Consider the following 203,323-nt stretch of genomic DNA (forward strand, 5'->3'; position numbering starts at 1 on the left):
ATACAAGTATTTGTATGAATATATCTATTTCACGGGATGTTACAAATGTGTCCAGAGGGAGTTGTGTTTGCTGTAATTCTATATTTATTCGATATGCATTGATTTGAATCTGTTTTTATGACCAATAATTACAATTAATTATTGTTAAATTGTTTATTATTGGATTTTAGGATGTAGAACAAATGCAGTGATATTGTCTTTATAAAGTGTCGCTAATGATGAATTGAATTATATAAGTGCAGCTTTTCTAGGGAGGGATTCTTATAAACATTATTTCCTTAAAAGCTACTCGTGAACGGATCTGAACACATTTGAGCCTTCTCCCTCCCCGTAGTTAACCCGGAAGTGGTCTTGTCGGTAGCAGCTGCTTGACACATTTCCCACAGTTCGTGTCTTTTAAACTGATCCGAATCTTGTTGCTTCTTCCTCCTGTCGCGTGAAGCGGATCCTCATCTGTCGCAGGAAGACGAGGAGGTGAGGAAACGACACGTGGCCTCGTTGTATCTGAACGTGAAGCAAAGTGAAATGTCCTCTCGAGCTGCCCTTGGTCTGCAACGTTAGGCTAAAGCTAAGCTAGCGTTAGCACACGTTTTATATCAATGTCATTTTAAATGTGGGTCATATTTATACTTTGGGAGCAACTTTACCTCAAGTAAACAAATACAAGCTGTGGGTTACCTTGTATTGATAAAGATGTAATGTTTACTCGAACTGTGTCATTCACATTATGGGCATTTTATAGGCTTGTATCTTGTTGAATTTACATGTTCCTCTATTTTGTTGCTATAATTATTGTTATTATTGTGACAGAGGCCTAGTCCAATTGTCTGGGTCCCACAGTTCAACTAAAGGCTGTACTGCCTCTCTAAAATATAAAGAGCAAATCATGAAATTAATAAAGATGTTTTCTGGAGAAAATTTGGAAAATGCAACGTTCAGATCAACACATGCCTGGTTTGTTGTGTTTATGGGCTCTGACCTGTGCACATCCACACAAACATGCTGAGGTAATCACTGCTAAATGGTTATACACAGTCCCCAGTAGATGACATCACCAGGTGACGACATTAGAGTTTGTATTTTGTCAGAATAAAAGTCCAAGATCCAGGAATATTAAAGTTACGGCGATTAAGATCAGGAAAAACAAAGTTATCACATTATTGAAGGTGGATCCAGAAAATGTTAGTTGTCTTGAAAAATGAAAAGTAAATGTGACACACTTTTATTTGACTCATCTCCCCATTGTCTGCAAGACTATGAGCACCCCAGAGGCAAATAACATATTTTATATACACATATATATAACTTAATTAAATAGTTGATGGATCAATTGAAACTTCAATCAAACTACAATGGACTCTGTCTGAATCGTCAATCAACTCACTGATAATCTAAAAAGTCTGTCAGTTGTTGCCTTCAAAGCAGAAGCTGTGAAAAGGGCCTGAAAAACACATGGAAGCAGCTCCAGCTTGAAATGTCCACAGTCTGAAATCAATATGTAATCCAGTTTCCGGTTGATCCATCACAACAAGCAGTTTTCTTTCATTCATGCAGTATTGATTATAGCTGCTATAAACAGTTTCTCCTGTGATACAATTGACTTTGAATACAGTGACCCACTAAACCATGAAAGGATGAGATGGTTGATGTGATGTCATGGTCATGCATGGCTGTAAAGTTTTAACATCCTGTGACTCAACACTGTTCCAAAGGTAAACAATTAGTAACTTAATCGACCTCGGACATAAAGTTCAGTCCAGTTTATTAGTCAGATGATGTATAACTCATGGTCAAGCCCGGTGCAGTGGAATGTGTTGGATGAGAACGGGGATCATAAGGTAAATCACACGTATTTGGTTATATTTTACCTCAGAGTCGTAAAATCTTTGTCATTCTCTGCCCATTAAGAAGAGTTCAAATACACAATCCTATTCCAATCCTTCTTTAAACTTAAAATGAATATTAATGTGACATTTATTGTGATCATTATTGATATTGACTGACTTTCAGCAATCACTTATCTAGTTCCCTCCGGTTTACCTTTTCAGAAATAGCCAGCCACCATGTTCCTCACCCTGGCCCTGCTGCGGAAAGGTATCTCCGGAAAGCAGTGGATTGGAAAGTACCGGCGGCCACGGCAGATCACGTGGCAGATGAAACGCAACACACTGAAGCGGCTGGATATCGAGGCTGAGAACGAGTACTGGATCAGCCGGCCGTACATGAGTCCACAGGAGGAGTACGGCCACGCCGCCGAGCGCAGAGCCCAGAACTGGCTCAAGATCAAGGACGCCAAATTCGCCAAATTCCCAGAACACAAGCGCATAACGGATCACCTGAGTCATCTCAACATCACCAAGACGTGGTCGAGTTAATGCAAAACGATGAAACTACACACAAAGACTGTCCTTATGTGACAATACAACCTGTTAATGTGTGAGGGGGAGCTCTGCTTTGTTTTCAACGTGAAGGGGACTCAGGATGTCGGCTGATCGGCTGCCGTGAAAAAGTGTCAAGACTTCGATGACCTGTTTTAACTCCATAAAACAAATCTGCAAACAGATAGGGGTTTTCTGATGGAGAAGGCTTCTCAAGCTTTTTTCAGGAATGATTGGATCTGGACATTTTACATAGTTTGTCTGTCGCAGCAGGAAATTGTTCCGTTCAGACCCGTTCACATCAACGGGAAAATATCCTGAACATTCAGGTGAGGTTGTGCCCTCATCAAGTTTCCTTATCCTCACCTCAGTTCACTTGGATCTTTTTGTGGACATTTCACGAGCTGGAAGGAGAAAAAACCTTGAAAATGTCTGCAGCAACTGACTTAGACAAAGTATTAGGCAAAATGATTTACACAGGTTTAATCTTACATTCTGCTGTATTTCACTTAATTGTGTGTATTTAAAAGGTTCAGACTGTTGGTAATACAAATAAGAAATAAATCTGAGACTTAAGAGTGTAATCCTTTTCTTCAGCCTTTGAAGTGAGAATGAATACATTTATTAGAGGTTCATGTAAATGTCCCTGTTCCATTTATGGATTCACGTGGACCTGTGATAAAGTGATGCTTTACTATCTGGACAAACAAGCAGCTAACCGGTGACTCATGATGGACATTGTGCAGGAGTTTGACCGCCCATGGAACCTTAAGAGTGGTGACATTCGAGCTACTGTGTTTATGGCTTCACTCAAAGCTGCAGACACTGTATTATTACAACACTAACACAGATCTAAAGTAAGAACCAGGGAGATCATTATGGCCTCATGCTTTTTAGAACCTTTCCAGGATCAATCAGTGAAGTTATTTAAAAGCTTTGTGTTTGAAATATGAAAGCAGGACCTGATACAAAGATCAGACTTTAAACACTTTTGGCTAATCTATCATGCAGAGGCTATAAAGTCTAGAGACATTTATATATAGCACAGGATGACATTAAAACAATAGATAAACAAAAGAGCCTCCACCTACATGTGTCCACAGGAAGAGTATTAACTGTTGACTATTAACATTTTTAAACACATCTGCTCAGAACTACATGAAAGTTTATAATGTTTTAAACCTTTCATCAATGATTAACTTGGGGTTGAATTAAAGTGTCACGAAACTGAAGCACTTCTCAAAACTTGAAATTCAACACAACGGTTCAGCTTGGTCCAAACCTGGTTTAACATAAAGGTGATACTCAGTCCAGCACCCAGAGGCCTGCTGGTTTCCAAAGTAGCCAACAAGAAGTCTGAATTCGACCTGTGACAGTAACCACAGGTATTCTTTAAACCAACTACTTATGTAATGTTAGTTTGATTTCGATGAGTTTTGTCACTAGGTCCAGGGTCCAGAAATAATTAAACAGGATTAATGAGCTGGTGGAGGAAAAGCTGTCTGTGGAAGGGTAAGAACTTTACTGCAGGAATCAAAGGGCAAAATCCACCTGGAGAAGTGTCACTGCTCCTCTGGGAAACAAGAGCCCGACTGTAAGTGATTAATCCTCCAGAAACCAGAAAGCTCCCGGGTCGAGTGAAGGGAGATTCTCTGGCAACACAAGTCATCACAATACACTGTTTTAATCTGCTACACACAAGTCTGAGGCACTAAAGTTAAATATATTTACAGAATTAATCGTATTCAATTAAACTCATTAACATCTCAGGAGGCTAAAACGTATGCCTGGTGTAGTTTTTCAGTTGCTCTAGATCATGTGACACAATAAATCACGTGGATAGAATAGTTATTAAAAAAGGGTTTCGTCAATAAATAAATTGTGGCATTAAATTTATAAAACCAAAGAGGAAAATGTTTACCTTTAAGTTTTAGTGGCGGAAGTAGTACTTACATTGTTTACTAAAGTAAAAGCTACCTTCCTTCCTTCCTAAACTACCTTCCTACCTTCCTTAGCTACCTTCCTACACTACCTTCCTACCTTCCTTCCTTCCTAAACTACCTTCCTACCTTCCTAAGCTACCTTCCTACCTTAACTACTTTCCTACACTAACTTCCTACCTTCCTTCCTACCTAAACTACTTTCCTACACTAACTTCCTACCTTCCTTCCTTCCTAAACTACCTTCCTACCTTCCTAAGCTACCTTCCTACACTACCTTCCTACCTTCCTTCCTACCTAAACTACCCTCCTTCCTTCCTAAACTACCTTCCTACCTTCCTAAGCTACCTTCCTACCTTAACTACTTTCCTACACCAACTTCCTACCTTCCTTCCTACCTAAACTACTTTCCTACACTAACTTCCTACCTTCCTTCCTACCTAAACTACCTTCCTACCTTCCTAAGCTACCTTCCTACCTAAACTACCTACCTAAACTACCTTCCTTCCTACCTAAACTACCTTCTTACCTACCTAAGCTACATTCCTACCTACGTAAACTACCTTCCTACCTTCCTAAACTACCTTCCTACCTACCCTCCTAGATACCTCACTACCTTTATTTGTGCAGCTCCTTTCGTACAGTTTAATTAAAGATGCTTCACAATTGACTGATTAGACAAGAACAATACAACAAAGCTGTAGTAACAACAACAAAAATGAAGTACACTATAATAAATAAGAAATACAAGTCTATAAAAACACGTTCTAATAAACTATTAACACGAGATAAACGAATAGATAGATGTAATCTTGAGCGTAAAGGTGATTGAGTCCAGCAGGTGGCGCTGCTGCTCCAGGTGAGGCTGCTGGTGGCGCACCGGACCAACCCCCCCCCGCGCCCCGGCGTTGTTTTCCTCTCCTGGATGATGAGGTGCGTAAAGAGGCGCCAACAGCAGCGTGCCGGGCTGAGGAGGCTGAGGAGGCCGAGCAGGAGGCGTCATCCGAGGAGGAGAGAGGAGCGACGAGCCGCCGCGGTCCCGCACATCCAGCGAGATGCCATGAAGCCGAGCGGCCGCAGCAGAGAGCCACCTGCCGCCTGAGCCCGGAGGAAGGATGGCGGGGGGCCGCAGAGGACTTGTGGCCCCTCAGAATACTTTTTTGGAAAACATCGTGAGACGGTCGAACGGTAAGAAGGAGGATTGATCCACTGACTTCAGATTCAAACATTCACACAGCAGCCCTGAGGCACAGGAGCCGGACAATCAGACCAGTCAACCAATTAAGGGTAATTTAATAAAATGACGGAGGATAATTAGTAACAGAAAGTTAATTAAATCTTCTACATTGAACTACGGTAGTAAACAAAACTGCTGCATGTTGGTTTTACAATCGTATCATTCACGGTAATCTTATTAATGCAATTAGTTGAGGTTATTCGTTTCTCAGATCGTGACAAAGCTCCTGGTTCTAATTGGGATCATTAAGTGATTAAATGTACAATTAGGGACCAGTGGAAGTCTAAATTGAAAAATGACGCACAGCAGAAACGTCTAGTCTGGACACTGACGTATTCACGTCTTCATATAAAGGTGCAGATTGTGTTAGAAGAAAAAACAAACTGTCATATCCGTCAGAGCACGATCTCCAGTGTGAGAGCACTCAGCTACAAACACATTGAAATTCAACTGTTAGACTTTTCCCTTATGCATTTTTATGTCAAACATCTGGATAAGTGGTAGTTGTAGTTTTCTATTCAAACATCCAGCTGTGCTCAGTTGCTGCCATTCATTTATTATTCTGCATTTTTAATAGTGTGGCTGATAAAAAACCCTGAAAGGACATTGCACCCTTTTAAAAACAACCTGCACCACGAGGCCTCGCCGGTGAAACCACCAACCTCGAGGATTTTGATGAGCAATGGTGAAACAAATTAAATCATTTTCAGTCAGTTAAAAAAGTTTTTCCTCTCAGCACACAGACGTCTCCGCTTTAAACTGGAAATGAAAAAGCTATTAAAAGACCATAAGTAACAGTGAGTATTTAAACAGTCACACCACTAGGACAAATGTCATTTTGGCCAATTAGTGCTCAGTGTGGCGTCCAGATGTGGAGACAATTAACCAGATCAGAGGGCTGAACACTGATGGGGGGGCCCATAGTGTGTTGGGGACATGTCAGTAACCATGTGACCTCTCTGCAGTGTTAGACCCCGATAGGAGGTGACAGGACAGACTGGAGGGTTAGGACACCAGACAGGATGGTGTTTGTTTCCTGTCACCGGCCTGGATGTGCACCAGTTCAAATGCTCCAGCGCTAATGTCTTCTCTTTTCAATGGGGGTTTGGTTTTATTTTCATTTTTTGGCCCATCCGCCAGAACGTGACAAACCAACACGTGTCTTTTTGTGTTCTCTGTTTATTTGTGCCTCTGCTGCACATGTTGAAATCCGTCGTGACAGAAGGGAAACAACTTATTTAGAAAGGACTGAAGCTTCTCCTCTAGGTAAATGTGTGATATCTAAATCCCTACAGTGCATAACATCCTGTTAGAAAAAACAAATCCGGCCTTTTAAGACAAAAGCAAAAGGATATGTGTTTCTCACGACCTTGGGCGGTCTATGGATTAGTGAGCAGTAAATCCATCTGAAGCTAGAAACAAGTCTGGATTATCACTTCAGGATGCCACCAGGAAACAATGGAGCGACTTGTGAGAGACACAATGGTGGTGTGTGTGTGGGGGGGGGGGGGGGGGTAGTTCACAAACAATCACACGTTCCTTTGGATGTAACTTCCAATCGTTCATTGTCAAATAATCGCCTCCGAGCTCCAGTCGTCAGGGTTCATGTCTGGGACGCTCACCAGGAATAACAAAGTAAGCTAACATGCAAAATATGGGGTTTGCTAGAAAACCACGAAAACCTCAAAGTACATTTTTCCTGGGTCCCGAAATTAAACTAGGTTTATCCTGTTTAGTTCTGGAAAATCTTGAAAATTGGACCTGTAATTAACTAGATGGATCGAGACAAGACTCTTTGCTAAGTTTCTGGAGGCCTGCTGGATGTGCTTATGATTTGAATGTACTTATACTTTACTCGAGTATATGTATTTTCTGTTTATACAGTAGCTTGACTCCTCTAGGTTTAAGAGGGACATGTTTTACGTTTTCATGTCAAACGTTTATGACTGTTATAAATCACACTAATATTTCACCCAAAAGGAAAATATGAAACGCTTGTTTGGACCCAAATCCCCTGGATCATGAATCTCCTGAACCATGGAGACGTTTCCATTCGAAACTTTAAATAAGTAGTTGTCTAAGACACAGAGACTTTGAAGTATCCAATATATCACAGTTAACAACAAAAATCACAGAAGATAGAAAAATGCGCCTTTAAAACCAGGACCAGCTTCAGCCTGTTGTGTTGATCAGACAACAGATTGTCTCACTGTCGTGTTCTGAGCCTGAAGGAAACATTCAGGTTTTACTGATTTGCTCTACCTGTCTCTCTCTCTCTCTCTCTCTCTCTCTCTCTCTCTCTCTCTCTCAATCTCTCTCTCTCTCTCTCTCGGTTGACACGTTCCCATCTTTTTTTCGTTGTTTAACATCCAGCAGATGTTTCTCACTGTGTATATTCTCTTAACCTCCTTTTTCTTTTCAAACATTTCAGTTTGGACACTGTCACATAAGCAGACAGGTACTTTGAAGTTTAGTTTGACGTGCTGCTCGTGTACAGTCTACTTCTCATTTGTAATGTTCTATACCAAATGCTGTTAATTTACAAAGCACTGGACTGAGGCAATGTGTTTTTTTGTCCAAATTTTGTTGCATCACCAGAAGTAAACGAACAAATCCGGTTCTGATAAGAGCTTTTGACTTTACGCTTCTCTGATCACAAGAGTAACATCCATCTGATCATTGTAAAATAACACGTTGGCATGGAACGTCTTATGCTTTATATTCTGTCAGTGTTCTCATGCTTCTAACTGTAACTTTTATTTAGTGTGTGTGTGTGTGTGTGTGTGTTTACATGTGGTATACAATCTCTGTGTGTGTTTTGTATCCGGTTTTTCGTCGTCCCCTTGTTGTAATGTGTGTGCATAGCAGGGTGGTTTGCCTTGAGATTCCGAAATATTAAAAACCGTTATATCTGCTCGTTCATATCTTTTACCAAAGTTCAGTCGATTTTTTTAAATTTATCGAAAATAAGTATTCCAAAAAAAACATAAATGTCACATATGCACAATTATATCTTCCCGGCTAAGGAACTAAACTTTACATTTATTGTGATTCCTGCTGCCAACAGTCAAACAAACCAAATCCATGCACCTCGTTATTATATATGATTTTTGAGTAATCAAATCTAATTTGATCAAAGAGGTATTTGCCTAATTAGCATGAAATAATTGTGGTATTTTCCGATATGACCCTTTTGGAGCCTCATAGACTCATAGGCTCATTTTGAAGGTTCAAATATGACATTAGTCAACTAGAACCAACCACACGTTCAAATGTTAGACTGACTTTATGTTACTTATTTAGCACAAAGTATTTTGTGTTTTGAATAATTTCATTCCCGTCGTATTCAAGAACTCCATTCTGAGGAAACTAAAAGAAAGAAACTTTCAGTAAGTGAACAATGAACAAAGTTTGACTGCCTTTTAGAAAACATTTAACTCACTAGGTCTCTCAAAGGCTTTGAGCTGGAACGTTTTCTTGTGTGTTTCTCATTGCATGAGTTGATGTAGTTGATCAATCAATACACACGTTAAGTGTCAATGTTACAACTTGGTTCCTATTGGCTCTTGAATCACAGGCTGAATGAAGGGAAGTTTTGTGTTTGGTTTTTAAATGGTCCAATTTGCAGAGAGTGGATATTAAGAGGAAGTATTCTTTACAGTACATTCAAAAATATGAATACCTGCTGTCTTAAAAGTTTTAAATATCATTGAAATAAATATGTCATTAATTCTCCTTATGTGTCAGGATTTAGTATTAAGCTATAAGAAATATATATGTAAATGTGGAGGTATTTTAACAGTTAATTATGCGAACAGTGAATATTCAATTTGTTACATGTACTTCACCTGTGCATGTTTTACTCATAATGGTTACATCATAAAACCATCTGTTAAAATGTAAGAAGCGTTATCCATTAATTGGAGACTTGTCAGTGCCAGTATGTGAATGTTAATTACAAAACTGCTGCCGTCAACAAAATAGGATGGAAGCAACATGGGCAATTAAAATGTACATGCAACTCATTGATTATTAATTCACACTATAGCCATGAATAAGTTTAGCTCGAAGCCAAACCCGAAAGCCGGCTGACATTTGAATAAGCAAAATGCACAGTATGACAATGAATCTACTCCGTTAACCATGACATTTAAAAAACTGATGACAGCAGGTATTAATATTTGTACACAGTATTAGCCAGGAAGGAGTACTTTATCATAATAAATCTGCAAATTGGACCAAATAACAAACACGAGAGAAACAGCTAACGAGGCCTTTTACACACTCAACACAAGCAGACGACAACACGAGCTGCTAATGAGCATCTCCTAATAAGAAAGTCAAGCAAGCAGATATTTAGATTTGTGTGTGTGGAGTGTGTAATGGGCCGTAGACCCTCACGGACACTGATGAAAATCTTAGTAAAGTGTGTGTTGGCTCTTTAACGGCCGGGTCCCTGAATCTTTTTAGAGATGAGGGACAACATAACGAGCTAAATGCACATTTTCAAAACAAGACGTTTCTAAATAAACACACACAGGATGAAGGATAATCAAATCAGATATGAGGTTCTGTAGCTGTGGAGTGAGGACAACTTCCATCGTATTGCTACTGAATATTTAAATGGTGCAATTGGGTCCCAGTATAATCGCTGAATCACTCTAATGCTACAGTCAATGTCTTCTCTCTTCCCTGTAAATTATTTCAAATGCCAGTATGTGCACTTTTCTTCTCCGCAAAGTTATTGAAGGTGACATTTTTCTCTTTAAACTCAAGGTTATATACTTTACTTTTTTATTTGCTATACTTATACTAACATTTGCTTCTGTGGCCTGTCAGTGTTTGAATAACTTTGGCCTCTTTTCCCTTCTCAAACTCTGATTAAAGTGTTTGTATCATGTCTTCTGTCTTAATGTCTGAAGTTATCTGCCCTTTCACTCTCCACCAGATACCAACTTTGTGCTGGGAAACGCTCAGATCGTGGACTGGCCCATCGTCTACAGCAATGATGGTTTCTGCAAGCTGTCTGGGTACCACAGGGCAGAGGTGATGCAGAAAAGCAGCACCTGCAGGTAGGGGATCCGTGTTTCTTAGTATAGAACCTTACTGTACACAAACTAAAATATAATCACATATAAAAGTTATACACTGTCTCCCATGCCCCTGAAAACAAGGACAATGGACAGTGTGAAGAAAAGGGACATTTTCATGATGGCACTAGGTAAAATGCTAAGGGATCACCAAACTTATTACATTACATCCTGAGGGAGTTATAAGTGTTGCGTGTGATATCCTGTAACAGTCTGATAGTTGATGACAGATTTCACTCGATAACACAAAATGTCAGCCTCATTGTGGAACCAGAGGAACCGTCAGGCGTCGGCAGGATTCATGCTCTGTGCAACATTTCCCGGCGGTCCATAGATGGATGTTTCAAACTGGACCTAAGTGGTGCACGAGGAACCACCGAGCACTTGATTTACAGCTCTATCGTTTCCAACGTGAATTACGATTATTAGCTGTGTTTGTTGCGCTCTGCAGGGTGGCTGAACTCGTGGTGAGCAGCTCAGCTTTCTGGCTCTCAGGAGACCTTATTTATACCAGACGTAACTGAGAGGGAGACTCTGGTTGGACCCCGTCCCCCACTGTCCCTCGGCGGGGGAAGTTAAAACCATACGCTTGGTTATTTTGACAGAAATGAGGAGAACACTCCTCATTGGATCTAATGATATTCCCGTCGTTAAAGAGAATCCAGTGGATTTGTTTTCTCCTGCGACACCAGGAGCCCGATAACGAAGACGCAGATCTGTGATGTAACCAGCCGGTACAAACTGAAACTGCCTCCACCTCACTGACTGGAACAGGGAATAAAGAGAAATTCTTTCAAATGAGTCGTCCTCATATCGGAGCGAACGCCTTCAGCACTTGTGTTTTTATTGTACCTGTAATAAACATGTCAGTAAAACGCTTCTTTAACGGGATCACTCTGAAGCAGTCGGTGCTGCCAGATTTGAAAACCGTGGGAGACGGTGTGTGTCACAGCCGGCGCTGCGCCTCTCACAGATTCAGACCCTCGGCTCCCTGAGCATAAGCTTCAGTTCATGTGCCAATACAAACATTTAACAGTGTGAGACAATTTAAGGCTTATATTGGATTGCTCCATCGAGGGGAGTCTGGTGTTTATAAGAGGAAGGAAAACTCCTAAAATCTTCCATTGTATCTTTGGTAGGTATTTAAATGTGTGTATAACCTGAATATATATGTATAGTATATATTCTAAACCAGCCTGTTTGCTTGGCCTGTGGCTACTGTCACTTCTTTATTGTTTGTGTGCTGTTATTAGAAAACTCTGTGTCCATTCTACCTGGTTTATCTGCAGTGGACATTCTACAGTATACAACCTTCTTCATAAAATTAAACCTAATTTGCTCAGAGGTCTGTTTAGCAATCGACACAGTCTGCAGACCCAAGTTCAACCTTTTTCAAAATAAAAGCTCCGTTAATCAGCTCAATCTAAAGCATTGCAGCAAAAAAACAAACACCGTGCCTTTATTTTGCAGACAAATGGCTCAAGGCGACCCAGTCACTGTTGTTTATCCAAGGATGTAGAAGAAGACACGTCCCACCCTGTCCATGATGGGTTAGGATGAACGGTTTGTGAGATATGTGTTTCAGAAACCAACAGAAGGTTGTGGAATTAGTAGATTAATACATTTCAGGCAGTGGCTCCCCGTTATCTACAAGTTTAGCAGCAGTAATTAATCAGCAGGAGACTTTGTGTTTTTGTCGGGTCACATTAGGCCAGTTTGCTGCTTCAGAATTCAGATGTTAAGATAATTGAAACCTAAGAAATCATTAACATTTTGCACAACTGTTCTTGTCATTAGCCTCATATCACTAGTGTATACAGTTGTAGTAATAATTTTAAAATATCTTATTGTTAGCTGCTGGGTTGCATGACAGTGGATAAACTGAGAAAGCAAACCCTCCTGTCCTTTTCATACCTTGAGTCATATCAACTGTATTTGAACTGCGTTGTACAGGAGCAGCAATCTACAGATTCATCTTCCTTCTCGAGCCTCGATGATTATGAAGCATTAAACATTCAGACTGTGGCTGTTTTGATGTCGAGTGTGACTCAAACATTAAAATGTGAACTCACTCCTCTTTTAGGTTCTAATAGCTCAACCTCTTTCACTGTAGATGCGCGCGGGTCAAAGATGTTTATTTCCATTTCAACCGCTCTTATTTTGATGCACGTCTGTTCAATTATGCATAACTCCTTCTCCGCGTCGGATCCCGTGAACATACAGTGACAGACCTGTGGGAATTTTCTCATGCATGACAAGAAAGCTATTGAGGTTTTTTTGTTTTTTTTCAGGCGTTTCTTTTATTTCCTCCTTTGAAGTTAAATCCCTCTCAGCTGCCGGAGAAGAAGAGAGAGGACATTCGTCAGTGATGTTCCATCGAGCGCTGGTCTGAAGAGTCTCTGCAGTGTCAGAACGCAGTCTCATTAAATTTAGCCTTCCTCTTGTATTTCACAACAAACTCCGTTATATTTAGCTCACGCTGGAACACGCTGCTACCGGGGGTGGCAGACACGAGCAGAGTGAGATGAATGTCTCCGGTTAAATGTGCTCACGGTTGCTTGACCCATCTCCGGGTTTAATTGGTTTTTGTGCGGTACTTTGCATTTGGCCAATTAGAGACCAGATTGCATTTATCTTTTTTATGCTTTCAGGATACATTTCAATGAGCATTAATCTGCTCCGGCTCCATGTTTAATGGAGCCTATTCCTGCAGCGTAAACCTCTCTGAAGATCTCCGGAGCAATCAGCCCATCTGCACAAATTAGCTGACTCTTTAGCTCATGATCTTTTAGAAAATATACATTTATATTTAAGTGGACATCAAAGGTTGAAGTTTGAAGGCTTAATGCTCGTTGTAAACTTGTTGTTTGGTTTCTTTGGTCTGTGCCGACGCTTGGTTGCAGCTTTCTACCTGAAACCCTAAAAGTGACCCATACGGTGATGGAGCTGCACGGCTGCTCCATAGAACCCTGAAGCTGCCCCCCCCCCCCCCCCCCGCTGCTGCACAAAGAGCTGTTACGCCTGCCTTGCTCAAACTGAAGAGTCAGTTGATTTTGCCGATATCGATCACAGCGGCATCACCTTGCTTTGTTTATTCAAGGTTCATTCATATTGAAAGTATCGTGTCTTCAACTTGCACCGAACTGATCACTGCACTTCCTTGAGCCATAATCAATACACCTACCCAGTGTGAAGCTGATAAGATGAAAGATTCTTGAGACATAATAACCCCAGACAGACAGACAGACAGAGAGACAGACAGAGAGACAGACAGACAGAGAGACAGACAGAGAGACAGACAGACAGACAGACAGACAGACAGACAGACAGACAGACAGACAGACAGAGAGACAGACAGAGAGACAGACAGACAGAGAGACAGACAGAGAGACAGACAGAGAGACAGACAGACAGACAGACAGACAGACAGACAGAGAGACAGACAGACAGACAGACAGACAGACAGACAGACAGACAGACAGACAGACAGACAGAGAGACAGACAGACAGAGATTTCTGGAATTTGCCGGCAGTGTAAGTTAAAAGTTAGATTTGTATCCGTATCATGCTCGTTACGCATCACAGGAAGTATCAAGTGTTCAAATCACACCACCAATAACAATAGACATACCCAGTGTGAAGCCAATGAAATGAATGGTTCCCGAGATTTCTGGAATTTGCAGTTCGATTGCTTATCTTTTTGTGGTCTCTAGTTTTATTGTTTTTTAGAAAATTTTGATTTATATTAAAGGAGAGGTTTAAGTATAGGATGATGATATAAATGCCACAGTTTCAGGATCCATCTATTAAATATTTAAATTGTCACTTCCCTCTGTGTTTTCCCAGCTTCATGTTCGGAGAGCTCACAGACAAGGACACGACGGAGAAAGTGCGACTGACGTTCGAGAATTATGAGATGAACTCGTTTGAAATACTGATGTACAAGAAGAACAGTGAGTATCGAGTGAGCCGCGTGTGTAAGAGAAGGAGAGAAATACGCTGTTCCACTCTCTTGTCATGCAAATGTATTCACAGCCCGTGTGAGATGTTGAGCCGAGTTCAAAGACAGCCCAGGACATTTCTACCTCTGTAGAAATGTGCTAATTGGTCCAGAGCCAGACCAGAGGAAACATTCCCCCACAAAAAAGGTGACGCTGTGTGGTTGTTTCCTCTCGCAGGTGGAACCTTCCTCTGCTTGCAGGTGGTGCAGGGAACTGGAAACTCTCCACAACTTTTCTCTTTTTACTTGACACTGTGCAATCAGGATTCTCTGCTACATGCACATGCAGGTAAACACGTGTGTTGTTCTTGTGTCTGTTACTTCCAGGGACGCCGGTGTGGTTCTTTGTGAAGATCGCGCCCATTCGAAACGAGCAGGAGAAGGTGGTCCTGTTCCTGTGCACGTTCAGCGATATAACGGCCTTCAAGCAGCCCATCGACGACGACTCCTCCAAAGGTTAGAGTCGAGACCTTTCCTTTGTTCAGCCTCACGCCCTCTGTCAGACTTTCTGAGGCAGCGGAAGTTATTTCTACGTCCCGCAGATTAAAATAAGGGCATCGAATGATCTCAAACTTTTCATACAGAGATCATCAAATGAGAGCGGTGGAGGAAATCACCACTCGACCTTGTGCGCTGTGCATCTGCTCCGACAAGTACCCAGTCTATCAAACACGCCCCCCCCACACACACACACACATCACGGAGGTTATCAGCTCACACACACAAAGAAACGATTCATGTTTCCACTGAATAACTGCAGGAACTGTTGAAGACGGCTGGAATAGAGCATGACTGAGTGCAGAAGAGCAACTAGGAACACACAGTGGAGAGTCATCGTAGCATCAACAGGTAGCATCACAGCTACTGACTCTCTCACAGGCGACATGGCCTGCGGGCGACCCCAACCAGCAAGGGTCTGTGCTGCCGGAAAAGAAAGTGGCTGCAGTTATTCCTTATTCCTATGAAGACAAGAATAAATCCATGTGGCTAGAATAAAAGGACCTGGTATTGACAAAGCAGAACTCCACCACAGGAGCTGCTGATCAGCAAATGTTCACATGAGGTCGTTTTGAAATAGTTTGGCTTTAACTTTGAGGAGAACTTCACAGATTCTACGCTCTGAAAATCTGTTATTAGATCTTTCATATATGAGAGGAAATTGAATAAAAGCTTTTTTTTTGGGCTCCAGTTTGCACAAAGTCTGATAAATGGTTTAAAATCACTCACTTATCAGTTGGGTGTGAAGAATTGAAGCTTGAAAATGAAATAGTTGGATCTCATCTCTACCTGGGGCTACTCGAGTTGCATTGTGGGTAATGAGAGCAGCAGATTTCCACGAGAAGCAGAATGCGTGGAATAAGAATTCCGATTTATTTTTATTTTTTATTTTAATCATCCATCTTGAGTCTGACTATGCCACAGGGGTGCAACGCTAAATCTGTGAGCTTGCATAAGGTAATTATTTATGGATCAGTATCATTAAAGTTATTTATTTAAAATTCAGCAGGGTTATGAATTTAACAAGTAATGGCACAGGATATAAACTGGAATATAAACCATCACAACCTAGAAACCAGAACCTGCTACTTATTGCAGCTTAAGAGAAACATATTTAAACATTAAAAGGCCACTGCAGTTGTTATAAATCCACAGTAGAAATGTGCAGCGTCCCAGTAGAAGCCCAGTTCTCCTGTTAAAGGATGTTTTGACCTTTCAGTTGGTTCTTCAGTCGGTTTCACGCTGTCGACATGAAGCCACTGGACCCCAAAACATTAAATGAGAAATCTTTCGAGTCAGACATCGTCAACTTGTCCGAACACACACCTGAGGCCTTTTCTTAAAGCTGGTGATGCAGTGCACACACTCAAGGTTTGAGAACTCCTGTTGCCAAACAGTTTGTTTTAAAAAAGAAAACAACACTTCAGATTGTGAGCCTTATGAAGAATCCCCACGTGTTTAGAAAAATCTGCTGCCGCCCTGAATACATCTCTAAATTTAAACCTAAAGCTTGAGCATATACTGTTTGTGTTTGTGATCCTCAGGCTGGGGGAAGTTCGCCCGACTGACTCGAGCTCTAACGAGCAGCAGAGGAGTCTTACAGCAGCTGCAGCCCACGGTCCACCAGGGAGAGAACGTCCACAAGCACTCACGCTTAGCTGAGGTACAGACCAGTCACCGACTCTTCTCCACTGATAGAATCTAAACACATACTCCTCTGAGCCGCTAAACTTTCCCCGTGACATTTCTCCACAGGTTCTGCAGCTCGGCTCAGATCTCCTCCCTCAGTACAAGCAGGAGACGCCCAAAACCCCCCCTCACATCATCCTGCACTACTGCCTCTTCAAGACCACGTGGGACTGGGTCATCCTCATCCTCACCTTCTACACGGCCATCATGGTGCCCTACAACGTCTCCTTCAAGACCAAGCAGAACAACGTGACGTGGCTGGTGGTGGACAGCATCGTGGACGTCATCTTCCTGGTGGACATCGTTCTGAACTTCCACACCACGTTCGTGGGGCCCGCCGGCGAGGTCATCTCCGACCCCAAGCTGATTCGGATGAACTACCTGAAGACGTGGTTCGTCATCGACCTGCTGTCCTGTCTGCCCTACGACGTCATCAACGCCTTCGAGAACGTGGACGAGGTGAGTGACCCTGGCGTCACAGGAACCATTCAATCAAACCATCACTTCCATGTCAGATCTTCACGCCGATCATCTGCATGTTCCACCGTGACCATTTTCTGTTTTTCTTTGTCTCATGTGATCATAAATCTAATATTTATGGGGGGGGGGGGGGGGGTGTTAGACTGCTGGTCAGATTAAATAAGTCTGTGAAATTGTGACGGCAATTTATCTGACAATTTATAGACGAAATCAAAACTAATCAGCGGATGAATCGATGATTGACGGAGCTAATGGGACATTTAATCAGCCGTTAGTTCATGTGTTGATTTATAGGTCAGTGGGTCTTGCTGTGTGGAGTCAGGTTCTGCTCGGGCTTCCTCCCACAGTCCAAGGACATGCCCACTGGACACCGGTTGACTGGAGACTATATATTGAGCTGTAAACATGAGTGTGAATGGTTGTTTGTCCCTGTGGGTCGGCCCGGTGATAGGCTGGCCACCTGTCCAGGCTTTACCCCGCCTCTCGCCCAGGGTTGGCTGGGATTGGCCCAGGCTGCTTTCAGGGTCCCTCCCCTCTGACCCTCACAGGACAAGTGATGTAGATAATGGAGGGATAGATTTTGAATTAGTGATACATAATTGTTGTGCGCTAATGAGAGCCCAAGCAATATGGATTTTTGTGGGTTGATGCTGATACCAATATTAGGGCGGAAAGAAAAAAAACAATATATCAGCAAATATATTGATATTTTACAGTTTAACTAAAAATAACAACACAACAAAACACCAACAAATATATAGAACTGATAGAATCAGAACCTGTATATCATTCAGGCTTCTGTGCTTATGTACAAAATCTTCCTAATGAAAGTAACATTACGGAATATTATCTGATTTACTCAACTCTCAAATATCAATGTTGATATTCAAAGGTCCAGTACTGGTGTGTTGTTGTTGTTGTTTTTTTAAATTGTAGTTAAAAGATGCAGTAGTTTTGTGTAACTTCTAAAAAATGCAGACTTGTTCTTTGCCTGCTCAGGTTCTTAACTGTGTTAAGATTGAAGAGCTGATCCTTTTGACTGGAGCCGGCAGGTTATTAGGTTTCCATGCAGGCACTCGACCACATTTAATAACCACTGTAGCCCGACATCAGATCCGGCTGCACTGGTTGTTGTTTTGTATGGTGACAGTGAAAAAGTGAGTTTGAGTGAGCAGCATAATAAAACGTGTGCGTGCTGATCTCAGGAAGGACGCGGGGTGTTGGGTGGAGTGACTGCGGCCGGATCTTGAGATAATTGGCCCATTTTAATTGGGACTGGAGCGTTTACATTATTAAACTGAGGCTCTCTCCTCAGAGCTCAGCCGTGGCACTAATGCACCGAATCCACTGACACCTCCCTGCAGCTGACACAAGGATTAAATCGTGGGAGAACATGTGATTGTCACTTTATCATTAAGTGGGATTATGCTTACATGAACCTCGAGCTGCTGTCGGACGTGCACTGAGCTTCAGGTATTGTACAGAGGAGATGCCAGATGACATGAAGAAGATGCCAATGAAGACCTGGAGAGACCATGAGATTCAAAGGCTTTTGGTGATAAGGACCGATAAACAAAAACATGTGGCCTCCGTGAACGACCTCAGGAACCTTTCTTCATGATGTGAAAGAATGTTTATCAACTTTTTTGTTAGATTTTAAGGGACTTCTAATCTGAAGAAAATCAGGCATATTTAATGGATTGATATTTATGATTTGGACTATGTTAGATGCATTTAAACCATTTAGCTTATCGGACCGCTCCCTTTTTTCTTTTACATTTAGGTATTTAGACACTCATGTGTAGGATTGTTTTCGGCCCCAATGGAGGTTTGTGCTCGACTATGTAATACTCCAGTTTTATTTATGGGAACAAATGGCCTCTCAGATTGTAATCATGTTAAAATATTCTATATCTGCTGATGAAATCCAATCAGAAAACATCCAGCTGACGCTCACTTTATAGCTTTATAGCTTTACAGTGCAACTACAGCTTCTGAATCTGATCCAAATGCTCCTTTAAATCACTGATTTCCTTTCTCCGCCAACACACACGCACAGACACACACACACACAAACACACACATTGATTAAATGGATCCTTGGGTTCCTGCACTTGCTGGTTTTCATTATATCAATGCATCACCGTGTGCGGACGCCTCCGTGTGCTTGAATGTGTCTCATGATGTGTGTGTGTGTTGTTGCAATGACGTGGCCGTGCACAGTGCTGCGGTGGCATTAGAGCACGCACACAGCGAGCGGCTCGGTGGACGTTGGCTCTCGGGGGCCGTCGGGCAGCACGTCCCCGTGTGAGGGGACACGACGCTCTGTGGTGAGACTCGTATCTGCAGCTCCAGCGTTTTTGTGCTTTCTAGTCTTTCAACACTTCAGCATCTGAATCGCTGACACGCGTCCGAGCAGAAGAAGAAGTCAGGGGTCAGCAGGGCCAGAAAAACAAGGCAGAAGAAGAGAAACAACAACGACTTCAAAAGGACCAGCCTGGTGTTATTTGATCTTTTTAGTGCTGTTAAGAAGAAAACAAGCCTAAACTGCATTTATTTTAATATCAAATATTGTTTTTTTTACAGCTGAGGTACAAAAACTACTGAAAACACAAGAAGTGAGTGAGTTTTCACCTCTTTATGGGATACGAATGAAAAACACATTCAAATCAGAGGTCGGACATTCAAACCAATACACTAACTCCTGCTCATCCTCGGACAAGGCACACACAGTAAACTACTGTAATGTATATTGGACTTGCCAATGATGGACATATCACTGCAACCTATGATAAGCTTTGGGACACATTGTCTCTAAACCCACATCAGAACCTTCAGGATCATCTTCCGCTGCCACGACTCAGCGATTCCAATTTGCTCCAAACTGCTTTGAGGCGAATCCGTGGCCACGAGCAGACGAGGGGTCGGTAAACAGTCGGCCAACGTTAAAGCAGCACGAGAACATATTGCCGCTGCTACAGATCTTAACGACTGACATGAATAACTTTGATGGCTGCCCCCCCCCCCCCCCCCCCCAACAGGTTTTACAAACTGGGAAGTGGAAGATCGTTAGCGAGGAGCGGCTGTCAAAGTTATTCTCGGCAAAATCTTAAAATCATCACCTTGAGACTGAATCTCCGAGTTATCGTCTCATTTCAGTTTCTAACGACCCGACCAGCAGAGAAGGATCCGCTCCACGCTGTCGTCTGATTGGCTGAGCAAACAGCTGATTGTCTGCATGCTCCGGTCACTGCACACGTTTACAAGCACAGAGAATGTTTATTTTCTATTTTTTTATCTTTTCATTTTAAAGCCTGATTATTGATTTTTTTTTCTCATGTGTTTAATCCATCGCTTACCACTGATCAAGTGTCTTCTCTCTTACTTGTGCTTTTTTTCGTATTTGTTTTTCTTCTTTTTCATCCCTCTGTTCTGTTTGCATGCCCCCCCCCCTCCCCCCTCCCTACCTCTTCCGCCTTTGTTCATGCATGGGACGCGATGGGAAGAATTGGAACCACCGAGCTGTCACTCAAGTAGGCTTCAGTTTGATCAGAATATGATGATGATGATGATGATGATGATGATGATGATGATGATGATGATGATGATGAACAGTTTTGTGTTTTTCCATTTTTCACATGCACCACTGACACACACACACGTCTCCCTCCCATCAACGACCTCATCTCCTCACACACTTACCACGGTTATCCTCGCGCCGCCATTTAAGCTGCCCCCCCCCGCCCCCCCGGTACCCAATGTGAACGATGGCCGACGCATCGATGCACGAAATAAATGTCACAAATGTCACCGCCAAAGCTTTTCACTGCCAGGAGACGACATCGATCAGATTGTGTTCCGCAGTTTGAGAATGAACAACAGCGTCATTAAAGTTGCATGAGGGCTGATGGCCAAAAAGAGACTCACACCTTCAGGCCCATTTAGCTCAGCTCAGACTTCTGTTGTGGGTTTCTGTGTTTACTGATGAAACCAGTAAGATGCACATTGTGTTAGTTAAGGAGGTTTTTGTAACAATTTAGAAACTTTTCAAAAAACGTATTCCCTCTTTTTCTGGTCTTCATGCCGAGCTGAGTCTCATCTCCCTCCCGACGCCAAAACGTTGAACTATTCCTTTAATGACGTGTTGTTTATTTTTCCATTCCTATTCAGCGTCGCACCTTTTTCTCTCCACTCGTGCGTCGTGAGTCGAGCTGCAGCAGCAGAGCTCCACAGCACCACACTGCAGTGCTAATTGAATTGTGTTGTTGGAGCTCAGGTCGGTAAAGTGATTTTAGTGAAGCCGAGGTGTCCGGCAGCTTGATCGGATCGAGTGACAGCGAGCGCTGCAGTTGTAGGTCTGCTCGCACTGCAGACTACAGCACATTAGCAAAATCAATACCCCTCCTACCACCACACACACACACACAACCACACACACAGACACACACGCTCACACACAATAGCAGCAGAGAGCAGAGCAGACTGATGGGATTGCAGTTGTCTGTTTGAATCACTGAGTGGGTGCTTCACTGCACAGTTAAGCTGAGCAGACATTTAGCTGCTGGTTGTGTAACGTATACTGTATAGATATGTGTGTTGTGGAATTGCATCACATTGCAGGGGAAGTTTGTTTTTAAATCATCTCGGCGCATGTTAACATTGTTGTGTTGCTCTTGTGGTCGTATCACATCACATAAAACTGGTTCATTTAAACTGCTTCCTGTCATCACACCCACCGGAGGAAGTCCCTTTATGTTCACAGCTGGTTTCATGTTGACGAAGAACATTATTCAGACTGAGGCAGATTCTTGTGAATCATGTAGTTTAATTGTAAATAACAAAATAATACAACTATAATTCTTGCACCTATTTCTCTGCATGAAGAGCCATCCAAGTTAATTTTATCCAGCAAGAGCTTAATTAATCCCAGTAGGAAGCTGCAGCCTTACAGCAACCAGTCACTCATGGATAATGAAACACAAACAGCATAAGGACCCAGAGAGAGAGGAAGATGGAAAAATGAAATAAGAGAAAAACATTAGTGAAACGTTCTATAATTAGAACTAAACGAGTGATACTGTGCTGCAAATATATACTGGAGGGTGTAATTGATAACACTCTCCATGTGGCATTAATATGCAATACATGAACACACAATTATGTAGTTGTAAACAAATAACTCCTATAACTGCTGTGGGCACCTTTAAGTTAATAAATCATAATACAGTACAAACCATCTGTAATAATATGCAATATTTCTAGATATGATAATTTATAATTGCTGTAATAAACACTTATAAAGTCCTCCCAGCTGTATAAAGTTTGTTTGATGCTGTGTATTAACATAGTATAAAGTGTAATGGGCCTTAGAGTGGTTCTCTTTGTATAATTAATATACTTGTATTTAAACTTTGTTCCTTTCTGTCGTTTCTCGATGTTGTTTTAAAGTCTGTCTCTTTCTCCTCTTTGGTTTTTCCGTCGCAGGGCATCAGCAGTTTGTTCAGCTCGCTGAAGGTGGTCCGGCTCCTCCGTCTGGGTCGGGTCGCCCGCAAACTGGATCACTACATCGAGTACGGGGCGGCCGTGCTGGTCCTGCTGGTGTGTGTCTTCGGACTGGCTGCCCATTGGCTCGCCTGCATCTGGTACGTTTATACATCACTAATTCATAGTTTCATTTGACTCTATATCTTTGATGAAACTTGCTCTTGGGCCAGAATTTTCTGTCCTTACAAACCCAGTACGCATCCTGGTTTTGTTTCTGAACCCCGACACCAAGCTGATGGTTTTCCCAAATGTAAGAAATCAAGTTTATAGACGAGCCAACGTGACCAAACTCGACCTGAACCTCAAATATCATTTCTAAATGTGTGTCCACACCTAAATTCCCACCATTAGCATCTAGAATGTGTCTCAGTCTAACACCTGTTAAAGAGTAAAACAGACTCACATGAAATCAACACCTTGTGCTTGACTGTGGGTTTAATGAATCACAGAGCCAGGTAATGTAATGAGGTCGTTGATTAGCCTAATTAATGGATTAAATAGCTGTCGGTGTTTTTGTCAACACACACTTGTGCTCACGTGTTAAACCTGTGTGTGTTTTTTTCTACTATAAAAACCTGCACGACAGAGTTACAGTGCTTTCAAGAGAATTCGTTTTTTTCCTTCATTAATATGTAAATGTATGAAGTCTAATCAGATCAGCTCCCCTGCAGGGGGCAAGTGTGGTGGAGGTATGAAGTTCCATCATGTTTGTTATGTTTATGGAAACACACACACACACACACACACACACATCACGACAATACAATAACCTGCATACAAAAATATGTCTGATAGTTGATGATTAGCATGAGTTCTTCCTTCGCAGACGCCCTCTCATGTTTATATATGATTTACAAAATAACGTTTTATTAGCACTTTCATTTACACACATGAAGACAAACACACATTTCAAATATTGTATGTTAATAAGAGACCAACCGGGCTGCTATACATTATTTAAGCCTCCTGTGGGGGTCTCTCTCACCCAGTCAGTATAATCAGTTAATTAAATAAGGCTGCTGTTGCTTCAAAATCCACACGACAGTAAAAACCAGTCCCACTCCCCCCAGTGTGGTGTCTGTGGTTGCCATGGTCTCACTGGGAGTCGTGGTGTGTCCCGTTGAGAAAAGTTGAGCCACCGTCCACTCGTGTCACGGCAGCAAATAGCCAGGCCCCCCCCCCCCCCCCCCAGCAGCAGCAGCAGCCTCCCTCTCCCCTCGCCACGGACTGACGGAAGTGGTTGTTGGTATTTGATAATCACCAGTGTATTGATTAGAAAATCTAAATCCCATCACACAGAATTCTGTTTAGTTTGTGGGTTTTCTCTTCTCTTGGGTCGAGTTTTACCTCCGGGCGTCTGGAAAAGATAAAAACGAATCCTTTCCTCTTCTGTGTTCACAACTTCAACTTCAACCGAAGCAAAATCAGAAGTTTTTGCTGCATCATGGCATTCACCAAATTTATATTCAGAAAGATTTGTATTCGTCTCCGAGGTTTCCCCCCCCCCAGGAAGCTTACCCAGAGGTTTCATAAATAACCAACTCAACAGGGCGTTGAACAAATTGGCTGCAGACTCCAAGTCAAAGTTAAAGTTAGGGGAACAACTTCAGATATAGATTCCTCTCTCCTCCAGAATGTGGTTCTTGTGGTGAAGCTGTGTGAGCTGCAGCCTCCTCATGATGCTTCTCCGTGCTCCAGGTACAGCATCGGCGACTACGAGATCATCGATGAGGAGACCAACATCGTGCGGGAGGACAGCTGGCTCTACATCCTGGCCGAGTCGGCGGGCTCGCCGTACCGCTACAACGCCAGCGGCTCGGGGAAGTGGGAGGGCGGGCCCAACAAGGACTCGGTCTACATCACCTCCCTGTACTTCACCATGACCAGTCTGACCAGCATCGGCTTCGGGAACATCGCCCCCACGACGGACGGGGAGAAGATCTTCGCCGTGGCCATGATGATGATCGGATGTGAGTGAAGGCGTCTCTCCTGCAGCAGATACATGATACATGAGGAGTTTAACTTTGCTCTTTAAAACCACACTGCACCGAAGGAGGTGAATAAATGAATCATGGAGCCGCCGACCTCCAGAAAGAAAAGCAAATCTTGATAATTAGTTGAGCAATATTTCAAACTCTCTAACTCACCTGGGATAATCTGCTCGGGTTGAACATAGTTCGATGTCAGAGCTTCTCACTGAAGGTTTTATTTCAGTTACACCATCATGGGCCTGAGTTCGGAACAGTTCTCAGACTGAAAGCACGTTGTACTCATGCAACAATAAACACAGCCAAAATGTCCACTTTCAGAGACTGGACATTTAGTGTGTTTACTCACTAAAGTGCACGGATTGGGATGTAAAGTGTGTTAAAAACAACACAACAACAAAAAACATTATTTTCTGTCTTTCACAAAGCTCACATCAGGTGGACAGGGAGATCTGCTCCCACCAATAAATCTTTATTAATAAAACTTTTTACCTGCCAGGAGGATGATTAATCTCTGTAAGCTTTATTTTCTACTCCATTATAATTACATGTAGCCCCTTCTTTATATTCATGTGACAGGAGCAACTTAGTTAGAAATTGGAGCATCAGAATAGAAATCTCAGCAAAACTTTTTTAATTAGCTTCAGGTAAACGTCAGCTGGGACCTGAGTCTTAAAGTTTAGTTTTTACATGATAAAGCAGAAGTCATCAGGAGCCTACATGTGTATATTCAGTTTTTTCCAGGGCAACAAAGTCCTTAGAACTGAGGCAGTGACATTAAGACATGTCTGTTCACCGTCTCATCGGCACCATCGTCTTCTCTTATGTATCGACGCAGTAGAAGCTGTTACTCTCGCCAGCATCAGACTCATTCCCTCAGTCTGTTGTGTGATACTCTGCTGAATTATTAAGATGCGACTCAAACTAGTTTTTTGTTTCTTTCTGAAACAACTCTGAAGAAGCATCTGAACGAGCGCCTGTGGCCCATCGGCGAGTCGTGAAACTAAAAAGTCACATAATGATGCATAATGTCTCTTAACTTTTGTGGTTCACCAACATGCAGAATAAGACACTTTTACATTAAACATGAATAACAGTGACTGAGATAGAGGTGGGTTTTCCCAGCGTGCCCGTCTTTCCACTTCTCTGTATTAAACATTAACCAGGTGTCTTGTGTGTGTGTGTGGGTGTCTCGTGACGCAGTGTGCGGTGCGGCTCCATCGTGTGTGACTGCACGCAGGCGGCGGCGCCTCGGAGCAAGAACTGACGCCGCCAGATCCATTTAGCTCAGTGCTCCCTCTGCAATCACTCCTCAGCTCCCTGCTACTTTCTGTATTCAGCCACAATCTCAACCCTGAGACGAGAGGATGCTTGCCCCCCCCCCCCCCCCCCCGCCCCCTGCTCCACCCCCACTCTTACCTTTTGGCTGTTCAGGTTTATGAATATATTCTCGGGGGGGTGGGGTGGGGGGGGGGAACTGGTTAAAAGTGATCCGCAGGCTTGGATCTGTTTTACATTTTGTTATTGTGGGATACAAATCAACCCGAAGCGTAAATATCCAGAAAGCAGACGGCCTCGGGAGGATGGAGTTGTAGATGAGATCCACTGTCGTCCACCACGGCTCTTCTCTATGAAATATGGATGCCCTGATACTGTTCTATTTTTACCATCGGCAGTGGATCGGTGCTGGCAGTAGAAGATCACAGTGTGACGAGGGATTGAGGGGGGGGGGGGGCTGGCACAGGGAAGCGTGGGAGGGAGGTATATATACAGTAGGTCCTGTTTCTATAGCAACTGATGGCCTGGGGAGGGGGGGGGGAGGGGGGGGGGCTGAGTTTCTGACAACTGTGTGAAACGGGGCCGGCTGCTGGATGCCGAGCGAAGTCAGCGAGTGGAGGAGGAACGTTGGGGACGAGCTGGAGCTCCTCAGGGACCGATTGAGTTTCCTCTGTGACAGCGTTTTTCTGCTCAATCAGACAAGTTAGCGTTTTTTTTTTTTTTTGCAGTCGAGCTTGGAAGTCGTGGTCGTCCAGAAAAACTTTGGTGACTTAAAAAAAACCGCATCGGTTGTCAGAGCGTCTCTCTTCATCTGTCGACTTGCAGAGTCGGACGTCTGCGATTTGTGCAGCGAGGAGACGATGCAACAAAACAAGAACACATCCCTTCCTTTGTGTTTCAGGGGGAGGAAGACAAATCTCACTGCAGCTCTTGACACCATCGTAGCAGGAGTGAGCGATGGGGATGAAACAGGATGAAAGTTGTGGTTCTCCTCGCCCTTGGGGAGATTTGAGCGCTTTTTAATTAGTATTATTCCCAGTGCTGTTTTTCAACACTTTGAATGTGCGCCGTGAAATAAACAAACACACACACACACAATCGCACACGCATAGGTTACTGTCATCATCTGAGGATAATTGAAATGTGTGGCTGGCATGTTTCCTCTCCATCGCTCCTAGCAGGGCTAATTAGGGCTCCAGTGCCAAGAGAACACTGCTCCACACAGAGCAGACATCTGATGGCTTTGATCCGCGCTCACACGCCAGCTGTTGCACCAGTTCAACTTCCCGTGCACCTCGCAGATGCACCGCTGTATTCTGTCTTTCATTCTTCTGTCACGATAACAAATATCACGAGAATGGAGGCTTGCACGCAATAAGAAACTGTAATCATAGTTTTTTCCCCCCTTTGGCACGAGATGTGTTGATTTGTGTTTTTCTGGAAACGATATGAAAGTTTATTTCCCACGTGATCGAGCACGTTGAGTCTTACTTTGTCCGTCCTTGTGAACCAGGTTTTTATGTCCTTGAAAGAACCTGATTTCCGTGTTAAGACTGTTTAATTTAGAATCTGCAGAGTGACCCTGGACTGTCAGGTGTTTAATGAATCTTTCAAAACCCACTGGATCATCTGAGAAAGAGATTTTTAAATCCTAGAGCAAATTCGGATTTTCCTCACAAGGTCCATATAAGTGTCTGAAAACTAGGTTGATATCGATGCTCCCTTGAAGCGTCAGTGTTTTAAATGAGCCGTGTCTCTTCTTTTCTCCAGCCCTGCTTTACGCCACCATCTTTGGTAACGTGACCACGATCTTCCAGCAGATGTACGCCAACACGAACCGATACCACGAGATGATCAACAGCGTCCGGGACTTCCTGAAGCTCTACCAGGTTCCCAAAGGCCTGAGCGAGAGGGTCATGGACTACATCGCCTCCACCTGGTCCATGTCCCGGGGCATCGACACCGAAAAGGTGCGTCACACATCTTCTACTTGTTTTCTGTTGTTTCCAGTTGGGCTGAAATATCTGTGTCAACTCTCAAGGATTTTATTATAATAATTTTTTTATATGAGCAGGTTATGAGTGCCCTAATGAAAAAGTAGCCTCCTTAGCCTTTGATTTTCTAAAAAATTCCCCCATGAAGAAGACTGAGGTGAAATATCTGTGTCACCTCTCAAGGATTTTCTTTTATTGATGTCACTTTTTGGCATTTGAATAAAACTAATTTTTCTGGGGGGATAAAGCGATTCAGTGAAAACATGAAACAGGCTATTATCCAAAGCAGTCAGTGGTTTGGCAATTTTTGGCAATTACCGGTCACCAGGAGGCGTCCGGCTGAACCCAGATGATGTTGAAAGGATGTGAACGTGTGAACAAATTCAAACATTTAAAGCTGGAAGCGGTTAGATTGAACTGATCTCCCTCTGGTTGATGTCAATCCAGAAAGCTTTTATTATCCCTGCGTTCCAATTTCAATCCACCTTTCCAAACAATACAAATCATGTAAATAGAATAATGTCTCGCTTAAAAATAGAAATTTAGCTTTGAATGAAAACCAGGTTTGTGTCCGTGTATCGAACACGTGGCGTCAGACGTCACTAAAGGCTCTAAAAATGGCCCCTAATCCCTCCCTGCTTGACATTCGTCCTCAAAGAGACTCGCTCTAAAGGCCGAGCCGAGCACCAGGCCGACATCCTGGTGATTAGCCGCACTCAGACAGGATGCTGCCACTCAGTGACACTCAGCCGCCGGACTCTGACCTGCTCACAGCTTCCATGTGACCTTCACAGTAAAACAGCGTTCACAGACATATCTGGACACTTTCAGCTGTTCACTGACACCGCCCCCCCCCCCCCCCCATCTCCAGATCTGCTGTTTCTAATATAAGAACATGTTTCTCGTGACAGTTCATTTATGCTTCGAGAACAATAACAGGAAGGTACTTTAGAATTTAATTGGAGGATGATTGGATTTGATTTGAAAGCTTATTAAATGAAATAAAACGAGTACACACTTAGTGATTGGGCCGGATTTCACCGAGAAACATCCACTGATGATACAATATTAAAACTAAGAGAAAAGTACAAACTGTTCCCAAACGTTTCAACACTATTCAGCTGTGTGATTGTTTGTTTCACTTCTCTGAACTTCTCTCTCTATGAGGAAACAGGAATCTTAAAATGATGCATATACTCTGAGGCAGGCACTATATGAGTCTCAGCACTGAACAGCAGACATGGACGTTAGCAAGGAGCTGGGGAGTGTAGACGAGTATTTAGCAGCTTAAGCTCCACATATTTCCCTGAGGAGCTGGAAGAAACCAAAACACAGAGCTACAAGACAGAGCTTCTGAATTCAAGTCCAATGTTCTCTGAGTCCCAGTGAATCAAATCGTTTCTGCATAACGGCTTCCCAGTGCACGGCTGTTAACAAGGCCGAGCGAGAGAGGAATGAGCTCATAGCTTCCCACAGAGTTGGATTTTAAACTGGGGCAGCTGAGGGTTTGGTTATCGAGACTTTCCCATTGAAAAACACACGCAGTACATTCTCATGCATGTTGGAGTTCAGCTCAGGCCACAATGTTCTGTCTCACCCTCACCAGGCCTGAGAGAGAATCAGCTGAGCCCGAGTCCTGGATGCTCAGCTCTTCTCTCTGCTCTTGGATTCTTTTCCAGGTGTTGCAGATTTGCCCGAAGGACATGAGAGCCGATATTTGTGTTCATCTCAACCGGAAGGTTTTCAAAGAGCACCCGGCGTTCCGGCTGGCCAGTGACGGCTGCCTCAGAGCTCTGGCCATGGAGTTTCAAACCATCCACTGCGCTCCCGGCGACCTCATCTACCACGGTGGAGAGAGCGTGGACAGCCTCTGCTTCGTGGTGTCCGGGTCTCTGGAGGTCATCCAGGATGATGAGGTGGTGGCCATCTTAGGTGAGTAGATCCTGGTGGTTTAAAAGTGCATCTATGAGAGTACAGCATGTGCTTTAATGAGAATCAATCTAATCCCCTCTTTGACTCATAGGATTTAATACATACTCTTGTGTGCTGAAGCAATTTCAAGAAACCAGGACTCCTGGCGGTCTGGTGATTTCTCAATACCTCTACCAGCAATTAATCCTTTAAAATGAACAAGAAACAGATGAAATAGGACTTCGAAATTGAAAGAAGACAATCGAACTGTAGCAGGAGAGAAGTTCAGCTGCTGTCGGACACACGATTCAATTTTTTTTCCATATATTTCGTTTTTGTACTGCAAAATAAGTGATATTTGAGACCCTCTGAAGAAATTCACCACTTCTGGTTATGTTATGATGAGTCAGGTCGTTAAAGGATCTGCTCCAGTTTCACAGAATATAAAGTTTGATTTAATGTGACAGAGAATCAACTGTTGAAGATGCAGAGGTGCTACTGTCTGAATTTATGATCTCATTGTCCAACTGGCCTCCTGCACTGGTCAAACAAGAAGGTTTCGCCTCACAACGTTTTAGTGTGAGGAGACTTTTCTGTGTGGCAGCACTTCAAACTCTGACTGCAGAGAAGGCTGAGCTGCTTGGGGATCGTTTTCTGCTGAGTCATTAACTGAGGATATGTACCAGAGTTTACCACAGATACTGAATCCTCTGTGAAACACATGGAAAACAGTCGGCTCTTTTAAACTCGATCTAGTAAACACATTTCATATTCTGATTGTTAACATAAGGCATAAGGAATCGTCTCTGATGGACCTTGTGTCCGATTTGACCAATGTCCAGCTTCATTCTGTGTATTCTTTATTTTCCTTTGTAAAGCACATCTCTCATCTTTAAAAGTATTATATCAATAAAGCTGTTAAGTTCATCACCTTTACAAAAACCTAAATCTATTCATGTTTTGATTACTTCTTTCGAAAAAGCTTAATTTTTAACTTCAAAGTGATGTGTTCAGATTATCTGCAGTTCGAGATGTTTCATTACAATTTCAATGAAAGCAGCATATTGTCAGCTTTTGTTTTAAAAATGTGTAAAAGGACTCATTCAATATTATAAATTTATGATACATTTTCTCAAGGTCAACTAATTAATCCACCAATCATCCCAATCCTGAGTATAATCCTCATATAATATTAAAGACAAATAACAGGACAAAGAGAAACCAATGAGGATTAGTGCAGTTTTAAATATATTAGAAAATAGAAAGTTAAATAAAAGCTTTACAAAACACAAACTATGATATAATATTATAGCCATATTGTATTATGAAACTTAATGATTCAGCCTTTACAGCTGTGATCCACCTGAACGGCAGCTGATGTTGATGACCTGCAGGTGTAAGACGTAGACATTCAGTTATGACCCAAATCACCCAGCAGGTAATTAGATGGGATCCAGAGTGTGGTCCATCTGTCTCTAATGAAGGAAACCAACAGCAGCAGCAGCTCGATGCTCCATCAACGTGTCAGAAACCAACAAGATGATATTAGATTTCGGGAAAAAATCCTACGGTCATCGCCCGGCTCGTAATGAATGATCCGGCTGTTGAGGTTGTGTAACGAGCAGATCTTTGAGCTTCAGGTGGAAGCAGAACAGAGCTTTCCCTCTTTATACCTTCTTGAAACTGTCCTATTCTTGCTTTATTGAATCCATCCTCACATTCATCTTCATCAAAAATCAATTCAGACTGCAGGTTATTGTCAACGTGTGCAGGGAAATAATCCCACACACGAATGATTTAGCACATCAGGTCAAGCTCAGACCGTCCAGGCTCATTCTAACCAGCCGAGGCTCAATGCTCAGGGAGTCGCTGCCGATGTGCAGGACTAACGAGCTGCTCCCAGGAACCCACTGAACCCTGAGCATCCTCCAGACACTCAGGGGTGAGCGCAGATGTCGGAGTGAGAACCTCCAGAGTCAGTGCACTCGCGACCAATCAGCAGAAAGTCCCAAGGCAAAACCAAAAGCTCTTCCCAGCTCCTAGAGCCGACCTTGTTTATCGATACTTGATAAGAATAAATCTCTCTCCTCTTCTTGGCCTGACCGGTTGAGTCCCAGGAGCCTTTTCTTTTTAAAAAACCCTTCTTTTAATTTTCCAAATAATTGATTTAGTGAATAATTGATGGTGTCCTCGAGCAGAACCAGTGACACCATCTTGGCTCTTTTTTCGTCGATACTGGTTCCTCTTGGCAACAATTACCAGTCTGTCAGTTGGAAAGCATTGACCTGGACGGAGCCCGTAATGGAGCCTGAAGCCATTTAGGAGTTATCACTATGAGTCAAATCATCAATAGCTGAAAGGCACAGTGGAGCAGAAACAACGTGTAAAGTACAACTACAAACAAGTTATCACGTACAATACAGGAGTTAATTAGACAAATACTACTACTGCCTCAGTACAAATATACTGTAGAGGAGTTCTAAATGTGATTGATTTCTGTCACTTGTGTCCAAATCAATGATAATTTGATTATTAGCTGCGATATCTTTAAAGTAACTGCTTCCTGTTCAGGTCGTCATCCAGTAAAACAAGTCATCAGATGTTTTTAGTACTAATTACTGATGATATCATACTTGAGCTTTAGTTATTTATTCTTTTATTTATTTAATTTATATTGACATTTTAATTATGACAATTAAAAGAGTTTATTCAGGATCTGTCGAGACATTTTCTGAAGAAAAAAGAGAAGCAGAGTCCAGGAGTAAAATTTTTAAATATCAAGTTCCTGTTCCAAACACAAATGATGTTCAGATGATCAGCATCAAAGTTATATTATCATATTGAGCTGTGGAGGAAGGAGCCGGCTCCACATCTTATCAAAGAGATCCTCTCTCCCAGTCGCACTTTAGATAATCTGCTCATAACCTGTGATTTCACTTGATGCCTCTATCTATTCCTTAAAAGTGGCAGATCCCAGTGGCTCAGAGTTAATAAACATCCTGATAATATAATAAAAAGCAGCAAATAGCCCCTGATGTATCCGATCAGCTTCATTGATCCTTTATCTTTCCTGTGTTTTAACCAGATGCTTTTGGAACTCTCCCCTGGTCTGAATCCTTGTTCTGTCTCCGCAGGTAAAGGTGACGTCTTCGGGGACGTGTTCTGGAAGGAGGTGACCCTGGCCCAGGCCTGCGCCAACGTGCGAGCGCTGACCTACTGCGACCTCCACGTCATCAAGCGCGACGCCCTGCAGAAGGTGCTGGAGTTCTACACGGCCTTCTCCAACCACTTCTCCAGAAATCTGCTGCTCACTTATAACCTGCGAAAAAGGGTGAGTGGCTCTTCAATTAGCCTCAGGACAAAAGAGCTTGAACCTTCAGTGGACGTCCTGCATCCTGTTTTCATGTCGGTGCTGAGTCCCAGTTGCTGTGCTGGTTTTGAACTGTGCTTCCTACAGATCATGTGGTAAAGTGGGAGGACGTGTTCAGTGAACACTTTTCCTTCTTCTCTTTCTCCCGAGAAACTTATTTCTGTCCGTTTGTTTCTGGTCCCGTTACAGAGACGGCCTTTTTCAAAATAAACTTTGCTTTCTTGCTCAGAGTAAGAAGAGAAGATTGAAAACCAGTCTGTTGCCTGCTGGGTAAATATGAAGCTACAGCCGGGAAGCTGTTAGCTTAGCTTAGCACAAAGACTGAAGCAGAGGGAATCAGCTATAGCCTGAGGATTAGAGTTTATTTGTAAAGGGAAACGGTTCCAAAGCTTATGAGCAGCAACAGTAAACACATGATCCCTGTTAGCCTGTAGCCTTGAGCAGGGGAAGGAATGAGAACATACAACATTTCACATATAACAGCAAAGATTGGAGAATGGTTTAATATCGATTATGTGTATCGGAAATATTTAGTTCTTCTTCCCTGCACCATTAATCCTCCCAAGACTTACATTGTGACCCTGAGGTCAGGCCCCTCCAAAGGAACTAATGGATTCACCTGCATAAATCAATCAATATCAATATGTCACAAAGTAATGTACTTTATAATAATGTATAGTTCCCAGGGGACATTTCCTTCTTGAACAAGTCCTCTAGCTTTAGCTTCTCCCTGATGTGTTCACTTTCATCTGAGTCGGGTTTGAAGGCAGAACTTTCACAAGGAGTTGAGTATCTTTAGGTTTTAGTCTCAGGACTTCTCCTTAATTAAAGCATCTTGGTATTTCTTCCTCCTGTGATCTTCATCTCATGGACAAAAAAGGGAATAAAGTTTATTTCCCAAGTGAAATGAACTTCTGTCTTTTCTTCATTCTTAATTTAATGTTGATGATTAAACAATTTCTTTTATTCGTACGTAAGTTGTGAGGATTTTTTAAACACAAACCTGTTGCCAGAGCTCATACATGTTACACAACACGCACCACACTGCATACGACAGTTCCATTAAACCGTCTCCCTATGTGAAAGCCACTGTCACGTCCATCATTGGGAAACGAACAGTTGTGATGTAGCTACCAATCATTAGCTCATTCATGGAGGTGAGTCCCCCCCCCGGAGAGCAGCGGTGAGATTGAATTGCCTTCGTATGAAGATCAGATCTCATCTGCTGCTTCCAGCTCTGGAGTCACCGGGGCCTCGTCCTGTCTGGATGTTGTACCGCAGGGAAATTCAGGGATGGGTCTAAATGCTGCCTTCAGGAACCGAGCTGGTGAATCTGTGTTTCCATCTCGAGAAGGAAAGGAGGCAGCACACGTACAATATGTCCAAGTGGTTTGAGTCGAGAGAAGAGGGGAGCTGTGGGATGTGTTACCTTTTTATGATGAACAACTTTATGTGTATTGCTTTTCAGAGTCATACTCGGGAACAAGAAAAGAGCAGACGACAAAAAGGGGTCATAAAATAAACAATACAAGTTTACACTCAGATACTAGATACTTCATTTTTTAAAGCTGTTCTCCTTTTTCCAGACAATGTCATTTTTTAATAAATAGACAAATACTTTGAATCGGGTTTCCCTGAAAACCTGAAACATAAAACCTTCAGTCAAAGAAATAGTTTGACATTTCGGGGAAATACGTTTAATTGCCTCCTTTCCAAGAAGTAGACCATAAAACCTGACAAGCTGAAATATAGTAGCTTGTTATAGACGCTGTATATATCTATATTGGAAAGTAACAACAAATGACATCATGACTAGGTTTCAGCCCGTTTAGAAGCAGAGACAAAACCCATTTTCATCTGATTTTGCATTAGAAGAGATGCATAAACACAGATGTGATCCATATTTTACTCTCCAGATTACAACTGATAACACTGTCTCAAAGTGATAGAACTATCGCACATCATGCATTATTGATCATACATCGTACAGAGAGCAGAATTATCGTAATTGTCGTACATCTGGCGTCGCTGCTGCTCCCGAGCTCAGTTGTCCATCAGCAGCTGTGCGGTGATGGAGCGAACAGTGTGTCTTCACCCTCTGAAGCCACGGGCAGGATGTGAACTTTCCCTCAGTGTTCAGGGAATAAGCTCATTAAAGTGACATTTACAAACCACACACATTCTGAGGCATTGTCGCTGCACAGTGAGACAGACACACACCAGTGTCTTCATGACTCCAGTCAAACCTGACGTTGAAATGTGTTTCGTGTCCAAATTTTACCGAAATAAGATTTTAATCTCATTACAAACAAACTACAGAAAAGATGATTTGCTGCGACGCTGGTTTTGATTTTACCTCTAACATTTGAATTGTCTTGTAGATCGTCTTCCGAAAGATCAGTGATGTGAAGCGTGAGGAGGAGGAGCGGCAGAGGCGTAAAAATGAAGCCCCTCTGAACCTGCCGCCCGACCACCCGGTACGAAAACTCTTCCAGCGCTTCCGGCAACAGAAGGAGGCTCGTTCCACGCCGGACAAACCGCAGCCGGAGGATCACGACATCGAGAAGGGCCCCTTGTACGTGGACGTCCCGCTGGCAAAGACAGCCCTTCCCACCAGCAGCATCGTCACTGTAACAGAGAGCCCGGCAACGCCCTCATCTTCATCGCCTTCATCTTCAACACCCTCCAAATGTCCTCTGTCGGACAAGGTGAAGCTACAGGTTCCGCCTCCCGTCTCTCTGATCGGAGGCCGGCTTGCCGAACCAGTTAAAGCCAAAGGGTGGGGTCGTTTCAAAGAGTCCATGGCCAAACCCGACAACTGGAGCAAAGTGTCTAAAGCCGAATCCATGGAGGTTCTGCCCGAACGGACAAAAGTGCACGAATCACAGACGTCTCTGAAGAAGACGGACTCCTGTGACAGCGGTATCACCAAAAGTGATCTGCGGCTGGACAATGTGGGCGAGTTCCGCCTGACGCCGCAGGACCGCAGCCCCGTCCAGCCTCCGGAGACCCGGCACGCCTTCTATCCCATCCAGGAGCAAACGCTCCAGGCCTCGCTCCAGGAGCTCAAGCTGGAGCTGAAGGAGGACCTCTCGAGCCTGAACGTTCGAATGTCCGGCCTGGAGCTGCAGCTGTCAGAAGCACTTCAGCTGCTCAAAGCCAGGCCATCGAGTGTCGGCTCCCCGCAACATCTCTTTGACATCTCCAGACCTGGTTCACCGGAACTGGGCAAAGAGGATATCTTCTCCTGAAAGGACGTGCTGAGTCATCCGGCATCAGTTTCCTGTAAACTCAGCTAGAATCCAGTGACTTGGATTGCTGAGGCTGCACTGGGTGCACCCGTTTAGATTAGGCCTGAGCGTGGTCTCTGAGATCCACCGGCCTGTGTTGTAGGGGTCATGCCTGTTGGCTACTGAGGACCATCCCGTTGAGGTCAAGGCCCAGATTTGGGCGTGGTCACACTAAGCACTGGGGGGTTCAAAACTGAAAATGCTTGTATATAAGTTTGATTTATTTTCCATTGCACTCTAATGGTCAAATAGCTTGAATGGTATGAATTTAGCTTGAGTCCAAAAACCTGGTTGAGGTTTTGAGTCTCTACAGAAGTCATGTCCCTGTCGGAAGGCTCTAGTGGAAACAGCATGACCCACTGGTTTATTATGGTACGAGATTCCTTGCATGTCACATAAAGTCGACGCGTGCCTCCAAATGCAGACGGAGCGTATTTTATTAATCGAGGCCGAGCGTCAGGTCATTTGCATCATTTCACAGCGACAGGGGAGAGGGGACGCTTTCTTCTGCAGATGTCGAAACAGTCTCCGAGTCATTTCCTCCAGCCATTGACGAATTATCTTATTATATCATCTGCCAGGATCATAATGAATTATACAACAGATAACTCCGGCCAGGCAATCAGATTTTTCAAAGACGTCTCTCAGCAGAACTTATCATTTCCATAAACCAGCGGATAAAACTGCTCCTTGAGAAAAGGGAATGCAATTTGAGCTTGTGTGGCAGCCGTCAGTTATCTCCTCTGCAATCTTGTCATTCTCTTATATAAACACTACAGCGGGTGATATATATCTTTCTCTATATATATGAATATATGTATTGTATGGCAGCCATGCATTTTAGCTTTGGTGATGCACAGTTAGGTGATGCAGCTGCTGCTGCTGCTGCTGCTGCTGCCCCGTATTTAACAAACTGACATGAACTTAGTAAGGAATGCATTTTCTGCATCATGTTTCTGAAAAATAATTTATTTATGTATACAAAATAAAACGAGCTGTCAACGAGTCATCAGAGGTTTGGTCTTGGAAGCAAACCGGGATATGTGGACTGGTGAGTTTTGCCTTCCGATGGCCACTGAGGTTCATGTTTACACCCGTTAGCATGCACAAGTTAATATGTTAGAAAATCATCCCGTCACAATATGAGAGTCAAACTGAGAGTCAACGATCAAAAGTGTGAAAGTGTTTTGGAAGCAGTCACTGATTTCTTTGTTGTTTATTTTGAGGAACCTCCCTCTGATCCACTGGTCTCTCACATGCTCCCTCAATGTGTCTTCAAACTGGGGGAAAACCACATGATCACAACTTCTAACACAGTGTATGACTTTAAAAGAATATGACTGCAGAAATTTTTGTAGTTATTATCTTTTCATTTACTGATTATTTCTCGATTTATCAATCACAATCACTTGACTGAGCCTCAGGGAACGTCCTCAAATTGCTTTACTTGTCTGATCATCAGTTGAAAGTTATTTAATTTTCTTTACATATGGGCAACTACCCAGAAGTTTGGTGAAGAATTATTGAATTAAAATGTAGTTGTTGGTTAATTTTGTTTTTATTGATCCTGATAAATACATTTATAGAAAGAAATGCAAACTAACATGTAACTGAGGTCAATTAATTACTGAAGTTAATGTTTAGGAACCACCAAAGTTATTATTTTACAAATTTCACCACTTTCTATTTAATTTAACATTATTTTACTAATTTAATTTGTCTTACCACAATTTTCAAAAACTCTCAAATCTCCGATGACATGATTCACCTCATAAATATACAATTATATCTGTATCATCAGTTGTTTAAAACAATCAACAAAAGCCTAATAAGACAATAAAAATGTGCTTTCAAACTTTAATTAAAGTCACAGGTTCTAGTATTTAGCAATAATTAATAGTGTTATAACATTAAATATTTATAATTTCTGAACAGATCAAATGACCTACTACAGTTTCATAGATTGATGGTTTATGTAGATTGCCAATAATAAATATCAGAATAAATTAATTGCAGTCATTCATATACTGTATTATTTTGTTACACTGATTTAAACTGCAGTTATTTATTATATTTTATTTCCTAAACCAACATAAAGCTATGCAGATAACAAAGGCTCCTCTGGAAGAAGCTTTGCTGCTCCCTGCTCGACTCTATCTTTAGTTTACAGTAGAAATACTCTTTTAACAGGCAAGCACCAATAACCACTATTCTATAATATTTATTATTCATATGGATAATTTATGTTCCCTACATTCCATCTTTCTCAACGAGACAAGAGACAAGCTGAGAGGAAAAGAGGTTTTTATCCTCCGACACATCCTGTCTCCTTCGTTTCCATCAAAAATTCATCTCACTAAAAATAAATGGGCCTGTCATCGCAAAAGTGAGGATTGGTTTGGGTTAGAGGGAGATTTCACATTATTATTACATGATCACTTCACTGTTCCACTTGTGACTGAGACTGACGGAGCACTGAGTTCAGTGCACTTGAAACTGATAAGAGAATGTGTTTGATATCTCACAACAGCACTGAATCAATCAGTTTGTGGGTTTGCACTGTAGCTTGATATATTTATATGGACGATATGTTTCCATTCCCTCCCCCCCCTCTGAAGTTTGGAGTAATTTTGGGGTCGGAGTCTGTGCAGGTGTGATCATTGAGCTGCGGTATGGACATCCAACCAATCATGAGCTGTCAATCATGAGTCAGCCGCAGCTGTCAATCAGGACGTTTGACCTGGTTTCATAGCAGCAAATTAATTAAAACCAAATTTACCAGACAGATGAAAACTTGAACAAACACCAGTGTGACAAGAATTATCTAAAATCACAGAAACCGTCTGTGTGAAAAATGTATTTGACTTTATAATGTGGTGCACGTCCCATCTGCTAACGAGGAGGAGGCAGGGTCTATGACCTGCACTGAACCCAGCCACCAGGGGGCGATCCAGACTATTTGGCTTCACTTTTGGGAGCTGACATGATGGTAACATTTGTAAATCTCTGAATTCACCAAATTACAAACGTAGGAACAACATTTAACTTTTAATGAAACAATGCAAACTGAATATCAATATTTATTTGATTCAAATGAATTTCACACGATTGTTACATGAAGTTAAGATGGAATAATTTAATTTGATCCTCAACAAAATGCTGTTTCACTTCACCGATGACACAGATGAATGACAGAGTTGATATTTGTAATTATATTTTGCAACTTATTTAATTCTGTGATTGGTTCTATTTATATGTAAACATGTAATTTTCTTCTACTTCTTATTCTTTACACAATTTTTATTATCCAACAGGAACTAAACCAGATCAAATTATTTTCATAATGAAAGTCTATAAAAAGATCAAATCAGTTAAAGGGAACTTAACTTAATTTAACCAATTTACTAATAAAATGGGATGGAGGTTGACTCTAAGAAACAGAAACAAAATCATTGAAGGCAATATGTTGAACTGTGATGAAATATCTAGAGAAGTGAAAAGGCCTTTTACCTTACTGCACCAACACGTCATTGATAATATTAAAATACCTTTTTATTATAGAAGCATGCAACACTGTGCCTTCATTATATCGCCACCCCCATCCCTACGGAAAAAGCAGTGTGACATATCTAAACCTCTTCTATGGAATGATTTGAAAACAGAAATATTTTTGTGGTCAGCTCTTCATAGCTGCCTGGTTATTAAACGATATAATATGTATTAGCACAGTATAAACTACAGCAACGGGATGTAGGTGCAATCTAACATTCAGAAATATGGGACTTGAGAGCAATAAGAGAGAGAGAGAGAGAGAGAGAGAGAGAGAGAGAGAGAGAGAGAGAGAGAGAGAGAGAGAGATCACTATAATCAGATGATCATTATAACCATTTTTTCTCTATTTCTCATGCAGACAAAAAAACTGGATGATTATAAAGTAAAGAAACAAACATTTATTACGGATTCAAAGATAAAGTAACAGAAACTGTGCCGTGGTCTTATTTGTTGAGATGAAAGCATTATTCTCTGAGCACACACACAGACACACACACACACACAGACACACACACACAGACAGGTCCAGCCATTACACACTGTGGCAGTTTACAAACCTTGTACAAGTAACACACTTATGTTGGAATGATTCTGTCCAGAGGCTTTTCTGATCCATATTATATACATATGTATTGTGAACGGGGGGGAACGGGGGAAAGTGGTCTATATGCACAGATCACCTTGCAATGATTGTTGAAGCAGTTTCGGGCTCTGATGTGTGTTCTCTGTCATATGCACATGCCTCCACACTCACATGTCACGGGATGAGAAATGTACAAGCACAACGGGAACTCTTTGTAATGAACTGTGACAAACTGTGCTCTTCATAATAAACATTTTGTATGTTGATGCTTGGTCTGTTGGGAGCCCGGTGAGGATCCTCGGTTTCGGTGTGAGTTTCAGCTCAGTCAGCGATCACAGCTCGTCTCCCAGAGAAAGGGTTTGTCAGCAGGTGTTGTTTTCTCCTGCTGAGCGTCTCACGTCGGATAAACCCCGGGTTCTGTTCTCATTTAAGAGGATTCCTCGCTGACCCCAGCTCACAGTGATCCTCCTTAGTGTCAGCGGTGTGATAATCCCGAGCACAGGAATCAGCTAATGGAAGCTCAACAACAGGCTCCTCATTATACTCTTATTCTTTATTGACAAACAGGCTGTTTACCCACCTCTGCTCCTGCAGGTGAGATGGATCTGAACTGATGGAGAAACTTGAGAAACCTTGGGAACAATCAATCGCTACAGCAGAACAAAAAAACAAACAGAGAACCAGAGGCAACACAAGTTTTTTAAAGTCAATGAGGAATTTCCCCGATGGAACCTCTGACTTAAAACTCAGCCTGAAGCTTGTTGTGCACCTTGAATAGTAAAAGGATCAAATGATTTCTGCAACTTAACTTTCTAACCTCGAGACAAACTGGACTATTAAGCTCTTTAAAACAGCTTCCTAATAAATTCCAAAAACTGCTGTTAAACTATTTAAAGCTGACAAACTACTCAGTCTCTTACAGGGATAGATTATGTCTTGTATCTAAAGGTCAGATGATAATGCTTAGAAAGATTTCTCTCCCATCAGAATATAAACTGATCCTCATATCTATAAAGTCTTAACCAGATTATTGTTATCAGGCAATCAGCTGGTTATTATCTAATAGAATACATTTCTTATCATCCAATCGTGTTTTGTCAGTTCACATAAAGTAGAGAAACTTGAAATTGAAATTTGCCTGGAAAGGATTCTGCACATTTTGCATTAAAATAACTTATTGATTATTCAAACACTTCCAAGGCTAACGTCCTATCTCATGAAAAGTGATACTGAGAAAGTTTGTTGATGGAGCCGAGAAGCTAAGAACTCACACTATCCACTTGGACAGTTTGATACTTTTAACACAAGTCAACATTTGAAGGAGCAAATAGATTTATAACACATCAGCAGAAACAAAGTACAGCTTGTAATATTTAAAAAAAAATCCTTGCTCCAAACTGTGCTTTCCTGTGAAACTGCGATAATTCAACTCTCTGAAGCTTCTGAGCAACAAATCTTCTAAAACTAGCGTAGACAGAGAAACAGTGACACTGATCAGCTGCTCTGCTCCGCCTCCTCTGCCTCTGGATACACACGTCATGTGGCGAACTACAGGACGACAGTAAACATGAATTTATCCACCTCACCGCACCACTGAGCAATATCCTATCAGAGTCACAGAACCAGGACTGAGTCCAGGTCCATATTCTCCTGTTTCTCAGAATAACAGTGGATCAGTGCAGCTCATTCGGTGGAAAACGCGCCTCAACGCAGCCAAGATGTGACTTATCTGAACGACTGCTCGGGAGTTTACAGCATCACCATCGTTCTCTCACAGTTAATTATCACGTTTCAGGAAACCCTCCACACTGATCCTTTGAGTCCCAGCAGACCGGTTCTCTCTTGGTCCTGCAAGTTGAGGGAAACAGCTGCTCCGCTGCACCTCAGCCAGGTCGGGGGGGGGGGGGGGGGGGGGGGGGGGGGGGGTTCCGTGGCCACGAGCCAGAGACCTGGGGGGGGCTTTGTCCGGTCGCTCAGACGCTCCCGCTGCCATTCAAAGTCAAGGAGACTCATGGCGGCTGAGAAGTCCACTCCAGTCCAATGTGAGCGAAGCAGTAGAGGAAGGCGAGCATCGGGGGGGCCACGGTCGACCAGCCTGGGATCAGAAGAGAAGGGATTCACACGTCGGTTAACAGGGAATATTTAGATTTACACAAAATATCAAAATTTATGATAATTCTCTCTAATTCTCTCTTATAAGTTTTCTTTATAAACACTAAATCTAAATGGTGGCTGCCATGGACAGAGCCCTGCGTTCTTCCACAGGAGCTACAGATGCTATTTATAGCTGCTCCTTAAAGGGCCGAGCAGGCAGGTAAGAACAGCTGTCTGCACCCCCCCCCCCCCCCAACTGGCTCACCTCCAGATTATGTCCGTAGCCTGCACCTGCACCCACAATGCTGTTGAATGGTCTATTCTTTTCTATTCATGTCAAAATGTAATTCACAGACACACACACAGACACACACACAGACACCCACAGGCTGCTTCATGCTCGGCTGTGCTGTCAGTTTTCCGAGTGCAGAAGAGGAAGGTTTCCCGAGCTCTGGTTTCCAAAGACATATTTTAATGGTTCATATTTTTTGCCCGCAAGCTAAAGTCCATTATTCTTCATTTGCATTTGTCTTACAAAAGAAGCCTTAATGATGTTTCCAGTCGATTTAAGTGAATTATAAATGCTACTTCAATCACATGAGACATTATTTGAAACAATTCCAAGCACACGTATGAAATATTCAGCATTTCCTGACGGGTGAATTCATCACTCAAGGCAAACGGCGGCGTCGAGCCAAGGCGTCCCAGCGCTTTGTCTTTGCAGGTATGTGCATCTCATTAACACCCTCAGTGTGAAGTAGATCCTCTCTCAGCAAAAGTCGTCCAACTTCTGCTGTCAGCACCAACAGGGTGGAGATGAGAACCCCAGCAGGTCCTCAGCTGCACTTTCTAAGTTCGTATAGAAGTGAAAGTATCGATTGATCACAAATAGAATCGAGACAACGCAAGTTTTAAATTAATTTATGAGACACAAATTAGATAAGAGGGTCATTAAGAAAAGAAAAGAGGGTCGTAACTCCTCTCGGTTTCCTTTTCCCTCAACTTTAAACTGTTTTTTTTCTGATAAATAATAATTGTTGTTTAAGAGGTGAGACTGTAACAACATGATGAGGCTCAGGTTTGGAAAATCGGGAGCTGCAGATTTTAAGATGTGGAGACACCAGCTTTTTTTTAATGAAGAAGCTTTTTAGTCACTTTAGAAACTCATTTTTCTACATTAGCCACATAGACAAAACAAGATTCTGCCACAGGTTCAGACAGCTTTTTAAACCTTTACACTTTTTTGAGTTTTGAAAAGTCCAACTGTCTCTGAACACACAGGTGAGCTGACCTCACTTCTCTGGACTTGAGAACCAGATCCAGGTTCGTCTTGTTCCTCCCTCGTTCGTCTCTTCCTCTCACCCCAGGACGTCCCGAGTTCATAACACTCAACCTGTTCTCACTGCAGCCATTATACTTTAATGTGATGATAAGTTATTCCATTAATACTGAGACAACTCAGCACTGTGACTGGAAGCTGGTCTTACATTAGAACTATCAGGCTGCATGGGAGAGACTTTATAAATCCTCAATAAACACAAGTGTAGACACAGGCAGTGATTAGGTATTTCTTCTTATACATTTCACCGGAGGTCAGGTTGCAATTACTCTGCTGCCTGCACTAACCCCCCCCCCAGACAGGCTGATTTAAAGGCATTGATTTCATGTTAATGAAGTGAACCGCGACTTCCCCCCCCGGTGCTTCACTGCACAGACACCAGGAGCGGCTCCGGGCTTTTCTGGAGGATCCATTATATCTTAATTTAAAAGTGCAAAAAAAGGTAAGAAGTCACTAAAAGTGGGAAATTTACGAAAGTGGTTTGTCCAATGGTCAATTTGAATCTCGCCCTGCCACGTCCAGGCACTATTTTTAGTGCGTTAATGGCCCGAGCGAATCACCATAGAAGCAAACTGAGATTCTCTGTTTGGTTTGAGCTTCTCGCTCTGAATAATTCACAGCGGAGATGGTCTTTTCAAACACCCTGCTTTTCTTTTTAGGTCTCTCTTAAGTTATTTAAGCAGAGTCGACAGTATTCCGTGTGTGAAAGGGGTCAGGAGCGCTGGAGGAGGATGTGAACGCACCGCTTGCTGCGAGCCTGCCAGGCTTCCAACAAATGATTACTGTCACTGTACGACTGGAGAATGGTTTTTGTCAGGCAGCTCCGGCTCAGATTTGTCACATAAAGAGATGCAAAGAGAAAATACTCATCTGAAGATAGAACCCAGCGAAGGTTTGAAGACAGATTGTCGAGAACAGAAAGAGGGAGATGAGCAACAAGTTAAAATATTGAAGCAGTTTCAAGACGTGAACTCTGGAGAATTGGGTCTCGACAATTTCCATTATTACATTATATGTAAAATGAAGCAGGAAGAGATCTGGGTCAGATGTTTTTCACAACAACAGGTAAATCCCCAGAGCGTTCAGACGAGGAGCGGCGCATGGATAGAGCAGCTGGACAGCAGGTCCACATCCCACTGTGGAAATCAGGTGTTTTTGTTTTCAGCAGCTTCACCGGCACCGAACCATGTCATCCTGAGATCAGATTCTTTTGGACTTTTCCAGTCTCACGTGCCTCATGTGTGATAAACATCATCTACACTCTGTGTTCTCTCATGGGCTCACTCGTTAACAGGCGGCTGGCAGATAAAGTTACGAAAAAAAATGTCCTGCGGAGCTGAATCGCAGCCTTATTTTGAAGGGGATTGAACACAGAATTTTCTTATTAGGAAATAATACGAGTTTTTGTTTTTTACATTGACTCCACAACATCGTCAAAAAGCCCAATTTAGACGTTTCACAACAGATCATTAGGAGGAAAATTACAAGAGTCAAACGAGAGAGAAGCTGGAGGCTGTTTACGGGATCAGCTGCAGAATCACTCTTCAGCTGCTTGAACTCCTAATGGAGCCAACTTTGGTTTTGCAGTGTTCAGATTTTATAGATAACACTATTTCTCTTTTTCTCAGGGGTCACAGCAGAACCAGTCCTCAAGGAAACCACAAGGAGAGAGATATGATATTAGTCTAATTCACAGCAGCACAAATATACAACATTAGCAATGAAAAACCAGGACCAGGCTGACAGCATCATCTTTATGGATGTTTTAATGGTCATCGGTGTGAGTAGGATTTCTCCCTGTGCTGATGCAGCTATTTTCAACAAACAATAGAATTGATGAACCCCCTGCACTCCACCTGCCAATCACCAGACAGCAGATGGATTAGGTTAGAGACTAGCTGGTCGACCACAGTGGAGCATTTAGCAGCTCAAGAGCCAGAAAGGTCCCGCAGGAATCGGTGAAAGCAAAGACACAGCAACAGGGATATTATATAGAATATATAATAAATGATATAAATGATGAAATGATCAACACTGATCTGAGTGCAGCTCAGGCGACTCATCATCTGCCGTCTTACTCTGGCAAACCAGATGTCTCGGTATTAGGGAGAGTTTCCCTGTGCAGATGCATGAAGATGCATTTTTAATCAGGGTAATATATTTTATTAATGATATTTTATTTATGATTTTATTTACAGCCTCTCTGTTGCTTTGGACCAACTATCTTTAGCTGCCGGAGGAGAAATCTATGATGCCCCACAATTCAGCTAAATGACTGATGATCCACACTGGTAACTCATTTACAGAGAGCCAGTTGATACAATCCCACAAAATGAAGGCGCACACAAATCCCATTGAGTGAGTGCCTCGGAGGGCAACTTACCTTGTATGACGACACGCTTCCAGAAGATTCTGCCAACGTGTCCCCCCCCGAGGAACACCAGATTAGAGAGGATGAGCATCGCAGTGGAGAAGGCAGAGAGGAGAGCGACCGAGCGCCTTCTCATCGCTGCAGAGAAATACTGCTCCTGGGAAATCAGTGGATAAACAGGTAGATTGAAGGAGAATTCAATCCTGTGTCTGAGAAACAACAAAACATCAAAGTAGAATAATCCCGTGTGACCATAAACTAGGATGATTACACAGTCATCATCGTTTATCATGAGATTTCAAGAAGTTAAAGACAACATTATATTGTGATGCAGTTTCTGTCTGTTTCTACACTGTGTTCAGACTCCAATAATGAGATCGCTGTGTTAATGCTGAGAACTCACAGCTTTGCTTCCCAGAGAATTGATCAGGAGCAATTAACATAATCAATAATGTCATTAGTGTCAATACCATCTTTTAATTTCCAATCCCAAATTAAATGTGACAGAACACAGCTCTGGGCAACATCCCTCATTTAATCAAATGACCAGACCCATTTATTTCCACACGAAACTGAATCAATAGAGTGATCAGGGAATTCAACAAGCAACTTGAATCTCTTTCAGCTCGTTGTACCGTTCTGATGTAAACACTTTGGGTTTCAAACTTACAACAACGGAGTGAATAGAGGACGAAGCAAAGAGCGACTTGACTCCGTTCTCCACCAGAACTCCGGCCCAGTTCATCAGGGCCCAGTACTGCAGGTAGTCCCGGCCCCCGTGCCAGACGCAGACGAATCCGAACGCAAGACCAGTGGATAGGATCTGAGACAGAGGGCCGTGTCGTGCACCTCCCAGCGGCACATAGATGTATCTGAAACATCAGCATATCACATGACACACATAAGTACATAGGCTATCAGAATAAAATCAAATCAATGTTATTTTTGTTTTAAAGCAGTCAAAGAAGACAGGAAAATACCGCAGCTGCAAATGTTAAATTACATATGATTGGAAATGACACTGCTATGCACCAATGGGTTTAAAGAACTCCCGTCATATAAAGGGTCATGTTCATTGATTTTTAATGAATCTGACGTTCAAAGGCAAAAATAAAGGCACTCCTGGGAAAACGGATTCTGCCAAATTGGCTTTAATAATCCTTCAAGTGGGTTAATGATTCCAAAAAGGTTCCTGGGAGTAGAACCGAACCCTTCACACACGTTTTACCAGCTTTTGCTTTGTCAGGATTTGTCGGTGGACAGATGTTTGTTGGTTGCTGATGTCAGCGTTTTTGGCTCATTAGCTGAACATTGACAGCTGTGTGAAATTCCAATATTTTCTCCAATATCTAACACATAACACATGCACGCTGTCTTGCTGCTGAACAATAAGGTTACACTGTGTTATATATCAGAGAATTGCAGCTGTACACTCGCTCCCTTGATGTGAATAATGTCCCTCAGTGATCAGTAAAGAATGTGGCTCCTGTCATGAAGACAAATAGTCTTGGATATTGTGAGACGCTCGGCCGCCCCCGAGGAACCGGGCGTCTCAACATGCTACATGAGTCCGACACACTTAGCAACAAACATATCACAATCCATCTCATGTTGCTGAGCTGGGACCTAATTATCTCAGCCACCCTGTGGCTAATCAATGTTCCTGAAAGATGAGCCAGCATTTTCAGAGCTTTAAATAGAGTGGCCAGCAGCCGGGCCATGTGAGAGGATGAAAGTGCTGTAGGTGCAGAGACAGATGGAGAGGTACCAGCGTTAGAGCAGAATATCTAAACATACTGAGCATCTCTCCATGTGTGTGTGAATCATTTAGATGCAGATATATTTCAAACAGATGTAAATCAGAATATACATTAAAACCTGAATAATCAACACCTGAGTACAGCGAGCGGGGGGGGGGGGGGGGGGGGGGGGCAGCCGTACAGGAGAATTATGAACTGTGTGATTCTCAGTTTTGTAAGATACAATCCAAGATTGTTTATTTGGATTGATGAACAATGTGAAACAATTTATTATTTTATGGATGTTTGTCCTTGTTTTTCCACATTATATACATGTCATACAGAGAGAACAATGCGTTGGCATTAAACAGAATTTGAAATAGGTGCATGTTTGTATGCATGAGGCTTTAGACGGCGAGCATCTATTATTACTGGATCCAGAGCTTTTACAGAGACACAGTTCACCTGATCTCTGAGTTTTCTTGCTTTAAGGCCAAACTGAAACAAAACTAAAAGCTGACCTCGCTCCACTCGACCTCATCCCTGCCCCCACTTATTTATGAACATCTAACGTTTCACAGGATTCGGGATCAAACGCTCCTCCTCATATGCAGCATATGTTAGTGAAGCAGAGCACCTGAGAGCCACAGTGGTGGTGGACTGGCAGTAAAAGCGTAATCGAATGGTGAAGAATGAGCCACTTATCTGCCCAGAGAGACGGGGTGTCAGTGAGTCATGCGGAGCACATCATTTAACACCTACACACTCATCTAGGCCTCTTCAGACCATTTCTACAGATTTTCAGAACTGCATTAAAAGCTCTTTAAAAGCTCTTTCCTGAGGAGGAGCGGCGGGGCATTGTGTCACGGGTGTCATGACTCAAATTGTGCATCTGCAGAACGATAATTGCGAGTGATACCATTAAGCGGGAGAAAACAGTTTCCAACGGGCCACAGATTAAAATAGAAACTTGCATTTGCAATTTAAATTCTGGGATCTTAGGCAAATTCCGTGCAGCCACTTGGACGCCATGTTTCCTTCTAAACCCGTCTTCAGGTTTTGAAAGGCAGCTACACACGCACACCGTCATGCCTGCCAAATAACACAACACACGCACACAAACTCATTAATTAGCAAATAATAACCAAGACGAGGGAACATTTCCTCAGAATATCACACTCTTCTCTGACAACCGTGCAGCTGCAGCGTTGCCTCAACAAAGCAACTGACGTCTCGCAAGTGGACCATAAACTCTCGATGGGCTGCATTCAGCCGAGTGTGCATCATTAAAAGCACACAAACTAATAACGTGCGTTGTCCAAACTACGAGTGAGCGGGACACATAATGCTCCCATTACACATGCACATATTAAACAAGGAGGCATTTCTCCAGGGTGCAGGAGCAGCAGCACAACAGAAGAACTGTTCACCAACAACATGCGACCTCATAATCATGAGAAAGCCTCCATGCAAATGTGGCGTCCTTTGTCCATTATGAGGACACATGCGGGCGGGCAGCTGCAGAATGGCACCTTTTTTAATAAAAAGAATATTCAACAAATTTAATGCCCAACGGGAAATGAGCTGATTACAACAAGTGTGCAGTAAATAACAGACAGAATTTGATTAGATGTGTTATTCCAGATACTTTAATCTACATCGATCTCTAGATCTATAGATAGAAATACAACTATAGAAAGGAATAGATATTTAGATATTTCCCTCAACAGAAATTCTCCAGGCAGCTAAAAATGGCAACTTTTATTTAAAATAAAGAATTTCAATGTCCCACAGAAAAGGGGGGCTATAAATATGAAACAAATGGAAATAGAACTGTGTTTGTATAGTACTACTTATACAAGTCACATTCACACCCACACACACATTCATACACACACACATTCATTCCGCCTTTTTCTCCATCACACATTGTTCACACATTGTCTGAGCAGCTGTCAGGGGTTCAGTGTCTTGATCAAACCACCACCCCTCTAGTGAGTGGCAGCCACGTCTACCTTATCAGCCACAGTGGCCACTATTATAGATATAAAACTATATAAATAAATACATATGGAGTTATATGTATATATCCAGACAGACACTTTTGTATATAAGAGGAGGTATTATTTGATTTAGATAACATTTCCATTTTTTGGTCACATTAACATTTGAATTAGACTGTCCACTGCTCGTGAAGTGGCTCTTACCTGATGAGCCATCGGTACAGCCCCTCGTCGAAGTGCCTGGGAATAGAAAGAAAAGGGTCATTTACATAATACAGCACACCTGAGCTCCGGGCCTGAGTGTGTAGGAAGCGTGTGTGTTTGTGTGATTGCTCTTTGTCATTTAGAAGATTAGAAAACCCAGCTTTTTTGTCCCCCCCCTCAGGCTGTAAAACTGAACGGATTGGTCGATGATGTCGGTGGACCGCTTTATGCATTCCATCAATGTTGTCAGCATCGGCCAGCTCAGCACACACGGGCTGGATTGGAGTGCATCAGTGTCAGCACGTCGGCCCAGCTCGTCTACAGGAAGCGTGATGTCACTGCCCCACCGAACACACAGCCTGCACCTCGACTTCACAGTGTCCATGAGCCTGTTGGTTCCTTCATGCACTGTTTGTATTCCATCCCATTTAAGTACATTTTCCACTGAAACTTTAACCAATTGATTCGATACAGGTAGTTGAATCTAATCCAGTCTCATACAACCGTCCGGCTATAAATCCTTCCTTCATAAAAGGTTATAATGATCGATCTTTGTTAAACTGCTTTGAGCTGTGGATATTCAAATTCATTCACATTCACTTTAATTGGTTTATTGGCTTATGCCTTTCCTTTGTTAAGCATTTTGTACCCACTGATGAATTTTCAATTATTAAATGATCAATTCTGAAGGCGGCAGCTTGTGGTGCTGTTTTTCTGTTTTGCATTATACACACGGAGGTTTCTGTTACTAGGCCCCCCCCTCATGGATAGAAGTAGGTGGACAGAATAATAGAAACACCTGCGCCACAAACTACCGCCCGCAAAATTATCATACAGCTGAAAGACAAACAGAATATAATCATCTGCATGAATGCAGGGTTTACTGTAGGACTTCACTAGCTTTCACTAGGTGTACCTAATAAATTAGAAGCTGAGAGCAGTATGGGAGTATTATTCATTGTCCAGAAGTGATGTGCATCCTGGAGGAACACAAAACTAACTTGTTTTATATTTGAGGTGTTGCTGATTAAGGTTCTTTATCCTTGTGTTACCAACACTGCACTGTACGTGTTCACTCACTTGAGCAATCGTGACCCCTTCAGTGTAAACCAAGCATCGTCTTTTACTGTGTTTTTTTTGTGCAAAGACAACAAACCCAAAATAAACCAACAGTAAAGAAATGTTACTGTTTTCTGTTATGATGTTGGACTATGTGCTATACTCATTTACAAATTGTGAGATCTTTTTTAAACCTCAGACACAGTTGTTGTGGTGGACATTTTGCATTAAGTAGTTTAACATGTTTTCATTTGATTCCTGATCCGATTCGTTGTCGAAAAGCTGCAACAAACCTCTTAAAAAGTGAAAAGGCTTCAGAATCAGTCCCAACAAACAAACCATTTCCTCTTTGAGTCTGAAAGAAAGATTTAATGTTCCTGGTGCGGAGGTGACCTAGTGGACTGATTGCCAGTAATAACAGAAGATGAGACAATTCACTGTGCCCAACATCTGATTGCCAAAGCACTTCACTTAAAGCACTTCACAATAAATGCACCTTTTCCCCTCAAGGATTCCAGGTTTTCTGGCTTTTCAACTGAGGTGTTAAGGAATTCTGTCTGCGAGGTCGGTGTAAGACTTAACGTCTGGGATGGGTTCCAGTGTTTGATCTTACCTCCACATCCCCGTGAAACTGTGCATGATGCTGACACAAGATGGAAGCTTTGGGGGAACCAGTTTATCCAAAGTAGCGAGCATGGATGGAAGGCCGAAGAGCACCAGATACTTCACATAGAAGAACTGGACAAGGGCCAAAGCCAGACCGCCTGTGAAGCCAAGGAAGAAGAGCTTTACACAAGTATCAGACTATTCATAGACCACAGCAGCGATTTGAATAAATTACATAAATCTCCCAAAACTCTCAAAGACATAAAGGTGCTTTAAAAGCAGATTAATTAATAAATAACTACAAATAAAATATATCCACACATAAAAAAACTGAATCGTGAATCACAGGCATTGAGTAAATCTGTTTTCAGCACATCTGAAACCAAATCCTGTGGGGTAGACATGTTTTTAAAGTCTGCATCGTGTGAACATGTTGAGTGTGTGTGTGTGTGTGTGTGTGTGTGTGTGTGTGTGTGTGAGTCTGAAGTGATAGGGAAACATTAAAGCTGGAGCTCAATGTTGTGTTGCGCATGAGAGCTAAAAATACCCACAGTCTAAATACCTACCCAAGGCCCAAGGAGGAATCATTTCTAAGTAGGTCTCGTTAGACTGGATGGAGTGCATGTACATAACGTGGATCATGTATTCTGCGACGCACCACCACAGTACGATCCGTCCCGATCGGAGCACCAAGTATCTCAGAGCAGATCCGTCCCTGTCGCTCTGCTCGGCCGGTCTCTGCATCTGCAGGAGGAGAAAGTGAACATGTTATTAAGGCTGCCGGCGGAATCTTCATCTACAGGACAGCAACACAATAATCAACACTTGATACTTCATACATTACAGGGAGGATATGTAACCACTCTTCATTTGAATGTCTAAAAAAAACCTTCCCCTATGTTACCCACATTCCGTTTCCAACAATGCTCAAACCCACGTTTCATTTTATCGCCTTTTAATTGCATCATATCCACTTTACCCGAGGCTTTGCGCGTCACTGCCGGAGCAAACAGATTATGACGAAGGAAAAACACTCTGCTGGCCAGTCGGGGGTTCTTACCTTCCATTGTTTGTATCGTTCCCTCGTAGTGGATCACAATTATTCATCACCCTTTGCTGTGTAACATATTCTACGTTTACCTCTAGAAGAGGGATGTGAAAACAAGCCTTGAACAAGTTCTTAAAAAAGAAGCCACAAACCAAATAATCTGTTTCTCTTTAAATGTGAAAAATTCAAGTATCTGTCCTTTTGAAAACAGAACTACCAGTCGTGTGTCGTCTGTATGAAAAACATGACCTGAGATCAGCCCCACTTAGAGGCAGCAATCAGCTTCTCCAGACGAAAAAACCAAAGAGGCACTTTATGTGTCACTCTCACCTGCTCGGTGTAGTCTTTGTACGTGACGATGGGTCCATTGTAGAAAAAGGGATGATAGAAGGTGTATGAGAACAGCCAGCAGAGCTGCACCACTCCCCCGCGGCCTGCGGGGCACCAGCAGTGCTCCAGGCTGAAGCTGATGAAGCGCAGACCACAGACAGCAACGCTGAAGAGCAGCAGATAGTACTCCTCCTCAGTCTCGTACCAGCCTCTCTGAGAAACACAGTGGGGAGGCCAATTATTTTTACCAAATCTCTGGGGAATCCTTCTATAAATAGTGGCACTCTGGCACTAAATTTAGATTCACTTCCTCCAAATACTCAAGAACATATCCTCCATACAACTTTTAATGAGCTCAGCTCGGCAGTGTTGGGAATATATCGATGATTTCGAAGTGGTGCTTGAACTCAGGTAGTCGGTTGTGTGCTGCTGCTGCTGCATGTGTGTGGGTGGTGACAGCACAGGAGGGGAGGAGGTCGTTTTTGTAAACCATGCACTGGTCTGTCAGGTCTGTTTCACATTCTGAAATCTACTCTAACAACTGGAGCTGGGTTACCTTGCTGCCACTACACTTGAAATGTCCACACTGCAGTTAAAATATGTTTTTAGAGGAGGATACATCTCGCAGCATCCTTTAAGTGGTGAAATGCGATGAGCCAGTTTCAATAACGAGCAACCAGTGTAGATATGAATGGAAGCAAGTCACTAAATCAGATTAAATATTCTTTGGGCTGTAATTCATTGTCTTGTGTCTGGTAAAATGCATTTGCGGTTCCTCTCTGTCATGTGGCTGCAGCAAATGCTTGATTTTAGGAATATGGTCATCTCCAAATTCGTACAGGAAGGTAATGAGCTTTTTCCCATCACCTCATCATCAGGGAACACTAGAAATGATAGGCTTGATTGTATCATCTACAAAAAAAAATCCACTCAAATTCTCCAGCCAGAGAATAATAGACCTGCACGTCCCTTTAGTATCTTGCGCCCTCTTGTGTTCACTGCAAATAGGACACCTGTCAAATGAAGCAAACTGTTTGACAGACCTTGTTATTGTGTATATTGTGTGTGCAACTGCGGTTGAATCTAAATTTACATAACAATTTAAATGTGGAAACAAATAATAATGGTGGCTGTAAATGTATTGTGTTTGCAAGGTTTAATAACTGTGCAGCCCATGTGACCGATTCAACTTCAAAGAGCATTAACTTTACTTTGAAAAGCTCTTTTACTAAATCGGTTTCATCCTTTGACTGCAGCCCACCTGGATCTCTTGAAGTGGCTGGATGTGAAGGGTGGAGAGCAGCAGCAGGTTACATCCCCACGACAGAGCGGGCTTTCGCAGCAGGGCCACGGAGAAGGTCAGACCCAGATGCACCAGCAGCACACTCACACCTTTAACCCCCAACACGCCGCTGGCTGCTATGAGGCCGTATATTGTTAACGCTGGAACCCTAAGCTGTTAGAATAACAGAAATAATGTGTTGGATTGAAATATCTCACACATAAAAACAACAACAACAACAACAACAACAACAACAACAACAGTATATTCCACCGCTGCTTCCTACCTTTGGGTAAAAGCTGCTGGTGAATCTGGATAAGATGCCATGACCAGTCAGAGTCCACAGTAAGGACTTCTTGGCCCATTGAGTCCAGAAGCTCCACTCAAAGTCTGATGGGTCCTGAACCAAAACAACTAGTTTTAAAAACACACACCTGAAGCCTGTTGAGTTAAAGCCACATTTAAAAGCACATGAATAAAGACAATGAAGCGTTTTAGTTTCTCTGACACAAACAGTTTAAATGAACACTTGTTGAGATGCAACATCAGGAGACTTACCCTTTTAAAACCTTTAAGTAGGCCTTTTTCCAGCTGGAATTCTCTTGCCAGCCCTGCTTCATGCTCTGCGATACAAAAACAGGAATTCACTTTATAATTTGATTTCATTCTACTAAACAGACAGACTGGTATCTGGCCATGCACCTTACCTTTGGAGAACCTGTGCAGTTGGTAGAAGGAGTAGATGTGTGAGCCAATGGAAAGAACCCAGTACACAAGGATCTCTGTCTGTGGCAGCGGGGACCACTGGGCCTTTGACTTAGACGTCATCCGGTAAAATCACTGTGCTATAGTGCACCTATAAGACAGAATGATTGAGACACAAATGAAGCCAGAGCCTGTGCCAGAGTAGTGATCATCATGTGGAACAGCGGTAAATAGAAGGTGCCGCCATAACATGCACTCGATCAATCGCTTCAGTCTCATCTGTAAATCAAGATGTTCCACCCCTGTTTATATTTAATCAAATAACTAAATAAGACCAAACGCGTCAGAAAAACTAATTTGAAAACTCAGCTCTTTGCGAGAAATACTGTAGCATATACTCTTTAAACTGCAATCTAGTGTTAAAGGTCTTTAAAGTTAGTCCCTGGAATAGCGACAAAATGTCATAGTTTATCCTAATTGTACAGAAAAGTTTCCCAAGCCAGTCATATCAATGAGAACCCGATAAATCTAAAGCCCAATGTGTAGGATTCTGTGTATTTCTCTGCATAAATTGGATATAGAATATGTTTTCATTAGTTTCTAATAATGAAACTAAGTATTTTGTACCATTAACATAGTTTAGACCGGCAAAATATCTTCTAATTATTCAAGGGACTAACTTTAAAAACGTTTAACGCTCTCTAGCAGTCTACAGGGTTTATGACTTGCACTGAAGCCAGCCACCAGGGGGCGCTCGAGATGTTTTGGCTTCACTGTGAGATAAGTCTTCAGTGAAACATGGCTGACTGAAAAGAAGAGGACCTGCTATCATCAGGACCATTAAAGAGCTCATTTTAAGGTAACGAAAACCGAACAATTATTAACTAATGAAAAACATAATATTAAATACTATATTAATTTCTGCAGATAAATACACATGTACCCTACACGTTGGACCTAATATGATCGGTTCTCATTGATTTGACCGGTTAGGGAAACTTTCTTTTATACCGTTATCATCGTTCACGTCTACGAACCACAGACTTTAACTTTAAAACCCTTTAATGCTGGATCCTAGTCTGTAGTCTACAGCTGCCTCTGAGCTCACAGACACTATACAGACACTGTTATATTCACAGTCACCGACACTTTCTTACATTAGTTCATCTCTGAAGTCCGTCGTTAAATAAACTGGCTTGGAAAAAGGTCGCTCCGCTTGTAGCTCCAGAACTCGCCTGAGAATCATCGGGATTTAAAGTTTGCTTCAGTATTAAAGTAAATCGGTGACACCTAACGAGTCGTTCAATGTTGCACATCGAATATAAACTGTTGATGGGGAATTCGGCTAAGTTAGTTTTGTAAAAGTAAGTTAACAAATCCACGTTAGATGACGGTTTTATGACGCAAATCTGGCAACACCGGCGCGTTGAGAGTTAGCTAGCATTAGCCACTTAAGCTAACCGATGGAATACGGTGTAGAGGTACCTGCTCCTGTCGGACTGTTGTTCATGTCACTGTCAGTGGGAGTGTTGTCTGTCTGACTGTGTTTGGATCACAGCAACACGGTGGTTTCCATGGGACTCAGTCCTTCTTCACTGGCTTCATTCTGCTCTACCGCCCCCAGCAGGGCCGGAGTGGCCACACAGCCTCTGTCAGGGAAATATGGACCTAGACTGTATATGAATATAATATAGTATAATATAATTAGTCACAGTCGGAAACTGATTCAATTTTACCAATGTTAAGTAAAAATGTATTACTTATTATTATAGTATTCTGCTTTCAAACTATAATTACTTTGAGGATCAACTAGAAGTGTCCTGGAACCATCATTTATCGGTATCCAAATTTTTGTTTGGAAAAGAATCATATAAGTTCACTGAACATGTTTTTCATCATGGAAGATAATTAAAAAAACTGCAATGGTAAAGAAAGTGAAGTGGAGTTCCTGGATCCAGTCCTGATATGAATCCTCATTAGAGTTTAACACATCCCTCCACCAGATGTTGTGGTAATCTGTTTAGTAGTTTTGTTGTAATCCTGCTGGCAATCACGCAAACAGTCTAACCTCCTTGGAAGAGATGCCAAAACATCTATCAACTTCTAATATATGAAGCATTTATCGACCGAGCAACTTCTTTTGTTCTTATTTTTATTATTTTTGTAACCACTATTGAGTCATGAAATCAGTTTGTTTCATTTCATGCAAAGTATGTAAAATTTTGCACACAAATCGTGAAAACAAGGGCTGGAGGTTGTACAGGCATTTATTTAAATAAGAATTTTCACACACAAACAATGATTTCTCCTGACACTGCACCCCTCTGCAAGAGGATTGATACATGGTTTATTTTCAAAGTGTTACATGATTTATTTTAAATGGTTTATTGTGGAGAAAGTGTTGATTGGTGAATGAGCAACTGACTATGCATGCATCCTGAATTCCACAGGTTTGTAGCGTTTTCATAGCCCAACAAAAGATAAGAGAATCTTAACGACAAAAAGAGGCACTGGTTAAAAACAAATACAGACGGCTTGCCCAACAGTAATATAGCATAAATCTATCCTTCTCACATGATTCATTCTTTCCTCATCGACACAATCTGCAACTTCTCACCGCGAACAAAAACTTTTCCGACAAATTAAAGGAGTTATTAGACTCCACTAGTCAATTTAATAAATAGACGTGTGATGTTTCATCTCCTTGTAAGATCTAAACTTGTTTCTTTGCCCTACAACCAAATACATCTTGTACGCTTTCAGAGATCCACATTGAGAGATTCAAATTCATCAGTATAACAGTGAACTGTAAGCTCATCTATCATGTGTGTGCATGCTAACATGTGTGCATGCATTCATGCCTGCGTGTGTGCACAGTGCGTGTTATCACAGCATGAATATCTTTTCACAGCTCGTCGGTCTCTCCATCGAAGTGCTCCACATCATTCTCCATGTGAATGCCGCTGGGCTCGCTGCTGCCCATCCAGCCAATAGGAGTGCGGTTGAAGGAAGGCCGGCATCCGATTTCCTGTTGGTACACCACTGGGGCCTCAGGCTCGGTCGCCTCGGCTTCTGGCATCTGGAATTTCATAAACTGGCTGGCCTTATCGAAGCCGCCGAAGGGCATGGCAAACCTGGCAAAGAGAGGAGAGAGTAATATTAAAGCTCCTCTTCGTCACAAAAGCATCTACGAGGTCCGGTTGGAGTGAAAGTACCTGTTGAAGCTTTTGTACTTGGGCAGATCCTTTCGGTCGGTGGGGCCGGGCATTCCTGCCTTGAGAGTAGCTATCAGATTCTCATCTCCCTTCATGGCCTTCTCCCATGGAGACATGTAGCCCTTCAGAGTAATTTTGGTTGCATCATCACATCCACCTCCTGTGGAGGAGACATCAAGGCTAGAGGATCATTTATGAAAGTAAGTCAAGGGTCATTGTTAAGGGTCAGAAACGAGGATCAGTATGACTCATGTCTGTTCAATAAACCTGAAGTTACAGCCAGCAGACAGTTAGCGTAGCTTAGCATAAAGACTGGAAACAAGGGAAACAATTAGCTCGGTTGTGTCTAAAAGTGAAAAAATAATCCGCAGACAAGCAACTTTTCTTGTTCACAAAATAATAGTTTACATTTTTAACACACTGTCGTCTTGACTCACGGCTAGAACGTAAATAAGTGATTTTAAATAATATGAATGTCAGATTATTCCTTTAAGTTCCTTCAATGTTTGATAAAGTTAAATCTTTGTTGTTTTAATCAGTCAAACGAGTCAAATCATCACAGAGCATATGTTGTTAACCAACCTTTTAATGGAGACCACCCAACAGAACCTTCTTTTCCGTCTTTCCCTTGGTCGCCAACTCCTGCTCCGCCTGCTCCTCCGGGACCTCCGGCACCTCCTGCACCTCCAGCTCCTCCAGCTCCTGCATGTTTTCTTCCAGGCTTTGGAGGAGGCACGGGGGGTCCTCCTCCAGTCTGCATCGCTCCATAGTGCACATGTCCGGTCTGCTTGCTCACAAAATGCCCACCGACGGTGATCATGTCACTTCCAATCTGACCCCCCGTAGAGGGAACAAACTTCTGGAGGTTGTCCTGAAAGAAATGTGATCCAAATAAACCTCCATATTCTATTCTATCATATTTATATTCAGTTGCCTGTGCTCATGAGCCTTGTTTCAGCCTGTTGACATTATACCTGACAAGTATATTTCTCCATGAACACACCACTACAGATCTGTCTCATTATGGCATGGATTCCACACATCAGGATGTGTCCTAGGTTATCAGACAATTAGCCTCAGATCCTTTATGTACAATAAGCTGCGAGGTTGAGCCTTTATGGATCGACTAGTTCCCCCCCCCTCTCAGATGCTCAATCGCATCGAGACCTGAGGAATTCGGAGGCCAAGAACAGACAAGACCTGTCATGTTGGATGTGCTCATCAACCTTAGTTCAGCCAATGTCGTCCACATGCTCACATTGACAATTTTTCCTTCCAACATAAATAAGTGTTGACTTGCTGCCTGATACCCCCAGCCCCCTCCCCCCATGACGGGTTGTAACGAGATAATCAATGTTTCCTTCACTTCGGTGGTTTTAACGTTGTAGCTGATGTCTCTGTGGAAGTTCTGTGTGTATTATTCACGTTTAAGAAGAAATGATCCTTGAGTTTACTGAGTAATTTGTATTTTTCTTCCTCCTTGAACTACAGGCTCTCACCATCGACTCACTGCAGAAGACGTCGGGGTTGTTCTCGTGGATGAACTTCTCCATCCTCTTCTGCCTCATCCTGAACATCTTGGAGCCTTGGTTCTTCAACAGGGAGAGCTCCTCCAGCATGATGTCTTTGGGACTCCTGATCTTGTTCCCCAGGTCGAACTCAGAGGCCTCCGGCTCCGAGTCATACTCTAGGTGAGGGGCATCCAGACACATGGATTCAACATTTGAAAACGAGAAAACAAATCGATATCCAGAAGACTACACAGTAAAATATCATGTTTAACTAATTGTTTTAGCATGTCTACAATATTCTTCATGAGTTTCCTCTGCAATAACAATGTGACTTAATTTTAGTACAGAGAATAAAATCCGAAGAACTAAAACATTTAAAAATAAGGTACCACAACCACATGAAACATGTTATTTCATTTTTACATCAGCTCCTGTCAGACTTACCATCCTGAGTGATGTGTGAGAGGTCGGTGATGATCTTTGAGAGCTTTTTCCGCTTGAACAGTGGGGCAGGTGTTCCCAGAGGCATGACTGGAAGGCAAAGGGGAAAAAATTTGGTGTTAGAACAAACATAAAGAGCAAAAACTACTTTGAAACATTTGGCCGTGTACTTTTTGAACATATATTCAACAGGGATGGAGGTGATGTGAGAGAACTGAAAGACATTGAAAGCAAACAAGTGAAAGTATAAGTAAATTATGTTTTAAATGCAACATCTTGAACTATGATGCTACCTTTATTTGCCTTTTCAAAGGAATGGAAACCTCATCTTCACTAAGGATCAAGTGACATGAGTGTTTTCGTTTAAGCTTTCAACCGACTTCTCTGTATTGCTCTTCAGCGTCAACACTGACGCTCATCAGCAGCCTGTGAAAGTGAATCCACGGAATCTGAATGCGACGGCACGGGGCTCTGCTCATTTTTCAGGTTCATATGTCGGGCCCTCGTATTACCCACATTGCCCTGTGAAACAGATGTCTGCCCCAAAGGAAACGTATAGCTGCATGACGCATGTTTCTGTTTGGTTTGGTGTCTGAGTCAACATCAACAGAGGCGCTCTGTGGTGATCAATGCATCTGCTGCAGTAAAAGTGAAGGGCTCAACCATCTGAAGTCGCATTATTCATATCATCTGATCCTATTCCCCAATCTGAAGCCTTCATAAGAACAAGCTGGTGACAGAGAATGGGAGCAAGACTTTCCCTCTGTGGAGAACTGAGTCACTGTTGGACAACATTTTTTACAACCTCCCTGGTGTTAAGATATGATTCTTCTTCTTACCTTACCTCATGTGTTAATGTGATTTTAATCTCTCTGAAAGCACTTAAACCCCTTAGCATCTTTAATTCACAGTCAAGCGACAAAACATCACATCGCATCCCCTGGCTGAAACTCAATCCCCCCCGCAGCTATTTTTAAAAGCCGTTTCCAGCCAAGACATTTTAGCGACGTGTGATGGCGTCATTCGACTATCAAATGGACTTGAACACAACCCTTAAGGACACAATGAGCAGCTCAAGAAAAACAAAGACGAGGTCGCGTCAGAAGCTCTTTCGAAACCCGAGCAAGATCTGGAGCAGCTGCGGAGACAGTTTTTCTTTAATTCCCTAAATAATTACAAGCTCAGGGACCCATTGCGATCAGGTTTGCCGGCCCCCTCCCACCCCCATCATGGTTTGGAGACACCATATAAAATCTCTGCAACGCCCACACAGAGGGATGGTCAGCACATTCACCCATTCCTTTGGTCACTTTAAGACCTAAGAAAGTCTAAAAGCAGCAAAGTGACTCACTGAGCCATTTATTGGTGGACTCAGAAGCATTTGAATCAAAAGCAAAGTAATAATCTGCTCTGATTAGATGGTTTAGTCTTCAGTCATTTCTTTCAGGCTACAACCCACACATTTAGGACTGCATGGAGAATATGTTGCATGTCTTTATTGCCTCTTCCCGTTCTTGTAGTAGCCAGTCGTTAAATTTAAACAAGCTGTTGGTTGGTTAGCCGAACAAAGCACATCGATGGGATGCAGATCCACTCACCGGTATTTCGTTGTAATCCCCGGAGGAGAGGCCGGCTTATAAATATCAAACAGACGAGAGGAGACCCCGAGGGCTAATTCTTATCACAAGTTTACAAATCCCGCAGCGCCTCTGACCCTGTGGCTGGACCCAAGTCCTGAGAAGTGCAAAACCCAACCTGCACTCAGATGGCAGATCGTCCAGAGGCTCGGGGCTGAGGGTGGCAGCAGAGTTGGTGTCAAGACGGGAGGAGGAGGAGGAGGCGGCGGGTGAGGTTTGGGGGTATGAATAGGGATCTGAGTTGGAGGAGTGTGGGGGGGGGGAGAAGTCTCTGTTGGCCAGCTTAAAGTGCTGATGGGGATATTAAGGGAACAAAATCATTCTCACAGATGGCTCTGAAGCCTATATTTAGTTGCAATGAACCAGAGGGAACAGAACTCTGCTATAAGATAGCCTCAAAGAACTTGGGTGTTTTGGGGGGACACACACCAACACACACACACACACACACAAATACACAGACTGATATACGTGTACAGAGTGCATGTGTAGGGTTAAGGGATGTGTATGTGTGTGTGTGTGTATTGGGGCCTTGCCAGTTTGTGTTTCAGGCTGAGAGCTGGCTCCTCTCCTCCCTGCGTTGCTCTAATCTGACACAACATTGTCACATTTTCAGTTTCTCTCAGGCGTCATGTGAGTGGACGTTGATGGACATGTGAAGACAGAGCCGTCTCACAGCTGTCTCACAGTACTGGAGAGCATCCAAAGGTCACTGCCAATGACAGACAATACATGTTTATACAGTATACTCCCTCGAGCTTCAGTCCTTTGAGAGCATGGAAACATTTTAAAGTTAGTTTGAAGTATTGTTAATACTTAGAAATCATTAGTTCAAGACATTTCACTCAAAGCATTCAGAGAATCACCCGAGTCTCAGATTCATATCGTCTGAATAATAATATTTCATGACAAACCATCACATAGTTGAGATAGTTCAGTCTCAAAGTGTTGGATTAAAAACAGTCAAAATAGGTAAATAGTGTTTAATTATAGAAATGAACTTCTCCACCTGAGTCTTGGACACTATGTAGAGGACATGTCCGGATTGTCCTCAGTTTGTTCCCTGACATAAACCTTTTGCATGTATCTGCATGTTTTTATTTAAAAGAGAAATATGATCATAAATCCTACATATTCTGTGTTTCAGTCGTGCTTATCAGTGTTAGCATCTCATATCCAACCGTATCAATGTCATGTCTGTGGAGCATTTGAGCAAGTGCTTTCCAACAAGATGGAATCTGGGCAGGTATTGATCCGTCAATAATCTAAGGAGCATTTTCTAGTTAGTGAATGACTCTCACTTTTACATCCGACCTCACTGGCTTTTACACAAAGAAACAAAAAAGGCAATCCATTCTTTGTTGTGTGAGTCCCTGTCGACTGTGAGGGACACAACAATTTTGAGCAGTTAAATAAAGAACAAATTCTCAATTACAGTGGCAACTTGTCAACATGTCAATGTCACTATAAATATTCTTCTGTTTGGATATTAGCAGCCCTATATATAGACACCCTGAGAATGTGGAGGCTGGAAATAAAATGCCCTCTGACTGCAGCAGTCCAGTGGAGACTGACTAGTCTAATGCAGAATGTTGTTTCGCATGAAGTATTTCTAAGACTGAGTCCAGGACATCAGGACATCTCAAAGAGATTTGATCTGCCACCTAAAGAAATTCAGCTAGATAATAATTCATAATTTACCTTCAGTAACAAGGGTTTGAAGATACAAGTGAAGGATGTGCTGTTTCACACATTAAATAATGTTTAAGGCAAAGTTACTCTGATAACCGTCAACGTGCCTCTAGTGGCAAGGCCTTGAATTGCTTGTCGGCAAAGTTTCCCCTGATGCGTCTGTTGCTCCTTTAACCCCTGAAATTAAGTTCTGCTAGTTTTTTTGCACTTCTTCTAATCACATCCTAAAAATTACATCAGCTGAAGTGAACATATTTGGATTTTTTCTGCATCTTAACTGATGTAAGAAATGATACTGACTCAATGAGGCTAATTGGGCTAATTGATCAAAACAAGCCTGAAACCCTAAAAACTAACCTCACCAAGGAAGCCTAGAAAGATAAGATACCTGGATGAATCAACCAGTTTATGAATCTGGAAAAGAATAAATTGGCCTTATTAACTATTGTGAAAAAAACAAAACTGCTCAGAATTGATAAATTCAAGACCTTTGATTAAACATGAGGTCTTACATAAAAACTTAGTAATGTGTGTGTGCGTGTTTAATTAAAACCAGTATACGGAGTCATTATTGCACTGCTCATTTATTCATATTACAATTTGATACATGCATGGACTGTACAGATAAAGAAAAGTGCAGGATCACACAATCAACAGCAGGAGGCAGTGTAAAGTCAGACAACTTGAGAGACTTCACATCTAATTTTATTCTTCTAAAAATGTTTATTCTCCTATTCAGTATAAACGTCTGGTCTGCATTAATAAACAAACAATTTCACACGTGTTATTTAATCCAGCTACATTCAGAAATATGTATTTATCATATCATGTACACATCAACATGATTTTATCTACAAACTACGTTTTTCATAGCAATAATATGAAAACAAGAAAAAAAAGCTGTAAGACCAGATATGTTTTAAAAATTGTAAAAATTAAAAAAGCATCTCCCCAAGAATTCCACAACTGAAAACAACATATTCTTTTCTTTCTTGTTTCCTTGAAACATACCGAGTGTCTCAGGATATTCAACCATTAAATACATTTATCCTTTTTTCCATTATTAATGGAAAAGCTCCAGATAAACTTATAATTTCTTTCTATCAGCTTCTTCAGCTTTTCCATTAAACTTCAGGTGCCAAACTCTTTTGGCCATCATCCTTTTTGATTAGTTTTTTCCTGGCTGTGGGAAATCACAACTCTGTACAATCCATCATGAGTCTCAGTTTTACTACATCTGACCTTGACCATTTCCAGGCTGTGATCTAAAATGCTCCAACTGAGATCCCATCCCTTATCAGGCTTACCTACATCCACCTCCACAGCCTCTCTCTCATCCCATGAACCCTTTCACCGGTGCCACTCAGTTCTTCAACTTCACCCCTGCACCCCATCACAATAAAACAAAGCAAAAATACACATTCCTTCATCTGTGTGATTTGTTTAATAAAAGTTAAAGGATTTACATATATATGCAAAGATCAGACTGGTATTAAAGAGGCTCTGGTGTTCCTATGAGTGGCGTTTGGAAGCTTTGGTATCGAGTGACCGCCTTGTGTCACTCGATACCAAAGCTACTTAATGAATGTGACCCAAGTTACCACAGCAAGTTGAGGCATTTAAATACATTATGCATAATTTTACCCCCTTGAGACTCTTTTTGATAATGTTACAGACAGTGGTTAAAAAAACATCCTGTGCATATCATGAATTACTGGATAACACAACACATGTTCAAAGAAAAGGGTTTATAGCCACAACCTGTCAACATACTTTAACATACATCTTCAGTGATTTCATTCCTATTGTTAGAACCTTTTAATTTTTCCTCATCGCTCAGACCCTTCAAGTTTCAAAGAATAATTCAGTTCAGGCTCTGTTCAGATGGTGCTTCTGCTACAATAGTGGAAAGAGATTTCGAGTAACCTTACACAAACCTCTCCCAGGACAGGCATACGGTGGACTATACATTATTGTTATTATTATTATTATTATTATTATTATTATTATTATTATTATTATAGTTGTTGCAATCATCATCACTCGGATAAATGTGTGCGTAAATATGTTGGTAGCCAAATAAATGTGAAGAGCAGCATTTTGAACAGCATGTAGGTATTGATGATATTTATAAGCTATTACCATTATTCATGTTCTAACACAGGTTACTGTATTTTAATGTTGTACTGAATAACACCATTGACTTTCAAAGCTGAATTTAGAACTAACGAGTCCAAAGATATATTATTTATAATGATCTAAGAGAGAAGCAGAAAATGTCTATTGTTTATTGCTGTTTTACAATGAACAAATTACCAAAATTGTTAAGTTTTTGACAATTCCTGACTGCTAACGTAAGCACAAAACTAATAATTCATGAAGACGTCCGAGGGGGTGGTAGTGACTGTTTAAGTGCTCCTCACATTGCCCCGGGCCTCCAGACGTGGGGGTGTACGCCCCCCTTGGTGGCAACAAAACGTGGTTTGGGCGCCTGCACTGAGTTTGACTTGAGTGGGGGCAAAGAGGCCAGGATGCTGAGCTCAGGGGCACTCTGGAACTGCTTGGCTGCCTGGAGCCCAGTGCTGTAGGCTACTGGAGTGTAAGGTGTAGGGACTGCACAGGGCACATGGTTTGCAACAGGGGCGGCTGAGAATCTTGGGAGATTGGGAAGTCCAACTGGTTGCGAGTAAGGTGGAATTGGAGCCGGGGCAGCGCCTGGTGCTCGTGTAAAGAGAGGAGCAGGAGGTGGGGAGGTCATGCCGGAGTAAACCAATCGTTCACCAAGGGTAGTGGAGGAGCGGGGTGCAATGACTTTGGGTGCCAGGGAGGGAGCTGACATGGGTGTGGGTGTGGAGAATCGCTTGATCTCATAGACACGCGCAGTTTTGAGGGGGACCTGCTTAGGCGAGGTCAATGAGCTGCCAACCATTGTTGTTGAGTAATCACCCTGCTGTTGCCTCTGGGCCTGGTAAGAAGGCATGGCTGATAGATTTGCAACACTGCCCCCATAGTTAAACATGCCAGAGTTGAGCTGATACGGCTGCCTTCTCATGAAATCCAGGGCTTGGATGCCGTCTTTTTGGGAGCCACCTCTACCCCGGCTGTCTGGCTTGCTTTCATCCCTCTGGGGCCCTGTGGGTATGGTGGGGCCAAGGAGTGGGTTGTACCCAATGGGAGGTGGGGCACGGACATTCGGGGTATATTTCCACTGAGACGGAATGGAACAATTGAGGGAAGGGTCCATGGATCGGGATGCATTGTGGAAGCTCACTTCCTGCTGGTAAGGGGTCTCTAGTGGGGTGTCAACCACATACATACCCATGCGGCTCTGCCTGCGGGCAAATAGCTCTGCCCCCTTACCCCCTGCTTTAAGAATCTGTGGGACTTCTTGGAGGACCCGAGGCTTGGGTGCCACTGGAGGAGGTAGCCTGCCCGAGCCAGCCTCAGCACTCGTGTCTTCTTCTTCAGCATCATAGATATCTTCAGTTGGTTGTTGGCCATATTTGTGTCGGGTGAACCTGTCATCCAGGTTCTGCACCATGGACAATAGCTCAGGATTTGGGGAGTTCTTTTTGACTTCTGGCACATTGAACATAGGTTTGTTGTTGCTACTACGACGCCGAGACTCGAGTAAGATTCCTGTGCGACCTGTTGCACCAGGAACAGGGGTAGGAGCTATTGCTTCTGGCTGGTTGAGCACTGCTACTTGAGCTACAGGGGGCATTGAGAATAGGGGTGGAGTGGACTTAGCAACTGGTACTTGATGTGGGGGCACTTGGGTAAATGGAACAGCTGGACCAAGATTTTGGTGTACTGGAGGAACAGGGGCTGAAACTATCAACGCTTGGGGAGCTGGTGGGATGGAAGGCATCGACAGATGTGGCATAGTTGCAAATGAAGCCTGATGAAATGTAGGGACTGATGCAGACTGCATTGTCTCTACGGAGGAAGAGAAGGCTGAGGGATGAGAAGTAACTTGACCCTCTGGCTTTGGACCAAAGTGCCCGTGATGTACAGAGGATGGTGGGGACATCATTGATGGAGGACCAGGAGAGAATGGTTGTGATGATACCGATGGGACATTAAAGGCTCGTTCAGAGGCTGTGGAGAATGGCAGTGGCACAACAGCTGCTGAGGCGGGACGTTGATATGTCTTTGTGATTGGTGGTCGGAACGTCACAGGGGCAGTCGCAGCTCGGATGCTGATGAAGCCAGGAGTGAAAGGACGGGCCGTTCTGTTGAGAACATTACTAGCAGGTAAATCTGGTAATGGTGTTTCAGCTGGTGGTGCAGGACTGGTCAGAATAGTTACCGAGGCAGTGGCAGGTTTGTGTGCCAAAGGTGGAGGGGACATCACCATGCTAGCTGCACTAACTGCGGAGAAGGATAGGTCCCCGTTGGCCACCCCATGGACACCAACAGCAGCTTGCCCTGAAGCCTCAAACAGTTCTTGTTGTGTGGTTGCAGGTCCTGGTGGTATGATCTGCTGAGGCTGAAGAATTGATTGCGTCTGCGCCTGCACCTCTTGATGCATCTGGTACATCTGAGCCTGGTCTTGGACTTGAAACTGTGGAGGAGCATTAGGCTGTACTGCCTCCAGCTTCTTTGCATGCTCAGCCGCTCTCTTTCTCTGTTGCTCAAACAATTGAGCACCCTTGCCTGCAGTATCATTCAACCCTGGACTCGGAGCATCCTCTGCCCCATCCCCACGACCTTCAGTGCCTGCAGTTGCCCTCTTCTCCAGCATATCCAAGTAGTCACTATCCCAAGTTGTGTCAGGAACTGCTGAGAAGCCATCTTCGTCAATCTCTGATTCACTCCCTGGGAAGGCCCCATCCTCTTCTTGGGAGTCCAGGAACCTGTCCTCATCCACACTGCCAAAGCTGGTGAGAGTATACTTCTTAGAGCGTTGTCGTCTCTTCTTGAACATCAGCACGCCCTTGGAGTGAGGGTTGGGAGCATCAGTCAGCAGGGATGCAATTGTTCGACACTTGGTTTTGGCTTCTTTAACATGTTTGTCTTGCCCAGTGTCTCCTCGGTTCAGTTCTGCAGGGTTAGAAAACAACAGATATTAGGTTTACTTGCATATTTTATTACATAACGTCAGCACTACCGCAAGGACAGAGAAGTCTGAATTTACAGCTTTAACCTTTAAACCAAGAACTGTCTCAAGCATGAGCATGTAAATCTGTCCTGACCCCCATGCCTTCCACAGGTATTCAACTGATATCTTGCTGCAGGAGCACTTGCAGTAAAATTCCAAACAAGCTTTCAGCTTCTCACATTATCTAGGTTGTGGGTTAAATTTGCACAGGCTTACGTACTCTGACATCTAGCTTAACTGAAAATATTTGCAGGGGTAGTGGAAAGTTGCATGGTGTAGGTGACTGGAAGGAGAACTTCAAAGAGCAGCCACAACTTATCCTTGACTTGTTGTGGTATTAAGGAGATTATCATAGGCACCCTAATTCTGTTACACAAATATGGACTGCCACTTGAAGAGAGTTCTTAATTTGGTTCCTAAGTAGGACATTAAAATACTCAAACTGCCCTCAGTGATGGCAAGGGGGATTTACAAGAGTCAATTTACGAGAGCCGGTTGACTTTGTGGGCCTATCATCAATGATGGACAAGATCACAAAAGAATACTTGGTCAGTGCCAGCATTTGTTGCTGCATCACAATATTATTAACCTTTCTGACCTCTCTTCAAACAGTAAGACATGACTTTCCAGGCTTATAAAGTATCATATCTTATCATATTTTAGCTCTTTCATAAATATTTTATAAAATAGCATGACAAAAAACCAACACGAGAAACAATTGGGGGAGTTGGGAAATGAGAAAGTTTCTGCTTTGCCACTTGATACCTAAAAGCACCTGTGGATGTTTTCCAGTGCTGCTAGTTTGATCACTGGGGGTTTTAACCCACATAGCCTGAGATAAATATACTAAACCATACCAGGTCCTCAGCTTTACTTACTGGCTTGTTTTGCCTTTTCCACGTAGGTTGTTGTGAGCTCCTCGTCAAGGGGTTTACTCAGAGGACCCACCATAGGCACTAGTTGGCTGCGGGAGCTCAGCATCATAGCCTCCTTTGCCCTCTCAGGGGACACCAGTGGCACATTGGACGGCTCTAGGAAGCCACTGTCCTCCTCTTGCCCTCCGTCCCGTGGCCCCTGGTCATCTGCTGAGGAGATGATGGAGGAGGTCTCAGTGGATGTCTGGGACGACCACAATCCAGGAACAGGAGGCTGGTAAATCACCTCCCTCCTCGCCACCCCCGGTAGCCCACCTCCTCCATTACCGTCCAACAAAGGGGGGTAAATGTGTGCATCTGGAGCGCTGTCGTAGCCGCTCATCTCTGATGTCTCCCCGCCCTCAGCAGAGGTTCGTCCTGTGGGCTTGCCGGGATTGGAGTTGCTTGGGCTGCGGCGTTTCTGCCGGCGCTGCCTCTCATAGCCCGCCACATCTGCATCACTGTCAGTCTCACCATAGTAGGCCTCACTACCAGGCGGAGATGTCAAGCCACTGGTGAGGGAGGAGCGGCTGCGGTGGATCTCACGGACAGATGACTGGTGGAGGTGGGAGGGTGACATAGCGCGCAGAGCAGCACGGTACTCTTTGTCTATTCGGGGAGATGGGGCACGGGTCACAAGCACCACAGACTGAAAACCAGCTGGCGCCCTGCAAACAGATAGAGGCTTTACATTATAGTTGGGACCAAATGGCCCTTAATAGTTCTCAAATGTTATGATTTATTTTTTGAATATTATAGTATCAAACATATGTATATAGTAAAATACTGCATGTATGGAGTCAGACTTGTGGCTGAGATTAATTAATTGTGGATTTTTCTTCCTGACCTTTTGACCCGGATGTGTAATATCCCAGTGGAGCTGTCGATGAGGTTCATGGCCTGGGCGTGAGACAGTGATCCACATGGCTCCTCATTGATGGACACCAGCTCGTCACCCTCCCGTAGCCCCGCCCTGCACGCCTTACTGCGCTTACGCACCTGTACAAGCACGGGAAAGCAAAGTTTCAAATGTTTCATAGGCAGAAAGTTACACAAATGGTGTCAAAGACAACTCTCAAGTTCTTCAAGAGACTTTTAAGTCTCTAATGTCTCAAGGACACATTTCAAGTCATGTTTCCAGGCCTTGAATACAAGCCCAGGCCCAATGGGTTGTGTGTCCTTCACAGCTGAATGCAGATCAAGGTGTTTTACATACTACCAATACCAAAACCCTTCAATACACTGGGATGAATAAAGTATGTTTCTATTGAGGCTTGATGCTGCAGGATTTATATACATTTTTTATCACGTTTCTACTTGCAAGTTTCAAATCAGATCAAAAAAAGGATTCAGGGCTCGATATTGTCAAGTTTCAGAGCCACAATAAGTCTGACATTGATTGCTCTGATATGAAGAGTTAGAGACAGATCATGCAAACATCAACACTTCATCTCCCAACAGTTTTATTTTATCATTTCCCTTAGCATTGTCTTTTGTAACTGCTGGACTAGAAGATCAAAAGCCGATCGAGTTGTGCTTTGAGATAGTGATTGACAGGGAGCAGATTTTCTCCTGACAGCTTGATCTTGCTGTGGACACACGCCACATATTGCAGCTCAAGTAGGGCACTCATGCACTAAACAGGGAAATGCCAGCCAGCGGCCATCTTCATTTGGTGCTCTGCTTTTTGTGCCAGAGGTCTGTCAGGAGCACGGTGTCTGTGTTAGCCACGTCAACAAGTCCTCTAAAAAACATTGAAAGCAGATGTTGTGTTGATTCCACTCTGTGACGGGATTTTCATTGTATATGATGTTTCTGGAGATAAGGAAGTGTTTTGGCTTTGTTTATGCCGAATAACTTCTATTTCCAGCTATTCTGGTTTCCCTGTAATGAAATCCCCACTTCCCCATTTAGCTAATCCTTTCAAAGTGGCCTGTGCCTGCCGGTGGTCCAGGATGTCAGCTATTTATTCAGTCAATCACCTTGTGGTTACAAGTCATAACAGTAATAATACCCTTACATGCTTGCATACACACACATACACACACTAATGGCATGGGCCGACGCAAAAAGACACAAACTCGTATAAATAAACACACACGCACTGACACAGTGGCTCTGTCAGTGGAGCCCTGAACTGCTCCACCTGTTAGGGACGGTATATAGTTTAAGACCTGACAAGATCACGCCTTCCTGCTCGCAGAGGTGAAGGAGCACGTTCTTCTGAATGGTCAGACAGAAACAGCTGTCCACCGCGGTGAAGGTGATTTGTGTCCTGTGGCTTGCTTGTGTGTGTGCCATCGCGTTCTCCAGAAGTCAACTACATGTAGGATTAGCATTTTATAGAGGGAACTTTCTGTTGATGAGGAGCTGGCTACTGTTTTCCTGGTGGCAGTCTTAAATGTAAAATTGACGCAATCTATGGACATTTCATTGTTTGATTAATAAATGAAAATTAGCCTCTTAGCCAGTTAAGATTCTCCCTTGTCCAGTAAATGGGAGACTAAGCAGAAACCTTTTACTTTACTGAAAATGAATTAGTATATAGATAAGTTTTTATTCTTGACAATCTTCAACAATACAAAACTTGTCAGGCTGAATCTGTTAAATACAAAAACAGGCCTGAAAATACCATATATATTATAACACTCTTCAACAATATACAATATTGCTGTGAGGGGGGGGGGGGCAAAACATTTAAAGGCCAAACACTCAAACCTCAGGGTCATTTGTTTATGATTACTCAACTACTAAACAATATCAAGCACAACTGAGGTTTACAAATCAGGATTTACTCGCCGTATGAATCTACATTTTATGGACTGAGACGTCCATGTACAGAAATAGTGTATGAAGTCGATTTTTGAGCGCTGGGCTGAAACACACACCCCGCTGCTTCTCAACCAAATATAGCTACCTGGAAATGTAGTTCTGCGCAGTCGACAATTACTAAAAAGTGTGTGTGTGTGTGTGTGTGTGTATGTGAATGCATTCACGTGTGAATAATGTGTGGGTGCACCTGAACTAGTATATTAAGAAATAAGATCTCTCTGTGAAAAAGTTTGATGAGCATTGTGAACATAATTAAATTAAATCTTTAAGTACAAATGAAAGTGGTCTGTAACGCTCACAAAGCCGGAGCCTATGATTTGAGTTTAGCCGGAAACAAGAGGTTTTCATGACATGTCTTGCTCACCTGCTTGTTTCTACTGTGGTAATAATGAATCTCAGGGAACCTGTAGCTTAAACATGACACCTGCAGTGACATGCAAAAGTTCAGTGGCATAAATCAGGTCACGGTCATGGTTGATAGGTGTAAAGTAACCATAAGCCCCTCATGATATGGACAGTAGCACACACAGCGTGCACATTCAACCACTTAAAGCACTTCTCATAAATCTTGGGCTTTATCCAGTTAAATAGGTTAAGCATAAATAATTTGCAGATATGGCAAAAGCGTCGTCCTACATTCCCAACTGAAGTTTAAAGTTCGTGAAGTTCTCAAACCAGATCATGACTCATATTCAGGCTGCAGACCAACCGGTGTAGTTGCCAATATTCCATTTCAACATTGTTCACAGCTCCTTAAATCTCCCACCTTAATATATCTCCGCTGATGTATCACTTCTCCTGAACCAGACTGAATCTAAAGCAGCATTTGACTTTCTGCTTCCAGCTCAGCAAACCTTGAACGGTCTGTATTGGTGCAACCTGCTGCGTCTTACCTTCGCCACCTGAAGTGGTTTCTGATGCTCCGCGCCTCCCTGCAGACGAAACCCCCATGGCGCTCCCCCGGCTAGGGAAATTATCACTTCCTCTGCAACCATTGTTCTCCTCTGTCTTTTTTCTAAAAGCGTTTCTTCTTAATCTTGCTTATTGTCCGTTCCTCTTTGGTTTTTGTGTATTTTCGTCTGGGGGCCCTTCAGTGCTTTGGCCCCATGGTCACCGATCAGGGCCCCCTCTGATTGTCCTGCTCTGTGCCTGCCACGCTGTCCGGCTACAGACTTCTCTTTCTGAGTGCAGCTCCGAGGCCGACTCTCACACCTGAACACACCCACACTCACACCCTCACACACACACACACACATACACACACACTTCTGTGCACCCACCCATTCCCGCAGTGGGGCCAACGATCACAGCCAAGGGGAGTGGAGGGGGGGTAGAAGGAGTGAGAAATATGATGGCACTGAAGGGGGGGGGGGGGTCTGTGTCTGCTTACACTGAGGAATGTCTGCTCCAAAAGAGCGAGGGGAGGGTCCAGCAGAACACTTGTCCTGTCACTCAGACCTGTGCCACCGGGTTGCTGATAGCTCCTCCAAAAATAGGATCCGAGCGGCACCTCTGCTGCTGTGCTGCTCCTCTTCGGATCGAGGGGGAGGTTCACATCCAGAACATCCAACTCACACTGTTTCATCTGTCTGAGGTCAATACTAACCTTACGTCGGGTCACAACCAGGCACGCAGGCAGGGCTGGGACTTTACCTCGTTGGCATAGTTCAATTACCTTCAGAAATCATTTGAGCCACTCCATGTGGACAATGCCCTTTGTTCGGGTTTCTCTCTAATGGCTGAGGCTGTGTCGTGCCAGCTCCTCGGGGTCCGGAGACATTCTAGCCTGTCATCGTAGAGACCTCCGGGTAAATACTTACTCAAGCTCTGGATGAACAGTGTGTATCTATTCGAAATATGTCCCACGTCAGAATTTCACGGCGTTGATTGAATAAAGAATTCCTTGAAACGGTGCTCGAGGGTTTAATCATGACACATTACAATACCAGCAAAACTAAAATGGCCCTTAGTTAGAGTGCAAACCTCCACTAATGACCAGCCCCTGAAGTTTGCCTGGGAAACTGGTGAGGCTATCAAATGTCTTGCAACGTAAAAAAGAAAGTGTGGATTTGTACTCCATTGTAATGGCTTCTTTCTTTGTCCATGTTTCACTCTTCCACCAAGTTTCAGGGAAATCTGTTCACTAGTTTTTGCATAATCCTGTTAAAACCTGATAAGATATTTTCTTCGTAGGCGGATTCATTCCAGCAAACATTTATATTTATGCCCTGACATCTGCCACAGTCGGGCTGAATATCAGTAGTCATTGGTTTTGGATACTTAACCTGGGATCTCTCATAAATAAGATCTATTCCCTGTTGAGAAATTAATTTCTACTGCCAACCCTAGAACCATGCTGCCAGACAAATCAGATTTCATGAGTATTTTTGAATCCAATATGTAGATACGGTAAAAAAAACTGAAAAAAAGTCCAAAAACAATTTGCATGTGGTAGATAAAGGCAAAATCAAAGGCATTTCAGAAATGACCATAATTCAGGACCCCAGGGGGTTAATACCATTAGTAGTTTGTTTCACACGCTGTAGAGATGACATAATGTCCCAGAATGAAACGTCTCAATACTGGAGTGTAGGAGTTAGTTGCCACGAGTGTAACACACATGGGTCGGATTTATCCAAAGTCATAGTTGCTTTGTTGAAACTAAGTTAAATGAGGTCCGTGCTCATGAAAGAGTTTGATCACAGTCAGTTGTGTTGTTGTTGTTGTCCCTGGCTCTTATCCTTCATGTTTTTTGTGCAGATCAAGTTAAAATGAATCTGATCTGGATCTAATGGCAGCACCAGAAATAGACTGACAAATAAAACTTTAATTTCTCTAAGTCTCGGTGCAACATGAACTCCCGTTGCTGTGTTATCCTCTGGACCTTTAAGCCTGTTGATGGAGGCTGCATGATTCCCTCGCTAAAAGGCAACGCTGCTATTATCAATGCTGCGGGGACGTTACCAATGATAGCTGCTGCTCACTTTGGCAGCGTCGGCCTGCAGCTGTCTCCAGACCTCAGGACAGAAACTAAGACCAGTCCGGGGTCAGGCGCTGGGAGACAAACAAACAGCACTCTGTCTTCCTGCAGACTGCATGAGATCTAATGGTATATTGCAGTTAAAGCAGGGACTACAGACACAACTGATCCAGTTTGTATCAGATCTGCATTTACACAGAGAAAGTGAAATATTAGACACATCATGAAACCTGGAGTTGGAGATCAGTTGTGCCAACCGCTCCTCCTAGTGGTTGAAAAGTGTAATGATTGTGGAGAAGTTTCTTTTCTAATTAATCCTCTGTCTTTTATGTGGTTAAAATGTTTTATTAGCTTTGACAGATTTGTTGAATGTTTCACTCCGAAGATTCATGATACATTTCAAACATTACAATGACTACCCTAGTCTCTTACTGAAACATTTATATAATATCAAACCATATGTAACATACTCGTAAAGTACACAATACATATATCATCTATTGTTAGTAAGTGTTTACAGAGAGCTGCAGCAGGTAGGAGTCAGGACGAGGTCTGCTCCGTCACTCTGCCCGGGACAGGAGCTGGCTGTCGCTCAAGAAAAGCAAGATGGTCAAAATCCATATGCAGCAGCCCTGATGGAACACCTGGTGTTTTACTTCATATATGCTTTGTATTGTTCTGTGCAGCTTGTTGCTTTAACCGAGGAAATAGAGGAAGCTGGGTATTTTTTACTGTAGACATGGAAGAACTGATAAGTGAGGCTCTGTCCCAGTCCGTCCCTCTCATGTTCCCCCTCGTAGGTCATTTGTATTTTCTCCTCCACTCTCTCATCGTGTGTCTAATTTTCTCCTCCTTTTAAGATATGAAGCACCATCTCCCTCTCTCTCTTTCTCAAATTTTTCAGTTTAATGGCGTCTCTGATGGCCAGAGCACCTTCCCATGAAGACTTTGACAGACAGGTTAGTTGAGGAGCAGCAGGGCACAGATCCAGTGCCAGCATGGCTGACGCTGCCAGACAACTAGCCGCTGCCAGCCCTGGTCACATGAGGTGAAGATGACGGTGAGATATGAAGAAACATGATGTAAACTGAGCCTTTAGTTCAACACTGCACTGAGTGAACTGTGCATGTGTTTAATAAAAGTAGACAAAGAACATTTGTGTCATTTATGTGGGTTTTGAGCAAGAATATTTTGATCCTATGCAAAGAGGCAGCCATCAGTAAATCCAATTTAAATTCAAACCCATACGATTATTTCTAAATGCATTATAACCTGTGCGGGTTAGAAAAATTGTAATTTTCCACTGAGAGAACATTTCTTACTCCACATCAGACGGTTCCCCTTTGGGAAAAATATTTAATTTGACCCCTGAGAGTCTCACATTTAAAAAATGTCAAGTTAAAAAGGAGGAACAATCCTGACATTTGGCGAGATACAAATTTAAAGTCCAGGTTTTTCTCTCTCTAAGGTCCTTAATTTGCAGGATTATAGAATTACAGACATATTTAAAGCAAACCTCATGGGTTTTAACTGTTTTAAAACCCATGACCCTGTGGTCTTACTTTTATGGTTAAAGTTGTCAATATCACATTTTTATATGATTGCTTAAATTATATATATCAAGGAAATAAAATAAATCGTAAATACAAAAAGCAATCACATGTTAAACTTGATATAATGTGAAAATTAGAATAATTATTTGAACTGCATGTGTAATTGATGTTTTCGGATGTGTCTACATATTTATTAAGATTCCTGGTCACTGTTTAAAGTGTGTTTGTAATTCTACTTGGCTTTAAGTTGATCTAGATCTGATCAATCCTCCTTCAGTGTTGAATCTAAAAGCTCCTAATGTTCCTTCATGCTGACAGACTCTTGTTCCATGCCACCGGTTTGATGCCCGCTTGTACGATGGACTCCTGACCCCAGTTGGTGACAGACGGTGCTGCAGATCTCTCAGGGAGACGAGTCCTGTGTCATCTTCCTCGTGACGTCGTGCCAGGTGACCCCTCACAACCCTCCGTGTGCTGTCACCGGTGAGTCAGACACACACACACACACACACACTGACACACACCAGCAAACTCACACCAAACTCGTCTATAATGTCTGGCTGAAAATATGACACACAACAGGCAACTAATGAAGCTGTGATTGGTAGTTCCCTTCACTGAGCTGCTTTTTCTTCTGTGTGTTTTTAAAAGTCAAAGCCCGATCCTCCCTCATCCAATCGATACCATCCAACTAAATATGTTTGAATGTATTAATCCTGGTTCACACATAATTCTCTGATGAATGATTGAACATTTTGAGAAACTTGCAGTTTTTGCATAATCCTCCTTGTTATTAGGCTTTTGCTCCCATGATATAAACAGTTAACAGGGTGTGTAGCCTGCTCTTTTTCACACTGCTGTTTGTGACCTTCATGGTTGTACTGGTTTGTCATTAATATTCCGGGGGAAGATTTTCCTTCCCTTTTGTTGGATGTCCACTCTGTGCACCGTTTTGTTAATTCCTCTGAGGAAATTTTACTTTTTTGTTCTCTAAAACAATAGAAGGCTTCTACTTTTGACAGGTTTCCCGTCTTTTAAGTTGATTTTAAAGGAAAATGCATTTGAAAGATCCCGAAAACTTTACCAACATCCTTTTGACGCCCACTGCACCCCTCGTTCTCTTCTTTCTGGATTTACTGCCCATGTCTTCCTCTCTGTTACTCATCTGAACCAGTAACCGTTGTACTTGTGGGCCTCCAGGGCAACACTGAGTTTATTCCCTATTTATATCATCCCTGCTATCGATCTGCCTGCATAACTCCGTTAATCCTCACGGTGGCACTCTTCACTGACCGATCCAACACACAGACACAGATTGAGTTTGTGTAATCCCTTTCATTTCTCATGAAGCCAGCACTCACCTTCCCCAGGGGCGTGTCTGATAGGACAGAGCGTGGCCATGGAGGCACGGTGCAGTGGAGGAGGATGACGAAGAGGGAAAGTTTATCGGAAAGTTTGTGAATTTGACATGAAGCCACCAGCATCCTCAGCGTGGGTTGTTTGGTGTGATGAGACCCCCCCCCCCCAGCCTCGTCCTCGTCCTCGTCCGGTCAATCCACCGGTGAGTGAGGTGAGGAGAAAAGGAAAGGGGATTGAGTTCCTGCCGACTGGAAGATGATCCATCAAGTATTTGAGGAGCAGCAGAGGCAGGATCTCTGTCAGTGGCTCTCCAAGTGTGTGTGTGTGTGTGTGTGTGTGTGTGTCTGTGCAGAACGTTGTCTCAGATTATCATAACTAATTGAAATCGTCGAGTCAAATTAATTTAGAATTAACAAGAATAAATATTTATGAAGCTGGATTAGAATGGGGACTTGAATGAGTGCCCTTGTCTTCTGTTTGGTGACACACACACACACACTATGTACTGGGCCATGAATACGTCTGTGCATATGTTGCACTGTTTCTAATACAAAAGAAATCTCACGTGTGGAGGTATAGTATAAAAATAGAGACATTAATGTTAATGTTGAAGGATTAGCTTGAAAGTGAAAGTCATTTTCAGACACAGTTTTTGTCTCTCACTCTCTGTCACACACACACACACACACAGCCACACACACAGACACACACACAGACACACAAATGCACACGTACACTTGCACATTTCAACTCTAGCCCAACAGACTGGCTCCAGATCGAGTGAGTCACTTATTCGTTGTCATGAATAAATCACACAGACTGCTACTCTCTTCTACTCTGCAGCATTTCCTTTTCACACCCGCAAGTACAAACACGCACACACGCGCACACACACACACACACACACACACACATCATTGTACAAATACACACAAGGCTGTAAAGTTGCATTCTTTGCCCGACACAGACCGGTTTCACTTGTGTTGCACTTCCTGGGTTTAGCATTTGTTGGTCACAGAGTTTACAACATGTAACAAAGCAGAGCCCTTTTGAAATCAAACTCTTACCTTTTCTTTTTTTTAAAGCTTTAATAAGTTTGGGCCTTTAACGTGCACCTCTGCAGACAACAGAGGGTTTCAGTCCTCCCAGACCTAAGTCCCTGGAGACCTGCTTCACTTCCTGCAGTCTCACCTGAACCACAGGGGACACAGCTGTTGTCCCCAACTGTTCAAATCATCCCCAATTAACTCATCTTCAGTCAGGAATTTGTCCCCAAAGGTAAACTAGACAGAGAGTGAAGTTATTACACGCACACACACACACTCACAGGCATTCATACTCCACTAACACAACCTCAGTCCTTCAGCACTGGCTCGATGTGAATGCAGCAGCCTCTGTCACGGTAATTAGTTTCCCCGGTTGTCAACAGTCATTATCTGCTCTGGAGGAATTAATGGTGAGAAAGGAATTTCACCCAGAACACCAGGGAATCACCTTGCATGGGCGTTAGAAGCAAGTTTGACCAAGATACAGTCAGAGATGACAACCTGTTGCCTGTGATTGGCCAAGTTGTGTGTCACCTCAGCTGCTGTCAGACACACACTGAAGTCCAGAGATTATCCAGAGGATCGAGGTGCATTAGTGAACACAATTGTGTGAGTGAGAGCCTCCAGATTATCAGCCTGGCTCCTATAGCGTAAAGTCTGCATTAAATCCATATAATCCAGTGTGAGAACACAGCGGGGGGCAGATTCGATTTTGGTGGTCAAAGGTCAAAGTTCAAAGGTCATGGCTACAATCTTGGTTGTCGAACAAAACATGTTGTTGGTCTCTCGTATGTGACATCTCAGGTCTGACCTTAGAGAATCTCATCTTTTTAATTCTTGGGATTCTGATATCTTAGTTGAATTGTAATACAAGAACTGATTATTTGTGACCCATCTAAAATCTTCAGCCAGTTAAGAAAAGACCACAATCCCTTACCCTCTCTCTCTCTCTCTCTCTCTCTCTCTCTCTCTCTATCATCCCCAAGAAGACATTTGTCACTTTCCATTTTTTAAAGCCTCCCCCCTCTCCCTCCCCCTCCTCTCAGCAGTAAAACGGAGTTCATGTCTCTCTGCGTCTCCCTGAGTCAAACTGATGGCTACACCCAGAGACCCAGACGCACACACAAGACAAAGTGACTGCTCCTTTTATGCCACTTTGTTTATGTTCTACTTCCTCATCTCAGACAGGGAGGCTCTCGCTTTCTCGTCTGCACTTTATTCCGTCTCACTCTCTTTTTCCTCCGTCTTTCTGCTCCATCTCTTTTTCTCACATATCCCCATTTCACGTGTCGCCCCCTCCCCCCCCCCACACACACACACACACTTTGTTACCCTCATTCCTGCCTCCTCTTGGTCGTTCCCACCTCGCAGATCCCAGTCCCTCCAGCAGGTGCTTCTCTCTTACTGTGGCCAAAAAGCAGGAGAATTTCCCACAGGGCGAGGCAACATGAGTTTCCTTCTACAGTGTTGGAAATGGACTTGTATCTGAGCCATTGATTTTCCCTCAGCATTATGGGAAGAAGGAGATGGCTCTGAGGTGGAGGCTAAGAGCCGCGCGGTCGATACACATTCTCATCACGACACCGGATGTTGCTCCGATGTCGGATTGGTTTTTCGGGCAGTAATTGTCAATCGGGTGGCTCTATTAACTGAGCTGCATCCAGCAACGAGGGAGGGACGACAGGGATTATTTGATTTGCATTCAGGATTTACTGTATGTTTTGAATCAGGCAGTTTTACGGGACATCTCGGCAGGATATCACCTTTAGTGGTCAGAACAGTGCGAGTGGCAGTCAGAAAGAAAATCCAGTAATGTGATTGTATTTATACAAATTGCTTCATTATAAACAGACTATTCATGGCTTCTTCTTGCATATCAGAAAAAAATATTTCTGCACCGTTTAATACAGCATTTGCATACACAGCCATGCAACAGGAGATGCAGTTAATGATTCTTGTATTTGATATCTATTTGCTGTTTGTGTTCAAACAAATATGTTAATTTATAAACCTCAAATGTTTTTTTTTTAAATCTTGTAATATTTCAGCCAAGTTATCTGTTTGCTATTTTCCAGTCTTCTAGTTTCATATATAACATTTAGACTTCAAATTTCACAAGAGTTAGACAACATTTAAGTGTGTGTGTGTGTGTGTGTGTGTGTGTGTGTGTGTGTGTGTGTGTGTATGTGTGTGTGTGTGTATTCACTGTATTTACAGTAACCCTAGATCTTGCCAACTATCGTACAAGGCGCCAGGAAGTATGTAGCAAGGAACTGCAAAGAGGGGAGTCTCACACACACATACACAAACACACTCACTCTCTCTCCACACACACACACACACACACACACACACACACACACACAAACACACACACACACACACTCTCCCCCCCCCACACACACACACCTCTGTACCAAGTTCATTTCCATCTCAGACAGAGCAGGTTTTTCTCCACCTATCACAGCAGCTACCATCGGCTCATCTCACAAAACCAATAATAAGCCCCAGAAAAAGAAGGCATTTCAAACTGAATGGACAGATAAGACTTTTGGACGTGCTCCTCGGACACTGAGCTCGGCCCATTTGTCTGCCGGGGTTGATCCGGCTCGAGATTTATCGACCGCAGACTAAGCTGAACAGAAAAATACAGGCAAAATCAGATTAAAGTGGATATTTGCTCCAGAGCGATGCCAGAAATGAGAAGAGGGATGTTCTCGGTGCTTCTCCTGGTTGTTGGTTTGACCTCACGCTGTGGTCTTGTCTGCCGGGGTGAAGCGTTGCCTCCGAATGAAGGAGTCGGCTCGGAACAGGTGGAAGCGTCCAGGCCTCCTCACCTTATCTTCATCATGGTGGACGACCAGGGTTACGCAGACATCGGCTACCACGGATCAGACATTCACACGCCTGTGCTGGACCAGCTGGCTGCAGACGGGGTCAAACTGGAAAATTATTACGTCCAGCCGATCTGCTCGCCCTCTCGCAGTCAACTAATGACGGGACGGTGAGTTATCACATCTCTGCTTTGACTCATTCAGTTTCTTATCAGTTAGGATTTTTTTCTTTAGGCTGGAATACGTACAAGGCCAGAAAATGAATAAATAATTTTGTTATCAAGATCAGTAACCAGATTATTTGTTTTATTGAATTGCTGGAATTTCTCAGAGAATGATAAACGGATCTTGATTTAGAAAATCACCCATTTTCAGGGGTCTTTGTCCAATTTGCTGCAGATCCAGATAACAATTGTAGATCTAGTGAATTTAAATGTGGTTTCCGAAGGGGACAGGGCCTTGGTGAAGGATTTACTGAACAACATATACATTTTACTCAGTGCAGATTAAAGAGTTTTCTGGTGTATACTGCAAAAAGTAAATTTAGTTCACAGATGTTTTAGCTTTATGATGAATAAAAGTGTGCGATTGTGTCCAATATTTCCTAAACCCTCTGTGAAATCTCTCATTGCTGTGTCATCGTATAGATCTTATCGAGCTTCTTTCACATCTCAGACTCTCCCTCTCTCTCTCGCCCCCCCCCCCCCCAGCTACCAGATTCACACCGGACTCCAGCATTCAATCATCCGCCCACGTCAGCCCCTCTGCCTGCCCCCGGACACTCCCACCCTCCCGGAGCGTCTGGTCGAGGCCGGGTACTCCACGCACATGGTGGGTAAATGGCACCTGGGCTTCTGCAGGTCAGGCTGCCTGCCCACGGGACGCGGGTTCCAGAGCTTCCTGGGCACGCTGACCGGCAGCGGAGACCACTTCTCTTATCGGAGCTGTGATGGGGCGGAGGCTTGTGGGTTTGACCTCCACGACGGAGAGCGGCCCGCCTGGGAGATGACGGGCAACTACTCCACTCTGCTTTACACAGAGAGGTGAGGCACAACCCCTTTAAATGTAACTAGATTCATATGTAAGACACACTTGCGACACTTTTAAAATCTTTCCAACGTTCCCTCCGTCCAACCAGAGTGAAGCAGATACTGAGGAGCCACGACCCGCATAAACCCCTCTTCCTCTATCTGTCCCTCCAGGCCGCCCACACACCCTTACAGGCACCAGATCAGTTTCTGCATCAGTATGATTCCCAGAGCAATCGGCTCCGGCGACACTACGCAGCCATGCTGAGCTGTCTGGATGACGGGGTAGGACAAGTGGTTCAGCAACTGAAGACCAGTGGCTTCTATGAAAACTCAGTACTTATCTATTCCTCTGATAATGGAGGGCAACCGCTCTCTGGAGCGAGCAACTGGCCGCTGAGAGGAGGCAAAGGGACTTACTGGGAAGGCGGCATCAGGGCCGTGGGCTTCGTCCATAGTCCCCTCCTGAAGAGGAAGGGTGTGGTGAGCGGAGCGCTGATGCACGTCTCTGACTGGTATCCCACATTACTGGGGCTGGCAGGGGCCCAGCACTCCCACCTTGACCTCGACGGTCACGACGTGTGGGGCAGTATCAGCGAGGGCCTTCCCTCTCCTCGCACTGAAATTCTCTTCAACATTGACCCGGTCTCCAGGAAGCCCGGAGAGCCATATGACAAGGCACTGGTACTCAACGGGTTTGGTATCTGGGACACGGCCGTGAGGGCTGCGATAAGGGCTGGGGACTGGAAGCTATTGACAGGAAATGTGGGTGACGGGGACTGGATACCACCACAGGCCCTCCCCGTCGGTCCAGAGCGGTGGCAGAGGCTGGAGAAGCGGCGTAACAAGCTGGGGAAGTCAGTGTGGCTGTTCAACGTCTCCTCTGACCCCTACGAGAGGACGGACCTGGCAGAGGCTCGTCCAGAGGTGGTTAGACATCTGATGACCAGGTTGGCCGAGTACAACCAGACAGCTGTGACGGCCATGAATCCACCGGACGATCCTATGGCGGACCCTGAGCTCCATGGAGGGGTATGGGGCCCCTGGCTGGGCCTGGAGGGAGAGCGAGGGGACAGCGAGGAGGAGGACGGCAGGAAAGAAAAGATGATGAAGATCAAACACTGCAAGTTATGCAAGTTAAAAGCCCTCTTCAAAAAGGTGGGATCACGTCTACACAGGAACACCCTGTTCTAAATGTGTCATTAACCGGACTGAGAGGTGGTGACGAGGCTGTATCAAGTGTTAAGACCTGTTATGAACGACTGTACTCACAGAGGTGGAGGGGTGAGATGCAATGTATCATTTCAAATTGCTTTGCATATTAAAAGTGACAGCAGTAGTTTGGAAAATACCGTCCTACCTCCTGAATATAAACTCACCTCTGGACTCAAAGCCGCGAATGAAGTTCTTGTCGTATTTTGATATTTGTGGGTCGGGGGTTTCAGACACGAGAGTGAAAGTAAAAAAACGAGATGGAGTCAAGCTCAAATACCGAGGAGCAGACGACTAGGCAGGTCAGACAGACATGAGCGACTCGTGATCAGAAGCTGAAGGTCGGCAGATAACCAGGCGAGCTGATAGGCAGAGCATTCAGAGGAGAGCGGCTGGCTGAGCAAGCTGACTCACTCACTGTCCTGCGGCCAAACAGCAGCAGGGTGACTTTGGGCTGTCACTGGCCTGCATAGGGTGCTGTGTGTGTGTGTGTGTGTCTGTTTGTGTGTGTGTGTCATTGTCCATGTATGTCTGCGTTCATGAATAGTTTGATTAATACAAATACAGATAGAATCCGTGCGAGTGGAGATGAGGCCCGGAGAGATGGTGAGGGGGAGTTGAAGGAAGGAGGACGACCTCGCTGTCTCTCCTGTCGCGATCAGCCAGGAGGACCCTGATGACACAGAGACACCCAGGGCGGTTGTTTTTGTCTAATGTCACCTTGTACTTCTGTTCTCAGGGGTTACACACATTCACTCCTCTGCCCACGACACACGATGTCCAGTCCCTGCAGCAAACGCTCTGCAGCTGACACCATCACTCTTCTATGGCCTTTTTAAAACGATATTTAACTCATATTCTGTTTTTTAAATCATGAAAATAATCTTAACAAAATAAGAAATCTAAAAAAAAAATGTTTTACAGTTCCACCATTTTCTATTTATCATTTTCAAGATGAATCCCAGATATATCTACTTAATTTGTTAGTTTTATGTGATTAATTCAGATGAATTATTGGTGTAATACTTATTTCAGGTCGTCTGAACTTGCAAAAATGGGGAATTTGCAACTGGCAATTTATTAATATGGACAAAATGTTTCTTTTCCCTAGAGGGAACTTCTGAGGAAATGATTCAGAGATGACTGACCTTTAACATACACTATTCTATCGATATAAAGAATGTAAGATACAAAAAGATGTCCTGGATGTGGTAACTGCCATCTTGTGCTTTTAATGGAATTAGGAGCCAGAGTATGACCTACATTAAAGCCTGCATCCATCGTGATATACAGTCTGTGATCTGCAAGCATTATGTAGATGTGCAAAAAAGCCCAAACATGTTTTGAGACAAGATTGGATTGGTTGACAGGATGCACTCCTCCACCCTCCACCCTCCACCTCCTTCAGACACACTGCATCCTGAACAATGAACACAAGGCAAGGAACCTAAACCCCGAGATGCACTAGTGCAGCAGTGAGGATGTGTTTTTCGGGATAGATCCCCGGGACGCCAGAGTTTAGGCTCATTCCGTCTGATTGGTTGTGATGGATCTGCTGGTGAAGCTGCTGTTGTGCTGCTGACGTAGCTTTGACAGAAGGGAATCGGTGGGGGGGGGGATGCTCGGTCTCGTTCAGCATGTTCAGGACGCTGCTGCAGCACAGTTAGGTGAGGAGGTCCTCCTGGATGTGGGCATCAGCAGTACGCATACGCACACGCACACGCACACGCACACACACGCACGCACACGCACACGCACACGCACACGCACACACATGCACGCACACACACTGTGAACTGTAGATTTCTCCCCAGTGGCCTGATAATGAATATTCAACTGTATCTCTTCCTCCGTTTCATACCCCTCTGGTCAACTCTCACATTTGCCTCCTCCTCCTCCTCCTCCTCCTCTTCCTCTTCCTCCCTCCCTGCCGTCCTCCCTCCATTTGTCCCTCAGCTCTTTGCTCACTCCCTCTGCAAACCACCCCCTCTCTCTCCCTCCCTCGTCTCTCTCTCGTCTCTCTCTCTCTCTCTCTCTCTCCCTCCCTCGTCTCTCTCTCTCTCTCTCTCTCTCTCTTTTGTTTTTGTTTCTTCTCTTGTTCTTCATCCTACTCACTTGTTTTGGCTCATTTGAACACAGAGTTAGGAGTGTTAGCTGTGAAGCGTGGAGGAGGGAGGACAGAGTTCCCCGGGGGTCTGCGTGCATGGGACATGTCTGAGGCGTCTTTGCCTCAGTGCAGCTACATAACACATGTCGAATAATTAACTTAAGGATATAATGAAAGTTTAAAAGATAAGGCTGTAGATTTGCGTCATTATTTTGTTAACAAATCCCATTTAAATAATATTACATATAATTCATAGGGTCCTACATCCCTGTTCAGCTCAAACAATGAAACGTTTACATGGAGCTAAGATGTGCAAATACGGTGGCAATTCAAAGGATACGCAAAACAGCAGATGAAAGGACGGCTGACTGACACGATTATGAGGCTTCAACAATCCAAATGAGTTTGAGGCATGAATATTCATCAAAGTAAAGACCTTAAAAAAGGTCCTTTGTTTGTTGTTGTTTGTCGGCTGCAGCTCGGTGAGGAAACACAAAAGCCATTTTCATAAACACTCGAGCAATTTCTGTGACCTCGGTCTTTATGGGAAATACTAGAAATCAAACCACTGGAGGGTTTCTACTCTCCATGAATATCCATCTGCGCTGAGTCCACGGCTGCTATGTGGCATCACTCCAAGGAGCAATGAAGCTGGATGAACGCACTGGTGTGTGTGTGTGTGTGTCTGTGTGCGTGTGCGTGTGCGTGTGTGTGTGTGTGTGTGTGTGTGTGTGTGTGTGCAGACTCCATGATGAGATGTGATGAGACTGCTTCTGGGTCACAGTAGCGATGCTGCTCAGAGACCCTCACAGTCCCGTACATGTGAGAAACTGTTGAAGACAATGGTTTGATGCCCACACATCTGATTCCCAGTACACTGTCATGGCCTGCAGAAAGAAGGCACCGTCAGCTTACATAAATCACGGAGGAGGTGTCACACAAACACACACACACAGGAACACACAGTGGTATCCAGTGTGTGGGTGAGCTGTCATATCCACTGTTGGATAATCACTTGAAGGTGAGGCTAACTTCAGATCTTCACATTCCTTGGTGAAGCTGGGACGTTGAATGGAGATGCAGTTTTAAATATAACTTTATTTTCTTATCCCGCACATAAGGCTGTAGCTGTTCCACACTGACAGTACAGACGCAGCCGCTTCTCGAGGCTCAGGGAGACCGAGCGGGATCAATGACCCGACTGGGACACATTCACTTAAGGCTCCTGTATCGTAAATCGCAGCCCATTAAGTATTGAAGCAGCCCTGATGTGCTGTTAAATGCTTACGTGGGGAAATGTGATGATTTAATAATTGACAATGAAAGAGAATAGACCCGCTCTGATGTTCAGTAGTGTAATAACAGACGGTTCCAAGGGAAACTGTTAAGGTTAAAACAGGAAAAAGGATAGACTGACAATCAATGGGCTGCAGATAGGAAGGTTTGACCCCTGGGTGTCACTAGGGAAAGACTGGACACACACACACATACACACAGACACACACACGTCAGAATACATGAAAAGTCTTGTGACGCAGCCATGAACCAATTTTAAATTAATAAAATTGCAATGATTCATAGGACGTCGTTATAAAACCGTCATGACGAGGAAATGTAATTTAGATTTGATTATTGTACCATTTTACCAAAGACTATTATTAATAAATATTAAAAAATGAAAATACAACCAAATATATAGAATTTGAATTCAGAAAATGTAACTTAACATAAAATACACAGAAATAAATGTTTTCATTTCTGTAAACGTAGACACTGATATGTCCTTGATTGGCTCATGAAGGTTCGGCTGTTCTTTCAAAAATAAAGCTGCTTTTAGTCATGAGGTATTTAAGTCTGGATATCTTCCTGAACTTTTCAAGAGGAGCTGTATTTGAGAATACAATATCTGATTGGATTACTATGGAGATTTTCTACAACATTTTCTCTTTTGTATATGTATGTGTATATATATATAAAAATGATCTAACTAATCAAATCTAATCTGAACCCTTACCCAACTATTAAGCAAGGAGCACATACTCAAAGTGAAACTGAAAAGAAGTTGACCTCAAGAACAGAAACACAAGCTTTTGTGAGACTTGCTGAGTTTTCGAGACGGACAAAAAAAAACTCAACTCGATCTTAGGGAAGCGTGGGTGAAGATAAGGGAATAGAAAGTTGGCTACTTAGCTGGCTACAGAAAGTGAGAGGAGAGCAACAAGCCACTTAAGATCTTTTCTAAATGTGATAATGTATACCAACTTAAGCTTATAGTAACTAAAGTAAAAGGAAGTACTTGCTATTATACATACTTAAAGTATTAAAAGTAAGTGTCTATGTGTGACAGGGGCGTTATGGACATTTCAGTTTTTCCTTTACCTTAGTGATTTGCTCTCAGAAGTCAGCGTCAAACATCATTTGATCAATTAGCCTCCCATTATTGATTGTTTTTAAGAATATAAGAAATTATGTTGTGCAAAAAAACAGTGACAGGTAAATGGACCACCAGTCACCTGACAATGAGCCGCCTTCCTCTACAGCTGTTCTCAGTTCAGTTAGTAGAGCCATACTATAAATAGAAAGCCGCTCACCCTCCTTCATTTCACTACGCAGCTATTCTCTTCCTGCCAATTGTCTGTTCAAGTTTGTAACCCTGCCGCCATTCTCAATAAACTGCCCTGAAAACATTCCCTTTCTTTCTGGTTCTTCTTCCTGAAAGATGACGGAAAGCTCAATTCACAATTTTCCTTGGAAAGAAATACGAAATTGAATCCCAGAATGAATGTTCCTCTCTGTGTTTGTTAAATCATACGGTGTGTTTGTGCAGCTTGGTAGGTTCAGCATGTGTAAACGCAGCCATGTGCATCGCCTCTCTCCTCCCGTCCTCCTCCGCCTCGCCTCTGAACTGTGAGTGAATATCTGGAGCAGTGTTTAGAGGGCCTTGCTGGCGATTAATGAGTGTTTGCGATGAGCACAGGCGCAGCGCAACCAGTTTCTGCCTTAATTACAGGGAGCCGCGCTGATATGAAAGCCTAATTAGCGAGGGTGCAGAGGTACCGTCCTATTAATTGCTGAATTGCTGTGTTTTTCCTCCGCGACGAGCCTGTCAGATGAGTCCTGGGCTGAGTGCACGGCGGCAGGTTTGACGGGGGGGTGGTAACAGTGGAGCACAGAGCTGCAGATTCCAGCCTCTCGGGCCTGTGACCCTGAAGCAGCAGCTTCTTGTAAACCTTTGACACAACTTGCAGATGCACTAGAGTTCTCAGGAATGTCACCAGAGAGAGGATTTACTCTTTAATTTGTCATTAAAGATGGGTTTATTCTATCTGATAGATATGTATAATTTTTTGCATCAATTTCTTTTGGAAGCCTGTATACCTTTATCCTAAGATTTATCATACCAACCATTCAGAGAGAAGTTATAGATATGTGAAAAACAGTGAGGTGTATAAAAACATTAGCTAGATGATGATTATGATTGTAGTATTCATGAAGAAGCTCTGCTAGTATCAATGTATACATGAATAGCAAATAAATAAATAAATTCAAAATAAACATTACATTTTTAAATATATATAACAAATACACAGAATAGTTTTTGCTATAGCAGGATTCATTATGGAAGTTATTCATATCAGTGGGGTTCTGTTTAATAAGAACATTTTGATATGATTATTGTTGCCAGATCTTTTATATTTTAATTTATATCTAAATAGTGAATCTTGTTTTTCACGATGTTACATTTTGAGGATGTCTCCTGTTTGGGAGGCTCAGTGTATAATGGCGTTTTCAAAGATTGTGTCCATGCAGCTCAGCGCTTTGTGCCAATATTGAAATATTGCGGCATCTCAGCCTCACTCCATGAGATGGGCCATCGAGGATGCTGCTCCTGTCAGCTGATCGGGAGTCAGCCTCGTGCTTTCACAGATAAACTGAAGAGATGGTGAGACTGAACCTGGATCTGCAGCTCAACGCCACAGATCTCGCGTGGTTTTCTTCCCTCCTCTACCTCCACCGGCACAGAGGAGGAGGAAGAAGGAGGTCTCACTCTGTCGTTTATTCTGGCTCGACAACACATCGTAACAAAACGTGGCTGCAGAACAATTTACTGCCTGATTTATGAATCTGTGAAGTTCAGCGTGACAAATCGCATTTACCAAACAGGAAGTGTTTCAGAATGTAGTGTAAACATTGGATTTTAAATTGCATGATGGGAATTGTAGGATCCAGTTAAAATGGCTGATGTGAAAATGGCTCTAGTTATATGGAGTCAACTGGTTATTTAACTGGCGTTTAACTGGTTATGCTAACAATGGCTTGCTAGCTAATGTAAACATTGTTCCTGCACAATTGGAACGCTAACCAACTCGGGTTATTCGGGTACGACGTCATTCCAAGGGCCGAGCTCTGAGGTGTAATGGAACACGGTGTCAAATCCTTCCATGATTGTTCGCAGGAGACGCACGAATTATGACCAGTATCGTAACCAACCACCAGGTAGCGATCAAGACACTTTAGCTACATGTCACGTCGTCCATCTTCGTATTGCCCTCCATTCAGAAATCCAACCACACTTTACTATGTACATTTTTACAATTGTACTTAACTTCTGCTTAAGTATAAATTGCAACGTGGGACTTTAAATTGTAAGAATTTTCTAAACACTGTCAGTTTAAACCAACAATCTTTTTTTTTTTACGCATGGTGATACATCATCTCAATAGACGATCTTTGTTACTACAGCTCCCCCTCTCTCTCCTCCCACTCGCTGCTCCTCTCTCTATCTCTCTCTCTCTCTTCACGAGCACTCCTCCCTTCCACACACGGTGAAAAAAGGAAAAACCCTTCGCGAGGCGGCCACGGGAGCGCGAGGTGTATTCGTCTCCAGTCAACATGGCCACAGTTGTAACCTGCACCCGGTTCACTGACGAATATCAGCTGTTCGAGGAACTCGGAAAGTAAGCGAACCACAGACACACACAGACACACACATGCACGCACGCTGCTTGGGTTCTTGTTGCATTCACTGTGTATGTATATATGTGTGTGGGTGTGTGTGTGTGTGTGGGTGTGTGTGCACGCTTTTCCTCCTCTGCCGCTGCCATTGTGCGGGTTTCACTCCAGCACTGTCAGGGCAGCGGTGGGTCCCCCCCGCCCCCCCGGGAAACTGCTCTGCAGGCGGGTCCGTGGCCGCAGTAGCTCCGCTCCTGGACACATTGCGTCCACCAGGTGGGAAACGGCCGCTTCGCGTGGAGCAGCGTGTTACCTGCAGGCGTCGAGAGGTTCCCTGCTACTGGTGGGGGTGGTTGCATCTCCGAGCTCCACCATGCAGCTCGGCCGTGCACGTGTGTGCGTGCACACTGCAGGGCTGCTGTATATGTCAAGCCAATTAGAAAGAGAGAGACGAAGACAGGGCTGCTGCTGCAAACACCGCTGTGGTTGCCCCCTTATATTATTTATTTATTTATTTGTTCCTGCCTACGCGCACTGAATTGATGAAAGGAGCCATTCCAGTTGAGATCCTCTCTTTAACACCTAATCTCTGCCAGAGCCGCTCAAGCACCATCCGTGCAGAGGCGCTCAGAGGAGGCGTCTGCACATCAGAGGCGAGGGCCAGGCTGAGCAGACCCGGCTAAATGTCAGTTCTTCTTCTTCACACCTTCATTCCTCTGCAGCCTCGCTCATCCCCCCCCCCCAACTGTGAGCTAATGACAGGCTCCCTCTTCACAGTGAAGCCCTCTCCCCTCTCCCCTGACACGCACTAGTAGCCACGACCCCATCTCACATCTCCCACACAGTATATCAGATGGTTTGCATTATGCATGTGTCTTCCTCTGCCCCCTCTCTTTAGGTGTATGTGTGTGTGATTCGTGGCCTGAGCGTGTGACCGGTGCAGCCGTGTGCACTCTGTGTGATGTGCACAAAATGATGCGATGCCGACTTTTTTCCCTGTGTCTGAAGTGGTCTCACGGATGTTGTGTTGTTTGTCTCGTTGCTTTCTTTCCGCTCCAGGGGCGCCTTCTCCATCGTGCGTCGGTGCATCAAGAAGTCCACCGGCCAGGAGTATGCTGCGAAGATTATTAACACAAAAAAGCTCTCAGCCCGAGGTAAGTGCAGCAGGATGTCCCGATGTGCCGCTCGGCCTTTAGAGGGCGAGGAGTCACTGAGAAGCTGAAAGGTGACGTTAGAGCAGGCCGCTGTCCACACTGCTCAGTGGAGGCCGACCATTTCCTTAAGAGCAGCGAGGCTCTGTCCTGTCAGGGGAGATTCCTGAAAAGCTAGAGGGCCGAGGTTCAAAGTCGCACAGTGAGGTTCTGTGGAGAGCTCCATCAGAACCATCTTTTTGTTTGTTGTTGTTCATGTTGGTCTCTTGCAAAGGATGGTATGTGCAAGTGTTCCAGCAGTTTGCAGGACGACATATTTCAGGTTGATGACGTTTCTTTTTTTATAGTATGGGTTATGATAACAAAAACACAAAGTTTATTACTGACACGAAGCAGCACAGTTTAACCCCCATGGTGTTTCAGAGTTTTACTTAAAGAAAATAATACAAGTATTCATCATTTCAACCCGAAATTCTTAGGACATATAAATGAATATATGCTCAAGTGGCCCGACACATGTATCTCCTTCATTAGATGTTCAGTTCAGTTTTGTTTGTGTAGCACCAAATCACAACATGAATTATCTCAAGGTACCTTTAATATATAATATCATAGAACCTCAGCAATACCCACTAGGAGCAAAAACATTTAACTTTAACGAGGAGAAACCTGTATATGCAGGTTAATTTGACCTGAGTATGTAATGGTCCATTCCTCGTGTCTCATCCTGTCTTGGTGCGTGTTTGTGCGTGTGTGTGTCTGTGTGTGTGAGTTGCAGATTGTGTGTGTGCTGCATGTTTGTCCATGTCCGTGTCAGACAAGGCCACAGAAGGTTGAGCGATGCAGGGAGCTGCAGATCAGGGCCAGTTCTGGACTGATGGCGCTGCTCTTTTCCCAGGGGAGGCAGCCCCCCCCCCCCCCCCCCCCCCGCCTTCCTGTCTCTCTCTAACACACCCACCCCTCCTTATCATTCTCATTCCTTTTGATGCTGTTTGTTCCCGTCTCTCTTCCTCTCCCTCACATCTTTTTAGACAAAAGATTGATTTAAGGAAAGGGCTTTAAGACCCTTTTCTCACCAGGCGATTTGATCTTGTGTGTGTTTGTGTGTGTTGTGTTTTGTTGTGTTGGAGGACTGTGTTGGCAGTGGTCGGGAGCCAGTAACCCGGCAACAGCAGGGGTGAAACACTTCATCCCAGAGACTGTCTGGCAGCGAGACCGCTTTCTGTATATGTGTGTCTCACACAAACACACAAACACATATGCGACTGCTCTTTTCTTACTTATAGCACAAACACGGTTGCACACATTTCTTTCTCACCTATTTCACGGTTCTCACGCTTCACAATATGGGAACAAGGCTTTACTTTATACTTTTACACACACACACACACACAGAAACACACACGCACACACACACACACACACACACACACCAGGGTGACAACTAAATAAAAGGGAGGGAGACCAATGTGTGTATGCATCTCTTTGTTACAGAATAATTTGGCCATTGTTTTTTTAAGGTCATGTAAAGTCAATTAACTCGTGAATTTAGTTGTTTACATCTGGGAGAAACTCAGTCGGGTCAAGATGGACAAACTATTCGATTTGGAGAAGTAAACAATGGGGAGCATTCATCACTGTTCGGCTCAGCTTGTACCAAACTGAGTTTCTGTCATTGTGCAAATGTTTTCTTACCTCACTGAGTTAATGTCTTTACTGCATTTGAGTCACATAGTGTCAAATCCAATCATTAAGCTGCCCATCAACAGTCTGCTCAGCTCTGATTCAGCCCAGTATCTGACCAGCAGGGCAGCAGGGACTGGTTAATGTGGATCGTTACACCTTTTTAATCATTTGGGGGCATTTTAAGATGATGTGATGGAGACAGAGAGTCACAGGAAGGGCAGGGGGCATTATTACAGCTGGAGGAGCAGTATCTTGTTATTAAGAACTCTAAGTTATGTGTGTGTGTGTGTGTGTGTGTGTGCGCAGGGAACAGGGGATTAAGCTGTGTTTTCTGTGGCTCGGGGGAGGGCACATTGGCTCGTGGTGAGGTCAGCGATTATGACTGGGGCGCATGGTATCTCATACATACGCACAGTTGCTCAGACAGATACACACACCCACCCACACACACGCCCACACACACCCATGTGGTCTGTCACTTCGACTTACGTTTGAACTGACACATGCAAACAGACAATAGTAAACAGGCAGGGACAATGAAGAGAGAATGAAAAGTGTAATTGCAGGAGTATTGTGTTGCACATGTGTTAAATTACAGATTGCAACAAAGGTTCAGCTCCACAGTTCAGCCTCACTGCTGAGGACTTTCAAGGGGCTGCCACACATACCAACATGAAGGAGTAAAATATTTCTATTTCCTGATAACGATACTTGAGCCGACACAAAATATGTAATTCAGGCTTGATATTTTATATCACAATGACTATAAATGAGAAGAAAACACTCACACAATCCAATGTATGCAACTAGAATACAAATAAAATAGACTCTGAATATCCAGCGTCTGAGGCTGTGTAAGTTTTCCTTCATTCCAAAAAAAACGACACTGAGCTGCAAACACTGTATTTCAGACGATAAGCGCTGGCGAGTGCAGCATCAGTTTACAGAAGTAGATAAAGATAATTATTGTAGCCTGAGGCGTCAGCAGCTACCTGATAAAGAAAATCGTGGGAAGCAGAAGTTCAGAGGGGAAGTGTGCCCATGAGCTGATGTTGCTTTCACTTGAGTGTAGAAGGGCTACCACAAGCCTCTGTGTGATGTTCAGGGGAGATGGGGCCGTCTGCTCTCTGTGGCTTTTTGTTTCGTAAGCTGTGACCTCTGTGCATCTCCGGCTGACGCTCGAATCAATCATCCGTGTTAAGCACCAGAAGTCGGGGGTAAGATATTTTACAAAAGGTACAATAAAGAATAAAGCTAAGATTAGAAGATATTTCCATATCTCTTTTCTGACAGAGGGTTCAGTGCTGTTGCTCGTCAGTAACCAAACCAAACCGCACAAGTGCTTCTGTATGAGGAAGTCAGCGTTGGCTGTTTTGTTTTTACTTTTGCCTCCTGCTTTCCATTTCTGGAGTTCGCCACCATCGAAAATCTTCTTCTTTTACTGCGTCCACTGATGATGCAGCAGTATATTTATAAAAACACTTTCAGACCTGGAGCTTTTCCTTTGAAGAGACATGTGATGCTTTTCTTGTTCTTCTTTTCTTAAGTGTTTTTTTTTGTGGTCAAATTTGAAAAGCTGCTCCTCTCCACAATATCCATCACTGTTCCTGAGGCTCCTCGTCAGTCGTCCGGCTGATACTTCCAGGGAATCGTGATGTCATGTGACATCACTATGGCTGATATTTGCATAATGCACACCCAGCGAGCGTGAGAGCGGAGGCCGACAATTCCAACATGCATCCAAAACGGTTGACCAATCACAACACAGTGGGCCAGCTGGCCAATCAGAGCAGACTGGCCTTTATGGGTAGGGCGGGCCTTAAAGAGACAATAGCTAAAACCAGGTGTTTCTTTTAGAGGCTGAAAAGAGGAGCTGCAGCAATGAACAATATGAGGATAGTGATCACTTTTGTGAAGAGTAGAGTATAAAACCTTAATACTAGTTAATATCATGAATCTGAGTATGAGCAGAATATGTTTCCCTCTTAATTTGATCCCTTTTCAACGTTCTTAACAGAATAACATGAGGCTGAAACTCCCAAGAAAACCGGTGACTGCCAAACAGGTCAATCAGCTTCGACATGTAATGGAAACATCTGCTGTGATGTCACTGCTGCATGCTCAAGGGTTTAATCAAGAGCATCCCTGCAGCACTTTGGGTTATTAGTGTTATTAAGACATGGATGTACAGACATTTTGTCCTCAGTCAAACTTAATGAAACTCTGTGAGACTGAATCATTAGTCAAGGGCGGATTGCAGGACGTGACCAACACACAGTCATGAGAGTTACTGTTGTGTCTCGTATGTTCACTCACAGAAGTTGAGAAAGTATATCTGTGAAGAAAAGAATTATACTTGCGTAATGCACCAGGGAGGAAGCCCCTTGATTGGATCAGGAGGCGGATCCAGGAACTTTCTTAACATTGTGAGTTAAGGTGTTTTGGAACCTTTTCACTGATTCATGGATCTCGATGAAAAGCTTGATAGAATGTATGAGAAGTGTTGGGCCTTGGTGGAAGTGTTCACTTTACTGAGTCCTATCCTGGGTTTGTAATGGTGTGGTGTGGTTTCACTCACTTTTCAAGCAAACATGGCAAAAAGACTACTTGTTGGAGATCCACAGATTTGCGGCTTTTCCCGGCAGTTAATTGAATCTCAACTTTTAATCAACATCACAGAGGATTTTTCTAAATCGAAGGCAGATTTAAGTCACCAGCTTTTTAGCTTTGAGCAAAGCTGTCATTGAATATTTAGAAAATTGTCTTTCAGATTTCAGCTTGGGTGCCCCCCCCCTCCCTGCATCCAGCCCTGCTACATCAGATATATTATGGATGATCATATGTTTTCATGTTCTAAATAATTGCTCTAAGGATAAACATATGGACAATAATAAACCTAGGTTTTTATGAGTAATATTGTGAGTTATGTGTCATCTAGGATATATTTGAATGTTGGTTATCTATTTTGTGATTGGTTCTGCTGTATTGCTCTGACCTAATTATATTTATTTATTGTCTTTGTTGTTATCTGGGTCCATCATCAGTAGCCTGTTCTATGTGAGGGCCAAAGCATCAGGGTCAGGATGTGTTCAGGTACTTTATTCAGTGTAGGTCACCTGCCCTGTTTATCTGATTGATTGAAACAGGAGTGTGTCTTCACCATCAGACGCATGAGAGACAGATGACTGAGAAACTCCACTAGGAAAACTTTAAAGATCCACCCTGATGCCGTATCATGTTATTTTTAGCCACAATTATGTGTTGCGTATTGTGTCAAGCAATAAAGCAAGTGTATTTTTACACTGTTATTAGCTGAGGCCTTGTGATGTCAGAGACAGAGAGGGGGGGGGGGGGGGGGGAGAGGAGGAGGAGGAGGAGGCTGGTGGCACTTGTCCCTCTGTTGAATTATTGAGGTGTGAGGCTGCTCTGCTCTCACTGAACACGGACAGGAGCTGAAGACAGGACCCTCATGCTCCTTCACTCAGCTTCCTGTCTTCATCTGCTTTTCTCTCATGCGTCTCATTTTCTCCTCCGCCACCTTTTCCCTTCGTCTCTTCTGCCGTTTCTTCCTCCTCCTCCTCTTCCTCCTCCTCTCCGCAAGGCTGCCGCATCACAGGCCATGCGGGCAGACGACGTGTGTGTGCGTGTGTGTGAAAGTGTTCTCGAGCTGTGTGGTGGGTTTCTAGTGCACTCGCTGGAGGCTGATTGGCGAAGGGCAGATAAACGTAGCAGCACTGCGCGGTGAATGTTTAATGGGCCCCGGCTGTGAATATTTAATGAGCGGGAGAGAGTGAGAGTCGTAAATGGAAAGAGAAAGATGTAGATATGGAAAGTGAGAGTGAGACGGTCAGGGATATATGCTGAGGAGAGAAATAGTGCATCCGAACACGTGCACGGTGTCGATCCTCCCACAGCATCTATGCTTATCAAGGCTTTTATATTGAGTGTGTGTCTGTGTGTGAGACTCTCTTTCCAAGACTCTCTTCCTGTCATATCCATCTTGCCCTCCTTTTCTCTCTCATCTATCCATCATCGTTACCCCCTCCTGTGTCTGAAGCATATGGTGTCATCTGGGAGCCAACTTGAATACATTTTTTATTTGCCATATAGCGCCGGACAAGAACAGGAGATGCCGGTTGAATCTTTTACTTTCCAGGGGATTCAGATTTATTTCTCACGCAAAGCTGAATTTCCAAGCTTCAGAAGACGGATACAATATGAAATGATACCTTAAATAGTGTTAGCTGCATCTAGAGTTGTCATTATTTATCATTGCCTTGGCCTAGAAGCTTAAAAGACTGGATCTGGTGAATTGAAATGTGGTTTCATAAGAGGACTGTGGGGCCTTGCTGGAGGTATGTGCTCTACTGAGTAGCTGGTTGGTTACAGGATTCTGGCTCTGCCACACAAAGCTCCCTGTCAACAGGTCTGACGTAATGCGTCACTCCTTCAACTGAGACAATTAGTTGAGTAATTGATTGAAGTCACACCCGTTCTGACAACCAGTTATACACACAGTGAAGACTTTTTCTAGTATAGAATAAACTACTCTCTACTTTCTGTGAGGACTTCATTCAAAATGTTTTCTCCGAATTCATGTGTGTGTGGGACTGTAGATAAGAGATAATTACGTGTCTGAATGAACCGGTTATTTTGGTTTACAACACACACACACACACACACACACACACACACACACACACACACACACATTAGTGCAATAATTACACTTAACAGGTAAATAAGTTACCAGCAGTGTAGCAGAGTATTTATTACAACAGTTCGACGACCGAGGCAATAAAGCCGGGTATACACAGGGGAGAGGCCTCCAGTAATAATGTGCGTGTGACTGTTTTGTGTGTGTGTGTGTGTGTTTGTATGTGTGACAATTAGATCAGATCATGCTGGCAGAGCTCACACCGACACGTCTCTCTTTTCTTTTGTCTCTGTGTTCGATCCTGAACGTTTTACCTTCCATGTCTCACCTGTATTCACAGCACATAATGTGACCACGTGTGAAGGTGATTTTCTGTTGTTGTTGTTGTTGTTGTTGTTTTGAGCAGTAAATTGATTAAGGTCGTTTTGTTTGGCTGATGTGAACAAAACAACCAGACTGACACTTCCTGAAACGGAGGAATCGTTGTTTGTTTTTTCTCAATCAATTGGTGAATTGTTTTGTCAATAAAATGACAGATCATTTGAAAAAAATTATATAATGATGTTAATTATTAAACCAAATATTCACATATGCCTTCGTATCCTTACAGTTTATGTAAATGTTTTTTTTATTTATTTAATATATTGATATTTATTTTAAACACTGATAAATTGCTGTAAATGCCAGGCCTGGCTGTCTGAGCCTGTCAGACGTGCCCGGGGAGAATCTATTCTCGATCACGCACTCACCGCCGAGCTGTCAATCAAGCAGCTAGTCCCCATGGTAACACCCACCTCACATGCATCCTATCCTTCACACCTGACAGACACAATTACATAAAACGTGGTCACCATTATCACCCGGTGTGTGATGAATAGTAACACAGTGCAGTCAGATTCCCCGTTTGAATCTCAAGTCCTCCGCTCCAGAGGAAACGCATTCAGAGTGGCCGACTGTCAATCACACACATTTATGTTTTATAGAAAATGTCCCTGAAAAGTTGATTTTATTTACTGCGGCTTTGAGGGCTTTAATATCACAGCACCATTTCAAGTTGATGCTTTTATTCGTTCATATCAAGGATTTAATTCACACAGTATTTTCCAGAGTAAGGTCTTTGCGACGTGTGAGATGATGGATTGAGAAAGTGCTGGGCAGAGGGAGAAGTGAAAAGCACCTCTCTGGCCTCCACTAGTCTGAAGAGAGCACTCCACAGACTAAACGCTGCTCTCACACAACACTGTGGGAGCAGAGATATCATCTTTTTTATTCCGTGCGGTCTTACTCGTTAAAAACTGACCGTAGTGGCACCGGTTCAGGAAACACTCCTCTGGGTCAAATCGGAGGTGAAAGAGACAAACAACCTAGTGTATGTGGTTGTTTAAAGGGTTGTTTGTCTACAGTCAGTAACACCACACCTCCAGAGTTCTTTCACTCTCCCACTTATAGTCTGTCAGACATTACAACAGTTCTTTACTTGTCAAATTAACATAGCTTCCCAAGTGTTTCCCAATATTTACCTAGCCTTTGGCGGCCTGTCTTCATCTAACTTTCTTACTTACTATATCACTATGTAGAGCAGTGTTGCTTTATTGTAGAGCTCCGTGCAGCGATCTTTTTCTCACTGTTTCTCTCTCTATGTCACACCATCAGCAGCACTAGGAAAAATATGAATGGTTTGGTGGACCGTAAAAACGTCCATAAAGATTTAAGTACATTTTGTTATTGGCCTTTTTGTTTTATGTGGACAGAGAGAGGGAGAGAGAGAGTCTCGAGAGGCAGGATGAGAAAATAAGGGAATGAAGTGCAGTTAATTCTCGGAGGCAATACATCCTAACTATTTGGCCTTCAGGTCGTCCCCGAAACATCCATAAAGTTTTTACTGTCCTTTGCAGGGAGGTGAAATCTGTGTAGATACTGTTTTAGCTGTTTGCATTTCCACAACAGGCATACAGGATTCAGTAGGCAGACCTGAGTATAACATCTGCCCTATTGTGTGCACTTGTCACCTGGGTGCACATGAGAGAATGCTTTGTTCATGTTCCCTGGAATACCACAATAATGAACCCGTATCTGCCTTTGTTTCTTCTCTGGAAAGCTACCGCCATTGATTGAATCAGATTCTATGGAAAGCACTGTCAATTTTACAGTCAGTCCAACACACAGCCAGTCTGGGCCTGTGTTAGTTAGTCATAATGGTGAACTACAGCATGTTGCAAGACTTCCTGAAAACCTCTCAGCTGCAGATCCTGAAGCTGGAAGACAGCAGATCTCATGGAACTAACAGGGCTTTAAGTTCAATTTATACTTTCTGTCTGTGCTCGTCCACAAGGGTCTGCAGGACATGCATCTCAGTACATTGGACTTCATGTGCACATTCACACTCGTCTACAGAGAGCTGTGTGCTGTCTGCCCCGCTGTTCACACCCATGTCTGTTTTGCAGTATCCAGTGTAATTGCTTTCAGCCTGACTCTCACCACTCTGTCAGCGGCCAACCAGAAGCACTTAGTTCCTAATGAACACTCAAATCTTCAAACGTTAAGAGATGTATATTGTAATGGTTATAAATGACGTAACAGAAATTGTGCATTAGTTGTGGCTCAGTTTTCTGAGACTGATTTATATACATTTTGTTCTCTATAGAGAATAAACTACACTGCTGCTGTAATGATGGAATATGTCATTTTGTGTAAAAGTGTCGTTAACTGATGCATGTTGTGTTTTTGTTAGATTTTGTTCAACAGTGGAGCTCTATGACAGAGAGGAATAACACAAATTAAGCTTTGGACACAAATTAAACACCTTACTCTTGTCACAGGATTTGTTAATAATAACAAAAGTGAAGATTGACATTTTCGGCCCTGAATACTTTTAGCCTGTTATGGTTGCCTTAATGTTAAATTTGTTTAGATACAGCCCAAGCATGCCTCATTGTTTAAGGTTTCATATTTCTAAACACGACTGTTACTGCCTTATTTAATATCTTTCACCTCTGTTCTCATTCCCCTCAGTAATCTCCTTTTCAAACTTGGTTGTTATTCCAACAAGCCACAGACGGTTCTGTCCACAACCTGTCACTTTACATATCTGATAATTTTGTTGGTCTATGCAGACGCAACACAACCAAAACCTGGGAACAAACACACACATCTGCAGCCACTTGCGCACACACACACACACACACACAACACAGAGATCTATGTCAATAATTGCTCTCCTTTTGTTATCATTTATCTCCATTTACATTACGGCTTCTTTGCACAAGGCTGGTTGTTTCCCAGGAGTAGGATGTAGGACCAACCGCACACAAACACACGCCCATGGTCAATCACACACTCACTTTATTGTTCTCTCCTGTCTTTGATGCCTTGTCAGCTATGACTGTTTAGTCTTACTTTCACCTCAACAATGGACACCTGCCTGCAGGCGCTTGGCTTTGTTAAAATCGTTTGCTAATCCACCGCTGAAAGCTGCTCCACTGCTACACTCCAACAACAGCTTGTAGTGTCTGAACAAAGTCACTGGAAACGAGTGTGCGGCCTGGTTGAGAGTGTGTGCTCCTGTTGACTGGCCCTTCACCAGCGCAGTTGGTGCGTTTGTGTCTGCTTCCAAGGTAACAATCAAAACAGCCTTTCATAATATAAGTCAGCTCACAGTAATAGTCGGGGCCTGCAGCCTCGACACAGCTCGCTGCAAATGGTGGTTTGTTCACTGGTGGATCATCATTTCAAAAGAGAGCTGCCACAATATCAGGAGGGTTGTTCTCAGTGTTTGTTCCAGTGATCGAGAACTAGGATCGTGAAGATAGTACTTTGCAGTTTTTTTTTTGAAGTTGGTATTTATTTAAGCCAGTACTTATTAATACAATTTATTCACAACTCATTTTACTACTCCAGTCTTTGCATACACAACATGCAGGACTGGTTCCACAAGTCCACTGGTTTGTTATTCACCTGGTCTGTGTGACATGGGACATGTCATGGAGAGGAGACAGATTGACGAATCGTTATGTCCAGTACAACTGTCCAACTAGTGTTCAAAATCCCCTTTCAAGCCAAAGTTGGACACAAGTCAACCTCAAATGTCTGAAATACTTCAAATACTTTAAAAACAGTGTTTGGCAGCGAGTGGCGATGGCAGCTGAGGACAGGGTCACTGTTCCTTGCCCCAGAGCACAAGCTGCTCCTCTGCTGTTGTAGCAGCACGCCTCAACAAGCAGAGGAGGACGGGCTCTGACCCATGTTCGCTGTCAGAGCGGCAAACCTCCTCTTGGCTCTACGAGACTGATATGTGTTATTAGTTATCACAAAATGAGGATCGAGACTCGTCTCTGACACATCAAGGCTGGAGACTGTTTTCTATGTGCTGGAATCAAGGTGCCGGTATTTGCCTGTAGACGCTCTCAGCACTGATTTGGGTGTGTCGACTCGTCGCACATATTTTTTAACATTCTACTCGTCAATATTTAGATTGAGAAAACAAATCACTAGATGTGAGCTTTCCCCCGATAGGAACATTTTTTATAATGCAGATAGTGTGTGCATTTATGTGTACATTTAACATTGAAATATTGTATTTATTTATTTCCTATATTATGTGTATTTCATTGATTTTTTTTATTTTTAATTTATTTATTGTTATTGATAATAAAGTTAATGGTAAAATATCAAGCTTCCATCCCATTTGTTTTTCATCAGGGTTTGATAGGGACATCATAAGGATTGATTTATCATTTATCAGGTGCACAAATATTTTTCTTTCACTGAATATTTCAAATTGCCTTTATACGAGCACTATTTAGTTAAAATATACTCAAATTTAGTATTATTACTGATTTGAAAGAGCAACAGGTTCATGCTCCCGTCTCTGATGCTGATAAGATTTCAAAAGTACTTAACGACGTGGTGCGGTGACCTGGCCGAGTACTGATGAATCTAATTTACTTTTAATCTGGTTTTGTATTTGCGTGCCCACAGCGCTGTTATAGTTGAGATAACAGGAGGAATAAACTCGTCTTGCATGATTGTTAGAAACCAAAGGTGGCTGCTGTTTATATTTCAACACACGGGACCAGCTCTCTGCTCAGATCCGTTATTTGAAAAGTACAATAAAACTAAGACCATCAGTTTGGGGTCAGTAAACAAAAAGGATGAGATGATGATGCAACACCAATATTCAGGATTTTATCTTTGATGAAAGATGAAAGGAGGAAAAAAAGGATATTTTCCATAAAATACCTTTTTTATGGAGGATATTTTCCCTCCTCTGACAGTAGTCAGATGGAAATTTCCTCTATTGTCCTAGTTCTGTTCTGAGAGTAATCTCCATTTTTTCCAACAACCCAACATGCTAGACTTCAGTATATTAGCACATCTGCAGTTCCAATGACAGCAATGTTAGTTGGTTACAAAACCATGGATGTATTTTTCATTTTCACTAATGGGTAATAACTTTCAAGAGTGGGAATACTTGAAGAGTTACCTGACCAACATTTGAAGAACAAACTCCTTCCAGCTCTGTCCTGTTTACTCCAGCACATCTCTTGATTATCCCATAACAACACTGGCATAACCCATGTTGTAGGGCCCGTGGGTCAGCGGTAAATCTGCTCTGTGTATGTGCATGTGTAGAAAAGTCATATATTCTCCAAGTGAACTTATTTTTTACAACTTTTATTAAGAGATCAGTTTAATATACAAACATGTTGGGTTTATTATAACAGAGAACCAGGAAACTAGCAATTGATACCTTTTTAAGCATTTATGCCTAAAAATGATAAATCAATGAACTTCCACTGCATCATCAGAGTAGGATGATCTTGTAATTATTGTGTCATGTGAACACATTCATCACTTTTTATTACATCATGTCTTATCTGAGGAACTATAACTTAATTGACAGAGACCGGTTATCTGTCAATCTTCTATATTACTCTTGGCATGTGCTGTTCTGTACACGCCCTGATGTTTGCAACAAGGTCACTGAGACAAGTGTGTTTTTAAAGAAGTGCAGCTTGTGTTTAAAGGAGGAGAAAACAACACATTTCACAGACTATATGGGAAACTAAATAGGAAATATTTAGTATTTTAATTGATACGTTTATTATTTGTCATATGTATTTGACTCTTTAGTGACCTGAACTGTCTTTTTGCAGGTTAATCATTGTTCTACTGTTATACCTGTTGACTAAATCATTAAAATACACTGATATTTAATATTTTTGCTTCCACAGTTAAATGACCTCAGTTTTTGAGATCATAAAGAAGACCCCCCCCCCCTCTTCCCCCTGTTGTTCAGAGTGACTAAGGTCTGTTTAAGCTGCATTTAAAGACTCAACACACCCAGGGCACAACACACACACACACACACTGACTTCAAACTGTGCTTTAAACACGCAGAATGCACAGCAGAACAGAGAACGTTACGAAACGAGCGGAAGGAAAGATCCACAGTGTGACGCCACAGTTTGGTTGAGCCACTCTGACACGCACACCGTACACACACACACACACTGCAGAGCTGCTGTCTTTCATCCCCAGTTTGAAATCCGAAAAGCATGCAAGAGCCCTGACTCAGCAAATCCTGTTGTCATAATCATCAGTTTAACTTGAGCCGCGGTGAATTTCACAATGTAAATACACGACTTGTGTTCGGATCAAATGCTGAGACGAGCCGATCGGTCACAGCAGATGAATACTGTACCACAGGATTTTGAAGATGAGGCGCGCTCGAGAGAGACGGAAATAAAAGGAGCCATTTTCTACACTTGGGGGAAAAAGCTGCACACTCAGGAAGGTCAGCTGCAAAGGTTGACACAGCCGCACTACAAGTGATGGAAGCTGTCTGATTTATACTGTGAATCATGGTTGTCTGATCTGAAATCATCAGGAAGAGCAGGTTCATCTAAAGGTTTTTTTTTCAAAACATGTAAAATGATGCTTTAGGAACATTGAAAAGTACACCTTGTGTCCACTAGAGACCTTCTAATAGCATTTGGAGCTTTCGAAAGATGATTCCAAAAGCTGGACTCTGCTTATCACAACAGCTATGGAGTTTATCATTGCTATCATCGTTGAATGGCCTGTAGCTAGTGTTATAATTAGCAATCCCAGTCCGGCCCTAGAAAACTGAAGTCTTGCGTACGTTAGCCCACATGTCACCATTTGTTTTTTACTGGTGGGACTGTCCAGCGTCATTACTATCACTTTGACATTGGTGATCACTGACCTTTCCCGTAACTCCGCCATGATGTTGATAGATTCTACTTATTAGTTTAGTTTAATTGACATGTCTTAAAAAATGGGATAAATTGATGAAATTGGACACAGTGGTTTTCCCATCAGGATGAATTGTAGTCTCTGTGGTGATCTCACAGCCACAGCCCACGAGCCTCGTCTGCAGCTTCTTGTCTTGCTCCTTTCTTTGCTTCTGATCTTTTCTCCGTCATGGCTGAGTTGTGGCCGTGCACACGGTCGTCTCTGGGCTCCGTTAAACGACCCAGCCGGTGTCTGTCTCCCTGTCACTGCAGAGGATCAATGACTGGAGTCGCTGGTGTACAGGGGGAGGAGGTTTGAGGATTTCAGTGCTGGGTGATTCCTTTTAAATCAATGGAGACATCAATTACTCGGCCGCAAATTGGATGTATTCTATTTCTTATTTACTGCTGTTACTCAGCTGTCACTGCCTTTAATGCTATGACTCTAGATTCTAGACATTAACAACTCGCGTCTTTTGAAGTAGAACTCGTTGAAAAGGAAAACAAGACATATGCAGTTTAACTGAAGTTAGGTGACCATCAACCGACATCATGGGATTAATAACTGGAACAGAATTGGCCGCACTGTGATGCCGTGGTTCACTCTGTCACCTCACAGCTCGAAGGTTATTAGTTCGAACCTACCGAACTACCGGGCTCACTCTTTGTTTTCCAGGTTTCCCCCAGGCTCCCGGGTTCCTCCCTGTCCAAAGTCATGCTACTTAGATCCATAGAGACCCTTAATTGGCCGTAGGTGTGAGTGTGAGCAGGGGTGGTTATGTTGTCCCTATATGTCATCACTGTGATGGACCGGCCACCTCTTACCCACTGTCAGCTGGGAATATCTTCCTTCTCTGCTGCGTCTGACAGTCTTGTTCTCATTATAATCTCCTGTCGTGTCTGTCCATGATAAATAGCTGTGACTAAAAGAACTCCCAGGTGTTAACATACTGCCTCAAGCATCATATATGCAGGTTCTGTGCCCATCAGTGGTTTTATAACCGCAGTCGTCAGTGTGACACTGTCCTCCTCCTCCATCGCTCCTCATCACGTTCACCTCATTATGCTGTTGGCTCCGAGTCGGCCCACATGAGCCTCAGCTCCGACCCACTGACCCCGGCCCGACCTCTGAGTCACTTGTTGATGGAGGCAGCCGAGACGGGGACAGGACAGAACAAGAGATCACATCAAATCAGTGTCAGGAACTCACCTCCTACTTTCTTCTTATTATTTTTTGGGACGCCTCCATCTGTCCGTGTGTCTCTGTGTCCTCATCTCTCACTTACTGTCTCATTGTGTCTCTGTGCTCGGCGATGCAGGTCAGGTCAGTGTGATTCAGGGCTGTAAGCCGGAGGAGGATTGGATCTATTTTTAGGCGTCTGCTCGTGGGCCACACTGACCAGAAGTCTCGCTCTGTTTTTTTCTTTCTGTCTGCTCGTCGGTTTCTGTCGCTCTGTCTCTCTTTTATCTCGTATCAGCTGCTCTTCCTTTCGTCCCGTCTAACCCTCAGATAGAGACACATTGCCTCCCGGCTCCCAGTGTTTAACAAGCTCTCTCACACGTTGCAGTAAACTCCTCGAGAGCCAGACACTCACACACTCATGTCTTGTTTCTTTCAGATCTGTTTCTTTCTTTCTAAGGTTGAAGGCAAAAACTAAATTGGTCCTTGTCCCTGTTGTTGCAAACAGATGTTAAGAATTTGCAGAAACACGATATCTCAAGAACGCTGTGAGGGAATTTCTTCAAAAATCAGTAGAAGTGTTCAGTTGGACGCATGGATTTTGGAGGTCAAAGTTCACAATGACCTCACAAACCCATTTTGTTTGCCCTGTCAATGTGGTGTTTTATCACACTTCAAGAAAATCCATATTAGAATTGGTTTGTCAAAGGTCAAAGTCACAATGTCCTCTTCTACACGAAGAGGCCAAATTTTGACCTCAAAGATCAATTTATTAGATATCAAAGGTCACAGAGACCACATTTTACTTCAAATGCAATATGTCAGGGACACTCGGGAATAAAACGCTAGGGCGGTAATTATAAATGATAATCGTGCTGATCTCAGGATACTTCAATTTAGCCAATTCAGGGTTTGTTTTGATGTTAAACCTAGAAAACGTTATATGATGATGCATCATATATATAATGTGTTGATGCGAGTCACCTGGGTGGTATCATGGAGAAGCTGCTCATTGTGTCTACTCAGCGACTTGTCTCTGCTGAGGCTGCAGGTTGCCAGGTTTGTTCCAATCAGATGAAGAAGAGAACATGGCAACCGTGATCTCTGTTGACTCAGGCTGCTCTGACGGCCCCTGAGGAGAAGAGACACTTTGACTCCTGTGTTAAGAGACCGATAAAATTCACGATCATCTGCAAGTCGTGAAATGTTTTCTTCTCCCGAGAGTGAGTCGCCATGTTTGCTAGCAACTACACACACTCAGTTTATCCATCGTCAGTTTGTCTTGTGTTGTCTAATTGTTTCCCTGTAGGCAGAAGGTAATTTATATACATGGGGGAGGGGGTGTGGATTGTTTCCCAAACAGTGGATGTGGGCTGTAAGAAGCCTTCCATCCCTCCGTCAGTCCATCCCTCCATCCCTCTGTCAGTCCTTCCACCCGCTGCCCCAGTCTGCTCAGAGTCGGCTGTCGGCCATCATTCAGTCCAATTGGGCTAAGTGCTGTGTTGAGGTGTTGATTCAAATTCATAGAGATTCTGTAATGCGTAGTTTGTGGGATGTCAAACTTTATCGCCTTTTATATAGAGAGCCTGCCTTCATTGATACAAATGATACATGTCCTAAATTAATCCCTGGCTGCAGAACTAGTTATTAGTTTGGTTTAAAGCTGTCCTGAGTGACCTGCATCATTTATGGTTTGATATCAACTCTTGCACAAGTGACCTATCGCCCAACGAACATGTTGCATGCTGAGGATGCAGTTTGTGAAGTTCCATTATAGTTTTCTTTTGGTTTTGTTGAGTTATGTTTGTTTAATCCCTGTTTGTAAGTTATATGTTTTAATGACCTTTTAATTGTGTATACATTCTGAGCTCCTAAAATATGATTTGAGGAATCATGCCACTATATTTATCTGATATCTGAAATGTTCAGGCTTCATGCTTTGACCTTTCTGCTGGTTTTACTGGAGGCTACTCGACTGCAGGCCCACATTGTTGCACGGGATTAAATATCCGTAACCACAACAGTGAGACTCCCAACGTTTGTCCAGTTTGAAAACAGTTGCACACTTCCACTGAAGAGCCTCTTGTTTCCATGAAGAGCCGGCAGTTACCTCCTGTGTTTGACACTGATCAGCTTCTGTCGAGCTGCGGTCATTCTCCTGTGTCTCTATTCCTTTTTCAATACAATTAGTCCTTTTGAATCCTGCACTTATTCTCTCATCTTTCTATTGAAACTCCTCAGTCAGCTTCTAGTGTTTTTAAAAGCAGCCTGCTGCCAGAACTGTCTGCAATCCCAAGCATAATAAAGCCGGCGTCCCAGGCCAGCTTTGAAAAAAAAAAGAAATAGTCCTATTTTTGCTGGCAGATCCAAATTCTAAGAATATAAGCAGCCAGAATAGTCCATGTTTGGCTCTGAGAAGAAGGTTTAGGAATGTCTCGCTGCTTTGATTCCTCATCCTCTGAACACACTGGTCAGATTAAAGCTTGGGTTTCATCTGTGAGGTCTGAACAAAAGCTCGGATATTGAACCGAGCAGCAGCGGCCTGCATGAACACGTTAGTGTCACTGACACATGCAGGATAAAGGCTGCAGCTGATTGGCTTAGCACCGCGGGTCAGAGGTTTAAGGTCAAAGTCGGGATCATGTTTCTTCCCTTCGTGTGTTTTCCTGCAGGAGCTTGTTGGTGTCGAAGAACACAGAAGATTCAAAGGAACTTTACAGATTTGTGATGTTTCAGTGATTTGTGAGGGGTTTTCTCAGCATCTAGAAAAACACAAATGACTCTAAGCTGACCACCTTGTCCTTGAGACGTTGGGTTCACGTTCATTTAACTGTCAAACCTTTTAAATGCATTGTATGCACACAACACCGCAAATGACATAATTACATTGTAGTCATGGCATGGATTTTCCATTGCCCTTTAAAGGCCCCTCAGTGTTTGCTGCAGAGGAAGGAAGTATTTCCTATCCACTTTTCCTGCCCGTGTTTTTCCAGTTGAGCCTTCTCTATCCTCAGGGCTCCTCCATCCTCTTATGTGGCTTCAGTTATTGCACACAAGTCGATTTGTTTACTTTTCAGTGGCGTCAAACTCTGAGATTTCTGGTTTTGTACTTACTGTACAACCCCTGAAGCTGAGGATACGATGTGTTGACTGACATTTGCTCTAAAGTTCGTGTTGATGTTTTGTGAAGCCAGCTCTCGTTGATGCCGCTGACTCATGGGGGTTAAACCTGGTCACCAAACATACTTTCTGTTGACAGGTTTAAACACGACTCCTTTCTTCTCTTCTCATCTCTGATTTCTCCGTGCAGCCCCATCTCTCACTTCCAAAGAGTAACTCAAGTAGAATGTCAATCAGTGTTTGTTTCTCTCGTCTGCTGCTGTGAGAACAGATCCCAGGACACAATCCATGTCGATATCAATTTTATTTATATAGCACATTTAAAACAACTTGGTTGACCAAAGTGCTTTACAGGATGAGTGGCACAGCCAAAGGACAGTTAAAACGTAATGCATTATAATTCAAGTAATACATTAAACATACATTAAAAACAATAGGATTAGATCAATACTCCTGCACAGATATTCTGGCTTTTCTTTGCTCCCTTCCATCTCTGATAACATTTGTGCTGTTTTGAAAAAACGTATGTGTCACCTGTGAGTCACTCATATCTTCTGTTTTGAATCAGACGGGGGGGGGGGGGGGGAATGCAAAAGGATCGCTGTTGACTTTGCAAGACACGTACCTTTTATTTTTCACATTTTGAGCTTTGAAGTTGTCGTCCTTTATATCGTTTGCCTATTTGCACTGTACAGTTGAAAAAACACTGCAGGTAATAAAACATTTAAACAAAGTAATATCCATTAATCTGTCCAACACTTTACATACTGAGGAAAACTCTCTGAGATTACTATGCCGACAATATAAGGCAGGAATTGTTAACAGTTAACAAAACAATGAATAAATGAAAATGATCAAATACTCACATTTAAGAAGCTGAAACCTGCAAATCTTTTGATTTTTTTTTTTTTAATTTTTTTTGAATGAATAATCATCAATGATTTTCTTTGAATCCACTAATGGATTGATCCGTTCAACAGTGCCTCTCTAACGGGCGTTTCCCACACTTCATTTCCATTTTCTGACATTTTCTGGACAAATAGAAATGATTGCAGTTGCAGCACTAAGGTTCTTGATCATCTAGACACCTTGACACTGACCGAAGCCGATTTCCAGTGTCTCTGCCTCTCTCACACACACACACACACACACACACACACACACACACACACACACACACACACACACACACACACACACACACACACACACACACACACACACACACACACACATTCTTCCGTCGCCATTACAATCATTAACTGGATACTGATTATATTAAGGCCGGACCCACAAGACTAATTTCACTAAGTGCAAAAAAGCTTGTACTTGTAGTTGAGTGTGTTTATGTGTGTTTGTGTGTTTGTGTGTGTATGTGTACACAGTGTAAAGCTGTTTGTCTATTTGTTCAAGCTCATCCCAGTCAACAGCCTCTGGCCCCGTAGCTTGTCTGGTTAGCTGAGTTTTACCTTTTCCACATTCCCTCGGCTGCTGAGACTCTTCGGCCCGTTCCCCTCCGGTTGCTAACGCTGTGATGTCGGTTGTAAAATGGCAGATTTAGATGAAAACCTTTTGTTCTGAGCGGAGTAGGAGGAGCAGGGGAGACGGGAGAGACGGGGAATAAAGTGTGTTTGTGTGTTTTAGCCGCGCAGTTAAAATATTATTTGTAATCAGTCACAGGGCGCTTTTGAAATCCTCCCAAACAAGATATCAAACTGTAATAGCTGCAAAACATCTTTACTTTGGAAAATCTAAACAAACGATTAATAATTTATGGGCACTTAAAAAATTAACATGTGTTTAAAGGTTATGTAGGAAAATCTGTTTTCAAAATGCCATGTTGAAAAAACTGATATTGAACAACATGAGATTAAAGTCAGATTCAGTGAGTGTTTCACTGCCCTTATTGTTGTGTACTTTTGTGTGTTGCCTGTTTCTGCTCCTCTCCCTGGTGTGGATGTGTCGTCACTGATTCACCGCTCGGCTCTTCTCTCTCCCCAGATCACCAGAAGTTGGACCGAGAGGCGAGAATCTGCCGTCTGCTGAAGCATCCAAATATAGGTGAGTCTCGTTGGAGAGTCCACAGGCTGAAGGATCAGAGCAGCAGCTGGGGACAGATGTTTGGAACTGTGTCTTCCACAGTTCAGGTTTCGGTCGGACATGAGGACTCGGTCACAGATGTGTCAAACTTTGTGTTTTGTTGGAGCTGGTTTTACTTCCCCAGTGTTTGTTGTCCAACAAACGTCACTGCTGCATGTGTGAAAAATACTAATAATTGCATCTAGAATGACAGGAACCTCGTATATGTCCACCGAGACCCAACAGTCCCTTCATTAAACAACATTTACATCCAATAGATCCTGAAAAAAGTCCCTGGATTTGCCTCTTTGTCCGTATCGGCCTCAAAATGTCATGTTCCTCACCTGCTCCTTTTTCTAAGATCTTGACTCAAGAAACTCCAAAACATGAAACCTAGTAGGAGGATAGAGCTGCATTAAATTACAATACACATGAAAAATGTCATTAATATGTGTGGCGAAGCCCCCATGACCTTTTATCCATGTGTGTGTGGAATGATTTTTTAATATTTATTATCTTTCATTGTACTGAATCTTATCCACACAGACACGACGCACATATTTTTAGATCCAGGGTGAATTTGAAAGGATTTTAATTATTCACTATTTTCCATTGTGGCTAAAAAGAAGCTGCTTTATCGAGACATTTCTTTCTTTGGAAAAAGAAATCGTCTTTGTGTTGAATTCATGACATGTAATTAGTTTTGATTATACCGGATTCTTCTTGTTGCTGCTGATTTGCCGAATTCTTCTATTATTATTGTCATGTATTATGATTGTTGTTATTAATGTCTCTTCAGAATAGTTTTTAGATTTGTGTTTTTATTTCTTTCATCTGGTTTCATGTTGATGTGGAAGTTTTCAAATAAAGCAAAACTATAAGCGAATGCATTAAAGCTCAAAGTGGTGATAAAGCACAAGCAATGATCACCACTGCTGCCCTCCACACACTCGTATATAGTTATTATCCTTTTACTATCTGAATCTTTATTATAGTTATTTATTATAAATATACAAAGATGTCTCCATTTAGACTTTCATTAACATGATAACATTTGTATTAACCCAAAAAACTCTGTCCCTGTTTGTTTCTCCGTCTGTAGTACGACTCCATGAAAGCATCTCAGAGGAAGGCTTCCATTACCTTGTCTTTGACCTGTGAGTTAATCACATTAACACAGCTGCATACACACTTGCACACACTCCCCCATAGTCACACACACGCTAACACACACACACACATACGCCACACATACGCCACACACACGGGTCATTCCAGGATGAATTGCTTCACCTAAGCAACAAGTAAATCTAAATAGTTTTTTCCGTTTTTATATTTTCCATGATGGTCTCTGTCTGCAGCAGCACAGAATACCCACTTTCCCTCTGAGCTGAAGGAAAGGAGTCGTTTTTCACACGTGTGGCGTGAAGGTCACTTCGCTGTCGTCGTGTTTAACCCACAGATAAAATGAACTGTCGGGAGGAGCAAGTTTACTTTTTCATACGATTGATGGCTTTAGGAAACTAGACAGTGGCTCAGTAGAGAACCCACCTCCACCAACAGTCCACTTACAATCCACATAAAGATTCACTAGATTCATTTAAATTCACATGTCTGATTTGTTTCATAATGATCCGGCTCTTTCTTCCTCGTGACTGTGTGCAGGGTCACCGGAGGAGAGCTGTTTGAGGACATCGTTGCGAGGGAGTATTACAGCGAGGCCGATGCCAGGTACACTGTCTCCTCTCACTCACATGTTTATTGTGTATTTTCCATGTTTTATCATATTTGCTGTCCACCAGAATTATAAAGGTCCGGCTGTCAGAGCAGAACTGAAAGCACAAAATGTACTTTGTGCCTCAGCAGCAGAAGAAATGCTTGCTCAGTCCTCTGAGCTTGTTACGCAGTCAACACTTTCTCTTTGACCACGTGGCTCCGGTTTTTAAATTTAATTTCATTAATAAATAATGACCAAGCTGTCCTCAGTCTGGAAACCTTATTTTGAGTGTGTTGTTGGAAGATGCAGTTCGTTTTTTCAGAACTGCAGCACATTACCTGACTGCAGGTTAAAACATAAAGTAACAAACTTTACTCTTAAACAATCAGAATAAAATAATAAAGTATAATATAGATGTGTTTTAAGAAGTGAGATGATGAATGTATAGAAAGTAACGTGATATCACAATCATGAGGAAGTATTGGCTGGACTGACAAAGTTTAACAAGAGCTTCAGGTCCAGTGCTTTCCTGTTGAACTGGACTATAGGCTTTTCAACTTTATAGAACTTTTACACAAACAAAAATACTATTTAACACAATGCAGGAAAGAAAACCTGAAAGATGATGAGTTGTCTTCTTTAGAGCCGGTACTGAAACGAGACAGGTCCGGTTGATGTGGAGACATTTAACTTAACAAAAAGACCTTAAACCAAACCTGACGTGCTCACAAACCAAAACCGAAGATTGAAACCATTGGATTATGATGATGCTAGAGAGAGTTAACACAGGAGCCTGCTTTTTGATGAGCACTATCAGTAGCTGCAGAAACGGGAGAGGGGGATAAAATGGGCTTAGTAGTGAAATGCTGGAATGACTGGGTAGAGGAGAATAAAGTGTGGAGTCCAGGTTTATTCCTAATTTGGACACAACGCCAGCGGCTTCTTCTGTCGAGTCTGTCTGACAGCGAGAGGACAGCACTCTCCTATTAAAACAAAAAAAAAGAGAGAAAGAGAAATCCTCCTGCTGCCGACCCCGACTTCACCTTTTGGTATGTCAAGCTCAATTTAATTTAAATGAAATAATAGTTATTTTAACTGTGCATGAGACCAGTTAAATTGCTGATGTGCAAGCTTAGGACAAGCTTACGTAAGCAACACACACACACACACACACCCCCTGCCCACTCCACTTCCTTCCACACATTCAGTCACATAAAAAATTCAGCAGATTTAACTCCCATGTGGATCTTGCGAAAGTTGCCAAAATGTTTTATTTCTGCTCCCTCAATTCGGGGATGTTGTTTTTCTCTGTTTTCTATCGATGCAAACTGAACACGTTTGATTTTTCATTACAAACTACGAAAACAAAAATCTGCAGATTAAATTAGAAACTGAAATGATTGTTAGGAAATGACAGTAAGTTGCAGCCCGACAATTAATCACACTGACGCACAACTGAGAGATTTGAGTTTAGAGTTTTCACTTATATGTTTATAAATCATATTCAATGTCATCAATGCACGATGTTGTCATGTTGTCTGTTTGTCATATCGGGGTGGACAAGTTATCTTAAGAACGCTTTGAGGGAATTTCTAAGTTCAAGATGAACTGATGAGATTTTTGGTTGTCAACGGTCGTGGTTTGTGTTAAGCAAAAACAATCACTTGGACTCAAAGATTAGAATGTGGAGGTCAAAGGTCATGGCGGCCTCATGAACTCGTCATCCTCACGACGCCTCCAGAGAATCCTTTGGCACAAATGTTCATTCAGACTCGAGGATTAACTGATTTCACTGGTCAAAGGTCAAATTACTTCATGTGGGTCTGGAAAAAAAAAACCAAGTCGACTGAAAGGGCCAGTGTCTGGTTGTAGTTCTGTCTTTCCTTCAGTCTGAGGTCGTGCAGATGTTGTGGACTGACAGATGTGTCTCTCCTCTCTTCCTCTCTTCCTCATCCCTCTGTCTCCTGCAGCCACTGCATCAATCAGATCCTGGAGAGCGTCAGTCACATCCACCAGCATGACATCGTGCACAGGGACCTCAAGGTGAGTTCAACGGGACAAACTCACCCAGGATCTTAAACAATGGTTAGATGTGTGTGTGTGTGTGTGTGTGTGTTGAAAGAGGATAAAATGCGTCAGTGGGGATACACAACAGGTCTAAACACACACAAACACACACAAACACTCGCACAGACGTCATGCCATGACGTTAAGAGCAACTTAGGGGATGAGCGTCATCCCTCTCATCATCACCTGCCTGCTCTCCTCCTTATCTCTCCATTCCCATATTCCCCTAAATCTATACCCCCCCCCCCCTTTTTCATCTGTTCCCCTCCTCTTTCTTCTCTCCTCTCCCCCCTTCATTGCTGAGGAGTGACGAAAGCAGACCAGCTGCTATTAATAGCCGGTCTGTGGATGAGATGACGGCCGGTGACGATTTCCCTCGCAGAGAGCGAGAGCCCCCCCGACCTCCTCAGCTGTGGTTTTTCATTTTAATAAATACCATGTGTGAGATTCAAACCCCCGAATAATAACTACACCTTCGTTCTTTTTATTTTATTGCCAACACTCGGTTCAGAGTCCTAAACTTTAATATTTTATGCAATAATCGTTTATGTGATGGAGCAAAATGAGGAAGGAGACGTAAGTGGAAAATAAACTGAGACACGGATAATAAAATCAGTTTGTGTGTGAGGTGTGAATGATCTTCTGTTGCTGTTCATTGATTTTTACGCTGCATATGGATCTTTGTCTTCTGCTGTCTGTGCATCATTACTGCAGTTTGTTCTTTAATGGTATATACGGCTTCTCCTCTGAGGGTCACCAATCCCAGCTGATATTAGATGTGGGGAGACCAGGTGAACTCCACACAGACAGGCCCAGTCCGAACTGGGAGTCGATCCTAATTAAATCAAACTGCTCATTTCTTTCATTTTAGTATTGATGCAAAATGCATAAATATGTCAGGGTTCATTTTGTTGAAATTTGTGAACATCTTGGATTTGAATGCTTCACACAACTCATTCCATTATGTGTGTTTGACAGATGCTTCTCCCCAAAGTGCGTTATCCCTGTGAAGACCATTTAGATGTTTAGGACTTTATTTGAAACATGGGGAGAGAGAGCAAAGAAGACGTGCAGCAGAGAGCTGGGTGGGAGTCGAACCTGCGGCCGCTGCAGGACCTTAAGTCGTGCCTCTGTAAATGGGATGCCAGATATTGAACATATATCAAACCTGAGCTAATAAGATTGTTTTTCCATTTGAAACCTGCTGCAAACAAACTTTATTTACTTTCCAGCAATAAAGCTTCAATATACAGTGAACCAGCTGCTGAGCATCAGACAGACTAAGTTAGTTATGATGAACCTAAAGTCGTCAGGTTCGCTCAAACACAACTCCACACTAAAGGCCACGTTGCTCTGTATCTACTGGATGTGTAATCAGCAGCTATTAGCTCATCTCAACTTTGTCAACAATCCTATTTCAAAGTTGTGTTTACATCCCTCAAATCATCCAAAAAAAACAACAGTTCCAAAGCTTTAGTTTGTGTCAGTAGAACAAACGAAAAGACAGAAATATTATTTTTATTCAAAGAACCTCCTTCCATAAATAGGGTTAGTGTTACTAATGACGCCAAGAAAAGTACGGAGCGCTGTGACCTCACACTCGCACGCATCACATGTCTGCCTCGCCGTCATCTCGGGGGGGCACTCGCTGACGGGGAAAAGAAGAATTAGAGAGAGAGAGAAAGAGAGAGAGAGAGAGTTTAGTGCTCTTGGCTGGTGGCAGGCTGGGTTGCCATGGTAACTGTAGGGTGAGGTCACCCGGCAGCAGCAGCACCAGCGGAGGGACTCATTATGCCACCTCCCATCTATCTCTCTCTCTCTCTCTCTCTCTCTCTCTCTCTCTCTCTCTCTCTCTCTCTCTCTCTCTCTCTCTCTCTCTCTCTCTCTCTCTCTCTCTCTCTCTCTCTCTCTCTCTCTCTCTCTCTCTCTCTCTCTCTCTCTCTCTCTCTCTCTCTCTCTCTCTCTCTCTCTCTCTCTCTGTTCTCGAGTTGCTTCTTCTCCTTCTATCTGTCCCCGTACGTTCTATTGTTCTATCCATTGTCTCTGCTCTGACCTATAGAGGGGGACAATGATGGGAGGATGGAGGGACTGGTAGATGATGGAGTACTAGATGGAGAGAGAGAGAGTGATGGATGAGAAGAAACAGGCGAAGCACAAAGACAGTACGAGTGTCATACATCTGTCTGCATTGGAGGTGATGAGGACGGATATCCCTGCAAAGACTTTTGACCTTAAGAGAGAGACACACACACACACACACACACACACACACACACACACACTTGTCCCTAACACTTTCTCTAACTCTACTTCTAATAGTATAACCTTAAAACATGTCGTCAGTTTCAAATCTATTGACAATCCACTGAACTTGAACATGAACACACAAACACACGGGGGCCCCACACTGTGTCGTGCTGTTTAAGCCGCACATTCACACGTGGTATTAACCTGCTGTTATCTGGATACATTATTCCAACTTTCACATTTACACATTCACAAAGGTTCCTGTTATCTCTGTTCTCCTCTGGATGTGATCAGATCTCAATGTGCAGGTGTGTGAGTGGCTCCGAGGTGAGGAGTCAGGGTCATGTGACAGATTAGGAAACACAAAGACTATTTTTTTCAGCTGCACGAGCTCGTCCACAATCCTACGCACTTCACAGGATCCTGAAGTAAAGCTGCTGTGTGAGAGCTTTTCTCTGGATTCTCCTCAGCTGAGGAAGAGCTCGTCTGAGTCGTGTGACCTTTGTGCTGGTTGAGCACATTTCATCTCTTTAACATAAGTGGACACATGGTGCATTTCCACTTGGCTGAGATCAGTTGTGTTGCTCATGTATTTACAGCAGCAGTATTCACAACCCTTTATTATGAAGGAAACCTTTAGGAAGTGAATTCTGAAACAGCTGTTCAGTTTTACTCAGTACGTGACCTCTCGACAGATTTCACTTGACCTCACATGTTTCCTCTGTCTCTTCTCCTTGAGTGAGAGGAACTATGAAGCACGGAGATCAAAATGAGGAACGTGAGGACACACTTTCACACAAAGTAAATCACAGCTCAAGTCCGGACTTCTCACTCAGTCGGACGAGTGTGGAAATGTTAAATCCTGTCGGAGCTGAGTGAAGAGATTCTTCCTTTGTCGCCTGCTCGTCCAGTTCATGGCTCATTACCTCTGGAGAGTCGTTTTCTGAGGGAGGGGACGTGCTTCTCTGTTTCCTCCTTTAATGAAGTGAATTTTGTCCTCTTATATTTATATCGTATTATTTCCTCCTCATATATCATCTATATTTTATTTCATGCAAAAACTTAGGAGTTTGTCCAAAGATGAATGTGACAACCGTATCTCAGTTAACGCCTGATTGAGTGTTGACCCTCAAGTTTTTCATTTTCCAGCTGTGGATGGACATCTTGTGTATTTTTAACCTTTAACCTTAAATACCAGTTGACAAAGGAATGTGGAAAACCGTCCTCAGTTGCCGACCTGAGTGAAAACGTTTCATCCTGAAGATCTGTGTGTGTGTGTGTCTGTGTTGCAGCCGGAGAACCTGCTGCTGGCCAGTAAGATGAAGGGAGCCGCGGTGAAGCTTGCAGACTTCGGTCTTGCCATCGAGGTGCAGGGGGAGCAGCAGGCCTGGTTTGGTAAGAAATCACATTCTGCTCATCACAAATAGAATGTGTCGCCTCATTCTACCAGTTTTCACTTTGTGCAGCTTCGTCAAAGACTCACACTTGTTGCCTGAGGACATGAAGTATTAAAGTAGCAAGGAGCTTGTTGGCTCAGACCATGAAAAACAATATGCTGAGTTTTGTAACTATTAGAGAAAAGAGAAGATTATGATGATGATGATGATGATGAAGAGGGTAAATAGAAGGTTGACTCACTGACAATGTAAATGTTTGTTTGTGCAGGTTTTGCAGGAACTCCAGGATACCTGTCTCCAGAGGTGCTGAGGAAGGACCCGTACGGCAAACCAGTCGACATATGGGCATGTGGTCAGTCAACCAGAATCAATGCATGTATGCTGCCACAACTATCCTTCACACGTACATTTGTTTATAGAGAATGTGTGTGTGTTTGTGTGTTTGTGTGCGTCAGGTGTGATCCTGTACATCCTGCTGGTGGGCTACCCCCCCTTCTGGGACGAGGACCAACACAAACTGTACCAGCAGATCAAGGCTGGTGCTTACGACGTGAGTTCACGCTCTTCTCCATCTGTTTATCCAAACATCAGGTAAACACAGGGCGAGTTTAGAGTTCACTTCAACTGGGTGAGAAGAGGAAAAGGCCACCGGAGAATTCACTGTCAGTTATTTGATCTATTATTAATGATCTATTAATGTAAAACTATTGATCAGGGGAAGCTCCTACCGCAAGTTCCTTGGAATCTTGAGTCCTGCAACACACACTCTTTGTTTCCTGTTTGCGACACAATGGACGTGAATGTCAACTCTCGCCACGAGCCCTGCAGGACACCTTCATCTCTGGTCTCATCCGATAACACATTCTGTCGCACACACTCATTTAAATATTACATTTCAAGTTTTAATTGCTTGCCTCTTGTCATTGGATCATTTTTTAATCTTCAGCGATTTACTATGGAGAGAGGGAGCAATAGGCTTATTTATCAGATCTTGTCAAAGTCCTCTGGGAGATAGAAACTTAATACCCGTATTAATTTCCGTAATTGGAAGCAACCACATCTAATGAATGTGCATAATAAGAACACTGATATGAAGCGACTGCGACAAGCACTAATAACAATGTGCACTTCTCCAACATCCTCATTGTCGTGTAGATACCTTCCATCATTTATGACTCTAATTAACTGATACTTAAATGTTTAGAGTTGATGTCTCTTGACAACTTGCTTAGAATTTAAGTATTGAACATGTTTTTTTTTGGGGGGGGGGGATCTGACTTTGAAGACTCCACCTGGTTGTCTCACGTTTTTAAAAATTAATAAATTAATAATCCTGAGAAATCAACAGAAACAAACACGATACAGTGACAAGAAAGTAACAGGAAAGTATAAAGTTACAATAAATCAACCTACATAGTAAATTACATGGGACTGATTAGTGCTGTGGTTTTCATTGAGTTTCCGTCCTAATCTGAACACCTCCGGTTCACGAAATATGATACAATCATCTTTATCATGATTATCATTCCATTAGGAAGCATCGAATGTGTTTAATAGAAGCCAACGTGCGATGAAGTGATTTCTGGAGAAAAATGAAAGGTGCTAAAGAAAAAAGGGGCGATGAGGAGGAAGAGCTGTTCCACTAAGGGGAGCTGATGTGATTATGATCGTCCACTGCACTCGTAAAAATCTCAAAGATAATTTTACAGCTCAATAATTTCCAGGTTTATTGCGCACGCACCATAACTCCTCTTCTGCTGCTTGTTTGCTTTACACTCAACAGAGGTTGTGTGTTCATAAACAAAAAGGCACATTGAGTTATTGACAAGTTGGTAATTGATGCACATTTATTTTACCACAACCCGGCGTTCGGCTCAGATGAAAAAGTTCAGTGTAGAACTCACCTGTCAACACTGTTAATATTTGCGATGTCCTCCATTATATGCAATAAGGAGAGAGATACACCTTGAAAGCAGCCACACATTCTGCTCACTCTTCTTTGTTTAATAAAAACTCTTCAGTTGGTCGTCATGATCTTTTTGATTTGTCTATATATTATCATATAAAGGAGAATTAGTTGTTCTGCGGGTCCAGAATCCTGTGATTCATGCTTCCCTGTCTATTTTGTTTTGCAGAGCTCTTCAAAAGTTCTTAAATAATGAATAATATGAAGATGTTTCAAATTTCAGATCAGAAGTTGTATCTTCACATGTTTTCATAATGATATATTAATGCATGTTAACAATAGAACACATTCTTGACAACTCTTATTTCTGCTTTTGTCAGTTTCCTTCTCCCGAGTGGGACACCGTGACCCCCGAGGCCAAGAATCTGATCAATCAGATGCTGACGATCAACCCGGCCAAGCGGATCACTGCCGACCAGGCCATCAAGCATCCCTGGGTCTGCGTAAGTCACACACGTCACCTCCACACGTCACGCGTGGGAAAGTCATCGCTTTCTTTTTGTTGAATATGTTAAGTTGTTTATTTTCGGCACACAGCTGTTTAAACCAAGACCAGGAGTTGGTCCAAAGGCCTAGTTTTCAATTCACGTCGAACCAAACAGATGCTAAGTTATCTATGTTGTTTACTAGAAGAGGATTTGTAACTTTGGGTTGAAAGAAACAATCATTTCGATTGCACTCAAAGCAAATCTGAGTTAATTAAAACCGTTGATTGTCGACAGCACAGTTGTCAAACACATCTGACATTGATGTTTCTTCCCAAAATGCTCATTGCGACCTTCAGGTAACTTTTAATCAAAGAACCAGATCAGTGGAGGTGTCAGAATTCACAGAATTTGCCAAACATGTGGTATTTCTTGGTTTTCTCTGTAAATGATTAAATCCAGTTTCACTGCTCGTTTGCACTTCACAGCAACAGAGAAGAAAATGCTTCAGTGCTAAGAAGTTTCTTTACCTTTGATGGATTAATTCAATCTGTTTGGATCCTATTGCTGCTTGAATCAATACTCTACCCCAGACTGTGTAGCAGTAGCATCAATGGTCACCCCAAGGACCAGTAACTGAACTGGGCGGTGTCCTAATGCAGGAGTAATGGACTCTTTGCCTCCACACTTTCTGTCCTCCTTGTCGTTCAGTTATAATGGAGTGAGTGCCCCCCCCCCCCCCCCCCCCCCCCGACATGGTGTAACACTCAAGTTGTGTTTATCTGTCTTCACACAGCAACGCTCCACTGTGGCCTCCATGATGCACCGTCAAGAGACTGTGGAATGTCTCCGCAAGTTCAACGCCAGGAGGAAACTTAAAGTGAGCATCAACACACACACACACACACACACACACACACACACACACACACACACACACACACACACGTCCGCACAACACTTAAACACTTTAAACACTTAAACTGTGGATCTTTGTGTGTCTGTAGGGAGCCATCCTCACAACAATGCTGGTGTCCAGGAACTTTTCAGGTGAGCTTCACTGACTCATCACAGTAATAACAACGATACCTACGTGTGAATGAAGACACACAAAGAAGAAACCTGACTTCAAACAATCTGTTATTAAGTCTAATTTAAAATAGATCCCAGTGTGAACTTGTCTTTTCCTGATCCTTCCAATGATGTCCTGCTGCTCTACTTCCTGTTTGCGCCCCCCCCCCCCCCCTCACTGCACATGTTTACTCTTGTCCGAGCTTTGTCTGCAGTCTTCATTTCGCACTCCGGGGGTTTGGCTTTGATTTCCTCCTCGTAAGCGGGTTTGATCTCTGAAACGCTTTTTGATTGAACGCTCTTATTTGTGCTCTGGACCTCGGCCTAGCGAGCTAATGGGTTATGGCTGCTGGCCCCTGTGTGGATATGCTTTCATGTAAGTAAAGCAGCTCCTGTGGATCAGGGCCAACTGCTTCTTACTGGTCAAGATTGATGCCGACTGAGGAGGGCCGACCTCTGAGCTGCTTCACATAGAACTGTAGCTTTACCACAGTGTCCACGGAGATGAGATAGAAGCATGTTGGTACAAAGGTTTCCCATCTGTCCGTCACGGTGGCCGAGACGTCTCACACTAAGTGCATTGACAGAGGAAACAAATGCAAGAGCCACATCGTGAATGCAAATGTTACAACACAACCACAGGAGCGACAACACAAATGAAAAAGTGACGACACAACCACACAAAGCTGCAGCACGAATGCAGAAGTGGATACAGATGCTTTTGTGTTTCTGTCGTGTGGCTCTTGCATTCGGTGTTTCTCCGTTTATGCTTTCGTCTGCAACTGCAAAAGGAGTTTCGGGGAATTTCTCTCTAAAGTTAAAATGTCATGAATGGTGAGCGTCTCATTGGATGACACAGTAAAGCTAAAGGAAGACGACTCCAGTGAGGCTCTTGTCCCGCCTGTGGCACCACATTGAATCCCTCTCTGTCCAATAGTGGGACGACAGCACACCAGCCCTGCCGCCACCACCAGCACGGCCGCAATGGCAACGGAAGGTACGTGTGCCAGCGGGGGGGCGCTGCCAACGTTACACTTGGGTTGTTGGCATGTGTCCTGGGTAGCTCGAACCCCCCCCTTCCCCCTATTGCCTGCTGCCTGCTCACTGATGGTCCACCTGAGAATGGTCGTCATTTCACCGGGGCATCTTACACACACACACACACACACACACACACACACACACACACACACACACACACACACACGCGGCACACACACACCAACATGTAAATGAAAAACTACAGCTGACCTCTCAGTATTGGCTGCGTGTCCTGACGCTCTAATGAACAAAGAGAACCCTCCAGGACGGGATCTTTCGGTTCCTTTGTTGAACTCAGCAGCTGACACCCTGAACGACCCTGTGACCTCCAGCCAACGACCTCTGACCTCCAGCCAACGACCATTTAAACCTTTTATGATACGACAAGTATAAATAGAAACACCAGTATTCAACCGTTTTTAAAGCCGGGCATACACTGTGAGATTTGATTCCAGATTTCCATGCGATTTCTGAATCCTAACGATTTTATCAGCTTTGTCAATGTGTCTTTTTTTGTAGTGTAGTTCACAGCTGTCGGATGGTTGGATGAGTTACTGACATGTCACAGTTTGTGGTCGGCCGCCATTCGGGCTCTGGAACAGAAACGCCCAAACACAATAACAGGAAATGTAGTTTATGGCTGAAAGTACGAAAAGGAAGATAAAGATAAAGAGATTCCTACAGTAAAGAAGTCAGCTTGTATGTAGAGCTCAGTTTACAATGTAGAAGCCTCATATTTAATTACATTTTATTTAACTGCCTGCATGTCGTTTCATCACAGAATCACAAATCTGATCAAAGCAGCTAGTTCCTCCTTATTTCCTTTATTAGCGCACAAATTTCGTATTCTTCTTCGACAAAAACTCCAGTGAGGAGCAAACTCAACACACAGGGTCCTTAGCGTCTCACATGGATTTAGTGGTACAGTCACAACAGTTCTAAAGTGGCACGGTGTCTACCCAGCCCAACACTCACCAGTTCCACCTCCTTTTGAATTGGTTTGTATCTCCAGCACGCGGCCCAGTCGATGCCTGCCTGTGCTCGCTGCATCTCCTCTGCACGGCTCTGGCACTGAAAGCCAGCCAAGCATGTGAATGAGCGTCCAGCACTGTCCAGTATACCAGTCTGCATGGGAAGCTGGAGGACCGAGTGCAGTGTCCTGTGTGATCTCTTCTTGTTCCTCTCTCTCCTGCCTGTTATTATAAATCTTGTGTGAACGGACAAAACCACAAAACGCCTCGCTGCTCAGAATGCTTCAGACAAAAAGTCAGATCGTTAAAATAGACTCAGTTTGTGTGAAGCATCCTGAGCCCTTTGCAGGTGAATGTCGGGACCTGGGTTCTGATCAGGTGGATCCTTTGCTGACGAGTTGTCACTAATGGATTTTCTTGTTTTGCTCGAGCGTGGTCTCGTGCGGCGCTGCAGAGATGACGTCCTGTGTTTTACAGGTTTCTGCTCGGCCACTGTTCAGAGACTGAGCAGGTCTGAGGTGGATGCTGCATGTCGGACGTGTTGATGAACCACTTTGCATGAATCCCAAACAGCCTGACGGGTGTTTTCAGTTCATGTTATTGAGTATGATTATATATTTACAATATATTTACTGTTTTTCTTTGTCTTCTTCATCGCCCTCCTTCCTTCTTTATAATCGGAAGGTAAGGGGCGAATCATCGAGACTCAATGTTTGTTTGTGTTTATTTTGAGTCCACAGTCGTTTCAGAAAGTATTCAGGCTCCGTCACTTTGTAGATTTACTTCTAACGCGAACTGAAAACTGAAATGTCTCATTGATAAACAAGTATTCCGACCCTTCACAGTTCACACTGCATGTCGGGACAAACCTCAAGCCACTGAGGAATTCTCTGTAGACCTGACGCAGCTGGGAAGGATCTGACGGGAAAGATAAACTGTTTCAGGTTCAGGGCGGCGGAGCCTGTAGAGACGTGACCAACAAGAAGCAGAGCTGCCAAAGAACTCAATGTTTTAGTAAATGAGAAAATGTGAAGATGCCTGAAGACTTTCTGAAGCAGCTGTGCATCTCTGTGTGTGGGTTTAACTTCATGCTCCAGAGTTCAGGTGCATGAAAACAGGTTTTTAATTTACACTAACAGACAGTAAGTTAGTGTTTGGTCTTTGAGATATTTCTTATAATATTTTTTATCTTCACAGTTTTGACTCAAAAGATAAAAATGATAACTCAAAAATCTAACCTATGAACTCCTATGCTTTAACTCAATGTGTTATAATTATGACTTTCTCATTTCTCACTTTATATTGAGTGTAAACATTGGAATACAAAATGGATCAACACCTTCAGGGCTTGCACCTGCTCTGAAACGATTTAAATTTTAATAATATGTTTTTTCCGTTCTCCAAGTTTGTTTTTCGTTTCTTCATAAATATCAAATTTCTTTTTAAACATTAAGCAGCGGCTCTTCTCTCAGAGATATGTTATTGTGACGTGAGGTTCACTTCATCACTGGAAGTCATTTATTTGACCATAACCTGAGTTTTTTAGTTCTGCTGAGCGAGCGATCTCAGCCTCTACTCTGGTTGTGTAACACTTTCCTCTCTCTCTTTCTTTCAGCGTGCAAAACTTTACTAAACAAAAAGTCGGACGGTGTGAAGGTAAGTGCTCTGACCCGAGAGGGACTCATCGCCTCTTCCTGTCTTTCTGACTCTTCCTGTGTTCTGCTGTCTCCCTTTCAGTCCGTCCCCCTGAACTGCTCAGTAATAACCTGTGTGTGTTTTGATATGAAAACAGAAGTATGTCCTTTTAAATTACCTCTGTGTTCCAGAGTCTTTCCTCCTCTTTTTAAAATCTGATTTAAATGTTTTTGTGGCTCAGTGGAAAAGATAGACATTAAAATATCAAGTTGTGGGTTGATTGTGTTCATATGAGACAATAAGGGACATGATAAAGAGTCATAGACGTTTAGGATGATGTTTGTTTTTACCACCATTTATTTCTTCTGAGCGATTTGTGCCTCCATCACGTCCTGCTGCTCGGTTTGATCGACAGCCTCAGTGCATGCAGTGAAGCGCCAAGATCAACAGGCGCCCAACACAAAATCCCTCTTACACACAGTAAATCAAACCATAGATAATCCAGCCCTCCAATAAAACACACCGCTCCACCGGTGGTTTCAATATTGTTGCTCCTGTGCAGCTGTTTTTCCTTTTCCCCTCTTTCTGGGATCAATATGGCAGCTTCACTTCTTTTATTACTTTGATTAGTTCCTTGTTTTCTCGATGACCCCTTATTTTGTCCTCCTCTCCATTGCTGTCTGTCAGAAAAGGAAGTCCAGCTCGAGTGTTTGTTTGATGGTGAGATCGGCTCTGTCGTTTTCATCCATTTTTCATTATTCGTGTCTCCTCTTCTTTACGAGTCTACTCCTCCTCCTCCCCCCCCCCCGCCCCCGCGCCTCCGTTTCAGTTGACCCCCCCCCCCATTTACGTAGAAATGCCTGAGGCGCGTCGTCTATGACATTTTCCGTCTTGTCCACTTTTTGTTTGGATTCCCTTACTCCATCCAACATCTCGGCATCGCCCCCTGTTCTGCCATAGGTGTCACCGAAACCATTTCCAAATCCTGAAAAGTGACAAACACACACAGATACACCCCCCCCCCCCCCCCCGACCTATGGATCAAATCAGGCATTTTGACATCAAATTTGTCATCTCTGCCCTCATAGAATTTGTAATCACCGTTAACATCAATATACAATCATTTCCCCATTGTTCAACTATTGTATATTTATTGTATCATCTTTTATTTTTTGGTTTGAGTCTCAGTTGTTTTCTTCCTCTGAATAAAACCGCTGTCTTGGTCACCTGCAGATAAGAGTTCAGGCTTGTTAGAAACTTAACAGTGTAATTTAGTAAATTATGTAATTTTTTTTGGTTCGAATTCTGCATCGTAATCTTTTCATTACTTTAAATATTTTCACGATCAAATCGAACTTGATGCTATTTGTCAGCAGGAGAGAATCTTTATCCTCGTCAGGATCATTTCTGGGTGAAAAGTCAATGTTTGATTCACTTTGAGTCTTTAAATAACAAGTAATACACACTTCCACGCACACGCTCAACAATTAGAGAACAAACTCGAGGCCTCTCACTGCATGCACAGACGCGGACTGGTGACTATATTCAAAAACTTTCATTTCTGGAGCTTGTTTTAGATTTAAATTTGTGATATTAATATTTGAAATGCATGTGCTGACTGATCTGTACTTTTTTTCTTTTCTTTCTGCGGAAGTTGTAGTTGTTGAAAGCAGGTGTAGAAAAAGCAGGCTAGACTCAAAGAGCTTCTCAGTCAATGAATATTCAGGTTTATAATGGAACCAAAATCTACATGTATCAGTTCAACACATAAGGAACTTGTTGAAGACGTTTAATCTGCTCCGGATGATAAAGAGAGGTCATGTTAAAGATCAACAGACCAACAGGAGGATTTAAAAACAACAACAACAACAACAGCTACTGTGAGATGCACCAGGCAGTAAGGTGCAGATGCCTGATACAGATAATCAGATAAATCTGTTTAGCATCGAACGTCCCACTCCTGCATTATGAAGCTTTAAATCTTACCGTCCTACATGATGGGGGACACTGATATTGGCCATTAACCGGCTCTATTTTCTGTGGTTTGTAGGTTTATCCCCAGTGGGAGCAGTGGGAGTCATTCTGTGTTGTGTTTCTTTGCCCCAGTCGCAGGGAGACAGCAGTAAAAACAGTGTAGTCAGCAGCAGCAGCACCAAAGACAGCAGCATGTCATCTTCAGCACCAATGGTACCCCATCTCTATTTGGTTTCTCTCACGTTGCTTTCCCCTGGCACCACGTCACCGTCTCCATCTTTTTGATGTTTTAGTTCTCATCTTCCTGTCACATCCCACGTGGAGTCAAATCTTCTCTGTCCCTCATCCTCTCTGCTTCTGTCCTGAACACAGATGAATGTGATGGATTCGATGACTTTAAGATTAAACGGCTGTGTTGTTGTTTGGTTTCTCGTTAGACCGTCTCCCCTGGCTCGTGTTTTACCCAGACCTCCTGTGGATATAGATTTACACAGGGCACAACATCGACAGGTAGACGAATGACTTTCATTTTGCGGCCCCACAGCAGACGATTCAGTCAAGCCCCGGTGACTCCTTTGTGTGTCACCTGAGCTCCGGCGCCTTGCTTGTGAAGTCAGACAGGGTTATTGCAATTTCTGGGAAAGCAGAGCTCGAAAAAAAACACCAAAAGACGGGTTCGGGTTATTTTTACGAGATTGCTCTTCGATATGTGGCCGATGAGGAGTTCTGGGTTAAACAGGAGCTGGTGTAGACGTGTAATAGAGACATGAGGATGCAGCCCCTGTTATTGTTTATGTTGTGGAATGGAGCCATGTATGAAATATACAATAGAGCTTGAACAAGGCTTTCTCCAAACAAACTTTACTTTTCACCATTAGGTAAATCACTAGAGGATTTTAATTAAGGCTTAAAATACCTAAAACTTGTTTAAATACTTTTTAACTCCCCACAATCCAACATGGTATCAAGGGGGCTGCATGTTCTCAGGTTCCTGGGTGTTGGTGTCGGTGTTGGTCGGGATCAGGAGTGTGACTTAACCCCCGTGACTGTGATGACTCAGATGTTGAATTGCTTATTGTTAAATGTTTGTGTGGAAGAGTCACGACTGAGGATGAGGAGCGGCTTCACAATCACTAATGCAGCAGATACAGATGGTTGATATCAACCAGAAAACGATAAATGACTCAGAAATGTGAAATTGGTTTTTTGATTCGCTCACAGGACCCTCCTCCTCCTCAGCCGTGACCCTTGCAGGTGAATATTTGTGTTCATGGCTGTTTGTGCATTTTGGAGGATTTAAAAAAAGCTCCTGTAGCCAACAGGACGCCGAACGTCATCTGTTCACTCACCAGCAATGATCCTCAGCGTCTGTACTGCAGCTCCTCTCTGCGAGCAAACGTGTCTGTCGTTTGTCCTCAAGGAATACGTTGATATTCCCTGGCATCCTCTCTGGTGAATCCCCGTCCACCCTTTTCCCCTCTTTCATCCATTCCATCCCTGCATGGTAAAGTGTCTCCTACCTCCCCCCAGGAAGCCCAGACCACTGTGGTACACAACCCAGCTGACGGCACCAAGGTAAGCCTCCTCCTGCCACCTCTAGCCACCAGCAGCCGTTACTAACACTCGCAGGTAACGCGTGGAGGATTTTCTCTGAATATGACTTCATACAAAATGACAAATATTCCTGGAATCCTCTGAACTCCAGCTTGTGTTTAGAATTATTGAGCCACAGAAGCCTTACAATCTATATTTGTATTAGATTGCATTACATTGAAAAACACTATTAGCTTCATAACTTGTATATGAATAATCTTGAAGAATAAAAACAATAAGTTTATTTACTTTGCCAATTAATAATTGGACTTCCTTATTCTTACTTTTAAATAATGGTTTAATATTTGAATGCAAGAGTTTTCTGCTACTTTACTACTTAAGTCCATCGGTGAAAAAATTGAAACTCAAACGACCACAATTCTTGTGAGTACATTTTTGATAATAGATAAAAGATAATTAAAATAAGGAAAATAATTTGCAATTATGTTTATTGTATAATTTTAAGGCAAATTGAATCTGTTAAATATATGTTTATACCACATGAACTTTGATTAAAAGATAATCAATTGGTTAAAAGATTATATTTTTTCACCTAATATAGTTAAGTTTAATTATCTATTCAACTCAGCTGACTACAGAATGCTACGGCTCAGTGTGAATGGATTTGAACCAGTCACAGTGTCTCTTCACTGGTTTCCTTCTCACACGGATCTAAGAGAGAAAATCCTGCCCAGCCTCTAACAGCAGCTCTAACACTCACCTCAGGTTTGTTCCTCAACCTGGATCCAGCTCTAACCCCTTTAGTTGCTCTGTGTAGATTCACCGTTACAAACCTTTCTTTTCTCACTAATTCTTAACAACACTGACTTGCTGCAGTTACACACCGACACACCGACACACACCCTTGTGTTAAATTTAGTGACAGCTGCTCAGTTGGCTCACACCCTCTCTGGCGTGCGTGGCTCTCCGTGCTTCCCCTCGCTGCGGTCCCGGCTGGTTTGTGGTCCTGGGAGGGAGTCGTCCACCCGTCCATCTGTCCGTCAGGTTGTCTCTGTGTCCGTGTGGGCAGAGTGTCCAAACCCCCCCCCCCCCCCCGATTCCCGTCTCACTGACGCATTAAAAGAATGATTTGTCTCGCTGTCTCCCCTTGTCCCTCGTCTTTCTCTCTTTCCACCCACTCCTCTGTCCTCCCTCTGTTGTGTGTGGACCTCTCTCTCTCTGACAGGGCTCCACAGAGAGCTGTAATAACGCAGACGAGGAGGACATGAAAGGTAGGAAAGGTACTTGTCCAACTTCCACCTTCTCTGCATGGTTCACTTTACCTCCACAGAACATTATGACAAGCTCCCGGTGTATTTCTTCACTTTATATCAGAGGTAGTGCATGTTTGCTGGGGAGAGGTTTCAGTGGCACGATGTCACAAAGTACTTTTACTCTGTGACTGTACTTAAGTAAATATTTCATATATCTGTACCTTTCTTAAATAGATTCAGTTTCAGGTACTTTTTACTTTAAGTCCACAACATATATCTGCAATTTCTTCTCCTCTACAGTTTTACAAAGCCTTGTGCTACATGTTCACAACATTCTTATTATTTTTTTTAAGTAATCACTAACAGAATTGGTCCAGGATCCAATAAGAGTGAGCAGGTAACATTAGACTCCGCCTCCTGCAGCAGCAGCGTCATCGGTTAGGAAGAAAATGTGTTGAGAAGAGACTCAGCAAGTGATTAATATGACAATAATATTATTCTTGTAGTAACCAAAGTACACAGTACTCACAGTACCAGACTGTTGCAATAGGGAAAAGTACTTTTTACTTTTGATGAGATATACACTCAGTAAAGTTAATAAATACAAAATAAAGGAACTGTTAAAGATAATAAATATGTATAATGTAAACTTAATGTAAACAAACAATGTATATTCTTAATATATTTTAAAGCAAGTCATTTTTACTTTTAGTTGTACTTGGGTAGATCTTGATGTATTTTTACTTTTACGTAAAGGGTTAATAATCCAGTAAAAGCTGTGAGATCCGGCTACACAACTAAAATGCAACCAACACAAAACCCACAGATTTTGAATTTAGTGAAACTTTTCCCGGCTTATAAAAAGTTTAAAGTTTTTCGTCTACCTTTAAGTGAAATGTTTGAGAGCTTCCTCATCACTGCTGTCGCCTGCGTCCAGTGAGTCAATCCGTTCAGATGAGAGATGCCTGTGAGCATCATAGTGAAAGATGAATGAGATGAAAAGCTTGTGTACTTATATATGGAAAAGTACAGAGTAGTCCACTGTAAAAAGTAACATGGTGAAAAGTGTAGAGACAGTTTTTTAACAGATCAAGAGTTTGGTGTGACATCCTCATTAACAACGCTCACTGTGCTCGACCGAGTGTCGGCACCTCTGCCTCTTTTTTGATTGGCTGTGTGAGTGTGAGTGTGTGTGCACGCCTACCGGCATTAATGCCTCTCTCCACCTAAGCCTTTAATTAGCCGTCTTCCGCTCGGAGGATGACGCCTGAATGTTTTCAGGTGGATGAAGTAGGACAGAGCTTCCCGCAGCTTTCCAGAAAAGAGTTAATCTAGCTACTTGAGCAGCTTTCCGTGGGTTTACCGGCTCTCGATCTCAGAGTGACATGCAATCGAGAGGCCGCTCTCTCCTCCGGCTGCCTCTGAGGCTGAATTCATTTAGTTCAAGTTGATTTAGACGGAAAGTTCCATGAATCTGAAGTTTGTCTACTCAGACACTACGAGGATGCAGCAGCTCTGTGAGATGAAGCACCGGGTCGACACGTTGGTAGTTACAGAGGAACGTGAGCAGAAGGACCCTCGGTACCTGCAGCTTTGCAGCCTGTTGTAGCAGCACCAGATATCTGAGTGTTCTCAAATTCCCTTCTGATCAATATTTTAAATGTGGCAACAACGTGATGAAGCAGGCGGCGGAGGAGAATCGTCAGTTCTCCTCTTTGTGGAGCGTTAGACTTCAGCTCATTGTTTAGCTGTCAGCCACAGAACTCACTCTCATGGTGTTGTCTTGGTCACAGCAGGCAAATGGCTGCAACAAAGAAAACCCACTGAACACCACCCACTCAGCACCAAATGGCTGACACTCAAAGTTAGGAACTCACGAGCCAGATTATTTCTTCCAGGAGTTGGTGGAAAACAGAACTTTATGAACTTAACTTATATTTATGATGTGGCCAGAAACATGACTTCAGAAGAACAATGATGTTTCTCTGTAACTTCCAAATGTGGAAACTGGAAGAAATCCTTGTATTTTAAGTTATTAAAATACAATATGACAGTGTTTGGCTCTCAATTATGTCCACTGTCGCCAAGAGTCTAAAAAAACTGTCATTAGAGGTTAAAGTCATATTTAAATTCTGTGCTGTAACCACCTGGTATGATGCAACTTATATGAACATCACTTTTAAACAAAAATTCATTCAAACTTATATAAATCTGAAGCGTGTGATCTCTGTGGTCTTCATGTTTGTGCTGCTCACAGTCTCCACCTCACTGAGCTCTACATCTGTCTCCTTTATTCTGTGTTCTGAGGAAAATGATGAATCGGAGCGTTTGGAGGAATTAGATCGAAGAGGATAGAGAGAGAGAATTCATTCACGATCATTCTAATCACTTGTTTTGGGGGGGCCGTTTACGAAGCAAATATTTCAACTAGTGATGAATCCTGGTTTTCTTTTTATCCACCACCTCGTGCTCTGTGAACTTTGGCATCTAAACAACCCATTCATCGGATATATCATGGATCTGTTGACTAATGAGTTTCTGGACTGATCATCTCACGCTCTCTGTTTGTGTGTTTGTCCTATGACGGGGGGCAGTGGCTGCTGTCTGTCTTTCCACTAGTACAGACAGTGCAGTGTTAAGCCAGTGCAGCACTGTTGAGGAGCAGACCCCGACCCTGTCTCCTCGCTGCCCACCACCCACCTGTAAGTTAGCAGCAGTTTACCCGACTCCACCCTCAGCTCTGACCTTTGTGTCCTGAACTTTTCCCTCTGATACTCAGCATCAGAGCTGCAGCAGCTGTTCTGACCTCCTCCCTTCCATTTCTCCATCACTGCACGAGTTCCCCCCCCTCTCCCCGTCCTCTGCTGCCACCCACTGGCTCCAAGTCCAGACTACCGCTCCTAAATTTCCAATCCAGTTTCTTACAATCGCTACTTCATTATATTTAGTGTCGAGTAGAAATTCGTTCTCAGCTATATGCTAACTGTAATGGTATTTTACTGGGGTGACTGTACCTGCAGCTGGTGCCCTGCAGGAGGCTGGTAGCAGCCCCACAGCCCCAGCAGCTCAGAGCTCCTGTCCTGAACCCAGGTCCAGTCTGTCGCCCCCTGCAGGCAGCAGCGTCAAACTGAGTAAGTGCCGTGCAGGTTGTTTGTACAGTTTGAGGACTTGGGGAGACAAACAAATTAATTGTCAGACACAAACCCTGGTGTGTGTTTGCAGTGTGTGCTTTTCTGGAGTGGCACTTTAATTCTCTTGACCTTTGTGACTAAATTTCGTTAATTTCTGGTGTATCTGAGCAATTAGGGAATTTTGTTTCCTGCATAGTTTGGTGGTATTTTGAAAAAAGAGACATTGACTGGGTTGTGGGTTTTTTGGGGCTGTGACATTTGAACCAGGAACTCAGTGGAGCTCAGTTGAGTTCACATTCTGAGACATTTAGTGATTCACTGGATGTAACGTGGAGGGAACAGCATGGTGTGTTCTGCACAGGCTGACTCCAAATGTCACGGTCCTTGTTGCCGGAGGCGCCGCGCCCATTTGATGAACTGAGGTCAGAGGTTCGCAGCCTCGTCAGGCAGAGACTCAGTGAAACGAGGAGAGATACTTGCATGCTCCCATTTAAAAACCATCTCCGTGTCGTGGTTGTCTCCTGGCCTCCTCCCTCATCCGTCTTTCTGTCTCACTGCTTCCAGCTCGCAAACAGGAGATCATCAAGATGACTGAGCAGCTGATTGAAGCCATCAACAACGGGGATTTTGAGGCTTACACGTAAGTCTGAGAACACCACTCACACAGAAGCCTCTGTGGAGATGTTGGCTTCTTAATGCCTTGTTTCACGATCACTTCTTTTGCAACCTAAAAAAAATTCTTGTAAAAAATAAGCATTACTTCAAAATGTTCAAACCACAGAAGCCTTACGTCTGTTCCTGTTTTCCCGACAGGAGAATCTGTGACCCTGGACTCACCTCCTTCGAGCCGGAAGCTTTGGGAAACCTGGTGGAGGGAATGGACTTCCACAAGTTCTACTTTGATAATCGTACGTTCAGTTTCAGTCTGTTTTGTGGATCTTCATCAGAGGCCTAAGAGATCCAATCAACTCTGGCATTACTACGTCCTGAATGTGTCTCTGTACAGTTTACAGATGTGTCCAATAACAATGGTTGTGTGTGTCATTATAACCAGCTCTTACATTGCACCTTCAGTAGCTCTGGATTGACAGAGGAAGACATTTTGTCAGTGTGAGAAAGAGAGAACGAGAAGTCAGGGACTGATTGAATGAACTTGCTGCTCTGTAAAGAGGAAGATTGAAATTGTGACCACAAACAAATCAACTTATGGGCTCTGAGAATCGTATAAATATACTTGATTCCTTGTGAAGCAGAAGTTAGTCAGAGGACATCAGCTGATTCGGCAGTCCTAAAAGTCTCTGTGGTTCTCAGTTATTCAGTCTGTGAAATGTGCAATGCTCCGTGACGCCAGAAAAACCCAACATCTGAACTCCGTCCCCACAGTTCTGAGTAAAAACAGCAAGCCGGTGCACACCACCATCCTCAACCCCCACGTGCACCTGATCGGAGAGGACGCCGCCTGCATCGCCTACATCCGCCTGACGCAGTACATGGACGCCCAGGGCCGGCCGCGCTCCTGCCAGTCGGAGGAGACGCGCGTGTGGCATCGCCGCGAGGCCAAGTGGCTCAACGTGCACTTCCACTGCTCAGGGGCACCGGCGGCACCGCTGCAGTGAACCGACAACCCAGGCTCAGGTACGGTGATGATACATCACTGTTGTGTCACTGTGACAGTCTGACGGGGGCAGTTATAGTTTAATGTCTCGGGTCACGACAGGCTGTGAAAAAACACCTTGCACAGGTTATTTGGTTTTTATTGTTGAGGATCTTCTCTTAAAAACAATAAGCAGCTTGTTGCCTTAAGACAGAAAAGCTTTATTGTTTTACTCCTGCTTCTCTCTCGCGGGGGGGGGGGGGGGGGGGTTAGTCCCTGCTGCAGGGAGTGTCTGTAATAAAACTGAGACAACACAAAAGTCTCAGAATTCACTGGAGGCTCCGACAGAAAAAGATTATCCTGCTCCTCCCGACTCAGACGCAGGTTCAGTTGAAATGGATCTTGTCATTTCATTTTGAGGAAGAAAGCTTATAATCATATTTTCCAAACTGATGCATTAATACCTGATAGTTATTCACATTAAAGGGTCAGTGCATCCAAATTGCAAGAAACACATGGATTCTGGTGATTAGCCCTGGAATTAGTTTGAGGTTCCTGCCACCAGCTCAATTCAAAGTGAATGACCTTGTATTTAATGGAACAGTTTACAGTAACTATCTTTATCCTTGTCACGGTACCTCAGGGGTATTTCAGGGTCTCCTAGTACGACAAGTAATACTGCAATATAAAGATAAAACTTTAATGTGATTGTGCAATTTGTTCAGATTATTTTGTAATCTATGTTCTTACTCTCTTGGATTTTGATTCGTGCAGTTTACAGAGTTCATTTGCAACCCAAACTTGTAACTCACGTCCTGAGCTGGTGGATGAACTGACCCCTCGGACACTGGTCACGCTCTAATAATCGAATCCTTCATTTTCCCCTCTGCAGCTTTGCCTGAACTCTAAAGCTGTTTGGAGCATTTAAATCCCCGTGGCCGGATCGGCGCCTGGACCCTGGTCGGGAGCGAGGCTGCTTGGAAAGTTGTAAAAAAAAAACAAAAAAAGAACACACAAAAGAGGGGACAAATATATTATCAGACAAATAAACCAAACCAAAAAACATATATATATCAAAAGTTTGACTGAACGACCGGCCAACACCAATCCAGTCCAAATCCTAGTTAGATGAGGCTGGGGCCCGGCTGAGGGGGGGGCCCTCCTTGCAGGTGATGCATGCTTCTAGGGGCGACACAGGGGTGGTGCTGTCCTGGTCCTTTTCTCCCACGGCCTTTACCCCCCCCCCCCCCCATTGGTCTGTCTGCTGTCTGGAAAAGTATTAACATGTTTTAAAAAAAAAAGTTTAAAGTTATTTATACACTTCACATACATAGGACTAGGAGGGGGTCAAGTATAAACCGTGGATCTTTGTGTGTGTGTTGAGGGAGCAGCCGAATGTCGACTTTGATAGAAGTGTGGTTTGTTTTGCAGTTGCGGGGTGGGGGGGGGGGGTGTTTGGTGGGGTTAATGGGAACAAGGGGATATTAAAAGGTGATACCCGTTTCAAGTGTCGGGTTTAGTGATGTTACTGAAGGGACCTTTGTTCTTATTTGGACTTTTTGTATTGTGTCATTAAACTGTTTGATTTTTTTATCGTCTGACTTATGAATTTTAAAAGTATTTTGTGTTGGAGTAAAAAAAAAAAGGGTCATTTTTTAATCAAAAACAGGGACTTTATTTAATAGAGTTGTGTATAAATAGATATTTATATCAGAGAAAGAGGGAGGGGGGGGGGGGACAGCATGAGAGGGATGGATGTGCGTTTAGTTTTTCTGCTTGAGGTCCTGGGGTGTAAATACACACACACACACAAACAGACACACTGTGCTTTCCGGTGGAGCACCATCCAGGCCAGTTCTTCCTGAAGGTGCAGGCTCCCCCGTCCGTCTAGGCCCCCAGTGTTAGGAGTCTACACTTGGTGGCGTCAGATCCTAAAAGCTCCTCCCGGCACAGACACACACATACACACACAGCAACACCACCGTCTTATTTGTACGTGTTTAAATGTGTTGTTTGGTGTGAAGCATGACTCGTCTGGTGTAACGGCCTGAACTGTTCCCACACAGACACGTAGACACTCGATGCTGTTGTGTTAGCTCGTCTGGGGGAGAGAACCTTTCTGGAACTTCAGGTTCCGCTCGCCCGCCCCCCCGTCCACCCGTCTGCTTCCATCATTCCTGCCTCTCGCACTCGGCATGTGTGACCCCTGTGACCTTCACCCTCCGGACGACGTCCCCCTCACTGTCTTTAGTCTCTAGTTTGGATTGTGTTCTTAAAGTGTGTGTGTCGTCCGTCTCGGCTCGCTGTTCTTCTCTGTGAAGTACGATATCAAAACGCATGTTGAGGGCGTAAAGGGGAAAGAGGGCTGCGTCGGCTCGGGGCTCCTGGGACCTTCGCTCGTGGCCAATCAGTGGATTCGGTCCCTTTGGTCAGTTTCCGTTGTAAATGTGGTAGTTGTTAGTGTTTGGTTGTTGATATTTTGATCACTTGTTTTAGCTACAACGATAACAAAATGTGGGGGGTTGAAGCGAAGGGAGGCCAAGATGGAGTTTTACTGTTCCTGTTGATGCTGAAGCCTCAGGGCAGATACACTTATTATCCTATTGAGACACAACATTACAAAAGCACATGAGGGCAGAGATTGTCGCTTTAAGGACACAACATGCGTCCGTGGTTTTCCTTTCCCCGTCCTGCTGTATCTTTCCTCTGAGTGTTGTGACATATCTGACACGCCCTGAAAACTGTGCACCCCCCCACTCACCAACACTTTTTGCACCATGACAACAAATTGTTTTGAAATCTGTACTGAGACGATGTGATGTTTTTTTTTCTATGGCTCTTAGTGGTTCTGTCTGTGCTGTGGGCTCTGGGCCTGTTGTCTGTTGATGCCACCGACATGAGATGCTTTTCTTTTCATTGTGTGTGTGTGTGCGTGTGTGTGTGTTGTCGTGGGAATGTTTAGATTACTGAGTAAGATGCAGTTTAACTTCACCCGTTATTCAAAACTGGCCGAATCACGAGTTTGCCGAAGTATCTGGATGGTTTTATCAAGTTGTTTGAACACTAAGACGTTAAAGCAGAAAGAGAGACACAGATGTTCATGATCATTTATCATTACTAATATTATTAGCTTCATTTTCCCTGAGAAGTCAATTTCCATCTGAAGAATTGGCAGCTGGTCAATAATTAAAATCTTGAAAAATGGTGTCGTAATAATTTTTTTTAAATTAAGATTTAAAAATGACCCATACAGTATGAGTGACCTGCAGGGTTTTTGTATAATATTTAATCTCTAATCGTCCAATTTACAGATCTGGACATTTCATGTGAAATCTGAATTTTTGTACCCTGAAAACAACTTAGGTGGTAATTGTCTCGTAAATTGCCTAAAGTATGACAGAATAAACTCCTTGTTTCAGCTGCTCAGATTTATTGCAATGTCAAAATTCTAATTATTTTCAACTTTATTGTAAATGAGACCAGATTTAAACTTTACACAGACTTCAGGCTAATGGCACAAACAAGAGAGTTTGTTCACAACAGCTAAAGCAGCGTGTCCTCTGTTGTCTTTATTCATATAAACTTAACTTTCAAATATTCAAAAGTTTAAACCAACTGAGTTCAGATACTTTGGCAAATATCGAACAAATGTCAGATTAAAACCTACGTGACTGAAACAAAAAGATTCTTGGAAAAACTCAAATGTCGAAAAAGGGAAAATTGAAACCACTGTCTTCAGCAGTCACACTATATATGCATTTTTACAAATGGAAGAAGTATGCATGTCTACTTTCTGGTCATTTTTTTCACTGTTTACTTGATAGAGAAATGAAAATCTGTGTTACTTGCATCCTCGAGGTTATGAAATGTGTCCGTCTGAGGTTTTGAAATCAAGCCATGTTATCTCACATTAAAAAGCATAAAGATTAGAGAAGCCTTAGCTCGTCAACCCTGATCCTCTGTCAGTTTGTTTATTGCATTGTAACCTGATACTAAAGAGGCTGCATACGTCTATACTCTGAGTTTCAATTGGATGCTGGATTTTTTTGCATGACCAAACAGTTAATAAAAATCATATGTTTAAAACTATCAAGTGTTTTTCTTCTTCATGTTACTGTTATTTATGCATAATGATGTTGTTAGCAGCCCTTTTATATTGTAGTTTACTGAGGTGGAGCTGAGTTAAGTAGATTTTGAACTCTTAAAGTTAAAGTGGGGTACTTAATGTGAAGTAAACTGGAGTAGAAAGTAGCAGAGAATGATGATACTTGAAGTACAAGTACCTCAGAGCTGTACTGAGGTGTGGCACCTGAGTTAATGTACTTTGATTCTTTCCACCACTAAACAATGTTATTCAGCGGCTTCCAGAATGATTAAGTTGTGTTCACAGCTTGAAGAGATCCAACACAAACTGATGAATCCCTGATGAAGGTGGAATTAACCGCAGGCCTGTTTTAACTGGGTGTTCCTAATTAACTGGAAACAGAGTGTGATTCATTGCAAAGATGCAACCCAGTAGGATTTCTTTCAAAGATGTTAAAATGAGCAGAATACTGCACAGATGTTTCATACAAAATGGAAATGTATATTTTGTCAAATGTTTCATAAGGACATTTTTTTTCATGTCTACATAGTTTGCATGTTACTTACTGGCCGTGTTGGAACATTAGGAACAGTGTGGACGACTGAGCATTAAACACACAGCACACATTGGTCTTGATGAGTTTTAATAACATCAAATGGGTTTATGTAAAAGTGGAAAAGGAGAAAAACACTGGGTCTCATCATCTTCATCCATCACGTTCAACATCACAGCAACAGGAATGTGCACATGTTCTGTAAATGCACCGGGTGAGTCACAGGTCACCTACAGTCCAGAGGTCGGGTCCCATTGATGAGCGGTGCTTCACAGAGTCCACACGAGAGACAGTGATGGTGTCTGTGAACTGTCAGTGTGCTTTTACTCTCTTTATTTCTATATTCAGAGCAGGATAGGAAGCGATAGATGAGATGATGCAGTGCGATTAGATCAATGAGCTACTGTATGATATATTTATATATATATATATAATTTAAGCTAAGATGAAAGGTGTTTCTCTGTCGTATAGGTGACCTGGAACAATCCCCCCCAAAAAGTCTCTCAGATCACACAACCGTCATTGGCAGGCAGCACACGCCAATCACACAGCTGCCATGGCTTCCAGTCCTTTTGGCATACTGGCAAGTAGAAATCCCCACTGGACTCAAACCTTTGACCGGACAAAGGAAAGGGGGATGATTGGCTGATTGCTCGATTGATTGCTCCATGCAGATTGTGATTCGTCAGTCGGACGACGGCAGATTGAGTCTGAAATATTTGTGCTGTCAACGGTTTCGTAAGATCCGCGGTAAGTGATGAGTTTTGTGCCCGTTTGAAGAAAAAAAAAGCAATATTCATTTAAAATATCAGAAGAAGGTCCGGCTGTCACAGAAGGTCCAACATGGAGGCATCAGTCTGGTTTTAAAATCGCCCTTTAGGCTGTCGAGTGAACATTGGCACTTGAACCCTTAGTCCACAGAGACTAGTGCACGTCTCAGAGTCCGACACGTGGCAGTGCGATCTGCCACAGCAGACTCAGAAAAAAAAAATCAAAAAAATCGACACCTCGACATTTTCTAGGACTTTTCTGCCGCTTCCTTGATTCAAGGAAGAAAAACAAAACAGAGCAGGAGGTTACGTTTCTCTACTGACGTGTCCTCGATTTAAAAAAAAACAAAAACTGGGATATACAATCTTTTCTCACTGTAGACGGTCTCAGCAGATTAACTCTACTAGGCTTCAGACACACACTTCATCCAAGGCCGCCTCTCTCTCTGAGTCCCAGGCAAGCAAAGAGGAGCGGAAAGAGTCCGAGAAGAAAGAGAAGGGCACAGATTAGAAAAAAGTGAAGAAAGGACAGGTGGAGGAAAATAGAAAGAAGAAGGTTAAAAGTCAGAAATCGGTTTCAGTTAAGATTGTAAGTGACGAACAAGAGGAGACAGCAGCCAGCCTGGGTCAACATGCAGTGGCAAGGGAGGAGGGAGGTCAGCGCTACAACCAAAGCCATGCAGCAAGAGGACGCGGTAAATGGGACTACTGTTCTTAAGCAGAGGGACACATGTAACTTCAGGGAGGACGGGGACGGGGGGGGGTCATGGGACTCCTCTTTCTGGGGGACCTGGGAGCAGCGTGGTAGAAGACGGCCCATATGCCATGCAGACCGGGTCCCGTCAGGCTCGGTGCAGGCGCTTGGCAGCACAGGGACAGTGAGGGGGGGGGGGGGGGGGGGGGCAGCTTAGAGAAGCAGGGGAGCCAATTGCACGGCAGGATGGACGACATCTGTTACACCATGTTTGAGGTTCCCATCGAGACCATGCTGCTACCCCCCCCCACCCCAGCACCACCAACACCACCGCCACAACCCCCTTATCCCTCCCGCACGGGCAGCGCTCACTCACCACGCGCTCACAGCATGTTACCAGACAGACCAGGGTGTGTGGGGGGGGTGGGGGGGGGATGCAGGGTTTAGCAGCTTTGCTCCCCGCTCCTGCTCTTAGACTTTCTGCCCTCCTCATCTGTAGGACAAAGGCAACGTTCATGTTACAGCTGTGGACAGTGAGCAGAACATTTTCATCTTCTTTGCACCGGCCTGAACGTCCGGATCCCAGATAAATACAATCATGCATACTTCAGAACGGACACTGCAAAGTGAAAAACAACAACAACAACAACAACAAAAAAGCTGAAATAAATAAGGATCCAGACTCAGGTGGTTCCGTAAGTGTCAGCACGTTACGCAGTGCTCGTCTTTGATTATAACTTAAAAACAATCTGTACAAGATCTTGTCAATCAAAAAATACATAATCAAATAATATCCATTCTCTAGGTGTGGTGCGTCGGGAAGTTTCCAGATGCCCAAAAGAAATGATGGAGCTTCATTCCCACAACGATGAGGCAAACTATCCTCAACTTGCTCTGGCGCCCCCTTGTGTCTGTAACTCTGTCAAAAAGTGCCTGAAACATAATCATCCCTCTCCTCCTGTTCCTCCACTCGTCCCTGAACTCAATCCTCCGCTGAGAGAATGAAGCTGCATCAGTTTGTCACCAGCCCACAAAGTCAACCAGGTGGAAGCCCATCGTCCAAAAGGTCTCCAGTTAATAAATGCAAAAGAAAATACAACAAAATGTACAAAAAAACCCACAATTCACACTCAAAGGAAACAAAAAGAGGATCATTTTGATCACAGGAATCAAAATGACTGCGACAGAACGAAGACATGCAGGTAAGTGAAACACACACACACAAAACAAAACACTCCCATAAAACATTAGGATTTAAAAAAACACAAGTGAATATATTATTTGTCCCACAATGCAATGCTTTGATTTTTTTTTTTTAAACTGGTTTCCTTTTGGGGCTGAGTCTCCATTCAAGCTCTAAACAGCAAGATGAGCAGATCCCAGTAAAGCAGACGATGGTTGTTAGCCAGTGACACAGATCGGATGAGGACATGAAGGCTGTTGGACGGAGGAACATTCAAAGTCCGGGACAGAAAAAAAAAAAAGGAGGAGGAGGTGACAAAAACAAAAATAAAAATAAAAGCAAAACAAAACCAATCACCAGTCAGCACCATTGAAACCACTCCACCACACAGAGACAGACAGTGCTCTGATAAATACATGCAGAGGAGTTCTTTAACTGGGATCAGCGAGCCGGACCCTCCTCGTCAATCACACACACCCGTACTCGTACCACAGGGACTGGTTGTCCTCTGGGTTCAGGGACTGGTCCGAATTATTCTCCTGACTGGGGTCGACGCCCCCGTTAAAGGCCTCCGGACTGGCCGGGTCGGATCTCATTTGGCCGTTAGATTGGCAGGGAGGGGTCTGGTTTTGGGTGGAGTCGTGGTTTGGGATGGGTGCGGCAGGTGGGGGTTTACTTGCAAGAGGCAGCCCGCTGATGTTGCTGACTAGGGTGGGGTTCAGAGACAGGAAGGGGAGGTTTTTGCCCCCTGACTCGCTAAAAATGGAGTCCATGAACACGGACTCCATGGTGAAGGAAGCGCCGAGGAAGGACTCCAGGGTGGAGAGGTCGGGGTCCTCCAAGCTATGGCAGGGTAAGCTGAGGGACTTGGGCAGGGGGGCGGTGGTGATGAGGGGTGCCTTTAGGTTGGAGCTGATGGGGGGGTACTCACTGGCTGTAGGCTTGGAGCGTACCCCAGCCTTGGTGGAGGCGACGGGAGGAGAGACGTCCACCGACACGGGCGGCCGGTTGTCCTTGGAGAGCAGGTCGTGGATGCTGGTGCGCCGCGTGGAGCCCTCGGCCGTGGAAATGACGCTGCTGGCGCGGGGCAGCGTGGAGGAGGTGGAGTCCAGGCGCTCGGAGACGGACGTGGCTTTGCCCTGCGAGGAGAGGCTGGAGCGCATCGGGACGGAGCCTCGGACGCGGGTGCTCTCCGCCTTCCGCAGGGTGGGGCGCCCCGGCTGTCCCGTGGATCGGGGGGGGCGCTCGGAGCCGACCGGAGCCGCCCTCCCGCTGGCGGAGCGTAAGATGCCGCGGCTCTTTGTGGTAGTGAGTTCCTTCTGCACGTGCTCGGAGGAGGTGGAGAGGCGAGGAGAGTCCACAGTGAGGTTCTCCTGACTGCCAGACTACAGGAGACAGAGGAACAGTACAGCACCATCAGAACATCGTACAGCTCCATCAAGGACAGTTTTTGTTGAATATTTAAGTATATTTTAATTTGAGGTTGAAAATGGAATATCTGCAAACCGGCCTGGTCACAGCTGAGAACATCTCGAGTTCAGTCTACTTTACGAGCAAGTTTTGATGGAACAGAAAGTTTCGAGGCCTCACCTCTGCAGGATCAATGCCCTCGTCCAGGAACTGCTGCAGGGAGAGCACCTCGCTGGCCGGGGATCCCGTCTTCCTGACCTGGGTTTGTCCGGGGCTCCCTGCGGCGCCGGTCGGGTCCAGTGACCTGCGCAGCTGCATGGGGCTCTGGTGGGAGGAGCGCGAGGTGCTGGGCTGCTGGACGGGGCTGCTGCCGCTGCTCGACCACACCTCCTGGTCCAAGCTCAGGCTGAACTCGCCGCTGCTCTCGCTGTGCGGGCGGCTCAGGCTGCCGTTCAACGTGCCTGTGGGAACCGGAGGCCATGATTAGACCATTTAAACCTTTTTTTTACTACGGCATAACATTTGACCCAATATGTAAAGTAATGAATTAGATAACTGAACAGAAATGTATTTTTAAAATGATCAAATAATACTTTTGTGACTTCTTAAACCATGTAGAGATAAATAAAGACCTTTAGGAAAAAGACAAAAGGGAGTGAAAGAGGATGGAAAGAGAGGTTGAGAGATGGAGGAGGGAAGGGGGGGGGGGATTACGGGAAGGAGGTGCGTACCTTTGCCCTCTAGAGGAGAAGTGAGGTGGGAGTTATTGTTACTATTACTACTGGTGGTCCTGTTGCTATGCAGACTGGAAGGTCTGGTGGTGGCTGGGTGAGGGATAAGAGGGAAGACACATGCACAAGCACAAATAGACACACGGTCAGGTTGTATATACACATCCATGTATCGTCTACACAACATGCAGCAACACAAAGAGTAACACGTAGGCACACGGCGACAGTTTGAGGGAGCCGCCTCCTGCTGGGGCGGCAGATGGCAGCTGCCAGGCACAGGGACGAGGAGGGTGGCCGAGTGCCAGGCCGCATCCACGAGGGGTCGGAAACCAAAGCTACTGACGGAGAGGAGCAGGACGCCATAGTCCAGGGGGGAAGGAGAACTGACAGACCTGGGGCTGGACAACAGGCTGAGGGAGATCAGTAGTAAGAACAGAAGAAATGGTAGAAGTAGAAAGTGAGAGGAAGGAAAAAGACTTGTCGAGAGGAAATGACGATTTTAAAATGAGCCTTCACTCCACTGATCGGTATCAAACCCCCGGGGCTCAGTGCTGATTCAGTGCCAAGAAGTTGTCCCTTACTACAGATGCTACAGGGCGCTCTGTACCTAACGCTCCACAGGGGGAGGAGGCAGAGCCAAAGCACTGCTATCCACCGACAGGCCTGATACCATACACACACAGACCCATACATGATCTAGCTTCAGTGTGTCCTTAGATTCAATAGAGCTGCACCACACTTCACAAACAGATACTCTTCTGGTTCAGGAAGCTGGGGATCGTGGGTAATCTCCACTGTTCAGTTGTGCAGTATGAATCACCATGTGTGCCTGCAGGGGGCGCTGTTGCCCAGTTAAAGTTACATAGAGAAGGTTTAAAGACTTTGCCTATAATACCATTTGTAGTTGATGAGGTAATGGCTGATACATTATAAGTAATGTCCGGTGTGTGAGAGTCGAGGGCAGTTTCCTCCAGCCATTACAGAGATGTACCGGAGCGATGCGTCTGGCAGTATTGGATTTTATAAGTGCATTCTGGGAAATCATCAGCTAAGCAGCACCGGGTTCGGCACTAATGCTCCACCGATGGCCTGTGGAACCAGTGTGTCGATCAGATGGGACCATGCAGCTTTAATGGTTTGAGTTGATGGAAACAAAAACCTATTGAAACTAATGAAATAAATAGTTTAAAAGAAAGAGCGGTGATGGGGTCAGGGTGCAGACTCAGTGTCAGTGCTGAGAATGTGTGTCAGTAGTTTTGTGGCAGTTTAACAACTGGGTCACCGACATCAAAGCAGCACAGAACCGATGGATAGTTGCCTGACAACAGATTAACGGCCCTGGATAACGCCCTAAAGCCTGGAATGGAGTCAATCCTCCTTCAATGGAGGCTGATCTCTCCCTCGCTCTTTTGCTCTCCACTAAAAACTCCTTTCCAGCTGTAGATCAGGTTTTAATCGAAGAGCGGGCACGTGGCCCAAAGATTAAACCTACCGGGGACATGACCTGCTTCTTTAGGAGCTTTTCACATGCCTGGTTTTAAAAGGTTTTCTTTTGACAGTTTGATGTCGGGTCTTACCTTGACTCTTTGGGTCGTCGGAGGCAATGTCCTCACAGGAGACGTTATCTGCTGAAACACAGACCAGAGTGATGCTACATCTGCTTTATACGATTTCACCACCATCAGAGGAATTTGAAGACGTCCATTATTATACTATATGTTTCCAGGGGGAAACATTCATCCTAAATATCCCAATCGATCTATTCTTACACCTTATAACAGCAGCATCCTGACCTTTGACCTGCAGCCGCAGCTTGGCCCTGCTGCGTCCCGCGCTGGGCAGGGTGAGGGCCGCACAGTCGATGGCGTTGGTGGAGAAGGCGAGCTCCTTCATGCGCTGCCCTCCTCGCCGGCTGCTCCCCGTCATGCCGCCCTCTCCGGCCTCGGCGCCGTCGAGATTCTCGATACTGCCCGCCCACTGGGCCCCGGGGCCGCCCGCCACCGCCATGGTCTGCAGCAGGTCATTCATGGCTGAAGGGACGAGAGGATCAAAGTTATACATCTTATCGCCACCTTAGTAAAGTCTAAACTTTTGCAGCCAAATGATTTGTAAGAAATCCATTTGACGAATCAGTTAAATAAAACTATTTTCTTAAATGTGCTGTCCGAGTCTTTTGCATCCCGTTTGTGGGACATGGTGACTCGGGGATGCAAAATAGATCAAATGAAATCTACAATTTCCTAGGTCCTGCAGACAGTTGGCTAAGAATCTATTCAGCTGGAGGTCGGGAGGTTTCCAAGCTTCATCTTGTTCTCAGTGCCTTCATGTAGTTTATATGTGGGTTTTATCTTGATATGTCATAATAAATTAATCTTGAAGAATGCAACATTCAACATTTCATAACTCCCGGCACGTGCATGCAGAGAGTATAATCAAATAATAAAATAAAATATGATCTTTAGTGTATAAAGATGGCAGCCACATGGTTTTTCTTTCTTTATTCCTGCAACATCTCAGCCAGATAGTTAATTCTTTATTGAGTTGTTCACATTCAAAGGCCGTTGTCTTTATGCACTTTGTTCACTGAGCTGGATGTGATGGTAGAGAAGCATGAAGGCATGCAGAGCTGCTCCGAGCAGCAGCAGCATGTACATAAAAGATCTGAGTCTCAGAGAGTCCATGTCTGCAGAATAAGATCTGAAATGCAGCAGAGAGCGAGAGAGAGAGAGAGAGAGAGAGATAGAGAGAGAAAGAGAGAAAAAGAGAGGGAGAGAGAAAAAGAGAGAGAGAGAAAGACAGAGAGAGAGAGAGGCTCCATTTCAAGTCCTCCATGCTGAGTGTGAGCGGCGGTGATCAGGCAGTTGGTGGGTTTTCTTTTTAAGAGTCATGCTGTAATCAGAGATGGAGCGAACACAGCACAGGCGCATGAAAGGCAAACCCCCACTCACTTCTCTGAACACACACACACACATAAACACACACACACACACACAGCCTTTCATTCGGTTTACATAAAACAAAAAGAAACCACAAGAGCACGAGACAGAGCTGCCCGATAAGTTGCCCACAATCACCAAACTGAAACATGAGCTTTGGCAGACGAGGCTCAGAACTACGAGAGAGGAAAACACTGACAGACAGAAGTCACTCAGGATGCTGTTTGTTCAGTGAGACTAACCCTCAAGCTGTGTTTTCACACTCAGGAAGTGAAGGTTCTGTAAAGTGACACTGGTGAACGCACATAAAAGAGTAGACACTCTACAGGAGGAGGTGGAGGCGGCAGACGGAGGAGGAGGAGGAGGAGGAGGAGGAGGAGGAGGAGGAGGAGGAGGAGGAGGAGGAGGAGACGGAGGGGTTGAGGTTACCAGGAAAAAGGACGAGTCACTGATGTCACCAAACCCAGTGTGAGGCTACGATGCAACAAAACTTGAATCTGTAATAAAACTTCATCGCTAGGAGACATCGGATGAATGAGTGACTGCAGGAGGTTTGAAATGTGAAACATGCCACACCCCCACACTGCAGACACACAGCGAGATCAGTGACCGTTCCTCTTTGTTTCTCCTAGTGTGACGAGGACAGGGAGAGGAGGAGGCGGGGGGGGTTGGGGGGGGGGGGAGGAGGCTAGCGTGGCGGCTATCGGCGGTCTTACACATGGAGCGCCGGTAGATGGCCTTGGCCTTGTCTTTGTCCTTGGATCTGTTCCTCATGAAAGGCAGCTTTTTTAGAGCTGACAGAGCGCAGCCAGAGACGGACAGACAGAGAGAGGACGGACAGACAGACAGGGTGGAGAGAGAGCGACAGAACATTCCCGGAGGAGGTGGAGGAAAAGAAAAGAAAAAGAAACAAAGAAAAAAAGTAGGGCAGAACAGAGGGATGTGGTTAACGTTTTATAACAGAGAGCGGGGGGGGGGGGGGTGCAGAGAGAGAGCTGAGCTCCTCGACTGGAGAACACACACAAACCTGACACACACTGTCACCTGTCATATTCCATTTCTATACAAATACACTTTAATACAACTTAAATGGAAAAATTATAACAATTCTAGTATAAATGAATGGATCTGAAAAAAAAGCTCAGATAAGCTTGTACTTTTTAAACCCTACTACTTTCAGCACCAGTCATTGATTAAGAATAAATAAAATACAAATTGATTTCAAAAGAAAATAATAATAATGATGTTAATAAATTAAATATTGAAATGACTTCACCTCAGACTTGCATATTACTCATAAGGGCAGACTTTCTTTTTCTTTTCTTTTTTTACAAAACAGATTATGCAAACAAATATAATAACGTAAACACATTATTCAAACACACACACACACTTCCAGTCTATCAGCCACACACAAACACTGTCATGTTAATGTTCATGAGTGTCATACTTCGCATTAACAACCACAACAACAACACGACCACACCTAGATGACACACGGAAGACGGAGAGCATTAAACGGTGCAATCAGGAGAGTGAAGGGGTCAAAGGTCAGGTGAACAGCATCAGGGAGTACAGACGATCCCCAGAAACACAGAGGAAGTGTTTTATTATTGTTATTTATGATGGAGAATTCAGCCAAAGGGGGAAAGATTAAGAAAGTCAGTATTTATGTATTATTTATCCAATATTGCGTTTTTTTTCCCTTTAAATTAGGATTTTATTCCTATGATATTGCAAATTTATTCTCAAAATGTCTGGAATGTTTTAAACTCGTCGTAAATATCTGTGATTCCCCACTGGTGTGAAAAGTAAAACTGGTTTATCCTATGGATTGGCTCCTATAGATATATATTTATATACACAACACTATACAAGTGAATGTGACCAGCCTGGACTTTAACATGGAAGGGAGCTGCATTGCATTGCACCATTTAATCGCCTGCTGCTACGCTAGAGGGCGTTTCTGTCTCATTTACAGGTGAACTGCACAGATCAGCGGGTTGACAGCTTTTCAAAATAAAAGGATTCTTTAGCGGACCCCTTACATAATGTCACAGACACCGAGCGTCCACTTTCTGGACCGGCTCGGTGCTGGAGTCAACCTCGTGCCACTGCACAGCTCAGCCGTAACCTCTAGGACGCTCGAGAGACACAGACGTTGGACTCACGAAAACATGCCCTGAGAGACGTGACATTCGGGTCACAGACCCCGCCCACCCCTCCCATCCGCAGCATACCATTGGTGGAACCCTGCCCTTGGGCATGGGGTTGCTGCCCTCTCCTCCCTTCGCAGAGAGAGAGAGAGAGAGATAAGGAAGCAAAGTGCAGTTAGAGGGAGAGAGACCCACTCAGACTCTCTCTCTCACACACTCACACTCAGACTCTCTCACACACACACGCACACACTCACTCACACAATCAGACTCTCACTCTCTCACCAAGTCGTGTGTTCTCTTGTATGGTCATTATTATGAAACCACATTCAGCATCAAGAGGAACTTCCGAGCAACTTTATCAAAACTTTATTTTGAAGTATTTAATGTTTGTAAAGCAGATTTGTCTCATTTATCTCGATGCTCAGAAAAGTTCCTTCATGTTTGAAACTGAAACGATGCTGATTTTGAATCTTTGGTTGTGCGTCCTGTGTTTGTGTAGATGTGGTTTTCTCTGTACTCACTGCTGCTCCTCTTCTGCGTGAGCGTGTCGTCCAGCGAGTTGGAGCCGGAGCCCATAGACGAGCTGTCCTGGCTGTCGGGGGGGAAGCTCAGGAAGCCGTCGGCGTACTCCGAACGAGACGGCGTCAGCGTGAGCGAGCGCATCCTCTCGCGGCTCTTTGGCTTTATGAGCTTCCTCATCTTCAGAGTGATCCAGTTGCCCCGCCTACGTGGGAGAGACGAGACAGGGAGTGAGACAGGGAGTGAGACAGAGAGTGAGACAGAGAGTGAGACAGAGAGCCAGACAGAGAGTGAGACAGAGAGTGAGACAGGCAGCGAGACAGAGAGCGAGACAGAGAGGGAGACAGAGAGCGAGACAGAGACAGAGAGTGAGACAGAGACAGAGAGCGAGACAGGGAGCGAGACAGAGAGCGAGTCAGAGAGCGAGACAGAGAGCGAGACAGAGACAGAGAGTGAGACAGAGACAGAGAGCGAGACAGAGACAGAGAGCGAGACAGGGAGCAAGACAGAGAGCGAGAAAGAGACAGAGAGCGGGACAGAGACAGAGAGCGGGACAGAGACAGAGAGCGAGACAGAGAGTGAGACAGAGAGTGAGACAGAGAGTGAGACAGAGAGGGAGACAGGGAGCGAGACAGGGAGCGAGACAGGGAGCGAGACAGGGAGCGAGACAGGGAGCGAGACAGGGAGCGAGACAGAGAGCGGGACAGAGACAGAGAGCGAGACAGAGACAGAGAGCGAGACAGGGAGCGAGACAGAGAGCGAGTCAGAGAGCGAGAAAGAGAGCGAGACAGAGAGCGGGACAGAGACAGAGAGCGGGACAGAGACAGAGAGCGAGACAGAGACAGAGAGCGAGACAGGGAGCGAGACAGGGAGCGAGACAGAGACAGAGACAGAGACAGAGACAGAGAGCGAGACAGGGAGCGAGACAGAGAGGGGGAACCACAGCGGCAAAGAGAAGAGGTTAATAAAAAGGAATGAAGATGTTGGAAGCTTTTTAACAGTCTGATCCGTTTCCTGTGTGTTCAGGTTTGATTTTAGCATCTCAAGATAAAAACCCTGCTGTCAACAGATCTGCCGACCATTAATATTTGATGCTTCTCTTTCCTGAAACTGCAGTCAAAGTGTTTTCTACTGTTCCCTCCCCTCGGAGATAAGAGTCAACCAGCAGACATGATGCTTTACATCATCTTATTTTTTTATTGTGTAACCTGATGAAGTTGCTGTTTACCTGCGTGGAGGTGAGGGGTCGTAGAACTTGTACTGGTCCATGATCTTCTCCTCCAGCTTCTCCTTGGCTCTCCTCAGCTCATTTAGCTTGTCTCTGAAACAGAAGAGGTGAGACGAGAGTGAAAATGGATCTATAGGACAAATCTAAAAAAACATAATGGTGGGTAACAAACAGTCAAGGTGCTTTACATGTATTGTCTTTGCTCCACGTAGAACAGGTCTTTGCTCTCCATGGTCTGTTCCAGCAGGGTGCGGTTCTGAAGCATCAGAGTCTGGATCTGATCCAACAGGTGACGATTCTCCTCCTCCAGGTTTCCTTTCAGCTGGCTCAACAGCTAACACACACACACAGACACACACATTAAAGAGATGTTACGATACCTGGCTCAAATACAATAAACCATCCACAACACAGTTGACTTAAGAAGCTGTTTGAAGAATTAAAGAGAGGAGAAGAGAGGAGAGGAGAGGAGAGGAGAGGAGAGGAGAGGAGAGGAGAGGAGAGGAGAGGAGAGGAGAGGAGAGGAGAGGAGAGGAGAGGAGACATTTCTAGATTTGAAGAATAACGGAGATGAACAATGTCACCATAAACTTTTGACTCATCATTGAAATTTGAAGTTATGTATATTTCTGCCACTCTTGTTAAATGTTTTATGAATAATGATAACTTTCTGTCTCTGTGTTGTCTTGTCTACCTGGGTGCACGGGTGGATGGAGGGAAATGGGATATGAATAACTCAGTGTACATGGAAGCTTGTAAGCTGTTTACCTATTGATCGTGGCTATTGTACACGTTTGGAAATCATTGAAATAAAAAGTCTATAAAAAAAGAGGAGAGACACGACGAGACGAGAAGAAGTCTCTCCTCACTTCACACTGGTTGGTGAGCTTGGTGGAGGTGATGTCCAGCTGCTGGTACTGCTCCCTCAGCTTGGAGAACTCGGCCTCCAGCTTGGTCTGGTCCAGCTTGGCGCTGTTCAACTGGGTCTTTGTGTTCTTATGGTCCAGCTGCAGGTTCTCATTGTCCCTCACCAGCTGACGATGGGTGCTGTTAAGTCTGCGGAGAGAGGAGAGGTGCTCTTTATAAAAGAATTTATAATTTTTATACACTTATTTAAAATATTTTACCTGTTGACTGTTCTTAGCTTAACCTCCTATTTGTATTCAATTATATTTTCCTATTATTGTTTTATTTATATTATTAATTGCTGTATAGTAAAGCACTTTGATGCTGAATTGTATAAATAATATTTGTTCTTATTTCTTCTATAGTAATAATATAATTTTAAATATAATTACTATAATTTGGCTTCAATAGTAGTTTATATAGTGCATTTACATTTTAGTGGTCAAGCACTAAACAGTCACTGAGATGCGTTTGTTTTTTTTTCAGTGTAAATGGGGTATAATATTGAGTCATATTGTTATTTTTACACTTTTACGATTCCAATCTAGACGCAGGTTAATCCCACCTGTCGTGTTCCTCCCTGAGGAGTTTGCATTGATCAGCTGTGTCTTTGTGCGTTTGATTCTCCAGCGCCATCTTCTCCTGCTGCTCCTTCAGGTTCTTCTCCAGCTCCTCCAGCTCCCCCTTCCTCTGCAGCAGCTGCTTGTACCTGGGTTCATAAAAACACACAATACAAACTGTTACACAAAGAAATAACACACAGCAGATATACTTTCATTATCATAGGGGTGTACAGCTTCCTCTAGTTCCTCAGCGTGGTGGATTTTAATGATTGTTCAGGGTTTCCCCTCGTAACAAACAGAAGAAGGTCTAAGTGGTGGTGTGGTTTGAGCGTGTGCCCCCCCCCCCCCCCCCCCCCTCACCGGTCCTCCAGGTCCCTGTGCTGCTGCTCCAGGTTCTTGCGGGAGGTCTTCAGGCCCCCGTGCTTCACGATCAGGGCCTCGTACTCCACCGCCTGCCTCTCGTGCAGCGCCGCCAGCTTCTCGTGGTCGCGGAGGAGCAGCTCGTAGGTGGACCTCAGCTCCTCCTTCTCCTTCAGCGCTCCCTCCCGCTCGCCCTCCAAGCTGCTCTGCTGAGACTGCAGCTGGGCGTTCTGGGCCATGAGGGCGCCGCTCTGAGAGTTCAGGGTGGAGCTCTCCACCTGACGGAGACAACAGAGGAGAAGTAGCAAGTGAGAAGGGGGGTTTGGAAGAGGAGGTAGAGAAAGGGATGGATACAGAGGGAAATGGATTAGGAAAACAATCACTGGGCTCCTCAAATCAAACACCAAAGAAAAAGAAGGTATTGTAAGTAGACTTTTTGCTGTTTTGGTCTATAGGGGGCGCTATGACTCTTTTTGGTTTCTTCTCTCTTGTTGTGGTCATGACCGTTGACAGAGAACCAGCAGGAAAACCTTTTCTTTTCATGTTTCCTTTGTGGTCACAGTGATTTCCTCTTCTCAAATCCCTCTTCAGTCATCAGACAGTGTTGAAACTTTGACACACCCACACACACAAACACCTGTCTAACACTTTCCACATCAAGAGACACAGAGCAACCTGCGGAAACAGCTAGAAGCTTCTGATGGGTCAGTGCAAATCCTGTCGCTCATAAGAAGGGTTTGAATCGCTGCCAAGCAGGGAGAACAAGTCTAAATCCACAGCAGGGAGCTGAGCAGCCTGACAACTGTATCAACAGGGAATTACAGAGGGCAGCCTGTGTCGTGTATAACTGTAATTTATATATATATATATATATATATATATACAGTATATTACTGGAATCTATCTTTGATTGTATTAAATTATATCAGTATAGTCATATCTAAATATCATCAAGATTTGGGGCTGTATCCATTATCTCTGTATATTGCACTCTGGAAGCAGCCATTTACTGTGAGGTCACTGGGTGTTATGTAGGATACTGGGATGAGGGATACTGGGACATTACCTGCAGCTTGGCGTTCTGTGTCTGCAGCGAGGTGTTGTTCTCCTGCAGGGAGGCGGTCTGTCTGTGCAGCGCCACTATCTGAGCCTGCAGGTTGGAGCTCTGAGTCTCCAGCTGTTTGAGCTGAGTCCGAAGCGCCGCCTTCTCAGCCTGCAGCGTGGCATTCTGGGAAGAAAAGAAAACACACACACACACGTATAAGATCTCAAACTTGGGAAAAAAGACAAGCTGTGTAAACGCTCCTTTGACATCACGGTCACTTACATTCCTCTCCACCTCGATGAGTCTGTCTTTGACTTTCAGCAGCTCCCTGGTGGTTTCGTGACTCTCCTTCTCCCATTTGCTGAACGGCTGGGGCTCCTCTCCTCCTCTAGGGGGCGAGCTCTGCACCATCCTCTCCTCCTCCTCCCTCTGACGCAGCGCTTCATAGTTTTTCTTCACCTGGAGGGAGACAAACAGGAAATAGCCAAATTTCAATGATGTAAAATAGTAAGAAACATTGTACTTTTGGGAGCTAAATCATGGTAAAATAACAGAAGACAGGATCCTTTACAGTTTACATCCAGAGTTTATTAATACACGCCTTCAATTTAGCTTTTTCTTTTTGTCAACACGTTCAAAACACAAAACATCTCTCAGAGAAAGGCAGACATGCTGCACTCCACTGCTCCCAGTCTCCTGCCATCTCATGAATAGATAAACTGACCGATAGAAGGGGAAGAGTGGGAGAGTAAATAATGCATCGGCCTCGAGTCGCCCTCAGTGTTTTGGCTCTTTCTAGTGCTGTTTGGGGTATTTGGGGGTTTAAGGGATGTGTCGGTATTGCGGCGGTGCTGCTTTTGTGAAAGTGTTTGACTCATATGTGAATGGAGAAGCAACTGACTCTGACATTTGTGTTCCCTCTTGAAAACGTCCGTAGTTCAGTGCATGTCTGAAAGAAGCATATATGTCTTTCTTACCGTCTTGAGCTCCTGGCGAAGTTGCTGGTTGAGGTTGGACGACTCTTGCAGTCTGGCCTCCAGGGCGGCGATCTTCTCCTCTTTGATCTCCAATGATGATTTCAGTGTCGACTCCAGTTTGGTTTCCAGGAGCCTGAACCTGAGAATAAAGGTTCAGGTGGCTTGGTATGTGTGTGTCTGTGTGTGAAAGCGTGATCACACATCTCTACAATACAGGTTGTGTATCACCACACGGCCAACTGAATGCTTGGCTAGGCTTTAGCAGGTGGGGTGATACTGGCTCTGAAATCTCCCTCAGGATGACTCTGCCTTCGACTCTGATCTAAAATAAGCCGCAGACCTGATTTATGCAGCGTCCCACTTGTGCTGATCACTTTGAATGATTCTGAGTCAAAGATAAGTTCCTATTTTGGGCTCCAGGCTGACACAGTTTAAAGAGTAAACAAAGTGGCTCATGTGAGCGTCGGAGAGTCGATACCTGTCGTCGGAGATCTCGTCGTGCAGCAGCCTTTCCTTGTTCAGGCCAATCTTCTCCAGCTCATGGGTCAGTTTCTCCAGGTCATTATTCATCTGCTGAGTCCGCAGCTTCTCACTCACAAGCTCCTAAACACACACACACACATATAAAGTCATTAAATGAATCTGCATTTTGTATAAAAAACTATTCCTTTAAGTTCTTCTCTGTCAGTTAAAGCTCTGCTCACCTCTCTGAGGGCCACAAGCATCCTCTTATCGATGGTGCACTGTTTGACCAGCTCCTTGTTCTCTCGCTCCAGGTCCTTGACCCTCGTGCAGGAATCCCTGAAGAAGATCATCTCCTTGCCCATGGTGCGGTTCTCCTTCTCCAGGCTGGAGATGCGCTGGTTGTCGTCGTCCAGCTTGGAGTCGCGGATCTCCGCCTGCTGCCTCAGCCGCTTGTTCTCCTTCTCCAGCATCTTCTTGTCCTTCTCCAGCTGGGAGCTCTCCTGCTCCAGGGTCTTGTTCTGGGGGAAGAACAGGACATAATGGAGAACAGATGGATAGAACATGATTTGACTGGATTAGGTTTTAATCTAAATGCCTTGTAGATACGTGTTTGGATAAACGTTAACACGGATTAACACAAAGGGCCAAAAATCCATATTGACAAATAATCTGGGATAATCCAGATTTAGGCAATTTTATCAGAATGAACTACAAGAGTGGCTCCAGTGGCATAAAACCAAATTTGATATGCTTTATCAGTAAATCACCCGATACCTTCCCAGTGCGTGTTGAACCCTAACAGCCTTTTTTCTGGTTGCCATCTGTGATTATTGCCTGCTATATACATGCATGTGAAACTTTTGTTTCCATACCTCCTGCTCCAGCTGCTCCAGGCGTTTGCTGGAGATCTTCAGCTCCTCCAGGTTGCGTTGGAGGGTTTGATTCTCGGTCTCCACCTCCTGCAGCTCGACCTCCAGCTGCTGGATCTTCTTGCTGCTGTTCTCCATCGCCTTCTGCAGCCGCTGGTTCTCCGTATCTAGGCCCTGGTAACTCACCTGGGAGAGGCATAGACAGAAATAGGATATTAAAAGCATTCGTGAACTAGTTGTGCCGCTCCCTAATGCCTCTGTACGCTGGACCCTAGTAACTTACCTTCAGGAACATTCTTTGGGTATTAAAAAATTTGTCTAAAATACTTGTTGCATGTCCTGCAGTGCTGAACTCTTACCTCTAGTCTCTCCGTCTTCTTGGACGAGGCTTTGAGCAGTTCCAGGCTGCGCTTCATTTGGCTCCTCTCGCTCTCCAGCTCCCTGTTCTCTGCCTCCAGCTGAGCCGCCTTGGCCCCCGCTGACCGGAGGCTCTCGGCCGAGCGCCGGACTTGCAGGTTCTCCTCCTCCAGTTGGGAGTTATCCTTCTCCAGGACCTCCAGCTGGAAGGCCATGTTCTTCAGAGCGTCCAGCTTCTTCTTCAGACGACGGCCCTCTGCCTCCAGCTCTGAATTCTCCTTCTCCAGAGAGGACACCTATGTACACAACAAGTGATGGTGGTGGTTACGTACTTTATCTCATGCTCCTCTCACAGCTTCAAAACAGTTCTAGATGCTTTAATGTTTTAGTGCAACAGACCTTTTCACAGGTGATCGCGAGACTGGCGAGTTTCTTCTGCAGGATCTCGTTGTCTCGTTGCATCTTCTGCATCTGAATCTCCAGCTCCTCTGCTCTCTCACCTTTCTCCTTCATCACCTCAAGCTCCTTACCTGCGTGAGGAAGGACACACAAACAACCAAAATGTTGATCCCGTGCATTCAAAACGAGCACGAAAGCAAATCCATGTCTACAAAAGAAAGTTTGGAGAAAACCAAACGGTCACTCACGTAGTTGTTTTCTCTCAAACTCCATCTTATTGAGGTTGGCGGTTGTCTCGCAGATGGACTCGTGGAGGATGCGGTTCTCTTTCTCCACATCCTTGACCCGGGCCTCGGCGCCGACCTGGCAGCGCTGACGCAGGGACGACACCGTCTGGCCCAGGTGCTTGTTCTCCTGCTCCAGACCCTTCAGCTGCAGAGCAGAGTTTTAATGACCAGGGTCACATTTATTACAAATGATTAGGACCTATATATAGTTATTACTTGTCTCTTCCTCCACTTTAAAGAAAAATCGTTCCATTAGTGTTATTATTTAAGAGACCACGCTTGATTTAAGGACACTGGTTGTATGAGCCGAGCTTCATATTTTCATTTTACACGTATGTTCTCCATCATAAATCAATCATACATTTCTGGCACAAGTGTCAGGGGCTATTTGGCCCACTTTGGCTTACGGAATGCGGGAGACAGGGATCGAACCACCGACCTGGTTAGTGGACGACCGGTTCGATCTCCTGAGCCACAGCCGCTGCAATGATTACAAGGACGGAACTGCCCTGTGTGATCTGTGAGTGCAGCATGTTGTGATGTCTCTGCCTCTGTGGCTCATCGAGTTTGGATTTAACAATTTAGATGATTAAATGAATCCTCGGTGTCAGATTTGTGTGTTAACAGCTGCAAAGTCCCAGCAGACACACAACGAGTGGCAGAAAAGTAGTCATTAAAAAAAACGTTGTATTCCACTTAAATGTGGATGGAATACAAATTGCTCTCAGGGAACCTCAGCACAGACTGGAGTAAATTACACAGCTCGATCATGTTATTTCCTCTGAGCTTCAGGCAACAGGAATCAATGGTGGTTCTGTTGAGCAAGCGGCCGGGATGACGCACACGCTCAAAGCTCCGTTTGTCTACATCTGACCAAACGCCCGTCCAGCACACAGCTACAGTAAGAGCACATGAACGCGTGATGTAATTATAGTTATTCTCCAAGACGTTGGTCTCTAAACCATGTTAGAGCTAATGAGCTAACTGCCTATGCCATCGCAAAGATAACGGATGGAATCAGTCGGAGCAAAGGAAGAAATACACCTCTATACTTCAAGAGGGAGAATTAAATCCTTGAGTGTGTGTTTGTGTACCTGTCTCTCAGAGTTTTCCCGGAGTGTTTCCAGAGTCTTCTCCAGCAGAGCCTTCTCCTTCATCAGGTCGGTGCTGAGCGACTCGGCGCTGCGGAGAGAGTCTCTGTCTGCGGTCAGCTCCGTCTGCAGCTGCTCCAACTGCACACACACAAAGATGCTTTTCAGGATGCTGCACTGTCTGGATTATGTTAATTGATGGTGCATCAGCAACAACTGATGATTATGTTCTGCCACCTTTAATGCACCATTATAGATTTTTTCCTGCATCACTTATTTTGTTTTGCAATCACTGGGAAGCTGGTGCAATCATTTAACACAGACTTACATTAATTTACTGAAGACTCATCCTCATCATAAACATTACTTGTCAAACATTAACCATTGCCCTAAAAAGCGGCTTTTTCTAAAGCATGTTTACAGCTTCAGTCGCCAAAAAGACACGTCATCCCCAGTGAACTATTGTTGAGTCTGAAACTTGTCCCCAGATTTACCCTGTGACAGAAACGCAAACAACCAGCAGCTGCAGTCACAGTTTAATGTGTTATGACTCTGGACCTCAAGACTGGAGGACACTTCAGATTTTCTCTTTGTGGGACACAGAGAAACACAATTTCATGCTTTTTATTCAGCGGGATCAGGGAGGGGCTTATGGTTCTGAAAATAGCTGAGAGACTCTTCTTAGCGAGGGGCGTTGGAGAGTCACCGACCGGGAGAGAAAAGGAGAAGGGGCTGCATGGATTTACAGCTTGGCATTCATCCTCCTTTCCTCCCTTCTCTATGCACTCTCCTTCTTTTTATTCATCTCTGCCACTGTGTGAAAAGGTCTAAAGCCAAGTGCTGGGGCGATATATCACAGAGGGGTGCTGGGCCAATATGCTAATCCCAGTGGTGACCCCGATAAGAGGCAGAGGAGGAAACTACAAACTGTTTCCAGTTAGAAACGTTTAACTTATCTCGACTTATAATACTTATACATTTCTCATTTTAACTTTAATTCAATTCAAGTTCATAACAATTGTATTATCTTCTTACCCCACTGAGGACAAATAACGTGAATACACAGTTAATCACTTACTTTTTGGTTCAGCTTCTGGTTTTCTTGGCCGACTTGCGCCAGTTTCTTCACGGTGTCCTGACTGGCTGCTCCTCTGAGCTCCTCCACGGTCTTCAGCAGCGCCTGGTTGTCCTTCTCCAGCTTCAGCAGGCGGCTCGAGGTCAACTCGTTCACCTCCTCGCCAAGAGACTTCTGAGGGGCTGAATCAATCACAGCCAGAAAAGGAACGTTAGGGTTTTACATCGCTAGAATCAAGACACTGATATGAATGGGGTTACAGTAATTACATCGAACATTTAATTAATACAAAGCCTGTAAAGCTTTTAAAGCGCCATTCTAACAAACAATACCCCCACACACAAAGTGTTTAACCGGATCCCTGGCTAGTTAAACCTCTTAACAGCTTTTATGATCCAAATGCACAGATTATCCTTCAGGAGCCACTGAATATTAATTACAGGTCTTAACCAAGTGGAAGGAAAACCCAGTGGAGGCTGGCAAATGCACAAGGGTCACAGGGATGATGCCAAGGGCCAAGAGCCAATGACTGTGTGTCTGCCATCTGAGGCTTTTCAACCTGGACCAACTCAGGTGACCAACAACTTCAGGATGTTTCTAACTCAACATGTTCAATACCGTGATAAACTTTTAAACAGTTCCAGCCGTGTGGTACCTTCAGTGAGCTCTGGTGTTTTGGAGAGTTGCTCCAGCTCCCAGCCGAGGTGCAGGGACTCGTCCATGCTCTGCTTCTGGGCCATCTCAAGCACCAGGTTCTCCTCCAGCAGCTCCTCCATACGCTTACGCTCACAGTCCCGGTCCTGGAGATAACAGATGTGTTTATATTCACCCCCCTTTCTCTTTAAACTCCAATCCACATCCAATAGCTGAATCATCTCTGTAGTAATGATCCCATCAAACTACACTGACACTGTAATACTGCTCAATAATAAATCCGTCATCTCACCAAATCCAGGTCGTGGATCTTGGACTTGAGCTGCAGATTCTCTTTCTCCAGGAGGTGCAGCTTGTCAGAGCGCGTCCTGCTGGCAGCCAGCTGCTCCTCCAGCATGCTCTTTGTCTCCAGCAGCACCTGGTTGTCCTCCTTCAGCTCCTGCAGGAAGCAACACACCATTAGCTGACTGCAGCAGCTAGCACAGAAATGTCAGGCAACGTCCTTGTATAGTGGTCAAACCCACACATTCTTAGGTTCAGAGTTTTTTTTTTAAATTATATTTCAGCTCTTACTCTCGCCCTTAGCAATTAATTTTGTAACTTTTTATATCTCGTCTTAAAAGCGAAGGTCCACCCTAAGAAGTCAAACTATTTTGAAAAAAATGTTTTAATGCTTTTAATCTTGCCTTTCTATACAACTTTAAAAAATGTTAACCTTGTGAATGTCAGGTATCATATTTTCAGCTCAGTTGCTTTAATTTCATCTACATGAAGTTTATGTATCCTTCTGCTTGATTTGACACAACGCTGTGTGTGTGTGTGTGTGTGTGTGTGTGTGTGTGTGTGTGTGTGTGTGTGTATGTGTGTGTGTGTGTGTGTAGAGTTGTCTACCTCCACCCTGGCTTTGTAAAACTCGATGTCGTGAAGCCTCTCCTTGTATCGGCCCAGCTCGCTCTCCAGCTTGTCCACGCGGACCGCTTTCTCTCTGAGCGCGTCCAGCTCGTCGCGGTAGGCCCGAGCCGACCGGGCGTCAGACAGCAGCTGGTAGCTCTGCAGGGGGACACGGACAAATATAGAGCATCAATATGAGGACATGTGTATTTCAAAATAGTCACAAAAATGCATTTAATTAATAGGTTTATGTCATTTATTAGATATATATTTAGGAATTTACTACATGCAACTACGTGCATTCACTCCCTCTGTAATCTTGCATGATTTGTAGATACCCATGAACAACACACAGCCTAAGTCTGTTACACAAAGAGAACAAAGCGAATAAACTATCACTAATACACACACTCACAGACAGACACACACACTGTCCTCCCTGCCCTGAACTCATGCACCTTGTTTACACCCGGTTGGCCACACTGTCAGCCGGCCGCCAACTGCGAATCAAAAGCCATGTGAGGCTGCAGCTCGACTAAACATAGCTCTAATAGCCTCTAATGGGCTAAGGCCCCAGCAGGCTGATTAAAGCCTGGCAGCGCTGCAGAAACAAAGCACTGAGAGAGAGGAGACAGCAGCAGGTGTGGGAGACAAGGCTTTATGTGGACGTTTGTCCTCTGTTTGCGTCTCGGCTGCTGTGACCTGTGGCATCACCTCTTGCTGAAGCCTCTTGAACTCCACCTCCGTGTTGTCCAGCTCCTGTCTGGTGTCCAGAAGCTGCTCGCTCTTCTCCTCTCTGAAAGAAGAAGAGAGGGTGAGAGGGTTGGTGGTGAGACGAGATGGAGAGATGTTATCGAGGAATGTAACCTCGATGGAGGGATGACAGAGGGAGCGCCAGGAGGAAGAGAAGGACACAGATTTTTCTGTTCAACGTACACAAACATCACATGTCAAGTTGTTTCTGAGTCTGCGTGTTTGTGCAGGGATCGATTCAGAGGACATTCCTTTAGGGATGTTTCCCTTTCAGGACTTGGAGATAAATCATTTAATGGAGGAAAGTTATTGAACCAGTTGCAGAGAACAGCTCATGGAATAAGTCTGAATACCTTTTAAATTTACTTTCAATAGTTTCAGTGTCTCGTTTCAGTTAGAGGTTATTGATTCTGTAGTGAAGTATTTTTTATCAATTTCAGATGCAATTTTCATACCAGTTGAGTTTTGGAAGAGAAGCTCTTAAATCAGTTTTTAGCGTGGATATCGAACTAGCGTTGGACGATAACTGTCTAGTTATTACAAGTTTAAAAGCCTTTTATTTGCTCCTGAGTGACAGTTGTGGTTTTAAACTATTTTTAATGAGCAGAGAATGACAAATGATTGATTAACAACAGATATATAGTTTTATTTTTCCTTCTAACACTGAAAGCAGGTCACGGACAATCAGCAAATCACATTCATGATTTCTTCAGACATCAGTAAACCCACAAAACCATTTTCTTCAGTTAAAAATAGTCTATTGTTCCTGGTGAGTTAGAGCCGTGATGGTCAGGAGACAATATCTCTCACTGATCAACAACCTCATCACCCGGGGGGGGTCAGTTCAAGACAACAGGACCATGTGACCACTTCAGGCACAAACACATGTAAATCTGGCCCCGTGGCTCCAAACCCCTCGTCCTCCTTCATGCTGGTGAAACGACCACAACAGATAGGATTAGAGAAGGAGAGAAGAAGCTTGTCTTTGTGTGCGAGTGTTACAGAAACCACAGAATCAAACCAGGTTCCACCAGCTCACACTCGTTTAACTGACACAGCGGCTTGACATGTGCCGTCTGTGACCATCTCCACTTTCTGACCACAGAGGGAGAATGTGTCACACCGCTTTCAACCACTGCATTCCTGAGATGCTCAGTGTGTGTGTGTGTGTGTGTGTGTGTAACCGCACCCCTGAGCATCTGATGGCCTATTTGATTACAGCTCATTGCAGTCTCATCTCAATAAGGGAAGAGCAGCCTCCTTGTCTTGTCCCTTGTTTATCTCCTCCTCCCTCCCACAGCTGACGTGAGTCGACTCTATATTCAGGAAGTTCATGTCCCTTCGCCCCTTTCAGATTTTGCCGTTTCATGGTTCCCCCCCCCCGCCCAACCCTCCTACGCCAGCATCCCAAACACCTGTCAAGTCTAGCATGGCAGATTAGCTCAGGGCTCATATTGTGGATGCAGCTGGCTCTGCTGCTTATGTTGATGGTTTAACACTAGTTGTGTCTGCACACGCACAGACACAGACACTTGTATTCACGGCTATGTTTGAAAAGCCAAGTATTAAAGGCGACCATTATTCCCAGACCGGCTGGCCTGTATGTGAGAACGCAAATGCCCGAGTCAGTTGTTCAGGACATTTTCCTGAAGTTTTCCTTCAAGCCGTCTTTGAAAAATGTCCAGAAAATGTCCAAGTGACCCCATTTAGAAGGACAAGGTCTCGAAGCAGGCGAGTGGGGGTGCTGTTGGTGTTTCAAACATGTGACAGATGCATATTACAAATATCTAAGAATTAAAAGGAGGTGCTGAATATAGATAGATCACTTCGACAATGTCATCTTGGAAAGAGACAAGAATCAAGAGATGAGTAATTTAGAGTATGTAATTTACAGGTCATGTCCGGCCTCCTGCCGCTCGACACAGACTCGACCCTCGTCTGGAGTTCACGTGTAGAAATACCTTTGAGGTTAGTTATAATTTGTAGAAGTTAATAATTTACTGTGCTGACATTCAGAATGTACTGACTGGTTGAGTTTGGGGTCAACCAGAAAAGTGATTTACAGCGAATGGGTAGATTCTGTTCCTTACCAATTTACTTATGAAACATGTGTTTGGGGAACTCAGCCCTCAGCTGCATGCCCCCCCCCCCCCCCCCCCCCCCCTTTGGCAGTTTAACTTCTACATATCCAACTGCCTTGGAAAAAAAACAGGTACATTACATCTGTATTAACAGCTAAGCTAATAAAAGGACAATTAGACGCAGATAATTGAAAACAGCACAGACTAAATGTTTGTCCTGGGAATAGGAGGAAGACTCTGAATTGAATAAATGCAGTTTTACTCTAAATGCCTTTTAATGGTCGGAGCTGGAACAGGAAGAAGAAAAGCAGCAGTAGCTTTAACTGGCAGATTAACAAACAGAGCACTGTGGGAACCCCCCACACACCCCCTCGGGCTCTGACCCCATCTCCCTCTCACACACACAAGACCACACACTACACACATCTGTATTTTTATGCAGAGTGTGTGTTTGTTGCATGCACACACAACCAACAAACACACACTCTTCTTCCATGTGACCGGTCTTCATGAGCACGGAGAGACCCCTTTGTCCCTGGTCCGTCCTCCCGTCACATGACAAAAAGGCCACAGCAACAAGTAGAAAACACCAGAGCAACCGACTGTTGTCTGTTGTTCTGCAGTGTGATTTAGGTGCAGTGAAGAAGTCGTCATGATGTGGGTTGAGGGAGACGTCTGCAGTGATGAATGTCGCTGCTTTTCACCACGAGAGCCACAATGAAAGAGAGGATGACCTGCACTCCATTCAGATTTACAACCACTTGTTAAAAGAACATTATTTAAGCTTTCAGTTGACACACACGCACTCACACACAGACACACACAATTTTCTGCATGACAAAGAAAACGGAGCGAAATCTTTTCCAGATTACAGGAACTAAAACTCTTGAATATGACCTGAGGCCTTCTCCAAATCATTCACTGCTGAATTCAGCATTTAGAGGACTCATTTTAATAGTTTTTGACTATTACAAAAGTCTGTTCTTACATTATTTGTCCAGCTAAGTGCACAATGGAAGATCAACTGAAAGTTCTGCTTGAGCAAGGCACACTTCACATTTATTTGCAAACAGTTTTGAATGGTTTTTGGAATCTTATTCGGAGGCTATATATTTGTTTCTATGTCCCCAAGTTGGATTTCTATTCTGGAAATCAGAGTCACTCAAGAGCAAAAATGAGTCCTTCCATGTTGGAAATAGAGGGAACCTGAACCCAACACAGAACTGCAATGAAATCTAATCCAAAAATGTGTTTCACTGGCGACCCAATGTTCTGTACTCGTTCTGGTCACAAGTTCATGCCCACGGTTTCATTCCTACTAAAATGAGGGTCCACATCAGTCTGGCCTTTCTCCTACCGGATCCTATATTTAATTCCAGTAGGTGGGTATATTTTACCTGGAGCCTCCACACATCAGGGATATAAAAAACACAAAAAACACAAAAGGTCTAGAAAACTTGACGACCTTGAATTTAACTTTTGTCCACAACAAGTAGCCGATGACAATCAGAGCTCGAGGTTTAGATCAAACGTGCAGGAAAACTGCAATTAAAAACAAAACTGGAGCTTTAGCAGCATACGAGATTAGCAGTGATAGCCGGTGTCGTATTCCAGCCAATAACGTCTCAGGATGAAGTCTTTAAAGTCATTTAGCTCCCGAGATCAAATCTTGTTTGTTTACATTTCCTGTTTCTGCACCACTTCTGTCCCACTTTGCTCAATTTCAGTAACTAGACGGACTGATAAACACTCACAGTTCCTGTCGGAGGCGTCTGATCTTGGCCTTGGCATCGGCCAGCTCCACGGAGAGATGCTGTCGACTCTCGGTCCTCCTCATGCTGGGGGAGTCGCCGGGGGACTGGGTTGGACAGGGAGCCAGTGGGGACAACTGCACACAGTCTCTCTCCTGGGTCAACTCCACTATGGTCTGGATGGAGGGTGAAAGAAAGAGAGGGACAGGGAAGGATATTTACATCAGGATTTAGAAAACATGCAGTAAAAAGCATTTTAAAATATCAGCTTGAATCCATTGCTGTGTTCTAAGGCAACAGATAAAGGTCAGATATAAAACAATGGGACAAGAATGGACGTCAGATCAAAGCAGGGGAGATAAATGGGTTCAGCCATTGGACACCAACCCAAAATGAGACTGGAGGCGCTCGGGCAAAAACTGCATCCACAGCCCCACACACAGCCTATTCTGTTCCAGTGGCCGTGACAGGAAATGGGATTTTAATTGGGAGCGGCTGGACTACAGAGTGATAATCTGGAGGCCATTAGAACCCCCAACACACACACACAACTGCACACACACACAAAACACACACAACTGCAGTATCAGTCGTGGGTATCTGCACCCTATGGGTTGGAAACTCATTTAGTGACGCATATAGACACACGCACGCACATGCACACTTTCACACACACACAGACACACACCTACCAACCATGAGACAGTTAACAGTTTCAACCCTTCCTTCCTGATGCTGCTCTCTTGTGGTAATGACAAAAGGAGGGGGGGGGGGGGGGGGGGGAGTTTCCACATAACCTAGATGCACAAAATCGTTTTTGTGTGTGTGTACGTGTGTGTGTGTGTGTGTGTGTGTGTGTGTGTTAGTCATTACCTCCAGCTGTGTGTCCCTTTCGTCCACCAGGTGTTTGAGGTGAAAAGCCAGGTTCCTGGACAAACTGTCTAAATCCTCAGGAGGCATCTCCCCACTTTCCAACCACTGCAGGTCCACCACGTTCTCCTGGTTATGAGTCACCTGAAATCCAAAGAATGCTTTTATAAGATTGATAAAAAAAACAAAATTAAAGTGGTAGTGAACCATCAAATTGTTTACAATGGGTCATAAATGTGTTTAACAAATGGAAACACACAGTCCCTGTCTGTAGTTTGCGACAAAATCTAACAGAGTTATTCTCTTCTAAGCTTCTTCAGCTCATCTTAAATCTGGGACAAATGCAAGTAGTTCTGGGACTTTAATATTCCTTCATATCTGTCGTGCTTGACAGAGGTGCTGGATTTCATGCATTGTGGTCTTGGAAGATGTAAACAAGTCTTTGGGTTAACTTGTTGAAACCTGCAGAAACTCTGGATTTGCTAATTCCATTGTAACCACACATCAAGTAATGGAGCCAAAGAAAATAAATCATATTAACACTCTCCAGCTCGTTTATTGTGGGGGGGGAATACCTCTTGGATGTGGGACGCTATGGCAGCTTTGCTGTGAAAGTCCAGGATCTGGATTCGCTCAATGTACTCTTCCTTCTTCTCACACTGGAGAGGGGAGGAAGAGGAGAAGAAGAGGAGAGAAGAGGAGAGGAAGAGGAGAGAAGAGGAGAGGAATATGAGAGAAGATTGTATATAATATGAGATGAAGGGGAGGAGAGGTCATGTTGAGGATGGTAGTTCAACACTGAGATGAAGCAGAAGTTGATCCGATAAATCATTTTCCGGAAAATGAGGAACAGTATCTAGAAAAAAGAAAGTCTACGTGTGGATCAGAGAAAGATCTTTTTATTCTTTTATCGGCAAAAGATAAGATCAAAATCTGAGAACAAATTGGTTCAGTCTTTTTCTCAAATGGCAGCGATCAAAAGAGGAATCTATCCAAATCAGATTCCTGGCTTCAGATTAAATAACTTCAAGATTAAGTAATAAACAAAAATCTATTCCCGGTTTTATGAACTAACTTTGTTGTTGCGTGTGTGGAGTGTGTAAGGAATTAAAGTGAACTGAGCTCTTACCTGAACAGCACAGCCGAGCAGCAGCAGCAACAGCTTCTTCATCTCCTCCAGACCTTGTTCTAAAAACACACACAAAGAAAACTCTCTGTAAACATGTCAGCAGCAGATCATTTGTTATCGCTGTAATTCTGTCATTCACTTCTGAAGGTTGATTGGATGTAATTCAGCTGCCCAATCCGTGTTATCCACAGTGTGTGTGTGTGTGTGTGTGTGTGTGTGGGTGGGGGTGGGGGGGGGGCTCGGGCTCTCTCCTTCTTCTACACGTCAGGACACATTGTCAGAAACTGGTGAAACAGCTGCGATCGAGCTCAACAGGCCTGAGCTCATCTGGGGGATTTGGGACTGAACAGAAGTAAACCAGGTGGTGTTGTGTGTGTGTCTGTGCGTGTGTGTGTGTTCTTAACCGACTTAGTGGGTATAGTTATTACAAGTTGTGTGCATCAATGTGTGTATGTTTGTGTGTGTGATAAGCCAGCTCATCATGAGGTCCAGGGGGCAATGAGTGCTAACGCTGTCCGGCTCTAGTAATAATAATAAATCCAGATTAGTGACGGCATGGTGTGGAGGGTGGTCTGCTGTTAATGGGCCAATCATCACAGCAGGAACGGCTCAACAGCAGGAGGACGTTACAGTGAAGTGCATCACTGGTGCTAAGGTAACACCAGCTATACAACTTCCTGAGTGTGGAAGATTCAATCTGGACGAAGATTCATGAATCAACATATGTAGTATTCTTTCTAACCAAGCAACCAACCATCTGCTGCCTGTTTTAAAAAAGAGCCACCTCAGAGTGAGACTCAAAAATAACCCAGCAGCTCGATGTGCTAAAACAGAATGTGTCCCAGTGTCGGCATCTGTCCATCACTTTTAAAGAATCTCCCCCGACAATCGAATCAGTCTCTTCTTTCTCATTCCTCTTGAATCAATAGAGACACACAAATCATTGTGTTACTGAGCAGCCGAGAGCCTCCCTGTGGGACCCGACGTGGCAGAGAGAGTTAGACCTTCGGAGTTTCACATTGTTCTCATGACAGTAATAGAATGGATCCAAGCTGGGATGAGTAGAGAAACCTGCTGTGTTTCAGGTCATTCTGACGCCCGGCTGTGTTTCTGGTGGAGCAGCAAGTGGAAAACTGGAGCTCTGAAGCTGTAGTTTCCTCTGTGTGTGCATGGACGTATATTTCACAGTTTATTTACTTATAAGGACTGCTTCATATTTGTTTATATCAAACATCAGCCCACAATCCAGAAATTAGCTGTAACTGTAATTCAGGTGTAAGACACTTTGTTTTTCCAGTTCTTTCCAGCTCAAAAGTCAGAAATATCTCCAGTTACCAAAAGTGAATATTTTGGTGTGCTTGGTCAGGCTTATTCAATGCAAGAGGAAGATGCACAACCTCATTCATCATCTTAAACGAAAATATTAAACATATAAAGCAAATATGAGCAATTTCTGAAAGGCTGACAGGCTTAATTCTCACAGCTGCAGGGTTTAGCGGTTCCCTGCCGGAGCCATAGGAACCCATTCTCGTCAGGGAAGGGGATTTAGCTGAGCAAATCTACCGGAGCAATGGAGGAGAGATAAGGGACCTTATAGGATAAATTATTTATAAAGCGAGAGCGGGAGAACAAGAGGAGGGGGAGAGATGAAAGAAGGAGAGAGGGAGACAGAAGAGGGGAAAGCACCATGGAGCATCAGCAACACAAAACACAAGGGGAGAATATAGAAATAGAGAAACGGAGGGAGAGAGAGAGAGAGAGAGAGCGCGAGAGAGAGCGAGAGAGAGGAAGTGAAGGAGGCAAGGTCGGAAGTAGAGAACTCTCCCTCAAGCAGCAGCAGCAGCAGCAGGGAGGCTTCAAGGAGGTTGTTCCCCATCGCTCTGCAGGCCTCGTATTTTCTCTGTCCCTCTCTTCCTTCCCTCTCACCTCCTCCCTTCATTTATTCTCCACAGCACACATCCAACCATCCTTCCTTTCATCCCTCTGCATTGTTACATCTGCACCTCTGCATCCACTCGTCCACGCTTCCTGCTCCACCTCCCTGCTTCCTCCTCGGAGCAGGAAACCAGAGGTCGGCGGGACAGTGACTAAGCCTCCTTCCTGCAGAGTCATTGTTAATCTGTCTGCGAGGATGTGAGTGAATAAGAAAGGAGAATATAAATGTGTGTTTGCATGCATGTGCAGTCCCACTGCTCCAAGCCGTCTCTTCTGCCCCGTCAGAGTCCTCCAGGCCCCGGTGACGCTGCACATCACTGATCAAACCAGAACATGCGATCTGATGCTGCTATGTCAACATGCCAGAGTGTGTTGAGCCATTTCATTGGAGCAGAGGACAGAGACAGCTGAACTTTGTTTTCAGACTGTTTTCTGGGATTCTGGGCTTTTTTTTAGACAAGACACAGCGAACGAGACATGAAGCGCAGACTGCCTGGAGCTGAGGTCAGAGGCGTGAGCAGCGAAGCACAAAACCACACACGGACAACTGAGCGAGCCGGGAATAACCACAAAGACGGAGAAATACAGAATAACAAAGAAGAATTCTCTCCGGTTAAGTCGTGCAAATTTCAGCAGTGACTCTGCACTTACATCCCGTTCATCAGCCGTTTTCAGACATGAACTCTGGGAAATGTCTGCAGCTTTTGGGTCTAGACATTTCCCAGTGTTTGCCTTTCACATATGAAGAACACAGCAGGATAATGTCCTTGTCAGACATGTTCACAACAACAGGAGAACTTCTGGAATATCAAGCGAGGGGTTGTCTGGGCAGCGGGAGGCAGGAGGTAAATATTCAGCTGAGGAAGTCATATGTTTTTGTTACAGCACCTAAATCGTGGCCTTTTCAACGTGACGTCTGTGACAGCTCTTATTATCCTTAGATATTTGTATTCTTCAAGGTTTGCACCAGCACATATTTGAAATATTTGTGACTTCACAGCACATTTTCCTGCTCTATTCTCACAGGAAGATCCAATAAGTCTATAGGAAAATCTACTAAACACCAAACATTCATCTATACACAAAACTTAACCTTTTCTAGAGAAAATAGCATAGCCTGACTTTTTATTGTAGTTTTAGTCCGGTGATCTGTCGTCTGTTCTACGTTTTCCTTTAGTACAGAAGTAAATGATTTATTTCAGTCGCCATATATTCATTGCGGTGTATTTATAAACAGATGCAAACCAGATTCATGCAACAACAACAACAACAACAACAACAACAACAACAACAACATCTGACTGCAAGAATGAAGCAGCTCCAGACACAGAGCACTGACAGTCCCCATGTGGGGCTGATCCCAGGTATAAACAGGGCGTGTGTGTGGCTGTGCACGTGTATACAAGGCAGACCGGGGTAGATCAGAGCCGGGGGGGTGGGGCGCTGGGGGCACGACCACAGTGCATTCCCACTGTTCAGCGTGGAGAAGAGACCCTTCCCCCATCCGCCGACTAAACACACACGTGGATCCACTCACACACAGGGTCCCCCCCCCACCCCTTAATGAGAGCATAATAAAAGCCACATGGCCGAAGACTTTCAGCTGGCTGCCACAGAGCCAGACACCGAAGCCACCGCTGGTCGGACTTAGTGGCCGACTGACTGATTATCGGACAGGCTAGAGGGTAAAGGGCAGAAGGAGCCCAGAGGAATGCAGCCTAAAGCGTCTGCCCTGGTCCACTTGCTCCGGGCTGCCCTCTGCTCTCCGCTGCACGGGCCTTACTCTTGAACTCATATTTAATCCTGTAGATCTGGATGGTGGTGTTCAGCAATGTGGGGGCTGTAAAATTAGCGATGACATATTCAAACAGTAGATGTTTATTTTACGAGGTCTGCTAATGACTGTGAAGCTCTCTCGGCTTCACAGTGATTCGAAATTAATGAGATATAATAATACCCACTAACGTTTGACTTTTGTGTCTAATGGGAATAGAGAAAAATCAATATTCACTCCCGGGTCAAGTGACTCTGCAGTAGATTCAGGTTTTTATCGTCAGTGATGACACTTGGCGGAACGCGCCCATTTCTTCTTTTGGCCGTCTAGACACTGACGCTTCCCCCTTTTCCTGTCTGACGCACAATCAATAGCCATAAACTTTTGTGTTGTCCTTGTCGACGTAGCCTACTCGTAGATGTGTACCCTACACAGAGCCCTACACTGTACCCTGATCTGAACCTCCCCAAAAATGTATTTACATGTCGAGGCAACACAGACCAGAAGAGCTCTGATTGGTCTGCTTGGTAGCTGTGCATTTTCAGCAGACTCACGTGTGTAGCTCCGACGCAGAAGCATGAATTTTGCGCAATGGATTGTTTAGGGATTTATTTTTTTCAATGATGAGAACAGAGGTAGATTTGTTTTTTTATCTCTAAGGTAAATCAACAGCCAAGTTATTCATCCTTGCACGAAAACAGAAACGCAGTCAGACACAATGATGGTGTGCTCAGCGCTGGGTCCTTTTGTTCCATGTTGTTTACTCCTGGTGCCGGCGGGGGCGTATGAAAATGAAACCGGTGACTGTGACAACTGAGAAGTGATGAAACCCCCCAAACAAATCAGCAGAGGCCGGTGGTGACAGTGCGGCAGCTGAGGGAGGAAGACGAGGATTCAGAGGCTGTTTGTTCTGATTGAAAAGCTGCAGTTATCTTTCAACAGGCTCCGGCAGCTGCAACTGGAAACAATTCACTGTGAAGAGCTGATAATTGTGTTTGCAGGGAAGTAGACGAGGGCAATGAACGTTTCTGCGACCCAGTGAGATTGTAGTGGTTTTGTGCCAGTAAATGATCTATGTGGGCTGGGAAGCAACACAACTCTGCATCCAGACAAATATATTATCTTCACAGCTAGTGAGATGCCCATGATCTTGAATTGTTCTTGTCGTCTCTGGCCTGTTACTTGTCGTCTCTGCTCAGAGGCGTCATCATGGTCAGATTAGAGTATTTTGTAAAACAATCATGGCTCAAGGTGCTCTGAGTATCTTTTACGAAATGCTGCTGCTGCTCAGACATATCAAATAACATGGTGCTCAGTTCAGAAGGTCAAAGCTCTGCTGTGAAATGGTTAAAAGTGGATTTCAAGTCCACAGGTTTGGGCTCCAGTGTCCACGTGGGGAGAGTTATGTTACCAATGTCTCTATTGGTGAAGTGAAGAAAGTATGCTTCATGTTCATACGCCTCAACAGGAGGCACGTTGGAAAGAAGGTATGAATGTGTGTTGTATTTTCAGCAGAGTGACTCTTACCAGACAAAGGGTTCCGGCCCAGAACCAGCACGTTCGGTAAAGGCATCATCACCAGCTGCTGGAGAATCTCCTGTAGCACAGAGACGAAAAGAAGGAAAGAGGTCAGGAGGAGATCCAATGGACCATATTTAGTTTTTAAAGAGTTATCGATAAAAATAAATAACAAAATACAGTTTTCATGATGCTAACTAAGCCTAAATATCTCTTTTAGGTATTCAGGGTTGTCAATTGTTGGACTTTGTGAATTTGTGTGAGGGTAAGGATGGGAAGGATGGGAAGGACTTAACTACTCTTGATGTTCTGGCTTATGACAAATTATTCAAAAATTGTGGGCAGTGCAGCAAAATCCACCAGCAACAACAAATGACTTACATTCATATATTCATTACCCGAGCGATGGTGCATTGACTTGAAAAGGTCGAGGAAACCCACTGCGACTGGTAAAATATTCTTAACCTTTAGAGTCGTATAAACCAGTTTCTTCTAGTGGACGTGAAGCTTCGGTCACTTGAATATTTCATATGCACCTGATGGCAGCTTGTCTGAAGCCACGGTTCAACTCCTCTGTGCAGGTTAGTGCTGAAGTCACGGCAAAGAGGTTTATATAAGTAAGTAAGGGGTTTGGGGAAAGCCCCCCCCCCCCCCCCCCTCTAACCATCTGCCCTATACATATTGCATTACCTCATGGTGGAGGTAACCCGGGGCAGGAAATCTGACATCACAGGAAGGTGTTGACTACCGAGGAACATCTGTGCTGCTGTAATGCAATTCCACTTTAATCTAGTTTCATTTGTTTCTGTATTCCTAACACACCGTCTTCATGTTTCTGAGAGAAATAATAAAAACTTGAATTTGTGTAGACTGGGGCCTCTTTTCAGAACTTGGACCAGAATTTCTGACACAGATATATTTAAAAGAAATGTATTTGAGGCTTGATGTCATACAGTTTAACCATAAACTTTATTTTAAAGTAACTATAAATTAAAAGAAATAATCAAATACAAGAATATATATATAGAATTTGAATTGCAGATTCTATTGTCTGAGACTCAGCATCTCTCTTTGAATGAATAAGTCAAACTATGTAAAGATCTGAGATTCTGTTCTTGCACAAACTGTTCAGCCTGTTTCAGATGTTATATTTGGTATTTCCAGGTTCTGTGAACAGTTTATTCCAGAGCAAGTTGATTGATGGTCATAAACTCATAAAGTTAACGTCACATCAATGCAGATGTTGGAAACTGTTTTTATATGTTTCCCGACTCCGAAGCTGCGAGCTCATAAAATGTCGAATTACCATTCCTCTTTCAAGATTTTCATCAGAACCAAAAATCAGTTCCCCTCATTTCACATAGACCTTCCTTTGAGCTCAATGTGCTTGTGTTTGAGGAAACACACACACACACACACACACACACACACACACACACACACACACACACACACACACACACACACACACACACACACACACACACACACACACACACACACACACACACACACACACACACACACACACACACACACACACACACACACACACACACACACACACACACACACACACACACACACACACACACACACACACACACACACACACGCTCGTTGTTTCTCCACGCCGTACAGCTGCAAACACAACTTCTACCTTCCATCTGCCTTATCAGAGCCGGCAGCAGAGGAGACTGACGCCTGCGGTCGTCTGAACCTTTGTCGCCTGTTTGATTTTATGCGGAGAAAAGAGAAACCACCGGTTTATAGAGGGAGACGTGAAGAATCAGGCGACAGATGGTTCAGTAGATCCCTCGCATCTGGTTTCAGGGCGATAGTAGCACAGCCTGCTAGACAAAACATGGAGCTACAGCAACATGTGTAACACTGTAGTGTAAGGATTTGTATTATTTCCTGTGTGTCCAGCTTCAGAGTTTCTATAGACGTATACTCAAGTGACACTGCTCATGTAATCAGGATCGTGAATTATTTTGCTGTGTTAAGCTCTGAAACTGTTATTTAGTGTTAAATTATTGAAGTTGTGTTACTGCCAAGCGATACTTAACCCAACACACAACACACACTGTTAGAAACACAAAGAAGATGAACACTAGAAGAAAAACTCCTCACAAACAGATCTATGCTTTAACCTCCCCACGCACACGCACACGGGGCCTCTATGACCTGTGGTGAAGGTCGAGGTTTGGGCTTCAGGGGTCGTCAGTCGTGGTTAATAGGTTAGGAGCGTGGTTGCCATGGTTTCCTGTCAGTGGTGATAAGAGCACTGACCCCAATTGCCATGTTCATCCATCTCTGTTTACACTGGTGTGTGTGTGTGTGTGTGTGTGTGTGGTGCAGAGACAGAGGTTATGGTTTCTTCTGGTGCCATACGTGAAAATAAGTGTATCTATATCAAATACACAAATGAGATCAGAATTGAACTGGTATAAAAATCATGAATGGAATGATGATGGTGATACACTGTGATCATCATCATCATCATCATCATCATAAGACTGATGACTAATATCAGGCAGTTCCAGTCTAAAATGACCAAACAGCCAGAATCTGTGGAGAAAGAGACCGATTGACTCATCACCAACGTCAGACAGAAGAATCAGATCAGCCACAGAGAGACGACCGATTCACCGCGTGACTGCAACACTGAGCCAAATCTGCCAAAACTAGAAAAGAGCAAAGAAACCAGAACCTGCATCACAAAGAAAACTGCCACGGCAAAAGACACACTGGGTATTCCAGGTTGTCTCTGCTGTTGTCTTTTAATATTTAAAGAAAACATGTCATCTATACAATGCTGCAACTGTGCTTTAAGCTTAATATAAAATAATTAGAAAGGCAGTGAGAGAGCTTGACAGTCCCCTAATAAAAAAATCTGGCTCCACGTCCTAAATTTTGACCAGTACCAAAAATCTATATAGTTTTTTTATTACATCCTTCCACCAATTTTGATTGAAATCCGTCCTGGATTTTTTTTTTATATCTTGCTTATAAACAAGCAAACATACAAACCAACAGAGACACATGAGTGAAACACACGACTATGCACATACATAGACACACACAGACACACACACCACCTGTCCCACAGCTCCCACCTGTCCCCTTCAAAGACACCAAGTGTTTGCTGTGTCAGCGCAGCGTTCAGGCCGTCACACACACTTTTCTTTTCGTGCCACCCAGAGACTTGTGGCTTCACACAGCTGCGATTCAAGAGTTTGACTTTACAGGAAACGATTAGATTCAGTTTATGCATCACTTTTTTGTTTCACACAAACAGATGGTGTCGTTTCTTGTTCTGCCCTGAAAATGAATCATTTCCACATAGCTTTTTTTTACTAGAATCTTTTCAGCATCACTTTTCCTTCCTTTCTAAATCATGAGTCAGGGTTTCTTCCTTTTGTCGGGTGTTGGCTTGGAGCTGTTAGAAATAAAGACTAAATGCTTTAAGCATAAGGTTTAGTTTGTTTATTTGAATGGCAGCATACTTATACAAAATCTAACAGATTTCCATGAAACAAGGTGGAAGAATGGAAAATGAACCAAGAAAGAATTCTTTACAATTTTGGGTTAAAAGATTGGATCCAAGAATCAATATTTTCAACATTGCGTAAGAGTTTCTTTTACATTTCACCAATTTCTTAGGAAATAATTCATGGATTTGTAATTTTAAATGAATCTAAAAGGGACAGTTGGGCCCTGATGGAGCTTTGGGTTCTATTTCAAATTTTTAAATACATTTTTTGCACATGAATTTAAAGTTTAAAGACAGATAAACAGGCACGTCACAGCTTTATCGCCTCAAACTGCCAGCTTAGGCTTTCAGGTATAAAACCACCTTAATTATCATGTTAATAGAACTGGATGATGCATGTGATCCTAATGCAGCGCCTCAAATACATTGCTAGTCAAATGTACGGTACGTCGGAGGCATGTGGGTAATAACCTGCTCTGCAGATTAGCTGCGGCCGACTAACAAAGTTAAACTACATTCGACTAATATTCCTCGTGGATTAACTGGCAAAGGCTTAGCTCTCATACATAAAACATGACGGGCACTGCAGGAGAGAGAGAGAGAGAGAGAGAGACCAGCCACCAGCACGCTGAGCATGTCACAGTGATGTGCTGCACACATACACACACACACATGCACATAGAAAGCCCTCCCTGCTTTGCTGGAGCTGTGACAGCAGAAACGTCCTTGGCTTTTTCACTGTCAGTCTTTAAAGTTCACAATCTAATAATTGCACATGGGGGCCGGTCATTCAGATGTTAACAAAAAAGCCAACATTCACGCAGAGAGGGAGCGAGGCAGGAGGAGGAGGAACTGGTGGGGAGGGACGGAGGAGAAATACTAATGGAGAGAATAATGTGAGAAAGAGAGAGAGACGCAGCTTTGATCCCATCATTTTTCACTCCAGTCACGCATGACCGAGCTGCCTCCTGCTCTCTTCCTCCTCTCCTCAGCGTCTTCCCCTTTTCTCCCCCCCCCCATCCTGACACTACACTGCTGTATTATTGATTCCAGCAGGACTCTCAGCTCCTCACACGCCGGCTCCTCTTCCATCCCACGGAGACGATTTGGACATTGGAGCTGTCGTTTAAAGGGGAGCTTGTCAAACACAATGGAATTTACTCATTCAGCTAAAAGTGGGCAGAAGGGGGAAGTCCTGACTGATGGTATTGTTCTGATGGGGACAGTAGCCTGGTAGACAACACACACACACAAACACACACACACACAATACATGGTAAAGGCCATGCTGAGACAAATTGTGCTAATGCTCTTAAGAGTAGGTAGCCGTGTGTGTGTGTGTGTGTATTAAAGAGGTGTCAGTGGAGACGTTATAAGGCTTCTGTGTTTCTCTCTCACAGGAGCCCTGTCTGTTAAACTAGACCCACCCACACACAGACACACACAGACACACACACACCCACCCAGACCCACACACCTCCAACCAGTCTATCCACCCAAATACAAGTTCCGCTACCACCACAGCTTTAACAAGGGATTAATTGTACTACTGCTGTGTCTCTGTGCGTGTGTCTATGTGTTTGTCAGTGTGTGTGTGTGTGTGTTTTTGTGCAAACGCTGCCTGAACCCTGAGAGCCTTCACACACCCATTGCGCAGAAATGGAGTGTTACCATAGAAACGGGGAGATGGGTTTATTCTCCCAATACCAGTGAGGCTGACACACACATTTTACACTGCATGTTCAGCCCCTCATGTGTGTACACGCACACACACAAACACACACTCTCTCTCTCTCTCTCCTGGCTTGCGGACTGCGGACTTCCCTCCTGCTGAAAAGCTGCAGAGATTATGAACCTGAAAAGGTTATTACCAGCGACAAAGGGAAGAAGTGTGGTTCCTCTTTCTCTCTCTCATCGAACACAAACACACAAACCACTTAACACCTGATCTCACTACATCCCCCCCCGAACACGATCAATGCAAATGAAGCTTTTCCTGCTGTTCAGCGTCGTGGTGAACTCACTCCGTGGCTTATTGGATGGGTCCTTATGATCTGATTTAGTCTTTACTCTTATTCAAACAAAGGAATTGTTTGTTTTTTTAACAGGTAAACAACGATGATCCCAAGAGTGATTCCCTCACTAAAGATATTCATACTTCGAAGAGTAGTGTTTGCGTGATCCTGCTATGAAACACACAAAAGGTAGACGCACACATATGCTCCCTGGCTCAGGTAATAACACAATAAATCACAGCTCACAGAGGAAACAAATGTTTTTCATTCTCATACAAGTTCTCTTTCTCTCTTTTTTATTGAAGTTAATGAAGCTCTGCAGAAGGGCAATGAACAATGGATGAGTCACCGTCCTTATCACAGCATTACTGGTTATGTGCAAATTCGATTAAAGAAAAGTTCATTTAGAAAATAAAGCCAGTGTGGCCGCTAAACAGTTGATTAATTAGATTAGCCCTGATAAAAACAAAAGGGAATAAACCAACAGTTGCTCTGGGCTGAGTCGACTCAGCATGTAAAGAGCAGCGGTGGAGGTCCAGATGGACAGATCATCGATTACATGAGGAGGAGGAGAGAACGAGACCATTAGGACCTGCTTTCTTTTGTCCTGCGCTGTTATCTATCAGCTAGAGTGCTTCTTACAACTGAGCCCTGAAGCTGAACGAGTGGACGGGGTGATCCTGCTGCTCGTGTCACAAAGGTGGAGGCAGGTGGGGCGGGGGGGGGGGGGAGTACAACCCCTCAGCCCCCCCCTAACCCTGCCGCATCCCCTCGGGGCTCCGCTTCAGACAGTTCACCCACGCACAGGTTCGCAAGGACTTTGAATTGACTTCCATCGACTGTAGAGCCGAACCAAAGCCATATCCCTAAGCTCAACCAGGACCAATTCCTGCCTGACCATAACCTCCACCTGACCATAATTCAAATCATATTGCAAAACTTAGCCTGGACCTCAGGGATCATCATCACCATTCAACTGAGGCCGATCGTTCTTTCAACTCTCGTTTTCAATTCAGTTTAGTAGTGAACTCACCAACCTGCTGCGATTATTGTTTCTCCCAGTGTGACGGTTTGGAATAACTGTTAATAACTATCACAACCTCAACGTTATAGTAAAAAGCTGTCATATGAGAAACAGGGCCTCGTGTTTGAGAGTTGTTAATTAAATGTATATATGTATATTTAGGCGATACACGTGTGACCTGTCCAGGCTGTAGCTCGCCTCTTGTTCAATGTCAGCTGGGTTTGGCTCCAGCTGCCTGTGACCCTCGAAGGATCAGTGGCATAAGAAATGAATGGACGTACTATGAAGGTGTGACTGCTGTAAAAACACATGAACACCTTGAAACCAGTTTATAACTTGAATCTTAAAGCTACGTTATATTTTCCTCCCTCTACCATGGACTCATTGCTACTGCAGACTCTCTCCCCCCCGTGCTCTGGTTCAGTGATGGAAAAGAAGAACCCAGCTTCTGGCTTCCCCTTAATACATCGAATCTCCTCGCTGCCTATAAATAGCTCCTCTTTACATATAGAAACCTTCTCTACATCATAACTGCTGCCATTTCCCCTTCTTGTGTCATGTATCTCAGCAGGAACATGCGCAAACATACAAAGTACGTTCTCGCAGACACACACAAACTCTCTTGTTTTGGTGAGACCATGAACAAAATGAGTGGGAATGTGCACGTGTGTGTCTCAGGATCATTTGAAGGCCAACAGCAGGAAATGACACCCGGGTGACATTTAGGAAAAGACGTCCCTTCAAGCTTAGGATCAGAAGACGATTGTGTTCAGGATGAATTGTGTAAATGACCGGAAATCCAGAATCTTGTTTGCAGCTTGTTGGTTTGGCAGAAACAGGATGATTTTTTTAAAGCAGTGCCAAATTATTAATGAGGCCATTTATCTAATTTTCATATTTTCATGATTCTGCATTTCTCTCACCTTACAGCCAGAGTATTTAAAGATTCTCCAAAGCAAACAAACAAATGTTTTTTATACCAGAGCAAAATGGGCTGCCTATGGGGTTAGCTAGTTAGCTAGCTGAGCATCATCAACAGTGCATTCAGGCTAACTAGCATGAGAGTCTGCATAACAACACCGATTAGCCTGCAGCTCTGAACACATGCCCTACTAAACTGATTTGTTCACGACTGACGCTGCAGACAGGGACAGAGAGAGGAAGAGGGGATTTCCAATGAAACACTTTTATATAGAGGATTCATTTGGAAGAAATTTGCAGAAAATGCATTTAACACTTGATAATTCACAGTATTAAATAAGCAGATGAGAAAAAAAACAAGTTTTTCAAAGTCAATAATTTGAGTTTGACAGAAAGTTTTTCATTTTTAGTTCCAAGAGGCATCACACTATTCCCATGCTGCTCTGTGATAACAGTCTACAAATGATAATAGCTTAAAAAGGCCTGATATCATAGCCTACGTGACCCAATCTCAGAGCTTGGCCTACAAAGTCACAGATCTTCGGGGCCAGGCCAGGCCCGGCCCGGCATGAATGGTGGTCTCTGTTGCCCTGAAAACCGTCCAAACAGAGCTCCCAGCCTTCGCGCCACACCCCAAACCCAAGCAGTGGCATGGAGAGGACAGAACCGCTCTTATTCCAAAGACTAACATGGAAAGCCTCCACTGAAAGAAGGCAGCAGGGCAAAATAACTGCACTGTACTTGCACACCAATCAGCCAGCTGACAGTGAAGGAGCTTACAGATTTGTTTAAGAAACGCTCTCACTAAATCAGCCATTTTCTTCTTCCCCTTCTTTCCCATCAGGTTGAAACAGACGTTTTGACATCGACTGGCAACGGATGTTCTCGGAGTCAGATTTTCATAAACCAGGATAAAGGGGATTCACTTAGGAAGCTTTGAGACGAGCCAGTAAGAGCACAAAGAAGTTTACTTCAGCTGGCTGAGGCTTTTTATTACACCCCCCTTAAGAAGGCCAAGCCAATGCCACTAAATGAAAAAGAGGCCCCAGCGTATATTTGGACTGACCACTGGAGAAACTACAACTCCCCCCTTGGACAGAGTTAAAATCTCACTCTGGAGGCAGGACGGTAATAATTACAATATTCAAAATATGGAACCACATTTATCATGTGTGAGAATTTGTAACGGTAAAATGTCACAGTATGTTCAAATGGATTCACGCACACACATTAACAGCTGCTCGGCCTTGATCTGTACACCATATCCAGAAATCAGTCTGTCTAGACATCTACCGACTCCTACGCAATCTACTTCCAACACACACACAGACACACACACAATGAAATTAGAACCATTGTTATAGAATTTCTCGTCTTTTTCACAGCTTCAAAGCAGATCTCCAAACGACGGCCATGTGGAAAATCACACACACACACACACACACACACACACACACTGATAGTATTTCACCTTGTACAGCAGCAAAGGGACAGGGAGGAGGAGGGGGGGGGTGAGTGGAAGAGTATTCACTGTACAGGACGGGGGAGGAGATGGAGTCTGAGGAGAGGTCCTGAAGTGTCGGCCTCGGATGGTTCACAAAGGTTAATGAATTGGTTTTCTCTCGACATCAGAAGATCGTTTGGTGAGTTGACTCCAATTCAATTAGGGTGTGGCCCCCCGCCCGTCCCCCGCCCTCCCACTCCCTATATTCTCCTCCCCAGACAATCTAAATGAAATATGGGGTTTTAACAGACGACTCAATGCTTCTATGGGCAGAGCAGAGATGTTTAAAGAGCACTACTGTAACATACTTAGCTCATGTCGATGCATTGCTATGCTGCTTTCTGAACATTTCTCTCTGTGGACATACAATCGCTGATTTCCAACCCATTCTGATATGAGATCACCAGGATGATTAAATCAAAAAGAGTCTTAACTGAGAGCATGTTATCAAATCACTTGAAGCAACCGACCATGCAAGGCCTCCACTCGCCCGGGCTCCTCTTCCAAAGTGCTGCAGTAAATTGAAAACCTGCTAAATCCATTAGCCTCAGACCTGAACGTCTTCTTCCATGTGGCTGTGGAAACGTAAAACCAGTGAGTGATAGAGCAACGACAGGAGAAAGAGATCACGACAGAAGCGTATAGCAAAGCCATTAGACTGACGGGGGGGGGGGGGGGGGGAACCATATGCATGGTTTTCTCCGTCCCCAGTAGACTGACGATCAAATGATGGATAATCTGACTCTCTCCCAGTAAAACTCGCCTCTGCTCTGGGATTCTGTGTCTTAGCCATCTTCTGAACATTTCTAATCCGAGTCCGAGTCTCCACTCTGATAGATTTAACGATCCAGCCTCCCAAAACTTTAAGTGGTTTTACTACCTCCTCAAAGCAGGTTACGTTTTCGCTCACGTCTGTTGGTTTATTTGTTTGTTTGTCATCAGGATTTCGCAGAAAAACTACTTAACACGTTTCCACGAAACTTGGTTGGAACGATGGAACATAGGCCAGGAAAGAACCAAACTGAGATTTGGACAAAGGGTCAAATCCAGGGGTTTATTTGATCACTTTCTTTGACATTGTGGGAGAGAACCTGGCATCATCAACGGCCATATAACTAAAGTCCAATTTATAATAATTCATTGTGAGGAGGTTTAAAAAGTAGTGGATGCACTTCAAATTGATGAACTGTTTTTAAAAACACCACTCATGACTTCTTGTCATCCAAACCTCAAATTCTCACAAACTGTTAACCCTGTGTAATCAAGAACCACATGACAAGACAGGGTTTTTGTCACACATAATAAAAATGTCCACTTTAAAACAGACTAATCCATCTCACCACCGGCTCACTGACAGACTCAGAGAGGAGCAGCGGCCATAAAAGACCAATCGAGGGGGGGCAGACAAAGCCAAGCAGAGGAACGCAGAGATCCTAACCTGTAGGTGGTCCCTGTGAGGCAGAGCAGACATATGGGCCTGAACAATGGTGGGACCACGAGGTCAACTAGAGCCATGCAGGGACAAACAGGAGTTTAGAGAAAGACTGTCGACGAACAAGAGATTGACTCACAAAGCTTAAGCACCCGGATCATCGAGTAGTGTGGGTTAAATCCTGGAAAAATATATCATGTATTTCTAGGTCTGCATGTAGATCCTCAAAGACAACACCTACAACCTTCAATTATCCTCCTCAAATAACAACACATTTATAAAACTTACAAATGGTTTAAAATGCAGAATCATTTGCAAAGTGCACACACATTCAACAGCAAAAAAAAGCCCATTTCAAGTTCTCTCCATGAAAATTTGGTGAAAAGGTAAAACACAACAGATATACTGGATCCAGGACATACAGGGTCTGTCCCGTGGCTAATAGTGTCACAGCGCAGCCCCCGGTAATGTCCTTAACCCCTCCCGTCATCTCATCATCCACCAACTCTGCTGGTCACGACTTACCCCGAGCCGAGGCACCGACCATCCCGGCGACTCCACAGAGAGATAATGCAGCCGGCTGCTTGCCTCGGCCTAGCGGAGCTTCTGAGGGCTTATAACGTCAAAGTCCACACAATAGGCTGATGGTTTAAATAAGATGACCCGGGACTGATTAACAGGATTTTTAAGGAACAAAAAGGAAAACCAGCTCTCACACGGCAGGGAACATATTTATATAAATAATACTTAAAAAGAAAAACCTCAAGAACCGTCCAGGGTTATTTTAACACTATCAAGTTGAAGAGAATCTGGCTAAAACCTCAAAAGCCGTCTAACAGTTCATTATTATACCAGTTGATATTTCTTCGTGTCAGTGCTATATGATAATTAACAGGCCCTGAGGGTGAAGGTGTCACAGTCCTCAGTCTAAAGTGTGGGAAATCTGCGTCTGTGCCAGTGTGGCTGCTTTGACACGATAACACTCCTGCACCGCCGCAGCAGCGTGCCGGGTCACGCTCCATTCCTCGTAATCAGAGACACGGATGAGAGCCTGTCCCCGCAAACGTACCGAATCATATTCATATTCTCTCTGCGTCGCTGCAATTCGCTGAGCTCACGGTTACACAATGACCGGAACAGCCGCACAACAGAGACAGTTACAGATGCTGATGAAGGACGAGGTCAAAGTGTGGCAGCAAACCACAAGTGTGGCTTTGCATGGGTTTCATCTTTGGTGAACTTTGACCCACGATATTCACTTCACATTCACATTTGTGTGACTGGGCCCTAAATCCTAAATGAGAGCTGTACATTGTTGTGTGGTTCTGCTTTTTCCTTCATGTCAATTGACATTTAGAACCCAGAGGTCTGAAGCTTCCTCCACATCCATCCTCCTTCACATCTCAAATGATGTGATTTGCTTTCTGTGGCTCCCGTCGTCTGTCGAGTAAAACTGAGACAAACCGAATCCACGATGAGGCTGAGACAAAGATCAGGATCCTCATCCAGGAGGGAGACGGAGCACGAGAGTTTTTTTTAAGAGATAAAAGACCGAAAAGTAACTGGAGGGGTTCATCTGCAGAACCACATCAGTGTTTCACATTCCTGGTTCCTCCGTATATTCACTGGTCCGTGTCCAACATCTGGATCAGGGTCATGATACCACAACACACACACATATCTGCAAATACATCTGTTCCTACTGCCAAGTCTTTAAGTGGTACATGCTTGTGGACACATTTCTGAGTGTGTGAGTGAAAGCCGTGAGTTTCTTCACTGTAACACAAGATGTTTGGGTGTAGACCAGCTCGGGTCAGACATCAGTCTAGAGTCTGAATTCAGAGCTTCACAAGTTGTTCGTTGAGATGTGAGACGTGACGTCTTACCTGATAATAGGCTTTGATCTGCCTGATGAGAATGGAGAGGTTCTGGATGCGCAGGGTGGGGTCATTGTTCACTTTCTTGTTGGTCCTCTGCACCGTGGCCTTAGGGTTTCTGTGGACAAACACATGACATATATGGTTTAGTGAAGCTGCTTTCAGACATGCACAGATAGTTTCCTGAAATCTTTCCAGAGGGGTTGCATCTGAGAACCCAAATGTCTGACTCAGTTGCTCTTGACCTTTTCCAGAACTTCCCCTGGCTGCCCCCTGGTAACATGTCAGAGTGGAGCCCATGTGAGAATACAGCAGCAACATGTGCGGAAAATTCAGGTGATGCAAAACTGAACGAAAAAGAATATAAATATCTCTAGAAGACGCCAACAAAGATTTCAACTTGACAAGACAACAGGATTTGAGATCTTTAGACGATTAGGGTTGACACCAGCTTCATGTCGCCTCCTGCATCTTTGACTCAGGCGCCATCTTTCACCTGAATGTTCCAGATGTTTTCAGACCCAGACAATCTCCTGCTGCACCTCCAGAAAATTATTGGACCCACTTTCCAGATATTTTCATTTCGAACCTGAAAGCAGCTCAAGTGTGTTTCCCCGTCTGACGCTGCTTTGCCGTGTGCGATGGGACAGGCGTGTGTTTGACTGAAACCATTAGCAGCCCAGTGACAACGGGCTCTTTGTTTACGTGTCATAAGCGTGTTAAAGACACCACGGACAAATAGAGAAGCTGCTCTTTTCATCTTCTGGCTTGTGTGATCTTCAAATTAAATAACGCTTTAATCCAATTCAAACTTTTTGTGGAGCGTTTTATATATTTGTATTGAACAATTAGATCATACATTTTGGTTTTTGCATGACACCTTCAGCAGACTGTACTTCTACCGAGTGGGGTTTTCAAGATGGAGTTAACATCTAATCTCAGAAATAAGGTCAGCGATTCTCTCATGATCTCCCGTTCTTCTTGTTTGTCTCAATCAAACACAAGAGGCATCGTCTTTGTTCTCGTACAGTACAGATGCTGTGTGTTGATGTGTGTTGATGTGTGTGTTGCCCGAGGGACTTTTAAAAAAAGGAGCATGCATGGCGGCCGATGTTATCACGGGTGTCAACATGTTTTATTGAGCCTCACACATTCCTCACGCTAACACAGGACCACCTCCCCAACCGCTGCCACCTACAACACACCAAATTTGCATATATATTGCAATCCCCGTCAGAATATTAAACCTTATTTCACAAAAAAAAGAAACAGAATTTCCAGAAGGGATAGCTAAACTAGAAGCATCTTTAAAGTGGTAGTCGTTTATATTTAGAAGAGAAAGGTTAAACAGACCAACACCAGACCTGTGGCCTTAATGTGATGTTTACTGATGCCCCAAGGGAAATTCCTCTTTCCAAGACTGCCCACTTTACAGAACAGAGGTGGTTGACTTGGTTTCACCGAGTAGCAGACACTTCACAAACTTATCAAACCAGCGTGTGAGACAGTGGGGTGGGGACTCAGTAAGTCCAAATGTAAGGATGCAAAGAAAGAAGACGGCTCTTACTTCTAACCCAGCTTCAGTGATGAAGTGACCAGGCAACACACCAGTGAGGATGAATCTGCCTCAGCAACGCCAAAAGTAAATCCCATAATAAATGTTTTATCCAAGTATGATCAAAATCATTTCATCATGAATAAGTCAAACTAAGCAGGAGCTGAACATGTATATATAATCCACCCATCCCCCCCCCCCCCCCCCCCCGCCCTTAGAGAGAGAAAGTGCTCTGTGTGCAGGAGGAGAATTTGTGTGAACAGGTGAGTGTAGCTCCTGCTGTTTACTAAATCCTGGGATCAGCAGTTTATTTTGAAAAGGTTAAAGGACTATTCCCCCTCGTAAAAAATCAAACAAATCGCCCACTCGGTGGAAATCCTTCATGTGTCATTATAGAAATGAAGCACTGGGGTGTTACAGAGATGTCACAGCCTACAATTACTTTCTTCCAGACAACAGGGGACAGGCTTGTTTGGTGCAGACCACCACATTGTTATATTTCTTCGATGACAATATAATGCAAAGATGACTATTTCCTCGGAAATCCCCAATCGTAACACAATCTATCGAAATAATTACAATAGGATTTCTGTTGGGAGACATTCAGCTGTAAATTCCATCATGTATTAGAAATTTGTTGACAGCAGACCCGCTGTCACAGCTGAAGAAACACGATGAAGGCCTGGCTCTCTGTGTGGGTTGAGTTAAATGAATTAATAATAACCACTAAGTAATTTATAGAATCCTAGTTACAGGTGACACATTGCGACATCATACCAGCCAAATGCACAAAGCTAAATAAGCAGTAAAATAAAAAGCAGTGCAACATAACTGCTTGATTATCCATTCTAATATTAAGATAAATCTCACAGTTGAATCATAAAAAACAGTCTCTGGATTCAATATAAGAAAATATGTTAATTATGATAATTCATAATATCCTTTGTTTTCTAGCACACAGGAGGCAGCATGTTGTGACGGTGTCATCTTTCATCTACTGTGCACCGAACAGAAGTGGGAAAGGAAACAGTGAAATCCCACCAATGCTCCTTTAAAAAATGACTGTACTGGTAATTTATTCATGAGACATTTGATTTGGGGTTTTCCAGAAAAACAACACTTCTCATGTACAGTTGATGTTGTACAGATCATCTCTGTTTTTCTATCACACACAGTTCAGACTTCACAGCATGTGCATCCCATGACCTATATAGAAGGGTCATGGTGCTGCAAGTAGGGGGGGGGAGAGTCCTGGCTGCTTGTGAATGCATGCATGCATGTGCAGTGTAGCACATGTGTAGTCATGCATGTGTGTGTGCGCATGTCTGCATCTGTGCTCTGGCATCACGGAAAGGCACGACCCAGTCTGCGTCTGTGAACAGCTCAAACCATCCTGATAAACAGCAGAGGCAGTGTATGATCGCGTTTTTTCTTTTAAGCATATTCATCCGTCTGGCTCCGTCTGAGAGAAGAGGTCAAAGGTGAAGGATTCCTCCTTGTTAAAGGACGTTCAGGCCTGGTGGATGCCTGCAGACACAGGGGACTTCTGGTTGAATAGCAGCTTTCTGCTCAATTAACCATGCTGCTGCTGCCCTGTTTCTACTGAGACTGATAAAACGTCCATACATTTCACAGGGAGCGGTGTTGTGAAGGATTCTTCTGGAATATTTCTTCAGTAGCTCACTCCTAAATTTAGCTCAAAGCCAGTAGGTCTCACATAGAATAAAGGAAACTCACAGAATTATTGGTTTCAAATGAAAAAAACTGGTCTCCAGTCAATTGGCTGCAGTGTAGACGTGTTAATTAGGCTTTGCATCATCCTCGGCCTTGACACACACACACACACACTCACTCATACAGCCCCACACACACTCACTCACACAGCCACACACACACTCATGCTAATCAGTGGGACAGAGGGTTCTTTTTAATAGGAGCTTAAATTAGGAGTCATGTGACCTTCCCATCCGCCCCTCCCCTCCACACACTCAGCCCCTTTTGGAGGTCCATTGTAGGGGGTCTATTTAACCCATTAATTAGAAAGCACAGAGGAGGCTGTAATCCTGTCAGGGCGAGGCGGTGAACGATCCGAGTGTGTGCGAGGAAAACGCGGCAGAAAGAGAGAAAAACATTCAGACATTCCATCACAATCGGAGTCAGGCAGCCGACACGACAACAACAACAACAACAACATCGGGGGGGACGCTATAAATTTCACCCGTCGCCTCTTTGGCCCAGACTCTCATTCCACACATACAAGCACGTGCTCATCCGCCCCCCGTGGAGGAGCAGGCAGATTAAAACGCTAACAGGAGTCAAGAATCCCACTTACTCCCTGTTCCTGCTGATAAAGTCGACCTGAGATAGACAAACAGATTAAGGCTAGACAGGCTGGGAGCCGGCTGAACAGCCAGCGAGGCAGACGACTAGTCAGCGAGTCGACCAGACGGCGAGTGAATAAGCCGATGCTGTCGATGGCCACCGCAGCCTTGTGTGGAGCCTCGGGCCTGCAGGCTTTCTCCTCCCATCTCCTGGCCTCCATGGGCTGGGTAGGTTGGGGAGTAGTGCTAACCTATATATGACAGGCTACATTACGGTCAGCATGGGCAGCCAGGCACACACACTCACTCACAAAGCAGGCTAAATGCACACATACAAAGAGAGAATTCATGCTAAATTTGGCCACGTGCTCGGGATAGAGCTTATGAGCTGTTCTGTCCAAACACAGCAGGGGAGTGTGTTTGTTGGTGCCTCCATATGTGAGACACACACACACACACACACACACACACACACACACACACACACACACACACACACACACACACACACACACACACACACACACACACACACACACACACACACACACACACACACACACACACACACACACACACACACACACACACACACACACACACACACACACACACACACACACACACACACACACACACACACACACACACACACACACACCTCAGGAGGATGAGCTCTTATTAGAAGCCGTGCCAGGGTTAACAGTTCGGTTCAGGATAATTCTGTGGGTGGTTCAGTAACATCCACAAATTAGAACACGGCGACACCAACACGAGCAACTCATCCACTCACAACACAACACAACACAACACAACACAACACAACACAACACAACACAACACAACACAAGGGGTATAGATGAACAACTCAAGTTAGTTTAAATGTTGACTGTTGTACTGTATGTACTTTAAACACAAGTGGAAGTTTGTAAATGCAAAACAGGCAACGAATTTACAAACGCCATTAATATCAAACTAGAGAGGGACTAAAATGTACTTCTAACAATATAAATACAAATGTTGCAGAGGAAGAACATCAACTCTCATTTTAAATCCACTGCCTTGCTTTCAATTAAAAATAACTGTTTGGTATTGCAGGTATGTCAATATTTAGTTTTTCCTCATGATGAATACATCCTATCCCCCCCCCCCCCTTTGGGAACTGTAGAATGTAAACAGTGGGAATCTGACCGCTGCTGTGTGGAGCCTCATCATCACCCAGTTTCCGTGTGTCGACTTTTACATGGACTCGTTTCTCTCCAAGTCTTTGTCCTACCGTTTCCTCCGGGCCTCTTCCCATTCCTTTACCTTCCCACTGTCTCTGTAGGGACTTTGTACTGAAAGCACTCAGCGTTATAATGGTCTCATGAGGTCAATATAACATGGGGCCACTTCTCTGCCGCTCCCAGTTCCTCTTACCAACTCACATATTGAACTTCGTCACAGATTAAAATCCACTCGATTGTATATTCTCAGTGTTAAGCTGCTGTTAATGAGAACTCAACACTTCCTGCAGATGTATTTCTTCCAGGGAGCAGAAGGGATTATAACCCCCCCCCGAGCCACTGAAGGGCCTGTAACATGAAGCAGATGGAGGAAGTGTTGAGTTTGCATTAAGTGCAAACTGCATCAACAGCAAATTAACACACTGGCAGATCAATTATAATCAGATATAAAGAAGGGGAAACTACAAATAACCACCTGTCTCCGATAACAGCTCAGTCTCGAATAAAGTCCTGGTACCATTTAAGGTAACTAAATAAGAACTACTGATTTAAAGTATCCTAAGTTAGCAATGCAGCTTAAATCCCTTTGATTTTGATTTACCGCAGCTGAAAACCTCATGGAAAACTTCATCTAAAGTCTTAAAATGGTCCCTGTGGGCGTCACATCCTCGGTTCTGAAGTTCACAGTGCTCCACATCACAGCCTTGTTAAAGTTTTGTCCTCTCAAGGTCACAGCTGCTGTTTCCTGTCCGACTCCGATACACAATCCTCCCGCTCGACCGATACAGCGAGGACCCCCGGACATAAAGATGATAATAAGAGTTGGCAGATTAATGTTTGCTTCTAAGCATTGGACACCACGGTCCAAACAGCAGCAGCGGAGGGGGGGGGTACCAAACAGGCCAACCCCCTCAGCAGCAGCTCGGCCTGCTTCCTCTCTACAGTCCAGCTGGAATCTCTGGAATCTGCGGTAACTAGCCCTCGAAAACATCTAACAAAAGGTTTCAGCGTGGTGCTCAAAGAAAACCAGGAGAGAGGAGAAAGGGGAGGAAGGGGGGGGGGGGAGAGGTGAGGCATGGAACAGCAGAGATGAAGAGGAAAAGGGAAACAGCAGGAGAAGGAACGGGAGAGAGATCATCAGAAACGATGAGGAAGTGAAGGGTGGAGGAAAACAAGGGATGAGAAGAGGAACAAGGAGGAAGGAGATACAGCTAGAAAGAGATGTTCTGATACCATCATCGAAAATGCATCTAAGTGGCATATTAAAGATATTTATCAATTCAATTTCAATCATTAGGTTTGCTTGATTATTTCTAAAGAGAGCTCCATAAACAATGTTTTTGTCTTTAAAAATGTTGTTATGCACCAACTTCCATCCCCTCTGCTCCTCAGAGTCCTGCAGGTCTTATTCAAAGTAGAAAAGAATCAATGAAAGATTGTAATAAATAAAAAGCAACGATCTGACTCAAACCTCTCCGTGTCTGTGGCTGATCTGGATTCTTTCTGTGGTAATAAACTGTGACAGATGGCTTTTCTAACCTCAGAATATTCTGCTGGAGCAACAAGACCCGGCCTTATGTAGCCTCCATATGTTTGAAACAACAATTACCGGAGAATAAAAGGAGGCATCGGACAGACAACAACAAACCATAGCGTGTGTACAATGCATTCATCGGTCAAAATGAAAACTCTCCTCCAAAGCCCATTGGTCAATTTGTGAGCGTGTTTGTGTGGAAAAGCCAATTCTGTCCAGTCAGGAAGTGATGACAGGCACGCTGACGACTGCATCCTGTTCACATCACCTCACACATTGGATGCACTGTGATGGGGCCTTGAGAAAAAAATAAAACTAACAAGTCAGTGTAGCTGCATATTCTCTGAGTCATTGGTTCACCTCTTCTAGACAGACGACCACTGGCAGGCAATGTGTCTGCAGAAGAAATATGCAGATTGGAAATTTGCTGGAATCTGACATTTGGCTTCAGCTCATATTCATCCTCTGAGTGTGGAACCATTCAGACAGATTTACAGATATGCAAAGATGTGCCTGGACAGAGACGTTCCCCCCCACAACAGGAATGGCTGCATTCTTTGCGTGTAAAACCACACATGCTTTATCCATTCACACAAGCACTCTGCAAAAAATCCATTCGTGACTCGTTCTCAGGATCGAACATGGTTTGCTCTACCATGCAAGAAAAAAAAATCACACAGGACACATGAACTTCCTCACTTATATAACTCGTGGTCACAAACTGACCCAACAGTCCACAGATTTGCCGGCAAAGCAAAGACTTCAACAGGACGCTTGTCACTCTGACCAACATTTAATTGGCCCCCACTTGCAGAGCGGGAAAGGAGTAATTGGTTTGACAGCAGCGAGGAGGAAATGTAATTGGCCGGGTAATGTCAGTGACAAGAGGAAGAGGAGGAGGAGGAGGAGGAGGAGGAGGAGGAGGCAGTGGTGCCATCTGGGTGTCAGCAAACCGTTAGATAATCCTGGGGTCTCTCTTTTTTTTCTCCCCCTCCTCCCGTGCTGCCCTGACGACAACTGCTGCCAGCCTGTCTGCCATGTCTGTGTCTTCGTGTCACACGGACCAGTCGCTCTGTTACGCTGCAGTTTGCAACACGACAGCTGCCATCAACAGTAAAAAATGTGGAAAGCTCATGTTTCTCCAGCCTGAGTGCAAAAATATTCTCAAGTAAAGTCATTATGTGTGACTTTCTTTTTTTTTTGTCTGGGGGGGGTTGGGGGGGTTATCATCCACTCTGTAAACCGAGGGAGTTTCTTGGCAGCACTTAATGTTTCTTTCTCACAGTCGGTGTTATACCGGTGGTGAGATCGAGTGTTTTCAGAGAATAAACAACAGCTTCTGGCTCGAGGCCGAGACACAGCCAGACACTTTCAGCACCAACGCATCAATCGCCAAGCGGCAGGATCTCGAGTAACACTAAGAACAATATATATTTAATGGTGATTGTGATTCTGGGACATTTTCTTTTTGTAAATAAAGGATTTATGTTCCACCTTGTACAGATTGTGATTTGTGAATATGGGCAATACAATAAACTTCGATTTGATTCGCCCAAGAAGGAAAGTGAATACAAAGGGGGATTATTACCTACAGCTCTTGAGAGAAGGTGGAAAACTCACCTGGTTTCTAAGCTTCTTTTAATGAGTAACAGTGTTCGAGGGTAGGAGGGAGGAATGACCTCACACCCATTTGATTCTTCCAGTCAACACGCAGCTTAAAATTTGAACAAACTGCCTTTATTTCTGCCTTTTAACACTGAATTCTGACCAGTAGAGGTGACTGGGCCTTTGCAGTGGCTGATTCTAATCTCTGGAACATCTTATTGCTTCATATCTGAACCGCTCAGACCCTAGAAACTTCTAAATCATTTTTCTAGACTCAATTCTTCTCGCTAGCTTCAAATTGAGTCGAGTTAAAGACCCTGATTTCATCTTCCACGGTGCAATATCAAAAATCCCAACAACATCTACTGCTTTTTGTATTTTCGATTTATTTTCAGTTTTTACATATATTTCATATTATTTGGGTAATATTAAACCTGTACAGCACTGTGGTTGTTTTAAACTTTCTTTATAACATGGGCAGGATTTGTGAAAAATATACAACATGTGTTTTCCGTGGATGTCTCCATTTTGAAGCCTCCTGCAAGGATCGGATGCATGAGCTCTAACATCCACTTTGGCTAATGACACGGCCTGTTTTGTTTAACCGAGCCGAGCTGCTGGAGGTGAACACACAGAGCTGGTAAAGGGAAGCAGGCAAACAAAGAGCAGTCTCACCAACATAACATCTGACCCACACTGTAGGCCCTCTGTGTGGGAGGGTGGCCGGGCAAGACAACTACCAACAGCTGCCTCTGTCCAAACCCAAATGCACAGAGGGGGGAAAAGACTCACACACACACACACACACACACACCCACGCAGACACAGAAGCCCTGCAGAAAAGTGCACACACAAATATAAACACACAGAGCTGGCTGTGACAGGCAAGCCCCCGACATCCTGTCAGGCGATTACTAAGCCAGACACAGTTCATTTCAGCTCAGCGTCCCCGGTCCTCTGCAGGAGCACTCGACCGACCCCAGAAAACTCCCGTCCAGCTCATTCCATCTATTTACAGACCGAAATCCTGCTGAGTGTCTCATCACACATCTTAGTCTTAATACACGGAGCTGAGGAGCTGCCATGTGGCTTCGCAACTTCTGCACGCCACCCTTTTTTCACTCCCTCTTACGTTGAGGGTTCTAAACCATTTTGGTAAATCATTCGCTGCCTCGTTCTCGCTCATCCAACCCGTCCCTCTCATATCCTTCGGCTTGCTTTCCGCCACACAGTGGAAAATACTCTAAAAATACTGCTGACTTCTTCACTGGTTTGAAGAGGCTGCCTGTGGAAGAGAGGAGAGACGCCCTTTGCTTGTTCAACTAAACCTGCAGTGGCCTCCCTAAACACCGCTCTCTGTTTGGAGGGAGCCCTCTGGGAGTCTGCAAGCAGCTCGAATGAGTGGGAGGATGAAAAAACAAGACAGAGAGGGGGGGTGAAGAGGTATGGTTGAAATCTGTAGGAAAGCATCATCCTGTGAGAGTGATAAAGCCGGGCAGCAGGAGTTGGAGGACAGAGGAAGAAGACCGAGGAGGAGGAGGATGAAGAGGAAGAGGACACCGACCAGAGACAGGAAATAGCCCGCCGGGTTAATCAGCTCCTCATGCAACACAGCTCCAGCTTAATCCTTCTCCACACAGTTCACATTACATGCTTAAGTCAATTCTGCACAGGTACAAAGGCAAAGAGAGACTTGTGCAATCTGCCTTCAGGTGGGAGATTCTGAAGCAAGACATTGTCCCATTAAAGTGGGCCCCAGTAAAATCTCTTAAGAAGTGAAAATCCATTCCACTGGAAACAAGCATGGTGAAACGCTCCTCTCTTAGCAGGAGGGCTGAATGCTGAGAGAAGCATTAGTGGAAAATATGGAAAAACTCTTTGGCCAGAGGGAAGCAACAGCCGCGGCAGTGTGGAGCCAGACAAAGAAAAAGGAAAAATAGTTTTCTGTGATGCTACACAACTGGAAAGTCACAGATTTGACACCTGATGCCTCGGGCTCGTCCGACAAACATCATGTGTCACCGTCAGGAGACCTGCAGCGGCACCTACTTCCCCTTTCAGTGGATGAAATTAAACAAAGTGTGTGTCTGTTTGTGTGTCTGTGAGCTGATGCATTGCTGTGTGGGCTGTGTCCCTGCTTAAGGCTTCTATTTCCAGTTTAATCTACAGCAAAGCAGGTAGCGCTGCAGCATCAGGGGGCGGGGTGTCTCCCAGTCGGCTGCGGATGACACTGGGAGGTGAGGAAATATAGAAACGCAGCAGTGGGAAGCTGTGGAGCTGCCTCCTCCTTCCACTGTGCATGCTCGCAGACAGCGTGCACGGATCCTAACAATAGCAGTCTGCCAGATCTCTGACAGTCTGACCCTTTATTGGCCTTAATACAAGGTCCCTTTGTGCATAGCCTACATTCACTTCAATCCAATTCAATCAGGAGCTGGACTGAGGCTGGAGTCCTTGAAGAGATGATGACCCCCACAGAAACAGGCCCCCGGGGTGAGTTAGCAGATCTCAACCCTCCTCCACATCGTACACAGACCCTGCGTGCAATCAAACCGCATATGCTGCACATGCATTTATCTATATTTCACACTACAGGAAGTGTCTGCAGTATAATGGGGATCACGCCTATATAGCAGTCAACTGAACGTGGTGCGTTTGAGGACCCAAGGCATGCGTGCCCTCGTCTGCAGAGGCCGCTCCTGTGACAGGGGCCTGACAGATGGGGGGGGGGGTTACTACTCACATCTCCAGCATGATCTCGTTCAGGTAAATCCCGTCCACCAACTCAACATATTCCGATAATTTGGTGGCATCGCTCATTGAGGGCTGGCCCACTGTCTTCACCTGGAAAGTGAGAGAAAGGGTAAAGAAAGGTGTTAGGATCACACACAGGGGTGGGTGGAGGGAGGGGGGGGGGTTAATTGGTGGGATGAGTGTGTTTGAATGGCTCATTAAGAGTCTTACCCAGCAGACCAGAGGCGTGAGCATGAACTGCTCCAGCAAAGGGGTGAAAACCTCGCTTTCCATATTTCTCTCTCCAGAGCCACTGGCGCCGTTTATTTTTGGGAATAAAAACAACGGGGGAACCAGTACAATGTGCGCTCCCGGTGAGAAGTCGTTTGTTTAGACTCCGCTCACGAAGCTGATTCGATTAAATCGACGCTCATTTCGGCGGAAGGCTCCTTTCCGAAGGGTTTTTTTCTTGGAGGAGGAGGTCAAAGAAAAAAGGGTAAATCCACAGGATCCAGCTGTTTCAGAGGTCGGGGCTCGTCTGCCTCGCGGAGGGGACGAGGACTCACATGTTTTCTTTGTTAGAAATAAAGAAACAGGGCTAATAAACGCGTGTATCCTCTGGTTTATCTGCACGAGAGCCGCTCGCACAGGAATTTAATACTAAGGAGAAATAATCCAGTCAAATCCAATGAGGGGGGGGGGGGGTGTCCAGGGCGCACGGAATCCAGATGTTTCCAGAGGGTCCGCGCTCTTCACGTCGTCCTTTCAGCCCTCATGTGTCATGTAGAGTCATTCGTGAGCGGCTCCTTCATTCGTCCTCCACGACCTCCTCCCTTCAAATGCTGCATGATAGTGAACGGAGGGAGTTGACGGAGGATGAGGGGAGGACAGAGCACCGCCTCCCTCAACTCCCTCCGCCTCTCCGCCTCTGAAAAGGAGGGGATAGGAGAAAATAGGGCATCGCTCTGAGCACGTTTCAGTTCGGATTGATTTCCAAAGTTATGTCAGGAATTCGTCTCAGAAAAGGTTTATTCCAGTCTGTGCAGTTTATTTATCTGAGGAGGTGAGTTAGAGGGAAGGTGGTGTTTTTATTAAGGATGATAGAAATTAGTTTAGCTGCAGCTGTAGTGAAGGAATCGATGGAAAACATTATTATTTCATCATTTATTGGTAAGAAAAAATACATTATACCATTTGTCTGCTTCTACATGACACAGGATCAGTACAGACACAAGGTAAGTGGGCTGCTGACACCTGGTGGGTAATGTACAGACAGGAGACTGTAACTGTAGGACTCTGATCTCAAATATATAGAATATATACTAAAGCACCTGGACACATTTTTTAACATAAGGTACAGAAGGTAGCACACAATTAAATTATTTAATACATTTATGTCAAGAAGTTATATTAACACTGTTTATAGCATTAACGTATTTTTTTAGTTGAAGACAATTTTCCTTTTCAGTGCAGTCAAAGATTTGAGTTTTAAGAAGTGGACATTATGCCTGTGTGAGAAATAGATCTGTCTTTCTACAGTTGTCACGATAAACCTTCAGTAATGATTCAATATCAATTATCTTCATGATTGGCCATTTTCTCGAATGAACATATATTTGGCAAAACATTCGAATAATGTGAAAAAAAAACATCATTATCGGGCTGTAAAGTGACGTGGTGACTTCAAATGTCTAAATTAAAGCATTTAATTATCACATTTAAGAACCTGTAGCCTTCACATTTCGGCATTTTGCTTGAGACAGTTGATTTATAAGTTGCTTTGGTATTTTCCAACCCATCTGGCAACTATTTGAATAGCTGATGAAAAAAAACACTATTTCTAAACCAGTGGAGGACACCATGTTTCCTTCAGCTGTATCAGCAGCAAGGTATTGACTAGAAGAGCCACAGGGAAACAGGAGACACCTCATCGACAGCTGATGAATGACTGTGTGGGAGTGACTAGGCAGCAGAGACCAATGTGGCCAAAGAGCTAATTAAAACACAATCACTGATTTGGGAACTAGGGTCCTGGCTCACCTAAAATAAATGGATTACTGCACGTTCCCCTGAAATGTTTGAATAGGCACATTTCAGCAGAAGCAGATAAGCAGGGAGCTTCTCATTTGCATTTAGAGTAACGGTCGTTCACTGGTGCTGCAGCTTCACCTTGAGGCGAACGGGATCCTGACTGGAACCTGTTGGATCTTGTTTTGTGCAGAACGGGTTCGACGAGCTGGATGAAGTGGAAACTGGGCATCAGGAGGCTGCATCGTATTGTACAGCTGTGAATTCAATTCCAATGTATTTCAACACATAGTCAAATGAGCAATCCAAGTAGTTCCTGTTTCCTCAGTTCCTCTTTATATTGTTTTGCTTGTGCCTGGCAGGTTGTGGGTTATTGTTTTTTGTATTGTTTTAATTACTTGATTCTGTGATGCACTTTGTGTTAAATAGTTTGTATGAAAAAGACTGATTGATTTAAAATGCTGCTGGGAGCTTACATGATATTAGCCTCCATGCACCACAGGTCTTTTTATTATAATTATTGATTCAAAATTAATCATATTCTGGTTTCATGTATTTCTCTGTAGCCCTGAATTCTTGTCTGTATCCTGGGGTCTTTTCGGGCGTCGACTTGTCAGAGTTGAATGACGGTGATCTGGCAATACGAGCAAACAGCTCCACGTGTGATGTCACATTTTGATTCAAATGTGGGCTACATCCTTGGAGGAGACGTATAAACATGTAACAGGTCCCTCCCATTGAACCAGTGAGAACAAGAGAAAAAAATACAGAAAATCTCGTGATAAATATTAAAAATTATCATATTTTGCAAAAAAGCTGAGTTCAAAAGCCTTGGTTGAATAGAGATACAAGCTATTAGAGAAAAAAGATGTCAAGGCTTTTCATAAATGTTATATTTTGTTCCTTTTATCACAAAGATTCAGTTTCCCCTTGGATATCGTTAAAGTTTATCTAATTTTGATGATGTAAATTAAAAAAGTGAATTTCCATCACGATCAAAAACCAAAGCTGTTCAAAGGCAACTCATACACTTTCCCTCTAACCGCTCAGTCCAGCTTATATTCAAACACACGCAGATAATGAAAAGCTCTCATGGTTCAAGGAGCGACTGCTTCCCCACACAGCAGCCTCAACACAATTATGTTCCACTCAATTACCACTGAGGATTAGATGGATATTTTCTAAAGCCTGGTGTGTTAGTGATTTTGTGTGGGTTTGTGTGTGTGTGTGTGTGTGTGTGTGTGTGTGTGTGTGTGTGTGTGTGTGTGTGTGTGTGTTTGTGTTATATTCATTAACCTTGGATTGAAAAGGCTGCTGCTAGCTGGCTCATCAAAATCTATTATTCATGCTGCTTTTAAGTTTTCCTCACAAAGCAGCTTCCACCTCCACCTAATGACTCAGGGATTGTTCAGAACCGCAGCAGCATTCCTCACACACTAACACACACTAACACACACACTAACACACACTCACACACACAGAGGAAACCCACCAACCGCCTCTTTTGGCTAAAACTCCACAGAACCACCAGAGCACACATGGAACATTCTCCTCTGGTTGTAATTCATCTATCCCAGAGATTACAAAAAACAGAAAGTCCACTGACCACTGAACACTGAGAGAATATTTCTCCTCTGAACAACTGGGTGACCTCCTCTCATATGAAATCGGTTGTTTTCTTCAGACGGCTGCAGCTTCCTGTTTGTTTGTTCACAGGCTTTTTACAAGTCACCACAAACAGTTTGGACTGGAGATGATCTCGTGTGGCTCTGACTGCGGGAACGGCTGAGTAACCTCGAGAGGAAATGCAACATATAATCTTTTGTGAGTGATAAAATAATCTGACTAATACTGTAGGAGTCATGCTCATGAATCTGTAACTAAAGAAAACCAAACAGCCTTTCTGTGGTAAGAGCCAGGAGTCAAAGAGGAGTTTTGAAGTGTTTGATAAAGGACAAGGTTGAGGTAATTTAAAGAACCTATAATAGAATTATAAAGTAATTTGATTGACAGGTTTGGGTTCCAGGCGTGACGTTACAAACATAACGATTCATCACGCGAGCACAACAACAAATGTTTAAAGTAAATTTCACGCCACTCTGGCCAATAATCACTGAGATTCCTCCTGCTGCTGTAACAAGGGAAATTCCCTGATGTGTGGATCAATAAAGTTCTATCTAATCTAATCATATTGATCCAATCATCCAGGCTGAGTCACGTCAGGAGGGGACCGAAGCCATAAGGGACGAAGTATCCTTGTTTTTAATAAAAGATAATATTATAATATTCATAATAATCTGGTCAGTAGTTGTGAAGATATCTAGTCCAGTGTAAAACAGACAGAAAATACTTTGAAACAAGTTGAGTGAAATGGGGTATAAGATATAATAAGTAAGTGTATTAGCCTGTGGAAAATGTCCTTCCTGATCCAAGCACAGATATGCATAAATAAAACTCCATTAGAAACTGACAGTAATCTCATATCTCCGTGGATCACTTCCTTTCCCATCATCAAACGCCCCTCAGGCCTTTCTGGAATGACGTCAGGATTTAAAGACCTGTGACCTTTGTGTTTGCAGTGGAGGTCAGTCGGACTGTCCACTCCTCACCCATTCGTCTCCATTCTGTGACCCTGCGGTGGGGGGGGGGGATCGATTCCTGGAACGATCCGCTCTCAAGCTGAAGTGATTGAGACCCCGGTGGTACAGTCAAAGCCTAAGTACATAACATTACAGAGCAACAGAGACGTGAGTCAGTGCAGCACCACTCTGTGCATCCTGCAAACCTGACGCACCTCCGAACGCAGGGAAAGGAAATATGTGTTTTCTTATAGAGGCTCAGAT

The 203,323-nt window shown here is 43.9% G+C and overlaps 8 protein-coding genes across 41 annotated transcripts; 4 read left to right on the top strand and 4 right to left on the bottom strand.

The window, feature by feature from the left end:
- The first annotated feature begins 315 nt into the window (after positions 1 to 315).
- mrpl57 (mitochondrial ribosomal protein L57) lies at positions 316 to 2,954 on the top strand. The gene is made up of 2 exons (XM_062401632.1): positions 316 to 474; positions 2,049 to 2,954. The coding sequence occupies exon 2, from the start codon at positions 2,064 to 2,066 to the stop codon at positions 2,373 to 2,375; it is 312 nt and encodes a 103-aa protein (XP_062257616.1). The 5' UTR covers positions 316 to 474; positions 2,049 to 2,063; the 3' UTR covers positions 2,376 to 2,954.
- Positions 2,955 to 5,433: 2,479 nt separating this feature from the next.
- Positions 5,434 to 38,480, top strand: kcnh1a (potassium voltage-gated channel, subfamily H (eag-related), member 1a). Of its 3 annotated transcripts, XM_062400387.1 has the most exons (13): positions 5,434 to 5,506; positions 10,504 to 10,627; positions 14,492 to 14,598; positions 14,973 to 15,101; positions 16,489 to 16,491; positions 16,688 to 16,806; positions 16,899 to 17,378; positions 22,797 to 22,954; positions 24,555 to 24,826; positions 27,893 to 28,092; positions 29,796 to 30,048; positions 33,162 to 33,358; positions 35,779 to 38,480. In XM_062400387.1, exons 1-13 carry the CDS (start codon positions 5,434 to 5,436, stop codon positions 36,646 to 36,648), a joined length of 2,985 nt encoding a protein of 994 aa, XP_062256371.1. In that variant the 3' UTR covers positions 36,649 to 38,480. The 3 variants fall into 3 exon arrangements, with proteins under 3 accessions (XP_062256371.1, XP_062256370.1, XP_062256372.1); XM_062400386.1 differs by lacking the exon at positions 16,489 to 16,491; XM_062400388.1 differs by lacking the exon at positions 16,489 to 16,491 and having other exon boundaries at positions 16,899 to 17,291.
- Positions 38,481 to 42,779: 4,299 nt separating this feature from the next.
- hhat (hedgehog acyltransferase) lies at positions 42,780 to 57,241 on the bottom strand. Its single transcript, XM_062401221.1, has 12 exons — positions 57,088 to 57,241; positions 55,605 to 55,753; positions 55,456 to 55,520; positions 55,184 to 55,297; positions 54,877 to 55,071; positions 53,616 to 53,828; positions 52,804 to 52,981; positions 52,245 to 52,395; positions 50,573 to 50,608; positions 47,297 to 47,498; positions 46,639 to 46,783; positions 42,780 to 42,917 (listed from the first exon to the last, which is right to left on the bottom strand). Exons 2-12 carry the CDS (start codon positions 55,723 to 55,725, stop codon positions 42,832 to 42,834), a joined length of 1,506 nt encoding a protein of 501 aa, XP_062257205.1. The 5' UTR covers positions 55,726 to 55,753; positions 57,088 to 57,241; the 3' UTR covers positions 42,780 to 42,831.
- A 610-nt stretch (positions 57,242 to 57,851) lies between these two features.
- Positions 57,852 to 62,581, bottom strand: myoz1a (myozenin 1a). Its single transcript, XM_062400408.1, has 6 exons — positions 62,368 to 62,581; positions 60,773 to 60,859; positions 60,317 to 60,504; positions 59,400 to 59,688; positions 58,818 to 58,977; positions 57,852 to 58,736 (listed from the first exon to the last, which is right to left on the bottom strand). Exons 2-6 carry the CDS (start codon positions 60,855 to 60,857, stop codon positions 58,508 to 58,510), a joined length of 951 nt encoding a protein of 316 aa, XP_062256392.1. The 5' UTR covers positions 60,858 to 60,859; positions 62,368 to 62,581; the 3' UTR covers positions 57,852 to 58,507.
- A 2,082-nt stretch (positions 62,582 to 64,663) lies between these two features.
- Positions 64,664 to 74,174, bottom strand: synpo2la (synaptopodin 2-like a). Its single transcript, XM_062401704.1, has 4 exons — positions 73,842 to 74,174; positions 70,964 to 71,115; positions 70,081 to 70,784; positions 64,664 to 69,144 (listed from the first exon to the last, which is right to left on the bottom strand). Exons 1-4 carry the CDS (start codon positions 73,941 to 73,943, stop codon positions 66,518 to 66,520), a joined length of 3,585 nt encoding a protein of 1,194 aa, XP_062257688.1. The 5' UTR covers positions 73,944 to 74,174; the 3' UTR covers positions 64,664 to 66,517.
- Positions 74,175 to 77,990: 3,816 nt separating this feature from the next.
- Positions 77,991 to 86,407, top strand: si:dkey-174i8.1 (arylsulfatase I). Its single transcript, XM_062401792.1, has 3 exons — positions 77,991 to 82,890; positions 83,431 to 83,763; positions 83,859 to 86,407. The coding sequence occupies exons 1-3, from the start codon at positions 82,577 to 82,579 to the stop codon at positions 84,940 to 84,942; spliced, it is 1,731 nt and encodes a 576-aa protein (XP_062257776.1). The 5' UTR covers positions 77,991 to 82,576; the 3' UTR covers positions 84,943 to 86,407.
- A 317-nt stretch (positions 86,408 to 86,724) lies between these two features.
- Positions 86,725 to 141,281, top strand: camk2g2 (calcium/calmodulin-dependent protein kinase (CaM kinase) II gamma 2). Of its 25 annotated transcripts, none has more exons than XM_062400749.1 (22): positions 86,725 to 92,025; positions 93,080 to 93,174; positions 113,072 to 113,131; positions 114,252 to 114,306; positions 114,815 to 114,880; positions 116,837 to 116,909; positions 120,473 to 120,575; positions 120,846 to 120,929; positions 121,033 to 121,127; positions 122,864 to 122,986; positions 123,765 to 123,848; positions 123,976 to 124,018; positions 124,977 to 125,036; positions 127,667 to 127,707; positions 129,793 to 129,873; positions 131,191 to 131,235; positions 132,440 to 132,494; positions 135,062 to 135,169; positions 136,163 to 136,238; positions 136,412 to 136,506; positions 136,982 to 137,233; positions 138,085 to 141,281. In XM_062400749.1, the coding sequence occupies exons 1-21, from the start codon at positions 91,961 to 91,963 to the stop codon at positions 137,212 to 137,214; spliced, it is 1,740 nt and encodes a 579-aa protein (XP_062256733.1). In that variant the 5' UTR covers positions 86,725 to 91,960; the 3' UTR covers positions 137,215 to 137,233; positions 138,085 to 141,281. The 25 variants fall into 25 exon arrangements, with proteins under 25 accessions (XP_062256733.1, XP_062256734.1, XP_062256739.1 ...); XM_062400750.1 differs by having other exon boundaries at positions 132,440 to 132,485; XM_062400755.1 differs by lacking the exons at positions 129,793 to 129,873; positions 131,191 to 131,235 and adding an exon at positions 128,374 to 128,406.
- A 621-nt stretch (positions 141,282 to 141,902) lies between these two features.
- LOC133966325 (girdin-like) lies at positions 141,903 to 199,286 on the bottom strand. Of its 8 annotated transcripts, XM_062401211.1 has the most exons (38): positions 198,684 to 199,286; positions 198,463 to 198,563; positions 187,488 to 187,596; positions 175,219 to 175,288; positions 169,983 to 170,041; positions 169,429 to 169,512; positions 168,857 to 168,997; positions 167,987 to 168,159; positions 164,113 to 164,194; positions 163,399 to 163,557; positions 162,800 to 162,946; positions 162,509 to 162,653; positions 161,857 to 162,035; positions 160,782 to 160,919; positions 159,649 to 159,832; positions 159,401 to 159,531; positions 159,004 to 159,297; positions 158,648 to 158,830; positions 158,015 to 158,293; positions 157,789 to 157,913; positions 157,311 to 157,449; positions 156,616 to 156,792; positions 156,355 to 156,516; positions 155,289 to 155,566; positions 154,931 to 155,074; positions 154,329 to 154,515; positions 153,648 to 153,793; positions 153,460 to 153,552; positions 152,234 to 152,436; positions 151,794 to 151,841; positions 150,270 to 150,347; positions 148,411 to 148,647; positions 148,195 to 148,245; positions 146,618 to 146,710; positions 146,067 to 146,347; positions 145,408 to 145,861; positions 143,670 to 143,786; positions 141,903 to 143,045 (listed from the first exon to the last, which is right to left on the bottom strand). In XM_062401211.1, the coding sequence occupies exons 1-37, from the start codon at positions 198,744 to 198,746 to the stop codon at positions 143,737 to 143,739; spliced, it is 5,667 nt and encodes a 1,888-aa protein (XP_062257195.1). In that variant the 5' UTR covers positions 198,747 to 199,286; the 3' UTR covers positions 141,903 to 143,045; positions 143,670 to 143,736. The 8 variants fall into 8 exon arrangements, with proteins under 8 accessions (XP_062257195.1, XP_062257199.1, XP_062257192.1 ...); XM_062401215.1 differs by lacking the exon at positions 146,618 to 146,710 and having other exon boundaries at positions 148,195 to 148,242; XM_062401208.1 differs by having other exon boundaries at positions 141,903 to 143,043; positions 143,670 to 145,861; positions 148,195 to 148,242.
- Between the last annotated feature and the right edge of the window lie 4,037 nt (positions 199,287 to 203,323).

Source organism: Platichthys flesus, chromosome 12 (assembly GCF_949316205.1).
Source record: "Platichthys flesus chromosome 12, fPlaFle2.1, whole genome shotgun sequence".
NCBI lineage: Eukaryota > Metazoa > Chordata > Actinopteri > Pleuronectiformes > Pleuronectidae > Platichthys > Platichthys flesus.

Coding starts and splice junctions, on each gene's coding strand:
- mrpl57 (XM_062401632.1), top strand. CDS start 2,064: ATGTTCCTCACCCTGGCCCTGCTGCGGAAAGGTATCTCCGGAAAGCAG.
- kcnh1a (XM_062400387.1), top strand. CDS start 5,434: ATGGCGGGGGGCCGCAGAGGACTTGTGGCCCCTCAGAATACTTTTTTG. Junction 28,093..29,795: donor GGGGCATCGACACCGAAAAG/GTGCGTCACACA, acceptor ATTCTTTTCCAG/GTGTTGCAGATTTGCCCGAA. Junction 33,359..35,778: donor CTTATAACCTGCGAAAAAGG/GTGAGTGGCTCT, acceptor ATTGTCTTGTAG/ATCGTCTTCCGAAAGATCAG.
- hhat (XM_062401221.1), bottom strand. CDS start 55,725: ATGACGTCTAAGTCAAAGGCCCAGTGGTCCCCGCTGCCACAGACAGAG. Junction 52,396..52,803: donor GATTCCTCCTTGGGCCTTGG/GTAGGTATTTAG, acceptor TTGGCTTCACAG/GCGGTCTGGCTTTGGCCCTT. Junction 47,499..50,572: donor CTGTACCGATGGCTCATCAG/GTAAGAGCCACT, acceptor CTGATGTTTCAG/ATACATCTATGTGCCGCTGG.
- myoz1a (XM_062400408.1), bottom strand. CDS start 60,857: ATGCCTCTGGGAACACCTGCCCCACTGTTCAAGCGGAAAAAGCTCTCA. Junction 59,689..60,316: donor TCTTCTGCAGTGAGTCGATG/GTGAGAGCCTGT, acceptor CATTTCTTTCAG/GACAACCTCCAGAAGTTTGT. Junction 58,737..58,817: donor AAGTACAAAAGCTTCAACAG/GTACTTTCACTC, acceptor TCTCTTTGCCAG/GTTTGCCATGCCCTTCGGCG.
- synpo2la (XM_062401704.1), bottom strand. CDS start 73,943: ATGGTTGCAGAGGAAGTGATAATTTCCCTAGCCGGGGGAGCGCCATGG. Junction 71,116..73,841: donor AACCACTTCAGGTGGCGAAG/GTAAGACGCAGC, acceptor GTGCTTGTACAG/GTGCGTAAGCGCAGTAAGGC. Junction 69,145..70,080: donor GGAAAAGGCAAAACAAGCCA/GTAAGTAAAGCT, acceptor CTAACCCTGCAG/AACTGAACCGAGGAGACACT.
- si:dkey-174i8.1 (XM_062401792.1), top strand. CDS start 82,577: ATGCCAGAAATGAGAAGAGGGATGTTCTCGGTGCTTCTCCTGGTTGTT. Junction 82,891..83,430: donor AGTCAACTAATGACGGGACG/GTGAGTTATCAC, acceptor CCCCCCCCCCAG/CTACCAGATTCACACCGGAC. Junction 83,764..83,858: donor ACTCTGCTTTACACAGAGAG/GTGAGGCACAAC, acceptor CCGTCCAACCAG/AGTGAAGCAGATACTGAGGA.
- camk2g2 (XM_062400749.1), top strand. CDS start 91,961: ATGGCCACAGTTGTAACCTGCACCCGGTTCACTGACGAATATCAGCTG. Junction 136,239..136,411: donor GGGGATTTTGAGGCTTACAC/GTAAGTCTGAGA, acceptor TTTTCCCGACAG/GAGAATCTGTGACCCTGGAC. Junction 136,507..136,981: donor CAAGTTCTACTTTGATAATC/GTACGTTCAGTT, acceptor CCGTCCCCACAG/TTCTGAGTAAAAACAGCAAG.
- LOC133966325 (XM_062401207.1), bottom strand. CDS start 198,746: ATGGAAAGCGAGGTTTTCACCCCTTTGCTGGAGCAGTTCATGCTCACG. Junction 163,558..164,112: donor TCAAGAGGCTTCAGCAAGAG/GTGATGCCACAG, acceptor GTCCCCCTGCAG/AGCTACCAGCTGCTGTCTGA. Junction 157,450..157,788: donor GACGAGATCTCCGACGACAG/GTATCGACTCTC, acceptor CTTTATTCTCAG/GTTCAGGCTCCTGGAAACCA.